This window comes from Hippocampus bargibanti, linkage group LG04 (assembly GCF_051943395.1).
Source record: "Hippocampus bargibanti isolate YZ-2025 linkage group LG04, ASM5194339v1, whole genome shotgun sequence".
Classification (NCBI taxonomy): domain Eukaryota; kingdom Metazoa; phylum Chordata; class Actinopteri; order Syngnathiformes; family Syngnathidae; genus Hippocampus; species Hippocampus bargibanti.
This window is the reverse complement of record NC_142737.1, coordinates 24,777,081-25,019,071: the sequence shown is the minus strand read 5'-3', so window position 1 is coordinate 25,019,071 and position 241,991 is coordinate 24,777,081. Positions and strand designations below refer to the sequence as shown.

General features: G+C 41.8%; 7 protein-coding genes and 2 long non-coding RNA genes across 30 annotated transcripts in view; 3 read left to right on the top strand and 6 right to left on the bottom strand.

Annotated features, from left to right (window-relative positions):
- Positions 1 to 9,884: 9,884 nt before the first annotated feature.
- npffr1l2 (neuropeptide FF receptor 1 like 2) lies at positions 9,885 to 14,528 on the bottom strand. Its single transcript, XM_088994838.1, has 3 exons — positions 14,193 to 14,528; positions 13,046 to 13,145; positions 9,885 to 10,881 (listed from the first exon to the last, which is right to left on the bottom strand). Exons 1-3 carry the CDS (start codon positions 14,518 to 14,520, stop codon positions 9,885 to 9,887), a joined length of 1,425 nt encoding a protein of 474 aa, XP_088850964.1. The 5' UTR covers positions 14,521 to 14,528.
- Positions 14,529 to 15,330: 802 nt separating this feature from the next.
- On the top strand, positions 15,331 to 17,986 carry LOC148899526 (uncharacterized). The gene is made up of 2 exons (XR_016114752.1): positions 15,331 to 15,472; positions 17,345 to 17,986. It is a non-coding gene; the product is annotated as an uncharacterized LOC148899526 (long non-coding RNA).
- A 6,942-nt stretch (positions 17,987 to 24,928) lies between these two features.
- On the bottom strand, positions 24,929 to 88,189 carry tet3 (tet methylcytosine dioxygenase 3). Of its 6 annotated transcripts, none has more exons than XM_088994836.1 (11): positions 70,318 to 70,447; positions 69,646 to 69,705; positions 47,414 to 50,204; positions 44,710 to 44,800; positions 39,306 to 39,399; positions 36,101 to 36,309; positions 33,173 to 33,323; positions 32,997 to 33,086; positions 31,206 to 31,343; positions 30,756 to 31,110; positions 24,929 to 30,627 (listed from the first exon to the last, which is right to left on the bottom strand). In XM_088994836.1, the coding sequence occupies exons 3-11, from the start codon at positions 50,154 to 50,156 to the stop codon at positions 28,901 to 28,903; spliced, it is 5,598 nt and encodes a 1,865-aa protein (XP_088850962.1). In that variant the 5' UTR covers positions 50,157 to 50,204; positions 69,646 to 69,705; positions 70,318 to 70,447; the 3' UTR covers positions 24,929 to 28,900. The 6 variants fall into 6 exon arrangements, with proteins under 6 accessions (XP_088850962.1, XP_088850961.1, XP_088850957.1 ...); XM_088994835.1 differs by lacking the exons at positions 69,646 to 69,705; positions 70,318 to 70,447 and adding exons at positions 51,798 to 51,933; positions 54,060 to 54,462; XM_088994831.1 differs by lacking the exons at positions 69,646 to 69,705; positions 70,318 to 70,447 and adding an exon at positions 87,830 to 88,189.
- Positions 70,570 to 81,835, top strand: LOC148899525 (uncharacterized). Of its 2 annotated transcripts, none has more exons than XR_016114751.1 (3): positions 70,570 to 74,728; positions 81,005 to 81,091; positions 81,194 to 81,835. It is a non-coding gene; the product is annotated as an uncharacterized LOC148899525 (long non-coding RNA). The 2 variants fall into 2 exon arrangements; XR_016114750.1 differs by having other exon boundaries at positions 70,573 to 71,898.
- A 6,294-nt stretch (positions 88,190 to 94,483) lies between the features above and the next one.
- On the bottom strand, positions 94,484 to 113,510 carry ap3m2 (adaptor related protein complex 3 subunit mu 2). Of its 2 annotated transcripts, XM_088994830.1 has the most exons (10): positions 113,407 to 113,510; positions 111,174 to 111,458; positions 110,892 to 111,063; positions 109,113 to 109,250; positions 108,943 to 109,028; positions 104,989 to 105,122; positions 104,355 to 104,562; positions 104,100 to 104,244; positions 97,491 to 97,634; positions 94,485 to 95,974 (listed from the first exon to the last, which is right to left on the bottom strand). In XM_088994830.1, the coding sequence occupies exons 2-9, from the start codon at positions 111,444 to 111,446 to the stop codon at positions 97,534 to 97,536; spliced, it is 1,257 nt and encodes a 418-aa protein (XP_088850956.1). In that variant the 5' UTR covers positions 111,447 to 111,458; positions 113,407 to 113,510; the 3' UTR covers positions 94,485 to 95,974; positions 97,491 to 97,533. The 2 variants fall into 2 exon arrangements, with proteins under 2 accessions (XP_088850955.1, XP_088850956.1); XM_088994829.1 differs by having other exon boundaries at positions 94,484 to 97,634.
- Positions 113,511 to 120,798: 7,288 nt separating this feature from the next.
- On the bottom strand, positions 120,799 to 168,344 carry kat6a (K(lysine) acetyltransferase 6A). Its single transcript, XM_088994828.1, has 17 exons — positions 168,135 to 168,344; positions 165,561 to 166,866; positions 144,218 to 144,326; positions 141,891 to 142,006; positions 139,393 to 139,474; positions 139,036 to 139,150; positions 135,822 to 136,138; positions 135,537 to 135,649; positions 132,547 to 132,662; positions 132,089 to 132,230; positions 129,024 to 129,185; positions 128,222 to 128,315; positions 127,832 to 128,063; positions 127,282 to 127,471; positions 126,452 to 127,195; positions 126,101 to 126,365; positions 120,799 to 125,996 (listed from the first exon to the last, which is right to left on the bottom strand). The coding sequence occupies exons 2-17, from the start codon at positions 166,221 to 166,223 to the stop codon at positions 122,683 to 122,685; spliced, it is 6,774 nt and encodes a 2,257-aa protein (XP_088850954.1). The 5' UTR covers positions 166,224 to 166,866; positions 168,135 to 168,344; the 3' UTR covers positions 120,799 to 122,682.
- A 3,857-nt stretch (positions 168,345 to 172,201) lies between these two features.
- Positions 172,202 to 195,849, top strand: LOC148899521 (uncharacterized). Of its 5 annotated transcripts, XR_016114749.1 has the most exons (7): positions 172,202 to 172,598; positions 175,246 to 175,319; positions 175,430 to 175,576; positions 175,845 to 175,971; positions 176,069 to 176,129; positions 188,212 to 188,362; positions 194,366 to 195,849. XR_016114749.1 is itself a non-coding variant. In XM_088994827.1 (6 exons), exons 2-6 carry the CDS (start codon positions 175,210 to 175,212, stop codon positions 183,336 to 183,338), a joined length of 453 nt encoding a protein of 150 aa, XP_088850953.1. In that variant the 5' UTR covers positions 172,202 to 172,598; positions 173,143 to 175,209; the 3' UTR covers positions 183,339 to 183,466. The 5 variants fall into 5 exon arrangements, 1 of the variants encoding a protein (XP_088850953.1); XR_016114747.1 differs by having other exon boundaries at positions 175,269 to 175,576; XR_016114748.1 differs by having other exon boundaries at positions 175,246 to 175,576.
- cdca2 (cell division cycle associated 2) lies at positions 184,949 to 208,417 on the bottom strand. 4 transcript variants are annotated; one of them, XR_016114745.1, is made up of 16 exons: positions 205,634 to 205,997; positions 203,244 to 203,412; positions 203,040 to 203,173; positions 202,417 to 202,585; positions 202,173 to 202,327; positions 201,856 to 202,029; positions 200,590 to 200,701; positions 199,624 to 199,949; positions 193,774 to 193,825; positions 193,606 to 193,680; positions 191,531 to 191,658; positions 190,226 to 190,285; positions 189,962 to 190,030; positions 188,206 to 188,347; positions 185,176 to 185,292; positions 184,949 to 185,086 (listed from the first exon to the last, which is right to left on the bottom strand). XR_016114745.1 is itself a non-coding variant. In XM_088994824.1 (16 exons), the coding sequence occupies exons 1-16, from the start codon at positions 205,796 to 205,798 to the stop codon at positions 186,385 to 186,387; spliced, it is 2,637 nt and encodes an 878-aa protein (XP_088850950.1). In that variant the 5' UTR covers positions 205,799 to 205,997; the 3' UTR covers positions 185,302 to 186,384. The 4 variants fall into 4 exon arrangements, 3 of the variants coding, with proteins under 3 accessions (XP_088850950.1, XP_088850951.1, XP_088850949.1); XM_088994824.1 differs by lacking the exons at positions 184,949 to 185,086; positions 185,176 to 185,292 and adding an exon at positions 185,302 to 187,181 and having other exon boundaries at positions 205,634 to 205,674; positions 205,765 to 205,997; XM_088994825.1 differs by lacking the exons at positions 184,949 to 185,086; positions 185,176 to 185,292; positions 205,634 to 205,997 and adding exons at positions 185,302 to 187,181; positions 207,593 to 208,417.
- A 17,660-nt stretch (positions 208,418 to 226,077) lies between these two features.
- sema4c (sema domain, immunoglobulin domain (Ig), transmembrane domain (TM) and short cytoplasmic domain, (semaphorin) 4C) overlaps positions 226,078 to 241,991 on the bottom strand; it is a 119,822-nt gene continuing 103,908 nt past the window's right edge. For 7 of the 8 annotated variants that reach the window (XR_016114738.1, XR_016114741.1, XR_016114742.1 and 4 more), the window contains 8 exons: positions 235,657 to 235,832; positions 234,573 to 234,717; positions 234,078 to 234,291; positions 231,506 to 231,621; positions 230,279 to 230,436; positions 229,791 to 229,882; positions 227,287 to 229,568; positions 226,078 to 227,200 (listed from right to left, as the gene is read on the bottom strand). Coding sequence is in view for 1 of the 8 variants with exons in the window: in XM_088994821.1 (XP_088850947.1) it covers positions 228,673 to 229,568; positions 229,791 to 229,882; positions 230,279 to 230,436; positions 231,506 to 231,621; positions 234,078 to 234,291; positions 234,573 to 234,717; positions 235,657 to 235,832 (1,797 nt within the window). In the remaining 7 variants the exon portion in view is untranslated. Of the gene's footprint in view, positions 229,569 to 229,790; positions 229,883 to 230,278; positions 230,437 to 231,505; positions 231,622 to 234,077; positions 234,292 to 234,572; positions 234,718 to 235,656; positions 235,833 to 241,991 lie in introns of all 8 variants that reach the window. The other variant, XM_088994821.1, reaches the window with a different exon arrangement.

Sequence of the window (241,991 nt, the reverse complement as noted above, 5' to 3'; positions counted from 1 at the left end):
GAGCCACTCTGACGAAGGCGGAAGTAGTCGCCGAAACATGTCAGGTATTTGAACACCTACAATACACTGTAAGTAAGGAATCTGCTTAACATTAGTTATCAAGTAGACAGGATGAATTTAGTACAACGATTACGCGAAAGTTTTGGAGAGACATGCGTCAAGGAGTTTCGCCTCCTCGAAAAGCTGTCAAGGAAACGGGCTCGCTATCGAAACCACCTGAGATTCAACCTGCGCTGCCGGGACGAAGAAGTCGTTCCGGCCAGTCTGAGGATTAAAAACCCGATCCCAACCAGGAACGCGGAAAGAATCATCAAAAAGGTGCGGATGACTCTGATGAAAGAACGAATACGATGCACAGCAAACAAACTCAATAACATTAGCAGTGATCTACAGCGGCAAACGGAGCAATTCGAACTCCGGTTCCCCCTGGACAATTACACAAAAACAACGCTACACGGACAACTTCACAACATACACGAACAGGAATTCACCGCGACCAAAAACCGACACATCCGGAAATTAGACAAACTCATCACGCAAAAGAAAAAGGCCGAATCAAACACATTTCAGACAAACGACAAATGGATACATAACATGTCACGCCACAACCTCACACAAGCAGAACGCAGCATATTATCAAAAGGTCTCAACTACGCAGTCACCCCCAAAAAAATACCATACGACGATTTCATTCTCGCAACGGAATTAGCGTGTGAAAAAATACAGAACCCAGGACAAAAAGCAGCACTACGCAATGAAATAGCAGGCATTTTAAAAACGGCCAAACCACCACCCAGCAATATTACCAAAGAGGAAGCAAGAGCCATGATAACACTATCAAAAAACAAAGACATCACAATACTCCCCGCAGACAAAGGCAGAACGACAGTTATTATGGACACAGAAAAATACGAAAAACAGATGCAGCAGTTATTACAGGACGACGCCTATGAAATATTAAAGAAAGACCCAACAGAAGAAAAGAAAAACAAACTTAAAGCACTACTCAAACCCCTATTAAACGAAAATAAAATAAACAAAGAGTCGTACAACCCCCTGGTACCTACAGCAAACATCATCCCCAGGATTTACGGCACCCCAAAAATACATAAACCCGATGCACCCCTCCGCCCCATAGTAGACAGCATCGGATCAGTCACATACAACCTCTCCAAAGCACTATCGGAAATAATAAAACCGCTACTGGGACACACGGACCAACACTGCGAGAACTCAAAGCAACTCGCCACAGAACTCGCCACCATAAAATTACAGAAAGACGAAATGTTCATATCACATGACGTCACCTCACTTTTCACAAAAACACCCACCAAAGCCACCATTCAGATAGTACAGGACAGACTCAAAACAGACAGGACACTCAAAAAACGCACAAATCTTACAGCACAAGACATAACCCAGCTACTTCAATTCATAGCCACATCCACATATTTCCAATACAAATACACCATATACAGACAAAAAGAAGGGTTCGCCATGGGGGACCCACTCTCTGCCATCATGTGTGGATTCTTCATGGAGGACCTGCAACAGAAAGCACTTTCAACAGCCCCGGAAATATACAAACCAACACTATGGAAACGGTATGTGGACGACATCTTGGAAAAAATCAAAACAGGACATACGCAACAGCTTACTGAACACCTCAACTCCATAGACACCACAGGCAGTATCAAGTTCACCCATGAAGAAGAAACAAACCACTCCATCGCCTTCTTGGACTTGAACATACACCACACGGACAACGGGGACATCAAAATAAAAGTACACAGGAAACCTACACATACTGACCAATATCTCCTTTGGACATCTGAACACCCCACTATTCATAAGTTGTCAGTCGTCAGAACATTACATGAACGCACCACAATAATCACGGACCCGGAAGACAAAACACAGGAGGAAAAACATATACAACACGCACTGAAAAAATGCCAATATCCCCAGTGGGCAATAACTAAAGGGGCAGAGCAGGTCAAAAACAAAAACAACACAAGACAGGGAAGAAAGAAAAAGCAAACAAACAAACAAGAACACAGAGCAATGGTAACACTACCGTACATAAGAGGAATCACTGAACGCATACAAAGGGCACTGAGGAAACACAACATAAACACACCGGTCAAACCACACACAACTCTCCGTCAAATCTTGGTACACCCAAAGGACAAAATACTCCCGGAAAACAAATGTAACTCAATATATGAAATCCCATGCAAGTCATGCAATAAATCATACATCGGGGAGACAGGAAGGAGTTTCAATACAAGAAAAAAAGAGCACAAGAACGAGTGCGAGAAGGAGACGGCAACAATCCAAACAAGAGCAATAAAAGAACAAGCACAACAGGAGCACCATAAATCAGCCATCACGGACCACTGCAAAAGAGAGAACCACATCATGGACTGGGAGAAGGCCAGAGTCATCCGCACCGAAGACAACAAACATCAGCGCTGGATCAGGGAGGCCATTGAAATCCGAAAGCGAGGACCAAGGACCATCAACAGGGATGAGGGAGCTTACATGCTCTCTACTACCTGGAGCAGCATCCTGGAGGGACGAGCGGACAGCGGGGGGCGTGGCTTGCCTGTCAGTTCTGACAGGTAGGTCACGCCCTCATAGCAACACCAGCTGAAAATGGCGCGTCACAGCAACATCCGTGACACTCTGACGAAGGCGGAAGTAGTCGCCGAAACATGTCAGGTATTTGAACACCTACAATACACTGTCTGTAAGTAAGGAATCTGCTTAACACTAGTTTACTATATTTGGAGAAAGTATTTGCATATCCAACTTCATTGTATCAATGCATTCTGGGTAGTAATCTAGACCCAATTCGAACTACTCATTCTTACAAGGACCAAGAAAAACTTTGCACGTTCCAATGCTCTCTGCTTCACCAAGAATTGACTCAAAAATCGCATTCCCGGATCATCACAGAGTTATTAGAAAGTCAAAAGTCACCGAGGGGAATAATAATAATACATTTCATTTATAAGCGCCTTTCAAAACTCTCAAGGACACTTTACAGTCATAGGATATTTTTTTCTGCGGGTGAGCAGCGGCAGCCACAATGAAAAATTGTTCACTCATGCCATGGCGCTCAACACACGCTACAGCCCAGATTTAGAGTGAAAACCGTGCTAAAATCAACAAGGTAGACTTGTTCATTTTTTTGTGGTCTTCATGGCAGCTGTTTCCCCAATCCTAACAGCAAAATTGAAGTGATGAACATTGTAGAGTTAGACGACCATGTCGACATAGTTGAGAGTTGAGAACTCTAAATTCCATCAACTGTATTCCTAGAGCACTTTAAACAGCCACCGCTGCATACAAATTGCCCTACGTGGACCCACTATCATAAATACCACAATAAAGATATAATCAGTAACAAAGACGGTCAAAAGCACCAAACAGAATAACTAAGATCAAATCTGAGTCATGCTGACAAATGCCAACAAATACAAGTGAGTTTTGAGGTTGGTTTTAGGGGGTTGCAGAGGGGGTGCCGAATGTTCAGTGGAAGGTAATTCCAGATCGAGGGTCCAGCGATGGGAAAAGATTTGATCCCCTCTGAGCTTCTGTTTGTGTTCTCCGAATCCGGTGGCTGGGGGTCATGGACAGCTGTTGCTACTGAAGAAAGCATGGTCCAGATACAGTTTGTATCCAACACCCACTGTATTTTCACTCGTCATGGTTGTTTAAGTCCCTTGTGAAGAAATACAGACATTACATGTGCATTGTCTTCTTCTTTTCCTTTTGGCTTTTCCCTTCAAGGGGTCGCCAGAGCGAATCAGTGTCCTCCTTCTGCAGAGGTTTGATTCGCATGTTTGTTTTGGCCAAATCTTACATCGGATGCCTTTCCTGACACAACCCTCTGTATTTATCCGGGCTTGGGACTGGCACAAGAAGACACTGGCTTTTGTAAAAGGCTCCCAAACACAAAATAGTCATCGGCACAGCAACATTCAAAAAGCAAAACTCTACTGTATTCACCATTTTATGACAATGTCGTTCATAACTGAATATTCGATGAGAGCGCAGCCATGGCCCATTCTCCTGATGGGCTCTTCCAAAAACATCTTCTCACTGGTTTCCTAACTTTGGAAATCAACTAAGACATTGTCTCCTTCTCTCGCTTTGAAGCTGCAGAACACCTTACAAAAAGTGCCGTATTTTCCGATGTATAAGGCACACCCAAAAGCCTTGATTTTCTTCAAAATATGACTCTGCGCCTTATACACAGGTACAACTTATGTGTGAAGTAATATTACTATTGTCAGCAGCCACTGAATCCATGTCCCTCTGTAGAAGAAGTAGTACATCATCCCAGCTTTTACTGTAGTGCCTTATAATGTGATGTGCCATATATTTGGAAAACATTTTATATATTTATATTATATTTGGAAAACTTTTTTCATTCATTGATGGTATGCCTTATAGTCCGGTGTGCCTTATACCGGAAACCTTTGAAAATACACAATTCATTGGGGTTGTGCGTTATATACCGGAAAATACGGTACATCAAACACGTGGGCCTGAAGGGATTGGCATTATAACTGCAGCCACATGATTCCTATGCCATTACATCTGTAAAAATTGGTGATGGGATTATGAGGCCTTCTCGAAGCAATGAGGCCTTCCACCCGAATGGTTCACTTTTGGCGAGGGAGTTGTGATGTAAATAACTGCGTGTGTTACTTTAGACATTGACACACAAACAAGGAACAAGACACACCTTTCATTCATTTTTGTTGAGGGAAAGGTGTTCTGTTGGTCCTAGGTAATTTGTACCCTTTTAGCAGAGTATTGAGATCTTCAGCGTGTTCACGATGCAGGCAGGCTGGAACGGCTGGTGTGATGTGTGATAGAAGGGTTTCGGCTAGGATGAAAGGAAAAGTGTATAAAACGGTGGTGAGACCAGCCATGATGTTTGGACTGGAGACAGTGCCACTGAAGAAAAGACAGGAAGCAGAGCTGAAGATGTTGAGGTTTTCTTTGGGAGTGACCAGGTTGGATAGGATCAGGAATTAGTACATTAGAGGCTTTTTGGAAGTCAGAGAGGCCAGACTGAGATGGTTTGGACATGTCCAGAGGAGAGAGAGCAACTATATCGGGAGAAGGATGCTGAATCTTGAACTGCCAGGCAGAGGAAGACCGAAGAGGAGGTTTACGTATGTTGTCAAAGAGGACATGAAGGTAGCTGGTGTGAGAGAAGAGAATGCACAAAACCGGGTTAAATGGAGGAGACGGATTCGCTGTGGTGACCCCTGAAGGGAAAAGAAGAAGGTGATGCGTTGTGGCTGGGATCTCAAAATGATCACAGAGAGGGGGATGTTCTCTTCTTTTCCGTTGTGAACGGTGTGCCCAGTACAGACCAAATCCAATTCATACCTGTCAATTTATACGTTTTCCCAGTATTTTATAGTTTTTTTTTAGCATTTCAAATAATGTACGGCATACTACAACTTTTATACAAGGAAAAGGGGGAAAATGTGAACCGATCTTACAAAGACCATTTTGGCTGAAATCCCGTTCGTCTCAACTGCTGGTGACAAATGACAATGCTGCCGCCGATCGCTACTAATGTCACAGCAAACCAGCAAAAGTAATCCTCAATCGTATATTTTTTTTATCGCTGTGGTATTTATACGGTCGGATCGATAAAAGCATAACGTGCGCCTGTGCGGTGAGCAGTCTGTATTTTCGCTTGTTCATGGTTTTTTTATCATTTCAAATAATGTACGGCATACTGCAACTTTTACACTGGAATTACAATAATTTATAAGAGCAGCTATTCGCCAAGGTTGACAGGTATGCCGATTGAAGAGTTGGGTGTGTCAGTGTCAGCCGCCAGCTGATTGTTGTCTCGATGCACCATTTTGTTTCAAATGACCCGCAAATTTACAAGTGGGTAATGTAGAAATCCCATTTCGCCAGGCATGGGGCGGAGCCACATGCTTTCCAAGGCTTTAGGCGTGGCAAAAGCGATAGCGACCCACGCCTCGAATAACTATTTTTTTTCACCTGTTTAATCGACATGCCTCGGAGCCTTGGCACAGTTGGGCACATAACGAGTAAAAATAATAAGAAGAAAGTAGCGTCAGCGCAGACAGCCGATGCATATGTGGAACTGTCGCGGCTTGGAATTGAAGCGGATTTATGTGGGACAGGAGATGTGAGACAATCTCTTTTCGTCAATGGATGCTACAGCTGCATGTTTGCTTTCAACATTTAGCTTGTAGTCGATGTGCACAGTCCACCATGATGTCCCTGATCCACTGGTGAAGAGACGCCAATCCTCTTTCATCTGGAACTGCTTCGTGTAACAAAGAGGGTACAGAAAGTGCTTCAGAATTAATGACTCTGTGTCTTTGTGTTGTCATGTTATTTGTTATTTCGTTTTTTTTTTTTTGTTCTTTTGACTTCAAGACGGGGCTGCAAGAGTGGCTGCCTTTCCAGCAGCTCCTGTATTTTGTTTTTCTACTTTCATTCCTTCCATGACTTTGCTGCTGTGAAATGTAAATGTCTCCACTGCGAGACTAATAAAGGCAAATACAATCCAATCCAAATGTCCTTGAAATGCAAAGAATGCCTGTGTATTCTTCAGGGTGCTTTGCATTAACAAATTATTCACTGAGCTATGATCACCATCACTTTCTCTCTTCATAGGATTCAGTTTTTTTATGATTTATTTGCACTCCTACAAACTCAACCGCTTCAACCACTGCCGGTGAGAATTCCGTTTAGTGTGTTTCGTGTTTTCAACCCTCAAATCACCGCACATGTGACAGGATAGGCAGCAAAATCTAAAACTGAAACATAAGGTCCTCCACGATCTGAGTTTGACCCCTGTTCTATTCCATAAGGTACCCTTGCATCACAACCAGAAGATTTTTACCCCATATTTTGTCGGAACATGCACATAATATAACAACTTGCAACCTGCAACTGAGTTTATTAATTATGAAACCCCTGCCATTAGCTTTCTCCCACCTCATCATGGACAGACTGTTTTTCTGCACTCTGGTTTTATTTTTTTAATCAATCACATGAAATCAAATGGGTTACATTCATTTTTAGGATTTTTTTTCTTTTAACTTAAAGGGGTAAGCCAATGAATATACAGAATATAGAATAAATGTGCATCAATTAACATAAATTGAATACATTCGTCACTGTGTAGCAAACTTCAATTTGATCTGATCCAATACATTCAGAAATTTTATTTAACACATATGCAGTAGTAATTACAGGTACACAACTCTTCACGTAACAGTATGTCATTGCTGTTGTCTGTTCTGTTGGGAATCGTTTGGTTCTGTTCCCAACACCGTTTATTACAGTGATGAACACAACAACACAGATACTGTACAAATATAGCAGATAAACAAAACGACAGTAAATATAATTTCAACAGCAAGTGAACAAGAGAATCCATTCAGACGCCTTGTGACAATATTAAGACTCGAAGACCACAGATTTGTTCAAACAGCAATTGTACACTGCAGTGTTCGTGTTTACAGTGAAGCAATGTAGCTGTTCAAAAGCAATTTGAGTGGTTTTATTGGAAAATTAGCAGCAGAAAAATACAGTAAACACTATTCAGACAGCACACTTAACATACATAGAGCATATGCATAGAAAAACCTGTAATAAATATTTTGTTTGTTTAGTGAATATCAACTATCTGAGGTAAAATTTTTAAATCTGCTTTTTGATTGTATATACAGTGATACCTTGGCTTACGAACTTAATATGTTCCCAGAAAGTGTGTATAAGGTGAAAAGTGTGTATTCCAAACATTACTTTCCCATAGGAAAACATTAAAATTAGAATAATCCATTCCCAGGTCCCATAAAACATAATTTTCTACTAAATAAGCCTTAAAACTACACAAAATATACCTTATTTTATGTATAATAAATGTACTATGGTATTGTAAATAAAGAAAGCAACTGTACTATATAATAAAGTTGTTTTATGTACCTTTGTGATGGTCGTTGATGGCTTGATGGAATGGATAGCTTTTTGTATAGTGTCTCAAGGAGCTCTGGGTTGTACATCTTGGAAGTTGTGATATTGCAACAGATGCAGGCAGACACACTAGAAACTAGTTAATAAACTGGTTAATAGTGAACGAGTTAATAGCTGGTTCCCTTGCTTGTCTACTCTTCAAATTGTACAGATGGCTTGTGCGGGTTATTTGTGGAGCCTGATTGATGGGATATTTTAACTTTGGAGTCTACACTCTGCCTTTGAACTATCAAGAAAGTTGAAACGAGTCCAAATTTCACTGTCTTTTCTATTCATGTTCTCACCTTTTCACTTTAGCTTTTTTCACTTTTTTGTTTCAAGCTCTGTTGTCTGCCTTTCCTGTTCATGCGCAGCTCTGTGTTTCTGTAACCCCTCCGCCCCAATCACTGCTGCGTGTGTCCTGCTGCGTGTGTCCCCTCCCTCCTCTACCATGGATCTTGACCAATCATGTCAACCGAAGGCTGGGGGCGGGTTATAGAGGACAAACAAAAGTCGGCTGCCATTTCCAGCTCAGAGACCCAGCTCCAAGAACCGGCTCGTTAGCGAACAACACATCAGCCATTGTGGTGCTCCGTGTGTTTCCCGAAAAATAGTTTGTATGCCAAGATTATATTCTTTGAGAAAATAGTAAAGTCTCGTTATATCAATATCAGTTATATCGACAGTACTGCTTATTACGATACTATTTCTATGAACTTTGATGAATACATCAAAGAGAAGGCTCCAACGGATATGATGTACTCAGAGAATGTCTCAGACAATGGGGAACAGAGGATGAGGTGCTGGAAGAGGGACAATCAGGAAAAGCCCCTACACAATATATATATATAAGTGACGTGCAGTCAGTGGAGGCAGGTGGGGCAGTGCCTCACCTGTCATCACGGAAAGCTGTCATGGAAATATCAAATGAAAAAATAAATTAAACATTTAGATGTATTTAGTGATTTGTACTTTAAGGTTCTTGTCCATTTAACTTCACCGTTTTAGGATTTTTTTCAAAATCGCTGAATTTTCACATTTACCGTTCAAATACTAAGTAGAGACGAGCGGTGACGTCATTGATGACGTCAGTGCCTCACCAGCCATGAACCTCACCGCACGTCACTGATATATATATATATATATATATATATATATATATATATATATATATATATATATATATAGTAAAGTGTCGTTATATCGATATTCAAGGGAGTCCGAAAAAATATCGATATAACCGGGACTATCGATATATCCGACCCTGTTTACATGTCATTTTCTCCGTGCGTGCATAGAAATAGTATCGATATAACCGGGACTATCGATATATCCGATATCGATATAACGAGACTTTACTGTATATATATATATATATATATATATATATATATATATATATATATATATATACAGTAAAGTCTAAATATATATATATATATACAGTAAAGTCTCGTTATATCGATATCGGATATATCGATAGTCCCGGTTATATCGATACTATTTCTATGCACGCACGGAGAAAATGACATGTAAACAGGGTCGGATATATCGATAGTCCCGGTTATATCGATATTTTTTCGGACTCCCTTGAATATCGATATAACGACACTTTACTATATATATATATATATATATATATATATATATATATATATATATATATATATATATATATATATCAGTGACGTGCGGTGAGGTTCATGGCTGGTGAGGCACTGACGTCATCAATGACGTCACCGCTCGTCTCTACTTAGTATTTGAACGGTAAATGTGAAAATGTATATGTATATATATATATATATATATATATATATATATATATGTGGTTAGGTGTATCAGTAAATTCAGTTATCCCAGGCTTGATACATTGAAAGTGAGAGTGGGCTGTTCTTTTCCAACGCTTTACCGTGGCCACCCTTCTTTTTGATTGGGGCCATTTCTATCCCTGGATTCCCTTGATGCGATGAAACCCTCCCCGAAACGGCCCCCAAACAGTCCTTCCTACTCCTCTTCTTCAGCTCATGTTTGTCACTGTTGAATTTCTGATTGTGGACTCTATTTCTCAGGTCAAATAACAGCTGGTTGTTGTAGCGAGCGTTATTTTTGCAGGTACCATCCACAATTACTTGCACGTCCCTCCGACCTCTAAGACATGTGCTCATCCTCTTCCACACTCGCCGGTGCACTGAGGAATAGCACACTGCCAGGAATCCTTTTTTAAAATTGTCATTGTAATAACCATAAATGATGGGGTTAATGCTCAAATTGGCAAAAGCCAGCCAATGAGCAAAGGGGAAGATGTAACTATTCAATAGGTCAAGTTGGTCGCTTTCCATGCCTGCAAAGTCTGTCATCATCATTAGTTTCCAGAGGGGTAACCATGACAACATGAAAAGCAAGGTCACAAGGACCAGCATCTTGATGGCCCGAATTTTTTTCGGTGAGAACACTGGTTTACCCTGTCTCTGACTGCTACCGTGTATATTGGCTTCCCGCTGCATTTCATTAGCAACCACGGATGACCAGAGTTTAGCACCAATGGTCCCATACATAAGTATGATGACCGACAGCGGAACCAGGTAGATATGAGAAAAAAGAATTGCAGTGTAAACCTTTGTCATCTTCGGGTTGGCAAAGTTTTCATAGCAGGTATAGAGGGGTAGTGTATGGTTGAAGTCTGCATCATCATTGTAGACCATGTAATGTAGAGGGATTTCCTCCACAGTCAATGCGACTGCAGCTGGACACATGATCGCCATTGCGAGGAGCCAAATAAAAATAATGGCTAACTTGGCAGTCACGATTGTTGTCCTGTTGTGTAGGTACACGATGCAGCGAAACCTGTTGGCGGGAAAAGTAGCGGGTGTCACAGAAAGGCACATGCAAATTGACACGGGAAGAAGTCTGAAGAATGTTCGCTTTTTGCGCTTTTTGTATGGCAAAAATATCTCTGAACTGGTATGTTTAAATGTTTTTACTGAAATAAAATTTGAAAATGTAAGGCACAGAAGTGGTTCCTACAGTGGTGGGCCGTCAGAGCCAGCAAGGCCTTCTCTGCTGGCCTAACATAATCAGACATCTTTATCATAATTATAATAAAAGTCAATTTCATTAAAAATGTTTTTTTTCTAAATATATATATATATATATATATATATATATATATATATATATATATATATATATATATATATATATATATATAATTATTCTACATACTGTTTTCTTGATGCTATATTATATCCATTTGGTTATGCTCCTGTGCGCTGTTCATGAACGGGCACATGTAGTTGATATATAGTTGCGATAGCAAATCAGATCACGAGTTGGCACAGTAAGGCCAGCTAGAGGGCCTCGCATTGAACATGACATGTACGCGTCCTGTGATTGGATACTCACTTTACCTCAGCCCTCAGCGGAGGCAGCGCTATGCAAATCAACCAAGCTACAACAGATCAGACCCGGAAACTTTAGCAGAAAAACCAAGTATATCCACTCGCTTTTTTAACCCACAATGGCTGAAGGAGAGGACAACTCGCTGTCGCATGTAGGCCTATTCTCAAGAACAAATGAAAAAGATTTGTTTACTTTTATTTTCAACAAATAGTTTGTTTTGTGAACGTCTTGTTGTTTTTCTTATATTAAACTGACATTTTGTAATTTAGCGTAAAATCTTGTTAAAGATTGCATATTCTTGGTGGACTTAATAAAACTTTGTGGACAAATGATTTTAAATGTCCTTTTATTTTTAAGTGTTTGCAGTATCACGTAGAGTGACAAGTTCTAATTGCTGATGCAAATTTATTGATGTGTAATTGCTCCGGGAAATAGCCTGTGTTGTAGACGATTAAGGTGATGCCACGCCCAGTACTGCGTGCGTGTGCTTTTGTAAATGATATCTCCAGCCGTTGTGTCATAAATTATGGTATTACAAGGGATATTTGTTCAAGTCGCACTAAGCAGGACTTCACTGAAGGCCTAGGTGTGAAATGCACGGACCGCCACTGGGTTTCTAAGGAATGTTTTTTTTTTCAGCCTGGATGTGTGAACAAATTTTTGGATATCGTAGATGATGAAATCCCATGTGTTTTGTAAATTGTACTTTGTCCCTCTTTTGCATGTATTTATTTTTTGATGCTGCCTGTCTCATAGCAACATCTCTTTAGAGAAAGATGTTTTTAATTTAAATGGCTTCAACATGGTTTAATAGAATAAAAAAAGAATCATAACTAACTAAAACTAAATAAAAAAAATGTATACATGAATAGGAGCGTCAGCGCAGAGCGCCGATGCGTATGCAGGACTGTTGTGGCTTGGAATTGAAGCAGATTTACGCGGGACAGGATATGTGAGACAATTTCTTTTCGGCAATGGATGCTACTGTGTTTGCTTTCAACATTAGGTTGTAGCAAACATGCATATTTCACCATGACGTCCCTGATCCACTGGTGAAAAGAACACTTTTTTGTTTTTTTTTTCTAGAACTGCTTCATACAACAACATAGCAAGAAAGTGAGTACAGTACCTTCTTGATGTGTATTGTGCAATTAATGGTGCCCATGTCAAAGTGTATTAAAAGAGGTAAAACAATAAAATAAAACTTTAATAAATGCTGACTACACCAAAACAAATTTGAATAAAATTTCAAATCAATTGCATTTTCAATACATTTTTGAAATGGTAAAGAGTCTTTATGGACATTCTTAATATCCATGGTTCACAATAGCCACATTTTTGTTCTTTTAATTCTGTAGAAATCTCAATATAAACACTACATATTACTAACACAGTGGTTCTTAAACTGGGTTCGATCAGGGGTTCGGTCAGGGGGTCTCAGGGGTTCGGTAGATCCTCCTCCGCAGAGATCCACCCCTCATTCTAGTCTGCAGTTAGTTGGCGCAGTCATTGAAAGAAGGGTTTGGTGAATGAGCACATGAAACTGGTGGGGTTCGGTGCCTCCAACAAGTTTAAGAACCACTGCACTAACATAATAGTCAAAACAGACCTTTCAACAGCAATCGCCACCAATGTGAAGACTGACGCAGACACAGACACACCCTGCACAAAACCACTCAGCTTGCAGACGAGGTTGGAAAAGGGCCAACCTGCAAAAATAAAAATTCACAGGTTTAAAATAGGATCTAAAAATGTTTGGTAAAATGTTTTCCCATGATGTCCATTGACGAAGTTAACTTTAATGTTCATATGATAGACACCAGAGTGGTACCAACTTTTGTTCTTCCCTAGACCAGTTCATAAGAGGCCATACCCTAGTGTACACTTCAAGAAGGTCTCGTGGTGTTGTCTTTACAAAGCAGATTTTTTTTTCTTGGGCATCAGCTAGTACATCAAATTCTCACTAAGCTTTTTCCACATTGCAAAGAAAAATTCCAAATATGTCTGTTTATTTTACTCGTTTTGCTCTGCGTTGCGTGTTTGCACTGAGGGTCAGTGGAAATAAATTTCATCAGTGCTGTATGTTGTACATTGAGCGTATTTGACAATAAAGTTGACTTGGCTTGTGGATTTAAGAAGACATTGCATTTCAAAATTGTCAAGGAATCTTTACAGTCACAGGACTTCATATTAACTCAATACAATACAATACAATACATATTGATTTATATAGTGCTTTAACAACAGCTGAATCTGGAACGAAGCGCTAAGCATTGACAACTATCATATACAGTATAGGAAATAAAAGATAGTAGAAAGCACCAGGGGTTAAAACTAAGATCAAGTCTGAATCATGTTGAGTAAAATGCCAAAGAGTACAAGTGAATTTTGATGAACTCTAAGGTTCTAAAGTTAACCCAATATACTTTAATGTTTTCATTCAATTATTTTGTATCTCACTGCATTCACAAAATGTGTCAATGGTTTCATTGATTTTGAGTAACCATCTAGCACACAGGTGTCTAAGACATGGCCCAGGGCCAGATTCAGCCCGCCACATCATTTTATGGGGCCCGTGATAGAAAGTCACCCATGTCAAGTTCCATGATATATGCTAAAGTCTGAAATCAAAATGTAAAATTTTCACACGTCTGTCTGTCTGTCTGTCTCACTCTCTCTCTTTCTCTCTGTCTTTCTGTCTGTATTTTTGACATATAAAACATGCTCAAGCAGCCTCCGTATTGCATAGTTATTACCTGTTATGAGGTTGTCCACCAATGTTGTCGGGATGCAGAATATACCCACCAAGAGGTCACTGACAGCCAGGTTTAAAATGAAGAGATTAGTTACTGTACGCATATGACGGTTTCCCAGGACAACCAGGCACACCACAATGTTCCCTACCATACACAGCAAGAAGATGAAGAGGTATGAAAGAATGTTGCTTGTAGCCACATAAGAGGAATGTTGGTAGTAGGGGAACAAGATAAAGTTCATGGACTCTTGGCTGAATTGAGAGGTTGTGTTATTTGTTCCAATCCCGATTTCCACCATTTCAGTTTGCAGGTTGTCCAGCACTTCCATTATTTCCTAGAGAATAGAAATACAGAAGGAGAAGAATAAGACCAACTAAAATCAACCGAACTCATTTGATTTGGATCCACCCTAAACTCAAGTGAAACATGCAACAATTGTCTGGCATGGATTGAATTTGAGGAAAGCAAACAGCATTGCGATCGAAAGAAAATGTCTAAATGAAGAATGACTGCTGTTAATGTCATTAAAAGTACGGATACAGTAAATACTGCATATAAAGCAAGATTTTCTTTCATTAATTTGCGATACAAGATAGCAATTTCAGTTTTCATCCACAGACTGATGACCTGCTTCCTGTGTAATCTTCACCACTTTGCCTTGTCCGCTTTGTTATTTCATCAAGTTCTAGTTGAAAGAGGAGAGAATCAAAGTGTCCTTTCACCAGTCCATCAAAGACATCATGCTGAAAGTTGCACTACAATTTGTTCCCTGTTAGAGGGACCAAGCTTAAATATTCTTGAGCATTCACACCATCACCAGCTCAGCCGAATTCATCAGCAGGGAATAGAAAAAGAGACAGCCCTCTTAGTATTTAAATAAATACATAAATAAACACAATGACTCACAAAGTGTATGTATACATACACACACTCTAGTTTATGTGTGTAACGGAGTTGTGCACTAGATTATTAAATTATGATGGAAGTGACGCAACGAGGAGGAGATTCATGGTGAGTCGCAATTTTCAGATGGTCTGGATTAACGCGCATTTTCATGACAATATCTTATTTTGTTTCCCCTTTTGTACTGTCTAGTGTTATCTAATTAGTTCCCTCATTCATTTCAAGTCCAGATTACTTTTTGTGTCATTATTTACTTCACGTTTTGTCGAGTGGAACTTTGCAGCACATGTGCTTCATAGTGCTTTTCTATTGCGCAGTTAATCACAAGACGAAACCCATGCGACTTCACCCATCCCTTCTGCCATACTGTGTTGCAGGTAATAATTGCTTCATTTCGTTTTTATTGTACAATATTTAGTTTCTTGTGTCGTGTTTCGTTTGCTCGTGAATGTTCGTGACGGGTTGAACTGTGCGCCCTTGCAAGCGCACCGCGTGTTCTGCCGTGTCTCCGCGTATGATGCGTGCAGGGACATCATGTAAATAACAGTGAACATGTTTTGTATTCTCTTTTTCTGTAAATACAGTAAAGTCTCGTTATATCGATACGCAAGGGAATCCGAAAAAAATATCGATATAACCGGGACTATCGATATATCCGATCCTGGGGGGGGGGGGGGGGGGGGGTGCGTAAATGCGGCATCTTTGTTATGGCATGTAATTTCATCATTGGGTTCATGGATTGCGTATCTAACATGTTTTTTGTACAGTAGTGAAGTGAAAAATAAAGTTGTGCATAAAATAAAAACGTCTTTACACTTTTTAATGACTATTTCCTTTCAAAAATGCAACCAACCAATGCTAAATCGTCAAGTTCTATTCACACGAAGCCACGAACGCCAGCATGTACAATCATATGAAAAACAGTGATTGTTGCAAACAATAAAGATATCTGGATGCAACACAATTAAATACTGTACATGGATGAAAAACCAAAACTGCAACGTTTACATAACTTACGTGACGTTCGAGAGTGCCTGAATAGAATGCCGGCGCGCAGCTGTGACGTTACAACAGCTTTTTGACTGACTCAAGAAACACAAAAAGTGATGTTGGTTGCCCTTTAATGCACAGTATGGAATGTACAGTCATTTTCAAAATCATGATGCTTCAGCAGACAAAACAACAAACATTGTTGCAAAAAAACGCTTGCATTCATGTAACAGTACATGTACATAACACTGCAATTAGTATGTATGTAAGCTATTTAAAAAAGTCATCAATGTTCTTCTGCTTCCCATTTTTATATTTTAATATGAACACTTCTATCTTGTTTAACGTTTCTAAAAAAACGGATGCATTTTCTACGGATTCAAAGAAAGATCGCGTGTCCGCAACCCCTTGCAACGCTTTTGTCGAAGTTGCAAAAGGTGTGCATTCAGTCGCTTCTTCTTCATCGTCATCAGCATCATCATCATCATCACTGGAATCTCCTGTGGCATACTTGGCTTTGACCTCCGCTGCGATATCCGCATCTGATGAGCTTGGGAATGTCGCAATGTCTTTGTCGACTGCGACATACGATGCAATGTCGGCGACTTTTAGCTTTTCAGCCAACACTGCAAGAGGAATGTTGTCGTCATCCTCTTCGTTAGCTGCAGATGTTTCCTCACTGCACCCTGGATTTTCAAATTTGCAGTGACGGAAGCAGTTCTTGATGGTGTTTTCGGACACCGTACTCCACGCTTTGGAAATTGCTCTGATGGCATCCAAAACAGTCCATTGTTGAAGACACACGAGCAGCCGTCTGATACACACGAGCTGCCGTCTGAAAATGGCGTCTGCTCGGGAGAGCTGCTCACGTAACCAAGACAGGTGACCAAGTCGACCAATGGCGTGACCGATATATCGATATAAACAACAAAAATGGCCGGCGGGGGATGAAAAGGAGCACCGTAATAAACGGATTATCGTAATAACCGAGTATCGTACTAAACGGTACTAATTATACATAAAAAGACTAGAAATGTGCAAGGGAAATGAAAATAGTATCGTAATAAGCGGTACTATCGATATAACCGATATCGATATAACGAGACTTTACTGTAAACACTATACGATCACACGTTGTTCATTATGTTTTGTTACCTACAATGTTTTGCATATTGAGAACAATCTAGAGGAGATTCATGTTAATCACAAGATGAAACCCATGCGACTTCACCCATCCCTTCTGCCATACTGTGTTGCAGAAATAAAGAGACATCCACGCGTCTGGTCTTATTAAGACGGCAGCATCGTGGAGATGAAGACAGTCACTGTTATGACACCCGGAAAATATATAAGAAAATAGAAAATAACATTGCAATATCATGAGGTTGATGCTTAGCCATATCATGCTAAGCCGTATCATGAATCTACATGTTCATCGTGAAAAACACAGCAGTTTAATAACATTTCTTTCTTCACAAGTTATTTCCTGGCTAACGGGACCCTGTAGTAATTCACACCACCCTTTTTATTTATCGTCGCAATGTGGATTGATTCAGCCGTAGCACTACTGAAAGCCCTGGGGTGATATGCATGGCACACCACTGACTGTTTGTACTCTTCACAGGCTGTCATTGTGTTTGCCCTGACTTCCAAATCTTTTTGCAATTAATTCAGATCTCTCCACACCAGTGACGTGCGGTGAGATTCATGGCTGGTGAGGCACTGACATCATCACAGTCAGATTTACAAACATATGAACTCCACAGAGTAGCTTATTCACCATTTGATTGGCAACAGTTAACGTGTTTTGTTTAAAATGTCATGTCAGCATTCTTTATATACTGTATACAAACTGTAGCATAGAAAAAATCAATTAAAAAAATATTATCGTGTTACCTTTACTTATGAATTGAGTCCAAGTCTCTCTGTCTCAATGGAGATCACTGCCAGTGAAGAAAGTCATCCTTGATCAGTCCTGTTCCGACTATATGTTTTCAGTCTTGTGTGCTGAGAATGACTGCTCCACTGATGCTGTAGTAGCTGGAACAGTGAGCACGAGCTGGAGCAACTTTGTCGCTTCAGGAATAGTTTCAATGAGATTGTTCTTGGCCAAAAAGCTGAGAAGCTGTTCAGGAGATTTACATTCATCCCTCACCGTTTGTGAGCTTTACAGTCCGGTGTTGGTCTTCCTTTAATTATTATCTCCTGCTTCGATTGAAAGTCCAGTTTAGAAAATTCTTTCAATTTAGATATATAATCCACCTTTCTGAAAATAAGGCCAAGCAACACGAAACAAATGACTGGATGGTTGCACTTAACTTGCTAACTGTTTACTGTAGCTTGCTGTCACTAATTCTATTATTCTGCAGCCAAGGAGTCGCAAGAATCTCTAATCAACAGCGCCCCCTGTCATGAGGCAGGAGAACTGTGTGCATCACCGATGCACAGTTTTGATAAAAATAAAATAAAATAAACACTGTAGACCAGTGTTTATAATGTACAGTGACTGTACATTATATACACCAGCTAAACTGTAGAAATTTAGTTCATATACTAAAGGCTTTTGAACACTTGAATAGCGATATGCAGAGGGACAGCAATGCGGTCTGACTGCAGAGCAAGCCAGCACAGTTAGCATAGGGATTGCGCAATCCATGGTGAGGCTCAGCCGGCTGCTGCCTCACAGCTCGTCTCCACTTAGTATTTGAACGGGAAATGTGAAAATTCAGCGATTTTGAAAAAAAAAATCCAAAAATGGTGAAGTTAAATGGAAAAGAACGTTAAAGTACAAATCACTAAATAAATATGACTCTTTAATTTATTTTGTCATTTGATATTTCCATGATGACAGGTGAGGCACTGCTCCGCACATATTTTTTAATAAAAAAAATCCACATTATTCCAAGTATTCCTCCCCCCTAGTTTTTTTTTAGGAGTTATCTTATTTCTCTTAAAACTGGTCATTACTGATCACCATATTGAGGTGTTCCCCACAAAGGCATATATATCTTGTTTCCACTGCAATAATATCAAATAAAACTGAAAAAAACAATCTTTATTATTCTCTGGATGCACAAATATATTCAGTAAGGATATCATTGTTTGACCTTTCATCCTCCATCGCAATAAAAGTACCTTTTTTTATCTTTTACAGTACAGTATTTCTTTCTGACGCTCAGATTTCATCATATTCAACATCAGTATCGCTCCCCTTCTTTTGTGGGCGTTCGAATGGTGGTGATAGTCTCTGTTTCTGAATCCGAGCCTCTTTAATTTCTCATGTTCGACTTTCGACACATGGCATTTTGACATGAAGTACACGTGCACCTTATACACTATCCGCCCCCTTTTTTTGTTTGCTCATGATTCTCGCCCAATGGTGTTAAACTCCACATCCGGTGACTATCTGGCCCACCCTATCATTTCATTTGGCTCATTAAAGCAAGTCAAGGAGATTAATATCCATGATGCTTGTTAAAATCCATCCATCCATTTTCCGATCCGCTTACCTGAACCAGTTGCCATTCAATCACAGTCTTGCTAGAATCAGTACCCAAATTCCAAATTGTCATGTAATAAATAATAGTGTTGATATATTTTAAGCATTTTGTTGTTACAAAAAAGGGTAGACCAAACTACACTTGTTGACTTTTGACCTTTTAATCTACTCGTGATATACTCTCTATCTAATAATAAACTGGGATGATTAAACAGGTCTCTCTAAGGAAAAATTGTAACATCTATGTGGCTTGCAACAAAAGGGACACCCCAGTCCGAGACCTTTTCACTGGGTTTCCAAGCCATTGAGGTCAAGCAAAGTATTTTAACTTTTTCTTGGTCGACAACTATAAACCGTCAAAAACTGGCCATCTTAAAATTCTCACAAAGACACAGGAGGAATTGGTGAGCCCATCAATGCCTGATTGAAGGTGTGGGGACAGGCTGGAACAATGTAATGATGTCCACGGTGGAACATTTGGTCAACTGGAAGGCCGTTGTCTATGTTGGTGCAAAGGTTTTGAATAAAGTCAATCACTGCCCAAAGGAGCTCCATGTGTCTGCTCAGTTGTGCACTCACAGCTTGGTGGATGTTGTCATCGGTGTCTGCTGGGCCCATGGCTGTTCAGAACGTAATGTCACGTGAGGAACGTAATTTGGACGTGAAGGGAGACATGAGACGAAAGTGGCGAAGGAAATGTCTTTGTATGCAAAATTTCCAAGTAAAAACCAGAGAGCCGTGCAGGATTGCATCAGGGCATTAAATGCTCAGTGTTCTGACACTGTGTAACTAACCGAGTAACTCAAGGTGACAACAGAATGCCATGTGATAAAAGAAAAACGCCAAAATAAGAAACATTAAGGGAACAAAGACCAAAACTCATTCAAAGTCACATCAGTCTATTCGGAGCTGGTGGAATACAAGATGTTGGTGCACTTTTTCGGTGCAATTTTATCTACAAGTTGCGTCAGCCATGCTCTATATAAATCTGCGGGAGAAAATAAAGTTCAGGCCAAGGCAGTTGACAGTCTTTTTCTTTTCCTTTAAACCCTGTTTTGTGCATCCTCTTCTCTCACACCAGCTACCTTCATGTCCTCTTTGACCACATCCATAAACCTCCTCTTCGGTTTTCCTCTCGGTCTCCTGCCTGGCAGTTCAAGGCTCAGCATCCTTCTCCCTTTATAGTCACTCTCTCTCCTCTGGACATGGCCAAACCATCTCAGTCTGGCCTCTCTGACTTTCCCTCCAAAGCTTCTAATATAAGTTGTCCCTCTGATAAAATCTTTCCTGATCCTATCCAACCTGCTCATTCCAAAAGAAAATCGTCATCCTCCAGCTCGTCTACCTCCAGCTCTTCTTCCTGTATTTTGTTCAGTGGCACTGTCTACAGTCCAAACATCATGGCTGGTCTCACCACCGTTTTACACACCTTTCCTTTCATCTTAGCTGAAATTCTTCGATCACACATCACCCCTGATATTTTTCTCCAGCCATTCCGGCCTGCCTGTGCACGCTTTTTCACCTCTTTTCCACACTCTCCATTGCTCTGGACAGTTGACCCCAAGTACTTAAAATCGTACACCTTCTTTATCTCTTCTCTCTGTAAACTCACTCTTGTACTTGGGTCCCTCTCATTCACACACATATCTTGCTGCGACTGACCTTCATTCCTCTCCTTTCCAGGGCAAACCTCCACATCTCGAGTTTCCCCTCCACCTGTTCCCTGCTCTCGATACAGATCACGATGTCATCTGCAAACATCATGGTCCAAGGAGATTCTTGTCTAACATCGTCTGTCAGCCTGTCTATCACCAAAGTGAATAAGAAGGGGCTCAGAGCTGACCCCTGGTGGAGTCCCACCTCCACCTTGAATTCCTCCGTCACACCGACAGCACATCTCACAACTGTCTTACAGTCATGGTACATGTCTTGCACCGCTCTGACATACTTTTCTGTCACTCCAGATTTCCTTATTCAACACCACAGTTCTTCTCTGGTCCCCCTGTCATACGCTTTCTCCAGATCTACAAAGACGCAAAGCAGTTCCCTCTGACCTTCTCTATCAGTAATACACTATCTCTAAACTTAAAGCAAACACTGCATCTGTCGTCCTCCTTTTTGGCATGAAATCATGTGTTGTTCACCAATGCTCCTTTCTGCTCTTAGTCTAGCTACAACTATTCTTTCTGATAGTTTCATTGTATGGCTCATCAACGTTTACCTCTGTAGTTATTACAACTACACATCCCCCTTGTCCTGAAAAATGAGCAAGTGTACACTTTGCCTCCATTCGTCAGGCATCTTCTCACCATCTTTGATCTTGTTGAACAACCCAGTCAGAAACACCATTGCCACTAAGACAGTTGACAGTGCTCCACAATATTTATGTGTACAACTGTCTTGCATCAGTCCAAGTTGCAATGTCATTGCGGCAATCAGCGAGATGTGTGTGGAGGTGCAGTCAGACTCATTAATTGGGCAAGTAGCAGCAAGTGTCGTCCGCTATCTCAGAAGCTGAGGACCCCAAAAACTGAAACTCACGGCACATGCTCATGCTAGAGCCTTTAGATGGCGTGTGCGCAGAGCAGGTTGCCAGCCAAATCCAGGCCACGCACAGATAAACAACAATTATTCTCACTCACAATCACACCTGGGGATAATTTTGAGTGCTCCTTTAACCTGTCATGCATATTTTTGGTATGTGGGGAGAAACTGGACTGTCCAAAGAAAACCCACGCAGTGCAGAAAGAACATGCAAAGACCACACAGGAAGACCAGAGCCTCGATATAAAATACACAACATCTCCATTGTGCAATAAATATAAATATAAAATGTAAATAAGATCTGAGAGTGACTGGTTGATTGTCCCTGCGATTGGCTGGCAACCAATTCAGGGTGTCCCCCGCCTAGGGGCTGAAGACGGATGTGATAGATTCCAGCACCCCCGCGACACTAATAAGGATAAACCAGTCTGAAAAGGGATGGATGGAATATAAATAAGGGTAGTAATCGAGTGGTTAGTACGTCAACCTCACAGTGCAGTGGTACCGGGTTGAGTTCCAGCTCCTATGTGGAGCTTGCATGTTCTCCCATGCTTGTGTGTGTTTTCTCCGGGGCTTCCGGTTTCCTCCTACATACCAACAACATGCGTGGCTGATTGGATACTCCAAACTGTCCCTAGTTGTGAGTGTAAGCATGGATGCATGTTCATTTCTATGTGCCTTGCGATTTCTGGCAACCGGTTCAGGGTGTCCCCCACCTACTGGCCAAAGGCTACTGGTATAGGCTTCAGCACTCCCTGTGAACCTAGTAAGGTTGAAGCGGTCTGGAAAACGAATGAATAAAATATAAATATAGACATATTAAAATTGGGTCAATGGGAGTGAGTGCAGGCTTTTGGAACCTTTTATTGAATACCCTGACAGCAGTCGGCAGGAACATGGTGCCTCTCCTCCTTGCAGCGTCGCTGTATCAATATCTGTGATTTCAAGCGTTTGTCATAACCAGATGAGAGGAACTTGATTTTGAATAGCAATGGCTGCTTTCAAAACATGCAATACAAAAAAGATGACAACTGATAGAATTACACTCACTGAAATATGCAAATATGTATGTCGGTGAATCAATGAATGTGCTTGTGGTTAGTCGGCTTCCTGAAATCGTCTTTCGGCTAGATGATCCAAAACTCTGAACATCCTATCGTGTGCATGTAGACTTTCCTCAACATGGTGTGATAATTATAAGCGAACATACACACACAGGCAACAAAAAGAGGACAGGGCGCGCTGTGACGAGGCGGCCATTCCGCCTGCTGAGCTTTAAATCGTCCAAGGCAGCAATTACGCCTGAGCGTTTAATCAGCTGGTGACCGATTGTGGCATTTCAAACATCGACCAAAACAATCGGCCATGTTGCCGTTTGTTTTGACCTTTGTACTCTTATCATTTACAACAGTTGTTCACCAGTAACACAATTTCATTGTTTATTACACATAAATCTATACCCTACCCCACATCCTTCAATATATGTGTTTCTGATTCGGATTCTGATATGTGATGACATTTTTTGATCAATTTATTCAATTTAGTTGTCATAAAAAAACACATTTCAATTTCAAACAAAGCTTAGGTGAGCAGTGCAAATTGTGCAAGGACTGCCTAAAGTCAGTTTGTTTGTAAAAGAAAGAGAATAGAGAGAAGACATTGTATGGAATGTGGCACAAATGCACATATGACAAATATTAGTGACTATAACTCCATGAATAAAAGTAATTGCATCATGCAATGCATTCTCGTTAAGGACAAGCAAACTTTACCGTTGGCCCGAGCTATTTGTGGTCATTTGCGAACAGTGATTATTTCGGTATGTGATAAATATGGAAAGTCCACAGAAACCAGGAAGGCGAAAATACTATGATTATGATTTCCTCGGTATCCATTCCATTCATTCTGAGGGCAGAACATAATTTTGTAAAAAACATACTTCAACCTGTGTACACACGCGCACACACACACACACACACACATTATTGTTATTATTATTACCGGTACTATTGTCAATGTAACTATAGTTTCATTCACATCAGTACAGAAACATGTAGGATTCAATCATGGGTGTGTGTGTGTGTGTATATATATATATATATATATATATATATATATATCCCGGTTATATCAATACTATTTCTATGCACGCACGGGGAAAATTACATGCAAACAGGGTCGGATATATCGATAGTCCCGGTTATATCGATATTTTTTCGGACTCCCTTGAATATCGATATAACGAGACTTTACTGTATATATATACACACACACACACACACACAGGTCAGAAAGGATTGAAAAGAAAATGTCTTACCTTGGCGGAGATGGTGGTCCAAGGAGGGAAAAAAATTAAATAAAGCCTTCAAATGAGGGAAACAACTTCAAAGCAACGGTTATAGACTAATTAACTGGCCAGTGTCAATCAGAAAGAAATTCTCGATTGATTTGTAAGCTGCTCTGGTTTACCGTCCTCGCTTTCCTCTCTGACGAGTGGGGGTGGCCACCGTATGGGTACGTGCTGGATGTTGTGATGACATATGAAGGAGTCTTCGCAGCGAGGAGTCAGATGTGCGCTCATTTAAACGTGACATCATGCATTACTCGTATGTTCATGCCTAAGTAGACTTGTGGATCACGGTGTGGTGAAATAAGAGCAAAAACAAAATAGTGATGTCAGTTCACATGATAAAAAATGGTAAGCCTTCCAAGTGCAATTTTGCATCAGAGAAACATTGGAACCATCTCATGGGCTCATGTAAAGCTTTAAACCGGGTAAAAATATGTCCAAAGATTTCTCACTTCAATTTTTTTATTGATAGCGTAACATAAAACAATATTGTGGTATTTTACCAAACACACTATGTTTTCACATAATACACCATACACAGCTATAAAGAGAGAACAAAACCACTTTTTACATACTGCATCCTTAACATGGAAAATCAAACGTGAACAATCGAAAAACTCGAAAAGAAATGTAGCTGCCATTTCTGCGGGTAGATTTTTTTTATGTATTTGTATGATCCCAAATTTTGAGTGTCACTAAATTTGGTGATTAATGGACTCGTAAAAGTAGACCATGCACAGTGTGATTTGAACGTCTAACTATGTGTCTGTGTGCGCACAAAAGACGAAATACACAAACAATTAGAATTCAGGAGATAAAGGAGGCAGGACACATTTTCTATTTCTCTTGTTCAAAGACCAACACCTTAGCATTTTTCACAGGAGCATTTACAATAATGACTTTAAAAGGGTCCTTTCCATCGAACGTACCAAGCAAAAAATGCAGATAAAGTCTCTCCGCATAAGCCAAGATGAATTCAACAATAGAAAAATTCTGTATGGAATGAAGATTAGTGGCCCAATGCTATAAAACAAGATTCCTGTTATTTTCCCAAAGCACGTCCACATCCATGTTTACAACACAGACACTTGTGCAGCATTAAAAAAAACACTCAGCACCAGTAAAGTTAGAATTTCTTAAAACCTTTCAAACAAATGGACAATTCTCGTGCCACTTTCCAGGGAGGTTGCGGTGGGGTTTGGGAAGGGGATTTATAGATGTGGTGAACAAATAGTTTGCATTGTGACATTGAGGTTATGTGTTCTAGCACCAAATCTCAGAGCTCAACCAAACATTTAATGTATGAAAAAAAATATTAATTGTATGCACCATTTCAATGCAACTTTGCGATGAGGGCTATTTATAGTGGTCGAAAAACAAAAACCAAGTTAATCACAGAAAACAAAGAAAAATGAAAAGACAGGAATATTTTTCACACAGGCATTCTGGACACTGCATATTTAAATTGACAAGTGTCTTTGATAATAACATAATAACAATCAGTGAATATGCCCCACATGTTTCAAATTGCCTTTGCAGATAACAGTGCGTATCCTAAAGTCGTGCTCTTGGATATGGTCACTTACCAAGAGGTTTATAACACCATCATTCCTACGTCATCACTGAACATAAGTGACTGAACTGAGCAAGAAAAAAAACCCCCAAAAAACAGCTATGCGATGGTTAAAGGTGACAAACTGTAAAGGACACAATTTCAGGCAAGGTCTGGTTTGCTAGTTTAGACTATGGAAGATTTCAGTTTGAATTCGATCAATAATAAAAATAGCACAGAACATTTGCATACAAGTCAGCTTTAGCAGGAGGGGAGTTTTGTTTCTTTTGGCCAAAACATACTTTTCAATTTGCATGGCAAACTAAGTGACATGAGATCATATTGTTGTTTTGAAGGTTTAAGCTTTTTATTCTCCAATTTCGTATTTTAACTTGTGTTTCGCAAGTAACATTACATGCTGATTTAGGATAGAAGAGTACTTGTGAGAGGAGAACAAGGACTTACTTCGCATACATGAACACACAAAGCACAGGGAACAAGTGTACTGTGGCCAAAATACCTCCTACACTTTTAAGATCCACATACTATGCTTACCAGTTAAATAGTTTTACCTAAATATTTTCCTATTTACATTTGTATCTCTCTTCAGAAAAAACAAAAGAAAAGAAAAAAAGAACCTTCAAGTTGTCAATAATCGTCTTTCTTTTTGTCTTTAAAATCAAGTTTAAAAGTGCTTTTATAAATCTGTTCTTCTCTATGTACAATTTGTATTGTCTATATAAAAAATGAGAGAAACCAAAAGAACCCGATGACAATCATTATTATCAGCACAAATAAATAAAGCAAAGAAAAAGCATCAATTCATTGTGGAGACCTTGAACACTCAAAGCTACATGGATGATTCTCTGCCCCCAGTAGCAAGTTGTGATTGGAACCAGTGTGTCTCAACGGCACGAGGTAGCGAGCTGGAGATGAACAAGGGCTTTCCACAGAAGAAAAGTACGGTGACCCCCAAAGGCAGCCCGGCAACAGGGAGCCACTCGGCATGCAATCAAATACATGTATAGTCACTCATTTTGTGTTGTACCACCCTATTTTTTTGTGACTAAAAAAACAAAAATCAATCATCTTTTGAATGCACGGTTGATGGGGATAAAATAAAAACACACAATTCAACAGACGCCATCCACATGTTTCACTCTTTGGCTCTTCTGCACAACAAGGCGTGCAAAATGGGAGAGTGATTAACCCGTTGCAACAGGTACCGAGTCTCAGGTGCCACGCCGCTTATCCAGCATGTTCCTCCACCCACGGGAAAATAAACAAGTCACGTGCACGAGGTGTTTGCTGAAGAACCCGTTGTGCTCTGCTCAAAGATGACAGCACTGTGTTGACGAGAGGCTAAATAAAGCCTTTCCAGTAAATCAAGTGTAGAAAGAGAGCACCAAAGTGTATGCGTGGATCAGTGAAAGTACTTCTATCACTGAGTATGCTCTGATCCAGGTTTTCTCCACAATTGTTTCACATTTCAGCATCAACAAGGGTTAGCATTGCCTTTGGTGGGCCTGTCAGAGCTCAGCGACCCCTCCACTGGTCTAGCCGTGGAGGCGTCAAGCACCAAGGGAAGGCGACGCAAGCCGGCTTCCGAATGGAACTCAGCCCAAGTGCTAGCAGATGTCTTAAAAGGCAGTCAAGCCTGCCCTCTAGAGTTCACACTTGTTTTCACTCAAGTGAACGTTCCGTTTAAATGTGAGCAATTGCAGAGCGGCGATCTGGTGGACTGAGCAAACACGATTAAGCACAAAAATAGCACGCATGTTGTGGTCAAGTAGATCAGCTGGAAATAGTTTCCCTCACGTACTACGTGACCTTGATTTCAATTGGAGCACCAAAGTACGGCATGAAGTGCCACACAAAGTAGTGGAATGAAACTGTCTGAGGTGGAAGTTGAGCACCATTCAAAAGTTGCTGGGGTTGAGAAGAGGAGGAGCACATAAAGGAATGACAAGAGAAACAAAATGCACTTTACTCACATTTTCAATGATACTCATTGTCTTCCTATTTTTTGCCAAAAGATGATTGTTTTCATCAGAAGGACGGACTTAATTTCCAATACATACTAAATCTGAGAGGCATGTGTTTTAAAAGAACTTCTTTCAACAGTTTTCATGTATGAACTGCTGTTGAATCCCGTCAACAGTTTGAAGAAAAACAGTTTTTCTTCAAGAAAACATACGTTTTCTTGAATGTCCAACATAAATTGCAAAAGAATGTTTTAGAACCAGTCGCAATTTTTCAGAAGCTCAACATAAAGCTGAAACCTTCGCGGGTGATCGTTTGAGTTATCCACACCCATACCTTGTATTAAGAGATAGATTGCTCTCTTGTCAAGCCAATTGTGACTCCTTTTAACACAGCTGGAAGTTTGACAACGAAAAAATAAACCATTTTCCAAACGAGAAAATGTCTTGACGGATTCAGATTGCCTTAAAACGTACTGAGCAACAACAACAAAAAAGTCAATTAACATCATCAAACAACAAAACAAAACAGAACAAAATAATTCTTCATTTGAATAGCTGCAATAACAACATTAACAGTAACAATTGCAATCATAATAATTTTGATAATAACAGCAATCATTCGAGTCATTAAATTCTAGAAACGGGAAAATCAGCAATGGAGTTCCTCTCCGAGGGAAGAGAGAGGAAGAGCACCACAGGCAGCGTGTTGAACGCGCAACCACTGCCTGACATGAGGTAAAAACAAACAAACAAACAAAAAAACAAGAATAAAGGTGTCCTCACTTGGAGAGGTGGCAAGCCGTGCGACATGTGAGAGACATTCCTCTTGCTCATCTCTCCGTCTGGGGCAAGCCCCATTGCTCCTCTGTCCGTCCATGGCTGACATCACACAAAGTGGCTGTAGGGCCCAGTGAGTTGCGTGGAGGCATAAGGGGACACATTAACAATGGAGGTGGTGTGGAAAGTGGGAGTGAGCCGCGTCACCGGGCCCTCCCTCTTTTCCTTGGATTGTCCGACAGCCGACAATGTGGCGGTTGCCGCCGCCCCCCATTTGCGTTTCTTGCTGAGCGCCTTGTATTCCTCCAGGGACAGGCCCAGGAGGGCTGCGTCCTGCCGCATCTGGAGCGCCCGCTCTGCCAGCATTTTCATTTTGGCCTCCCACAGCTCCAAGCCGTGCATGGGCTGCTGGAGGTTTTTGTGCTGATAGAAGACCAGAGAGATGCGAGAAGGGTGCGAGCGATCCGGCTTTTTCAGCGGAGTGGTGGCATGTAGTTCCCGACGGGCGCATTCAATGAGGATGGAGCCGTGGGTGGGCGCTATCGCCACGCCCCCGATGTTGGGGTCCAGGAAATTGTGCTCACTATCAGAGAACACCTCGTCCTCCTCGCGGTGCCTGGCGCTCCCGGCATCGCCCTCGGCTCGACCAGGGTCCCAGAAAGCCTGATCTGACTGTTGCAGGGCATCGGGGAAGAGGCGACCCTCGGGGGCGGGGGATGGCGTGCTGCCCGCCACTGAGCCGCCGCACGATTTCCAGGCTTTATCTTGAACCCCCAGCGGCGTGGAACAACCAATCTCAGCGCTTTTGGACCACATCTTTTCGGGATAGGCGCCGGCGGGACTGCCGTGCTTCAAACCGGGGCTATGTGCACCTCGTCCCATGGCGCGAGAGTTTGGCTCGGGACTCGGGGCGGGGCTGCCCCACTGCCTGGGGGTGACGGGCTGTGGGGTGTGTGAAGGGGATTGAGCATTATTTCCAAGATGAGAAAGTAAGAACGGCTGCGGTGTCCCCGGATGAGGGGTGCTTGGGCGCGGAGATCCTAAATGAGGGGAGGGCGGGGGAGGTACGTGGGGGACCGGTGAGGTATCTGAGCCAGCGAGGGTGGTCCACGATTGCGAGTAAGGAGAGGCTTGCTGCTGGGGATGAGGGTGGAACATCTGCTTTTCTTCATTCGAAAAAAAGTCTTCATGCCGTTGCTTTGGATTGCGATGGTCCCAATTTGTGGGAACAACGCTGCCATTCAACCTGTTTCCTGGCCAGGTGTTAGGTTGGGGGGTGGTGCTTGGCGCGCCGGTAGCCCCTCGACTCGGCTCTGTGACCTCACAGACTGGCACGTCCATTGGCTCCTGTTTGATGACCGGAGTGCCTCGATTGGAGGACTCGGAGCAGACAGAAGAAGGACGCGACTGGTTGCAGTCTGAAGGCTGGCTATGAACTTGGTTGGGTTGCTCCGGTTGGTCGGGGTGGGTATGGGAGAGTCTCGCCTGAAGGCTGTGGATATTGGGCTTTTGCTCGACCTGGAAAGCCATCCTTTCTGCTTTGAGCAAAGAGCTATAGCGACCCTCGTAGGTTCTCATCTTGGGCGAGAAAAGTGCATTGGAGGAGAAGTTGACGAAACCATGCTGCGATGCCGGCAGATTGTGGTTATAGCCATTGACCGGGTCTCCTGCTGAGGGCGGGCCAGTTGTGGGGAGGCCTCCCCTTGCATAGTAGGCAGGATTCGGGCACATGGTCTTGATTGCATCTGCTGCTTGCGAAGCGTATCCATCCATCGATCCATTGAAAGGATCCTTTTTTATGTTAGCCTTAACGTCTTGTTGAATCATCGCTGGATCTATTCAATCAAAAATACAAAGTGGTCTTGAGAATCACATTTTAGCCTTTAGTTGAAAACTAACAATGAAACAATAACATTACTCTTCATGCAAATGAATGACTCTCTGTGAAGTAAACAAGCCGAACCTTTATTGCCTGCGGGTTGCGGAGACTCACTGAAACCTCCTTCAGTCCGGAGCACTGTCTTCTCTGGTGTTTCCGCCGCCTGCTGCTGGAGTTTGGTCTTCTTCTTCTCTGACGCGGCTTTCTTGGCATCCAGGCGACGCTGTCGAGAGGACTTGGCTGGTTCGGGCAACTTGCGTACCTCTCGGCGGAAAGCCTGAAGCACCTGAATGGCTTTCGTCTTCATCTTGCGGTGCTGGCCTTCCTCGCTGCCAAATTCGTCAGTGGTAGACAGTTTGTAGAGCGGCAAGACGTGGAGCTGTTCGTCTGGAGGGATCTCCCCTACCCTGCGGTTGTCCTCCTTGGTCAAAGTGCACACCTATGAGCGAGTAAGAAAGGAAGCATTAATGCTATTACCATCAACATTTCACTCTGTCGGGTTGTAAACAAGTTGTGGGATATTAAAAACCATACCACTGTACAACCGTTGTAAAGGTTGTGCTGGTCTCGATGGGCGTGGGCGCAGAAGTCCAAGCAAGCGGTGACCCCAGCAAACGGTCTGCCTGTCTTCAAACCAAGTCTGCAGTCTGAAGCCTTCGTCTCTGATTGACACTGGCAGGGAGAGCAAGTTGCAAAGGAAATGATGTTCCTATTTTCACCATGACATTATAATGTCACCAAGAAAAGCCCAATGAAGCATTTCCAAGTCTATTCTAAAAAAATTGACGCTAACAGATAGCCGATAAATTGAAGGGTTGAACAGGAACAAAATGGTCTCTTCTCAACATTCTGATGCATCCTTTGACGTTCAAAATGTCAGAATGCATTATTTAAAATACTTTATAATACTCACCATTAATATGAATGGTTTTCTGTTCCTCATGATTGGTAAAAATCTAGCCAAACGATCGGAATGAAAGTCAACTTGCCGGGTCTATACGCAAAGTTATTGCTAGCTAGGCTGCATACAGCTCATTAGCTTGCACGCTTGCTTTCTGTATGTTGATGCAAACGTTAACATGGGGCTTGTCACAGTGCCACTGACATTCGACTGTTTCACTGATGGTGTAGTTTCATTGAAAATTAGAATCACAGCAGAACCAGTTCTGCCCACAAAGGCGAATCCTTCCGTCCATTCAACCAGAAGTGTACAATAGTCATTATCTTTTTCTACTTATTCAAAAGGGGGCATCCACCTGTTTCGACATCAACGGCACCTAAATCAGTGTCATCCAATTAAAATTACGCTTTCAGTTAACTCAGGCGTCGGCAACCCGCGGCTCCGGCGCCGCATGTGGCTCTTTCACCCCCCTGCTGCGGCTCCCTGCGGCTTTACAAAATAAATAATGAGTATTTAATTTAATGTATATTATTTTAGTTCGTTTGTTTTTAAAATGTAATTCTAAATTTGAAGATTATGGTGATTATAAATAATACAAAATAAAACGTATTCAATTTTTTTGTCGCTCATAATATACGTCACAACCATCGACAGTGGACGTATATCCGGTCACAACCGCCAAATTGCGCATGATTTCTTGAATTTTTCGACCCTCAGGTAGGCCAACTATGGATAAATCTAAGAAATGAAAAGTGTCTGAAGAAAACAGAATGTTTAATGATACGTGGGCAGATTCGTTCGCCTTCACTGCTGACGAGACGGGTTTACCGGTATGCTGAATATGTAATGAGAAGTTAGCGTCTTTTTTTCGGAGTTTAAAATGTTTTTGTTGCGTGCAGAAATGTAATTTCGCTTCTCTGTAACAGTTCATTGAAATTGTAAATGCAACACACTATAGTTTGTTTATGCATATATAAAGGTAAAAAACGATGATGAAAAGATGCAGTGTTGTCTTCATTTTAAATGTCAAAAGGATTTTGTGGCTCCCAGTGTTTTCTTTTCTGTGGGAAATGGGTCCAAATGGCTCTTTGAGTCGTAAAGGTTGCCGACCCCTGAGTTAGCTGCAGCCCAAACAGGAAATGAACAGCCAGAATATGAATTTAGTTTTATCTTCAAGCCGGATGAAATCGTGAGCCATATACGGCTCACGAGCCACATTGCCCGACCCCTGGGCTATACTAATGAGTAGGTTAAATGGTTATGAAATATTTTGGATTTGTGAAGACTTATACAACAGACCTCTTTCCATATTGTCTTAATTTTGGACATGAAAGGAATATGACGGGTAGAGGTGACCAATAATCCTGAGTATACGTTGGTCATTTCAGTATTCCGATACTGTATCTATTTATGTATGCACCAACCTGGTTACTGTAGGCCTGAGGAGCCAACCTCTTGTACAACGGTGCCACTTCGGTGGCCAGATTCTGGAATTGATCTCTGAGTTTGTTTTCCTGAGGAAAACAAAAAAAAAACATAAATACATATCACTAAACACTCAAAACTCAATCAATGTTGATGATTGTAATCGCAGACGGACCTCTTCAGGGCGCTCTCCTTGTAGCCGAAACTTGCGTGGTGTTTTGCTTCGGGCGTATTTACAACCATTAAAGTACATGCTCCAAGAACAGCCAAAGGAAAAGGAAGCACCACAAGTGTCAGGGTCCTTGCCTTGACAAGCACACGTACGACTGCAGGGGGAGACAGTGAACACATTTTCAGAATGAATTAAGATTACAATCTTCTTTTTCTTTCGGTGCCTTTAAAAACGTGTGCTTTTACATGTAAAAATGTTTTAGCAATGCTTTAAAGGACAACCGACACCACTTTTTTGTTTCCTACCTGACATCATAAAAATGTTTTATAGCATCTAAAATACCCAAAACACGCAGGATGATATTTTAGTCAAATGCAAAACTCCAATGCAAAAAGGTCCCACCCTCTTGTTCGTGGCGTCACGCCAAGACGTCTTGCCTTGCTCGAGAATCAAAACAATGGCTTCAGATTCGGAGAATATGCTTTCTTGTCCCACATCCAGTTATGAATATGATTCAAATAGTTCTGAAGAGGAAAGCATACATGTTTGAATTTATTCCGTGTCATTTCTGGAAAGAAATGTAGCACCCAAAAAGGCAGAAGATGGCGACAAAGCTCCGTGGAAATGGGCTTATTTGTCTCCTGGGAATTTTTTGTCAGCGAATATCAAATAGTTTGAAAGAAATAACATAAATAATAATAAATAACACGATTCACCATCGTGTTATTTATGTGTTTTCCTTCTAATTTCGCCATCAATATGGATCAACACAAAGTTTTCAGACCCAACGAAGTACCGCAAAATGCATTGACGTGACGAGAGGAATGCTACAGTGTGTCCTTTCTCGGTCAGGGGCGTTCCTTCCGTGACGTGAGGTCAGGGATCGTCACCAACTCAAAAACAAGACTTCCGGAATATTCAGTGTGACTCTTAAAACGTAAAATATAGCTATATGCGGTGGAATCTTTGTAAAATATGCTCAGTAGAAGTTCTTTGAAAATATGTCACAAATTATGGACACAACTTGTCATATTTTTGAGTCCATAATGTATTTAGAGCAAGGTTAAGCAGGTCCTAAATCGTACTTCAACAATCTTTCTCCATTACAACATACTGTGTATTGGGGTGAGATTAATGCAATATTGTTTCGTGTTTTTTTAAAGTAATTATAAGACAGAAAATATGTTTTAACATCTTATAAAAGTTAAATGACAAGTGAGAGCATGAGATTGAATGTACAGGTATTGAATGGAACCACTTAAAAGTTACATTTACGTGTATGAAGAATAACTGACCCAAACGCACACTATATCTCATCTCATCTCATTTTCCGTACCGCTTATTCCTCATGAGGGTCGCGGGGGTTGCTGGAGCCTATCTCAGCTGTCTGCGGGCACGAGGCGGGGGACACCCCGAATTGGTTGCCAGCCAATCGCAGGGCACACAAAGACGTACAACAGTCACTCTCACACTCACACCTAGGGACAATTTGCTGTGGTCAATCTGCCTGCCATGCATGTTTTTGCAGTGTGGGAGGAAACCGGAGGACCCGCAGAAAACCCACGCGGGTCCGGGGAGAACATGCAAACTCCACACAGGGAGGCCGGACCGGGACTCGAACCGGCGACCTCTGCACTGTGAAGCTGGTGTGCTAACCACTCGACTACCGGGCCGCCCACGCACACTATATTCAGTGATAAAACGATCTCATAATCAATTGTCTTGAATACTCTATTCTTTTTATCAAGTACAAAATGACCATGTGAATTTCATGTGAATGCTACATTCAGCACATTGAAGTCCTTGGATTTAATGTGCTAATCTGGGACCTTGCAGACTTTATTTCATTCATTCATTATCTGAACCGCTTCATCCTCACTAGGGTCGCGGGGGGTGCTCACGCCGTCTTCGGTCAGTAGACAGGGGAAACCCTGAACTTTATTCGAATCACATGTAATGTGGAAATACATGTTGGTAAGAAAAAAAAGGTCGGTTGACAATTTAGAGGAAAGGAAAAATCCTCGAATCCTTGAAAACTCAATGGGAAAAGCCAATCAAAACAAATCCCTATTGTGCCTGCACGTTTCGCCCTCAGAGAGGCACTGTGGTGTCTTGCATGGATAGAGTATAACACCAAAGAGAGCAGAGATAGGGGAGTCCGATTCCTCGAGAGCAATATCCTGCTTATTTTGGAGCTCTCCCTCCTGCAACATGGATTCATTTGTTCATGATTATTTCTGTTATCTACAGACCTTCCTGATGAGCTGATCAATTGAATCAGGTTTGCCAAAGTAGAGACATTTAAAACAGACCGGAAGAGGCTTGCATGCAATCGTGGAATGTTGTGATTGAAATCTTTTAGTAGAACTCGTTTTTTATAGATTGGCAAGAATCTTTGAATTTGAATAGCATTATCATATCTGTGTGTATGCGTTTCTATGTATTTTTATGTTTGAATATTCCTTATTTGAAGGAATCCCACTGCCTCTGTTGAGCTTCTAGGATTTGATTGGGTTATTACAATGACTTAAACGTAAGTCATTGTTTTCAAAATAACACGTTTTACTTTTAAATGTGTACTGTGTGTAACTATTTTTGTTGTGTTTTTAATTTTACATGAACATCAACTTTATTAGTGTCATTAAACAGCTTAAAACACAAATTGAGACAACAAAATGACTTGCAAGCAACACGGTGCATTTAAGATACTTCCAAACTTGGAAACACAATGCACCGTTCTGCACAGTAATCGTTTTTCATCGATTACAACCAATCAAGTATCGAGAAAAGCCAAAACGTAATACATGATTAATTGTCCAGATCTACTTCCAGTTACACTCACAAATTGCAGTCGACAACACAAAAGCAGAGACGGCTTTCTGCACAACAAACTAATTGCATCTTCGTCAAGTCCCCCTCGCCCCTACTTACTCATCATTGAGGCCACAGCGCCTCGTGGTGGGATTGCCAAATTTGGTGAGTGTGTCGCTGATCTCACGGTACAGTGTGTCAGCCATAGATCTTGGGACACCTTCCCATGCCATGATTAGGATGATGATGACTGCATTTGCACAATGGTGGCCTGCACGATGACGCACCAGACACAGGAGCTTTTCTTTCTCACTCCCACGACGAATCACCTGGTGGCATTCAGAGGCAACCATTGTTAGTGTCTGAACTAGCACAGATAATCACCTGGAATTGTTGTCATCAGAATCAGAATCATCTTTATTGCCAAGTATGTAGGACACACAAGGAATTTGTTTCCGGTAGAACACGCTGCACTAGTATCGTTGTCAAAAAAACTGCTAAGTGGCACTATACAGTTCCATTTTGGCTACTGTTGAAAGAGTTCAAAGAGTTAATGGCTTGGGGGAAGAAGCTGTTTAAATGTCTGCTGGATTTGGTGCGCATGGATCGGTAGCGCCTGCCTGAGGGGAGTAGCTGGAAAAGGTGGTGGGCAGGGTGCGGAGGGTCCAGTAGGATTTTCCGCGCCCTAGTTTGGATTCTTGCAGTGTGCAAGTCCTCGAGAGTGGGTAGGGCGGTGCCAATGATTTTTTCCGCCGTCCTAACTGTCCGTTGAAGTCGGATTTTGTCCATTTTTGTGGCGGCCCCGAACCAAACGGTGATGGAAGAACACAGGATGGATTCGATGACAGCCGTGTAGAAATGTTGCAGCACCTCCTGTGGCAGGCCATGCTTCTTTAGCAGCCTCAGGAAGTACATTCTCTGTTGGGCCTTTTTCAGGATAGAGTTGGTGTTGACCTCCCACTTCATGTCCTGGGAGACTGTGATTCCCAGGAACTTGAAGGTCTCAACGGTTGACACCAGGCAGTTGGATAGTGTGAGGGGTAGCTGTGGTGATGGTGTGGTGATGATACTGTCTTTTTATAAGGGGCAGTCGAGTTATTATTTCCTTGCAAAAAATGTTGAAAATACATCATCACAGGACCCTATGATGCATTCGAAAAAAATTGGAAATCTGACTTCTCTGAAGCTCCAACCAGAAAACAAATACAAAGTCCGACGAAGTTGAGACAAAAAATTTAGGACACTGATTTCACTCCCCAACTTCAATCTGACGTCACTCGGCAATGTCGCGATGCTTGGAGACACAGACCGTGAAGGTCAAAATTCTCATCTCATCTCATTTTCCGTACCGCTTATTCCTCATTAGGGTCGCGGGGGTTGCTGGAGCCTATCTCAGCTGTCTTCGGGCACGAGGCGGGGGACACCCTGAATTGGTTGCCAGCCAATCGCAGGGCACACAAAGACATACAACAGTCACTCTCACACCTAGGGACAATTTGGAGTGGTCAATCTGCCTGCCATGCATGTTTTTGGAGTGTGGGAGGAAACCGGAGGACCCGGAGAAAACCCACGCGGGTCCGGGGAGAACATGCAAACTCCACACAGGGAGGCCGGACCGGGACGCGAACCGGCGACCTCTGCACTGTGAAGCTGGTGTGCTAACCACTCGGCTACCGGGCCGCCTGTTTCCTAACTGACATCGGAAAAACATTTTATAGCATCTAAAATACCCAAAACACGCAGGCTGATATTTTTAGTCAAATGCAAAACACCAATAAAAATGACTTAAACTGTCCAAAATCTGCAAAAAATTGAGCTGCGAACTGGGCATTTTCAGAAAGTCCCACCCGCAGTTTGTGAAGTCACCCCAAGACGTCTTGCCTTGCTCGAGAATCAAAACAATGGCTTCAGATTCGGAGAATATGCTTTCTTGTTACACATCCAGTTATGAATATGATTCAAATAGTTCTGAAGAGGAAAGCATACATGTTTGCAATCGATTAAAGGTCTTCAGGGTCATTTTGACAGATCAAGACTGAGGTGTAGTGTCATGGAAAATGCAGAAGATGGCGGCAGAGCTCCGTTGGAAGTAGTTTTATTCTTCACCTTGGAATTTTCGTCAACGAATATCAAAGAGTTATCTCGCTGTAACATACAACGATTCACCATTGGGTTATTTGTGTTTTCCTTCTAATTTCGCCATCAACACGGATCATCACAAAGTTTTCAAACCAAACAAAGTACCGCAAAATGCATTGAGGTGATGCAAGGTGTGTCCTTTCTCGGTGAGGGGCGTTCCTTCAGTGACGTACGGTGAGGAGTCGTCACCAACTCAAAAACAAGACTTCCAGAATATTCAGTGCGAGTCTTAAAACGCAAAATATAGCTATATGCGGTGGAATATTTGTAAAATACGCTCAGTAGAAGACATTTGAAGCGATTTTACAAATTATGAACACAACTTGTCCGGAGACGTCGGTTGTCCTTTTAGTAATGCAATGCGATTTGTACGGATTGTGTGAAGATATTACCTTCCTGCATTGAGTTATTTGGTGAAAAGTCTGTAAAATATGTCTATCTCTAAACATTTAAAGGAAATGATGAAGGTTTGTTAGATGTGAAAATGTGTCATAAAGAACCATACCAAGAAACTAGAATCTGGAATCAACCATCTTTGTCGCTTACATAGGCCTCAATTGCTGGGATGTCGGAAATGGGACAATCCGAGTGCCGGGTTATTGCAAATTTCCCACCTTCTTCGAATGCAACATGTGGGCTCAGGTAAAGACAAATTATGACTCACTTGTTTGGTCATATAATGTTAGCAAACTGGGTCAAAATACCGTGTTTACAACTGAATTACTTGGCGTCTAAAATGTCATTAACATCTGTCCAATTTGTGTTTTATGGAAATGACGGTGGGTCGGATATTTATACAAGTGGTTTGAAACTGTGACTCAAACTTTATTAAACTATATTTTCCAGAGTACCCAAAGAAAATCCACAAAGGAATAGGGAAGAGCTGTAAATTTCATATAGCAAGGCACATGAATTTTAAACTTTGGCCTCTGCATTATAAGGCGGACAGAAAAAACGCATTGTCCTGTGTGCTCCTCTCATCTAATACATTATGTAAACATGTTCTCATTTTCTCTCATTTTGGTTAACTTGTTTTAACATACTACAACACTTGGCGTGCATTCTCTGAAATGTTTACTTTTGGAAGTGTTTTGGCACAGGAATGTCAAAAACAACCCGGGCTGTATTTCCAGTTTGGCATTATAAATGAGAGAAAATAGCTTGGAATCATTCCACCACAACTTACCCATTTGGCAATTGGGCAACCTCTTGAGCTTTTTCCCTCTTGGCCTGTGTACACCACTTTCTCGATCCGGATGGCCTCTCCTTTCTCCCCATACCTGTGCATGACAGAGGAGTAATAGTGTCATGATCTGGTTGGCGACCAACGGGGGGCGCTGTCGGCCCCGCCTGCACCTGCACAGGTGCTGGTCGTTCCGATCAGATTGGCGACCAGCGGGTAGCGACGTCAGCCCTGCCGGCAGCCTCGCAGGTGCTGGTCGTTATAATCAATGACACTTAAAAGGACACCTGGCACGATCATCCGGTGCCGATTCATTGTTTGTTTGCTGCTTGGTTGCAGCATGCATTGTGTACGTGTTTGTTTAACCTTGGCGGGCTTTTACTTTTGGTTTTCTTTTGCTACTTTGTATTTTTTTCCATTCAGATCATTTTGATGTTTTACATTTTGTTCCTGCTGACTTTATTTTAATACAATTTGTCAAACAACCTCCTGCTCCCTCCTGCCTGCTTTTTGGGATCCGAACCCGTCATCACCACCCCGCAAAACCGTGACAGAATGAATCGGCCAACGATCGGATCCCGCAGGTACATCGGACCCGTCTCATTTCCACCCTGTGCCTGGCAATGCTACGTCCACGTTAGCGCAAGCCTCGTCGAGTTTGAATTGCGTCACTCGACGAGCCGCAACGTCCACGTAAACGTCCGGCCGAGACCTCCTTCCAGGTGGCCGTCCAGGGTGAAACTGGGTGACTGGCATTGCACGCCCACGTCCAGCCACGCTGTCGTCGTGCATGACGAATTGAGTCTCATCCACGACGAGCCGTGCAACGTCCCCGTCAACGTCAGTCTGAGACCCCACTCACCGCTGGATCCCGGAGCGGCTCTGGACTGGTCTTGTTCCCCCGGAGCCGGGCAGTTCACGCCCACGTCGGCGTCCGGCCGAGACCTGGTCCCATACGGCCGTACGGGGTGCCATTCTGCGCCTGGCAGTTCGACGTCCACGCAGAGCCATGCGCCGTCGCGTGAACGTGCGAGAGGGATCGCACTCACGCCCACGACGATACGTGCCGCGTCTTCGTCCACCCCAGGCCGAGTCCCATTCCCATCAGGCCGCCGCCCGTCGTATGCTGGAGAGGCAGCGGTTGCCCTCTCCACCGACCGTTCCCTGGCGAGTGGACCTTTTGGGAGACTGTTGGGACTTCTGGAAGCAGCCCCTTGAAGGGGGGGTACTGTCATGATCTGGTTGGCGACCAACGGGGGGCGCTGTCGGCCCCGCCTGCACCTGCACAGGTGCTGGTCGTTCCGATCAGATTGGCGACCAGCGGGTAGCGACGTCAGCCCTGCCGGCAGCCTCGCAGGTGCTGGTCGTTATAATCAATGACACTTAAAAGGACACCTGGCACGATCATCCGGTGCCGATTCATTGTTTGTTTGCTGCTTGGTTGCAGCATGCATTGTGTACGTGTTTGTTTAACCTTGGCGGGCTTTTACTTTTGGTTTTCTTTTGCTACTTTGTATTTTTTCCATTCAGATCATTTTGATGTTTTACATTTTGTTCCTGCTGACTTTATTTTAATACAATTTGTCAAACAACCTCCTGCTCCCTCCTGCCTGCTTTTTGGGATCCGAACCCGCCATCACCACCTCGCAAACCGTGACAAATAGTTGTGTTTGTATTGTGTCACTTTGTACAGTAATTGCTCACATATTTGAAAATCAGTATTTACAAATTAAACGTGTATGTTTTTTTTTTTCCCACTGTACAGCTTAACCCTCATCTAGGTGCAGAAAAACGTACCCTTTTTTTGTACTTACTGAGATGATACAAAATGTCACTGAGGCTCAGTCTAAAATCAAAGTAGTGCATTTGCGTCAGGTGAGAATGTTAAGTTCCACTTCGAGACAAGCTTAAAATGCAGTTAAGAAACCTTGTAAAGTCTGTGTTGTTAGCAGAAATGACAAGATAGACTTAGCTGTGTGTACCTTGTACGCTTTGGGTACTTTTTTATTTGAAAATTAAACAATATTTAAGGAACCCCGGTGCTTGGCTGGCTATCAGTTCAGGGTGTACCCCACTTAGGAGAGGCTCCAGCATGCCCGTGAACCACATGAGGACAAAGCATGCATATAATTAGTCCTCAATCTAATTGCTGATGCTGTCTACCAATGGAGTGCAACTAGTCGATTAACATGAGATTGCACACCCAGAACACCTTTTGTTACAGCGATATTACACAATAAAAATTGAAGCGGCAGATTTATCCAATCACAGTAGAGCAGTGGTTCTTAAACTGGGTTCGATCGAACCCTAAGGGTTCGGTTAGTTGGTCTCAGGTGTTCGGTGGATCATATGCCGCCATCAGTCTTGTCTGCAGTTAGTGGGCACAGTCATTAAAAGAAGGGTTCGGTGAATTTGCATGTGAAACTGGTGGGGTTCGGCGCCTCCAATAAGATTAAGAACAAATGTACTAGAGGGTCTGCAAATAGATGAATTCACAAATATTGAACTGCAGCTATTCCATTCTGTTACACAGGAGTGGATAATCTAACCACTGGAATGCTGAGATCACATGCACGTAACGCTAAACTTTACCACACAAGCAACTTCAGGAAAAAAAAATAAAATCCGAACAGACAATGGTCAGTTTTAAACCTACTACACGCACAAGAATAAACAGAAATCAATACAATGTTTGTGAAGAAGATCGTCACCTATTGTTTGTTATTAAATTGTGCACAATAATTTATTGCCTTAGCTGGTGATCAACTTGAATTTAATCCGCAATGGTTTTCTGACCAAAAATGGACTGGGAAAGTTACTTGGAGTTGCTTTCATGTGTGTTTCTCATTTGTGAAGGTCAATTTACAGCTAGAGGGGGTTTATGGACACAGTCGGGGATCAAGGGTTGCACTGGGGGTGTGGCCAGGTCATTAGAACTTTTCAGATGTTGGCTTACGGCTCATGTCAAATCTCGTGACAGCGAGATACCTGCCATTGTGAAAAGTTCAACATGACTAGATTTGGTGTGACAGTGAGCACAATGATGGTGCACTGAATGGGAATCACCCGAAGGTGGCGGTGGGTTTGCAATGAGGTCTCAACTCAGCCACCACAGGGGGCCTGCTTGGGTCAGGGGTTGGTCAAAGGTCATCCAGGAACTATTGAGTCTTACCCAGTGATGTCAATTCTCAAACAACAATGAGAGTTATTTGAGCTAAACATCCCCCACAACGTCAGTCCTCAACGAGCATGATTCACAAAGGGTCTCTAAACAAAAATCGGCGTAAAAAACATGGGCTGTTATTTGTTTAAATCAAGTTTCTAAAACAATTAAAATGTTGCACAAATGAAATACAATTTTTCATTACGTCCATGTCATAGATGGAGAGTGAAAGCGGGATAAAGATATGCTGTAGTGTATGTACACTGTATACAGCTCGGGTGCTCATGAAGGTAAATTGCAAACTAGTCAAAAGTCGATAGCGAGGAGTGGAGAAGAGGAAAAAAAATATTTTGTGTGTCTTTGTGCATGTTAGTTATATATTGCTTTGTGTTAATGTACACTGCACATCCTGATCATCCTATTAGTCTAATTTTCATTCTTCTTCTTCTTCGTCTTATTATTATTATTATTATTATTATTATTATTATTATTATTATTATTATTATTATTATTATTATTGATGAGAAGGTTTCTTCAGCCGTCATCTGTACAAATTTGAAGGTTTCGGACGTTTCGCCTCCTACCGCCTCCGTCAGGTTCGCTGACTAAGCCTCTTGGATAGGAGGTGAAACGTCCGAAACCTTCAAATTTGTACAGATGACGGCTGAAGAAACCTTCTCATCGATGGACCACTCCTGTATGACTGAGAGCTTACACAGACGTCTTCTTATTATTATTATTATTCATTTATATTCTGAAAAGACAAGAAGCAGAGCTGGAGGTAGCAGAGGTGAAGATGATGAGGTTTTCTTTGGGAGTGACCAGCGTTGGAAAGGATCAGGAATGAGTATATCAAAGGCACAGCTCATCTTAGAGGCTTTGGAGAGAAAGTCAGAGAAGCCAGACTGAGATGGTTTAGATATGTACAGAGGAGACAGAGTGACTATATCAGAAGAAGGATGCTCAGCCTTGAACTGCCAGGCAGGAGACCGAGAGGAAGACCTAAGAGGAGGTTTGTGGATGTTGTCAAAGAGGACATGAAGGTAGCTGGTGTGAGAGAAGAGGATGCACAAAACCGGGTGAGATGGAGGACACTGAATCGCTGTGGTGACCCCTGAAGGGAAAAGCCGAAAAGGAAAAGAAGAAGAAGACAATAAAGCAGGTAAATCTTTACCACACGTGAAATGTGACCTGCGTCATCGGAAGTTGTTAGCGCTCCGGAGCCTGCAATTTCAGTTTTTGATCAGAGCTGTTGCGTGACATCTTTTATTGTTATTATTCACATTCAGAGTTTGTTTTGTAAACAATTCACTGAGGGCACGGGCAAAAAATAGGAATCTAGAGGGTAGAGGGAAACACTTTAAAACAATACGTATGAGCAACGATTGTTAACAGGCTGCAAAAGTGCGTCGCATGCCTCCGTGTCAGGCTGCTGCTCATCGTGTCGTGCGTTTGTATGTGCATGCGTGCTAATGGGTCGAGCGTTTGTTGATGGTTGATCTTCTGTCCAAAATGTTTGGCACCCCTGGTATACAGCAATCCTTTAAAGCACAGGTGTCAAAGTCAGGGCCCGGGGGCCAGATTTGGCCTGCCACATATTTTATTATGTCCGCAAAAGCAAATCAAGTGCTAAGATGCTTGCTGAAGTCTGAACCAAAATTTCAAATTGTCCCATGTAAATAACAGTCATTCTTCTTCACTTCAGATTTAAAAAGTAGTTTCTATTAATGTGTTGTGCGTTTTCTATGTAATAGTTGGAGGACACGAAACATCCTAATAGTTCCCCCAAATTTATAACAGCCCTCGAGAGGAAACTAACCACAATGCGGCAAAAAAATCAGGTTAACACCCCTTCTTTGAAGCATGTTGTTATTGAATTTAATTCACTTTTGTCAGCACCTGTTCTAAGTCCACAAAAAATATAATTTCTTGAAAAGCTCTACCTTCTTTGCTTCCTTCCCTCATTCCTTTGTGCTCATCATGCTCTCCCTTTCTCTGGACTTTGATATCTATTCTTCTTCATTCATTATTCCATTTTCGGCTGTCTGTTGCAGCTTCTTGCTTGGACTGTGTTATTATGATGAGGATGAGGAAGATGATGAAGGTGATGATATTTCCTGTAAACCCTGTTGTATTCTAGGTCATGGCTTCCTTAAGGGAAAAATGTGAAGAGTTGCAGAGCAGGAGCATACGACGGAGAGGAGACCTGAGAACATATAGGAGGAAGCAAAAGAGAATACAAACCGCGTCTCCATCAGGTCTCGTATGGAGGCCACAGTGGGTCCAGATCCCAAGTGATTGTAGTCGGGCCCTTCATCTTTCTCCAGATGTTGTTCTGAGAAACAGAGAAACTCGATCATAACTACACTAAGATGGCACTGTGGAGGATTGCAAGTATTTTTTAACTGTAAACCTGAAAGAAAAAAAACACTTCATCCTGTACTATGTAAAAGTCCCGGTAATATCATCAGCAACACTGTTTTGTACTTTGCAAGTCAATCTAAGACTTGATGAGCAGCATGAAATTAGCTAGTGAAGTAAGAACAACTTCATATATGTTAACCTCTCACAGGCTTTTTGCCTTGCTCTTAACCATACTCTTAGTAGTCAGATGATGAGGAAAACTGAAAGTTTGCATACATCTCTCGGGTTCAGAGGTAATAAAATAATCACATTGTCTGTAGGGATGCACCGGGGCGTGGCTCAGTGAAAAAAAAAAGATCACATCTTAAGTATATCCAGTTGTGATACTACATTGAGGAAGTTGGAGTCTTCTGAATAGGTCTGTCATGAAAACAAATATTTCAGGACTACTTATTGCCCCAGAAACGATCAGGATAAATGATTGCTCCTTTTTTCAACACCCTGAAACAGTGATGTTATCGCACAAAAACAGCACTTTTAAGTGCATTTAATGGAAGACAATATATGAGATAAAAATAAAAATGACTCAGTTGGGTTAAAAAACACACACCTCAACAAATTGTAAAACCATAAATAATCTCTATTGGCAGAGTAAAATGAGATATATTTTATCAATTTCAAAATTTCATTTTTGCTCTTCGTTGTACAACATTGGAATGACTTTTCCGAAATTCAAATTTGATGACATTTGTATTGCCTATTAGGTCTGCAGTTAGGTCAAAATTTGAATGGAGTGGTCGCAGGAAGGATATTACGGCATGATAATTATTTCTGGTCCGTATTTTTATATCTGTACCTACATAATTTTTATTCACCTGAAATCTATTTTTGGCTATAGATGCCAGTGGTGTATAGGTTACAGGGAGCAAAATCAAATGCTCTTCCGTTGGATGGCAAAACGTACCTTTTCAAACAACCTGTGTATCCACCTGTTGCCATTCATTCAATAGAATAAGCCATGGCTCAAAAACAAAAGGTCAAGTCAACTGAGACTGATCCGTTTATGTGAACCTACCGTGTAGTGATTTCAAGCGGCACTAATCCCTCAGTTGCAACATCTTCGGGTATCATAGATCTTGTATTGGAGAGACACAGACTTGGTACGCTGGCCTCGCTGTCAATTGTGGCACTCAAAACAAGTGTCTGCTGCCCATTATAAATGCAAAAAGAGCACCAAAGAGGACGGCTGACAGCCAATTTGCAGGGTTACGGATGCTATCACAACTAATACTTGGATACTCTTCGCACAACTGTTCCTTGATGTGTCTCTGAAACAATGGTGGAAGATGCAAACCAAAGTGTCACAGTCCAACTAAATTGTTTCAACGGCTTTCAAAAGCTGTTCCGCTCCTAGTGCTTCTATGTGGAGTGTTTACTTTCCGGATAGGGAACAAATCTGCACGGATCACTGCTTATTCCATGTTAAAACAAACACACATACCATTTATAGATTCCGGGGGGAAAAAACTACTCATTCCATTTTATTTATCAAACATTAATGAATACCATATCGTCAGTACTTCTTAATCTGGGCTCAATTGAATCCCAGGGGTACGGTCACTCAGTCTGAGGGGGTTGAGGCTGCCTCTGCCTTGGAGGTTAACACAAACCTGACTCAACATGTCAATTAGTTATGACACGCCCACTTGGCCATCTCTGGCTGTAAATGATCACAGGACACTGCTTGTCCAATCAGTGCTGTCAGAAATTTAATTTGTTCAGTAATCAACAGGTGACTGTCATAATTAAAAATCAAGGTTTTAATACATGCTAATTATATTGAGCAAAAAAGAAAGGGTTCAGACAAATATATACAATGTAGATTCCTGTTCATCACGGAATGGGATGGGACACAGCATTCTCTCTGCATGACTTGTCATGTCAAGTTTAGCAATTCTAGTCTCACATAGGCAAAAATGAAGGAACACTTTAAAACTGAAAGTACGTACCTACAATTTTAAGAACCACTGCTCGACACAGATATTAGCAAACAGGTGACTGAAACACGAATTGATGGAAAATTAAGGCTGTTTCCATATAGGATAAGATCCACTTCACGGAGGTACAATTATTATGCTTGCAACACCTTTGTGGAAGAGTTCATGTTTTTATATTTATTCAACAGACTATGCTCTGGTAGGTGAGCAATAAATTGCTATTTGTGTGTGAATATGGACATCCATGGGGTAATAAATAATAAAACATAATTATAATTCAAACAGGGTTTTCTGAGGAAAAAAGGGGAGGCATCTGTGGGTTGAGGTGGGTATTTTGTTTCAAGTGGCCTACACACTCTTGCAGTTAATTACAGTGGAAGCTATTATATTCAGGTCGAATATATTTCTGACAGAGTTGTCATTTGTGCCGGTCCATGATTTGTATGCTCAACCACTGGTTTGTGCAGCATGAAACAGTGAAGCTGAAATTTAAAGTAGAAATCCCAGTGGAATGACCTTAGTTTTTGCACTAGTGTGCAGAAATTACTACAAAAAATAACTAAAAGTACTGACACACAATAACTCACCCATACAGGTGCAGGTCGGGATATCTTCCTGCAGATCTTTTGAAGGTGTATCCAACAAGCTCCTAGTTGGGGTGTCTAAAAATTTTAGGGGGGATTCTAAGAACCCTTTCAAAGATGGAGAGAAAGGTAAACTATCCTTAGTGGGTGTGTCCTCCTCAGAAAAACAGGTGGTGGAAAGAATGGCTACATCGCCCGAGGATTCGAGTTTCATCCGTTTAGCCATGGGGGAAGATGGCATGCTGAAAGTTTCCTGTATATGACAATGCTGAGGATGTTTATCAAGTGGGCGGGCCTGATTTTGAGAGGTGGCGTTCTGGGGATCCTGTTCACTTTGAACTTCAGACTCATCTTTGTTGGCATCTGTCTCCTTTTTTTGCCTATGCGGTGTGGAGATGGACTCAGGGATGTGATTGGAAGATAGCTGATTCTGGGTGGTAGGTGATGTTGCATCCTGTGCACTGGTCTGTGGCTGATTCATAATCTGTGACAGTATAACTGTCTCGGACATAGCTTCACTGGAAGGTGTGTCAGACGCTGAGTCGCCAAATTCTGCTTCAAATTGCAGTATCAGCTCTTCATACTTAGGATCTACGTTTACGAGACCGGATAAATGTGAGGTGTTTGGTATTGATGCAGAGGTCAGAGCTGAGGAAGAGCTCGCATTGCTCGGGACTAAACTACACACCTCCTCTGACTTAGCATCAGTGCCATCGACCATTTGTGGGGAAATGGCGCCCCTGGGTGTGGAATTGTTCATTGACAAAGCAGAATGAGTGGGAGAGGGAGCTAATGAGAGGTTGGAAATTGATACCTGAGATTGGGCTGTAGCAGGAAAACCTGCAGCAATCACCTGAGTGGCGTTACTGTGGGAGGGTAAAAGGGACAGTGAATTTGATTGCAGGTTATGAGCAGTCTTGCCTCGGCCCATCATCAGGACTGATGTTTTCTCCACAGTTATCTGACTTTTAGGCAGGAACGTTGGCACAGAGGCTTTTTGCTTACTCTTCTTGATTATAATCTGTTTGGGTTTAGGAAGGACTGGGCCTGGGACCATCCCGCTCATAGCTTTCATGACAGGGGAAACTTGACTGTTTTTTTTCCTCTTGGGTTCTTTGAGCTCCTGCTTTATGCTCAGATGATTCAAAGCATTGGCTTCCATCTGAGGCCACCATTTTTTTAAGTTCTGGAAAAGTGCAGAGCCCGATGCACCAAAGCCAGGGGAATGACTAGAGAAGAGGTTCCTCTTGTAGTGAAGGTGCTGTTGTAGAGCTGCCTGAGTTGAGTGTCTAATGGCTGCCTGACCAGGAGAGATGGGAGTACCAGGGTAGTGGTGAACCTGCAACTGACCATTATCCAATTTGTAGTGTCCCTTGGAGGCAGAATGATCACCAACGTCTGTCTCTTGCTTTATCCTAGGCATGCCTTTTTTCTCGGGAAGCTGCTGTGTGGATGGGAGCTTGAAAGGGGAATTTTGGAACTTCCCACCATTGTCACCCAGAAGCTCTTTGAGCTCTGACATCGGGTCTGCGGTGGTGCGAAGTGTACCGGCATTGTCATACAGGCGCTCTTCAGCAGCTCCGTGTGTGTCATGCAGTCGCTGCTTGGGACTCCGGCCAAAATATTGAGGATTTTCCTGTCCTTGAAATGGAGAGGTAGAAGCATGGGCAGGCTGGCCCTGTGATTGGGGCCTGTGGTGCTCACAGGACATTGCTGCCTGCTGGTCAGCGTATAATCCTGGAGGGATGGACTGAGAGTGCGATGATGGACAGGTGACTGGTGAGGATGGAATAAATTTAGTGCAATTTAGAAGTGGAGATGCGAAGTTTTGGGTATGTTGGTGATGGTGGAGGTTATTGGTAAGGAGGGCTTGGTTTGGCACAGCTACACCTTGAGTCCCAGCCCCAGATAACTGTGTAAGGGCTTCTATGGCAATAGCAGTTTGAAGACTAACGTTCCTTTCTTTGGCTATTGAAAGCACCTGGGGAGAGCAGGGAATTGGAGGAAGTTTCGAGCAGGCTACTTGGCCAGCGTTTGTTCGTTGTTGCTGCTGGGGATATGCAGAAGTCGGGTGTTGCTGGGCACCGTTCGCCTGGAGACGGAGCTGATTTTGCAGATGGGAGGCCTGAGTGTTATTTGGTTTTAAATTTGGTGAATCAGTCCTCTTGCTCGTGTCTTGATTCTCACTGGCTGCCACCTTAATCTTTTTCTCCAGCCACTCAAGGTAGTCTGGACAATCAGGCCCATCGCAGTCGCAGTTCGGAGGCTTGTGACCATGTTTTGCATGGTTCAGTGCTGTCTGCAGGGTTTTCATTTCTTCTGCAAATGGGTGGCTTGTATTTGCACTCCCCATAGATTTTTCAACGCAAGGCCCTCCAGCACCCATTTGCCGGGTGAATTTGTCATACAGCTGCCTCATGTCAGGCTGCAGTTGGATGCAGGAAGAGGTGGTGGAGGGAGGTAAGGTGCCGGCAAGGGCAGAAAAAGTGACAAGATTGTGAGCATCTTCCATATCCACATGGTGGACCAGCTTACTTGGTTTTGCATAACTGTTGTTATGTTTCAGCAATGGTTGATGTTTAACTTTGCCAAGTGTTGGCACCCAGCACTGCTTTTGAGGTACATCAGCTGCCCTCTTTTGCTCTGTTTCTATAGAGGCCTCTTCATTAGGATAGCAATTAACCCCATTGGGCAGTTCCAGGCTCAATTCGCCTTCCTGAAGGCTGTCATGTGACCCAATTTCCATCTGGTCTCCACTGCTGGGGCCATCCAATGAAGTGACTTCGTGAACAGTCTGAAAGACAGACAACAACAAAAAAGGAGCAATAAGCGTACTGTATGGCCGCTAAAGAAACAGTACACACTAGTACTTCATATGCATGCATCACTGAGATATGTCACCTTCCTTTTCCACATACTTGCGTCTACATACACAAGCACAAACCCAGCGCAGTAAAGGCGGATTAAATAGGTTAACATGTAAAATATAGAGTGTTGCTTACACTGAAAAATGGAACCACACATAATCTATGAACAATGCTATTGGTATGTATCAAGGGACAATCCATGGCTGAATTGTTAAACCATGCAAAACAGTCTGTTAGAAATTAACCCATAGGCAAGGTATGTCAAAACTGTGGGAATTGAACAATTGACCTTTTCTTTGCAGCCTTTCAAGATTGCAACATTTCTAATAAATGGTGGGAAAAAACCTACCCCAACACTCAGACTCAGATGACTTACTGTCTCAGTTGGGTGGGAGCCCTGATGAGAATTCAGCTTTTACACATATCGGTTTTAGTTTACAGTTGTCATTATGCCAACATTCCACTCAAAATGAATGTGAAGTGCAAAGTTGGAATCAGTATCACCGACTGCACGTGTAACCGGTGTGTCATTTGAATAACAAATGAAACAAATGTTTTCCAGAATGATAAAGGACACTCAAATTACTCAGGACCATTGTTATGAATTTATGGTTATTTGCTGATTTACTATTTCAGTGTATGGGTTTGTAACTCCAAATCACCAGCAAAACATATCTCACAAACGTGACTCATAAAATAGGGTTTAAGAGTCAACAGAAGCATTATCAACATAGATCATTCAAGAGCACATACACAAATCATTAACAGAGTAACCTAGTAGTGGCTTGCTATCCAGAATGTAGTAAAAATGTGAGACTGATAGTGAACCATAGCACTTTGGGTGAATACAAGTGTTGAACTGAATTGGATGTTCCAACAAACAAGCTGCATCAAAAATGATTCCCTCAAACACAGAATCAAGCTCAGTATTCGATTAGCCATATAGCTAAAGTAGGCATCAGATACCTCACTCACAGAAATAATTTCATTATAAAAGCATTCAGGTTGTATTTGGTGGCTCTGGTGGTTAAATATAATGTATGCAGCACAATATCTATCTATATCTATATATCAATCGATTGGTTGATAGATTTTCTGATGGGGGTCAATTATGTACGACCTTTTAGAGATGGACTGCAATTTTTGGATAAAATCCAAAACTGAAAATACGGGAACCGAGGACACAATCTTCAATGCTGAATGAAATTCTCACGTCTTAAAAACAAAACAAGACTATTTTCGCACTTTTTGCCAAATTTGCGTAATGAGAATGATAAATACCACGGCCAATTATATTGCCCATTATGTCATGAACAGTGACGTGCGGTGAGGTTCATGGCTGGTGAGGCACTGACATCTTCACAGTCAGATTTACAAACATATGAACTCTACAGATTAGTTTATTCACCATTTGATTGGCAACAATTAACGTGTTTTGTTTAAAATGTCATGTCAGCATTCATTATATAAACTGTAGCACAGAAAAAAAAAGAATAAAAAAAACGTGATTATTGTGTTACCTTTACTTATAAATGAAGTCCACGCGCCGCTCATTCTGAAGAAAGGCATCAATAACTTCTTTGTAGAAGCCTTCCTTATTTTTCTTCAGTTTTAAAAGTCTCTATTTCTTTCAATTTAGATATGTGATGCTCCATTCTGAAAATAAGGCCAAGCAACACAAAAAATGAGTGGATGGTTGCACTTAACTTGCTAACTGATTCTATTATTCTGCAGCCACGGAGGCGCAAGAAGAATCTGTAATCACCAGCGCCCCCTGTCATGAGGCAGGAGAACTGTGTGCCTCACCTATGCACGCAGATTTGATAAAAATAAAAAAATAAACACTGTAGTACACTGTTTATAATGTAAAGTGACTTTACATTATGTGCACCAGCTAAACTATAGAAATTTAGTTCATATACTAAAAGTGTTTGAACACTTTAATAGCGATATGCAGATGGACAGCAATGCGATCTCACTGCAGAGCAAACTAGCACAGTTAGCATAGTCATTGTGCAATCCATGGTGAGGCTCAGCCAGCTGCTGCCTCACCACTCGTCTCTACTTAGTATTTCAACGGCAAATGTGAAAATTCAGTGATTTTGAAGAAAAAATCCAAAACGGTGAAGTTAAATGGAAAAGAACTTTAAGGTACAAATCACTAAATAAATATAACAGTTTAATTTATTTTTTCATTTGATATTTCCATGATTACAGGTGAGGCACAGCCTCACCTGCCTCCCCTGACTGCACGTCACTGGTCATGAATCATATTTTTTACTGTAATGTGAACATTAAAATACTGATTTTGTCTTTTGCCTGAATTGGATGTGTATACAAAGCGCTATGGACGGGTCATGTCACGTTCATCCTGTCATGTCAATGGGGAACAAAGTTCTCAATTATTCGACACGAAAAGAAGTGCAAAAAGCAATGGTAGTCAGAGCGGTGTATGACAGTCAATGATGAAAAGAAGATTCTTCGGAACTGACAAATACGAGTAAGTGGACAAAAATCAAAAATAAAATCCAAATAGTGAGGATTGAGACTGAAAGGTCTCTAACCTGCAACATGTCTATCTCCTTGAATGACTTGGGATAGACCAAACATGATTGTCTTTGCACCTGCAAAGTTGTGACGAATAACAGTGTTGATTTTTGACTGTAATGCAAGGCTACACGAAACATAACAGATAAAGTGGAAATTTGTGGTCACCTAAATGGTTCATTCATGATGCACGCCAGTAATATGATGTCATCTGAACATCCCCATGAAATGACATAAATTTCTCGTTGCACCTCATTCAGATTTCAAGATTTCTTCTTTTGCTCGATACGGGTGTATGTCATCCGATTTCCAGCTTCCCGATCATTCCAATATTATTAGCGTCAACCTTTCAAGTGTTTAATTATGTTTGAAATCTTTTGAAATCACCTGCTGTGTGTTGGCTGAGGATCCCAGGAGGTGGTGATGGTAGTGCTAAGAGGTGGTTTGGGGTTAGAAAAGAGGGGGTTGGTGGGGGTGGTGGCGAACAGCCGGCAGGCAGTGTGTGAGAGGCCCCGTGTCTGCACTATCGACAGCATCAGACGGGAAAGAGGAAGGGGGTGGGGGCCGTGTGCGGCTGCTATGAGAACTGCAGTGTGTTGAAACAGGCTGCAACATCCCACTATCACGCGCGCACACACACTCACACACAATTACACTCTCGTGTTCCCTCATAGTCTAAAGATGCAAAAGCGATGTGAGAAACGCAAATTGAGATGGACTAAAGATTTTGTTTGTGTGCCATCTACCAACTATGACGCAATACACAGTGACTGTTGTTATTCAACATGGCGAAATTGTCACCACTGGAAATTCAGTGACACTATCAAAGTGCCTCCCACTGCACAGGCAATCTATTATTTGATCTAATATTTCCACTATGGCCAAAGGTCCTCGCTCACTGACAGACAAACACACACACACACACTCCTTGGCAAGCATCCGAAAGTGCATTGGGAGGGGGAAGAAATACCTCACAGGATCGTTTTAAATCTAACCAACACTACTCGTCAGCTCAATTGACACTGGCAATGAAAATGAGAGAAGGAGGAGACAAAGCATAGAAAGATTGATGCTGCAACGGGGCTTCAGCCGGTGATGGGGAGACAGCTGAAGCTAAATCTCGCGGTCCTCCTTCTCATCGCCCTTCCCTCGCCCCTTCCATGGCTGCCAGGCTGCCCAGACGGAGCAGGAAGCAGAAATGTTGACAATATGAAAAGAGCTCAAGGACAACTTACATTTTGCTAGACGTCCAGACCTAGATACCAGTCGTAGGGCAGAAAGAAGAGGAGCTGGCAGAGAGGAGCATGGGCGACGTTGAAGTGTCAGAACAGCAAACCAGCAATCTGAATGCGTCTTGCGTTGTAATTCCCTCTTATTTCATCCAGCCAGACAGCGAGAGCAGCAAAATCCACATGCGTGCATTCACACACGGTCAGCCACGCATAAATAACCCACCTCCCCCAAAACCAGCCCGCGTCTTCGTCATTCTGTTTGCTTCGCCTTATGGCTGCCACTTTCCGTTCTCTCCTTTTTCTTTTCTCATTATCTGTGTCTGCTCCTCCCTTCCCTTTTTCAATATCCTCTTTCTTTCTTTCTCTGTCTCTCGGCTGCACATGCAGTCGGCTTCTCAGTCAACACCCTCCCCCCCACCTCGTTTCTCTCTCTCTCTCTCTCTCTCTCTCTCTCTCTCTCTCTCTCTCTCTCTCTCTCTCTCCCTTCAGTGTGTGCAGAGCGAGTGGCCATTATCTGAGCCACAGCGGGCACGTACGATGGAATGGAGGAGCGTGCAGTGAGCAGAAACAGAAAGCGCTATGGGCTATAGTCACGAGGAAACAAGAGCACTGACTGCTTGCTGTCAGCTCCACCCAAAACACTCTCGTTGGTCACACAGAGGGCTTGACCAAACCTTTGGGTTTGTCCATTTCCAACATGAACGAGACTGGTTTTGTCTGATTTCAAGCATTGCTTTTGCATACCCGTGGAAGCCCCAGGAAAAAGCAACATTGCATTGCCGCAGCATGGCTCCCGCAATAGTTGTTTGCTTTCCGATGACATCCTCTTTCAGCGCGGACCACAGTGATGGATGTAGAGCGACGACGGCTGGGTCTTCCATCTCCGTGTACTCCTCACAAGAAATCCGCAGTCGATCCTGAAGTGAAGCCACACAAGTGTGTGTCAAGTTATCGTTGGACTTGCTAGCACCTTCCGCAAAGAATGAAAGGAGAAACGGGCAAAGAGGGGCGCAGGTTTGATATATTCTTTTCATTCTGCAACATGGGTACGGAGATCGGACGAAAGAAGTCAATGTGGAAACAGAAGTAGATGGCGGAAGAGGGGCCAGGGAAAATCGGATAACACTTGGAGATCAGCGAGGATGAAAAGCGGGATTAGAGCAGGGAGACACGGCGTCAGCACAAAACAGGAATCCCATATAGAAGTTCCTCTTGCTTCGTGATGAATGACGGAACATCCAGGACCGGTGACTTGGTTCTTCTCGTGACACAACAATTGCATTTGCAAATGCACGAGCCTCATCGTCTTGCCCACCAGGCCCAAGATTACACCGTCTGTTGTTGGCTCCTCACCATCGCTCCCCTTATCACTGTCAAGTGTTTCCTTTCGCCTGCTTGTTGGCTGTTTGGCCTTGTGGTGTCGCTCCTCTTCTCAACAATCGCTGGCGATCGGTGCTGGTTTGCAGCCAGGTAAAGGAGAAGGAAAAAAAAACATGGCTGCCTTCTCCAAAACAGATCGCTGTCCGCCGCGGCGTAGTGTCATTCTCTTACGTTATTGGCCATTTGGAGACTTTTGCCATTCCTTGACAGAAGTGGCTTCCTTCCCTAATTTGTTCTCGCTTCACCTCCCCGCTATGTCATTTTCTGCAAGCTTTCTCAGTCTGCCTCCCTCTCCGTTAGCTTGCCCGAGCCTTTTTTCGGTCAAGCTTACTGCAGCTTTCCCCAGTCCCGACCATTCTACAGTACATCGTCTTCCTCTCTGCTGCCACGTGTATTTTTATATGTACGCGCAGAACAGATAAGCGTCATCCCCTAAGCGAAACAGAGCAAACTCAGCCTTTCGAGGGAAGGACAGAAGTGGAGCACAGGTCATGTGATCACAGACGACCAATGAGCGAGCGGGAAGGCGGCGGGCATGCAGTGGGCAGGAAGCAAATGTTGATGACATATTGTGGTTGCATCATCGGCGTCATCGTGTCGCCATTACCGTCCACGTCTCCCAGCGACCAATATATTTGCCTCCATGAAATGCTCCATGAAAGCTTCTTCTGGCTCACTCCCAAGGCTGCAGTGACACAGCAGTTTTCAAGACTCAACGCTCGTCTTGGATCACATGCCTGGCACACAAAGCTCCTCTTTTTAAAGCCGACACTTCATTCTGGCTCAAGGCTAACATTGTCTGACGTTGACGAAGAGGAGCTGAAACTGTGATCATGAAGTAACTCACGGTCTTGTCAGCATGTTTGTGTAGCTTACGACACAACATAAAATTGCATTTTTGACTGGGAGAACAATAAAATAAAATATCAATTCAAAAGCATCTCAATGAAAAATGAAGTTGTGCCGTGCTTATCAATCTAAACAAAACATAAAAAGATTAACTATGCCGTCACAGCTCAGTTACTAAAAACTCAAGAAACCTCACATTTATGGATGGAGGAAAAAATGTCAGGTTTAAGGGTGCTGAATGGTCTTTGGATTAAACATCAATCAAGACTTGAGTTGAATCTCTATACACATGTCATTGTCTAGATCAGGGGTGTGCAAACTTTTTGACTCGCGGGCCGCAATGGGTTCTAAAATTTGACAGATAGGCCGGGCCAGGAGCATTTGGAGGGGATGTTTGGGCCGGAAATACTAAACCTAAAGCATTAAAGGACAACCGACGCCTCCGGAAAAGTTGTGTCCATAATTTATAAAATCACTTCAAATGACTTCGACTGAGCGTATTTTAATAAGATTCCACCGCATATAGCTATAGTTTACGTTTTAAGACTTGCGCTGAATATTCATGAAGTCTTGTTTTCGAGTTGATGACAATCCCCATGTGACGTCACGTTTGGAACGCCCCTGACCGAGAAAGCGACACACAATGCATTTTGCGGTACTTTGTTTGGTCTGAAAACTTCGTGTTGATGGCAAAATTAGAAGGAAAACACGACGGTGAATCGTTGTGTGTTGCACCAAGACTACTATTTGATACGAGTTGACACAAATTCCCAGCGGCCGTCCCTCTCAATCATGGCCCCAGTTCAGGAGGGAAAACCCACAAAATAGAACCGGGGTCCTATTCCATCAGACAAATCAGACCATTTCCAACGGAGCTTGGGCACCATCTTCTGCATTTTCTGGGTGCTACATTGCTGTTATTGACGGCTCGAATTGAAATGGGAGGACTCCTTGAATCAATTGCAAACATTTATGCTTTCCTCTTCAGAACTATTTGAATCATATTCATAACTGGATGAGTAACAAGAAAGCATATTCTCCGAATGTGAAGCCATTGTTTTGATTCTCGAGTAAGGCAAGACATCTTGGCATGACGTCACGAACAAGGGAGTAGGACCTTCCGGGACTGGCCATTTCCGGATTCATTTTGAAGTCATTTTTTCATTTGACTCAAAATATCAGCCTGTGTGTTTTGGGTATTTTAGATGCTATAAAACGTTTTTCTAATCTCAGTACGAAACAAAAAAAATGGTGCCGGTTGTGCTTTAAATGTAGTGTGTACAAACCACAGCACAGCACAGTAAGAACACTACAACCCAATTTATTAACTGTCTTTCAAATGTGAAAAATATCCCTGATCAATTAATAAATTTGTCTCAAGGAATATGCAACATATGGCATTTACAGACTATTTCGCAGATACTGGGAGGAGGAAATGGAAATAGATTAAAATAACATATGCACTGTGGTTTATCAAGATTGCGTCTGTTTTTAATAAGTTTCAATCGAAGGGGCAAAGTTAAGAAATCAACATTTATTGAAAAATTGAATCACTTTCAACATTCAAAACATATTATTACACAACGAAATATTCAAGCTCAATAATACCTACTTGTGTTAAATTCCGCAAAATCATGGATGGTTTGTCCTGACCGCGCGCTCTACAAACTCGCCACGGACGCTCTCGCCTTCACGCGCAAACAGTACACGTGGACCGTCGCCAAGCACACAGACATAGGCTACCTGCAGTTGAAATTTGCATACTCGGCACGGCAGCCAATCAGAAGTCTGCTTCTTTCTTCCGGACTTTCGCAAGCGTTATAAGGTTGTGCATTTGCATATCATTTTCCAAAATGGATGCACAGAACCTCAGCCCAGAAGAAAGATTCAAAAGAAGCTAACAACATGTGTGATGCTAAAAAAACGTACATTTATATCAAACCGTGACTGTAAAGTGTATGTGAGAGTTATGAAAGGGGCTTAGTGGCTCGTACCAAGCAATGCAAACATTGCATTGTGCACCATGGTGACAAATGACTACTGCAGCGCAATCTGCAGCCTTGGACATTTACCGTAAATTAAGCAAGGTAACATTAGAGGTAGGTACAGCCTTAATTAATATAAACAACTTAATACTTTGTGCCGTTTGTGCGATTGCTGGTCTTATCATGTTTCAAGTTGTGAAAAGCGGGGCAGTCAACTTTTCAGAGTTGTCTGCCCTTTTGTCCACTACCTTTTTGTCACGAGTTTCAGACACTGTTTTTACTATAATTTGGACAAATTCGGCAGGCCGGATTAAAAAGGCTAACGGGCCATATGTGGCCCGCGGGCCGTAGTTTGCAAATAATAGATGCAAATAATCAACTATTAATTCCATGTGATCTCCAGAATTCCCAGATTGATCAATCAAGTTACATCATCGATTATAATGTCCTTCAAATTATTTTTGGAATACCCTTAACGATGACAGAAAATGCAAATGTTCACTCCATCAATGAAGAGGCAGTAAAGTCTTTGGCAGAATCAACAGCATACTTTTACAATGACCTAACCTGACATCACCTTGTGGATACAATGGACTTTGAACTCATCCAACATACTGTACATCAGGGGTGCTCATTATGTCGATCGCAATCTACTGGTCGATCGCGGAGGTAGTACTGGTCGATCGCAGCGTGACAGTAAAAAAAACATTTGTCAGACTATCAAACGTCCCGTCACTTGATTGACATACAGGGCAACCATTCAGATGACAACTGAATCGCCGTGCATGTGTAAACAACGGCGCTAAACACAGCAAAATTTACAAGCTAGTCAGGCAATTACCTCAGATTTTAAGCCCTTGCTAAAACATATGGTGATCAAAATGAGTGAGAAAACGGGACCAAGTAAGGGGGCAAAACATATTACTTTCATACGGAATGGGAAAATGTGGAGCGTTTTGGACTGTTCATGGACAATACGACATTGACTTAACGCCGAAAAGCCAGCTGAGAAAGAGAACGGTGGACGAACTAAAATACCAGTTGTCCGGACAGCAGTCATTTTTCACTCAACATACGTAACAAAAGCGAAAGTCGCCACCGAAGCATCTTTCCGGGTGAGTCACGCCATCGTTAAAAACAATAAGTCCTTCCAAGACGGAGAGATGGTAAAAGAAGCATTCGTTGAAGCAGCTGACTCCTTGTTCAGAGACTTGGACAGTTCTGTAACTTACTCACACAGGAAAAGTACCCCAACTTGAGGAAATGTGCTACCTCCTTGACTGCATTATTCGGCTCCACCACAGCCTTTTCCTACATGAAAATCATTAAGTCCAAATACCGTTCCACCATGAATGATGAACATTTGGAAATGTTCTTGAGGCTGGCTGTCAGCAGCTACTGTCCGGACTATGCATCCTTGGCTGATTCAATTCAGTGCAAGTCATCAAAGTAAACTCAGGTAATTACAAAAAAATGTTAATAGTTATTCATTATGTGATGTATATGTAGTTATTATGTGTGTTGTGCAATATTGGCTTATTCAGTTATGCAAGGTACATCAACATACATTGTACATACAAATAATCCTTAAAACGAAAATAATTATGTTTTGCATTTTTGTCGTGCGTAGATCATTTTGACTTGGTAGTTTTTGTAAGTAGCTTGTATGCTGAAAAAGTGTGAGCACCCCTGCTGTACATGATAATACATGAATAAATAAATACATAAATAAATAAATACAAGAAGGAACTACACCCAATGAAGTTTATTTATAGAACGCTTGTCAAAAACAACAGCAGTGGGAAATCACATAGAAATATGGAAGTTATTTTGACTTTATTTTATTTTTTTACCCAGAAAGTCAATACATTTCACAAGGGGAGGGAATTTGTATTAGCAGTTTTATCTTATTTGTTATCACAGAAAAGTGCCCTTTGTGGAACTCTTAAAGGTTATCTCATCTTAAAACACTAAAACAAGATTCATTTGTTTCATTCCGAACTTAAAAAAAATCAAAAACAATTTACAAATTAATAATATCAACAACTCAATAGATTTCTACATCACTCTTGAAACAAGCAATGTCCCGCATGTATATTTTACATGACTATAAAAATGACTTACAGCAACTGTGCTGTAACCTGGCAGCGATTGTAATCTAGCAGGAATATCAACATATTATTTGGTCTGACAGTCACTTTGACAAGCTGCTCTCCTTTCACTGTTTTTCTCCAATTGTCTTTTCTTTGTCTGTCATTTTCGTTTTCTCTGCAGCACACATGTAAGTTAGGTGGCATGACTGACAATGCGAGTCAATTCGGAGCAGTGAATTGGTTAAACTTGCATATGACTCAGCCTGAGTCACGCGCTCTTCCAAATAAATGCTGGTGAACACCACATAAACCACCGCAGCTGAGATGTGTGTGTTCTTGTGTGAAACAGAGGTGGGAGGTTTGAGTATGAAATAGCGTCGCTATTAGTTTCCAAGCTTTCTTGTGTGTCTGCTACTGAGAATTCTAAAGTTTCTAATTCTAAAGTTTCTAAAGAGCGTTTCATCACTAAGTTTGGACATACAGGTTTCAATTGTTTGTAGCCTTTCCCCGTAGGTAATAAACCTCACGTGAGCATCACAGTCATGTCAAGCACATCCAAATTTCACCCCTGTTCATAGTGTCAGCAGAACCTATTTTTTTCTCCACTACCGATTCCATTGACCTCCATACACAATTGCCCCTCCTCCACAAAACAAGACTCATTGCCCTGAAGTCTAATGGCATCAAGGTCATCTGATCTCCCTTCTACCCTACCCCCTTTATGTGCTTTTGCTCTTTTGCTCCGTTTCATTACATTCTAGCTTTTCTTCCAAAATCTGTTTCTCATTGCAGGCGCGGACATGCACGAGAGCAAATGCTGCAAAACTGGGAACAAAAAAATTCACACTGCAGACAACATATGCATGGATCACCTCTTTCTTGTTTCACATGCACATTAGTGCATAGACTCATGCTCGTATGGATACAGTATTGGTTTGTTCACTGAGGATCAGTGGGTATATTGGAGGAGGGGACCAGAGGCAGTCAGGCTGCACATAGCACAAACCATTGTGCTCAGATGTTTACTCTCCTCATTTGGAAGTCAAGCTTTGAATGATATGCTTGACTACACAGCAGACTGCAAAATGTATTTGATATGCACACAGGGAAAAAAATAATCCATTATTCTGCCTCAAGCATAATTATTGCCATTGTGGTTTCAATAGGCAGTGCGCCAGTTGCCTCAAATTTTGCATGGGTTCACACAAACCTCCAGATTTCTTGGACCATGATGAGCAACATCTCGAGATGTACAGTATATATAAAAGCCACTACATTGCCACTCACTTAGCACATTAAACTAAAATAAATGCATTTCTCTGATGGGTTTCTGTCTCTCCAAACGAAAATGCTGCTATGTATGTCATATGGTTGTAACATGCAACAAGTTTGGAAGAAGTGCGACATGCACGTCTTTATAAATGTTATATCTGCGATGTCTTTCAAACTTTCAAAACATACATGGTAGTTTTAGGTGAATACAGTGGTACCTCGGTTTTCGAACGACTCACAGTTCGAACAAATCGGAGTCCGAACAAAATATTCGAGATATTCATGCTGCGTAGTTCGAACAACAATCGGAGTTCGAACGCCGGTAAGACGCGTGAGGTCGTACGCGAGGGTGGGATGCTGAGCGGCGTACGGGTGTATCGCTCTGTTCGTGACCAACTGTTGTCGCTAGAGGACGTGCTGCGATTTGCTCTTGCATTTAATACAGGTGTACAAAGAGTTTTAGCCCCTAATCATCGTGCCTCCAAAGAAAGTAAGTGCTGCTACAAGTTAAAAAAGAAAAGTAGTGCGTACAACTGTTGCATTTAAGAAAGAAATAATAGCAAAATATGAAGGAGGTGTGCGAGTGTCTTTTCTGGCTAGGGCAGTGGTGCTCACACTTTTTTCAGCAAGGGAGCTACTTTTGAAAGACCAAGTCAAAATGATCTACTCATTATATTTATTGAGAAATATAGTGAAGATTATTGCAATTTATGTTGATGTATATCCGCATATGTTGCACAACACAACATAATTGTGTCAATTGTTTGCCATTACCTGAGTTCACTCTGATAACTGGCAGACGAGACAACCGCACTTGAAAATGTCATCGTGAAAAAAGTCATCCTCTCATTCCGTATGAAAGTGATATGTTTTTTCTTCTTACTTGGTTCAGGTCTTCCACTTTTTTTATACTCTATCTTAAGTTTAAGCGGAAAAACCGAGCGAAAAATTTGGATGTACCTAACGACATCGTTGTTCACTTTGCAACGAAGGGGCGTTATTTGAGCTCGCAATGAGTCTCTCAATGAGATGTCATTTGACTGGTTCTCCGGTGTATCAATCAAATAAAGGGAAGGCTGATTGGCTGACGTCGAGTTTTTTTCAAAACAACTCCACTTGATTTGTTAAGCGTCCTGACAATGTCACATAACCTTGTCTTGCGATCTACCAACAGTACCATGGAGATAGATTGGTCGATCACGATCGACGTATTGAGAACCCCTGGTAGGGAATACAGCATGGCGAAATCTACGATCAGTACGATATTAAAGAATAAGGAGGCTGTGAAATCTAGTGATGTGGCTATGGGAGTGAGAGCAAGTGTCATTGGATAGATATTTGAAGAGAAAAGAACATCCTGTAGCCGAGTCCTCCGTAGCAAAGAGATTTGAACGTGTGAGCACCCCTCAGACAGAAGAGCTCCCCGAAGTTTTTATGGAATGGGGACTAAATTTCGTTCCTACGTCCACCTGCGCCTTCTGCTGACCACCACAAGGTAAAAAAATCATATTCATAATTCTTTTCTTTACGAACGTACAATTAGCCTGGGTTACATTTATGTTTGTTATTTGTGTCTTTGCCATTTTGCTTAACACATTCTGAGCTATACATTGCTTTTTATGGAATGGTCAGCATTTTAATGTGCAATTTCATGCATAAAATAATGTATAAAATACTGTACTAAAAAGGTAAACATTCAGGGTGTTGGAACGGATTAAAATGATTTACATTATTTGTAATGGGAAAAATGGTTTCGGTGTTCGAACAAATCGGTTTTTGAACAAGGTTCTGGAACGGATTATGGTTGAGAACCGAGGTACCACTGTACTTTAAATCAGGGGTCGGGAACCTATGGCTCGCGAGCCATATATGGCTCTTTTGATGATTGCATATGGCTCGCCGATAAAACTCAATACATATTCTCGTTTTTTTCACCGTTCATTTCCCGTTGGGGTTGCAGTTGGCGGAAAGCGCAATTTTGATTGGATGACACTGACCTAGGTTGGCCGAAAGTGCCATTTTGATTGGGTGATACTGTCCGTCATGATGAAACAGGTAAGGCTTCAATGCACCGGAGCATTAGCCTTTGAGGAGAGAAAATGTTCTGATTTTAATTTGCAATGAAACAATACAATCGATGAAACAGTCGAATGTCAGTGACATTTTAATAAGCCCCATGTTAACGTTAGCATCAACATACTTCTGCGAGAAGTATATTGCAGATAGCAAGTGTGGAAGCTTATGAGCCGTGTGCAGGATAGCTAGCAGTAACTTCACCTCTGGACCGGCAAATTGAATTTCATTCCGATCGTTTGCCTGTATTTTTACCAATCACGAGGAACGGAAAACCATTCATGTTAATAGTGAGTACTATCACAAAGTTATTTTAAATAATACATTCTGATATTTTGTTGAAAAGTGGCCGCGCGTGCGTGCATGCTTGCGTGTGTGTGTGTGTATGTGCGCGCGCGCGCGTGGCTCTCGCTGAAAAACATTTCTTTTATGGCTCTCTTAGTCAAAAAGGTTCCCGACCCCTGCTTTAAATTTTCCCTAGACATGACGGTGAGTGTATATGGTTGTCTGTCTATATGTCCGGCTTTCAACCAGTTGAGGATGTACTCTGCCTGCCAACTGGAAAACATGCCCGCGACCCTCGTGAGAGGATAAAAGTGGTTCAAATAAAATAATATATGTTCCAGTGAAATACGATAAAAACTAAGTGTAGTTAAAGTTCTAATTTTACATTTATTGCGGCCTCTGTTGAATAGAGAAGACGCATGGCCCAATGCTTGCTTGGAAAGCTGTTGGAAAAATATATGTCTTACAATGTATCATTATTTCACTGTATGAATATTCCATCTTGGAAAAAAAAGTTGAAAATGGACCAGCAATCCAACCATTTTTACTGCCAGTAGTAATTCAAGGAAATGATTAAAAGCCTTGGTTTTTCATTGCTCATGGCATGTATGGGAACGTCTAAGCACAGCTGTAAGGGTTAATATAAAAAAGACATAGTTTGGCAGCGTGTTCCCCAATATCTATCCCCTACTGAATCCCTGTATGTGCAAAAATGCATATTTGTTTGCCCTTTAAAGTTGTATTTTGAATTGGTTTGTACATTTGTATTTTAGATTGCTCAATAATTTGTTGAGAAAAAAAAACGGACCCACTTAGGGACTACTAATAGGATAGGTTTGTGTGAAAAAAATGACCACATTTGATTGTAAGAGGTTTTCTGTCTGACAGTGATGATATGAAATTCAATGTGCTAATTTTCACATAATTGATGCCTCATGTCAATTTTTTACCATTATTTTCGTACTTTTTCCATTCTCTTGGTCTTCTGGTTGGTTGTTGATGTTGATCAATACCAGTGAAAATAAGAATTAATTTGTCATTTAAGCAGGTGATATCAAGAGCTGAACTGTACCCATGTACAGTTCAGCTCTTGAAGTCATTTGAAGTCATTTTTCTTGATAGAAAACAAGTTGTGCAAAAGTGTCGGTTGTGCAAAAGTGTCGGTTGTCCTTTAAAAGCTTCAGTCACTTTTCGTACCTTTGTTCGTACCTGCGAACATAAGGTTTGTACCTTTTCGTACCTTTTTCGTACCTGTGCCCATAGTAGGAGCTGGGCATGTAGAAGTCATTTGAAGTCATTTGAAGTCATTTTTCTTGATGTTGAGCAAAAGTGTCGGTTGTCCTTTAAAAGCTTCAGTCACTTTTCGTACCTGTGCCCATGGTAGGAGCTGGGCATGTAGAAGTCATTTGAAGTCATTTGAAGTCATTTGAAGTCATTTGAAGTCATTTGAAGTCATTTTTCTTGATGTTGAGCAAAAGTGTCGGTTGTCCTTTAAAAGCTTCAGTCACTTTGACACATACATTGTCTCGAGGCCTTATTTTGGGGAGGGGTGAATAAGGAGAGCAATTTTACTCATAGCATGTAAATTATTTTTTTTCTTTGAATTTTGGGGGCTTTATTGATGTATTAATTTTTTTGTTTGTTTTTGTGGATTGTTTGTGGACAAACGCATTTTGAGTTGGTTGTCCAGACTCAGCCAAACCTCCCGACATTCAGCACGTGCAAGTCAGCACGAGAAGCCCAGCTGGGTAAGCCCCCCCCCCCCCCCCCCCCCCGGAACCCCTCCCCAAATCCCACACAAAGGAAGAGGAGTGACTTGGCAGGGAGGCAGAAAAAAAATGAAAAAGGCGGTGGTGGGTGGGGGCTCATGGGAGCATAAGAAGCATGGAGGGCTGTATGTTATTGAAAGCATGGCCCTTTGTGTGTGTTCTTATAGTATTAAGACTTGAATAAAAATACACAATATCAGTATGACAGACAAGAAAGAACAGCTGTCATGAAAGGGTACTGACAACAAGGAAAGGACCTGGAAAACTCAAACCAAGTAAATAAAGGGTGCAAAATCGTAAAATCACATTGTGTAATCCCTGCCAGTCAATGTGTACAAAGAATTTTGAGGACATAAGGAGCATGGAATAGTTGTATTCTCGCTATTTTATTTCACAGTATGGACATGTATCTTCTCGCCTTCATTCGACAACTCTGGTCTTAACTTAGGTACGGCTCAGAGTCAAAAAGGAGCAACAGAAACAAAGCTCTTCACTTCAATACAGCATAGTGGCAGCTTGCCATTCTTGTCCCTCGCAAGGCTTGAGGTAAGATTAGCTCTCCATATGTCTCGTCAGGAGGAGCCGGTTTTAAAGGGCCAGAGCTCTGCCATGGTAACTCCGTGTATAAACACAGCAGGAAGCGTAAGAAATGCAGACCTGCCGTTAGGACCATTGAAGTTTTTCAACTAAACGGATGGATCTGAACCACATATTTGCTTTTGGGAAAGGATGAAGAAAATATTATCTCTAAGCAGTATATTATTTCCTGGAATTGAATCCCACATCTTCAAACTGCTTCTGTGGGTTCATCGATTGGTTATTGGAGACGTTTTAATTGGCATGTTTGTGTGTGTATACGTGCATGAGATGGAAACTCGAACAGCTGTGGAGCTGTGTGACATCAAATCTGGCGGTGCTGCACTCATGTACGAAACGGGCACCCGGTGGGAGCGGCTGCACTGCCGGCAGTCATGTGAGAGTTAAAGAGTTCAAACAACATCTGAGAATTCCACCCACTTTTTTTCATACATTTTTTATGAACTGCGGCATCATGCAGCTGACAAATTCCCTTCCCTTCCATCAAACACAGACAGCACCAACAATGGCAACATGACATCATTAAAACACCAACAAACCGATACCCTTCATTTTTGTCTTAATTTCAAGAGTTTTCTTTCAAAATATTTATTTCTTTATTGATCCACGATCGTACTTGAGAAAAGTCGAACCATTGTTTGCATACTATTGTTTGCTGGAAAATATTAGGTAAGCATTTCCCTCCCCATCTTACACTCGACAAATGCTTAGTGTAATGTATCAGAAAAAAAAAACGCTAAAAACAATCATGAAACCAAAGAAAACGAATTTAAATGAAGTATTTTTGAGAATATAAAACTCATAAAAACTAACAAACACACTCAACTCTTTAAACAGTAACCCAAATAGAACTGTATAGTGCCTCTGCAATTTTTTGATGATACTGGTGCAGCGTGTTCTCCTGGAAACAAATTCTTGGCATTACTTACTTTTAATTACTTGGCATAAAAGAGGATTCTGATTCTGATACTGAACAAACGTGTAAAAACAAGCTGACGTGAAAAAAACTGGACTCAAAAATCAAAAGCTATTCTATCTAACCCTGCTTTGGATTCATGTGATTCCGAAATCAATTGGGCATCCCTGAACACGTCGCTCAAGTGAGTCTTGTGTTCATCTTAAAAAAAATAAAAAATAAAAAACATTTTGCACATCCCATGTGTCCAACTTCATGGAAACAGAGATGTATTCAAAATTAAAAAAGAGCTTACGAATGACTTTACAAAGCGATTGTTGCCATTTTTGAACAGTCTTATTCAACCGTTGTACTAAGTTCATTCTGTCTACTTGATATCTAATTTAAAGCAGATTCTTCCGCCGAAACATGTCAGGTATTTGAACACCTAAAATACACTGTCTGTAAGTAAAGAATCGGCTTGAAATTAGTCTTATTACTCTGCCCACAACTGATTATAATAAACTATTTTTCTGTCCAATGTCATATCAGATGGTTATCGTAAGCTTTCCATATTTTTAGCAAGAGCATGGCAAATCAGTAGGGGACAAAATGAGAGCCCATCATATGATAGGCATGCACTTTATGACTTGAAACAGTTTATTATGCCTTACAAAAATATAATATTAATCACATGTACTTTTATTGTTCGGTGGCCTTTGGTATCCCAGCATGATTGGAAAATGTGTCGTTGGGTTGATGTGGAAGAACTTGAAATGCCTTCACCGTAATCCATTAAAGTTAAACACTTTGGGGACACATTCCACCATCAATTGTGAGCAAGACCCTCATTGAACAGGAATAAGTTTCACAAATATTTGTGTTAAAAGTCTTCCCATAGAAGACCGCTACATACGACAACATGTACCAACCACCACACACAAACACGTGGGTTTATGGTTCGTGGGTTACGTACATGATCACCACTTGCTGCTACACCTCAACTAGCATGAAAGCAGCAATGTTGTCATCCACTCAATGTTACCTTAAAAAATAGGTCAGTCTTAACCCTTTGCATAGCTGACTGGGAATTCCATGCAATTGAACTATATGATTACACGTTCTATCTCACGTTTGCCCCCCCCCCCTCCCCCCGCCTTGTTTTGTCACTGAGCATGAGAAATCAAGCCAAGCCTGTCTTGTAACCTGCTGTTATACTCGTAACCGTTTTTTTGAAGTCACGTCCTTAACGGGATTAAAGAAAGAGAAACAGGCTGACTCCGATGACCTGTCAACGCACATCCCCATTTTTGGGGGAATTGTGGTATTAGCACAAGTGTTTGCCTTTTGCTACTCAGAGAAGCAACCTGCCAGAGAAACAAGATCTTCACAAGATAGTGAAGTTGATAAGCACGGCAACTGTTGCTATAAACATGTTCGGCTCAGGAAAAGACACTAAAAGAATAACATAAATTTGCCCAAACAAGAAAATATTTCACCATAAATCGAAGAAAGTTGAACACATTCATCATACTTATTTTTACGTATTTTTTTAATGTATAACCTACTTAGTCAATCAACTCCGACAGGACTTATTTGGTTGATGGTCGTGCTCATGTTAACCACAACTGCTTTGCATTCAATTGCGTGGAACAGCGTCACTGCTCGCTTGCTACGGTACTTCCCTGATCATCATCTGTTGAACGTTCGCCACCGCAGAAACATTCGTTGCCGGGGCCGAGTGGGGAACAGCGCCGTCGAAACGGCGGCTCTCAGCCCCAACACGCTGCAATTTGGTGAGCTTTACAGACCCGGCAGTGCGCATGCGTGACCCACTAACTTTTAATCCCTTTACCTCATTTGACTCGGAAGGACACCGCGCCCCCTTCTGGTTCCAGAGCCCGAATCTAGGCTTTCTCTTTCACTTCCCTCCTTGGTCTCCTGCATCTACAAATGCCTGGCGCCGGCACCAATCAGCGAGCAGCGTGGGACGTTTTAAACCGAGGACGCACATCACTCAGGATCAGAGCGGCTTGGAGATAGAACTCAACTCCTAATATGAGTCACTTGGACGGAATGAAAGTAAATTAGATGAGGGAAGACGGAGAACAACAGGTGTATTCTCCACCTGGACGGTCTTGGGGTTGTCATCGTGAGATCCCGGCTTTTAACAGAACAGCGACAATGGCGTACTATCAACACTTGAATAGCAACCGGAGAGTCGTTGTGTACTCTTTTCAAGTTTGTATTTGCAATTCATTCATCATGGTGTCGTTGGGTCCCCAAATGAGCACATTTACACCTCGGTGGTGCTTTCACGACCGAACGAACCAACAGCTGACCTGTCAGCGACACACAAGCTTGGTAACAAAACCCGGCGTCCTCTCTTACCTCAGCGGCCACTTTAGGGTTTCCCGAGAAGCCCGGACTGTTGTCTTTTGCGTATTCCACCTTTCAAGCCATTGAACACACCGGGGGAGAGGAAAGGGCGGAAAGGATAGAGAGAGAGAGAAATAGAGAGAGTGAGAAAGAGAAAGGGCGGGGAGGGAGAATTACAATCAATAGAATAATGCGACAGGGGCCATTTCCAAAGCACCTTCCATTTTGCACGCAGTGGTTTTACTGATGAGAACGTGAATATGTCAACCTAAATTATGTCATCTGCCGCAAACAGCACATGGAATGCAATATCGCTGATCTGGGCTCTAACAGAAAGCCGGTAGGTATTTCCTTCCTCTGCTTGAATCGAGAATAGTAGGTCAATATCATTTTAAACGGACAATGATGCAAGATGTGAAGCGAGTGCCGGCCGTTCTTAACTCTTCACAACATTCAAGTGTCACCAAACATAACATGAAACAAATTGGCAGTCTTTGCAGTGGGTGCCGGTTGCAGTTCAAACAAAATATCGTCCGTCCGTCTCATGAGGCAAACCCTTGTCCCCTAAATACATAGCAACAAAATGTATTTTGTCTCAAGATGCTCCTCAGTGCCTCCACCCCCCACCCCCTCCCTTTTCCACCACCCACCGAGCAATCCTGAAATAGTGTGATAAATATTTACCCTCCAAGTCTCACAGCTGCCTGGCTTTGTATTCCTTCATCCGTTGGCAGAATCTCCATCAGACAAGAAACCCCAGCTCCCTCCTCGTCTTCACCTCTATCTCTCGAGACCTTTTGTCTCTTTCTTTCTACTACAGACTCCTCTTTCCCTCCCTCCCTCCCTCCCCCCCCCCCCCCCCCCTCTCTCTCTCTCTCTCTCTCTCTCTCTCTCTCTCTCTCTCTGTCTCTCTCTCTCTCTCTCTCTATCTCTCTCTCTCTCTCTCTCTCTCTCTCTTTCTCTCTGTGTTCTACCAGCTCATTCAGGAAGCCATTTTGTGTTTTTAATCTGGTTTTGCCGGAGCCCTCGTACACAAGCTTTCTCTCTCTCTTACTCTCTTCCCCTCGCTCTCTCGCTTTACCCCCCACCCTTGCTCTAAATCCCTTGTGCTAGTATGCCAATAGGTCTACTGTGCACACACAAACACACACACAAACTTGCACGCTCTGTGGTTTTTCTCCTTCTCTGTATACAGGTTTCCAACGTCATCTCACCGGCCCCATCCCCCTCGTTTATGCTTCAAACATGCACATTCACATGTATACACGTGCACACACACACACACCACACATGACGTCACATTAGACATAAATGCACAAAAGCAGCCTGTCCACCAATCAGAAGGCAGTCTAGGCTCTGCTGCTAGGGTGAATTTGAAGGAGCGCAAGGGAGTGCAGCTAGAGGAAGAAATGGACGCCAGTTTAAAAAAAAGGTTAAAATAAAACTGGGAAAGAGTCATTCAGTGTTCGTTATTCACCGTAAAAGAGAGGCTGCTGGAAAGACATGGAGCAAAGGTGGACGGGATGCAACACATGTGTTTGAGCGTGAACGTGCGTTTGGGTGGGGAGAAATGGGGGTGGGGAGTGGTGTGGTGGAAATGTGCGAATGTGTATGTGTGTGCGTGTGTGTGTGAGGATGTGTGTGCGTGTGTGTTGAGTTTATCTCTATGTCTCTTGTCAATTATCTCTTCAAGCTTCGGCTTCTCTAAACAATACCTCTGGTATGTGGTATCAAGCACCATCTGTGTCAGGGCTGCCTGCAATAACTGGACTGGACTACACAATGCGCATGCACACACACACACGGCCGTGCACACACTCACACACAGTAATACACAAATGCAAACAACACAAATTGCCTAAAAGCGCGTAACTCAACAAAGACCAGCATGCTGTCTCACAGCTAGCGATGACGAGCAAAAAAAAAAAAAAAAAAAAGCTACTTTGGCAGTTGTACAACAATGCATTTGCATAACCTGTGACCGCGTACTTCTTGACCAGACTCAAGTAAAGTCGCATATTCGCTCAAGACCGTCGCAAGATGAGACAACGCTTTGCCAAAATCTGTCATCGGGCAAGCTGGGCGCCATTTCTCATGAAATTGTGCCTTGACTACTTTTGTTTGGGAGTGCAGGCTAAAATCGCTGCAGAACCGTTCCGTAATGTCGAGCAGCATTGACTTGCAAATGCTTCAGCGGTTGTCGATGTAAGATGTCCAAGTGGCGACGACACATCGGAAGGAAGTGCGACGGTCAGCGATTGGGAGGTAAGAGCGAGGGGATGAACGAAAAAGAGAGCGAGATGTGAACAACGGCGAGGTGAGGCAGCCCCACAATGACACAGCATTTGTAGTGGCTGTCTGACGAGTCAAACGGTATGGGAAATCCCCTCTGCCGACGTCACATGGTCACGTGCGGGAATGGGTGCAATTCAGCGTATGTTTACGTGGGTGCAGAGGCGTGCTGGTGGGAAGCGGAGCCGGCCAGGGGGAGCGGTCCAAGAGCGCCGCTATGGCAGAAAATACGCTTGCATGTGCACCTTCATTTTTTACTTCCCATTGCAACAATAATTACGGGAGTCGACTATTTGGAACTCTTAACATGTGCAATTTATATTGAAGCAAAGCAACGCGAGGAATGTTCATCTATCCAACACAAAGTCAGACACTAATCACTAAAGGTTTGGGATATTGGACTGCCAAGTTACATTTTTGATGAACAAATGTTGCACCAGAACCCTTACAGCTAACTTTCATGTTTATGGTGTCTTCACTTTTAAGTGTACGTGTGCAACTGTTCAGTTTGTCAACACTTTTTGCACAAGTTTCTGTTTCCAAAACCAAATCTGAATGGCAAAATTGACAACATGATTGATTGATTAGACCAAAAAAACTTCAATGAACGTGCATTTGGATGGTTTTCTGTGACTCCTCCAATCTCCAGCCTGTATATGTGATGCAGTCCATTGATGATACCATGTGATGTCCTAAGTGGCCATGATACTGTCAAGACCGCAATTTCTTTACAATTTCTTTACAATTTCTTTTTTTTGTCCAAATATGAACAGAGTGATGTAAAAGATAATTTAAATTCCGATCAAACTGAACCAGGACAAACTCATGCTTTTAAACTCTTTCTTAGATATGAGGAACTAACTATTACAACAAAAACTGTTAGAGATGTTCAAATAAAGCTTACCTTAGCGGAGATAGTGCACCGTAGGTTCATCTTAAATTTACACTCCAAAGCAGAATACTCCCCATTTGCACTTCAAGCTGCAAATTGCTGATGAAAGTACATAACTACGATTGTACTGCCTTATTTGTGGATGTCTTGAGTTAAAATCAACTAATCAAATCAAAATCAACTAATCAACCAATCAAATGTGTTCTTCGAGTAGCAAAAAAAAAAAAAATTAAGGATCAACTGACGCTCCGGAATCAGTACAACAATGGCAAAGTTAAAAATATTTGCTTTAATGCACATTTAGCATCTTCATTGAGGCTTGTAGCTCATCATTGAATTTTAATGCTTTGGACCGAATGGAGAAACTAGTGACTTGAGGCACCAACGCTTTATTCCATACAGCAAACTCAACCAGTCAGTGGATATTATAACGTGCATTTTTTTCAATTCTGCATGGTCTTCGGAGCTGTGTTTTGTTTTGTTTTTTTTGCTATAGGGCTCGGCCTATTCAGAATTAATCACACTTGTGACACGCACTTAAGAGGTTTAAAAATATATATACGTATATACGATATTTCCTGGTGTATAAGGCGCATCCAAAAGCCTTTATTTTCTTCAAAAGATGACCCTGCGCCTTATACGCAGGTGCACCTTATGTGAAGTAATATTGAGCCACAACAGGTCCACAACAGGTCTCGCAACTACTGTCTCGCAACTACTGTCAGCAGCTACCGACTCCATTTCACCTTGTAGAAGAAGTACTGCATAGCCCCAGCCTCTAATGTAACGCCTTATAATGGGATTTTTTTTAGATATTTATGTCCTATATTTGGAAACATTTTGCATTCACTGAAGGTGCGCCTTATACTCCGGTGGTCGTATACACCAGAAAATAAGGTATCTTGATTTGCCACCTTTTCAAAAAATAGTAGTCAATGGGGGCCATATGTTTATGAATACAAGATTGCATATTAAATATCTGCTACATAATTATACAAATGATATTTATTATGTTTACAGAGGGTTTTCACCAACTTTGGTCATCCCCCATCAGGTCTTATTCAAGTTAGTTAAGTATTATAAATCATAATTAAAATCATGGTATACTACAGGTCAACAATAATAAACATTCCCTATCATAATAACCTAAATCAGAATAATAACTTGGATGACTCACCTGGTAGCTTGTAATTCGGCTTTCTCAATCTTTTTATCTCTGCATGTTTGCTTCCCTCACAATGCTGTTTGAGTGACAGTCAACCTTTGCCACCTTAGTTGATCACTTTTCCATCGCAAAGACTGCAAAGGGCTTTCCCCATATTTTTGTTTGAATATGAAATCAGAAAGCGGGCACCCGTCGACTTGTTTTTCTAACCATGCCCAATTCCACAAATTCTTTATCCCTCCATCCAGAGACGGCATTGTTCCACTATCACTCTTGTGTAGGGTATCTCTCTTCCACGACATCTTTACAATGTCAAAAGTCGTGTGACTCCTGAGCGAGCATTCACATAGAACACATAAGCTTTACATCAAAACAAAATCTACATACAGTGAGACCTCAACTTACAAACTTTTCGTCTTACAAATGTCAAATTCATGAAAATTAAACCTTATAATAAGCACTATTTTCATAATACACACCCACCACGGCTGGCGGAGTGATCTTCGGCGGAAGCACACGACCGAACAGCACCAGAGGTTAAGTTACCAACAGTCCATATAGAAGGTGACTCTCCTTCCATAAGCCATCAACAAACATCAAAAAGGTAAATAAAATTTTATTTCACAGCACAGTTTTTTTTTTAAATTACAGTCCTCATGTAATGCGCCTCTCTTTCCAAACAGCAATTCCCTTTGACCTTCGACCTCCAACGCCATTCCATCAAGCCATAAATGACCATCACAAATGTAAATAAAGTGACTTTATGATAGAATGCAGTGTATTTCTTTCATTACAATACAATAGCACATTTATTATACATAGAATAATGTATGTTGTGTGTAGTTTTAAGGCTTATTTAGTTGAAAAGTATATTTGATGGAAACCCGGGAACGGATTATTCCCATTTTAATGATTTCCTATGGGAATTTTTTTTTTAGATACACACTTTTTGCCTTACACATTCTGTCTGGGAACCAATTAAGTTCGTAAGTTGAGGTCTCACTGTATATATCTAACCTACACTGTCTATACTATGAACACATTAAACATATAAGTACCAAAAATGTAACAATGTTTAGCGCAAGTTTACTGGCGAAAAGCGCGGTAAGGGAGCTGCCATATTTGTTTTCTCATTTCATCGCACACAGTCTCGTGGTATTTTACTCCCGAGCGATCCCGATTGTCAACGGAAGTAACCGACATCGGTCAAAACACAAGAAAGCATGCCGACTCAAGTACTACGCATTCTGACCATCCTATCACCCTTCAAAACAAATGTTTTAGCGGTTGCATACGGAAATAAACTAACTTTTGCAAGAAAATAGAACATATCACTTTGGTGGAAAAAAATAGCGGAATTCCGCTAAATAGCGAACGTCTGGGATCCCTGGTCAATAAACGTAAGGTGAAAAATATGGACGCCATATTCTTCAGTATTAACCACATGCTGCACTGTAAACCCGAACAGTACTACTGACTCAAAGTCATTGAGGTCAGTCAACTCAAAAGCCGATTTTTTGTTTCAAAAACTTAAACGTTTTGAGTTTTCTGAATAGTCATGCGTTTTTAATTTGCAGTAAATCAATACTTTTGAGTTCATGGCTGTCGTATACTTATATATTTTGAGTAAACGGCAGAACGCTGCGCGATGATGTCACCGCAGGCGTGGTCTCACCGGGCGCGGTCTCACCGGGGCCATTTTTACTTCTCGACGGCTGAAGCGTGCAGAGACCCACGAATTCAGGTGATAAGACAAACAACATTATTTAATATTACGAGGACCCAGTGTATCAATGCTGTAGTCGGTGCACAGAAAAAGGATATTTTGTTGTGTCGACGGCAAAATTGGAAAGTCAGTGTGTGGAAATGTTAAGCAGATTCCTTACTTACAGACAGTGTATTGTCGGTGTTCAAATACCTGACATGTTTCGGCGACTACTTCCGCCTTCGTCAGAGTGTCACGGATGTTGCTGTGACGCGCCATTTTCAGCTGGTGTTGCTATGAGGGCGTGACCTACCTGTCAGAACTGACAGGCAAGCCACGCCCCCCGCTGTCCGCTCGTCCCTCCAGGATGCTGCTCCAGGTAGTAGAGAGCATGTAAGCTCCCTCATCCCTGTTGATGGTCCTTGGTCCTCGCTTTCGGATTTCAATGGCCTCCCTGATCCAGCGCTGATGTTTGTTGTCTTCGGTGCGGATGACTCTGGCCTTCTCCCAGTCCATGATGTGGTTCTCTCTTTTGCAGTGGTCCGTGATGGCTGATTTATGGTGCTCCTGTTGTGCTTGTTCTTTTATTGCTCTTGTTTGGATTGTTGCCGTCTCCTTCTCGCACTCGTTCTTGTGCTCTTTCTTTCTTGTATTGAAACTCCTTCCTGTCTCCCCGATGTATGATTTATTGCATGACTTGCATGGGATTTCATATATTGAGTTACATTTGTTTTCCGGGAGTATTTTGTCCTTTGGGTGTACCAAGATTTGACGGAGAGTTGTGTGTGGTTTGACCGGTGTGTTTATGTTGTGTTTCCTCAGTGCCCTTTGTATGCGTTCTGTGATTCCTCTTATGTACGGTAGTGTTACCATTGCTCTGTGTTCTTGTTTGTTTGTTTGCTTTTTCTTTCTTCCCTGTCTTGTGTTGTTTTTGTTTTTGACCTGCTCTGCCCCTTTAGTTATTGCCCACTGGGGATATTGGCATTTTTTCAGTGCGTGTTGTATATGTTTTTCCTCCTGTGTTTTGTCTTCCGGGTCCGTGATTATTGTGGTGCGTTCATGTAATGTTCTGACGACTGACAACTTATGAATGGTGGGGTGTTCAGATGTCCAAAGGAGATATTGGTCAGTATGTGTAGGTTTCCTGTGTACTTTTATTTTGATGTCCCCGTTGTCCGTGTGGTGTATGTTCAAGTCCAAGAAGGCGATGGAGTGGTTTGTTTCTTCTTCATGGGTGAACTTGATACTGCCTGTGGTGTCTATGGAGTTGAGGTGTTCAGTAAGCTGTTGCGTGTGTCCTGTTTTGATTTTTTCCAAGATGTCGTCCACATATCGTTTCCATAGTGTTGGTTTGTATATTTCCGGGGCTGTTGAAAGTGCTTTCTGTTCCAGGTCCTCCATGAAGAATCCACACATGATGGCAGAGAGTGGGTCCCCCATGGCGAACCCTTCTTTTTGTCTGTATATGGTGTATTTGTATTGGAAATATGTGGATGTGGCTATGAATTGAAGTAGTTGGGTTATGTCTTGTGCTGTGAGATTTGTGCGTTTTTTGAGTGTCCTGTCTGTTTTGAGTCTGTCCTGAACTATCTGAATGGTGGCTTTGGTGGGTGTTTTTGTGAAAAGTGAGGTGACGTCATGTGATATGAACATTTCGTCTTTCTGTAATTTTATGGTGGCGAGTTCTGTGGCGAGTTGCTTTGAGTTCTCGCAGTGTTGGTCCGTGTGTCCCAGTAGCGGTTTTATTATTTCCGATAGTGCTTTGGAGAGGTTGTATGTGACTGATCCGATGCTGTCTACTATGGGGCGGAGGGGTGCATCGGGTTTATGTATTTTTGGCGTGCCGTAAATCCTGGGGATGATGTTTGCTGTAGGTACCAGGTGGTTGTACGACTCTTTGTTTATTTTATTTTCGTTTAATAGGGGTTTGAGTAGTGCTTTAAGTTTGTTTTTCTTTTCTTCTGTTGGGTCTTTCTTTAATATTTCATAGGCGTCGTCCTGTAATAACTGCTGCATCTGTTTTTCGTATTTTTCTGTGTCCATAATAACTGTTGTTCTGCCTTTGTCTGCGGGGAGTATTGTGATGTCTTTGTTTTTTGATAGTGTTATCATGGCTCTTGCTTCCTCTTTGGTAATATTGCTGGGTGGTGGTTTGGCCGTTTTTAAAATGCCTGCTATTTCATTGCGTAGTGCTGCTTTTTGTCCTGGGTTCTGTATTTTTTCACACGCTAATTCCGTTGCGAGAATGAAATCGTCGTATGGTATTTTTTTGGGGGTGACTGCGTAGTTGAGACCTTTTGATAATATGCTGCGTTCTGCTTGTGTGAGGTTGTGGCGTGACATGTTATGTATCCATTTGTCGTTTGTCTGAAATGTGTTTGATTCGGCCTTTTTCTTTTGCGTGATGAGTTTGTCTAATTTCCGGATGTGTCGGTTTTTGGTCGCGATGAATTCCTGTTCGTGTATGTTGTGAAGTTGTCCGTGCAGCGTTGTTTTTGTGTAATTGTCCAGGGGGAACCGGAGTTCGAATTGCTCCGTTTGCCGCTGTAGATCACTGCTAATGTTATTGAGTTTGTTTGCTGTGCATCGTATTCGTTCTTTCATCAGAGTCATCCGCACCTTTTTGATGATTCTTTCCGCGTTCCTGGTTGGGATCGGGTTTTTAATCCTCAGACTGGCCGGAACGACTTCTTCGTCCCGGCAGCGCAGGTTGAATCTCAGGTGGTTTCGATAGCGAGCCCGTTTCCTTGACAGCTTTTCGAGGAGGCGAAACTCCTTGACGCATGTCTCTCCAAAACTTTCGCGTAATCGTTGTACTAAATTCATCCTGTCTACTTGATAACTAATGTTAAGCAGATTCCTTACTTACAGACAGTGTATTGTCGGTGTTCAAATACCTGACATGTTTCGGCGACTACTTCCGCCTTCGTCAGAGTTGGAAAAAATCAAAACAGGACACACGCAACAGCTTACTGAACACCTCAACTCCATAGACACCACAGGCAGTATCAAGTTCACCCATGAAGAAGAAACAAACCACTCCATCGCCTTCTTGGACTTGAACATACACCACACGGACAACGGGGACATCAAAATAAAAGTACACAGGAAACCTACACATACTGACCAATATCTCCTTTGGACATCTGAACACCCCACCATTCATAAGTTGTCAGTCGTCAGAACATTACATGAACGCACCACAATAATCACGGACCCGGAAGACAAAACACAGGAGGAAAAACATATACAACACGCACTGAAAAAATGCCAATATCCCCAGTGGGCAATAACTAAAGGGGCAGAGCAGGTCAAAAACAAAAACAACACAAGACAGGGAAGAAAGAAAAAGCAAACAAACAAACAAGAACACAGAGCAATGGTAACACTACCGTACATAAGAGGAATCACAGAACGCATACAAAGGGCACTGAGGAAACACAACATAAACACACCGGTCAAACCACACACAACTCTCCGTCAAATCTTGGTACACCCAAAGGACAAAATACTCCCGGAAAACAAATGTAACTCAATATATGAAATCCCATGCAAGTCATGCAATAAATCATACATCGGGGAGACAGGAAGGAGTTTCAATACAAGAAAGAAAGAGCACAAGAACGAGTGCGAGAAGGAGACGGCAACAATCCAAACAAGAGCAATAAAAGAACAAGCACAACAGGAGCACCATAAATCAGCCATCACGGACCACTGCAAAAGAGAGAACCACATCATGGACTGGGAGAAGGCCAGAGTCATCCGCACCGAAGACAACAAACATCAGCGCTGGATCAGGGAGGCCATTGAAATCCGAAAGCGAGGACCAAGGACCATCAACAGGGATGAGGGAGCTTACATGCTCTCTACTACCTGGAGCAGCATCCTGGAGGGACGAGCGGACAGCGGGGGGCGTGGCTTGCCTGTCAGTTCTGACAGGTAGGTCACGCCCTCATAGCAACACCAGCTGAAAATGGCGCGTCACAGCAACATCCGTGACACTCTGACGAAGGCGGAAGTAGTCGCCGAAACATGTCAGGTATTTGAACACCGACAATACACTGTCTGTAAGTAAGGAATCTGCTTAACATTAGTTATCAAGTAGACAGGATGAATTTAGTACAACGATCAGTGTGTGGAACTTGCCGCCTTTCACAAGTTAGCAAAGATGCTAGTCTGTGTTCGTGCTTGCGACTGAGGCCTTCTCATCCACTCTTTCAGCTGCGTTGTCTTGAGCCCGGGACTACTCCTATCTTAAGCGCTGTGGCGATATATGTATGAATTTTTCTTAAACGTCTCTTATCTGTTGAAAGACACAGAAGTGTTATTTAGAGAATAGGACCGCGCAGGTTTAGTTGGGCGGTGGCCGAGTAATATCTGTTGCAGGTTATGTTTGTGTCCGCAAAGGTCCGAGAGTAATCGTCAAATGGGTGTAAAATTAAGGTTAATATAAAAGGGTCACACGAAATCCTCCACGCCGTGGCTGCAACGCCCAGCAGGTTAATGCTTTGAGTTAACTTTGTTTGCAAACGACAGGACCGCGTGTCAGTGTCCAGCACAAGCTATAGGCTTAAGATATCTATACACGTGCAGCGGTAGTGCTGCAGTTTTAAGAATGCACTAAGTAAATATAATGATAGCCAAAAAATGTACACTGGATTCGAATATGTACAATTGATGCAGTTTAAATGGTTATGCATGTGTAAATTAAACATGAACTTTTTTAAAAATGTATTTTTGGCATTTTAAGGATCCCGAGAGAGCTGCTGGAGGCCAAGTCATCAAACTGCAAACGCCTGACTGGTTTGATTGCATCATTTAATCTGGTACATTAGATTTATTAAACTTAAAAAGTTAACATGGATAAATGTGTTTTATTAAATTAAAGAATTACATTCATTGTCATGTTTTTTTCTCTTCAACCTTTCAGCCCCCTGTGCTATATTCTTAATTACCTGATGAATATCATATTATATGTAGGTATTTTTTATATTGAACAGAATTTTACCTTTTTAACACATATTGGAGTATTTTACACCATTAGTTGAGACTTCATTGATTGTTCTTTCTTTAAAACAATCTCAAGTCTCACATTCTCCTCTGCTCTTACCAACAACTTCAAATCATTACATTGATGCAGTTGTTAAATTGCAATAGGGATAGTGCGGAGGTTCCAAACTATTACGAATGATATGCTTGGATTTGAGCTATAATAATCCGTAACTGTCTTTAATTTGGACCCACTAGAATCACACCAACTTTACTTTGCTTATCCAAACATGTACTCATTCTTGAAAAATGTTTAATGTAATTGCAGGCCTAACATGGACTGGAGATGCAAACTGTGTTCTACATCCCTGGATACTCGGGCGAAGATGACTCCGAGTTCTTCAAGACACGCAATGTATGTATTACCTGACTTAACACAAATGTCTATCTATGGCCACAATATATGCTATAACCTTTTACTTTATTCTGTATGTGTACGTTTGTGTGTATTTTGCAGTGGGAAGAGGATCCAGACATTGAAAACACTCCTGTCGCACTTCTCTCCGTAACAACTGACAACCTCACTGGTGCCATCTTGTTTAACCCTGACAGCATTTCTGTTGTGATAGAAGATGGCATTATTGTGAGATGTCTCCCCAGGTTGGCTGATGCACACCTCCTCTTGTTTGGTTTAATGTATGCATTGCATTTAGATTATCCAAGAAAATTAATCCTCACATTCACCTTCATTCAGAAAATACTGCTGTGTCTTCATGATAACAGACCACTCAAACCATGCTTGCTAAGTTTGAAAAATGCTTTGTTCCGCAATATTGAAGGCACCAGTGCCTCCAATATTACGGAACAAAGCAACACTCGATAAGTAACTTTAGTTTTACTCTGCTTTGTATACCTGTTTGTGACTGATTTTATATTAATACTTTGATATGTAAACTTGGATTCCACCAGAATGTCTTTTTTCGTTTCAGGAATACTGTGTTTGTTTTTAGTAAGTTTTACCTTGATTTGCACCTTATAACGAGTACATTGAAATGTATTCGGTTGTATTTATTCAAGTATATGCTTTTCAAAGAATTTATTTTTTTAACAGAACAGCAGAGTATAATTTGTTGTTTTTTTCTGTTTTGTTGTGTTTATTTCACATCTTCTGCTCAGGGGTTTATTTGTTGTTTTGGTACGTGGACATGCTGTGCATTTTGGTACTGTTATCATTTGTTTTATCAAAGGTTGTTTTAAACCTTAATAAAAAAATGTGAACTAAAACAGACGTGAGGTGTGTTTTTGTTTTTAGACATAGAAGGCAAATGTAAGTACAGTATACATGAATATATGTTTTCATGGAACATTATAAATTTGAGTTGGTTAAGCTTAAATATGAAACCTAATTTTAATTTAAAAATTAAGAAAACATTAGAGTAAACTGAAAGTACATCTTTTAAGTTCAGGCAAACTCATAACATTTAAGCTCAATCAAACTCATAACTTTTAAGTTCAGACAAACTCATAAAATTTATTTACACTACTCAAACATTTTGAGTAAACTACTTGAACATTTTGAGTTAACTGTACTCAATCATTTTGAGTTAACTCTACTCAAACATTTTGAGTTAACTGTACTCAAAAATTTTGATGTAATCAGTTGCCATATAAATTTTGAGTACTTTCAACTTGTTGGGTTTTACAGTGTGCCTTTAATGGGGGGGGGAAAGGAGGACGCTGTTTCTTGAAAGAAAGCTAGCAGGTTCAATTACTGAAATGATTTCATTGGTATGCACCCATGGGAGGGGATGACGACATGATGGCGGACAGTGGTAACCTACGCCGCGCCACCGTTTAGCATGTTCAATGCAAATGTTGTTTGGAGAGGAAAGCTACAGCAGATGCACGATGTGGTTGCCAGGCGATTAGTACTAGCTTATTGCATCCATATGGAGGTCAGAAAGAAGAGAGGGCAGGATCGTGGGGGACTGCTATTGATAGAACAATATCATTTGAGCAACAACATAAAGTGACTCATTGCTTGACTGAACGTTGGAGAACGTTACGTTAAAAACAATCATCAAGAGTAAAAAGGGGATGGTTTTTTTCTGCATGTGTAATGCGTACAACCTTACTTGAGCTTTTATTCGCTAATTGACCGTTTGTACACACGGCAAGAATCAGGGGCTGATGCGCAAGAGTGAGAAATGTCTAACCAAAATGGGCTAAAGTTCTTTTGGAGGTCAGGGGTTCAGAAATGTGGAGGCAGTAAACTTCTATTACCCGACAACAAGAGAACCTCAGGAAAAACAATGGACACAATACAGAGCACTTTTTTCACTATGCCTGTTTACTTCTCGTGCTAGCTGGGCCAAGCAACTCAGGACAAATGCTCACATTCGGAAAAACGTTGATTCCTCTCACATGAATATTCGGAAGGTGAAGGTAAGACAAGCAAATTTGGGTGAACAAACAAAAACCATTTTGCAGGAAACCCTTAAGGGGGGTTGCGTGAAACACCCATGCAGCTAAACAAGACAGGGCAGGTCTGAGCAGCGCTGATGAGAAACCTTATTTCCTGTTTGTGGCAAAACAGACCACATGTTCTGTCTTTGAAACGTGAAGTGATCCCCAACCTTGACAAGTTCGCCATGGCTCGATGACCTCCGCTACAATCCTGATCCATTTTTTTCTTAATCAAAAACATTTGTGGAAGCGCAAGTATTCATTTAATTGCGCCATGAAACAATCTAGGGCTGCAATGATTAATCGAAAACCATGATAAAATTAATTATTTTGATGAATATGTCATCCAGATGAACTTGACACATTTCTATGGGTTTAATATTGATCTCAATTCTTGAAGTGTGTGTTTTGGACACACAACTTCTTAACCTTTAATTTCAATTTATTGCATTGTAGAAAGAAATAAATGTTTCCATCTCATCTTATGATTATATTGCAATGTAAACTGCTTGAAAACATGACTCATTTGTTAGGCTCTAATCATCCGTTTTTACATCATGAGTTGAGTTGCCTGGTCAAGTTTTTCCTGTTTCTTCCCAACTGCTGACTGTTGGTTGCATCTTCCTCCCTCTTGACTTGGAAACCCATCCCCCGCCTTTTCAAACCCAGATGCACATACAAACACATTTAGCCACGCGCGCGCACACTGCACACTTGTAAATGCGCACTCTTTCTTCAACCACCCACCAACACGCACACACAAAATAGCCTAAGGTTAACCCCCACCTTCAGTCAAAGCCTCGGAGGTCAAAGGACAAAGCAGAGGCAAATACAGGAATTCTCCTGTGCGGTTGCCTGCACAGCTCCTCAACCATGCACACACAGGCAGGCACACACACACACACACACACACACACACACACACACACACACACACACACACACACACACACACACACAAAGACACACACACACACACACACGCACACACACACACACACACACACACACACACACACACACACACACACACACACACACACACACACACACACACACACACACACACACACACACACATATGCATGCACTATTCACAAGACCCTGGTAATTGGAGCTGTTAAGAAAATTGACTCAGAATAGGTGGCTGGAACTATTAGAGCATAACATACATTGAAGACATCGCGTCAACCTAGAGCAGGGGTGGGCAAACTATGGCGGCCCGTTAGCCTTTTTCATCCGGCCCGCCAAAGATTGGCACAGAATTGCTCAAATCATATACTGTATCATAATTGTGACAACATTCACTTGACCTTTTCCTCTAATACCTCATCATTTCACAAGGGGGTGCACTACATACAGTGATGCATTGACTTGATTTTGCCGAGTCTGTGCTCCTCTGTTTTCCCTCTGCTACTGTTGTGAACCCATCTGCAGCAATGCGTGGGCCAAAGAAAAGAAAAGTCAACAGTGTGTGGACAACTAAATATTTTTTCACTGAAGTCCGGTCGAAGGCTGTATCTTATTTGTCAAGAAACCATCGTGGTTTTTAAGGAATACAACATCGGCCGTCACTTTTCCACCAAGCATGCGAATTACGCCAACAACCAGTCACCACAAGAAAGGACAGCGACTGCACAGCGGTTGGCAGCTACTTTGCCGGCTCAGCAAAACACCTTTACGCTGCAAACTGCCATCCAAGAATCAAGCATGAAGGCAAACTATTTACTGCCGTTCAAATTAGCAAAGGCCAGTAAGCATTTGTCCAAAGGGGAGTTTCTCAAAGAGTGTAGGGTGGAGACTGCAGCTATTTTGTGTCCTGAGAGCAAGAACAAATTTGAAAAAATAAGCTTATCACGCAGGACAGTGACCCGCCATGTTGAGTTAATTGACCAAGATTTAGTAAGCAAACTAAACAAACAAGCTGAGTCATTTACATTATATTCTTTGGCACTGGACGAAAGTAACGATATTAAGGACACCGCTCAGCTTTTAATTTTTATCAGAGGCATTAATGACAATTTTGAGATGACAGAGGAGTTTTTGGCCATGGAATCCTTGAAGGGAAAAACCAGGGGAGAGGATTTGTACAACAGTGTGGCGGCGGTGAAGGTACGGCACAAGCTACCTTGGAGTACACTCGCCAAAGTTACCGCAGATGGATCGCCAAATCCGACTGGAAAAAATGTCGGATTGCTCAAAAGAATCCAGGACCGGGTGAGAGAGCACAGCCCTGAGCAGGAGGTAATTTTCTTACACTGCATCATCCACCAAGAAGCACAGTGTAAATCTGTACTGCAGCTCGACCACGTAGTGAAGCCAGTTGTAAAACGTGTTAACTTCATTCGGGTGAAGGGACTTCATCATCGTCAGTTTATCAAGTTTCTTGAAGAAACTGATGGAGACCACCATGACTTGCTTTACCACTCCTATGTCCGCTGGTTATATCTGGGGAACGTTTGCCAACGAGTGTGGGAGCTCGAACAGGAGATTATCTCATTTTTGGAGCTACTTGAGAAAGCTGACGATTTTCCGGAGCTGAATGACACAGATTGGCTTTGCGATTTAGCTTTTGCGGTGGACATTCTGACACACATGAACGAGCTGAACGTGAAGCTATGAGGGAAAGACCGGTTTGTGTATAAAATGTACACAAACGTCAGAGCCTTCAAAACCAAGCTCACCTTATTCTCAAGGCAAATGTAAAACAAGTCATTCGCTCATTTCCCCACACTGGCGACACTGAAAGAGGCCCCTGGACATGTGAAAAAAATACAGAAAATCACTGGATGACATGCATGGAGAATTCTGCCGTCGGTTCTCTGACTTTGAAAAAATTGACAAGTCACTTCAGCTGGTTTCATGTCCCTTCACACAAGATCCCGAGACAGTGGCAGAAGAGTTGCATTTGGAACTGATTGATCTCCAGTGTGAGACTGTCTTGAAGGAGAAGTTCAACTCTGTTGAACTGGATGAGTTTTATGCTTCATTAAGTGCACCCAAATTTCCAAATATCCAAAGGATGGCACTGAGCATGCTGTGTTGTTTGGCTCTACGTATGTGTATGAACAGACTTTTAGTGTGATGAACACCAACAAAGCACCCCACCCATCCCAGTTAAAGGACAACTGACACCATTTTTTTGTTTCCTAACTAACATTGTCACATCTCATCGCCGTCCTGGGCGCGCTCCGCCCCTCCCGTCACCTCCCTCCTTCTCACCTGGGGTTCCACAGCTGATTGTCATTTAGTCATTGTGCCTTCTGACTATATCTGCCGATCGCTTCTCTCAGTCATTGTCGGAGTATTTTCGGAAGTCACCCCCGCTACTACCTTGCTGTCAGGTTCGCTATTTGTTCCATTGCCCTTACGCACATTCCCCAATTTATGATTTTGTTGTTTTGCATGCGTGTCTCAGTAAAAGACTTTACCCTGATCTATGTCTCGCCGTTTCATTACGGATCCAAGCCTTCCCTCCTTCCCTCGCCACTCGAGCCCGGCTTCCTTGCCTCGAGTATCGTAACAGACATCAGAAAAACGTTTTATCGCATCTAAAATACCCAAAACACACAGGCTGATATTTTTAGTCATTAGTCAAATGCAAGAGACCAATAAAAATGACTTAAAGTGTGCTAAAACTGCAACAAATTGAGCTGCGAATTGTGGATTTTCAGAAAGTCCCGCTCCCAGTTCATGACATCACGCCAAGACGTCTTGCCTTGTTCGAGAATCAAAACAATGGCTTCAGATCTGGAGAAGATGCTTTCTTGTTACTCATTGATATGCATGCATCTGGTGCTGACCCGGCCCATGTGCCAATTTTTTTAAGTGAATGTGGCCACTGAGCCAAGAAGTTTGCCCACCCCTGACCTAGCGTCACATATGAAATGTAAACTTGGTAAAACAACTTTTTAGATCAACTTTTTAAAGGGACATGGATTGGCATTGTTAGCAAAAGTTAAACCCACAGTTGAGTGAATTAGATGGAAAGAAAGGAGCTGTCTAATCATATTTTTTCAACCCAGAAGTGTGGGTTGCAAACCAAAAATTGCCAAAGGATGACATCATAACACATTTGTGACTAAGAGTACCAGGACTTTGTTCAGTTGTGATGTTGATGTTGTTGGTCAATTCAAACACAAAAGTGCCCCGGGATTGAGGCATTATTTACGTCCATAGTTCCGCCATGTGACTGTGATGTCACTTCACAGAGACATTGTGTTCATATCAGAAACCATGATGAGAACGAAATTAAAAGAACGGATCCAGGAAACAATCCAAAAATTATGTTGTGAACATAACCCCAGAATCTGGAAGGGATCCCTCACATTACTTTTTCCCATCTTTACACACTCATACAGTATGTATGTATGTATGTATGTATGTATGTATGTATGTATGTATGTATGTATGTATGTATGTATGTATGTATGTATGTATGTATGTATGTGTGTGTGTGTGTGTGTGTGTGTGTGTGTATGTATGTATGTATGTTTGTATGTATGTATGTATGTATGTATTTATTGCTGCTGTGGACTGCAAATTTCCCCATTGTGGGACGAATAAAGGTTTTCTGACTGATTCTCATATAGCGCTAAAATCAAGCCACAACTGAGCCACAAATGAACCAAAGATACAATCTGTTCCGCTCATTGGAAACGAAAATGTAATTTCGATGCCGACTCACCTCCCAGGCGTCTCGTCTTTTTTTCAGCTCTTCACATTTGCGGAGCTTGCAGATCTGTTTACCCGTCTTGCGGTTCAGGCAGTTAACACAGGCACCGCAGTTCTCTTTGCGAAGGCACGGAAGGCAGGTGCCACATTTCTTCCTCCTCTTCTTTTGATAGTCAAAAGTGGGATCCAGTCCGTTGTCGGTGGGAGACAGAGAGAAGAGGCCCGCTTGGTGATGCTCACTCTCTATGTACATGCTCAGTGGGGACGTCTTGGCTAACGGTTTTCCAGTAGTAGGATGGTTAGGAACTTCACTGCTGAAAAAACAGTCAACACCCTGAGAGGGTGGACTGGATGCTGCCCTCGGCTTTGACATTATTTCCCAAACTGTGTCAGGATTTCTTAGGATTTTGACACTGCTTTTCTTTGGGGGAAAAAATGATGAAAAAAGTCAACTTCCAAATGCTACATGTGGTTTCATTTTAAAATATGTGTGTTTGTCTTTTTAATGTAACAGGTCATCCAGATGAAACCATGGAATGTTTTCTTGCTGCCCGGAGGCATGGATGGTGGTCCACCAGCATTTGGGCCCAACCACTTATGGATGTATGGTTGTGCCTGGACCAACCTAGACAAATGATAAAAGGGAAACACTGTGAAGCAAACTTTAAAAAAAAATTGCCATAGAATAGTATTTTACACTTTTTTTTTTTGCACACCGTGCCACAAACAGACATTTTGCAAACACTTGCTGTTACTCAACAACACTGATGAATCTGGATAACTGGATGCATTCAGTTTGTACCAGCAACAGTGGAGTTCCGGCATATGCGAAACCATCTCCTTCGGGTTACAACTTTAATGACAATAAAAAAAGAACTCACCTTAAAGTGGTCATTTCGACTTTCTGCTTTCTTAGTACAATTGTCACCATTTGGCTCATAGCCTTAGAGGTTCTAGAGATATTCTTCAGGAAGCTGCTCTCTTTAACCACGAAATCCTCATGAACAATCGGCCACCAAAAGTACACCACGAAAAAGAATGGAGGTGGGAGTTGGTTTGATATTCTGATGCTGCACACTGTCCACTTGGTCTCGCTGTCACAGATTCCAGTATTTTGAGTACAAGATGAAAACAGGGGACACCCTGAATGGCGGCCAGCCAATCGCAAGGCAGATTCACACTCACAGTTAGACCGAGGGACAATTTTGCGTGTTCAATCACCCTGCCATTCATTTTTAGAGAAAATGCGACATGCATGCAACATGTTACAAAGAAGTGGCCCGGAGGCCCGGTGTTTTGCGCGTCCTGTGTGGAGTTTGAGTGTGGAGTTCATCGGAAAATGAATGTATGATTAAAGTTACAAAGAAGGCGGCTTGTTTTGACTGAAGCAGTTAGTGATTGGATGGTGGTTAAAGTCAAGTGGCATCTTTCCAGCAACCCATCCAAAAGACCACCAATGGAAAAATGTCATATTTTATTTCGTGTCTTTTATTTTAATTCAGTATATTAGCAAGTGTTAATTTGGTGTATTAAAACAATGTGCTGTAAAATGTATGTTAACGCGGAGCTATACTGGAAAAGATGCATGAGTATTAACTGTATAAGGAAGAGGCAGAGAAGATCCCCAGGTAAACTCCATTAATTGTCATATTTTCAATGAGAGCAGAATGAAGATACTGTATATCTCTGAGTAATATTGTATTCTCAGTCTGTAGGTGACTCTGCTTCGTATATGTGTTACACAGGTGATGTATATGTAATTATGGAGACGTATGCTGTATTGTTGCTTGCTAGCGAAAGTGCTTTGTTTTGCATTACAGGTAACATCCGATTTACGACCGGCGCGAATTTCGACCACCCGTACTTGCGACCACGACCGCCAGATCTTTTTTTTTTCTAAGCCTGCCACCGCTACCGCCGGCAATGCTGTTGAACTCCACAGTGTGTTTGCAATGCATTTTGTAGATCTGTCACGTTCCGAACGAGGCAGAGAGCAACCGACTCGTCGGAGCGAAATTGAATGTCTGGATCCCCAAGCAAGTGACAGAGACAGAGGTCCGTGCATGATGATTAATTAAGAGACAACACAATACTGCTTACGGGATGTGGGGTGGGGTGGGGGGCTCGGACCGAGCACCGAAGATATAGAAAGTCCAGGGTCATACAAAGTACAAATACAAGTTGACAGCGTCCCGTTTTCGGACCCGCTGTTCTGATGAAGGGGGTGGTGGAAGGGGGAGGCGCGGCTCCGCCCCCAGCTGTCAATCCAAATGTGACAATATCGAAGAAGTAGGATGTTTATTTGCTGGAGCAGCATTGCACAAAATGAGGATACAAAATAACTGTTTCGTAACAAACGCATATGACAATTTTCTCCAGCATGACAACATCTCACTCGCACAGCAATTGGGGCGGGGGTGTCGGCGCTCGAGCGGGTGGGATCGCCGCGACGCAAACGCCGCATCGGGCTAACGGTCCGCGTCAATTTGAGACAGTTCCTTCTGCTCCGCGGCGTTGGGCATGTCGGCGTTGCAGACGGCCGCCGGGTCGGGCTGCACGTCGTCGGGGGGTACGGCCAGTGAGAGGGCAACCGGTAGAATTTTTTTGCTTCGGCGTCCGCCTCAGTCCGAGCGTGTGTGTAGGGTGACTTCTCCGTTAACAGGGAGAGCGATTTTTGGACAGCTCGCATGTGTGGGAAGCCGTGCGTATTTGGGTCAGCAGAAAGCGTGTGCGCCGACACAGTAATAAAGATCGATAATACGAAATATGAAATGATTAAAATGACACTAAAAGTTATAAGATTTAGAAATGAACTGTCAACATGTTGGTATATAATAGCATTCAATAGAAAATGTTGCTTCAAAACAACAGATTGACATCGTATACCGGGGTCCCCAAACCTTTTCCTGTGAGGGCCACATAACTTTTCCCTTCTGTTATGTCAGTTTGTAACAGAAAAAGTGTGACGATCGTACACTGTAAACCCGAACAGTACTACTGACTCAAAGTCATTGAGGTCAGTCAACTCAAAAGCCGATTTTTTGTTTCAAAAACTTAAACGTTTTGAGTTTTCTGAATAGTCATGGGTTTTTAATTTGCAGTAAATCAATACTTTTGAGTTCATGGCTGTCATATACTCATATTTTGAGTAAACGGCAGAACGGTGTGTGATGACGTCACTGCAGGCATGGTCTCACCGGGCGCATTTTTACTTCTCGACGGCTGAAGCTTGCAGAGACCCACGAATTCAGGTGAGAACACAAACAACATTATTTAATATTACAAGAACCCAGTGTATCAATGCTGTAGTCGGTGCACAGAAAAGGGATATTTTGTTGTGTTTTTGACGACAGCAAAATTGAAAAGTCAGTTTGTGGAACATGCCGCCTTTCACAAGTTAGCAAAGATGCTAGTTCCTGGTCGTGCTTCCGACTGAGGCCTTCTCATCCACTCTTTCAGATGCGTTGTTTTGAGCCCGGGACTTCTCATATGTTAAGCGCTCTTCTGTGGCGATATATGTATGAATTTTTCTTAAGCGTCTCTTGTCTGTTGAAAGACACAGAAGTGTTATTTAGAGAATAGTACCGCGCAGGTTTAGTTGGGCGGTGGCCGAGTAATATCAGTTGCAGGTTATGTTTGTGTCAGCGAAGGTCCGAGAGTAATCGTCAAATGGGTGTAAAATTAAGGTTTATATAAAAGGTTCACACGAAATCCTCCACACCGTGGCTGCAACGCCCAGCAAGTTAGTGCTTTGAGTTAACTTCGTTTGCAAACGACAGTACCGCGTGTCATTGTCCAGCACAAGCTATAGGCTTAAGCTATCTATACACGTGCAGCGGTAGTGCTGCAGTTTTAAGAATGCACTAATTAAATATAATGATAGCCAAATAAAATGTACAGTGGATTGGAATATGTACAATTGATACTGTTTTAAATGCTTATGCATGTGTAAATTAAACATGAACTTTTTTTTAAATGTATTTTTGGCATATTAAGGATACCGAGAGAGCTGCTGGAGGCCAAGTCATCAAACTGCAAACGCCTGACTGGTTTGATTGCATCATTTAATCTGGTACATTAGATGTATTAAACTGAAAATGTTAACATGGATAAATGTGTTTTATTAAATTAAAGGATTACATTATTGTCATGTTTTTTTCTCTTCAACCTTTCAGCCCCCGGGCGCAAATTGAGCAACACCACCATTATCGAAGGTATGTAAACATTTTTATTTATGCTATATTCTTAATTACCTGATGAATATCATACTACATGTAGGTATTTTTTATATTGAACAGAATTTTACCTTTTCAACATATATTGGAGTATTTTACACCATTAATTGATACTTCATTGAGTGTTCTTTCTTTAAAACAATCTCAAGTCTCACATTCTCCTCTGCTCTTACCAGCAACTGATGTTCATTAATCATTACAGTGATGCAGTTGTAAAAATGCAATAGGGATAGTGCGGAGGTTCCAAACTATTACGAAGGATATGTTTGGATTTGAGCTATAATAATCCGTAATTGTCTTTAATTTGGACCCACTAGAATCACACCAACTTTACTTTGCTTATCCAAACACATACTCATTCTTGAAAAATGTTTAATGTAATTGCAGGCCTAACATGGACTGCAGATGCAAACTGTGTTCTACATCCCTGGATACTCGGGCGAAGTTATTTAGTCATTATTGTTTGCAACATTCCCAGTATTCAAGAGTCAGCCCACTGCCATGTCTCTACAGCAATTGCATTTGCACTTTTCAGTCATTTAATGCAATGAAAACCCATCTGTCGCGTTACCATAATGACACAGACAGACTGACAGAGTACAGGCAGCATATGCAATTTTTCACCTGTTCCTTGTGTGACTTTAAGAAGCCTTTTTCTCACGCAACATTGTTTGGACACTTAAGAGGTCATTTAAGAAATCACGAAATGGTTATATGCCCTTTCAGAAAGTGTAATTATAGCACAAATGTTTACTCATCATTTAATGCACACAAAAGCAGATACCATGGAGTGAGTTCAGTCTTTGATGTTAGAGTTCTCTCAGCAGAAATTCTTAGTGAGTCGGTCAGATCTCTGGCAAAAGGGGCAGTATTTACCTTTTGTACAGCCATCCCCACTTTCAATGCAGATAACTACAACCAAGTAAGCTCAAAATAAACTTTTTTTTCTGATGAAAGAAGAGAGTCTAAGGTTTCTTACGATGCATTGAATGTTTATTTAGTCCTAAAACACAGTATTCTGTTGGTCCTGCAATTTGAGTGAAAATTACAGAAACACTGGCACTGGAGTGGACACGTATTTGGCAGTGAATGAGTTAATATGTTTAAATATGTTGAAATATTTTCATTAGATCTAAAAGAATGCCCCATGTTAAACGGGGTTTACTGCAAATATAGTCAGTCAAGAAGGTAGTTTGTTATAGAAAAGCAACAATGTTGTAATATGGCATCATTAGAGAATGAGCGAGTAAACTTTCTTTTGGACATAACAAAACCATTTTTACATAGAGAAAGTGAGTTGGCAGCCAAGTAACACTATGAAAAAATAGGGTATTGATGAAGACAACTCGAGATATTTCTATTGTAGATTCCGGGTACTTCGTTTTATTAAATGAACAAGTACAAAACAGAATACAGTATACTAAAACGTAATTTAAGACGCTGCACCACCGGTCAGCCATTTAGGTGTCCAAGCACTAATCTGTGGCAAGGATGTGTTCACGTGGCAGAATTCACCCCCTCGGGTGGCACGTGCCCTATCAAAGCAATCACATATCAATAAACGTCTCCTTCGGGTTACATTAAGATAGTCCCTGTTATCTCTGTGCATTAGCATTCACAATACACACCCATTAGTGTTACGCGTGGGTAATTGCTCTTGGTGACAAAATGGGCACTTTCAATGGGTGTGAATTCGCACACATTGAGATACTCAAACAAGCACGTGTCCAATGTAATGATCCATATCAATTAAGGTTATTCTACCACATGGCATTGTCATACTTTGCGTAGCGCAAATATTAAAGCAATGGGTTGAGCAATACTTTGCAAACATTTCAGTGGGTAAAAAAAGTCACAAATAAAGCAGCTAGCACAACACGTCAGCCACGTGAAAGTAACCCGAGGATATAAACATGCACAGGTGCCCGTTTATTACATGAAGAAAGTTAGAATTACCTGGCGTGAAGTACAGCGTAATTGTGTTAATAGAAATTTCACTTGCAGCTTTCTGTCGTCAAAATGAAAAAGGGGTAATGAGGAAAAACGGCGAGAAGCCAGGCAAAAAAAAGAAGCCTCAGGTTAAAAAGGTAAAGTAGTTTTCGAGGTCAAAATGTGCGTCTAAACGCTCGTGGAAAAACTTGGCAATAGTCGACACCGAGGTGACAAACCAGAGGGAAGAAATAAGGAGCCAAGTGAACCACTGGGAGGGAATGGGGGCGTCGGGGAGTCTGAGGGGTCATCTTTAGCAGGCTTGAAGTCATCAGTAAATTATGGGCTGGAGTTCATCCAGATGAGGGAGGACGAGATGTCGGTCATGTCAGTCAGTCAGCTGTACACACGCGCACCCACAAAATATATATATATATATATATATATATATATATATAAACTACCAAAAATAAACAAAAAAATAACACACATATTTCTGCATTACTATTGGTACTGCTCACAGAGGGGAACAAGCAGCTTCTGCATTTGACAGATTTCAGATTTCAGCCAGCCGAACTGCAATCTATCTAAACACAAAAGATGGCCAGACTAATTAGCTGCCCCTTACAATAAAAAAGTATGGTCCTTTCATAATGATATTATTTGTGACATAAAAGTGTGGTGTCTGTCACGTAAAACTCATGTCCACGGATGTCATTAAATTTCAGAATTAAAAGCCACGTGTTTTGCGGTTTGAGAGATAGACACAGTGATTCCAAAGGTTTACGACCAGTAATACCAGAAGGAAAGTTTCGACGACAGGTAAAACTTTAATACCACAACAATGTAACACAAACAAAAGGCAGGCAAAAAATGTGAACCTATTTGTTCTAGTAGTCGAACACACAACAGAACATTTTTTTTCTCTTTTTCCCCGCACAATTTAAACATCGCAACCACAAGCAGATTCAAGCACTGGACCAAAATATGATGGTCGACAGGAAGGGCTGGAGGATTTTTTTCCTCTCCCGGGGCTGACCAATACATAACGGGGCTGACAAAAAAATAAAATGTATTTTCGACCATCAAATCAAATGCTGGAAGGACTTAATTGGGGCCACGCAGGTTTCTGACGGGGTTACATTACCCCCTATCGACGGTGTAGCGCCAACACTGATGGTCGACTGCTTTCGGATCAGTTACCATAGTGACAATGAGGCGTGATTACTGTGCTCAATATAAACGGGTTGGCCTTTTTCAAAATCCATTTACGGAAAACATTATTCACATTATTGTGAATGATGTTTTTAAATGTAACATTTCGCTTTGCTAGACTTTAATGAGTATGCACACATTTTTGCCAGGGGGAAATCGATGTGCAACTTTGAATGATGCAAAAAAGAAAAGGACTCTCACAAAGAGGCAGATGTAAAAAAGAGATGACAGAATGAAAGGCACGCAAATGGTTCTGCTGAACTTCAACTGGGGTTCAGGGTGGTCACATGTTGACACCAACAAGCTAATACGTGGACATTTCCAACTCGTTCCCATTTTAAAACTTCTGTTAAGAGTGAAACGTTCCTCCCCATTTTATTTTTTTTTTTTTTTTTCAAATAAGCCCACGTTTGAGGGAGTATTTTGTAGAACACATGCTCCTGAAAACATATTTTCAAAACGCAACAAATTTGTAGGTTGACTCATTTTTCTTGAGCACTGTTTTGTTCTCATGAAGATTCCAAATAAATATGGGTAGGTAGTAAAATACACATGGCTAAACTACAAGTGATGTGTTTGAGGGCATATTGTGGGACGCCGGCCAAGTACATATTTAATAAGTCAATTATTTAATCATCCTGGTTTTTTTTTCTTTTTTTCTTGGAGAGGAGGAAAATATTATATAGATGATCAACTGTATCTACCATTGGGTTAACTTAGATTTCTTCAGCGTAATACATCAAAATAGTTACACCTGCGCTCATGCACCTCTGCAAGACCTGAGAAGAAAAGAAGCAATTGTATACTTAATAATGTTGTAGAAATCGCCATGGTGTAAAAGCATGTGAGACAGGAAAAAGTAAAACCGCACTAACTGACTGTGAACAGTTTATGGTATATTCTTCTGCCAGTCTATATGAAACAAACATTAAAATGTAATTTGAAACAGATTCTTTTCTTACAGTGTATTGTAGGTCTTCAAATAGGTATTTGAAGACCTACAATACACTGTAAGAAAAGAATCTGTTTCAAATTAGATATCAAGTAGACAGGATGAACATAATACAAACATTAAAATGACCAAGCAAAGCACATAACTGAACAGGGGAGGACGATATAGGAAAAGGGAATAGCAAGACAGTAGCGGCCAGGATTTCAGGGAAACAAATAAAACGATGGATTCAGTGATTGCAAGAGTAATAACAAGGGATTCTAAAATTGATTCTATTTTCGTCTAGATTTAAAGGACAACCGACGTCACTTTTTTGTTTCTTAACTGACATCAGAAAAACGTTTTATAGCATTTAAAATACCCAAAACAAGCAGTATGATATTTTTATTCAAATGCAAAACACCAATAAAAATGACTTAAAGTGTCCAAAATCTGCAAAAAATTGAGCTGCGAATTGGGCATTTTCAGAAAGTCCCGCCCCCACTTCGTGACGTCACGCCAAGACGTCTTGCATTGCTGAAAAATCTAAACAATGGCTTCAGATTCGGAGAATATGCTTTCTTGTTCCACATCCAGTTATATGATTCAAATAGTTCTGAAGAGGAAAGTATACAAGTTTGCAATCGATTAAAGAATTGTTTTCATGTCATTTTGAGGCAAACGGGCGGGAGGGAATGTCGCACCCAAAAATGGCGACCAGCTCCCGTGAGGAATGAATCAGCCCGTTTCCACAGGCTGATAAATTCCTTCCATGGAGCTTGGACGCCCTCTTCTGGCGGCTTTTGGGTGCAACATCAAGGTTTTCAGATAAACAGTACAGCAAAATACATTGACGTCATGAAGGACTGCTACAATGTGTCTTTTTGTCGGTCAGGGGGGGGGTCCTTTCATGACGTCACGTACGGACTCATCATCAACTCAAAACCAAGACTTCCTGAATATTCAGCGCGAGTCTTAAAACATAAAATATATCTATATGCGGTGGAATCTTTGTAAAATACGTTCAGTAGAAGTCATTTGAAGCCATTTTACAAATTATGGACACAACTTGTCCGGAGACGTCGGTTGTCCTTTCAGATAACATTGCTCTGGGCGCTTGGAATGGCTTAAATGATCAATAAACATTAGGTTATATGACTGCATGAGTCGTATTGGGATGAGCTTGGATCGTGAAAAGGCTTCCGTTGTTGCATTGGTTTCAAGCTTTTGATGACTGTTGGTAATTTGTTACTACAACGAGTCCCCAAATTGTGGGGATAAAACCTGTATATACGTAAAGACCCAGCCCCCATGCAAAAACAAAAAAAAAAAACATCATCACATCACATCATAACCCTCCTCACAATTCCAAGGATGTTTGGTCCATTGAGAGCAGAAGTGGTGTTCTTATGTCCGGACCTGGAATTTGCCAGCCTTCGTCATGTACTTGATGCCTTTGAAAGGTTTATACTTCTCCCCGTACATGTCCAGGCGGTTCACCTTCAGCCCTGTTCAAACAAGAGCATATGTTTTCATGAAAATTATTAGTCGATATAGTATGAGAATCTTGGTATGACACAGTGCCATGAAACAACAATATGCCCCATTCTCAAATGTTTTATTATTTCCGCAGTTTTCTCACGTTAACATTCAAGATTATCAAACAAATACGAATATCAAAATTCTATCAGTCCAGTAAAGTGTAGCGTGGTCAAAATCCGGAGTTGAATCCAATTGAAATGCTCAGACATTACACTGTAAACCCGAACAGTACTACTGACTTAAAGTCATTGAGGTCAGTCAACTCAAAAGCCGATTTTTTGTTTCAAAAACTGAAACGTTTTGAGTTTTTGAATGAGTCCTGCGTTTTTAATTTGCAGTAGATCAATACTTTTGAGTTCATGGCAATCGTTTACTCAAACATTTTGAGTTCACGGCAGGAAGCTGCGTGATGACGTCACTGCGTGCTCTCATTGGACGCCATTTGAATTATCAACGGCTGAATCTGGCAGAGATTCGGATTATTTATTTTAAATTAGGGTGGAAAGACAAACAATCGTATTTAATATACTATATACAGTAAAGTCTCGTTATATCGATATTCAAGGGAGTCCGAAAAAATATCGATATAACCGGGACTATCGATATATCCGACCCTGTTTGCATGTAATTTTCTCCGTGTGTGCATAGAAATAGTATCGATATAACCGGGACTATCGATATATCCGATATCGATATAACGAAACTTTACTGTATCAATTTGTGTATTTATGTAAGTACATTATTCATTATTTAACTTATTTGCTTGTTTGTTTGTCTATTTAAACATACACACGCACACACACGCACATACACACACATCACATCACACATATACATACATATTGGGAAAACAGCGACTAACCTGACATTTTAGGGGCCCGAGAAGCAAGGTTAGGGGTGCTCACTTATAAATGGATACAACCTTATAATCATTTGGTCAACAGCAAAAACAAAACAAAAAAAACCTCCAATGGACTAAGAGAAAAAGAACATTCCAATTGCAGATTTCCTGCTTAAACAGGTGTGAGTCGATGAAAAATGTACATGTGCTGTTTCAAATTTCCGTGCGTGCATAGAAATAGTATCGATATAACCGGGACTATCGATATATCCGATATCGATATAACGACACTTTACTGTATGTATACTACAAGGACCCAGTGTGTCAATGCTGTAGTCGCTCCACAGGAAAGGAATATTTTGGAATGTCCGTTTGGGGCATGATATCCGCCGCTCGAGCCAAGGACTTCTCCTAATGTTACAAGCTCTTCTGTGGTAAGTAGGAATGTTTCTTAAACGTCTCTTGTTTTTTGAAAGACACAGCAGGGTTATTAGGAGAATTGTACTGCGAAGGTTTGTTTGGGCGGTGGTGGAGTAATATCTATCACGGGGTGTTGCGAGTTATGTTTGTGTCCGCGAAGGTTTGAGAATAATAGTCAAATGGGTGTTAAATTAAGTTTTATATGAACTTCAAAAGTTATAAGGGTCACCCGAAATCCACCACACAGATGCTGCAACGCCAGCAGGTTGGTGCATTGAGTTAACTTTGTTTTAAACGGCAGCACAATAAATCATGCTAATTCAACGTGCAACTGTTGTGCTGACGTTTTAAGAAGGCACTAAGTAAATATAATGCTAGCCAAATGAAATATCACTCTGTACAATTGGTGTAGTTTTAAATGGTCATTCATGTGTAAACATAAAACTTTTTAAATGTATTTTTGAAACTGTTTGAAACCATTTTTCAAACTGCAAACACCTCACTGGCTTGATGGCATCATTTAATCTGGTAAATTATATTATTTATTAAATTTAAAAAGTAAACATGGATCAAGGTGTTTTATTACATTAAATGATTACATTTATTGTCTGTTTTTTCTATTCAACCTTTTAGCCCCAGGGTGGAAATTGAGTAACACCACCATTATCTAAGGTATGTTTACATTTTTATTAATGCTACATGATTAATTACCCGAATCATATTAAAAATAATACACGTATGTATTTTTTAATATTGAACAGAATTTTACCTAAACTTAATTCTCCATAGGCCGCTCTCTTGGGTTTGAGATGCTGAAGACAAGTACTGCAATGTTAAGGTCCTGTCGCTTTCCCCAAATTAAAACTTGGCTTTTATCTCCTCTTACTTTTGATAAAGAACAGCATGATATACACGAGACGCAGTCTGGCCCTTAGTGCTCTCCACACATACCTACGAGAAGATGACTCACAGTTCTTCAAAACATGCAATGTATGTATTGCCCGACTTAACACAAATGTCTATTGATGTATTTTGCAGTGGGAAGAGGATCCAGACATTGAAAACATTCCTGTCGCACTTCTCTCCGTGACAACTGACAACTCGCACCATCTTGTTTAACCCCAACAGCATTTCTGTTGTGATAGAAGATGGCATTATTGTGAGATGTCTCCCCAGGTTGGCTGATACACACTTCCTCTTGTTTGGTTTAATGTATGCACTGCATTTAGATTCTCCCCAAAAAATAATCCACACATTCACCTTCATTCAGAAAATACTGCTGTGTCTTGATGATAACAGACCACTCAAACCACGCCTGCTAAGTTTAAAAAATGCTTTGTTCCGCAATATTGAAGGCTCCAGTGCCTCCAATATTACGGAACAAAGCAACCCTGGATAAGTAATTTCATAGTTTTACTCTGCTTTGTATACCCAAACATTGATACACTGTTTGTGACTGATTTTCTATTCATAATTTGATGTGTAAACCTGGATTTCACCAAAATGTCTTTTTTCATTTCATGAATACTGTTTGTTTTTAGTAAGTTTTACTTTGATTTGCACCTTATAACGAGTACATTGAAATGTATTCTCTTGTATTTATTAAAGTATATGCTTGTCAGAGAATTTATTTTTAACAGAACAGCAGAGTATAATGTGTTGTTTTTTCTGCTTTGTTGTTGTGTTTATTTCACATCTTTATCACAATGTTGTGTTAATTACTAAAAAAGAACTGCTCAGGGGTTTATTTGTTGTTTTGGTACGTGGACATGCTGTGCATTTGATACTGTTATCATGAATGTTTTATCAAAGGTTGTTTTAAACCTCAATAAAAAATGTGCACTAAAACAGACATGTGAGGTGGGTTTTTGTTTTTAGACATAGAAGGCAAATGTAAGTACAGTATACATGAATATATTTTTTCAGGCAACATAAATTTGAGTTGGTTACGCTTAAATATGAAACCTAATTTTTACTTAAAAATTAAGATAACAAGAAAACATTAGAGTAAACTGAAAGTTCATTCAAACTCATAACATTTAAGTTCAGTCAAACTCATAAAATTTATTTCCACTACTCAAAAATTTTGAATAAACTGTACTCAAAAATTTTGAGTAGTTTACTCAAAAATTTTGAGTAAACTGTACTCAAAAATTTTGACGTAATCAGTTGCCATAAAAGTTTTGAGTACTTTCAACTTGTTGGGTTTTACAGTGTACTTCAAAACGGATATTCATGCATCAAAACCCTCCAGCATTGCTGAATTTCAGCAAATCTGTCAAGATAATTTCTCCACAGAAGTGAGAAAGATTTATTGCCCCCCTCTCTCGCTCCTTCATCCCTCCTACAAATGGAGAAAGAAAATTACAGTGGGGCCTTGGCTTACGAACTTAATTGGTTCCCAGACAGAGTGTGTAAGGCCAAAATTGTGTTTCCCAAAAATAATTTTCCCATAGGAAACCATTAAAATGAGAATAATCTGTTCCCAGGTCTCCATAAAATATAATTTTCAACTAAATAAGCCTTAAAACTACACACAACATATATTATTCTATGTATAATAAATGTGCTATTGTATTGTAATGAAAGAAATACACTGCACAGTATAATAAAGTCACTTTACTGTATTTACATTTGTGATGGTCGTTCTTCTCTTCTTTTCCTTTCGGCTTTTCCCCTAAGGGGTCGCCACAGCGAATCAATGTCCTCCATCTATCCCGGTTTTGTGCATCCTCTTCTCTCACACCAGCTACCTTCATGTCCTCTTTGACCACATCCATAAACCTCCTCTTCGGTCTTCCTCTCGGTCTCCTGCCTGGCAGTTCAAGATCGTTGATCGTTGATGGCTCTTAATTGACACCTGTTGCTTTCTGACTTGTAAGGTCTTACGAAACTGAGGCATCACATTATCATTCATCATGTTGATGATTCTCATAGCCACAGTCTTTTCTGGATGGAACTGTTCAATAAAAGCCTGCACATCCCAAATTCTTCCATGCTGCTTTCAAGGATCGAAGGGTAACATCATGCCAAGCCTTTTTTATCAGCGAAGCAGGCGGCAGAGACGGAGGTGTTGGCAGCGATTTTATTACAACAAAAGACGCGAGTCCGATGGTACCACGGACCCAACAAAAGCAGGTGGGCTGGGGCGAAGCAAACTCATGTGCTGGCAAGTCCAAGACACTAGAGAGGCGCGAGGTGACGTAATCATGTCACTGGTGAGGTGACAGCAACTCGTTGAAACGTCCCAGTATCGGTGATCAGGGAATTGACATCAGCTGGCGCCCCAAATGTCAACTCGCACGTGACAATTTCAGTGTCATTATTCACGTGAAAGCATCGACTAAATAACGGCTTTGTGTAAAGCTTTTAGGCGAAGGACGGTAGCAATGGTGGACTTAGCGTACCGGGCTCTTTATTTGTAGAATGGTAGTAGAAAGTTACTCTCAGGGAAGTGGCACACAGTGTGGGAGATGTGTCAGGCTGAGATTCACATGACAGCCACGGTGCGCACATGTGATGCCACAAACGCTACCTCGTTCGTGTTTCTCTATGATCTCCTTCTTCTCCTCGACTGTAATTTTGTTTTGTGTCTTCTTCGGCTGAACACGAGCTTGTGGTGGGGTCTTTTTCGGTCCCATAACGGCAAAAGTATCGTTGAAGACGATCGACGTGTGCACTCATAGAAAGGGGGTGTGGAAAGGTAGGCCGGCTGGGACGCTGTTCGGTCGTCTGCGTTTGTGTTCTTCCGCCGAAGATTACTCCGCCAGCCGTGGTGGGGGATGTGTATCGCGAAAATAGTGCGTATGCCAAGGTTTAATTTTCATAAATGTAACGTTCGTAAACCAAAAAGTTCGTAAGGCAAGGTGTTTGTAAACCGAGGGCCCACTGTACATCTGGTCGCATTTAGGTTAGGTTTAAAAACACATATAAAATAATAAACTGGGTTGGAATAGCAATTGTTTGTTGCAGTAGTAATAAATCTTAAAACACGTTTTCAAATCCCATCTCAAAATCCACATAGTTAAAACTGCATTCTCAATTTAATCTCCTCTTTTATTATTCATCATTTTATCTGTGGTTTTATTGTTCTTGTGTTTATGACTGTAAAGTGTCATTATTATCTCGGTGTCCTCCATCTTCAGAGGTTTGACTCGCATGTTTATTATTATTATTACAAATCAATTGAAAATGAATAATTACTTTTACGCCACCCAGTGGATGCTATGCATCAGTACCAACATTTTGCATCAGGAGGGTGTCAGCTGAGGAGGATTTGTGTGTGATCAAGGCCATATGATTGAGTGGAAGCCTAAAGGACAACGGACCTCACTTTTTTGTTTCCTAACTGACATCAGAAAAACGTTTTATAGCATCTAAAATACCTAAAACACGCAGTATGATATTTTTAGTCAAATGCAAAACACCAATAAAAATGACTTAAAGTGTCTAAAAAGTACTTCAATTTGAAACCGGAAGTGGACAGTTTCAGAAGGTCCCGCCCCCATGTTCGTGGTGTCACAGCTAGACGTCTTGCCTTGCTCAAGAATCAAAACAATGGCTTCAGATTCGGACAATATGCTTTCTTGTTACTCATCCAGTTATGAATATGATTCAAATAGTTCTGAAAAAGAAAGCATACATGTTTGCAATCGATTAAAGAATTTATTCCGTGTCATTTTGAGGCATCAGGGGTGGGAAATGTCAAAAAAGGCAGAAAATGGCGACAAAGCCGTGTAAGGAATTAATCAGCCTGTTTCCACAGGCTGATTAATTCCTTACATGGAGCTTTGTCGCCCTCTTCTGCCTCTTTTTGGTCCTACATGACGTTTTCAGACCAAAGTACAGAAAAATGCATTGACGTGATGGAAGGACTGCTACAATGTGTCTTTTTTCGGTTAGGGGCGTTCCTTCAGTGACGTAGGGTGAGGACTCGTCACCAACTCAAAAACAAGACTTCCGGAATATAGTCTTAAAACATAAAATATAGCTAGATGCGGTGGATCTTTGTAAAATACGCTCAGTAGAAGTCATTTGAAGCCATTTTACAAATTATGGACACAACTTGTCCGGAGACGTCGGTTGTCCTTTAAACTGAAAATGCGTTTATTGCACACAAATGGAATAAGTCCATGTGTGTGTGTGTATGTATGTGTTTGTGTGAGTGAACCTGAGATGGCCATCTGTTGGATTTTGAACTGGATGTTGATAGTGGGATTCTCATCAGGCTTGGAAGCCCCCGCCTGAAGACTCATGGTTCCTTTCAAGTTGGGAAGCTTCTGAGGGTTGATCTTGCCCACATCCCAGGTCAACAACTGAGCAAAATGAATGTCCATGTCGCAGCATGAATGGGAAGCATTACTAGACAGTCTCAGGAACCCCTTTCCATGCAAGAGGACACTACACACATAGTTACGGTGAGTACCTTTGTGACTGGGTCAAAGGTGTATGTTCCTTGGGAGGGGTTAAGATTGGCGTTGAGAACTACCCGAGGAAGTTGACTGCTGACTAGGACCGACTCCACAGCCTTGCCCATGGTCTGCTTGGGGCCAAGTGTCAAGTCGAATCGCCCCTGGGAGCTTCCTTCGCGGAATGTAATGTTGTGCTTGACATACACTGGAATTGCTACAAGGCTAAAAAGGTGAGAAGATGAAAACACTCATATGATGTCATAAATGTCACAAGAATGACATGAGAGGGAGTCCTTGATTTATTTGTGACTTATGTTCCTATGGTGGCAATTTGACCCACATTTGTACATGAAAGTAGCGGAATGCGATCGCAAAGTTGGAAAGTTGGAAAACTCGTTGAGGCCATAAAACTTATTGAGGCCATAAACATTAAACAATCCAAATAAAAACCAGTAAGTATGGTAGTAACTGAGTATGTCATCATGTGCCCTGTGACAACATACACTTATTCCACTGGCAAACTTGTTCACTGCATGCCATTGGTAACCGTGAAACCTGACATGATGGGAAGACCATAAATCAAGGACCCCTGTACTTGAGATATAGCTACTACTTTGTGACATGAACAAAGAGTCTCTAAACACCAACTTCTGAGAGCTGACATGATAGGAAAGTAGCCGGAAGTTTCCATCAGGAGGGATGAAGGAGAGGATCCGCTCAGCCTCCCAGCGCTTGAATCGAACACATGGATGAAAACTGACATCATCCAGCAGCCGAGGGTTCTGAAACAAGGGAGAAAGGGGCGTTTTCCGCTTTTTTTTTTCATAAAAAAAAAAATGCTGGCGAACGTGAACAAACTTTCACAAATATTCTATATTCCACCTTTGCAGTCCCAAATGTTCGGTTCTCAGTGGGATGTGGTCTATTGGAGACTTTTCAGACCTAATAACTAACATTTAGTTCACCGGTTGGAAACATTTCCTTTCACACGTCTTTCTATTTGGATGCGATTAATAGCTTGCAAGTCCAAGTGCCCCAGTCTGATGTCAATATCCAATCAATCCATCTGTTTGCATATAGATTTCATACAGAAGTCATACAGAATGTTTAGATTCACAAAACACATGAAACAATATGCAGAGGCCCAGAATGTATGTACATAACTCCTGGATGAAGTGACGCGGAAGGAAACAAAAGTACAAAAGAAGACTTATATTGAATATTCTTAGTTGGCCTGATTTGGGCCTATATTTGTCTCACATTGGGGTAATGTCTTCATACCCATTGATTTTAGGAAGGGAAACATCTACGAGTCTCCCACAATGTGGCATGTTAATACCATTGGCTACTCTGTTCAGTTAGATAGTAAGATTATAGCAAAATTTGTTTTACCATTAATATGACTCATGACCTGTATTACCTAAGTGGCTCGCCTTTAGACCTTCTTTGAAGGTCTAAACATATTACAAGAACTGACATACATTTACGACTTAAAGATCAAGTGCGCAGTAATATCAGAAAATCTAGTTTCTGGGGAGAAATATTATCAAGAAAACTGTTATTGTGAGATACCAAGTCGGACACGAGAAAAACTGCATTTTCAAGGCGCATTTTTCAAATGAAGGTGGACATTGTGAGGAGTGGCCAAACGCTGAACCTGGCAAGCATGTTTCCAACCTGGTTCAGGTTATTTACAGAATGTACTTGACTCGTAATCTATAAATAGTGAAGTTCCATGGTATTTCAGAATCAGAATCAGAAAACCTTTATTCGTCCCACAATGGGGACATTTTCAGTCCACAGCAGCAATTGAAAAATAACACTGTCTGTTCCTATGGCCGCCAAGTAAGTCAAATACAGTGGGACCTTGGCTTACGAACTTAATTGGTTCCCAAACAGAGTGTGTAAGGCGAAAAGTGTGTATCCCAAAAATTAATTTCCCGTAGAAAACCATTAAAATGAGAATAATCCGTTCCCAGGTCCCCATTAAACATAATTTTCTACTTTTTAATTTTGTAAGCCTTAAAACTACACAAAATATACCTTATTTTATGTATAATAAATGTGCTATATTATTATGATTAAAGAAACAAACTGTATTGTACAATAAAGTCATTTTATTTACCTTTGTGATGGTCATTATTGGCTTGATGGAATGGAGTGTCCGGTTTACTCAGTATTAAACACTTGATGAGGAACATAGGCTTCTTTTACCATCTTGAGGAAAGATCCCTTGTAGGTGCTTTCTCTGTGATCATTGTATCTTGTTCATCAATTGTGATCTGTTTAGCTGGGTTAATAGCTTTTTGCATCAAATGTACTGATGACTTGTGGGGGTTATTTGTGGAGCCTGATTGATGGGATATTTAACCTTCCAGTCTACACTCTGCTTTTGAACTATCAAAGTTGAAATGAGTCCAAATTTCACTATTTTCTATCCATTTTCTCATCATTTTACTTGTTTTTTCCCCTTTTCTTTTTTTGTTTCAAGCTCTGTCCTCTCCCTTTCGTGTGTGTGTGTGTGTGTGTGTGTGTGTGTGTGTGTGTGTGTGTGTGTGTGTGTGTGTGTGTGTGTTTTCTCTCTCTCTCTGTCTGCCTGTTTCTTTAATGTTTAACCCTCCCACACACACACTGTTGGGTTCTTGACCAATCACGTGGCTTTAACCGAATACGCCATTTTGTTTTTTGGAGAACGGCCTCACTCTCTCTCTGTCTGTAACCCAATCCCCCACTGCTGCGTTCTTGACCAATCACGTGGCTTTAACCGACGACTGGGGGTGGGGAATAGAGGACAAAAAAGTCAGCTGCCATTTCCTTGTTTGGAGAACTGGCTCATTCACGAACGACACATCACTCATTGTGGCAGCTCCGTTTGTATCCCGAAAAATAGTTTGTATGTCAAGGTAAAATTTTCATAAATGTAACGTTCGTAAACCGAAAAGTTCGTAAGCCAAGGGGTTCGTCAACCGAGGTCTCACTGTAGTTAAAAAAAGGATAAACAACCAATGATGTAGCTCAAGTAAAAAAAAAATCATCATTACAGTATAATTTTGGATAAAAACATTTGTCACTACATCATATACAATATGTAATACTGTACAACGGCCTTGCTTGTGTGACATAATAACATATTTTTTAGCTGTTCCACAAATTAGTTAATTGTGTGATACAGGAATCTTTGAGCAAATTCTATCATGTTTAAAGCTCAAGGTTCATGAGTTCAAAACTCATGACAAAAAGTTAGCGGACTCTGAAAAGTTGCCTGCCCAGCCATAAAGTTGCCTGCCCCATTTTTCACAACTTGAAACACAATAAGACGACTAATCGAAAAAAAAAAACATTGTTGCAAAGTATTAAGGATTTTTTTAATTAAGGGTGTACCTACCACAAATGCTCCCTTGTTTAATTTAACGTAAATATCCATTGCTGATGATTTTGCTCCAGTTGTCGTTTGTCCATACACTGTTGGTCATGTTACACAATGCAATTTTTGCGTTGCGTCGTCTGCTACAAGCCACATGAACTTCTCTTTCCACTATGCTTTTATTAATAATAATGAGACATTTAATTTCTAAGCGCCTTTCAAAACTATCAAGGACACTTTACAGTCATGGGATAATGTACATTTACGTTTTGTAGTGTCATACATTTTCTTCTTTTGAATCTTTCTTCTGGGGCTGAGGTTCTGTGCATCTACTTTGGAAAATGATATGCAAATACACTACCTTATAACACTCGGGAAAGTCTGGAAGCACTGACAAGGAGGCTTCTGATTGGCTGCCGTGCCGAGTATGCAAATTGTCGAACAAACCGGTTTGTTTTCTTCCTTCAGCGAATGGTATTCGGTGAAATTTTAACCCGGATCCTTTCACAAAACGGTTCGTACAGCCAACAACCCCACACAGACTTTCATTCATCACAACCGAAAATGAAACGCATAAGCTTACAAAACAATGATTGCACTCACTGACAACTTGTGTTTATTTGGCTTTCTGCCTCATGGAAGTTAGCGGCCGATCACATGATCATAACAAATGACGTCACGCTGGCATCTCCTATAATGCTCTGGAAAGTCTGCAAGCAGGAAGCAGACTTCTGATTGCCTGCCGTGCCGAGTATGCAAATTGACAAACGAACCGAAATTCAGAAATTTCCAAACCGAACGAAGATTTCGAAATCGGATTTCGAAATCTTTGTTCAAACGTTTGGTTTATCGAATAAAGCAAACATTTGATTTGAAATAAATATTTCTTTTTTTTTCTTGAAGAAGTTGTCAGCCACCCGGGCAGAGATGTTTCGTAAGTTGTACGACCAACGTAAAAGTTGCACGCCCCGGGCGTCCGGCCAGGCGTTATTTCATACGCTGTTTAAAGCTGTTTAAAGAAGGATTTTGAAGTCCACAGACATCACGGCAAAGCAACTGATGCAAATGTGTCCCGAGTGAACACCCCTATCGTGTGTGGTTTGGAGCCATGTAAGCCAGTATCATCGGGAAAAAAACACCTAAATGTATACATATTACCGTTATTTTCTGCTCATGAATGTTTCCATCAAAACTGTCTCAAGCCATTTCAGTTATTATGTCAGTTTTAAATCACTTACCATAAATGACAGTGTGAGGTCAGGCATGCCAGTAAGTTTTACGCAGGCATCAATGACTCCCTGGATTTCCGCCGTTATTGTGGAACCTGATTGTGGGCGCGAGGCAGAAAACATTTATATTTTACGAAACAGGTTGCTTATAGAAGCCATCAATGCCCTCAGAGCGTTACCTGATTTATCAATTATGGCGTCTATCTCCTCCACCACATCAAAATAGGCCTCATTGTTGGTGTATTTGACACCTGTGCGTCGCCATGGTACCACTGACAACTGGCCAGTGGGGAGTTGTTCACCCACATTGGTGCTGCCTGGGAATTAGTCAAACAAGATTAGTCTGTACGGTGACCCAGACTGATTAAAAAAAGCTAATAGTTGATGAGCATGGTTTTGTGATGAATATTACACTAATTTGATCAAATCAGGCTTCCAGACTGCTCCAAAATGGTGCCCAACTGTTCCTGAAATTTGAAACAGCACATGTACATTTTTCATCGACTCACACCTGTTTAAGCAGGAAATCTGCAATTGGAATGTTCTTTTTCTCTTAGTCCATTGGAGGTTTTTTTTGTTTTGTTTTTGCTGTTGACCAAATGATTATAAGGTTGTATCCATTTATAAGTGAGCACCCCTAACCTTGCTTCTCGGGCCCCTAAAATGTCAGGTTAGTCGCTGTTTTCCCAATATGTATGTATATGTGTGATGTGATGTGTGTGTATGTGCGTGTGTGTGCGTGTGTATGTTTAAATAGACAAACAAACAAGCAAATAAGTTAAATAATGAATAATGTACTTACATAAATACACAAATTGATACAGTAAAGTTTCGTTATATCGATATCGGATATATCGATAGTCCCGGTTATATCGATACTATTTCTATGCACACACTGAGAAAATTACATGCAAACAGGGTCGGATATATCGATAGTCCCGGTTATATCGATATTTTTCGGACTCCCTTGAATATCGATATAACGAGACTTTACTGTACATATGGATGGGTGGAGAGAGAGAGAGATGCAGAGAGAGAGAGAGAGAGAGAGAGAGAGAGAGAGAGAGAGAGAGAGAGAGAGAGAGAGAGAGAGAGAGAGAGAGAGAGAGAGAGAGAGAGAGAGAGAGAGAGAGAGGGTGAGAGAGAGAGATTGGAGCCCTGTATCAAAGTGGACTTGGTTACACCAAACAATATTGACCCGGGGAAAGTTGTTCAACTCCTGAATGGACATTAAACATTAAAAAAATTATGAAACTAAATGAAACCTAAATTGTTGGGCATATCTATTAGCAACATGAATACTTTATAACCTGCAGTGGACTTCCAAAAGTTTGAAACTTAAATAAGAAAGTACTCTCAAGCTATGAATTTGAGTCACTTCAGAGGAGCTTCAACATTTGTGTGTCAGGATGCATTGCAACTACCTGTAATTCATAAGCATAAACATGATGGTATAACCATTGCTATTAACTAAGAGCATCTTTGAAACAAATATCATCAATCCATCCATTTTCCAGACCACGTTATTCTCATTAGGGTCGCGGTGGGTGCTGGAGCCTATCCCAGCCGTCTTCGGGCACTAGGCGGGGGACACCCTGAATCGATGGCCAGCCAATCGCAGGGCACACAGATACAAACAACCATTCACGCTCACACTCACACCTAAGGACAATTTTGAGTGTTCAATCAGGGTGCCATGCATGTTTTTGGAATGTGATAGGAAACTGGAGGTCCCAGAGAACATGCAAACTCCACACATGGAGGCCGTAGCAAAACACGAACCGGCGAACTCCGCACTGTGAAGCCAGCGTGTTTATCACTCGATAGCGGTCCGCTCTGATACAAGTTTGACATTGAAAATGCATTCAGTCCTGTAATTCTGAATAGGCTTTTCTCCCCAAGCTACCCTCAACCGCCACCCAACAAACATTTTTTTGAAATAATCCTACACATTGTACCTGTGATAGTGTTGACCATTGTGCGGAGAATGGTGGGAGGCTTGATCAGCTCTTTGAGGATGTTTGACTCTGTTGCCAGTGGAAAGCCATTGTCCAACATCTCTTCAAGTAGTTCATAGACCACGACCACGTTGTCCTTGATGGCAGCCTCTGTGCACACACCAAAGTAGTCCTGTTAAAAACAACACACATTAATGGTTATAACTTTTGCAGTGTCAAAAACAACAATTGAACTTCAGCACGCTAAATTATTCAACGAAAAAGAGAAGACACGACAAGAACCTGAAATGTGTCGACGACTCTGTGCAGGAACTCAATGACAAAGAGTGGCGGCACCTCACTCTGTATGACTGCCACAAAGTAGATGCGGTGTCTTAGAACATTGATAAGGTAGTGGTGAGGGGTTGGGATGACAGGCGGGACGTTCTCCGGCTCACTGGCACGTTCCTGGGCCTCAAAGAAGTAGTCGCATACAGAGCGGCTCACCACACTCTTCCAGTGCTTCTCCAGGAAAATGTCTCCTGAAGAGTTGACCAGGAAGAGACTGTGGATCATCTTGACTGAATGCTACAAAAAGTCACATAAAGTTCACAGAGGTTAAACTAGACAGTGTTGTCTAATCAGTTACAGTGATTACATTTGTACATGAAAATAAAAATTGAGAGAGACCTCAACGTGATGATTAATGAGCCCTGAAAACACGTAATAAATGCGCAGTTTGATACTTGTGTACAGGGTATCTTACCTTGATTGAAAAAAATAAGAGAATCTCTCAAAATATTGTCAAGTCATGATTTTTTTTTCTGAAACCCTCACATACGTTTTTTTTAACTGAGCTGAGGGCTGAGTTTAGCTTTTGGCTGTGGTCTTGGTGGGTTCACACTTTGCGTGTGATACTGCATTTCAAAATGATGGATCGAATTGTCTTCTGTGAGATTGCATTTTTTTTACATTCTACTCCTATTCTTAATTTTTTCACAACTTTCTTCTGGACTTGTATTGTGTATTTGTTGGACTTTGTGATGCTTTTTATCTTAATTTCTTTAACAGACCTCTGAGACTGTTACAGAGTGGTTATACTTTGACTGGTTTACACACAGGTGGCCTTAATTTTGATTTCTCATCAGCATTATTTTAGGTCAATATTGGGAACCCCTGGAGTCAATGTGAAGACAAAAGGTGGTGAATCATTCCATACATGCTACATTTCAGTTTTTACAAATGTAAAACATAAACAAAAAAAAAAAATACAATAAATAAACAGATGGATGGATGACTGACTGACTGAATGAATGAAGCTTTTCAGACAAAACTTCCATTCCACTTCACGACTGTGTCTCACTTGTGTTAAGCAGATTCCTTACTTACAGTAAGTAAGTTGTGTCTCACTTGGTCTGAATTCTTCACAAACAAATATATTTGAAATGTGGTGAGGTCTACTGTAAGGAGGGGCTAATACTTTCAATACAATATTTGTGAAATGTTGTGTCTTTGATTAATGTGGGTTAGTACATTGGGGGGAAGTGTATGAATAATGTACTGAATAGGTGATTCTGGGACAATTGCATTTAGACAAAAGATACTTTAGCCGGATGACCCAGATCATACTGGTTAGAATCACAAAGAAAAAAAATATTACGACATTAAGTTGTAATTACTAAGAAACCAAATGTAAAATGAGTGACAGAACAAAATAATTATGATTGTTTTGTCCTTAACATTTTGTGTGACACAACACCTCATTCAGCCAACTCTGAATCACCAGCGACGAGGGGAAAATCAAGAAAATAAGGACCCGACACCTTCACTAACATTCTGATCATTCCTTAGTTGCCACAAGTAAACCTCCACCCAGCAACCATCAACTCACATGACATTCTGTGCAGATTAAATCAGTTTACCATTGCACCATCAATGTTTGTGATGTGTTACATTGTATTGTTGTTATTAAATGTGACAATATATCATGTGATCGATTAAGCATGAGATATTTTCTTTCCCATTTGATTTCGGCGAGAAAAAAATACTCTCAATATTCACTGCCTGAGAAATTAGCATATTAATTTCTAGTTGAAATAAAAAACAACAACAACAGTTACACATCCGTTAAAATTAGGTACAGAAGAAGATAGTCGTAGTACTATAGTTAAAGAGGTGTGGTCATGGCAATGGATTTCCGTTGCAATAATTATTGTTACTTTGGCAGCTCATCAGCACGGTGAAGATGACGATAGAAACCCAATTGAATGCGTATCATGCGGACGAGCAACGGATCTTGAACGATCTTGAGTGACGGGAGAGAAAAAAACCAACCCACTCGAAAGTATAATTAAACGTTTTTCATTGTTAGACAAAATTACAACAAACATGCCGACAGCTTTTTTTGTAATAAGTCATCACCCTCATCCTTCTCAGTGTCTCGTGACAAGGAAAACGTCACCCATAACGAGAATAAAAACACGTAAAAACAATAATTTCCCAGCAAGTAGGAGATTGATGGTCACAAAACACTTACCAAAGGTAAATTTTACGCCGCGCTCTCGAATTTCACTATTTTTTCATTGAAATATGAACCTTCCGTTAGAAGGATCATCCTCTGGTGACAGGAAGCTGAGAAAAACAGCCAACCGCAGCCTGAGCAAAAAAATCCGAATCCCGCCTTTTTTCGCAGTCATTGGCCAAGAATACGGAAATTGTCTACGGGACACCCTGTTGTGATTGGGCACCAGCGTCAGGAGGCTGACATTTTGTTTCTTATGTTTTCATTTTGTGGCGTTCATTCACCAACCAGGAATAATAATCTTCTTTTCCTTTCGGCTTTTCCCTTCAAGGGGTCGCCACAGCGAATCAGTAACCTCCATCTTCAGAGGTATGATACGCATGGTTGTTTTGGCCAAGCTTTTACGTCGGATGCCCTTCCTGACACAACCCTCTGTATTTATCCGGGCTTGGGACCGGCACAACAAGACTTATGTCCCTTTGTGGCTACAGAACAAGCAACTCGCTCAGTAAAAGGAATAATAATAATATTAATACACTTTCAAAACTCTCAAAGACACTTTACAGTCACGTGCCAGCATTCACTCTAACCGGAAGTAACACCAGCGAAGTTATGAAAGGAAGAGGAAAGGAAACAAAGAAGTAGAAAAACAAACTTAAAGGACAACCAACATCTCCGGACAAGTTGTGTCCATAATTTGTAAAATGGCTTCATATGACCTCTACTGAGCGTATTTTACAAAGATTCCACCGCATATAGCTATATTTTACGTTTTAAGACTCGCCCTGAATATTCCGGAAGTCTTGTTTTTAAATTGGTGACGAGTCCGTACGTGACGTCACTGAAGGAACGCCCCTGACCGAAAAAAAGACACATTGTAGCAGTCCTTCCATCACGTCAATGTATTTTGCTGTATTTGTTTGGTTTGAAAAGCCCGTGTCGCACCAAAAAGCCGCCAGAAGAGGGCGACCAAGCTCCATGGAAGGAATTTATCAGCCTGTGGAAACGGGCCGATTAATTCCTCACAGGAGCTTGGTTGCCATTTTCTGCCTCTTTTTTGGTGATGCATTTCCCCCCAATGTTGCCTCAAAATTGCACGGAATAAATTATTTAATCGATTGCAAACATGTATGCTTTCCTCTTCAGAACTATTTGAATCATATTCATAACTGGATATGTAACAATAAAGCATATTCTCCGAATCTGAAGCCATTGTTTTGATTCTCCAGCAATGCAAGACGTCTTGGCGCGACGTCACGAACGGGGGGCGGGACTTTCTGAAAATGCCCAATTCGCAGCTCAATTTTTTGCAGATTTTGGACACTTTGTCATTTTTATCGGTGTTTTGCATTTGAATAAAAATATCATACTGCATGTTTTGGGTATTTTAGATGCTATAAAACGTTTTTCTGATGTCAGTTGGGAAACAAAAAAGTGACATCGGTTGTCCTTTAAATACACGAGCTGCTGGAAATCATCATCAACTGCAGGCAACTGGTAAAAAAAGAATGCATCATGGTCGTAAAAGCAGCAAAAATGCCAAATAACATGAAAACAAATACCACCAAAGACGTTTTCCATTTCCCTCACATGTGTCTATCCGTCCAAATTCCATGTATGTGGTTGTGTATTTTTTGATAACAAATGAAATTTCGTGATACCCTATAATATAGGGTATACAGGGCCTATATATTACACTGTATACTATGCATATTATAGGTATACAGTGTATAGGTGTCAAGACGCCCCTGGTGGTAGTAGTGTCGTTCGTGAACGAACCAGCGTTTTGAAGTGAACAATTGCAAGCGGCTCTTATAAGGGAGCTGCTTCAGGAGCCTAGTTTTTCTACACCTTCAGTTGAAGCCGCACATGATTGGTCAAAATCCCGAGTAAAAGACGGTCAAGTGTTTTACAAGCAGGCACGCAAGTACACACGCACACACGCACACGGACACACACACGCGCAAATGGGAATTCCCATTTCCCGCCTTTTTGGTGACGTAAAACACGAGGTTTATTCCGCCAGACAAATGAATGCTCATTAGACACGAAAGAGGAAAAATCCCATTAGTTGAATGAAGTCAGTAAAACAAATAAATGAATACACAAATAAATAAAATAAATATGATAAACTGCAAAAAGCACACAAGACCACCAAATAGACTCTTCCCACCTTCAAATCCCATCTCAAAACCCGTCTATTTTCAGTATAGCTCCCTCTCTTTTTTTCGATTTATAATTGTATTTTATTCATAATTGTATTTTATTTATTATTGTATCTATGCTTTTCTGTGACTGTAAAGTGTCATTGAGAACTTTCAAAGGCGCTTGAAATAAAATGAATATTTATTAAATAGAAATACATAAACGACACATGCACAAGGAGTACAGTACTTCCCTTTCCTCGCACATTTTTTGATGTATCAAAACACCAATGGCTTATACGTCCCCGACAAATCCACGCTACTCAGACACAGGGAACCTCTGAATCTCATATCGGATCGAGGCCCAGGTTAACGACAACTACCATCGGTGCTGTTGACCGACAGGGTGCCGGTGGAAAATGGACTACAGTTGGTCGAAGAAGCAGAAGAGGGAGATGTGCCCTTAGGAAAAGAGAGAAATGGAACGCCAAGAGTATAGAACTGAGAGTAGGCCCTTTGAATGTAGAAGCAATGACAGGAAAAGGTAGAGAGTTGGTTGTCATGATGCAGAGGATGAAGGTAGACATAGACCAGGTGGAAAGGGAGCAAGGCTCGAAGCTTAGGGTCAGGGTTCAAGTTCTTCTATCATGGTGTACACAGAAAAAGAAAAAAGGAGTTGGGCTTATCTTGGACAGTGACGTGCAATCAGGGGAGGCAGGTGAGGCCGTGCCTCCTGTCATCATGGAAATATCAAATGAAAAAATAAATTAAGCAGTTATATTTATTTAGTGACTTGTACTTTAAAGTTCTTTTCTATTTAACTTCACCATGTTTGTTTTTTTTTCAAAATTGCGAAATTTTCACATTTACCGTTCAAATACTAAGTAAAGATGAGCGGTGAGGCGGCAGCCGGCTGAGCCTCACCATGTATTGCGCAATCACTATGCTAACTGTGCTGGTTTGCTCTGCAGTGAGACTGCATTGCTGTCCCTCTGCATATCGCTATTAAAGTGTTCAAAAGCCTTTTGTACATGAATTAAATGTCTACAGTTTAGCTGGTGTATATAATGTAGAGTCACTTTACATTATAAACACTGTACTACAGTGTTTATTTTAGTTTATTTTTATCAAAACTGTGTGCATAGGTGAGGCACACAGTTCTCCTGCCTCATGACAGGGGGCGCTGGTGATTACAGATTCTTCTTGCGCCTCCTTGGCTGCAGAATAATAGAATTAGTGAGAGCAAGCTACAGTAAACAGTTAGCAAGTTAAGTGCAACCATCCAGTCATTTTTTTCATGTTGCTTGGCCTTATTTTAAGAATGGAGGATTACATATCTAAATTGAATGAAATGGAGACTTTTAAAACTGAAGAAAGATAAGGAAGGCTTCTATTCTGATGTATAAACTCTTCGATGGTTTTATCGATAAAACTTATGGAAATGCGTGCTGATTTTACTTACGATCAATATTATAAATATTGTAAACAAATACGGAATGTCTGCATTTCTTGATTGATATGCCTTCTTTAGAGGCCAATAAAATGATTCAGCATAAAATTTCTTCAAAAATCAAATTTTCAGATTGTGGTACAAAAAAGGTTAAGAAATGATTTTTCATATTAGTAATTTGTTTTATATAATTTTTCAGTATTTTTGGAAGTAAATTAATTGAAACGACAACCGACACCATTTTTTTGTTTCCTAACTGACATCAGAAAAACGTTTTATAGCATCTAAAATACCCAAAACACACAGGATATTTTTAGTCAAATGCAAAACACCAATAAAAATGACTTAAAGTGTCCAAAAACTATACTTCAAAGGTGCCGACCCCTTGTTCGTGATGTCACGCCAAGATGTCTTGCCTTACTCGAGAATCAAAACAATGGCTTGAGATTCGGAGAAGATGCTTTCTTGTTACGCATCCAGTTATGAATATGATTCAAATAGTTCTGAAGAGGAAAGCATAAATGTTTCCAATTGAATAAAGAATTTATTCCGTGTCATTTTGAGACATCTGGATGGAAATGTAGCACCCAGAAAATGCAGAAGATGGGGCCAAAGCTCCGTTGGAAATGGGCTGATTTGTCTGCTGGGAATTTGTGTCAACTAGTATCAAATAGCAGTCTTGGTGAAACACAAAACGATTCACCATCACATTATTTATGTGTTTTACTTCTAATGTCGCCATCAACACAGATCAACATGAAGTTTTCACACTAAACAAAGTACCGCAAAATGCATTGAGGTGATGCAAGATATGTCCTTTCTCGGTCAGGCGCGTTCCTTCAGTGACGTGACGTGAGGACTCGTCACCAACTCAAAAACAAGACTTACGGGATATTCAGGGCGAGTCTTAAAACGTAAAATATAGCTATTTGCGGTGGAATCTTTGTAAAATACGCTTAGTAGAAGTCATTTGAAGCGATTTTACAAATTATGGACACAACTTGTCCGGGGGCGTCGGTTGTCCTTTAAGCAACAACTAAAAAAACTAAGGATCCATTTGGGAGCCGATTTGTTTGGTGAGGTGATCCAAAATACTCTCTAAAAATATTCAAATCACTAATTACAGTAAAGTCTCGTTATATCGATATCGGTTATATCGATAGTACCGCTTATTACGATACTATTTTCATTTCCCTTGCACATTTCTAGTCTTTTTATGTATAATTAGTACCGTTTAGTACGATACCCGGTGATTGCGATAATCCGGTTATTACGGTGCTCCTTTTCATCCCCCGCCGGCCATTTTTGTTGTTTATATCGATATATCCGTCGCGCCATTGGTCAACTTGGTCACGTGTCTTGTTACGTGAGCCGCCATCCGTCGCGCCATTGGTCGACTTGGTCACATGAGCCGCCATCGGTCGCGCTATTGGTCGACTTGGCCGTGTGACTTTGTCACGTGACACGCCATCGGTCGCGCCATTGGTCAACTTGGTCACGTGTCTTAGTTACGTGTCATGCCATCAGTCGCGCCATTGGTCGACTTGGTCAGGTGACTTGGTTACGTGCCCAGCACCCGTGTAGCAGAGCCATTTTCATTTTCAGACGCGAGCTCGTGTGTAGCAGACGAGATTGAAGTGTTTGTGTTAAAAGGTAAAAATGGGAAGCAGAAGAAGATTGATGACTTTTTTAAATTGTATACATAATACAGTAAGATGTAAGCGTTGCAGTTTCCCTGTTGTGTTATGTACATGCCCACTGTACTGTATATGAATGCAATCGTTTTTTGCAACAATGTTTCTTGTTTTGTCTGCTGAAGCGCGATGATTTTGAAAATTATTAGCATTCCATACTGTGTATTCAAGGACAGCCGATGTCACTTTTTATTCAAATGCAAATAAAAATGACTTCACGCCAAGACGTCTTGCATTGCTTGTGAATCCAAACAATGGTTTCAGATTCAGATAATATGCTTTCTTGTTACACATCCAGTTATGAATATGTTTCAAATACACTGTAGTTCTGAAGATTAAAGCATACATGTTTACAATCAAAGAATTATATGTGCCATTTTGAGGCAACATTGGGGGAACATCTCTCACCCAAAAAAAAGGGAGCTAATGGCCAGCTCCGTTTCTTATATGGCGCTTGGCTGCCCTCTTTTGGCGGCTTTTGTTTAATGCAGTTCGGCGCAGGATCAGATATATCGATAGTCCCGGTTATATCGATATTTTTTTCGGACTCCCTTGAATATCGATATAACGAGACTTTACTGTAGTACAAAATCCGACTTCAACAGACAGGACGGCGGAAAAAAATCATTGGCACCGCCCTACCCACTCTCGAGGACTTGCACACTGCAAGAATCCAAACTAGGGTGCGGAAAATCCTACTGGACCCTCCGCACCCTGCCCACCACCTTTTCCAGCTACTCCCGTCATGCAGGCGCTACCGATCCATGCGCACCAAATCCAGCAGCCATTTAAACAGTTTCTTCCCCCAAGCTATTAACTCGATAAACAGTCGCCCAAATGGAACTGTCTAGTGCAGGGGTCGGGAACCTTTTTGACTAAGAGAGCCATAAAAGTAAAATATTTAGAAATGTTTTTCAGCAAGAGCCACACGCACACGCGCACACGCACACACTTTTCAACAAAATATCAGAATGCATTATTTAAAATAACTTTGTGATAGTACTCACTATTAACATGAATGGTTTTCCGTTCCTCGTGTTTGGTAAAAATCCAGGAAAACGATCGGAATGAAATTCAATTTGCCGGTCCAGAGGCGAAGTTACTGCTAGCTCGCCTGCACACGGTTCATAAGCTTCCACACTTGCTATCTGCAAACTACTTCTCGCAGAAGTATGTCAATGCTAACGTTAACATGGGGCTTGTTAAAATGTCACTGATATTCGACTGTTTCATCGATGGTATTGTTTCATTGCAAATTAGAATCAGAACATTTTCTCTCCTCTAATGCTACGGGGCAATCACGCTGAAGTGCACTAATTGGGCTCAAAGGGGCGTTTACCTGTTTCAACATGACGGCCACTTTCATCCAATCAACATGGCGCTTTCGGCCATTGTAGGTCAGTGTCATCCAATCAAAATTGCGCTTTCCGCCAACTGCAGCCCCAACGGGAAATGAACGGCGAAAAAAAAAACGACGAAACGAAAAACTAAATACATATTTTAGTTTTATCGGCGAGCCATATGCAATCATCAAAAGAGCCATATATGGCTCGCGAGCCATAGGTTCCCGACCCCTGGTCTAGTGCCTCTTTGAAATTTTTTGATGATGATATGAGTGCAGCGTGTTCTACCGGAAACAAATTCCTTGTGTGTTCCATATACTTGAAAATAAAGATGATTCTGATATTTAAAAAAAAATAGGACAGCATGGCAAGGTGTGAAACAAAAAGTAGCCCAGGATTTACAATTATGAATAATTAGTATAAACAAAGTGGATATATATATATATATATATATATATATATATATATATATATATATATATATATATATATATACAGTAAAGTCTCGTTATATCGATATCGGTTATATCGATAGTACTGCTTATTACGATACTATTTCTATGAACGCAAGAATATATATATATATATATATATATATATATATATATATATATATATATATATATATATATATATATATAATCAACTAACATATTTCAACAGAAACATGAATGACTGAACATAATTTATTTTCATTTTATGTTGAAATGTACAGTTTTCTTAAGTACTTGGTAAGAAAGGGGTGGGAGTCGTTAAATGTAAATACATGAACAGAGTAGAGTTGAGACCGCTGAGCACAGCACTCAGCCAAACACTCTATTTATTTTGCACTCTCTTAGCATACAACGAAACATGTACAATTCCAAAGGATACAAAAAGGGAAGCGATATAAACAGACAGAAATATACGAGCTTATTTTTACATGCCTCTTTAATGCAAGGAAGTCATCCTATACACACACAAGTAAAAAAAATGCCAAGTGACCTTTAGATATTTGTCGTCCTTTTGTTTAAAATAGCATCAATATACTACACAAAGATAGAAAAACTCTAGAGGTGAGATGGAATGGAAAGGTTAAAGGCATCTTATAGTCACTAAAAGTGAGTAGATTCTTTTAATTTTGAATTTCATATCAGTACCCAAGAGGTGAGCTAAAAATATGCAGTGTTTTTGTCCTGAAGCAGAAGAGACAAAAAAAAATGACAGTACCAAAATCAATGACAGAATTTCTTTTTATGTTATAGAAAAGGAGTCAGCTTCGGTCATAATATGAAGCTGCCCAGTCTGATAAAATTCAGAAAGAAAACAAAGTTCAGAACAGAACAATAGACACAAAAAGTATGCAATGTCAGGTCTGTAAGAAAACGAAAACGCCTCTTTTGACTTTGAATACTGGTACATGGAGCCACAAGGTGAACCGTTCCACCCGTGCCATTTAAACGCCATAACCAACAAAAATCTGACCCTGCTTTCATACGAGTGTGCCTCTATGTGTGGGCCAAGCCATGCACTACACCAGGCCTTTAGGTATACGTACACCCTTTACAAGGGCTAACTGTCTACCGCAGTATTTCTAGCAAACACAGATGTTGAGAGAAAATAAAATGCCTATATAAAAAAATACAAGTTTAACAGAATACACATTTCAAAAGCAGATACCTCAACCTCTTTGGGTCTTTGACACTTAATGGATAGTCAGCTAATTGTTAATCAAATTACCTTAAAACAGCTCAATGAAAATGTATTTAGCTGTTTGTTCTGAATTCTTTTACCGCTAAAAAATGACAATGCACACCGACTGTCAGTGGAGTGTGGACAAGAATAGCTGAAGATTGTACATTCCTGGGCTAGCCATCTTAAGCAAGAGCTAGCCAGTATGTGTCTATGCTCGTGTTGCTTGATAGTGGGGATATGCCACAATATTTACATCTAAGTTTGTCGAAGTGGCAGAAAACTGGAAAATAATGCTACTACAGTATTTGATTACAAAAAGACATTGTCTGCTCTGTGTCTATGCAGTGTATTTGGTATGATGTCAACGAACCAGGAAGAAAGAAAAATGAATAAACACCTTGAAGACAAGAGGCACCCGCCGGCCAGGCTGGCCATGGAGATGTTGGGGTCTTTGTGAGGACCCAAGAGGCTGTGCCACCATTTCAGAATGTCACAAATATAAAGACTGAAGCATAAAAGAGGCCAGACTGCACACAGATATTCCAAAATAAAACAACAAAAATAAAGTTCAACGTTGTTTAACAAAACAAGAATCCACCAACGATGTCTGTCTTTTTTGATGTAAGGCTTCCTATGTCAAAAGATTGTGTGCGTGGTCGAATATAATCAGATAAGTGTCTTTTACATCTGCAATCCCACAAAGCAAGAACAGAATCAATCCTGTATTGTCCTTTTCTGTGTAACTTCCTCATCATCCTCTCTTCCCCCCTTCAAAGACATTCGGGCCAGTTTTCCTGCGTAGGCCTGGCCCGGTCCACGTGCACACCTAGCCAACTTTTGGGAAATGGGCAAAATGATTACAGAGAAAAACAGCAGGCCCTCAATTTCCATTCACTTGCACTCGGTGCCTTCCACAGCACTGTAGAGTGTGAACGCGACTGATGCACATTGAAAATACCGCGACAATCAGCCTTGAACCTATGTCTTCATCTGCTCATGTAGGGCGACTGTTTGGGGACACCGGCATAACTATGATGGGAGGGGCCTGTGTACATCATATTGCCATGGTGATTTGGCTGCATAGGCTGCTGGGGGTAACCCTGCCCTCCCATCATTCCCATTTGCATTTGCATGGGATACTGAGCTGTTTGATTCATGTAAGGAGGATTACCATGGTAACCACTGTTCATCATTGGTTGGGCCATTCGGTATCCAGCTGACATGGGATTGAGTGGTGTCATGTTCATGGAATTGTACGGTGCGGGTGTTGGCATTAGGTTTGGCATCATGCCTCGTTGAACAGCCAAGGTGCGAGGTGTTCCTTGCATGGCCACAGCCCCCGAACTGCGTCCATAGAGCTGCTGCTGGTGCGGAGCTGGGGCCAACTGCTGCGGGGCTTTGGACCGAATGGATATATGGCCTTTGACAGTCGCCATTTGGCCCTGCAGGCGCTGTGTGTGGGGTGGGGGGCCCAGACTAATGTTGGTGGTTGGCATGTTGCATTGCAGCTGCAGGGAGCCCAAGTTCATGGAGCCGGAGCTAAGGTTGGGGGGTGGGGTCATTGTGGGCTGGCCCTGGGCGAGAGGTGCATGAGCAGAGGGTGCCAGCCCAGGATTAGCTAGTGAAACACTGGTGGCATAAGAGGTGACAGAGGCTGAGTGAGAGTAGGGCATGGCATGTGGATCCATAATTGTGTTTGTAAGCTGCTGGAGTTTGGCCAGGCTGAAGGTTGCAGAGGGTTGAGGGTACCCTCCTGTGCCAAAGTCCTGACCCATACGTTCATACAGAGTACGGCCACTTCCTCCGCCCCCACTCTCAGGAATCTCCATAATCATGGGAGTGGAGCCAAAGCCATTTCCCATACTACACTGGGATAGGGACGGCTGTTGTTGCTGCTGAGGAGTCGGGGCTGAGGGTGGAGGCTGAGAGTTGGGCGTTTGCTGCTGCTGAGGAACCTTCTTTTGGGATGACTGTGGCTGTTGCTGATTGGTGCTGGGAGGCCTCTCAACCACAACACCACAGCTTTGGGGAGACTTAATACCACAGTTCGGGGTGTTAGATGGATGAGGACGAGGTGGAGGTTGGGGGACAGGATTGCCAACATTACTAGTACCGTTACCACTGTTGGGACCCGGTCCAGTTTGCTTGATGAGGCCACAGCTTCCTAATCCGTGCTGGCTTCCTCCATTCCCCGTGGAAGAGGCTAGACTAGCAGTTGGCACGAAGGAGCAGCTGTTGGACTGCGACGAGGATGGAGTGGTCGAGCTAGATGAAGAGGTGGAAGATGACGAAGCTGAAGAAGCACCTGCCACAGACATTCCACCTCCATTTCCTGTTCCATTGCTACCTCCACCCATTGTCGAGTCATAGCTGCTGGGGTTATCATAGTTCTCTGTCGTGCTTTCGATACTACCCAGGTCACTGAAACCACTGTCAACCACCTGCTGCGAGTGGTCTGACACAGATGGGACATCCATCATAGGAGATGTCTCCATGTTTTGCTGGGAGGGTGCAGACAATGTACTGGGATGCTCTGGGGTGATCTGTGTGTACCCCCCGCCAGTTCCACTGCCCGATCCAGGGGGGCCAGGAGTCCCACCCCTCTGGCCCGCTGCTGTTGTGTCCATTATGGCGGAGGGCAACCCGGGACTGTTCACAGAACGCACCGACTGACTGGGCAGTGGGTGCATTGGAGGATTAGGCAAGGGGCTGCTATGGCGGGAGGCCCCACAGTCCTCCACTAATGCCAGGGTCTCCTCCTCGCCATCCCCCGAGTGGCTGTAACTTTGTAGTGTCCGGCAGGCAGCGAGTGTCTCTTCACAGTCCTGGTAAGCCCCATGGTGAGGCTCAGTCTCTTCATCTTGAGCTTCCCCTTGTGTCAAAGACTGCACTGCCTGGACTGTCTCCAAGTCGAGTTCATTGGAGTGGTGATGTGGATGTTGTGAGTGATGGTGACTCAGCTCCTCTTTGAAGTCAGAGTGCTGATGAGACTGGGATTGAGTGTGTTGGGGTTCAATCAACAGTGCTACGTTTTTGTCCTCTGTCTGCAAAGGCTGCAGCTCCACGGGCTCTGACGGAACAGACATGGCCGTAACAGTCTCCACAGCTGCGGCAGCTGCAGCAGACTCCTCCTGCTCCCTACGCCGCCTGTCCTCCTGCTGTGGATCACCGGAGGAGGAGCTACACTTTGACTCCTGCACCTGCTCTTCAGGGTTGTCCTCCTCCTCCTCTTCTTCCTCCTGCTTGCTGACATAGTCCCGGGCCATGCTGTTCTCCATGTCTAAAAAAGCCTCTCCGCCTTGTGGTTCTTCTTTCACTGGAGGGGAGCTTGCATGGGAAACAGGCTCTTCCTCCTCATCTTCATCCTCCTCGTCATCAGATTCCTGACTTTTACGTTTTTTACTGTTATTGGTGCTGTTGCATTTCTCCTCCAAGTGTCCATCACCTTCGTCATCTGCATCATGGTCCTCACCACGCCGGCTTCCTGACAAATCAAGATTACTATGCCCTTGAGTCTCAAATTTCTCTTCCTCCCTTTCGGCTTCCTCATCAATTTCTTCTCTTTCGCCAGTATCAACATCTTGAGGGCGGAAATGTTTGGCCCGAGGCCCGAGGTTGGATGCGGAGGAGGAAGTTGCCAAAATAGGGCGAGATAGCGGACGGCTAGATTTATTTTCCTCCCAATTTCTCTCTGCTTCCTCCTCCTCATCCTCGTCATCATCCTCATCATCATCTTCCTCTTCTGCATCCTCTGGTTCAGAGTTGAGAGGTGGTTTTGGAGCAGGTGGGGGTGGTTGATGCCGGTTAGGGTTCCTGGGTGGCCTTCCTCTCCTTTTCGGTAAATTCTGCTTGACAGGAATAGGGAGATAATCATCTTCGTCATAATATTTTTCTTTGTTATCTAAGATGGCCCTCGAAACACACTTGCTGTTTCGATGTGTTGAAAGTGACTGAGGGTCATTGTCCAACTGCTGTTCCAGCAGTCTTTGCTTCTCCTGCTCTTGCCTCTCTGCCTCCTCTTGGGCACGCTGGAGATACCAGCTCCGAGGCTTTCGGCCAGGCTTCATTTTAATTTTGGGAGGTATAGGAGCACCGCTTCCTTGACTTTCTGCAGAAGCTCGTTGGTTGGCTCCACTTCCAGGTGGTCTTCCAGGTCCCCGTTTCTTCCAGTGCAGCGGTTTACGGCTCTTTCCCTTAGGCCAGCCTTTCTTCTTCTTGACTGGGACTTCAGGGTTTGTAGCTTGATTTGCCGAGGGACCTGATGGCAATGCAGGCCTAGTGTTCAGCATAGTTGTTAGATCTAAAATGACATAAAAAAAATTAAACGGTGTGAAATAAAGCAAGATAGACACCCATGTATAAACCCTAAATTATCAGAGAATCAACAAGGACTCCACAACCCACCATCTTCATCTGAATCGGAGAGGTTACAGTGTCGACCCCTTTTGGGAGCGGGGTCTGACAACCGAAGCACAGAGTGGGCAGGTGGGTAGCGGCGCAAGGGGTGACCCAGAATTGTCTCCTCCTCCAGCCTTGGCATGGGCCTCTCTGTGTCATCAGAGTCGACAAAGGGTTCGTCCAAAACCTCTGTGGTCTCAGAAATAGTCTCTGTCACAACACTGCTGTGTGGATGGCTACGGTTGCGAAAACGACGCTTTCTCAACGGCTTCTGGGCAAAGCAGAAAGGATATTGAGTTAATAAATTTATACTTATGTACTTCTCACTGAGAATAAATATGAGCACTTTCTTTGTACCTTGCTCTTGAGCCCCATAGCTGGCTTTGTTAGTATGGGTGGAGAGCTTGCCCTGCTTTCTGCATCATCATCATCCTCCTCGTCGTCGTCATCTTCTTCTTCTTCTTCGCTACTATCACTGAAGCCGCTCTTCCTGACGAGAGGAGAGTCATTCAGCCTGGAAACCCCAGGGCGCTGTGCCAGCCCCTCATTCGGTTCCTCCATCTGTCTGGGTTTGGGGCCTCTCTTCTTCCTTGGAGGACGCCCTCTTCGGGTGGGAGTTATGGTAAGATGCCTCGCCATGTCTACTGTGTGAAAGCTCGTTGACTCTACTTTTCTCTGTAGTGAGAATAGGGTGAGCGGGCTGGTTGCTGAGCCCATTTTTCCTTCTTCCGTCCTTTCATCATCCTCAACCTCTTCTTCCATTGGGCGCACCTCAGGTGGCCGCCCAACTCGCTGGCTATCCTTCACTCCTTTACCCCAAGGCCAGTTTTTGGGTGGCCGACCGCGGGGCCTGCGTTCGCCATTGGCTGCCAGAGGAGGCCGTGGTGGCTGTGCGCCAGCTGGACGACAAAATGGAGGGGATGTGAGAGAACTTTGGTTGATAGGAAAACCTAGGAAGTCTTTTCTCTCTTCATCCTCATCTTCCTCCTCCTCATCCTCCTCCTCTTCCTCCTCCTCATCATCATCGTCATCATCTTCCTCCCTTTTCTTTGCTTGACGCATGTGCCAAGACATTGAGGGTAGCTTGTGACTTGGTTTGATCTATTTAAAAACATGAAGCAACGTATGTCAAGGCTGGTTCTCTAAGAGTGCATAGGGATTGTGTAATAACAATGTCATGTGCTTACCTCCTTGCGGTCATCCACAGTTTGTTCCTGATCATCCTCTTCATCCTCATCAGCATCCGAAACCACGGTGTTGGTGACAATCACAGGAGTCCAGCGGAGACACTCTGGATCAACCTCTAGCTGTCGTGGTCGGGTCTTGAGACGAGCTATATGGTTATCTATCAGCTTCTCTCGCCGCACCAGGACAGTCCTGACATGACAAACATCATTACGGTCATGCATTCTGTTCATTGTGAGTAAATGAGTAAATGAGTACAGCACTCCTCTTTTATTAAGCTACCAAAGCAATCGCAAACCCTCAACCTTTGTCCCGCTTTATGTGATTCTGAATTTGTGTTGTATTCTCTCTCTGTGACTTTATGAATTACATTGTGAGCAATATCCCAATGTCAGTAAAAACTATTTCTGGGACATGTTAGGGCCATGTCAAAGGGCAATGTATGATCTAATGATAACATAGAGGTTTATACAATTAACATTAGCATCACTGATAATATCTGAGATGAAGCTAAAACATACACTGGGTCTTTGTATGTTTCCTTGCGCTAACCTGTCTCCTCGTTGCTCAAGCATGTTGAGGCTGTGCAGGGTTGTGGTGATATCCTGGGGGCAAATCCCGGTCAATTTGCTGAGTTGTCTTATTGTGATCTGCCGGTCATGGACTCTATGGAGGCACTCTAGGACCTCACTGCGCCAATAGGCCATGTAGGATAGCCGTCCGAGGTCTGAAAGAGGCTTCTCTGGTGATCCAGGCTGGCCCTCACGTTTGGATAGCAAGTAGCCTGCAAGGGGGTACATGGCAAAATACATGAGAACCAGAAGAAAAGTATTGCTTTAATAATACAGACAAAGGAACTTGCAGTTTTTCTGTCACAGGTTTGTGTCAAGATAGCCAATCACAGTTACTTTGTGTTTATGTGCAACAAGGAGAGATTATTACTGAAATCAATAAGAAAGCGCCCATAGCCCTTTCGCTGGTACTGAGGAAGAATCATGATGCATGATACGTTGTATTTCTGCTGGCAGTGTTTCTCCTGCAAAGACACAGACATATTCCACCATCAGAGAATAATAATAAAAAACAGTTCTTGTTAGTAGGTTGTAGGCTATGTTTGCTGTTAATGTGTAAAATGTTGTGTAAAATGCTGTTTTGGTTGAGCACTGGAATTTTAATGGATGCACTTGCCACGAACAAGTCGCAGGCATCAGGTGAGTGTGGCATAAAATAAACCCATGATCTATGCATTATAAATGTTGTGTTTCCATAGTGGACACTTGCATCACTGGTATGTAAGAATTTTGACACGAAGATGTGGTAGTTGTATGAAATGAAAAAAGATGTTTTGAAAGTAGGGGTGCACTGATCACAAATTTCTGGCAGATCACTGGTCGGTACCAATTTTTGCGGATAAATTTTTTTGGCCATGACCATGGCATACTGTGTCAATGTTTTAATCTTGTCTCATTATAAGACACCAATCATTACCCGTGAAATGAAACACATGGATTGTTTGAACTGTAAATGCATTGGTTCTCTCAAATAAAAATAAAAAGCATATTTATCATTCCAGAGCCGAGTCGGACTGTGGATGACTTTTTCAGACTGCAGAGGGAGCTGAGATTGGTGGAGAAGATTGGTTTTATTTTCAGGGATCGACCTATCACCAGTCAACCAACATGAAGGGAATTGGCACCAATACCGATCTTCATCTGTGCACCCCTACTTTAAATGTTAGTTTTACCTTGGAAAAATAGCCGACAAGGTGGCAACCTTTACTGTCATTCTGTGTGAGGACATAGAAAAGGAAGGGCTCCACGTCATAGTAGAGGGTCTTGTGGTCGAGGAAAAGCTTGGCCAGCAGGCACAGATTCTGGCAGTAGATTGTGCTCACATTTCCATCAACCTTTCAAAAAGATTAATGAGAGAACAAATGTGAGTGTAAGAAAACTTAAGATTTCCCTGGTGACGCCTGTTCACCCAATGAACACTATTCAAGGGAAAAGTCACATGCTGTTTTCAAAAGTATGGAACAAATGAAGTGAGGCGTTGGCATCAGGAAATGACCTCAACAGAGTCTCAGAAGGAATTGTGCAATACAAAGGGGTGGAGGAATGACAAAAAAGTGGTCAGATCAGGGTGACTTCTGTGAAAAAGAAACCAAAGCTAAAGGTATGGAGGACATAGGTTGGAAGCAGCAGAACAGGATTAAAAAAAAATCAAGGCTGATTGGTGTAATATATATACTAAATTCCATCCCATATACATACTCTGACATACATATATTCAAAGTCCCCCCAAAGTATTTGATTTTGTACTGAATTCATTTGGGTTTTAACTAAAACATATTTTATTTCATAGTATTTACATTTAAATGGATACAACGACTCAGGACAGAGCACCTTTTGTTTGAGCAATAGTTAAGAATATGTTCCTGATGATGCTTCTAGTTACATAGGTCCCGCCTATTAGATTGATTGCTTAAACATTAGATAGGGCTTGTCTTTGACTTGGGGTTACACTTGTGAAAATGGTATTTGCTGTTAAGCAACTGTGAAGGCCAGGGTGCTCTCTGGGGGAAAATGAGAGGTGGGGGTAAGACTATTTTGAAGTTGCAATGAAGAGGGAAAATCAACCAGACATTGCACAAACATTGGGCATAGTCAACATAAAAATTTGGACTGTCCTGAAAAAGAATTAAATCATGTATGTAACGAACAACAGACATCAAACAGATCGGCCAAGTACAGTCAAAACTCAGTTTTCAACCATAATCTGTTCCAGAAAGCTGTTCGAAAACCCCTTTGTTCGAAAACCGAAACAGCATTTCCCATTGTAATCATTGTTAAAAAACATGTTCCAAGACTACAAAACAATTGTGTTGTTAAAGCGCGTTATGAATCAATATGCATAAACTGTATACACACACACACACGTTATGATAGAGCAGGCCATTTGTAAAATACTATAAGAACAAACTAATGTTTTATTTCCACCTATTTTACATCAACATTAACATTGGAACATAAAAACATCTCTCTCGGTCTGTCACGGGCACTGGGGCCTGGATACGCTTCTTCTCTTTTCGTATGTAAGCCACAATAACAGTCAATATTCTTGACTTCAGATTTGAAAACTAGTCATTCATACATTTGTTGTGCACTCTTATGTAATAGGTGGAGGGGATGAAACATACTAACGGCTTCTCTAAATTCATAACGCCCCCCGAGAGGAAACCTTAACTACAATGTGGCCTGCGGCAAAAAAAAAAGTTTGACACCCTTGCATTCGAGCATGGTTTTATCCCCTGAAGATCAGAGTGAAGGCAAAACCCCCCAGGAATGAACACAGACTTTAAAGGACAACCAACGTCACTTTTTTGTTTCCTAACTGACATCAGAAAAACGTTTTATAGCATCTAAAATACCCAAAACACGCAGTATGATATTTTTAGTCAAATGCAAAACAACAATAAAAATGACTTAAAGTGTCTAAAAAGTACTTCAATTTGAAACCGGAAGTGGCCAGTTTCAGAAGGTCCCACCCCCATGTTCGTGGTGTCAGGGCGAGATGTCTTGCCTTGCTCGAGAATCAAAACAATGGCTTCAGAGTCGGAGAATATGCTTTCTTGTTACACATCCAGTTATGAATATGATTCAAATAGTTCTGAAGAAGAAAGCATACATGTTTGCAATCGATTAAAGAATTTATTCCATGTCATTCTGAGGCATCAGGGGTGGAAATGTCACACCCAAAAAAGGCAGAACATGGCGACAAAGCCGTGTAAGGAATTAATCAGCCCGTTTCCACAGGCTGATTAATTCATTACATGGAGCTTTGTCGCCCTCTTCTGCCTCATTTTGGTCCTACACGACGTTTTCAGACCAAAGTACAGCAAAATGCATTGATGTGATGGAAGGACTGCTACAATGTGTCCTTTTTTCGGTCAGGGGCGTTCCTTCAGTGACGTAACGTACAGACTCGTCACCAAGTCAGAAACAAGACTTCCGGAATATTCAGCGCGAGTTTTAAAACGTAAAATATAGCTATATGCGGTGGAATCTTTGTAAAATACGCTCAGTAGAAGTCATTTGAAGACATTTTACAAATTATGGACACAACTTGTCCGGAGACGTCGGTTGTCCTTTAAAAGAATGCAGTAAACCCAGGAAAAGCATTTCAAATGAAAAAGTCTGGTGAAGCCAAGGGGGTCACAGGCTTGATGCAGTTATTGCAAGCAAGCATTATGCCATCAAATCTAAATTTTATTCACTTCAAGCGAATTTAATAATCATGTTCCAGTACTGTTGCCAACTTGAAAAGAGGATGGCTTCAAAGAAATTGTGTCCTAAGTCATTAGCATGTCAAAATGTAGATAACGCGTAAGAAAACCTTATCTTCTGAACCTTTGTCTTTGAATATAAATTCATCATTTGATCTGAAATCCAAATTCTGTATACAACAAAAACAAACTAATTGACCTTGCCGTTCTAATCGATCCTGTGGTTTTTAATACGGTGCGTTTTGCAGTCCACAAATTACTGTGTTTGCATTACCAAGAATGCAGCCATGACATTTTCTGTTGCACAAATGCCTTTGTCATGGTGCAAATTACAGTATGTTGATTGGAGAATTCTAAAGATGGATTAATCTGTCAATAGTTAATTGTTGGTCATTTACAATCGACACTGGGAGACAATTAATTGCGTCAAATGAAAGAAAAGAAATACATCTAGTAGAAATGACAGATGTGTCTGTTGACAGCAGGGTCATTCTTCACTATACTGATTGCCAGATATTAGTGTGTACCTCAAATACAGAGACGTCATCTTTCCTGTATATCTCATTAGCTGGAGGATGGAACCAGTTGCATTTCTTCATGTGCTGGTAGAGGATGCTACGGCTCTTCGTGTAGCGCAAACAGAATTCGCACAAGTACAGTTTGGGTAGTCTAAAAAACAAATTTAAGGTGTAATATGATCACAAGGGTCAATTTTTTTTTTCATTTTCACAGTATTTTACAAGCATCACACAGGCATATTATTTGCAATCAACTGCGAAAAAAATACTGCATATAAAAAAAAAATATTTGGAGACTTGCAGTGTTTTGTCATGTTAGTTTGCACAATATACTCTTCTTCCAAGATATCATACTTCATGGTTCTGTATTCAAACAAAACTAAGGAAGGATACCAACATGAACAAAAGTGGGTAAAAAGAAGGGGAAGATATTTGGGTATTGCAAATACATTTGTATGTTGTCTTACCTGCTGTACTCCTGCGGATAGGGAGAAGAGTACCACGTCTGGATGTCAAACTTTCCAAATTCAATGACTGATGGACATCGCATCTGAGGATCTGGTGGACCTGTAACCCCGACTTTCTATTAAGAGTGAACAAGGGAGAGGAAATAAAAGAACAAAAGGCAAAGGTTACATCTTGCACTGCATGACTATAAAGCATAAAATAAGATTAAACGGGGCAACTTTGAATGTGAGGTGAATGAGAAAGGCATTTCTTTGTCAATGCCAGACACGAGATTGACTCATCAAACGGCATGAAGTACAGTGATACCTCGTTTTACGACCCCCTTGGCTTACGAACTTTTCGGTTTACGAACGTTAAATTTATGAAAATTTTACCTTGGCATACAAACTATTTTCCGGGATACACACGGAGCTGCCACAATGAGTGATGTGTCGTTCGCGAACGAGCCCGTTCTAACAATAAAATGGCAGCCGGCTTGTTTTGGTTCTCTATTCCCCGGCCCCAGTCGTCGGTTAAAGCCACCTGATTGGTCAAGAACGCAGCAGTGAGGGGGGGGGGGGGGGTTACCGAAAGAGAGACAGTGAAGTCATTCTCCAAAAAAGAAAATGGCTGCTGACATTTTTTGTCCTCTTTCCCCCGCTCCAGTCTTCGGTTAAAGCCACGTGATTGGTCAAGAACGCAGCAGTGAGGGGAGGTATTTTAAACATTAAAGAGACAGGCAGACGACAGAGAGAATGACAAAATGGATAGAAATCAGTGAAATTTGGACACAACTTTGATAGTTAGTTCAAAGGCAGAGTGTAGACTGCAAGGTTAAAATATCCAATCAATTAGGCTCCACAAATAACCCGCACAAGCCATCTGTACACTTGATGCAAAAAGCTATCAACCCAGCTAAACAGAATACAATTGATGAGCAACTAGGTAAAATGATCGCGGAGAAAGCACCGACAAGGGATCATTCCTCAAGATGGTGAAAGAAGGCTACGTTCCTCATCAAGTGTTTAATGCTGAAGAAACCGGCCACTCCATTCCATCAAGCCATCAATGACCATCACAAAGGTAAATAAAATGACTATTATACAATACAGTTTATTTCTTTCATTATAATACCATAGCACATTTATTATACAGAAAAAAAGGTATATTTTGTGTAGTTTTAAGGCTTAGAAAATTAGAAAATTATGTTTTACGGGGACCTGGGAACGGATTATTCTCATTTTAATGGTTTCCTATGGGAAATTATTTTTTGGGATACACTTTTGGCCTTACACACTCTGTCTGGGAACCAATTAAGTTCGTAAGCCAAGGTATCACTGTACTTAACTTAGCAATGCCAACAACACTACTACAGTATATCTACTGTATATACATGTATTTTTTCATATTCTTTGTATCCTGGCAATTCTGCTTGTTTGTATTTTAAGAACCCTCAAGCTTCCTGGACTCTGGTCGAAATGTATAGCTAACTTACTAAGTTTGTCGACCTTTGTAATGTTGTCGAATAAACATTCAAGTTATTTTCCTCAAGCCATGACCACTTGAACGTGTTCCTAACACTGGCATCTATTCCACATACAGTATGTCAGCTTGCCTGTCTACTTGTTTGAAAAATATGGTGGGGCCGTACCTGGCCTATCACGCATCAATTAGTTTACACTAGACGCTATTCCAATACTTGACATTCAATGATTAATCTTCCTTTTGAGTGGACACATGCCCCTTTTGTGGATTTCGTTCTCGTGGAAATTTTGAAATCTCCAAGATACGGTGAGGACTTGAGAACGTGAGGGGAGAGGTGAGGGGTGTTCGTAGTGCTGAATTTTTCATAATAAAACCATTACAATCGAAAGAAGAAAAAAAACTAGCCAAACAAAGCTGGTTGTGTTTATGAACACCTACATTGTCAAAGCATTCTGAAGGCACTGTGTTGCTTACAGTGAGCACGTCACAAATGTTATTCTTCTCTCCCTGAGTGTGTTTCCAGTTGTTGAATGAAATCACAGCCAGTGTGAAATGTAACACCTAAACACTTCGCAAAAATATTACACACATTGTATCGATGAGAAGGTTTCTTCAGCCGTCATCTGTACAAAAGTGAAGGTTTCGGACGTTTCGCCTCCTATCCAAGAGGCTTCGTCAGCGAACTAAAGTCTGACTGGTCGTATCGGCCCTATTTATATATCCCTAATGTGTACACACATTGTATATATAAATTTAATAAATACTAAGTTTTCAAAAACATCATTTGTACTCACACGAGCTCTCAATGCTAAATCCCATTGATGGACTAACAGTAAATTATGATTGACTACCGGATGTGATCTGCCTTCAAATAATCGATATTCACACACAAACGTTGTGGTAACACATACGCATCGGGAATACAATAATCAAGTACTTATTCTTCAGAATTTGTGAAGAAGTTATATTTGGAAAGGAATTCCCAGGCGGGGATTTGCCCTGTGATCTTGTAGTGATTTTTTTTGGGGGGAATTGTGTCTTCTTGGTTCTTTTTATGTCTTTTGGCGACCTTGTCCCAAAATAAAATTGTGATAAACTGAACATGCCTTTGAGTATTTAATATAACAAATATGAATTGAAAAAACATGCAAAGAGCTTGGTCAGGCCCCATCTTTGAGTGAAGCAGGAAGTGGAGTGACCTGCAATCCCTGAAACAATGGTCCGTGTATGGCTGGTTATTTTAATATGTTCTTAAATGATCTAACTCATTTACTTTTTGTCTGATAATTTCAAGTTACTGGTACTTGAATAAATATTAAATGTTTAGATCTAATACACTTTTAATAATGAATCATTCCCCACAACTGCTCCAACCTGAAGGTATCTCTTGACAACAGGTGTTGCTTCAGAATTTACTGTACATGAGTCTGTTCCTCTACTGGTGGTATTTGCTTTATCCAGACCTCACTTTTGGCATCTCTGGCAATAATTCTACATTTCATGTACCAGCTCATCAATTGGATACCTGTAACGCAAGCTCCTGGATGTGTCTGAAGAGCTCAATGTCTTTTTCTGTTAGATTTTCATGGCCAGGTAGTCTATCATCCTCATCGCGCCAGTCACTGCCTTCTTGATTGTCTGACAGTGAGGGGGGAAAGAAAAACAAGTGACACCATATGGAAAATTTAAAACGCAACTGCAGGCACATAAAGACGTCTGAGGTTTCCTTTAAGACTCAAGAAAACATCATGTATGGAAGAATTATAAACATTTCAGATTGCTGAATATGCATGCTAAATATTGAACGTACCCCCCCTGTCATCTCCATCTCCCTTGCGATTGGCTTTCTTTCTGATCCGACACTGTTCCGAATAGTCCACCACTTCCTGCCGTGCCTTGCGACCCTCAGGTGACGGTGTAAAAAATTTTGTGAGTGCATCGATCAACCCCTTGGTCTTATTGTTGAAACGAAGGCTGCTTTGTGTCAGGTCGTCATCGTCCCGCATCGAGAAAAGTAGTCGGTCATCACCAGGGTAACCTTCGCAAGATGAGCTGGACGAGGAATTAGCCGAGGCCGAGCGCTTCCGCCGAGCACGGCCACCCAGTTTCTTGAAGGGTCGCCCTGGCCTGGGGAGACATCAATGTTAAAATTTTAGTCATATGGTCAGAAGATCCTGTTTGCGAAGTACGCAATCAATGCCCTTCATGTACTACCGTGTCTATTATAGTCTCACTGTGCATATGCACACACTGTACTTGTGTGTATAAATCAACAATATTTTTGTACAGTGATATCTCGTCTTAGGAACGCTTTAGCTCATCCACTTTTCACTTTACAAACATTAAATTTGCGAGAATATAATCTGGGCATACGAACTAGTTTTCGGCGGACGAACACCAAACCACACGGTCGAACAGCGCCACGGTGGCTGTCAGACTAATTTTCCACACACCTTTTTGAGTGTACTTTTGCTATTATGGCACAGAAAAAGACCCCACCACAGGCTAGTGTAGTAGTGAAGAGGACACAAAAGAAAATTACGGTCGAGCAGAAGGAGATCATCGAAAAACACGAAGAAGGTGTGAGTTTGTGTGACTTAGCGTCCCAGTACCAGTATGCTAAGTCGACCATTGCTACGTGCGGCTAAGGGTGTTTCTGTGTTGTTTAAGCAACGGTCTCAGGCAATAGAAGAGGTTGAAAAACTTCTGTTGATTTGGATTAACGAAAAGCAGCGAGCAGGGGACCGTGTGAGTGAGGGTATTATCGCCGAGAAAGCACAGCAACTTCACTCAGATATCATCAAGAGGCAACTACATTAACGACCATCACAAAGATAAATAAAATGACTTTATTATACAGTACAGTTTATTTCTTTAATTACAATACAATAGCACATTTATTATACGCAAAATAAGCAGTGTTTGAAATAACGTCTTCCCGGATGCCTGAGGTGTGTAACTTTTACGCCGGGCGTACAACTTCCAGAACCTCTTCCAGAACCCCGGGTGGCTGACAACTTTTTTCCGGGAAAAAAATAAAGATAAAAAATAAGAAATAAAAAAAATCCAAATCAAATGTGCTTTATTCCGATTTCAAAATATTAGTTCGGTTTGAAATTTCAGAATTTCGGTTCGTTTGGCAAATTTTAATTTCGGTTCGTTTGGCAATTGACAAACTCGGCAGCCAATCAGAAGCCTGCATCGAATAACTTCGCGCCCGGACTTTCCCGAGCGTTATCAGGTCGTGCATATCGTGTTCTACCGGAAACAAATTCCTTGTGTGTTCTACATACTTGGCAATAAAGATGATTCTGATTCTGATCATTTTCAAAAGTAGACGCACAGAGAACACAAGAAAAATGGATACGTGATTAGGAATCAAGCCAAAACCTCAGCCCGAGAAGAGAGACTCAAAAGAAGCTAACCACGAACATTGAGAGCATCGCGGAAAGAGGAGTTTATGTGGCTTGCAGCAGACGACGCAACGCAAATATTGCACTGTGCAACCTGCCGGGAAGTGTATGGCAGTATAAACAACAACTGGGCAAAATTATCACCAAAGGATATTTACGACAAATTAAGCAAGGGAGCATCTGTGGTAGGTACACCAATTACTTCATTTTCAAGTGTTGTTCTGTTATATATTCTGATTATCAATCCGTAATACTTTGCAACAATGTTTATTTTTTGCGATTAGTCGTCTTATTGTGTTTCAAGTTGTGTAAAATCGGGCAGGCAACTTTTCAGAGTTGTCTGCCCTGGTGTCCGGTAACTTTTTGTCATGAGTTTCAGACACTGAAATAAGGTATATTTTGTGTAGTTTTAAGGCTTATTTAGTATAAAATTATGTTTTATGGGGACCTGGGAACAGATTATTCTCATTTTTAATGGTTTCTTATGGGAAATAAATGTTTGGCGGACAAACTTTTTGCCTTACACACACTTTCTGGGAACCAATTAAGTTCGTAAACTGAGGTATCACTGTACTTCAGTTTGTTGTGCAGATTCTGTGTTTCAGCAAGCTTTCTGATGATACAAAGTTAATGGAAAAAAAGAATAAAGTTTGAGAATATTATGAACGCTTTGGAGCTATCCCCTGCAACAGTTTTTCACCATCTGACAACTTCCACCCTGTATGCATTGGTTGAAATGGCTGTAATTTTTGTAATGTATTAGATTGGGCACAATATTATGAGTTTGAGAGTATCGCAATACATATACATCCCAGAGTGTGTGCTTGCATAGTGCCTGTATATATGGTATGTTATTGATATACCGGTATGTACAGTTCACACAAGTCTAAATGAAGTTGTGTACTTGATTAGTTTCATATGTTTTCATTTCTCATTTTCTTTCCATTTTGGGATATATGACGTGAATTAAATCCCTTTTACATTTCTGATCCCAGGTGGTGCTGGAGCTTATCCCAGTCGTATTTGGGCATCAGGCACCGTGAACCGGTTGCCAGCAAATTGCAGACCACACACAGAAGAACAAGCACACATGCTCACACTCACACCTCGGGACAATTTGAAGGTAGTGGGGGTGATGTTTTTCATTTCTACTTCCTTTGAATATCTAAACAGTGCAGTTTTGTTTTTAACTTCAGTTTATCTTCAGATTACATTACAGTTATCCATTTCCTTGTTCAAGCGTCAAATATAAAGAAACTAGGAAACACAGCATCGGTCAAACGCAAAACCATTTTGGGGGTAAATTTATGTTTGTCTGGGGATGTTTATGTGGGAAAGCATTGTCATTTAGGATTAATGAAGATTTATCAATGAATGCAATGCCATTGTCTGTGTTTTCACACAAAAACACAAGTCCAAAATGATTAATTCCCCATTTTAGTCTATCCCTATTGCAAATTGATGGGATACATCACTCCCAATGTTGTTCATACCCCTTGGGTGTGAATAATTTCTTGCTCGGCTGCATTAACGGCAAATGAAACAGAGTATCACATAAAAATGTTTCTCTGGTGAAATGCTGGATCTCCAAAAGTTGAGGTAATTCTGTACCTGTTCCTGGGCCGTCCAAGTGGTGCATTATAGCGACGTTTGATTTGTGCTGCCTTCTCATGTAAAAGATTATTTCCCCTTTTCCTCGGTTGGCAGATTTGACAGATCCACATGCCTGGGTCAAAAAACAAGAAAGCATATACATTCGACTTGTTTACACTTGGATTGAGAAACCAAATGATGCAGAGAAACACAAAGCATTATTGTTGTGTTCTAGTTTTAAGTGGATGTAATCTAGAAATGCAAATCTCACCTACTCTTTGAGGCAGATTAGATGAATGTTTGACTTTATGGGAGGCTGTAAAGATGCAATAAAGCCACAGATACAAAATTAAAGGGGCAGTTTTGGGTATTTACCTTTTGGCATCTGCGTTAGGGGAGGATCACAACACTCCATGTGGAAGCCACGGTCACATGAATCACAAAACAACATATTGTCCTAAGCATGGAGACACAAACATGTATTGAACATTCAAATGCACATCTGATTAAGAAAGCAGAATCTGATTAAATACATGAAATTAGTTTTCCCGGAGGCGGGGGTTACTGATCATGCATTGCTGCATTAGTGTTCTGTCAGAAATGATCAAATTTCATTGAGATTGTTGATTTTTTTTTAAACAATAGAATCTGTGCCCAAGTATGAAAAGTAGGTACCAGATAAAACAATTAAACTATCCACCTGTTTTCATTCATACGAGAGAATAAACAATGATTTGTGTTCAACTCCTCAGGCCCAGATTTCACAGCAATATGACATAATTATTTCAGTATTTACATTAGGTGGAAGAAGGACGTCAACCGTCTCAAATTTCGGATGACTGGGTAAAACATAGTCAACGCAAAATAATAGCACATAAACACATATTTTCAGATTTTTTTCGGAGTAGAGAATTTCGGAATGGGAATGCTGGAAAAATACTTGTGGCTGGGCACATAACCCGTTCTACCACTTTGAGCAGTTTTTTAAATTTCTTGTTCCAACTTTTTGATAGCAGTCATGTCTTTTCCAAGATAAGTCACTGCCCAAGTTACGTCTTTCTGGCGCTTGCTTTTTTTCATGCTCCCTTCATGTGTTACTGAGAGCTACATTAGCTTGGATCTTACGGCAGCCACTGCCTGCCATGTGTGCCATCTCCATTTTTTGGCTCTTGGGTAGTGTTCTGAGAGCTGTGTCTACAAGTCATTCAATAGGTTCAGTGTAATGCCATTCAGTGTCCGGATGGAGTCTCTGTAAACTTTGCATTTAACTTTGGCTAGCACCTTTTCCTCCGTGCACTATTGGATTGGATTTGCCTTTATTAGTCCTGCAGTAGAGAAATTTACATTTCACAGCAGCAAAGTTATGAAAGGAATGAAAGTAGAAAAACTAAATACATGAGCTGCTGGAAAGGCAGCCACTCTCGCGGCTTCAAGTCAAAAGAACAAAAAAAAACTAAATAACAACTAACATGAAAACACTGACACAGAGAGTCATTCATTCTGAAGCACTTTCTGATGTAATGTGATATAGATGGAGGTTTATTTTCTGGATCAACTGTTTTGCTTTGGCTTGAAGACATGGCTTCCCACTATATACGAACAAACAGGGAGGAAGGACATCCACTACCCTGGGGACTGTGCATGATGTGATTGGTTGGTGCACATCAACAGCTCTGAGCGCAAATAGAGCTAATGTGGATAGAATGTGCCTTATGGACTATTTAATGATCTTTCGGCTATATGAGGTTGTCAACTTACTAAAGTCCATCGCGGCCTAATATTGTTATATCGCCCACTACAACATCAATGCCATTGTAGTTGACACGTACATTAATCAAGAAAAAAAATCTAATGTTTTGGTTTTGTAGTGTTTTTCTAAACAAAATAAAAATACTACCAAGAAGAATCAAGTTAAGGCACCGGAACAATCAGCAATATGGTAAAGTAAGCACGATCTTTAAAATCGGATCAAAACCTATCCCTATTATAAATAAAGTCCAAACTTCAATTCAAGTGAGATGCTGTGGCATAACCTTGAGAGATAAATTTAATGCAGACATCAGTTTTGTAAACAACAGAAAAAAATGATCAACCAGTTTAAATGCAAGGGTTCCATTAGTTTTTCCTCTGTGTCCCGTGAATGGTGAAATGTTGTGTTCAAAACACCTCTTTGTACAGTATCAGTTAATGCAGACTCTGTTAACTCTTGTGATTTAGATGATAATGATAAGATTAACGAAACCATAAATTATGAAAAAAGAAGTACCAAGTGGTTCAAATCATTTTTTCTCCAACTGTAACATTTTTAGATTAGATTAGATTAGATTAGCTAACCTTCACTGGTCGCACACTGGAGAAATTCACAATTCACAGCAGCAAAGTTATTTTTGTGACACTGTCCTAATAATGTTTGGTTACAAAATCAACCTGAACATTTTTAAATATACACGGTGAAATGCTGTCATGGATAGACAAATTAAATAAGTGGAAATAAGAGAACAAAACCGTTATTTGCCTCCCATTGGAGAAATTCCGAATTTATAGCAGCCAATATTCTGCAGCTCTGGTTCATTATTTAATTGAGCTGGATATTTTGATTTGAAATATGACAGTTTCAGGTCGTTTACTCATTAAAATGTGTCATTTTCTTCTTGATGTGTACACCTCGTATAAGATTTAAAAAAAAACATTAAGAAGCAATTGGGTGTCTGATTTACAGTGATATCTCACTTCATAGATTTGAATAACAATGAAGGCAAGCGGACAAAAATAGTACAATCTGAAAACGACAGATATGTCAACCATCATCTCGATCTGGCTATTAAAAAAGAACAGGCGCTGTTCATGTGTCACTTCTCCGCTGATCCACTCACCGCATTCTTTCCTTGATCCTGACAGCTACTGCAGGTTTTGCATTCGATGCACTGCCACCACAGTGCCTTGACTCTCACCGTGAGTTCTGGGGAGAACTTGAGACAGGACGGGTGGCCTGCAGACAAGCAGAAACGCATGCAGAAACATGTACGTCATTGTTTTGTGACAGGAGTGACCCGCTTAAATCATCGGAGGAGTGAGGGAAAGGCAAACGGGAGTTGAAACATTCCACAAATGCTCACGATGTACCCGTGAAGCATTTGAATAAATGACATGCTGACATGCTTGATGAGCAGCCAGTGAGAAACCAGATCTGCTACAGATGAAAGGGCTACACGATCTCGCTGTATCAACTTGAGAATATATTGTTGAGCAACAATGGTCACAGGCAGATTCCATATTGGTTCTACCGTGGATGAAATGGAAATGTCAGAGAAATATCTGTGTATGTTGTTCCACTTCATCTTTTAACACTTTCATCGTGAATACGGAGGTAAATAAATGTCAATCATGCCTTTGAAAAACAGCCATGGCAATGTTTTGAGAGCTGTGAAATAGGCTTTTTATGTGCTAATTATTGAAAAAAAAAATCACATCAAAATTGAAATACAACTGTGCTATTTAGTCTTCAGCTTGTGCAAAACATCCGTTTTCACTACTCCCTGAACTTCTTTCCTATTGCTCTATACAAGACAGTCTGTCTGTCAGTTTATCTACAGACACTGAGTGAGAGCGGGGGAATGGGGGAAGACAGAGAGAGAGAGGGGGGAGAGAGAGAGAGAGAGAGAGAGAGAGAGAGAGAGAGAGAGAGAGAGAGAGAGAGAGAGAGAGAGATTTGTGCACCGCTTGAGTTTTTGAACATTTGGAGTAAATGTGCGCTCTGAGAGTATTTCCAAACATGCCCTAGTGTGCGATACAGGAAACTCCTTTACTTGTAGACTATGTATTGAAAATATAATCTAATTGCAAGAGTTGACTGAGCGCTTGTTTGAATGAAGTGACGGCACTCTTGTTCTGCGTAAGTAAGCTGCACGCAGTCGCACGCGCGTGTGAGGCTGCCTCTCCCGGCCGTTCTCCACCTGCTGTCAATTCTCTAATCGCGGACACGGGGCATTTATATGGTTCGCGATCACCCCGTCAATGCCAGATGATTGACTCACCTCACCACCGTACCTGGACTCGTCCATCGATGCGCGAGTGTATCCGGTCCGAGGTATTTTCCCTGCATCCCGTAAATTTATGTCATCTTCCGGGATTGCACCCTCGTGTGCCATTTGCTCTTTGCCGTAGTAAGCGGGTCGGATCACCCCCTGCCTTCTTACTCGCTGTGTTTTCTTTTATTTGTGAAGAGTTGTCACTCTCGCTCGGAACGTGACCGCTACAGATGACTCGGCGACAGGATGTTCTTTTCTCTTAAAATATCTATCCAATGACACTTGCTCTCACTCCTACAGTCACATCACTAGATTTCACAGCCTCCTTATTCTTTAATATCGTACTGATCGTAGATTTCGCCATGCTGTATTCCCTAGCCAGATCAGACACTCGCACACCTCCTTCATATTTTGCGATTGTTTCTTTCTTAAATGCAATAGTTGTATGCACTACTTTTCTTTTGTCACTTTAAGCAGCACTTTCTTTAGAGGCATGATTAGGGGCTAAAACTCTTCGTACACCTATATTAAACGCTAGAGCAAAACGCAGCACGTTTTGCAGTTGGTCACGGAGAGAGCGATACATCCGTATGCCGCTCAGAACCCCACCCTCGCGTACGTACTCACGCGTCGTATTGCCGTTCGAACACCGATTGGTTCGAACTACGAAGCAAGAATATCTCGAATATTTTGTTCGAACTCCGATTTGTTCGAACTGTGAGGCGTTCGAGAACCGAGGTACCAATGTGTGTTTGCATATATGTGTGTTGCGGTATATATATATATATAAACAGTAAAGTCTCGTTATATCGATATTCTCGGGAGTCCAAAAAAATATCGATATAACCGGGACTATCGATATATCCGACCCTGCGCGCATGTAATTTTCTCCTTGCTTTCATAGAAATAGTATCGTAATAAGCGGTACTATCGATATAACCGATATCGATATAACGAGACTTATATATATATATATATATATAAATAATTTTTCTTTTGCCTACCCCCGAATGCGGGTTTGGGATAACTCATTGTCTGGCCTCTCCTTTTCAACCGTGTGCGCACGCACGCACACACACACACACACGCACGCACGCACGCACACACACACACACACACACACACACACACACACACACACACACACACACACACATTTTAAACACACTCACCACTGTTGCCACAATCTGCACAGGAGATGAGCTCCTCAGGCTTCTTATCACGATTCTGCTCCTTGGTCCCCAAACAGAAGCTACAAATAGGGATGGGTTCAGCCACCGGCTAGAAGGAAAGATGGAGAAAGTCAAATCAGGAGGTCCACATTACAGGGTCAATATACCTGTAGCAGTGTAACAAAGCCCTATGTGGATGAGGGTGGCTGAATGTTTTCGTCAACATCAACGACTTCTTTAATTCACGAGCTTATATGAAGGCCAGTCAAAATTACTGTGTCAACTTACTGTTCCCTAAATGAAATGAATAAAATAAATAAACAAACGGTAGATAGGGGTGGTAGTTTTTTTTCTGGACTAGATAAATGATCTTTTACATGTTTGTTGAGATACATCATCAACATTCAGTTGAACTTAATTCTCACTCTCCTCAAATAAGTTGGAAGGAGGGACTCACGTGTGCACGCACATACATACACACAAGATGACATGAACAGTGTCAAAGCATGGAGAAAGAACTGGCACACATGAAGAAAACGTTTTGCAATTAAAGAAAGTTGGGGGATCCAAAAATAATTAGTTCCACATCTAATGCCACAGTGGAAATATTTTGGATTCAAGGCAGATGAACACATAGTGGAATGCTCACATCAAACAGCCATTATGTTGCAACATGAGGAACCTACAAATCCATTTGAAACTCAACCACCTCGCCCGCCCACTTACTTCATATGGAAATAAAAAACACGGCATGTAGGGTCAGCCATTTGCTCACAGTTCGGATTACCTGTTTTATAACCAAAGAAATGCAGCAATTCAACACTGTTGAGAAACATCCATTTGAAGAAATGCTATTTTTTTTTGAGAGTACAAATGTCTAAAAAAACCTTACATTACCTGAACACCCATTTCCAGCCTTGTACACAGGTCAAAGAGGACATTCTGAAGGAGATCAGACCTCGATTTAGTCTGCCACTAGAGACATGCAGTTCTTTTATTTATCAACACCAACAATCAGATTCGAACTGCCAAGTATTGTAAGACTGTCACCACATCCCTTCTCCATTGTATTAAATTTTATTCTTGTTTCAGGCAACAGCAAACACAACAGTGTCATATTACAAAAAGAGCAAAGGAGTGAATGAGTAACATAGGTCAATTTTGTCTGAAAACGAGTTGTGAACACTGATTTCATCCCACCCGAATAATAAATACAAAACACTCTGCTACTCCAACTTTAACTGTAATCCCATATAAAAAAGACATCAATGTGTATCAATTATGTTGTAGATCAGGGGTGTCAAAGTAATTGTTTGCCGCTGGCCACATTGTAGTTACGGTTTCCTCTCGAGGGCCGTTATGAATTTGGGGAAGCCATTAGAATGTTGAATCCCCTCCACATATTACATATAGAGTGCACAACAAATTAATGAATAACTAGTTTTCAAATCTGAAGTCAAGAAGAATGACTGTTATTGTGGTTTACATCCAAAAATATGAAATTTTGGTTAGGATTTTAGCAAGCATCATGGAATTTTGCAAGTTTGATTTGCTTCCACGGGCCGAAAAAAATGATGTGGCGGGCCAGATTTGGCCCGCGGGCCTTGACTTTGACACCTGTGTTGTAGATAATCCAAAATTCCGAAATGTCTGTCCACGGGGGTCCATTGTATATTAAAATGTGCCTTTTAAGGAAATGCCAATGAATCAATTGGTATTAACCCTTTAGATGATTGTGCCAAATTCGGTACACTAAAGATAAATGCTTATAGATCGAGAAAATGAAAGGTAGCAGTTCAAGTGGTGATTGGAACTGATGCAGCACAAGTTACATGCCCCTTTAAAAGAGGTTATGTGCAGCTTTACCTTTAAGAGCGTCAGTGACATCATCTCCATGCGCAACACAACGTGCTCTCCTCCATCTTTAAAGCACCTTCTATTTTTCATCATGGATGAAAGTATATGTTGTAACTATTTTATGAGCTATTCAGAAGAGGTTTACCTTGATACTGAAATGCATAAACTAACGCTAACTTGTTTATTTACCAAGAAATATTAAAAATAAGTAGTGTCCCGAATTTGGAACATTCGGCGTGCTAACGCTATTTTCATGATGTACAACATGTGGCACATGCAGCATGTAGTGAAACACTTATTTGCTAAGAATTATTACAGCATATTTACTCTGCTAACAATATCAACACAGATCTCATGAGGACCAAATCATTCTATGGAAGAGCAAAACAACATAAAAATCCTCCAGTCAACATTGTAGCTGATGTGGAAAGTGAGTCCGAGACATCTGATAAATGATGATATTGTTGATCCTGACTTGGTACCCGATGCGAATAATTGTAAGTGAATTGTGCTTTTTCCACTAATAGGTGTACCTCAGAGCTTTGCATGCTCAACATTATTGAAACGGAGGTCAATACTTTTTTTTCTAAAATACCCATGTATATCCTTCCAGATCCTGATGAGAATGAAATAGATGATTCAGAAGAAGGTGATGTCCAAACAACTGAGAGAATACCTGGAACAAGTCGTCAAGGACGGTTCCAGAAGAGAGAGGTTCTGAAACAGTTGTCCGATGCAAGTGGGGGAAAACACTGACTACCACATGTTTGTTGAGGCAGACTGTTGCATTGATGAACTTCTATCACCATTGAAATACTTTCAAAAGATTTTTGATGAAAAAATTATGGCTATTATTGTTGAACAGTCGAACCTATATGCAATGCAAAATGACATCAATAAGCCCCTGTGTCCCACCAAAGAAGAGTTTGAGAAGTGGCTGGGATTGATATTTTATTTCTCAATCTCAAAATTACCAAACACTTGGATGCACTGGGCTCGAAAACTATCACCACTAAGTGATTATGCTGCAGAATGTATGTCAAGGAATCACTTTGAAATTATAAAAAGAAACTTGCATATAGCAGACAACACAAAACAAGGAACTCGAGGAAGCCAAAATTATGATCCCCTGCACAAAGTAAGGCCAATGATAAATCACCTGAGACAGAAGTTTCAAGAATTACCCAAATCACAGCGTTGATGAACAAATTGTACCCTGATGCTGAACAAATTGTACCCTATAAAGGTCGATCTACACTCAAGCGGTATCTACCAAATAAACCAAAGAAATGGGGGTTCAAGTTGTTTGTGCTGGTAGGCTATGATGGCGACATGTACGACTTCATTCCATATACAGGAAAGATAAACCCAGTCAGTGATTCCACGGTTCCTGATCTGAAAGCAAGCTCAAATATTGTGCTTCATTTGTCTCAAAACATCCAACCAGGTAATAATCATTTACTGTATTTTGATAATTGGTTTACCTCCATCCCATTACTGCAACATTTAGCAACAAGAAAAATCTGGTGTTGTGGCACAGTGAGACTCAATCGATTGGTTGGAAGCAACAAGAGCCAGACTGCTGACAAGCAGCTCATGAAAAGAGGCAGAGGCTCCTTTGACGAAAAAATACTGGTGAAAGATGCCTCTGAGGTGACATTAGTACACTGGTTTGACAACAAAATAGTAAATATAGTGTCAACCTTTGCGAAGGCAAATCCTCTGTCTACTGTCAGTCGCTTTGACAGCAAAGGTAGAGAGGTTATAGAAGTTCCCATTCCCGATATTGTGAAGAGGTATAATGAGTCGATGGGGGAGTAGATCTTGCAGATCATCTCCGTTCCCTATATAGAATAAACACAAAGTCTAAGAAGTCCTACCATAGACTTATTTTCAATTTTTTTGGACATGGCTCTCTTTTGATTTTTTTTTTCTAACTAGAAAATAATTCAGGCAGTAAAGGGTTAATAAGGGGGTGTTTACATTCAGACTGGGCGGTATATATTTCTCACATTGGTATCTTGATATAAGCATTGACGATATTAAACTGATCATCCGACCATGATTGCCCATTTTTCACTAACAGGTGCAATTTGTGCCTTTTTTAAAAATCAGTAATGTTTAATCTTAGATTTTGTTTTGAAGAAAAAAAAATATCTTCAAGACACCCCACCACCTCTTCCCCATGACTTGTACAGAATCTTATTGAGAATGACAGAAATCTATGATGAGAAAATGTTTTAATGTTAAAAATCTGAAATTTAGATCATTTGCACAATTTTATTTTATTTTTTAAAAGGTATTTAATCGATGTATCATTGCACGTTCAGCTAATAAGGACACACAATAAAAGGTGTAATATTTGAAGAAACTATACTGTTTTTAATAAGTTTGTTTGTTGGGGGAAAATACTTAATTCCACCCATTTTATACACAATCGTAAAACAAAGGACATTATCAAATCAGTACTCTGGATCAGCGAGTGATCAGGTACTTAAACTTCTTCGTTTCCTTTTGGCTTTTTCCTTCAGGGGTCCCCACAGTGAATCAATATGCTCCATCTTCAGAGGTTTGATTCACATGTTTTTTTTTTGGCCAAGCTTTTACGTCGGATGCCCTTCCTGACACAACCCTCTATATTCATCGATATAGGGACCGGCACAATAAGAAACTAGCTTGTGTCCCTCAGGTACCGAAACATTGTGTGAAAAACAGGCCGAGCGGTACATCCCTAATCTTGCCAACTGTGCAATACGAAGATAAAATGTGGATTTTTAATTCTAAATGATGAATTCAGCAATTCAAAATAACCCTTTCAGGGTTGAAATGAAGATGAAAACAGAGTTGGCTCTTCCAATGCTGCTTTAGAAATGTCTGTACTTGCATGGCTGTCGAGGTAGGGGCAGCGAGCAGGTCCTGGCAGGGAGGAGAAAGGAGGCAGGAGCTTAATTTATTGGGTTCATTTTCTTCAGACTCAGCCTCTACTAACCCAACCCTCTAACACAACCACCCCAGCACATGGTGAGAGCGGCATTGTGAGCGGGTGTCAGTAAAACAAGGTCAACATTTCGAGGGTTGTAAATAATCGCGGAGGAAAAAAAGGGGGTGAATTGGACGCGCAAGGTGATACTATGGTATGTGGACTACAAAAACACTCTTCTAATTAAGTTGGGACATTTTGTTAATCATTAAAACAGAATACAATGACCTGCAAATCATTTTCAATTTATATTTAGTTCCATGCACAACAAACAAAAGCTAATTAATGATGAAACAGCGAAACCTTTGTTTTGTGAAAATTTTAATATGTGACTCTTAATTTCATGGATTGCCATAAATCGCAAAAAGCATGTTTCAACATCTAGTACAGAGGTGGGCAAACTTTTTGACTCGCGGGCCGCATTGGGTTTTAAAATTTGACAGAGGGGCCTTTGGAGGGAGTGTTTGGGCCGGAAATACTAAACCTAAAGCATTAAACTAACTACCTAAAGCATTAAAGGACAACCGACGCCTCCGGACAAGTTATGTCCATAATTTATAAAATCACTTCAAATGACTTTGACTGAGCGTATTTTACAAAGATTCCACAGCATATAGCTATAGTTTACGTTCTAAGACTTGCGCTGAATATTCACGAAGTCTTGTTTTCGAGTTGATGACGATCCCCATGTGACGACAATGTTTTTTAATGTGATTAGTCGTTTCATTGTGCTTCAATTCGTGAAAAATAGGGCAGGCAACTTTTCAGTTATCTGCCCTGTTGTCCGCTAACTTTTTGTCATGAGTTTCAGACAGTTTTTACTATAATTTGGGCAGGTTCGGCGGGCCGGATTAAAAAGCCTAACGGGCCGTATGTGGCCCGCGGGCCGTAGTTTGCCAATGCCTGATCTAGTGTGTTCTTTGTGGTGTATTCAATTAAATATAGAATGAACATGATATGCAAATTATTGTATTCTCTATTTATATGTTTCATGCAATGTCGAAAACAACGGAGTGGATACAGTACTGGACCTCATGAAAAATCCATTTACAAATAAATTAGTGTCACCTTGTGAGCATAAACTTGAAAACATGGACTCCCCCCCATTCACCCATTTTTAATGTGCTTATATTGATAGTTAAGAATCTATATACTAAGCGGGCAGCCCAATGGTCCAGTGGTTAGCGCTTTGACCTCACAGCACAGATGGTGGTTAAATCTCCGCTCCGGTCTCCCTGTGTGGACTTTGCATGTTCTCTCTGGGCCTCTGTGTGTGTTTTTCTCCCAAAACATGAATGGCAGGCTGATTGTTCATCTCTGTGTACCCTGCGATTGGGTGGCGACCGGTTCAGGGTGTCCCACCCAACTGCCTGATGACAGCTGACTAAAGGACCCCCACGACCCTATGAGGATAAATGAATGAATTTATATACTTTTTGTTCTTCTACTTCTCCTTTTCATAATTTTGTTGCTGTAAATCGGTGTGAATAATGGTTCTTTTATCTTTTAAAAAGGAAGCCTGACAGAAGCTTAACAACATCATTCTCCTCTTCTTTTCCTTTCGGCTTTTCCCTTCAAGGGGTCGCCACAGCGAATCAGTAACCTCCATCTTCATTAAACAATGTAATTTCTATGGAAAAAAGTGGAATGAAGAAAACAGGATCATGCATTCAGCACAGAAGGAAGAGTCGAGAGAGATCCACGCCTCAGTCATTCCTGACATTTCACCCTTTCACTGCCAAACGGGCAAACTGCACGGAAGTAAACAAACTTAGCCAGCAACACAGCTTTCCGGGGCATTTGGTTCAGGGCATCTCTGGTTCAGCATTTAAATCATTCGCAGCCATTCTTGAATTTATTCAGGAATTAAATTATGACGTAGAGCGCCATTCCCAAATTTGTTCGGGTTTTAGTTTTTCTTGCTGGGGTGCCGATAAAACTCTGGACAGCAGCCCTAATTTCAAGCTCATATAACGCCAGACCCATATAATTTAGGAATCAACTTTTTTCCTGATGAAAGAAAGAAGAGAGTCGAAGGTTTCTTATGCTGCATTGAATGTTTATGGAGTCCTAAAACACTGTATTCGGTGGGTCCTGGAATCTGAGTGACAATACCGAAAACCCTGGCACTGGAATAGACACATTTTGCTCATGTGGCAGTGAATGAGTTAATATGTCAACATATCCCTACTTTTACATTATGACAAACATGTCTGTGTAAGCTCTCAGTCGTACAGGAGTGGTCCATCAATGAGAAGGTTTCTTCAGCCGTCATCTGTACAAAAGTGAAGGTTTCGGACGTTTCGCCTCCTATCCAATAGGCTTCGTCAGCTAACTAAAGTCTGACTGGTCGTATCGGCCCCATTTATATATCCCTAATGTCCAGACATGGTGGCGGCGGACACAGCTATGATAGGTCCCTACTCTCAGGTTGGGGGGGCAGGGGACCCCTCCCTATGGCCCCACTGATTGTTACTACATTCCTGACTAACGACTGGCCTATTACCCCCACTCCCCCCAGTATCACCTCATCATAATGCTGATGAGGGTCGTTATGCTGATGAGGTGATACCGGGGGGAGTGGGGGTAATAGGCCAGTCGTTAGTCAGGAATGTAGTAACAATCAGTGGGGCCATAGGGAGGGGTCCCCTGCCCCCCCAACCTGAGAGTAGGGACCTATCATAGCTGTGTCCGCCGCCACCATGTCTGGACATTAGGGACATATAAATGGGGCCGATACGACCAGTCAGACTTTAGTTCGCTGACGAAGCCTCTTGGATAGGAGGCGAAACGTCCGAAACCTTCACTTTTGTACAGATGACAGCTGAAGAAACCTTCTCATCGATTATGACAAACAGCAGGCCTATAGAATCAGATACTGGACAGCATTTGACATTCCATATCTATTCTAAGATTTTTGTAAGGCAATGTGGTCCTTTATTCAATTTCAGCAATATATAGTGTATATATAGTATTTCATCTGTGCTGTATGTCATGCATATTAGCATATTTGACAATAAAGCTGACTTTGACTTTGATAGTGACAAACTGAGCGCCCATCCAAGCCAAATGGAACTCCGAACAGCTGTCACCAGTTAGCGAGTTACATTAAATGGTGGACTTGGACTTGAAACATGATCCCAGTGTTGCCGTAGGTACCGCACATATGTATTAAGTAACACAAACAGGCAATCAGATCTGAGAAGCCATCAATGCAAGTTTTTAAGACGGTGGTCGGCAATTGATATCCAGTCATATCTGGCCCATCAGATAAAAATTTTGAGTTGTCTTAACAATAATTATTTGATTTTTTTTCTTTACAATTTTTTCATTAATTTGTACATACTTAATACTCACATAATTTAGGTGTAAATTAATTCTAGTTGTATAAGAGCAGCTGCTTGTTGGTGCAACATGCTGCAGTTTACATGACATCCGATTAGTTCAGTGGCGGTCCGTGCATTTCACACCTCGGCCTTCAGTGAAGTCCTGCTGAGTCCGACTTGAACAAATATCCCTGGTAATACCATAATTTATGACACAACAGCTGGAGATATCATTTACAAAAGCACACGCACGCAGTACTGGGCGTGGCATCATCTTAATCGTCTACAACACAGGCAATTTTCCGGAGCAATTACACATCAATAAATCTGCATCAGCGATTAGAACTTGTCACTCTACGTGATACTGCAAACACTTAAAAATAAAAGGAAATTTAAAATCATTTGTCCACAAAGTTTTATTAATTCCACCAAGAATATGTAATCTTTAACAAGATTTTACGCTAAATTACAAAATGTCAGTTTAATATAAGAAAAACAACAAGACGTTCACAAAACAAACTATTTGTTGAAAATAAAAGTAAACAAATCTTTTTCATTTGTTCTTGAGAATAGGCCTACATGCGACAGCGAGTTGTCCTCTCCTTCAGCCATTGTGGGTTATAAAAGCGAGTAGATATACTTGGTTTTTCTGCTAAAGTTTCCGGGTCTGATCTGTTGTAGCTTGGTTGATTTGCATAGCGCTGCCTCCGCTGAGGGCTGAGGTAAAGTGAGTATCCAATCACAGGACGCGTACATGTCATGTTCAACGCGAGGCCCTCTAGCTGGCCTTACTGTGCCAACTCGTGATCTGATTGGCTATCGCAACTATATATCAACTACATGGCCCGTTCATGTACGGCGCACAGACGCCCTCACTGTTGATTCTGAAGGCGTCGGTCAGATTTCATACAGCCTGGCGACACAAGCTAGCTGAATTCTAAAACTACAACACTGAAAGGAGCATAACCAAATGGATATAATATAACATCAAGAAAACAGTATGTAGAATAATGATATATATATATATATATATATATATATATATATATATATATATATATATATATATATATAAAAGAGTTTTCGGGTCTTAACATCAGACCACGGATGTTAAGACCCGAAAACTCCTCACCATGCACGGAGGGTTCCATCCCAAGTCCAGCACCCTGAGACTGTACACAAGCCGTAAGGAAGGAGGCCGGGGACTAGTGAGTGTGAGAGCCACTGTCCAGGATGAAACATCCAAGCTCCATGAATACATCAAAGAGAAGGCTCCAACGGATGATGTACTCAGAGAATGTCTCAGTCAATGGGGAACAGAGGATGAGGTGCTGGAAGAGGGACAATCATGGGAGGAAAAGCCCCTACACGGGATGTACCACCGAACCATAGCAGAAGTGGCTGATCTCAAGAAGTCCTATCAGTGGCTAGAGAGGGCTGGCCTAAAGGACAGCACAGAGGCACTCATCCTGGCTGCCCAAGAGCAGGCCCTGAACACCAGAGCCATAGAGGCAGGGATATACCACACCAGACAAGACCCAAGGTGTAGGTTGTGCAAAGAGGCACCTGAGACAATCCAACACGTAACTGCAGGGTGTAAGATGCTGGCAGGGAAAGCCTACATGGAGCGCCATAACCAGGTGGCTGGCATAGTCTACCGAAACATCTGTGCGGAGTATGGACTGGAAACCCCAAGGTCAAAATGGGAAACACCTCTCAAGGTGGTGGAGAATGACCGAGCAAAAATCCTGTGGGACTTCCAGATACAGACTGACAAGATGGTAATGGCCAACCAACCAGATATCGTGGTCATAGATAAAGGGGAAAGGAAAGCCGTTGTCGTGGATGTAGCGGTCCCGAGTGATGGGAACATCAGAAAGAAGGAACATGAGAAAATCGAGAAATACCAAGGGCTCAGAGAGGAGCTGGAGAGAGCCTGGAAGGTAAAGGTGACAGTCGTGCCTGTGGTGGTCGGAGCACTTGGGGCAGTGACCCCCAAACTCGACGAGTGGTTGCAACAGATCCCGGGAACAACATCGGATATCTCGGTCCAGAAAAGCGCAGTGCTGGGAACAGCACGGATACTGCGCAGAACCCTCAAGCTTCCTGGCCTCTGGTAGAGGACCCGAGCTGAAATGGGGACAGACACCACCCATGGTGGGTGAGACGAGGATTTTTTATATATATATATATATATATATATATATATATATATATATATATATATATATATATATATATATATATATATAAAAAATAGTTTAATGAAATTGACTTTTATTATAATTATGATAATGATGTCTGATTATGTTAGGCCAGCAGAGAAGGCCTTGCTGGCTCTGATGGCTCACCACTGGATTAGTTGACGAATGACAACTACTGCTTTTGATACGTCAATTCGCTCCCACCGCCTTCCAAAAAGGGGGTTGTGGCAGTGTTCATTTCTTCACAATTAATAAAAACTAAAAATAGAAAACCAATACATGGAAAAACTGCAGTTGCTCCCCTCCAAAAAATAATGACAGCCGAAGATTGGTTTGCTGGGAAAAAAATTGGATCCAGGGCCAAGCTTAGTGGCCGACGCTTATTTCAAGGATCATCAACATACTTTCAAGTTCTCACCAATAGCTTCTTGAGGCTCCACTTCATTGTCACATTGTCTGTATGTATAGAGAACACAAAATAGGGGTGGCCTGGTTTGCTCTTTATGCAACTGGAGGTTGTTATCCAATGAGAGGACAGTGAACTTAGATAGGAAAGAACAGAAACAATGGAGGCAAACAACAACAAGTAAAGAGGAAACCAATGCTGTTGTGTCCTTGTCTTGTCTCAAGTCAAGGTTCTCATTAAAATGGGGACTGAATCTCAGCAAAAACCTATAACAAACACACACCTCTTTCTCGTGGCTGCATCCACAACACAAGCACATTGATCACTGTTACCGGAAACAATGTGCAAGGAGAAACAACAAATACAACTCAAAATAGGATTTGATAGTTTAATGGTGGGTTAAAGTTAAGACAAACTTTGCCAGAAAACTGGTTGAATGACATTTGAGGTAAAAAAAAACTATTTGAACCTGTCGGGAAAAAAAATCAGCATTTTTCGTCAATTTAAGAGATACGTTTGAACAACCCTTATTCATATGATAGAGGGTGAGTGGTTTGCATCTTCTTTGGCTTCTGTGCCATAGTTTTTCCAAAAGAAGGCTCCAGACTAACTTTTTCTACTTTCTATATACCCATCCATTCATTTTCCGGAACTCTTATTCCTCATTAGGGTCGCGGGGGGTGCTGGAGCCTATCACAGCCGTCTTCGGGCACTAGGCAGGGGACACCCTGAATTGGTTGTCAGCCAATTGCAGGGCACACAAAGACAAACAACCAGTCACTCTCACACTCATATCGAGGGACAACTTAGTGTTCAATCAGCATACCGTGTTTTTGGAATGTGAGAGGAAACCGGAGGACCCGGAGAAACCCCACGCGGGCCCGGGGAGACCATGCAAACTCCAAACAGGGAGGCCGGACTGGGTCTCACGACCTCTGCACTGTGAACGTGCTAACCACTACCGGGCCGCTCAGGCTTCAAACATAAAGAGATGAAATTTATTTTTTTGGTCAAGAATCAACAAGTGGGACACAATCGTGAAGTGGAACAACATTTATTGGATAATTTAAACTTTTTTTTAACAAATAAGCAACTGATAAGTGGGGCGTGCAATATTATTCGGCCCCTTTACTTTCAGAGTGCAGCAAACTCCAGAAGTATAGTGAGGGTCTCTGAATGATCCAATGTTGTGCTAACTGACTGATGATGCTAAAAGGAATCTACTTGTGTGTAACCAAGTCTCCTTATAAATGCACCTGCTCTGTGATAGTCTCAGGGTTCTGTTTGAAGTGCAGAGAGCATCATGAAAACCAAGGAACACACCAGGCCGGTATAAGATACTGGTGTGGAGAAGTTTAAGCCGGATTTGGATGCAAAAAGATTTCCCCAAGCTTTAAGGATCTCAAGAGCACTGTGCAAGCCATCGTATTGAAATGGAAGGAGCATCAGACCACAGCAAATCTACCAAGCGCCGCCGCTCCAAACTTCCTCCTCAAACAAGGAGAAAACTGATCAGAGATGCATCCAAGAGGCCCATGATCACGCTTGATGAACTGCAGAGATCTACAGCTGAGGTGGGAGGGTCTATCCATAGGAAAACAATCAGTCGTACACTGCACAAATCTGGTCTTTATGGAAGAGTGGCAAAAAGAAAGCCACTTCTCAAAGATATCCATAAAAAGCCTCGTTTAAATTTTGCCACAAGCCACCTGGAAGACACACCAAACATGTGGAAGAACGTGCTCTGGTCAGATGAAACTTTTTGGCCACCATGCAAAATGATATGTTTGGCGTAAAAGCAACACAGCCCATCACCCTCAACACACCATCCCCACTGTCAAACATGGTGGTGGCAGCATCATGGTTTGAGACTGCTTTTCCTCAGCAGGGACAGGGAAGATGGTTAAAATTGACGGGAGGATGGATGGAGCCAAATACAGGAACATTCTGGAAGAATACCTGTTGGTATCTGCACAAGACCTGAGACTGGGGTGGAGATTTATCTTCCAACAGGACAATGATCCAAAACATAAAGCCAAATCTACAATGGAAAGGTTAAAAAATAAACGTATCCAGGTATTAGAATGGCCAAGTCAAAGTCCAGACCTGAATCCAATTGATAATCTGTGGAAAGAGCTGAAGACTGCTGTTTACAAACACTCTCCATCCAACCTCACTGAAGCTGTTTTGCAAGGAAGAATGGGCAAGAATGCAAGTCTCTCGATGTGCAAAACGGATAGAAACATACCCCAAGCGAGTTGCAGCTGTAATTGGAGCAAAAGGTGGCGCTACAAAGTATTAACGCAAGAGGGCCGAATAATATTGCAGGCCGCAGTTTTGTTTGTTAAAAAAGTTTAAATTATCCAATGAATGTTGTTCCACTTCACGATTGTGCCCCATTTGTTGTTGATTCTTGACAAAAAAATGTAAAAAAAAAAATCAGATATTGATGTTTGAAGCCTGAAATGTGGCGAAAGGTTGCAGGATTCAAGGGGGCCAAATACTTTTGCAAGGCACTGTATATATGGAAAAACTTTTGAAATGCACCATTCATTTGTGGTGCGCCTTATACACCAGAAAATATGGTGTGTGTGTGTGAGTGTGCGTGTGATTGTTTAGTTGTTTGTTTTGGAAATTTGATGCTTTTCTTTGTTTTCTGGTCTTTTTGATTTGTATTTACGATTACCTTTTAGTTTAGGTTTTTGCTTGTGATTTTTGATTTGCTGCTGATTTGTCTTGTTTTTTTGCTGTTGTTTCCTTTGCTTTCTGGTTGTTAGTCCATTTTTTATTTGCACTTGTGAGCAACTGTATTATCCATCCATTTTCCGTACCGCATATTCCTCATTAGAGTCGGGGGGGGGGGGGGGGGGGGGGGGGGCTGGAGCCTATCCCAGCCGTCTTCGGGCACAAGGCGGGGGACTCTCTGAATTGGTTGCCAGCCAATCGCAGGGCACACAAAGACAAACAACAGTCACTCTCACACTCATACCAAGGGACAATTTTTGAGTGTTCAATCCGCCTGCCATGCATGTTTTTGGAATGGGGGAGGAAACTGGAGGACCCGGAGAAAACCCACGCGGGCCCAGGGAAAACACACACAGGGAGGCCAAAGCGGGACACGAACCGGCGACCTCTGCACTGTGAAGCCGGTGTGCTAACATACCTGTCAACCTGTACGTTTTTGACGTAAAAAGTATGTTTATTATGCATTTGAAGACGTATACGACGTACAAGAAAATCAGTGCAGAAAAACGCAAATTTGTCCATTATGGGTACCATCCGGTATGCACCGACTATCATGAAACGGCAAATCAATCAAGTCAAACGAGTTTGCAGCGGTAGCCTCGATCTCTGTATCGTTTTTTGTTACAAACCAAGCGAGAGGTTTGATGCTACTGTGCGCATGCGTCTGCCGCCTGGGAATTTCCCATTGAATCATTCCGATCACACGTGAACAAGGCAAAAGTCAGGACGATACAAAGGATTGATACAACCTTCGAAGAAAGGTGTGGAATATTTGTATTGTGTTGCTTGCAAAAAAGACGTGAAAGTAGCTGCCTCCGGTTTCCATGATTTAAAGACGCATTTTGATACAAAGAACGTAGAAGTCTGGAAAACATATCGATCATACAATAGCATACAATAGAGAACACTGTAGTAATTAAGCAACACTTGTAATTTCATCATTTATTAAGAATATGTACAGAATGATATAACGAAACATGTACGATATAACATGAAAAACTACATAAATAAACACGTTTGAAAAAAAAATATGTGCACGATTATTTTGTAAGGGAAAATATGACAGTTTGTAAGGGCATGGAGCCATGGAGGTTGACAGGTATGTGCTAATAACTCGACTACCGGGCCGCTGCTGCTGTATTAATAATACCAGAATTAAAATGTGTAAATAAACATTATCTGGCAAAAAAATTGGTTTGTAATAAATGCAACTGCAAAGTAAAATTGTACCCGATAATTCTATTCAGCAATGGAGTGATCAAAAGACGAAAATTAATTGATACTGCCAACCCTACTCTTTTCCTCAAAAATCCAGGCATAGACAGAACTAAATAACCACATTAAATGGAACGGGCTGGCTACTTTCCAACATCATTTCCACAGCTGTGTACCACATTGACTCCATTTTGTGGATGGTGAAGTAGTCCCTTATGAAAGGCCACAGAGTTGCATTTTTCATGCCAAGTGTCATTCATGTCACACTTGTCATAGAGCGAGCGATAACTGCTCCCCCTGGGCGCAAAACAATGTTGGTTCATTAGACTTCAAGCCATCTGCCTCTGGTTCTGATTCATTTGTCTGTGAGGTCTACAGGATCACTAAAGCAGCCACGTACAATTTAACTTTGCTTGACATTTGTCACTTTGCAGTTTCAAAGTGCTCTTTTTAACCATTTTTGATATTAATGCGGAGGCAGCTTCAGAGCTGCAGCCAAATAAAAAAAATAAGTACAAACATCTGAGACACACACACACACACTCGCTTCGACCCTCATTCGTGAACAAGACCCCATGATACTCCGTCATTTGGGGCAAGATCTCCTCCCTGACCCGGAAAGCACACTCCACCCTTTTCTGACTGATGACCATTGTTTTAGATTTGGAGGTGCGGATCTTCATTTCAAAAACTTGACACTCCGCTGCGAAATGCTCCAGCGAAAGTTGGAGAGCACTGCTTGAAGGAGCCAACAGTACCTCATCATCTGCAAAAAGCAGAGATACAATACAAGGGCAACCAAAACGGACCCACTCAACGCTGAACAGAATCGACCACAAAGAGCAACCTTGGCGGTGTCCAACCTTCACTTGAAACGATAAGTGACCTACTCCCTGTTTTGCGCAATGGATTGTTGGAAATGTATGAAATGTATGAAAATCATCCTTCACAGGAAATGCTACAGGACTCGGTTTGACCTTTTCTAAATGAAGACCAAAATTAAATGGCCAACTGTTCAACATTTTTAACTAGCTTTTTGGTGATGAGGAGCTGAATGATGACATTGATACAATACATTTGATATGTGAATGGACCAATACATTTCTTGGTTCAATGAAGATGAGTATTTCAACCATCCTCTTCATCTTGTTGTTCGCACCTTTCAGTTGGATCGAAAAAAGGGCGTTCACTTGTACAGCACTTTTCTACCTTAGGTACTCAAAGCACCTCAAAAGTTTCCTTTTTTTACCAAATGATGATGCAGAATAATCTTTCTCAGGGTTCAGTAGCTCAAATACATTTAAAAGACAACCGACGCCTCCGGACAAGTCATGTCCATAATTTGTCAAATCACTCCAAATGACTTCTACTGAGCATATTTTTATTTTTAGATTCCACCACATATAGCTATATGTACGTGTTATGACTCGCGCTGAATATTCAGGAAGTCTTGTTTTTTAGTTGGTGACGATACCTCCCATGATGTCACGGTAGGTATCATCACTGACTGAGAAAGCGACACACAATGCATTTTGCGGTACTTTGTTTGGTCTGAAAACTTCCTGTTGATCCGTGTTGATGGCGAAATTAGAAAGAAAACACATAAATAACGTGATGGTGAATCATTGTGTGTTGCATCAAAACTACTATTTGATACTCGCTGACACAAATTCCTAGCAGACAAATCAGCCCATTTCCAACGGAGCTTGGGCACTATTTTGTGCATTTTCTGGGACGTTACATTGCAGTGACAGCTCGAATTTATAAGGGAGTACTCCTTGAATCAATTGCAAACATTTATGCTTTCCTCTTCAGAACTACAAATAGTTCTGAAGAGGAAAGCATATTCATATCTGGATGAGTAACAAGAAAGCATCGTCTCTGAATCTGAACTCCGTGACCCCATTGTTTTGTTTCTTGAGGAAGGCAAGACAACCTGGCGTGACGTCACGAACTGGGGGCGGGACTTTCTGAAAATCCCCAGTTTCGAGCTGATTTGTTGCAGTTTTTGGATATTTTAGGTCAGTTTTGCATTTAACTAAAAATATCGGCCTGCGTGTTGTGGGTATTTTATATGCTATAAAACGTTTTTCTGATGTCAGTTAGGAAACAAAAAATGGTGTCGTTTGTCCATTATAGATCAAATCCACAACTCTCTAGACCAAGACGGCACGGAACAAGTGATCAATAGATCCCTGCCATGTCAACCACGATGTTCTCAGAGCGCCATTTTGAGACATAAACTTTGTATCTGTCTAACATAGTAAAGAAGGAGCTGAGACAAAGGGCATAACTCTCAATTTATTGGTCGATCTATGTTTCAACCCATATCTATGGTTACAACCTATGGGTCATGACCGAAAGAATGAGATCCCAGGTGAAAGCCGCCAAAATGAGTTTTCTCCACAGGGCAAACAGGCTCACCCTTTAAGATAAGGTAAGAAGCTTGGTCATGTGGCAAAGGCTCATAGTTGAGCAGCTTCTCCTTCACATCAAATGGAGCCAGGTGGGGTGGCCCGGGCATCTGATTAGAATGCATCTTAGACGCCTCCCTGTTCCGGGCATGTTCCACTGGCATGAGACGCGCGGACGACCCAGGAGATGCTGGGGAGACTATGTTACCAAGCTGAGCTGGGAAACCCTCAGGATCTAACCGGAAGAGAGAGAAGCCCAGAGTTCCCTCTCTTCCTCTCTAAAGCTGCAGCCCAACTTTGGATACAGGGAGGAAAATAGATGGATCACAGACCAGTAGGGTAACATTTTGGATGGAAACTGGTGCTTTGGGCCATATCACCCCAAAATATCTGATCTCACAAATCAGAGAACATATACTTGAGGTTCAAATCTGAGATTAGGACCATTTTAAATTAAACAATAACTATTACCGATAAACCATGGTTCAATACGGCTCTCACTGACGTTCAGCGCGCAACATACCCGCTCAAGTGCATTCAGTGAAGAAGGCTGCATGCTTATCTATTTCAACCATGCGTATATGTGCAATTACAAATATTCTGCAGGATTTCATGTCAAAGTCAACACTTTTGGTATTGTGACAACACTGTCATTTGAAAAATGAATGGATGCATATTGTGACATGTAAACTGATATACACCATGAAAATGTTGAATAAAAAGTAAACTGGGAAAAAAAAATCAACTTTCTCACCTGAACTGAATGAATACATCTTAGTAAGGAGAACACTAGTTGTGTATATTGATTTGACATGGTAGAGAAAGTATTTGTATTGTTCCTACGGCTCTGTATTAATTGGGGTATTTGACTACACTGTTATCTGTACAAAAAAAAGAGAATAAGTAGTTTTATATGTAAGCCTGCCGGTTTTGTAATGTTTGAGTTTTAGCCTATAAGATGTAATGTAAACAAACACCAAAAAGCATCTTTTATGGTAAGTGGTAAGAAATTTGATATTGCGCAAAATGAAAAAAATGTCAAACATGATGGCAGTTGGAAAAAAAAGCTTCACAAGGCTTTAGTTTCCCTTGGATTTTTTTATCTACTTGTAGGGACAACAATACACATGATGAAGGTATTTTCTTGGCACCCAAATAATACATCTTCCCAACAAGCATGTGTTGTGAATTCAACCAAGTAAATGGTTCCATCCTCCGAACAAATGCACTCACTACTCTCAAATGAAAGAGAAGAAAAACAACCGAGAGTCAGGAGGCATTTAAGGCATATAATCAATGTCTGAGGGGTGCTGTGGATCAAGTCAAACATGGTTAATGATGTCTTAGCCTTCAGCAAGTAGGTGTCATGCGTACATGGCATGCGTACATGGCATCAGATACAGATAAGGAGCAGCACGGGTGGGTTTTTTAATGATATAATTGATGATGCAATTTATCAATTAGGGTTCATAATAAATAATGCGGTTTCATTTAGCTCCTTTCTCACCACCAACAACCAAAACAAAACATAAGCTGCAGAGCCAATGAAACTGACAATCCGGTTACATGGTCAGCGGCACATTTTGGAGGGTATTCGCTGCATATGTGTGCGCGCAAGTGGCTTTTTCACACGTCCTCACTATGACACGCCACGTCAACATCGAGAACTCTGGTTCACCCCACTCCAGCTGTTGGCAAGAGGGCAATCGCAGGTCAGGGAGATCGGTCTTGCCTATTATGATGGGATGAACATCACGCACAGAACTATGTAATCACACAGCTCCACGCACAAAGGCTCCACGTCAAAGCCCATCCAACCTAATGGCCAAAGCTTCAAACTGCTAACGGGTGCTCATGAGGTTTGGAGTCTATTTTTCTATGACCCCTAGTTGACTTCGATCCCTGTCCAACCCCCCTTCATGACCTGGCAATGGCACCCTATTAGGATGGTGGGGGTAGTGGGACAGACAGACGGGTATGGGATCTCGTTGAATGGTGCACTCTGACACAAACATAAGAGAATTGAGTACGCAGATCTCACAAATGGGGTCAGAGCTGGTTCTCGGCAATTTGTTTTGATTTTTCCCCTTGCCCAACATCACTTAGTGGCTCTTTCCCCTCTTCTCCTTGAGAAATCATAAGTGAAGGCCATCATGCAGGCAATGATGCACCACTGGAAAGCTATGAAAACCGGAGGGCGATCATGCAGTTGCCTGCGGCCATGGCAAACAGCTCTACAGCAGTCACCTAATGCTGCCTAACATAATAGGTAAAAATAAATCTAAAATGTACCGTATTTTCCGGTCTATAAGGCACAAAGGAGTATAAGGTGTCTCCCTAATGAATTGTGTATTTTAAGTGTTTCCATATATAAAGCGCACCAGATTATTAGGCGCACCTTCAATGAATGAAAAAGATTTTCCAAATGTATTATACAAATATATACCTTTTTTCCCAAATATAGGGCACACCACATTATATGGCGCTACAGTAGAGGCTGGGGTCGCGCAGTACATCTTCTACAGGGGTAAATGGTGTCGGTGGCTGTTGACAATAATTGCGATATTGACAATAACCTGTTGTTACTCAATTTTACTTCGCATATAAGGCGCACCAGCGAATAATGTACAGGGTGATCTTTTGAAGAAAATCAAGGCTTTTGGGTGCACCTTATACACCAGAAAATATGGTAATATACATCACAGAAAGTCACACACTCATGCATCAATCTTTTCCTTTCGGCTTTTCCCTTCAAGGGTCGCCACAGCCATCAGTGTCCTTCATTTTTAGAGGTTTGATCCGCATGTTTGTTTTGGCCAAGCTTTTACGTCGGATGCCCTTGCTGACACAACCCTCTGTTTTTATCCGGGCTTGGGACCGGCACAAGAAGACTTATGTCCCTTTGTGGCTACAGAACATCAATAACAGAGCAAATTCAAAACAAGACCAATAGGAAGAAGAAGAGGCACTTAAAAATCCAGACAACATAAGAGAATCCTCAATTCTTGCCAACATGTGGAATGATGATCACAGATATTTCCCTCTACAAACCTCTGAATAAAGAATGTTTTTTTTAATCCTTGAAAATGTTGATTGAGTAGTGCTTTTTGTATGGTATGAAGTGGGGCATTATAGTACTCATTAGCAGAGTCAGAGTCGAAAGTTGATCTGCGGTCATCTTCAGTGGTGCAAGATGCACAGACAAGCATGTCACTGTGGAATACAGATCCCAATATGAGTGTATCCTGATTTCCTGTCTAATCTTTTCTTGCACCTGCATGCAACCTTCAAGTAAGCTGAGCACAAAAGCATGTACACACCCACAAAGATGAAGTCGGGAGCCAGTCAAAACAACAGCATGGCGCAGACCAACTCCTCCATGATCTACTGTCTGAATTGGTTAACAGGTTGGCAGACCACAAACTTAGTTGGGGGGGAGAAATTGTGTACCGGTACACTCTGCCAAAGTTTGTTTAAGTGCTGATTTGTTAAAGTATTTTTTTACGTTTTTATTTCTTGTCCGGACATTTGTGTGGACATGTCCTCTGGCCCTTGGAAGCAGAGGTTAGTAACCGCCTGCTCCCTCCGTCTCTCTGATCAGGTTACAAAAGTGGGTGTGTTCCCTCTCTCCTCTGTCGCCTGCATGTCTGCCTCTCCCGCGCTCTCCAACTTATTCTGCCCCGCTTGCTTTCTTCTCACTCAATGTCTCTGCCCCGCTCTCTTTCAGAGCTTTGTGGTTTGTATCACAGGGACTCATATGGCACCACTGTGCAATTCTCTGTTCTCGTTTGCTCATTGGTGTTCCTCCAGTTCTCTTGGCTCCTTCCATGTCCAGAGGGAATGTAGAGCAGCAGACGGTCCATAGTGGCTGGGGGCCATGTCACTTCCTCCCACTGCTGACCTCTCCTCACAACTGACCCACCAGACGTCTAACAAAGTAGCAACAACCTTCAACCGTGTGAAAGCACCATAGCTAACACATTGACAAACTTTGTGCTTATTTAGCTGGCATTCATATTGCCTCAACAAACTGCAGCAACAATTACCAGGTAACAAAGTCCAGTGCCAAGCATAAGTAGAAATGCACAGTGTTTAACCCTGAACTCGGTGTTGAAGAGGTAATTTGCACAATGAATGTCACAGTGTTTTTGTGTCTACGAATGTGTTTCAGCTGTACATAACAATTGCATTCTTACCTTATCCTTCTCATGAGGCAGCAGGCGGACAGGGGGCAGTGATTCCAGGGATACCGTCCCAGTGCCATCATGGTGGGAACTGCTGCGGCTGATGAACTGAAACAGTGGACCCTGCTTTGCCACACGTCCATGGGCCACCGCTCTTTTGAGGGCCACCCTGAGCTGCTGGTGGAAGATGCCAGGCCCCATGGAGCCGCTGCCTGACAGATAGGCTGCCACATCGGCCTGGCACTTAAGAAAGCGCTCAATGTTTTTCAAGCAGGAGCCACCTGGCTCGTGGAGGCCCTCCAGTGCCCGCTTGATCAACTTGTTCCAGTCAAGTCCAGGCCTCTTTCCCAAATGGCTTTGGAAGCTACCGCTACTGCCACTGCTGCTGCAACCTCCAACTCCAGAATTGCTGCTCCCTTTGGGCTTGGGAAGAGCCAAGCGTCCGGGGTTGTCAGGATCCTTGTAAGAGTTGAGACCTTTGTTGGTAACCTTCAGGATGGTCCCATCTTTGACACTGAGTTCTAACTGTTCCAGAATAGTCTTACGGTCCAGGCCATGTGACATAGAGACAGCATTGCAAATACGTTCCTCAGATGGTCGCTGCTTCTGTTTCTTGACCTTCTTGATGGCCTCCAGTAGCCATTGGGTGTATGTGGGGTTGGCCAATTTCACCATAACTGCAGTCTATCAGGGCGCGGCGGCCCTCGACCTTCCCACAACCACCAAACAAAAGGAAAATGTCAACTACAGACCACAGACAGACACCTGGCCTGCGCCGAAGCGCCGCCCCCCCCTCCCTTGCTTCTGGTACTTTTTTCTCCTCCGCTTACTATCCCTTGTCTCGAGGCCGCACAGAGACTCCTTCTGAAGCCGAGTATGAACAACACGGTAGCAAGGAGCTGACCATAGCACAACACTCAAAACCAAGTTCTCTTGCCAGTAAAATCAGGCCCACACACGTCAGTAACAGGGCAGATTAATGTCGGAACAGTTTTCTTCAACATAAACTGACGAAGTAGAAAAATAATAATACGATAAGTCTGAGTAGATGAAAAAAAACAAGTAACTTTAAAGTTACTGGTAAAGTAAGCACATTGTCAATCTGAGTTGGAAAAGGTGTCCATGTTCTCCAAGAAAGGAGTAACAGAAGTCTGTATTGGTCTCTTCAAAATTCCATGCCTCCACGGTCCCGCGCCATCACTTATCCTTTTTTTCATGTACTGTCTTTTTCAACTCCAACAGTCTGTGATCCTCAACACCAGGACGGAGTGTATGGGGCTGATCAACCTCATGTCTATTGCACTTCAGCAGCACCACCCTGTATAAAAGAAGTAGAAAGACAAAGCGTGTATTTAAAATTTCATCTTGATGAAGCATCGGTTCAGATGACATGCAGGTAACCCACAGAACGAAAATAATGCAGTGGTGCACAAAGTATATAAACAAAGTCTTGCTTGCACCACTGACAATAATTTTGAGGAACATGGCCAGTACATTTCGGAAAGCTAAAACCCCATCATCAATTATTCAAAATGTTCCCAGGTTTAACAATACCAACACATTCATTAACAACTGCTAAACACAGAATATATGCATGGCAACTTGTATGTGTAAAGAATAAAAAGCTTCAGTATGTAATAATTAAAAGTACAGTATAAAGTTGACAATCTTCCAGGTTAACGTCAGTACAAGGCAGTCAAAACACTCGTTTGTAAACACTAACCGAGAGACCACAATCAAAATGAAAGCTTGGTCAGTTGGCCCGCGATGCTCAAATGTCTCCCGTTTTGTTTACTCTCACTCGTCCAAGAAGCAGCCAAGTGTGTATCAACACGTCTTCCCGCTAAATGCTCTTGTTTAGCAAGCTAACGTGAACAGCTAGCGAGCGCTAACGTTACAACTGTGTTCCTACCGCTAGTCGTCAAGCCAAAACGTAAACATTGACAAACGCGAGGCTAGCAAGAACGCCTGTCCCAAACACGCCGTCTCATTCATCTCCAACCACAACGACAGCATCGCAACATCCAAGGCCGATTATCTCAATTTGAATGTCAATTTCTGATTAACGAAAGATCGCGGCCTTGTATTGGGCACAATGCAACTCGCTGACGGCCATATCAGCTAGCGGGCAAGTGCAGGAATTAAGGTACCACAGCCAAACATGCGCCAGTCAACGTGGAGGCACCCGCGGTTCTCAAGCTTCGCAGCGGGACAAGATCCATTGACCGCTTCGACGGGTCGAGTCCCTCCGAGCGATCCACACCTCGGTGACATCCGCCCTACACCGCCTCCACCAGCCTCCCTCCCACGTAACACTCCGCCAGGCTGTGGTGCGGTGAAGACAAGGCCGCTGGAGCTGAGCGGCTAGGCCTCGGCTCCCCTCGCTGTTCCTCCCCCACCCACCCTACTCAGTGCTTAGCAGCCCTCCGTAGCCCTCTCTGCGTCTTTGGCTGAGGTTCCCCCCGAAAAGCCCGAGCTCCAGTTCGGGTTTGCAGGGGGTGTTGAAAGGGGGGCGAAGCTCCGATCGAGATACGATGTTTACAAAAGAGCGCTGAGAACCTCCGTCTCGCTTTTAGTGCTACTCACCGGAATTCCGATTCGATACGACCCAGGAACGGTCCCAAAACCGCGCAAAACGGAGACAACAACAAGCCTAAAAATGCAGCCAGAGACCAGAGGCTTTCGAGCCGACGCCATCTTTGAGTGAAACGGAGCACGGCGGTGGGGGAGGGGTAACGCTGAACCGTCAGGCTGGGCCAAGGGACCGTCTGCATGGTGCGAGGCGAACATCCAGGGGAAGGAACATTCACAGCAAGACGGTGGGGGCAGTGGCGCGCTGTTGCTATGAGAGGGTTACGGATATTGCCTGGGCACGTGAAATGGAAGAAAGGGACAGATGGATGGTGGTGGTGGTAGAGGGGGGGATCGTTGAGGTAATCTCAGTCTCTCTTGTGCCACAGCCGCGCAGGAGATGATTCAAGGGAAGGTCTGCATTTGTCTTAGTTGCTGCAGGGGGTGAGGGCCAAATCAAAGCCAATAACTACACGTTTCACGTTCGAGGGTAAAGACCATTTACATTCAATCCAGAAACGATCCCGATCATAACAGTTACCGATGATGTTTCACGTCGTGGAAACGCATGACATGAAGTGGACTGTACTCCACTGATGTATACAGTAGTTTCAAATGGCCAACAAAATGTGGCGTTTCCACAAAGAAACAATGTCGTTAACTGTTTTAATGACAAACTGTTTTGTGTAATTATAATAATAATAATAATAATAATAATAATAATAATAATAATAATAATAATAATAATAATAATGAAAATAATAATAATAATACATTGCATTTGAAGCGCCTTTCAAAGCTCTCAGGGACACTTTAATAAATGTAATCATAAATGTGTGCTTTAGATCATTCATAATCACATACAAGATGTCCAAAACAAGTCTCCAACAGTACAGTCCTGTATGGGTTTAAAATTTCCTTCAATGCACTAAAATGAGTGGTATAAAATTAAATGGAGAATAACAATAACACGGTTTGCATATAATCACCATGCTGAGGAGTGTTTTTATATCGACATTCCCAGAATCACGCATGAGGTGAATATTATAAAACAAGAAATTGAGCTATTTAAAAAAAATCTGAAATTATGAGTAACAGAAAATAGTATCTTCGATGATTTGGATTGAATTGGATGAGCCTTTATTAGTCATGCAGTGGAGAAATTTACATTTCACAGAAGCACAGTTATGAAAGAAAAACAAATATTCCACGTTGCTGTAAAGGCAGCCACTCTCGCGGTGCCATCTTGAAGTAAAAATAAAACAAAATAAATAATCTGACACAACACAAAAAACACAGTCATTCAATCTTAAACACTTTCTGCACCCTCTTTGTTGTATGACGCAGTTCTAGATGAAAGAAAAGACAATCAAAGCATCCTTTTCACCAGTGGATCAGGGACGTCAAGATGGAATATGCATGTCTGCTACAAACTAAATGTTGAAAGCAAACACAGAGCAATCGGCTTGCAACCAGTCCAGTGTGTGACCAACCGTTTTGCAAAGTAAGCTAGGACAGGCTCCACTTCACCCACGACCGTAACAAGCACTGTAGAAATTACATGGGTGGATGTTAAATGAGCCTATTGATGAGTTCGCTGTGTGATAAGTCAGCTCTTAATTACCGTATTAAACATGAGGAAATACATAAAAACAAGAAATGTTAATTAAAGGAAACACTGTCATATTAATCATAACTAAAATCCCACATGGCCAAACAAGTCAAAACAAGACATTGAGGAAAAAAAAAACGATTTTCACATCAAATCAAAACAACTTGCATTTGGAAATTCAGTGCAGTCTTGTTCAATTACCTACAGCTGATGAAGCTCCCCCACCAGGTGAAAATTAAATCAACTGCGGCTTTTGAGTAAATCTGAGTGCACGGCAGTCCTCTGAGATGTAATGTAGAGTCTCTGATGGGGAGCAATTAGACACAAGTTTTCCCAAGCTGGAGGTATCTTGTGAGCGGCTGAGCTGTTCTGGGTTGATTATAGTGTCATGGCCGCGGTTTAATCGCTGTTTATCTGCTATAGACCGCAGTGCTTCTTGAGAGACGGATAAATCACGTTTGCAATAACAAGGCACTCATAGTTAGTACATGGGTTATCATACAGATAAATAACATGGGAATCTACTCGAATTTCTTTCATTCGTGTGTACAGTGGGTCAGCTACCAGATGGACAATCCTCAGGAAAAGCCTACACCATCTCTTTGCAGCCATGAATAAATAATGGGAGACGCCATGATCCACAGCACAAACTGGCCAACAATATACAACACAAAAGCCCACTCAAGATGGCAAATGTGGGCGGCGGGGTCATGTTGTTTCCGCCGAATGATCTGGATAGATCATTTTCAGTTTTCATTCAAATTAAGTAAGGAAAAACAGATAATATTTTGATGTTTCAAAGAGTGGCAATTGTTTCTTTAGGGTGCCGATTGAAAGAAATGTTTCTTTGAATTTGTCTGATTTCATTTTAAAAGCTGTCGACGGCTTTTGTGAGTAAGGTTGTCAAAGGGAACTGGACATTGCAGCATACTTTCTAAGTCGATCAACACTGCTTGGAGGTTACTGTGGAATCATAGACCCTGCAACAGGGACTCTGGAAATGCTCGTGTTTTCGGTATCAAGCATTTAGTTACAATTTCCTAGCCCTTCCCAATAAAAGTTTTGCCCTGAACAGCCAAGGAAAGAAATGCTCCCATGCTTCCTATTATCCTCTTGATCCCCCGTTTAAAATTTCTATTCTCTGTGTACCCACCTGCTCATCCCATGAGCCCTTGGTGTGTGACACCAGGGAACACCTGCCACGCCGTAGAAACTCAGACAGATGTCCTGCAGATCAGCCCGCTTTACTTCTAGCTGATCTTTTGTGGCCCAATTTGTAAATGATGATTGTTGTTTGGCTCACTTCTTTTTTTGCAGGTGTGTATGACCCTTATGGAGTTATGCCTTGAAAATAGAATTTGACTGATTGTTTGTTGAGATTAAGGAGATGCTTATGAACTGAGACCAGCTATTTCTGAGGCTATAACAGGGCATTCATTGTGAAAATAAAGCTAACAAACGTCGTTAACTTTATATCATCCTCTGCTGTAAATTGGTAGTTTTGGACATCATATTTACATCATTTAAGGTAGGCAGTCTAATGACATTGTTTCGTTCTTTTGCAATAAGGGGAAAAATATTTGCCTGAAAAAGTTGCATATGGCTGGCGACCAGTTCATCGTGTACCCTGCCTTTCACCCAAAGTAAAATAGAATGGGCTCCAAAAAGAAAGTTTTTATTTCTGGAATTACTAATTACTGGTTGGAAATGACTCAAGATAGTGGCAAAAGAGTGAAATGTCTGAAGATAAGTCATGGACCTTTTTTTATTCTTTTTCTGTCATTCAAAAAGATCCCAGTAATTTGCCGTTTTTTCCTGCTCAAATTTGAGGGGAAGTCTTCTGGCATGATAAGGATCACGACTGGTCGATCGTGGTAACAAGAACAATGTATTTCATCAGTGGTGGGCTGTCAGACCCTGCAAGGCCTTCTCTGCTGGCCTAAAAATATCTGAATCACAGACTAATTATATTTTGTCCATGATTTTTATTAAACAATTCAAAATTGTCCTTCAGCTTCCTTTCATTGATTTTCCCTTGTTGTGCTGCTTCCAGATGTGTTTAAAGGAAAACCGATACCCCCGGCTGGACAAGTTGCGCCCATAATTTGTAAAATCACTTCAAATGGCCACATTTTCCACCGCATATAGCTATAGTTTACGTTTTAAAATTTGCGCTGAATATTCATGAAGTCTTGTTTTCGAGTTGATGCCGATGCCCGAAGTGATGTCACATTGGGAACGCCCCTGACCGAGAAAGCGACACACAATGCATTTTGGGTATTTTTTTTCGTCTGAAAACACCATGTTGATTGCGAAATTAGAAGGAAAACTACATAAATAACGCGATGGTGAATCATTGTGTGGCAGCCAATTGCGGTAACACGCATAAAGAAGGTGTCAGTTTACACAAATTGCCAGCAGACAAATCAGCCATTTCCAACGGACCAGAGCAGCAGAGCAGCAGGCGGAGGCGAACAAGGAGCGCGCAAATCGCCGCTTGGATAACCGCTGTCATCTTCTCAGCCTGACAATGGGTAGAAAGTTGCTTCCAGTGGTGAAAGAGCGCAATCGCCATAATAGTGGAGCAAACCAATGGGACAAACATCCAGCTGCTGTTAGCTCGTAGCCATAGAGCACCAGCCGAAGGACAACTAGGACCTAACCGGAGTTAGCGATGGATAACCGCTGTAATCCTCTCGTGTTGTTCTGTTCCTCTCGAGGCTGATCATCCAGTTCGTTTATTATTTTGTTGAACATATATATAAGTAAAATGGAGCTCTTCCAAGCCAAAGACGATGACATTCTTCAGAACGGGGACCGAGCTCTTTGGTGTAGCCGAAAGGACGCTTCGATGACAGTCAAACCTGGTATGTATCATTCCGACATTCAGTCTTTGAATCGAACACAAATGAACTCCATTGTATAGAAGGACATTCAGACGCAAGTTCGTAACTTTTTATTTTGAAAGTTTTCACAACTTTTTGTATGCACAACCATGAAACAATCTACATTAATGTTGACATCTTGTAACTTATTTGTTCTTCATGTCCTTATATGCCACATATCACCGAAGTTCATGTTATATTGCTAATTCACAGAGCTTCATATGTTTCATATGTCGTGTCCTTCACCAGTTTTGTCGTTTACATTGATACGGAAGGACTTCTTTAATCGACCGCAAAACACAACTATACAAATTATATAGAGATATAGATAGATAGATAGATAGATAGATAGATAGATAGATAGATAGATAGATAGATAGATAGATAGATAGATAGATAGATAGATAGATAGATAGATAGATAGATAGATAGATAGATAGATAGATGCTGTAGACAGAGAAAAACATTTTTTTTCTTCTATACTTTATCAAATTCTAATTCATATGAACTTTGTATTTGGCTTGAGGACTAAAAGGTGCAAGGACCTGTGACCTACGACGAAAGAAAAAAAAGAGCCAGTAAGTCAAGTGCTAGGAACAGGTTGACCTAGTTAACTTCCAGAACAATTATGCCCAACTCCGACATCTGAACGTACATGGATGTTCATTGGTTGCCATTGAATGTGATTTAATGTGTGCGTGCATGTGTGTGTGTGTGTATCAGTGTTCTATATACGGACAGTGCAAACACCTTTCTTTCGATCACAGCTTGTCCCTGGAGGGATAAGAAAACACCCCCCCCCCCTCGCAAATATCATTATAAATAGTATGACTTGTTGATAAATACTGTAGTTATGCAAACTACGGTATACTTCTTAAAGGAAAAGATAATTAAAAAATATATATATATATTGACCAATTTACAACAAATGCTTTCATACTGATCACCAATATTAGGAGCACAATATACAATATGCACAATAATATGAAAAAAAAAATATGCAGAACCAAAATCCATCTATCCATCCATTTTCCAGACCGCTTTATCCACGTTAGTATCACGGGGGGTGCTGGAGCCTATTCAGCCATCTTCGGGCACGAGGCGGGGGACACTCTGAATTTGTTGCCAGCCAATCGCTCGGCACAGAGAGTAAAACAAACATTGACTTTCACAGTCACACAGGTGCAAGGACCTGTTACCTACGACAAAAGGACAAAAAAAAGATCCAGTCAGTCAAGTGTGAGGAACAGGTTGACCTGGTTGACTTCCAGAACAATTACGCTCAACTCTGACATCTCAACTTACATGCATGCACATTGGTTGCCATTGACTGTGATTTTGAATGTTTGTGTGTTTGTGTGCGTGTCCTTTACACAGACAGAGTGTCAAACTCTTCCTTTAGGTGGATGGCTCTTTTGACTCAATTGCAGAGAATACAAGTCCTCTGTTGAATGAGGCAACTCTTTGAAAAAAGGCATTTATTTGTACAAGCTGGTCCTCGGGTGGAGCGAGACATGCTGCTGCCCGTTGTCCGTGTTACAATGAGAACGGAATGGCCCACATTACCACTTCCTATTCATGTGCCCTTCCAAATTGTGTTTTTTTTTTCATCAAAAAATACAGTGGAACTAATTGTTCCCCAACTTTTTTCACCATATTTTATTACTGAAGCATTCCAGTCTTCAACCACTAAAGTCTTTTTTTATAGTGATACATGTATTTAATTTCGAGAAGGAGATAATTCTATTTAAAGGTCTTGTGTGGCTCCAAATTAGGGCTGACCATTTAGAAAAATATTCTCAAGGCAGGCATTTTTTTTTCTCCCCAATGCTCTGATTGCAATATAATAACCAACATCAATCATTGACTATGTTAGACAATGACAGACTTGTTATGCATAAATGATTTGGTTTTGTAGGTTAGGCCAGTGTTTTTCAACCTTTTTTGAACCAGGGCACGTTTTTTTACATTGGAATTTTTTTGCGGCACCCCGCGAACCATCTTGCAGGAAAGAGGCAATCAGTGACGTGTTGCCACACGGACAAATATTAAATTACCCTCCCAGTCTTTTCAGCATGAACACAGGACAATGACATAATATTGGCAGAAAATGATTAATAAATGTTTGTAAAATTTTAAATTTTAAAAAGTGGCATTGGATAGTTTCTCACGGCACACTAGTGGTTGGAAATCACTGGGTTAGGCCGATGCTAAAAGAATGGCGAATAAAGAGTTAATTATTGTGAAAGACGCTTGGTTTATCTTCTTCAGGAGGAGTTGTTAACTTTGCCTTGAAGTGTTCTGTCGCTTCACTAAATTCATGCTATAAAAATCAGCCCAACAGTCATCATTCAGATTATCACAACAAGTCGGTGGGTGGGTTTATCACTTCGACTTTTCGATTTTTAGGACACAATGCTCTGTAAAAACACGGACTGGCATTCTTAAGAATTAATATTATCCTGATATTATCCATGAATTAACAGATCAATAAAAAGGAATATGTTACCTTTGGTTTGTGTAAAGCTTTCAGCTGTAGTTGTAAAAAGGTGCCATTCAGAACATTTAACATAGAATAACAAGTATACATTATATGAATATTTATTTGCAAAGTAAGTTCTTCTTCCAGCTATCCATTCTCTGCCGCTTCAGTAGGGAAGCCCAGACTTCCCCTTCCCCAGCCACTTCTTCCAGCTCTACCAGGTGGATACCGAGGCGTTCTCAGGCCAGCTGGTTAACATAGTCTCTCCAGCGCTTCCTGCGTCATCCCAGGGGTCTTCTGCCGGTGGAGCATGCTCGGAATAACTCACCAGGGAGGCGTCCAGGAGGCATCATACTCAGATGCCCAAGCCACCTCATCTGGCTCCACTCTATTGGGAGGAGAAGCGGCTCGACTCTGAGACCCTCCCGGATGACCGGCCTTCTGACCTTATCTCTCAGGGAAAGGTTTGGAAAAAGAGGTAAGCAAAGTCACTGGGTCCATAAACTGGGATCAGAAGACTCGAGCCAACATAAAAAAAGAAACAAAACAGTACAAATTACAGAAAAAGCAAAACAACAACTCTCTTTGTGATTGGTTCAAGAGGTGTGTTGTTGCACCTTGTAAAAAAAAAAAAAAAAAAAAAAAGAATCGTAACATTTATCCTGAGATTATGCTCCACCACAGAGGCATTGTCACATATTCGCACAACAAACAATGCCCGAGTTATATGACTGTTTGGTCTGCAGACCTCCCAGGTCCAAGAGCAGCGGTTCTATGGTGTTTGCAGAGCAGGACGCCTTATTGACAACAATGAAGCTTCCAGGATTCTCTCACGCATTCTTGTGGGCCTGCTGCTCGGGAGAACTTAACCTCGTAGGCTCAACTGGCTTTGTCTGCTTCTTCACCTCCTGGCACAAATGTAACCCCCTTTCTCAGTCAGCCACCCTCTCTCTTTTTTTTCACCAAACAGGCTGAAACAAGACCTTCTTCTGCAACTCCGTTAAGAGGCATGAGAAGCGTCATTCAAAAAAGTAAGTGGTTAATCGGTTTGCAGTGAATGCAAATGATACGGCTCCTTAATTTGATTACCGTGAGCCGGTATAGTTGAATTTAAACTACTAGCCAAGTAACATACTCTTAAATCACTTCAGACTAATGGGAGCATAAATTGTTCTCATGAATGATGAAGCCCACACAGTCCTCAATCAAATTACAAAGTGAGTAACGATCGCAGCTCCTCTAATGTCAACTGTGGCAAATTGTATTTAATTCAATACTTCCCTTAATGGAATAATTGGATTCCTCTGTGTGTAAGGAGATTCGTATTTGTCGGTCTCCGATGCAGGCAGGAGGCTGCTAATGGAGCCTGTTATGTAATTGCTGTGAAATACATTCAACGCACAGATGATGCTGAGAGGTATGAAATGAGTCACAGTGAGAACGACAGAGGCTTTCAGGTTTATTTTTTCCATTTGAACAACAGAGACAAATGTAGGTGTCCTCAACAAAGCAAGAAGGGATGCGCTGCGGTTGAAAAATTGTATTTAAAATTTAAATTTGTTATGATGCCCGGTGATCCAGTGGTTACCGCCTCGACCTCAAAATGAAGAGGTCATGTGTTTGATCTCGGGTCCGGTCTCCCTGTTTGGAGTTTCCATGTTCTTGGTTATTCCGGTTTCCTCCCACATAAAAAAAAAACATGTGTAGCAGGTTGATTGAACACTGCATTTTCAATCGGTTCAGGGTGACCCCCACCGATTGCACAAAGACAGCTGGGATAGGCTCCACCACACCCTGCAGCCCGAGAAAAAAAGTGGATCAGAAAATTAAAGAATGAGTTTCTTGCGATTTTAAAGGCACATCAGTTGACAAAGACTTCGGGTCGTACGCAGGGTATAACACTGAAATGGTTGCCAGCCAATAGCAGCACACACATAGACATACATTCACACTTACATTCACACTCAGAGAGGATTTAGAGTACGTATCCCGGTAGTCGAGTGGTTAGCACACCGGCTTCACAGTGCAGAGGTCGCCGGTTCGCGTCCCGGTCCGGCCTCCCTGTGTGGAGTTTGCATGTTCTCTTCGGGTCCTGCGGTTTCCTCCCACACTCAAAAACATGCATGGCAGGCAGATTGACCACTCCAAAATGGTGAGAGTGACTGTTGTATGTCTTTGTGTGCCCTGCGATTGGCTGGCAACCAATTCAGGGTGTCCCCCGCCTCGTGCCCGAAGACAGCTGAGATAGGCTCCAGCACCCCCGCGACCCCAATGAGGAATAAGCGGCATGGAAAATGAGATGAGATTCCTTTTCCCTGCTAGTTTTTGCTATGTGGGAGGAAATTAGAGTATCCGGAGAAAACTCAAATAGGTATAGCATCTAAACTGCACACAGGAAAGTCGGAGATAGAATCGAACCCTGCACCCCAGTGACTGTAAGGCCTGTGCCTATGATCCAGGGTTGTTTTTTCCCCGTGAATCCCAAGCCCCCCAAAAGTAATTTAGACTCCAGGCTCTTTGAACAATATGCTCAGAGACATCCATGCAATTCTTATGGTGAAATTATGTCTTTGCGGTCATCAGTCCAGGCAAGAGAATGTAACCTTGTCACGGCATACACAGCAATGTGGCCTGAGGCTGCGAGTCCTCTCCTGACCTACAGATACAACAAGCCGTTTAACTGCACAAGCCATCAGAGAGAACACAAAGCTATGCAACCCTAATTAATGAACATTTGTTTGACATTGTACCAAACACCTGCTCATTTATGGTGAGAGCATTGCTTTAATAATGACAGTATCTTTTGATGCAGTAGTGAGCATGTCAGCCATGCAGTTGAGAGGTTTGGGGATTGAATCTCAGCTCTCAATGCTCCTGTGTAGAGTTTGCAGTTTCTCCTTGTCTTTGGGTGTCTTTTTTTCTCAGAGCTTCCTTTACATTACAAAAGTATCCACGTGAGGGTAACTGAAGAGTGAAAAGTGCAGTGCACTATCCAATCCTGGGGATCAGCTGGGGAAGGAAGGAGCCTTATTCAGGAGTACATCATATCTCTAGAAGGAATCAAACATGTGGCTCTTTGCTAACCAAACAAGATTTTGTCTGTAGATAGACTGAGGATTTTGGATTGGATTTGCCTTTATTAGTCTCGCAGTGGAGAAATTTACATTTCACAGCAGCAAAGTTACTGAGTTACTGAGTTTTGAACCATCTACATCTACATTCAATACCACCCAATACAACATTATTCAATAAAGCCCAGTGTCAGGAAATGTATGGGCAAAAATTGGAATAGAAAGAGGAGAGGCAAGCACAAAGTGTGTGAGTGTTGAAAGGATTCATTGAGAAATGTTGGGAGGTTGAAACAATGGTCTGACCAATTAATCGACAGAGCCAATTTAATTATCTGCGATTAGTGCTTTGTGTGCAAATGTGCAAAAACAGCAGATTCTTTTCTAATTATTATTGGTTTCCCCTTAACACATCACAGCTTTGGGCAAAAATAATGACATTCAACACCCCCTCAAAAAAAGCGTGAAAAATTGTCTAATTTCTGCCATTTTTGTCTCTGCTGCAAAATAACACAGATACTTAATGACAAAGTAATGTGAAACAATCAATTTCTTGTCTGTAATTCAGAACTTAAACTAAACTCCAACTCGTCCAAAATTCTTCAGCCCGGATCATCACTAGAACCGCCTCCTTTCACCACATCACTCACCCCTGTCCTCCAGCAACTCCACTGGCTACCTATTAAACATCGTATCGAATTCAAAATACTTCTGTTTACATTCAAAGCCATCCATAACCTTGCCCCTCCCTATCTTTCTGACCTGCTTCAAATCTCTGTTCCCTCTCGGTCCCTCAGATCCTCATCCTCCCTTCACCTCTATGTGCCCTCTGCCCGTCTCACCACGATGGGATGCAGAGTTTTCAGCCGCTCTGCTCCCAAACTCTGGAATTCTCTTCCACCCAACATCCGTAATATTGACTCCCTCCCTATTTTCAAGGCTCACCTCAAAACCCACTTGTTTAAAATTGCTTTCAATGTATAGTTCTATCTGCTATTTTATTATGTATCATTTTACTTATGGTTTTATTGTTATGTGCTTTGTTTTATTGTTTTTATTGTAAAGTGTCCTTGGGTGTTTTGAAAGGCGCTTGAAATAAAATGTATTATTATTATTAATTGTTATTGAGGGACCAAAAATTTTATTCATGATACCTTGTAAATTAACTGTCCGATTAATTTTTATCGTAATTTTCTACTGGCTAATATTGGAATTAATTAAACAAACAATTAAACAAACAAACAATTAAACAAAAAAAAAAACATATCAGTTGCAGGTTACCTGGTCGATGCATTCTAAACAAAAAAAGTTCAGAGTAGACTAGGATGATAATGTTGTGCAATATTTCCCACCCATTATTGAGCCAAAGCACATCATTTTACATTGGAGAAATCTCACACCACACCACCAAACCAAAGTGTCACAAAAAAGCGCCATGTCTATTTAAATACCAACAAATGTCACCTCAATTTGCTCACAAATGTAAGTTTTGTATTCATGTTGAGTGGATGAATGACAACATTTTGGTCATCTTGTGAATAAAAAAATCAGTTTAGTGTCACTATTTGTCAATGCCATGGTTAGATGAACCAAGCAAGCATAGTATTTGTAGTAATTAACCAACAACTTTTGAGGTGAAATTTGATCAGCTCCCAAAGCACACATGTTGACTTCTCCGGACACATTTGGGAATCACTTTGATTGGTGTGATGAGAAAGTCAGGAAAGTAGGAAAGTCCTGATTCAAGTATAGGAATAACTGTCATGGCAACCCATCACTGAACAATCATTTTGTCACTGGAGCCATACAGACAGGCCGGACAAATATGATGACTGTGAGACAGTGAGTGGTGAGACGAGCTGCCGATGTGACGGAGAAATTCATGGTGGAGGTGATGGACAGGCTGACACAAAAGGTTAAATAGGACTCGTCTGCAAACATCATAGACTATGATGTTTGCAGACAACATTTTGATCTGTAGTGAGAGCAGGCAACAGGTGGAGGGGAAACTAGAGAGGTGGAGGTTTGCCTTGAAAAGGAGAGGAATGAAGGTCAGTTGAAGCAAGACGGAATATATGTGTGTGAATGAGAGGGACCAAAGTACAGGAATGAGGTTACAGGGAGAAGAGATAAAGAAGGTGGAGGATTTTAAGTACTTGGGGTCAACTGTCCAGAGCGATGGGGAGTGTGGAAAAGAGGTGAAGAAGCGTGTCCAGGCAGGCTGGAGCGGCTGGAGAAAAATGTCAGGTGTGATGTGTGATAGAAAAGTTTCAGCTAAGATGAAAAGAAAGGTGAATACATGATGTTTGGACTTGAGACAGTACCACGGAAGAAAAGACAGGAAGCAGAGCTGGAGGTAGCAGAGCTGAAGATACTGAGGTTTTCTTTGGGAGAGACCAGGTTGGATAGGATCAGGAATGAGTATATTAGAGGGACAACTCATATTACAGGTTTTGGAGAGAAAGCCGGAGAGGCCAGACTGAGAAGGTTTGGACATGTCCAGAGGAGAGAGAGTTACTATATCGGGAGGAGGATGCTGAGTCTTGTACTGTCAAGCACGAGACTGAGAAGAAGACCAAAGAGGAAGTTTAGGGATATTGTGAAAGAGGACATGAAGGTAGCTGGTGTGAGAGAAGAGGATGCATAAAACAGGGTAAGATTGAAGCAACGGATTCATTGTGGGGACACCTGAAGGGAAAAGCCAAAAGGAAAAGAAGAAGAAACTTTAAAGACAGTCTACATATCACTTTGATGATCAACAAAATATGGTCATTTCATTGTGACGTGTGAAAATCAGCATTGTTAATCCATTTCGTGGGGTTGTACTTTCAGGTCCATTCAGCAGGAAGTGAGCAGAATTAATTACGAGGTTGTCAAGCTCCTTGAGACGAGCAAGCAGGCAGCTCATGGTTTGTTGCCAACTGTCTCAAGGTCACGTACAGTTGATATCACTGTGCAATGACTTGCTTGTGAGAGAGACCCCTCGCCTCCACTCAATTGCTGCAGTAATCTCTACGATGTGTCAAGTGAATTGTCGGGTAACTTCGCATCCCTTTGTAAGCACACAGCGCACACCTTGCCAAGCCATCCAGGTGCAGCTGTTAGCAGCAGACCTCCGACAGCTGCAGACACAATGGGGTGGCACGGGAAAGACAGTAGTTGCGAGACACCCGTGTTGTCATCTTGCCTTTGTTTGTTTGCCTTCTTCTACCGTCTCTGGCGCTGGAGAATAGTCGCGCCAGGCTAATGGCTTCTGCTCTGAGCATCAATAATGGAGGACTCGTTGAACTGGGGCAGCGGGACAACTTTATACCATTCAGATACTAATTAACTAATTGAAATGCTGCGGTCTGTAAATCTGCAAGTCCAAATAAACGATTTAGAAGTCTTTGTGTCTGAGAAGACAGAACATAACCCAATTAAAATGGGGTGGGGGTGGGGGGCAAAGTGTACAATGGGCATGACATCTTATGTACCACCGTTTATGTCGAGATTAATCCTTTGATTTAGGACAGAAGAAGTTAATGTACTTCAGATGATTTTTCAGACGGACTTAAGTAGAGCGGCCTAGTAGTTGAGTGGTTAGCACGTTTACTTCGGAGTGCAGTGGTACTGGGTTCAATTCCAGGCCCCCCCCCCCCCCCCCCTCTCTCTCTCTCTCAGCCAACCACAGGGCACACATAGATGAACAACTATCCACAAACACACCTCGGGCAAATTGTATGAGTATTCGATGAGCTTGCCGCACATGTTTTTGGAATGACAGACGGAACCCCAGAGTACCCCGAAAAAAAAAACCCGCGCAGGTATGGGAAGGACATGCAAACTCCACACTGGCAGACTCCCGACTCCCTCTGTACAGTGAGCGTGCTGCCCTGTACAGTGAGGGTGCCGCCCTCGTCTACACTTATGAAGTTGGTCTTGTTTCATCTGTACCGAAGCATGGAATGGGAATGTGAGATGAGTTTGAAGCAGTGTGTGGAAGTCACAAAACGCCAGAGAGAAGGCAGGACCTTCACCCATGCACATGGGCCTGAAAGACCATGGATAGGAAGCAGTAGGAAGAAAGGAACTGAATTTTTGTAAGCCCTTGTCTCCAGCTGTCAGACCCTCTCCATGTCCCATGGGGGGTTGCCACGGTGACAGGAGGCCACATGTCTTGGGGGCGTTGTCTTACTCAAAGAACCTTATTGTTCTTGTGTTAAGCCGTCTTCACTTTGTCCGTCTGCCAAGGACGGTGCCTTGAGCCTCACACGCCTCACGAACACTTCCAAAAACAAGAACCACTACAGAGGGCACCATTATGCCTCAACACTGACAGCAAAGCCGCTTGTTCGCCGTCATGCCATGTTTGACTCACTTAACAAAAGTGGGCACAACCTGTTCTAAAAACAAATCCAAATTGCTCGTCTTTTTCTTATTTTAATTCCATCTGACAAAGCGACTCGTTCAAATACCCCTTTTCCCGTCCGGCGGATGACTTCCTCCTGATGTCTTTCATTGGATGATGTGGGGAGCATGGCCGATGACGAGCAGTACCGCAGACGACCACTCGAGGGCACTAAAGTCACGCTGCGTCATTCCAGAAGGAGAGGGCGCTATTCGACAAGCAGATGTCCAAGGCCTTGCTTGGCATTCAACCACAAAATGCGGACCTTGGTGTCCTTCAGCCAAGTGACTCGGGATTGATGTTAAAGTGGAGAGTCAATTACACTGTGATAGATCCACCACACGGGGGCATTTATCAAGAGGCCAATTGTCCGGTTGAGGCTGAATGTGATTGTTTCTACGCTGTTTGAGATCTGCGTTGAATTGGGAGTGTTCCGTTTATTGTCATGTCACTCCTTTTAGTAGATAAAAATGTTAATTTGATCTCTAAACGGTGGCAATTATGAACGTGATGTGGATGTTTGTTGGTTGGACGTCTGTGTGGGGGCCAAGTACAAGGCACAGCTTGTTAGCCATGCATATTGCAGTGTGTACTCAGTGTTTTTGGGTGATGGTCTGACAATGAGCCAAATTGTGGTGGGACTGCCAGAACATCAGGGTCTCTAATTCAAAATATTTCTTAAAATTGATACACTACACATTTCATGTATAATGTAATAAAAATATGCATTCTTGTTGAAAATGATTTTTACCCCCGTTGTATCCTCCATTGCAGAGGTATAAAAAAATGACCAACTGCTCCGCACTCCAAAGATGGTTGGATCGGCAACTTGAGCGCTTCATTCAGGCACTGCTACAACCGCCCGGAATTTCATGCAAATGAAGGATGCCATTCAGATCGGGAAAAATACTACTACCATCTGAAAATGGCGCTTAAAGGTGGATGATCAATTTTAGCTGCACAATGTCTCGCAAAAAATAGCAAACGTACGAGAACTCCATCAATGCACACAGTTAAGACTACAGGTCCTACTTTCACATATTTTAGATCGATTGCACACCTACTGAAGTGTTTGACCTCTTTTATTGTCTTAATGCTGATGATCTTTGGCCTAAAGCTCATGCAAAAAAAGAATTCCCACCTAAAAGACTTATCAAGAACATATCAAGAAAAGTACTCGCAAGGAACAATTGACCCCATGACCTGAATCAACGACTTCACTGTAAAGTCCATCAAATATTTCCAGAGGCTTTTAAAAACTCCCAGCCAGGTTCATGAGTCAAAACAACAATCACGGGAAAGACTTCGGACCTTATTGCTGCCCAGAAGGCCAAAATCGACACCCTCACACAAGAGGGCAAGAAACGGAAAGAAATCTCAGCGAGTAAGCTGTTCCCACCTATATGGGAAGAAAACCTGTTGCAGAAAAAGCTGCACAAGTAGAAGAGGTTGAACCCTGAAGAAGATTGTAGAGGACTGATTCCAGACCTCAGTTCTCTGTTCTCGGAAGCAGGGAACAGAGTCTGGAGTAGAATCATCTTGAGCAGGGGTGTCCAAACTTTCTGCAAAGGGGGCCAGATTTGGTGTGTTAAAAATGTAGGGGGGCCAACCCAGGAGATTGTTCTTCACATATAACAGTCTTCTTCTTTTCCCTTCAAGGGTCACCACAGCGAATCAGTAACCTCCATCTTCAGAGGTATGATCCGTATGTTTGTTTTGGCCAAGCTTTTACATCGGATGCCCTTCCTGACACAACCCTCTGTATTTATCCGTGCTTGGGACCGGCACAAGAAGACTTATGTCCCTTTGTGGCTACAGAACAAGCAACTCGCTCTTTACATATAACAGTAATTAATTTAAATCATATTGCTTCATATTTAATTATTTAAAAACAGCCACTGTCCCAATTACTCACCTTACTACTCATACTAGTTTGCTGTTCCGAATTGACACGCAGGTAACAGCGCTACTACCCAATGTTTTAATTCTCCATGCGTGCCAGACGTTATTGATTTTATGACGGGGGCTGCAGGCCAGCTGAAAATTGACGGCGGGATGAACTTCGGACATGTCTGATTCAAGACCCACCGTGCACAGGCATGTGCAGGAAATTGGTCAAGGCGTTTTTGGATTGGATTTGCCTTTATTAGTCTCGCAGTGGAGAAATTTACATTTCGCAGCAGCAAAGTGATGAAAGGAATGAAAGTAGAAAAACAAAATACATGAGCTGCTGGAAAGGCAGCCACTCTCATGGCGCCGTCTTGAAGTCAAAAGAACAAAAAAATTAAATAATAATATGACATGACAAAGACAATATGACAATACAAAGACACAGTCATTCCTTCTTCAGCACTTTATGTGCCCTCTTTGTTACATGAAGCAGTTCTAGATGAAAGAGGAGAGGATCAAAGCATCTTTTCACCAGTGGATCAGGGACATCATGATGGAATGCGCACGTCGACTTTATATATATATATATATGCGTATCATACCTCTGAAGATGGAGGCTACTGATTCGCTGTAGCAACCCCTTGAAGGGAAAAGCCGAAAGGAAAAGGATATATATATGATTTCAACAAAATGTCACAATGTATTTAAAATAACTATGATAATACTCACCATTAATAGGAATGGTTTTCTGTTGCACATGATTGGTAAAAATCCAGCCAAACCAGGGGTGTGTCAACGTCATTTTTTGCTGCGGGCCACATTGTAGTTATGGTTTCCTCTCAAGGGCTGTTATGAATTTGTGGAAGCCATTAGAATGTTTAATCCCCTCCACATATTACATATAGAGCGCACAACAAAGTAATGAATAACTAGTTTTCAAATCTGAAGTCAAGCATAATGACTGTTATTATTGTGGTTTACATAAAAAAATGTGAAATTTTGCTTCGGATTTTAGCAAGCATCATATAATGTCACGTTTTATTCACTTTCACGGGGCGAAAAAATTATGTGGCAGGCCGGATTTGGCCCCCGGGCCTTAATTTTGACACCTGTGAGCCAAACTATCGGAATAAATGTCAACTTGGCGGGCCCAAATTAGCTTTCTGTCAACCGGTGTCAGTATCATCCAATCAAAATTGCGCTTTCCGCCAACACAAGTCGAAACAGGAAATGAACAGCGTAAAAACGAGTATACATATTTAGTTTTATCTGTGAGCCATATGCAATCATAAAAGGAGCCATAGGTTCTCGACCCCTGACATAGATTCTAACGAAGGCGGGTGATTGGAACACTGCCCATAGCACTCCCCCTTATCAGTTCATAACAGAAAAGAATGAATTCTATCACAATTTGCACATTTATTGAAGGACATTTATGCTTTGCACTAGACTTGTGCCTGGCATTGAAACAGGGTGTTTTGGCTTCACGTTTATTCCTCCTTTCTTCTGAGTCTCCACCAGCACTCCAATTTCACCAAATGGTACGGAATGACTCATTTGTTTTCTTCACTACTACTCTGCCCTTCGATCCATTTCCTTTACAGGAATCAACATAGTATAACAGATTGGTTCTACACCACGACCATCTTTATCTATTCACTAAGAAAAAATATTGACTCATTGAGGCTCGATCTTGTGACAGTCGGGGGCTGAATGTGTGGTTGGATATTGATTAAGGAGAGGTCAGCATCAATGATTGCACTGCGTGTATTGGGTGTCTTACATAGCAGAAAGATGTAAATGATTGGTCCAGGAAAAAAAGCATCTGTACTTTCAACACAAAAAACTAAACTTTTGCAAAATAGACAATTTAATTCTGAAGGGAGGGAAAAAACAACAGGGAATAATTGAATGAAACGCAAAACGTGCTATGTGTCCTCAAACAGGACCAGTGGTTAGAACAGTAGAAACAAATCTGCGACGCGAGCTCTTCCTGCTGGTTCTTTTTAGTATTTCGGGTGAGATCTGAGGCATCCAGGCCAGACCTGCAGCATTATTTGGGGTGGCTTGGTTCCTGAGGCTGCGGCGCACTGAGCGCTGACTCCTACTGGGAACACGCTTGAAGACATCCTCAAAATTAAAGTTAGCCTGCCAGGAAGCTAGGCCACTGTCGACTTGCGTTTCTGCTTCCTGTTGAACTTTTTCCTCCGCCAGGTTCACGGAGCGCCTCGAGCAGCTCGACACATTTTGGGGCCGTTGGGTCGTCTCGGTGGATACGGCTGTCAGGGTCACTGCACTGCTTTGATCGCCTTCTAACAGGCAGCCTGAGGAGGAGCCATCAAGACCCAGAAGACATTCTGAATTTGTGTCAGTGTCTGTGCTGGATGTGTCAGCAACTGTTCGGGCGCAAAGCATTTCAGCGCCAACTGACACCTGTTCTGTTTGGTCTTCTGGTGACACAGCAATGGTTGGAGTTATCTCTTCTTCACAAATCTCGATTGTCTTCTCTGTGGTCTGCTTCTGAGGCTCCACATGTGGCAAGTCGTCCATTGAAACACTGGCCTCTGTTAATCTCTGCCTTGTAGCCTTGGGTCTTGATGAGCAACTGTTTGTGACCAATGTTCTTTTGCCAGAGGACAATAGAGCTCTTGATGGACTTTCACCAGGAAGAACTGAATTGCTGGGGCCTCCGCTGGATGATTCACTGGGTTCATTCTTCAGATATGCATTTCCATCTGGGATTATTGAGAGAAATCAACACCACAACAGGAAATCCATTACTTCTGCTAATACGATTTTTTTCTGCTTATCAAAGTTGGACAAAAAAAAGCCAATTATTCAATTTTAAATTTAAATATCAGGCCATTAAATTTGATATCGATATGGCAGGCTGACTGAACACTCCAAATTGTCCCTAAGGTGAGTGTGAGAGCGAATGGTTGTTTGTCTCGGTGTGCCCTGCGATTGGCTGGCAACCAATTCAGGGTGTACCCCTGCCTAGTGCCTGAAGACGGCTGGGATATGCTCCAGCACGCCCTGCAACCCCAATGCAGATGAAGTGGTCTGGAAAATGGATGGATAAAATGACATCCACATTGCACAGCAATTTTTAAAATTCCATTTGAATGTATATACCGTATTTTCCGGCATGTAAGGTGCACCCAAAAACCTTGATTTTCTTCAAAGGATGACCATGTGCCTTATACGCAGGTAAGCCTTATATGTGAAGTAATATTGAGCCACAACAACTGTCAGAAGCTACCGACTCCATTTCCCCCTTTAGAAGTAGTGTGTAACCCCAGCCTCTATTGCAGTGCGTCATGATGTTGGTGTGCCTTATATTTGGTAAAGTTTTATATATATTAATATATTATATTTTGGAAAACTGTTTTTATTCATTGAAGGTGCGCCTTATCGTCAACCTTTTCCATATATAAGGCCTTATATATGGAAAAAGTTTGAAAAGACACCATTCATTGGGGGTGGCCATATAGTGCGCCTTACCTGTGAGTGCATATGGTGCACCTTATAAACCGGAAACTATGGTGATCATACACGCAGACTTTAAGTTATAAGTAATTTAATTCTTCATATTAAAAGAAAATTTGTCATGTTCGTATTTTAAGAGTCATCTTTAACGCCTCACAACCGACGGTAATTGCATGTACCAAATGTCAAAGAAAATGATTCAGACTATTCGCACAAATATTTTTTTTACACTGTCGTAATCATGATACAAGGAATGCGTACAACTTTTACCTGCAGAGCCAGTGGGACTGCATTGTGGTGCTGACTGGAGGATGCAAAGCTCTGTGATGGGACTGAGGCTAGGATTCTTGGATGCATATTCTCGAGAGCCATAAAGAGAAAGGTTAACTTCCTTTTTCCACCGATTGGCCACCTACAAACACAGAAGGTGCTTGATGAATCTTATTCCACTCAAAGTCAGATTGTTAAAAAATTAGAACTGTGTTCAAGAGGGTCATTATATTATTTACAACAATTTAACCTAAGTATAGTGTATCACTGAAAATGTGCACTTACATTCTACAAAATTATTGCACTGGTAAATATCCCAAATTTATTTTGTGATTATTTTTTATTAGGCCTACTACAAAAGCTGTATGCCTTGAAAACTGTTTATAATCTATACTGTAATTTTCTTTTTTTTCAACACCCATAACATTTTTTAATCACTTCCGCATGGTCATTTGTTGCTGATTTACGCCGTTTTCCAGCAGCATATTCTCATGAACAAAGAGAATCTGAAAATCTGTTGTCGTTTGGATTGAAAAAAAAAAAAAAGTTTTTCACATGACTCCAAAGTGGAGGTGGCAGACCCTGGAGAACTCTTACCCGCCTGACGACGTGGTAAGAGGTAAGAGCAACACCGGTTTAATTTGGTGTCCTGAAGTGAACTAACACTGAATGAACTTCATCTTCATCACAGTGTGATCCATCACTACATTACGGGGCTCAATTGTCCTCCACTGAAACTTGAGTCAGTAATCGAATGAATAATCACATGGATAAACAATTCTAAAAAGATTTGTTTGTGACAGGCCTATAGCATGTTGTCATTTACGGCCTACATACCTAACTTCAGGCAATATTCGGGTTAAGGTTTCTGAAACATTCAGAATAGCAAGTTTGCATGCATGAGCAGGCATTGTTACTCGTATTTGAATAATCGGATTCAAATAGCGCCGGATGGACGTCGTGGCACAAAGAGACATTATTTTTGACTGTGACTTTCTACAGTCACGAAAACACTTTATATTCTTGTCACTCAGGACAGGAATAAAGCAGCCAGTTCCCTCTGTGCCCCAAAAGTGTCGCTGAGCTGCGTGTCTGTGCTTCGCCATAATTGTTTCCTTCTGCTTGCATATTTCAGGCAAATTGCACGCCAGAGATGTGGACTCATACACATGTATACGCGTGCCTGTATAGGGATTGCGTCTTTTTCTCCAAAGAGATGAAATAAGGTGAAAAGGTTTGGAGTAATCAATTTATTCAAGTTAGGTTCGCTATCGTGGGGGGGATGGGGGGGGGGGGGGGGGGGGCAGTACTTCCTGTTCTCCAAAGACCAAGATTCCTTCAGCATAGAGCAAGCGCATGCACAGAACACAAATCAACTCTCTGTTCGAAGAAGCTAACCCGATTTTGTTTCCATCACCCAATATTAGGGTTGGAAAAGAGGCTACCCAGGGAAATCATTGTTTTAAAAGCCTGAGTAAGTGCATATTCTGGGTTTTGGACACATTTATATGGTATTTAAAAGTTCGAATACAACAAATATTTTGGAGGCTATTGACTGTATGTCAACACAGTCAGTGTTATCATTCCAATAAGACCACAACTGCAGTGTAAACACGCCTTTAGTTACTTGAAAAAAAAAAAATCATTTTGTTGCATGAACCTTCCTCCAAAATGTGTATAATAAAAGCATGGATAAAAAAAAAGACATTCCCTTTTCTGACCAGTATCTGTTCAACACAAGCCTCAGTGAACTCACTTTAATCGTCTCAGAAGGCTTGGCAGCAGAGCGTGTCGACCTCCTCACAGGTTTTCTCTCCTCAAGTAGCTAAGAAAATTGACAGAAAGATGATGAACATGATAAGGACCATCTTTCGAACACACGCACATTAGGTGGATAAGCTGGAGATTACTTCCATATTCAATGGAATTCAACAGTAGATCTGTTGGCAGCTGTTAGATAAAGCTGACTGCTAAAAAGAAAACCGTGCTTGCCAAATGGTGAGATCAGCAGTCGTAATACCTGTCTCTTCCGACTACGCACAGCTGGAAATTCATTGGCAGATTGAGATTCACACACCGCCTGCAATGGGGGACATATTCATTTCGTGGTCATTAAACCAAATCAAAACAGAAATTGAAAAAAAATAGACAGTGGAGCCTCCAAATTTGAAATAACTCCATTTGTGTTGCTCCTTGACTGTACTTCCGATGTTTTTAAAATGATTGTTGTTTTCATTATTTAGGGAATTGACACTTCATTTCCCATAACATATATTCATTTTCTGCAGACTTTAACTTTGGTTATATTAAAACCTTTATGAACCGAAAAGGTAATTTTCAAAATTAACATTTAACATTCTTCACTTTCATGCAGAGTAGGGCAAGTTCCATTCAGGAAAATAAAACTAAACTATCCAACAAATGATATAATCTGCGCAACTGAGAAAAGACATGCAGATAACTCACAGCTCTACGTCACCGTGCCTCCCAATGACGTAGGGCCAGGTGATACGCTTCTTAACTGTATTTAAGGTATGAAGTCATGGATGTAGTGAATGTTCTATGGCTGAACCAGGCCAGAACAGATTTTAATAGTTGGACCTTAAGTCAACAAAGAGAAACGGTTACCATAACAAGATTTAAACCCCGACAAGGCTCTTAAAATCTGGGCGTAATTTTTGGCTGAGCTGAGTTTTATTCTACGAATCAAGCCTGAAACTACCATCTTAAGGTTAGATAGAGCCAGAGTCCACCAGTTTCTTTCCCAGGCTATCATGGAGGTACCGAAGCATGCTTTTACTTGTTGTTTGGATTGTGATTGCCGTACCCCCGATGACATCCTCATTTTCCAATGTGAAGCACATTGATAAGAAAGAATCGAACCTAAACCTTTTTTTTTGGTATTGAATTGTCAAGAATAAATTTGCAGGGTTCAAGAAAACATTACCAATAAAGAGAAATGTCATGTCTACCGAATACACTCTTTGCGTGCATGAGCATTTAATTATTGATCACCCTGTACCCCTGTATCATGCAATTAATTAAATTTTTAGCACCAATGTCTTCAACACACCTTTCACTGTTGTCCATTCATTGACCTCTTCATGACATTACAAAAAAACCAACACAAATGTTAAATAAGTCCATCCTTTAGATGACCATTGTGTTTTATGACGTACTAAAATCGCTCACTTTTAAACTGGTTTCGAGACATGTATTTAATAAATAAATGAAAAAAAAAAATAAGAAGAATCATGTTCAATATTTTAGGATTGGCGGAAAAATAAAAGCAACATATCGAAGCAAATAAGATTGGGCAGACAACCTTTTTTTCAACTTTCTTCAATGGAGGTGCAGCCTTGCTGACAGTCTGGTTTTTTTTCTCAACCGACAAAGAATCATGCTCGTTCAGGGCATTGGACTGGTAGGCTGGACTTTTCTCAAACTTCAGTTCTAAGGGGGGAAATATACAAAATAAAATCAATCAATCAAAATAATAAATGAGAGGTGGACATAAATAACTGACATGTTCCAAGTTACTACACTCATCTTAAGTGCGACAATGCTTATCAGAATTAACTTTTACAAATATTACAGTTCAGTAGATTTTGTTTTTAAATTTGGATGAATTGTGCAATAACCTTTTTATAACATTCATCTTTGAGTACGTTATTTTCTTCTCTGTCCGCGAGGATGGGCAATGACAGCAAGAAGACATTGGTTCCATTATGTCAAAAAATGTGAATAGCATATCAGGATGACTGTTCAGCACAAGCTTGAATTGAACCAAGACATTTTTTGGCTGATTCAATGCTTGTTGTGATTTTTGCCGTTAGGCTTCTCATGTGAGAACAGCAACTTGTGAAAAAAGTGCTTGAACATTTAAAAAAAATGGACATGTGCATTCAAAAGCTGAGAGAATGGCACATTAAATTTCTCAGTAAAAGTTCAAATGCATTTTAGATTACTTTCATGCACATACCTGCAGGGAAGATTCTGGGAAATTTAAAAGGAGGGCCAGTTGATCCCCTTGTGTCAGAAATGGGGGCCACATTCTAAAATTGATGGGCCCGATTTAACTAGATTGCCGAATAGTTGTATTCGGTTCATCCTGTCTACTTGATATCGAATTTAAAACAGATTCTTTTCTTACAGACAGTGTATTGTAGGTGTTCAAATACCTGACATGTTTCGGCGTATACTTCCGCCTTCGTCAGAGTGTCATGTCAGGTATTTGAACACTTAGATTATTTTCTTACAGACATTGTATTATGTTTTAAATTAGATTGCCGAAGTATATAAAACTGATTGAAATAAACCAAAATATATTCATTGGAGCATAATTACAAATTGCAAATAAAAAAAACATTTGACTAAAATCATTTTTGTCTAATCTGTAAAATATTTTAATTCAAGTCAAATAATGTATTCATACATAAAATAAACAAACCTGTCCTATTTTCTTTGGTTACTCCACAATAAATCCAGTGCTATTTTGATATTCTATGGTATCACAGAGAAGACAAAGAGAACAGACTTATTACAATAGTTCTTGTTAGTGTTGACTTAAACACATTTCTTTGCTGTGAAGATTTCCAATATGCTGCAACAACTCTGAAATAATTCCCATTATCCACTAAATTTGAACCGAAACGAATTGTCACTACCCTCCGTTGTTTCTTTGAAAAACGGAAATATGTTTGCCTGCTGCTTGTTTTTAATGTCTTTTAGAGTTTTACTCCTGTTCTCCCGCTCCATATTGCAACAATATACTATGTCGATGTGGTTCGATGTAAATACTGCAATGCACCATGGGTAAATGAATATTCAATTATCTCTTTCGGCAATTTTCGGTGGATCATGAAACCTATGAAGGAAAACGAACAGTTTTCAACTGGTGTTTAACTAAATTTGTTTCTTACGCTATTTTGACAGAAGTATGGCACATATCATGTAGCAGTACGTGCCAATTCTAATAGACGAGCATCGGTGCTGGCAGAGTAGAGTAACAAAGTTGCGCCAGTGGCTGCAGCCCAGATGTATCCCTGTACATGCATACACGCAAAAGACCAGGGAAGAATAATTAATCAAGGGGCCAGTCAAAGTGTGGTCGCAGCCACCAGATGCACATCTCTTTTCAAGTTTGAGTTCTGCTTGTTCAAATGTTTGTTCAATTTTTCCCTTACCACAATTCTGTGTCTGAATCCGGTCAATTTAACATGTCGCAGCAAAATTATAAACTTATTTTTATTGTCATTATGTAGTCTGGAGGTCCGGAGGGGGAAATACATCTATAAGTAAATAATTTAACCCGCATGGACAGAAATATGAATCTTTTTAGGCGTCTTAAAAGATTCTCACATTACATCGACAAAAAGGTAAATACATATGAGGTTTTACCTGATGTTAATACCGGAGAAGGAACCTCATCATGGAAAGCATCATTTAAATTCAGCTGAGCATAATCAATTAATTCTGCAAAAATAAACAGATGATAAAAGAAAAATCAAGTAATGCCTCCTGCTGGATTCACACTATAAAGATGGCCAATAACATGCAAAATCCAACCTGTATCAGTCAGAACTGAAGAGTCACCCTCTTCTACTGAAGGAAAAATGATCTACACGTAGAAATATAAAAAGCACGGAATCATTTTTCAAACAAGCAACCTTTTGTTTCCACCACAGGGTGGAATATCAGTTCTGTTAGTTTATGTAAATCGCCAAAGAATTACAAAATTAAAAATAAAATAAAAATCTGCCAATGACTAAGCTGCCCTTTGGATTTTCCGTTCTTGCCGAAATTTTGAAATGTCGGAGGGCGCGGGCAAAGGGAACCACTGTGTACGTGTGAGCTACGATAGTTAACAAGCTGCAAAACTGTGTTGCATGCCTCCGTGTCTGGCTGTTGCTTCTCATGGCGTGCGTATCTATGTGGGTGCGGGGTAACGGGTCTGTAACTGGAGGTTGGTTGATCGACAGTCGATCTTTGGTCCAAAGGGTTGTTTTGTCGAGATATTGAACAGCATTGCCGTGTTTTTGAGAGGGTAGGGTATTGAGGTGAAAATGTTGGAATGACAGTATACACTAGCAGCTAGTGACTAGCTACTACCAATCCATCTTGAACAAACTATAATTACTCAAATCTGCTGTTTTAACAGGAAAACACACTGTGGATCTGACATCATTTTGTCCTGCACTCAAAAAGTCTCACCGTTGAGGGGCTATGAAACGTAGGGAATTTGCCGAAGCTACTGCCAAAAGGACTGAGAGAAGTGATCGACTCAACACTCACATTCCTGTCACAAATGATCATGTAAAAAAGCTCAGGGACACCTTGCTCCTCTTGTTTTTTAATCGCTTTAATTGGTGATTAAACAAAAATCGCTATTTTGTTTCTTTGATTTGAACATTAAAGATAGTCTGGATGTGGGTTAAAGAGACAAAAATATTTGGTCAAAGCAATCAAAATACAAATCCAAAGTACCTCCATTTGTTATATATCATTCTGTTAAGATTTATTAAAAAATGCACTGCCTTTAAATTAGTCACATTTGAGGAGGCATTGAACACTAAAGAAAAATAATATTTTATTTTCATCGCTGATTTTAACTGTTGTAAACAGTCTTTTACATAACCACTGAAATGTGCTCAAATTAAACCGGGAGGGAAACATGGTTTGGAAGAGGGGTGTTGAGGGGCCAAACTTGATTGATTTGGATGCTCGGCAGGCTGTGAAGATTTCCTATTCCCCAAAGGAAGAATGTTTGAAGGCCTCACTATAGTTTTTAAAGTACAGTGATACCTCAGTTTCCGAACGCTTTGGCTCACTAACTTTTCACTTTACGAGCATTAAATTCGCCAGAATATAATATTGGCATACAAACCAGTTTTCGGTGGACAAAGCAAACCACACAGCGCCGCAGTGGCTGGCAGACTAGTTTTCATCACCACTTTTCTTTGAGTGCAGATGTGGTTTGTTATTGAGTGGAGTGCTTTTGCTATTATGGGACCGAAAAAGACCGCACCCAGGCTAGTGTTAAGCCTCAGAAGACATTAAAGAAAATTACGATCGAGCAGAAGAAGGAGATCACAGTGGCTGGCGGACTAGTTTTCGTCACCCTGTGGTTTGTTATCGAGTGCAGTACCTTTGCTATTATGGGACCAAAAAAGACCCCACCACAGGCTAGTGTGAAGCCGAAGAGGACTCAAAAGAAAATTACAGTCGAGCAGAAGAGCGAGATCATCAAAAAACACAAATGAGGTGTGCGTTTGTGTGACTTAGCGTCCCAGTACGAGTACGACAAGTCCACCATCGCTACGTGTGGCTAAGGGTGTTTCTGTGTTGTCTAATGGTCTCAATCAATAGAAGAGGTTGCAAAACTTCTGTTGATTTGGATTAACGAAAAGCAGCTAGTAGGGGACAGTGTGAATGAGGGTATTATCGCCGAGAAAGCACGGCAATTACACTCTGATACCATCAAGAGGGAACTACATCAACGACCATTACAAAGGTAAATAAAACGACTATTATACAATACAGTTAATGTATTTAATTTCAATACAAGAGCACCGATGAAAAGGTTTCTTCAGCCGTCATCTTTACTTCTTTGAAGGTGTCGGACGTTTCGCTTCTTATTCAAGAAACTTCGTCAGCAAACTAAAGACTTACTGGTAGTTTAGGCCCTATATATATATATATATATATATATCCCTACTGTCCAGACATGGCGGTGCCGGACTCTGCTATGATAGGTCCCTGCTCTCAGGTTGGAGGGGAGCAGAGGACTACTCCCTGCAGCTGCTCCACTGATAGTTCCTATGGTCCTGACTAACAACTGGCCTGATTGCCCCACTTCGACCGGTATCACCTCATCAGTATTACTAATCCTATGTTGCCTAAGCAGGCTATTGTATGAACGATCCAAATTGAACCTCACCCGGTTTAATGAAGGATTTAGTTGTTTTAAGAAAACCGCTTCTTTTATTCCCCTTTCAAAGCATCTATGTTCTTTCTCTAAGATTTTAATCTCATTGTCGTCAAATGAGTGGATGTTAGCTTTTAGGTGCATATGTACTGCCGATTGAGACCCACTAGTATTATCCCTGGGGAGCAGCAGGTGGAAAGATGATAAAAGTTCACTCAGCCAGATGCAGGAAGGGTATTGTGAGTTTTCTTTATTTGAAGTCGCGGTGGATATCAGTTTTTGGCTGACCACAGGTAACACTGCTCTCCAGGCTGTCCTTTCTCCCTCTTCTTCCTCCTCGAAGTGACTGGCTCAGTCTGGTTTTAAAGGTGGTTAACCTGAGCTTCTGGCCAATCAGGTCCCAGCGGCAATTGGCCATTCCCAGGTGGTTGCAATCACCTTCTCAGAGTCAATTAGTGGTCGCCCAACTCTACTGTTTTGGATGGGGAGAAATGCGCACCTTTCTCCCATCCAAAACCCAGAAAACACAACATTATTTAACATTAATTTCTTTTGGCATCATGACAAAGACTTTAGTTTGCTGATGAAGTTTCTTGGATAAGAAGCGAAACGTCCGACACCTTCAAAGAAGTACAGATGACGTCTGAAGAAACCTTTTCTTCGATGGAGCACTCCTGTACGACTGAGAGCTTAGACAGACGTAATACAACAGCACATTTATTATACATAAAATAAGGCCTATTTTGTGTAGTTTTAAGGCTCATTTAGTAGAAAATTATGTTTTATGGGGACCTGGGAACGGATTATTCTTATTTTTAATGGGTTCTTATGGGAAATAAATGTTTGGCGGACGAACTTTTCGGCTTACACACACCTTATGGAAACCAATTAAGTTTGTAAACTGAGGTATCACTGTGTAAGAGTTGACCCCCCTCTGTGCTGAAGAAAAAATAAATAAAAATAAATAAATAAAAAATTCAAAACCTTTAAAAAACATCTTTTGAAGTTACTGTATATAAAATGTATGTTTTGTAAACCAGGGATGTCAAACTCATTTTTTCTTTTCGTGGACTTGTGGCGGCACAGGTGCGCACCGCGGCTTTGATGGGAATCTCAGCCTGACACTTTTCCCACCCTTGAACAGTATAAAAGAGCAGCCGTCGCAGGACAGCAGCATAGAATATCTCAGACGCACACGCAACTCCCAGAGACCTGCTCAGCATCGGACGGAGTTTCACAGCATGACTTGCTCGACTCCACGCCACGATCAAGCTCTGCGAGACATCTGCGTGTCACTTTGACAACCACCATTCAACAAATAAAAAAAATTGACAAACTCTTTATTGGCGAGCCAGCCAGCCCAATCAACTCTCCGAATGGAAAGGCCCAGAGTTACCAGCCTCCTGTGAACCCGGCATCTTCTTAGGAGCTCCCGATGAGCCGCCACCACCCTTGAAACCTCCTGCACCCCCGATGGCCAACACCGTCCAACTCGCCTGACGACTCCTTGCTGCATCGTTAATGTCCACGATCGGACATCATCAGACATCGGGAAGACGCTTCATGGCCGACTCGGCCGCCGACGTCAGCGTTCTTCCTGTCCTGCAGAGCGCCATGGCAGCGCGATCAACGTCACCGTCGCCGATGACCAACCTGTACGTGCCCGGCAGCATGACCAACACCACGCTCCCTCATCGATTCCCCGACTCCACCGACCCCAGCCGAACGACTCCGCGAGCACTCGTCGCCGTGCTCCCGTACAACGACTGCAGCAACCACCGAAACTTCCTCGGCCACCTCCCCGCCGACGCCCACCATGCCCGGTGATCGACCGTCATCGTGCCTGGTCTCGCTGAACGACGTTTGTTTTTTTTATTGTTCTTCATTTTTCCTTCATCGCCTTCACCGACTTCGGATCCAGGAGGGGAGCACTGTGGCGGCACAGGTGCGCACCGCGGCTTTGATGGGAATGTCAGCCTGACACTTTTCCCACGCCCGGACAGTATAAAAGAGCAGCCGTCGCGGGACAGCAGCAGAGAATATCTCAGACGCACACGTAACTCCCAGAGACCTGCTCAGCATCGGACGGAGTTTCACAGCACGACTTGCTCGACTCCACGATGAAGCTCTGCGAGACATCTGCATGTCACTTCCCTGGAAGATTTGACAACCACCATTCAACAAATAAAGAAATTTGACAAACTCTTTAGACTACATTGTAGTTATGGTTCCGCCCGGAGGGCCGATATGGATTTTGGGAAACCATATAAATCTTTAATCACCTCCGCATATTAAAGAACATGATCTGACAGTCCATATTAGGCCCGGGGGCCTTGTCTTTGACACATGTTAACAGTTCTGCTAACCTAAAATGTTTTGCAAACATTATACCTTGAGTCACTATCAATCTTTATGTCACATGAAAATACAGTGTGCTAATTTAGATGACTATGCATCAACAACAACGGACATTACGTCATTGCATCAAATAGGGTGAGACTACATCCTGTGCGGTGAGACCAACTGAAACAGTTGGCAGCAACAGCGATAGCAGTCCAAAATTTAGTATCGAGCCACGGGCCCGCAAACCCTGAACCTTCATTGCAACTATTAAAGGACAACCGACGTCTACGGACAACTTGTGTCCATAATTTGTAAAATGGCTTCAAATGACTTCTACTGAGCGTATTTTACAAAGATTCCACCGCATATAGCTAGATTTTACGTTTTAAGACTCGGACTGAATATTCTGGAAGTCTTGTTTTTGAGTTGGTGACGTGTCCGTACGTGACGTCACTGAAGGAACGCCCCTGACCGAAAAAAGGACACATTGTAGCAGTCCTTCCATCACGTCAATGCTTGTTTGGTCTGAAAACCTTGTGTTGCACGAAAAAGAGCCAGAAGAGGGCGACCAAGCTCCATATAAGGAATTTATTAGCCTGTGTAAATGGGCTGATTAATTCTTCACAGGTGCTTGCACGGAATAAATTATTTAATCGATTGCAAACATGTATGCTTTCCTCTTCAGAACTATTTGAATCATATACATAACTGGATGTGTAACAAGAAAGCATATTCTCCGAATCTGAAGCCATTGTTTTGATTCGCCAGCAATGCAAGACATCTTGGCGTGATGTCACGAACTTGGGGCGGGACTTTATGAAAATGCTCAATTCGCAGCTCATTTTTTTTTTGCAGATTTTGGACACTTTAAGTCATTTTTATTGGTGTTTTGCATTTGAATAACAATATCACACTGCGTATTTTGGGTATTTTAGATGCTATAAAACGTTTTTCTGATGTCAGTTAGGAAACAAAAAAGTGAATTCGGTTCTCCTTTAATGGAAAATTTGATTGGGTCAGTTTTGCCTCACTAGTTTGTTGTATTTGGAAATCAACAAGGTCAGAAAAATTGGGCAATTCTCACATCATAATCTGAGCAATTTTGAAATACTGTATTTAATAAAATAAATAAAATGCAGCAAGCTTACCTTCTCAAACTTCTCGCATCCATCTTCTGACATATGCGGCACTCGGTGGTTGAAAGACATTGCAAGGACCGGGGAGCCACCAAACACTTGGTTATGGTCTGTCTGGCCTTGTGGGGTCCAAGTTTCTTCTCTCTGTGGTGTCTTCAATGCTGATTTCAGCTTTAAATTCCCACCTGGTGTGGAAGAACGAGCTGGTGTTCCGCCCTTCTTCAATGGGGTGCTGGGAGGCAGCTTCTGATCAAAAAACTCGGGGGAAAGAGGGCATCCAAAGTACACCTGCTTCTTTTTCTTCTTGGCTGCAGGGGCCCCAGAGCGCTCATTTTCATCTGTATGCACGAGAATGATGAATAGTGAAGGCATTTGAGAAGGGTTATGAGCTGTCCACTCCTTTTGTAAGGACAATCCCACAACTAGAGTAAAAGCCATTCTTTTTTGGGGGATTTTAGAAATTATGATGCATCCAATATCTGGCTGTCACTCGCATATATTTGTGGAATTGATTATCAGATAACATTTTAGTTTGCATTAAACTGTACTGCAACAATATTCTTTCCTTGATTTATGTTTTTTTGTAGTTAAAACCACATTAATTCAGCAAAATTACACAAGATGGGGTGAAATGTTGCACTCACAAACCTTTTTGAAAAATGTGAGCAACATCTTGATGAGTGATTAATGGGCTGCGACTTTAATATCCGTTTTTGAGGCTGGATGAAAATTAAACTTGATGGAATTTATGTTATTAATACAATGACTGCAAATCACATTGTTTACATTGATTCAACAATTTTCTCCCATCTATTGCTTATGATTGAGTTCGGATTTAGTGTGTTAAGTCAGAATCACTCATCATAATAGCTGTCAGTTAGCTTCATTATATAGTCATCTCTTAATTTTGACACCGCTAATGATAATATTTTGTGAACCAAAACGAAAGACTGACTGAAAGCAGCAATCATATTTTACCTCCAGATTTTATATCCATTTGAGAGGTGAGAGGTGGGAATTGGAAAGCAGAGAGAGACTCAGTTGAAGCTGATGTAAAGTCCCTGGGGCTTCGAGCTTCAGACATATTGTCCTGTTGAGGAAAAAAACAACTTACATTCTAAAGGGACATATGTCGTTTACCTATACCATTATATTTTATTTACGCTTTATACTTACCATTTTATAATCTAGCTGATGATATTTTACATAACATTTAAATTGTTTAGAGCATTCACTCATTAGGAGTGGAGTTTTGTTGCACAGATATGCTCTGTTCTCTGCCCAGACCCGAGGTCACATAACTTTGAGTGATAAGGAAACGTTGATGCTGAGACTCCCTGGAAAAGTACTGAGGCCTGGATCAATCTTTGCTTTCTGTTGATGTTATCCAAACTAGGGCGCGGAAAATCCTACTGGACCCTCCGCACCCTGCCCACCACCTTTTCCAGCTACTCCCCTCAGGCAGGCGCTACCGATCCATGCGCACCAAATCCAGCAGAAATTTAAACAGCTTCTTCCCCCAAGCCATTAACTCTTTGAACTCTTTCAACAGTAGCCAAAATGGAACTGTATAGTGCCACTTAGCAGTTTTTTTGACAACGATACTAGTGCAGCGTGTTCTACCGGAAACAAATTCCTTGTGTGTTCTACATACTTGGCAATAAAGATGATTCTGATTCTGATTAATAACTCTCTAAACAGTAACCCAAATTGTATTGTATAGTGCCTCAAGTTTTCTTATGACACTAGTGCAGCGTGTTCTACCGGAGACAAATTCCTTGTGTGTTCTACATACTTGGCAATAAAGATGATTCTAAGTCTGAGTATGATGCCCCCTACCCTTCAAGGGGGTATTCAGGAATGCACTGTTAAAAGTACTGTATGTAGTGTGTGTCTCCCTGTTTCTTGGTTCTTCCTTGACTGGTCTGGTTGAACCCAGATCTGCTTAGAAAACTCTGTGAGGGCAAATACAATTTTGGACGATGCTTCAGACCCTTGGTTTTCTTCCGATCTCAATGAAATGAACACACACAACTGCTCTGGGTGAATGACAACGAAATAGTCATTAACCTAACAATTCCCATTCCACCACAAATATGCCACAACATTTGTGAACCAAAGATGAAAATGTCTGAATATATCACGATATATTTTCCAGATGTTTACGACTGCCAAGAGGACAGTGAAATAATTTTGTTCATTCGTTAAACATGTGCACATGTTGTGCAGAACAGAATCTCACACCTGTTGCTGGGTTTTGGGAGAAGAGGCGTAATGTTCCAAGGACATGGGTGGCTCACAAAAATCACGAAGTGGTGTAGACGGAAGCACAAGTTGTTTTTTTTCTTCACTCTCGCTTGACGGCAGTGGTCCTTTATGGACACTGTCAGTGAATCCTGCCACTGGTTCCTCATCTCCCTGTGAAGACAACAAAATACTTGCAAAGCTTCTAATCAGTAGGCCAGAAAAATGGCCACATTTTCTTTTTAATTGACTTCCGGCAAGTAGAACTCTAGTTTCATGACGGCAGTTGCGGATATTAACGGTCAGAGTGATAATACCTCCTTGTGACTCCTATTGAAGTGAACATCTGTAGTGTCTGCTTCTCTAATCTGCACTTCACAGCCTTTGAGGGGGCCCACACGACGCTTCTTGCTTGGTGAATGTGACACCAGGTGATGATGGTTCTCTTTCCCTTCTTCTTGGTTGTATTCATCTGAAATGAAAGATGTGCGAGTGCACACACATGCAAACGCACAACCATTGTTTTGAAATAAAAACTTTAATCCTCTCACAATGACTTACCAGAGACATAAAGGCTCGTCTTCAAGTATCCTCCAGTGTTGTTGCCTTTCCTCGGCGTCTGTTCACAGACATCACCTTCCTCCACATCCATCAGGCTATGGAAGGAAGCTATTTTCTGCTTCAGGGTGGATGCTAACCGAGGAAGGAAGGGGCTACCTCCGACAGGGTGCTGAGAATTCAGATGCCATACTCAACATTACAACGTTAATGACAAAACAGGTACCTACTTGAATAAATCCAAATAAGACCAATGCTGTTGCTTTGTAATCATAAAAAAGTGCCAGGCAAAGAGTGTAAGCACTTCATTGGATGAACAGTAATCCCAAAATTTAATTTGGTTTGTCATGACAATTAAGCATTATGACAGTCATGTGGAATGTAATCATGAAACAATTCAACTCAACATATTTTGGAGCTGTCCACGTTGTGAAGCAAGACTGACGTTAAGCATTTAATGAGTTGGCTGCAGTGACACAATAAAAAAGTTTAATACCTTGAGAAAGTTTGTTTTCCATTGTCTGAATTCACATCTTAAATAATAAGCATTTTGAGAGGCTTGATGGAATCAGAATGCTAAGATGTAAAGATGGTCAAAAGTAAACTGTCCATTTGTGACTTCTCACCTCTGGAGTTTGACAATATGATTTCTTCATTTTTTGTTGCGCAATGAAGCGAAAGAGCGAGTTTGTTTCTGGTGAGCCCCTCACACCTACACTAGACATTCTTCTTGCCTTTAATTGTGCCAAACGAGATTTTTCTATAGCAAGAGACAGATATATGATTAGTCAAATTTGCTTTCTTAAAATATATTGTACTAGTGATCTCACCTTTGCTTATTGATGGTACCGGGCTGAAACTTTGTGCGGTAATGCCAAACTGAGCAGGCGTGAGTTTAAGAAAATCAAGAGACTCCCTTGAAACAGATGCAGAATCCTCCTCCAAAGGACATAACATTTTTCTCTTGTTTATCTCCTTGTCACCTGCCACGATTGCCATCTGCATGAAACATAACCACAATTGTGATTGTGGTCGACAATTAATTCAAAAGTCATTCAAGCATTTAGCTGGCAAACCGCTTTATCCTAACGCTTTATCCAGTCATCGGGCAGTAGGCGGGGGACACCCTGAAATGACTTCGAGCCAATCGCAGAGCCTGTTGCGTCACACGCGTGTATGATTTTGAAGTGCGCCTTTCAACACTTTCATGTCTTTCAATTCCTTGATCTCCTTGATGTGCGTATCACCCTGACGCATAGCACACGCTTGCAAATTGTATAAAAGGAGCTGTCGCGGGACAGAGAGATTGGGCGAACCACGGGGCAGAATCATCTCGGACTCACAGACCCGCTCAGGCGCCCGGCTCGCGCCGGGCGTCGGACGGACATCACGGCTCGACTCCACGCCACGATCAAGCTCTGCGCGTCACCTGCCTGGGAGATCTGACAACGAACCTACTTACAAATAAAGAGAACCATGAAACTCTTTATTGGCGAGCCAGCCAGGAGAATTTTTTCCCTCCTCCTCAGCCCAATCAACTCTCCAAATGGAAATATCCAGATTTCCCAGCCGCCCGTGAACCCAGCATCTTCACAGCAAGACCCCTCAAGCCGAGCTCCCGATGGGCCGCCACCACCCGTGGGCGCCCCGACCCCACCGTGAAACCTGCCGCACCCTGATGACCGACATCGTCCAATTCGCCTGGCGACTCTGCAACTAGCTGCATCGTATATGTCCACGATCGCACATCGTCGGACATCGCTTATGTCCACGATCGGACATCATATATGTCCACGATCGGACATCGTCGGACATCGCTTATGTCCACGATCGGACTTCGGGAAGACGCTTCATGGCCGACACGGCCGCCGACGTCAGCGTTCTTCCTCAGCGTCCTGCAGAGCGCCATGGCAGCGCGATCAACGCCACCGTCGCCGATGACCCGCCTGTCCGTGCCCGGCAGCATGGCCAACCCCACGCACCTTCGTCCTCACAATCCCTCATCGATTCTCCGACTTGACCGATCCCAGCCGAACAACTCACGGTGAGAAGACCTTCCGGCATCGACTCGACGGCCGCGAGGAAAGTTTCCATCGATCGACTCAAACTGGCAGTCGTAGAGCACTCTTTGCCGTGCTCCCGTACAACGACTTCAGACACCATGAAACTTCCTCGGCAACCACCCCACCGACGCCTGCCATGCCCGGTGACCGTCATCTTGCCTGGCCTCACCATGTCGCAGAATGACTCTTGTTTTTATTTCTTTTTCCTTCATCGCTTTCACCGACTTCGGATCCAGGAGGGGAGCCCTGTTGCGTCACACGCGTGTATGATTTTGAAGTGCGCCTTTCAACACTTTCATGTCTTTCAATTCCTTGATGTGCGTATCACCCTGACGCATAGCACACGCTTGCAAATTGTATAAAAGGAGCTGTCGCGGGACAGAGAGATTGGGCGAACCACGGGGCAGAATCATCTCGGACTCACAGACCCGCTCAGGCGCCCGGCTCGCGCCGGGCGTCGGACGGACATCACGGCTCGACTTGCTCGACTCCACGCCACGATCAAGCTCTGCGCGTCACCTGCCTGGGAGATCTGACAACGAACCTACTTACAAATAAAGAGAACCATCAAACTCTTTAAGCCCACAGTTCAATCAGCATGCCATGTATGTTTTTGTAATGTGGGAGGAAACCCATGCAGGACCAGGAGAACATGCAATGTCCACCCAGGAAGGCATGTAGCTGGAATTGAACCTGGTACATCTGCACTGTGCTAACCACTCGACTACCGGGCTGCTCTAATTGTTGATAACAATTAGTCATGCTGAAAATTAATCATGAATTAATGGGACATGTAAATGAATTATTCTATTTGGGGGCAGGTAACAATGCAAATTCAAAGCGTTTTCACTAAGTGATGGGAGATAACATTTTCCATGCTAAATGCGAATATTTTTTTAAATGACTGCTTTGCCGTCAACTTAGGGGATCTCGGGATGTGTGATAACTTGAATACAATACATCCTGATTTGTATAGCGCTTTCACAAAAGCTTCAGCTGTCACAAAGTTCTTCGCCAAATAATTAACATTGATAAAATTTTAAACAACACAACATAAAACACGGACAGCAGTGCAATCTTCACCATGTTTTCCTCATACGCTTTGTTGTTTGAAACAGTTAATGTTGAAAGCACTAATGTTGAAAGCAAGTACTTACCTTATATATAAAGGCCTGTATGCCTATCAAAATGTATGGAGCTACAACGGATACAAACAAATAGTAGAGAAAATAAGACAACATTCGTGTATATTACATGAAAATAAATCACAATTCAAGTTTCGAATTACCCTCCACAGTCCACAACAACACTCCTTTCTGCATTCAGAATCGGATCCTTCCGCAAAAACCGCATCGCAAAAACCTAAACAAGCCGCACCAAAAAACAACGCTCTCTTTTTGTGCTATAGAAAACGAAAATGTGCTCATGAGTAATACCACATATAAGTTTTGTTAAAAATGGTTCAATATAACAGTATAGCAAAACACCTTTTGTCTAAGTACTAACTGCTACGCGCATTTATTCAAACAACCGGACCTCGTTTAATATGAATTGTCCAATAGAAATACGGCAATGCCTCACGTGACTCTCAAACCCACCGAGTTTCCTGCCTAAACATAATATATATGCGCACAAATTATACCTCGTTTATGCGGGATGTATGATGTACTGTACATTAGTAATTAATGTAGTGTGTATGATAATAAATCTGAAAAGCGACAGCAGCCAGAAAAGAAATACAGTCAATCATAATGTACTCGTAGATCATTTTGTGGAGGTGCATTTCACCGAATGTGATTCAAGTTTTGACTGTGATGATTTCGATTATTCAAGCTGAAGCATTATCTTCTGATTTTGGTGCTTTAATCGGCTTTGGATATTTGACCTGTATCTACCCCCTAAATAGCTGTATATAGGTTTAATATGTTTCAAAGGCAAACATTTTGGAGTGCTCAGCTTTTCAGAATGCAACCACACGGATTCAACTTAACATTAAAGGACAACCGACGTCACTTTTTTCACTGATACCAGAAAAACGTTTTATAGCATCTAAAATACCAAAAACACGCAGTATGATATTTTTATTCAAATGCAAAACACCAATAAAAATGACTTAAAATGTCCAAAATCTGCAAAAAATTGAGCTGCGAACTGGGCATTTTCAGAAAGTCCCGCCCCCAGTTCGCGACGTCACGCCAATACGTCTTGCATTGCTGCAGAATCAAAACAATGGCTTCAGATTCGGAGAATATGCTTTCTTGTGACACATCCAGTTATGAATATGATTCAAATAGTTCTGAAGAGGAAATCATACATGTTTGCAATCGATTAAAGAATGTATTCCGTGCCATTATGAGGCAACATTGAGGGGAGATGTCTCAACGAAAAAGAGGCACAAAATGGCGACCTCCTGTGGCCACCTCCATTTCCACAGGCTGATAAATTCCTTATATGGATCTTGGACGTCATCTTCTGGCGGCTTTTGGGTGCAACACGAGGTCCCCAGACCAAACAAGTACAGCATAATACATTGACGTGATGGAAGAACCGCTACAATGTGTCTTTTTTGGTCAGGGGCGTTCCTTTCGTGACATCACAAACAGACTCGTCACCAACTCAAAAACAAGAATATTCAGCGCGAGTCTTAAAACGTAAAATATAGCTATATGCGGTGCAATCTTATTAAAATACGCTCAGTAGAAGTCATTTGAAGTCATTTTACAAATTATGGACACAACTTGTCCGGAGACGTCGGTTGTCTTTTAAGATCTAATCCAAATGGAAGACGGGTTGCACTATTTGCTATGTGTATTTTACCTGGTGACTATATTTCTGGTAGAGAGGGAAAAGATGAAATGAGCAACATAGATAGAGAACAAGATTTCTCAGTTTTTGACAGAATAAATTGTATTTTGCAATACTGCAGGTTCAATTACTAAGTCACTACTATAGATGTCTCCCACTCTAAAGCAGTGGTTCAAACACGCTGAAACAATTTTGATGCAGAAAAAAAAACATTTCTTTGTCTCCACTGAAATTATGAGTTGTCAAAGTCATTTCAGCGTTGCATTACATCTATCGTGTTCAGGTTTATGCATTGTAAATAGCCCAGCCACCTTATATCGAGTCGATGACGTATCTGATCTTGAAATGGGGGCGGCTGTATCAAGGCAAATTCAGTCCCTTCAGGGGAGGGAAAACATTGCCAGAGGTCTGACCAGCACTTTATCGGCACCCTGCAAGAAAAACCAAAACCTGAACAAATTCAGGCATGGTGCACCACGTCATGCCTTTCAATTACCGAGTAAATTCGTGAAAGCAGTGAATGACTTAAGTTCCTTAAATTGTTATTTTACTGTATTTTTATTTGAAAGCATTTGAGGACTAAAACTGTGAACACAAAAACACTCATTCATACTTACACTTTACAATACAGTGCTGAGTCAAAAAATTCTATGGTGGGAATGGTGCTCTACGTCATATTTTCCATTCCCGAATACATTTTGGTATGGCAGTGAGTGAGTTAATACATGTCACATAACTTTGTTTATGGGGCACAAAAAACAACAACAATTGCAACAAGTAAAGACTTTATGAAATAGAATAGAAAGCCTTTACTTCTGGGGTCTCAAACCCGCGGCCCGCGGGCCAACTACGGCCCCCGAAAGAATATTTTGCGACCCGCCTTGATATCAGAATCAGAATCAGAATCATCTTTATTAAAGAGTAATGAATGAAACTTGTACGTGGAGCTGAACAAACCACGGTAGGGTAAAAGTCTCTGAAGGGTGGCACATCGGTCAGGCTATCCAGTGCTTCTCCAGTGAAATAAAAGAATTCATGGAGAAAAACGGGGTGGTTGTGCCTGTGCTAAGTGATCCAAAATGGCTCATTCACGTAGCTTTTCTTGTTGATATCACACATAAGCTTAATGTACTGAACAAGAAGCTACAAGGCCAGGGGCAACTTGTCAGTGCTGCCTATGACAACGTGAAAGCATTCTGCACAAGTCAAATTCAAAAAGTCAAGTCAAAGTCAGCTTTATTGTCAAATATGCTAATATGCATGATATACAGCACAGATTCAAATTAATGTCCTCTCGGACCCAGCATCCAAGGCATGCTAGGCACTTATAACGTGGCTAAAAAGACATACAATTGACAACAGACAATACATGTAATTTCTAAATGTAAAGTGAGGTAGTGACGTATGTAAATGAAGTAGTGACATATGTGAAGTGAGGAAGTGACGTATATAAAGGGATGTAATGTAGTAATGCAAAAACAAACAACAAGAAAGAGTTGAAGTGAGGTCGTGCAGAAAAAATGAGAACAAGAAAAGAACAAAAAATAGAGTTCAGGATGATAGTACAGCATGTAGCGTGTACTCAGAGTTCGGTGAGTGTGGCAGTGGGAAGGGGCAGGGTGGGCAGAGCTGGGAGGGAGTTGAGTCTCCAGACTGCCTGGTGGCAGAAACTGTCCTTGATCCTGCTGGTCTTGGCTCGGAGACTCAGCAGTCTCCTACCCGATGGCATCAGGCTGAAGAGGCTGTGGGAGGGGTGGGTGGGATCGCCAGCGATCCTGATGGTTCTGTGGGTGAGGTGGGTGTTGTAAATGTCCTGAAAGGGGGGGGGGGGGGGATCTCTTCAGCTGTCCTCACGATGCGCTGCAGAGTCATACGGCAGGACACGGTGCAGGCGCTGTACCACACTGTGATACAGCTGGTCAGGATGCTCTCGATGGTACCGCGGTAGAAGGTGGTCGTGATGGGGGTCGGGGCTCCAATTCTTTTGAGCTTGCGGAGGAAGTACAAAACTTGTGTTATGGAAAGCCCAGCTCTCTCAGACAAACCTTTTCTATTTCCCAGTATGCGCGGGCACTCCTGGCACCACCATTCAGTGGTGAGAAGTATGTTGAAGCCATTTTGGAGCTACAGAGGGAATTTGATCACAGATTTGCAGACTTCAAGACGCACAAAGCCACATTTCAAATTTTTGTGGACCCATTCTCTTTTGATGTGCAAGATGCCCCCCTGTGTTCCAAATGGAGCTCTGTGACCTACAGTGCAACTCTGCACTCAAAGCCAAGTTCAGGGATGTGAATGGAGAAGCAGACAAGCTTGGGCAATGTTTGAGAGAGTTCGCTTCCCTGAACTTTCCCGAATGTTCAAGCGGACCATGTGTCTTTTTTGGGAGCACATACTTATGTGAGAAGCTCTTCTCCACCTTGAACTTCAATAAGTCCAAGTACAGGTCCAGACTTACTGATGAGCATCTTCAAGCCCTACTCAGAGTCTCCCCTGCCTCCTCCCTCAAGCCAAATGTGGCTCGGCTTTGTGAAAAGAAGCGCTTCCAGGTCTCTAGCAGCAAGAAGTAGGCAAGAGAAGCCATGTTTAGGACAGTTCATGTTCAATATTTTATTTATGTTAAGAAAGTTAAAGGATAAAGAACTGTGAATTCAGACATTTAACACTTTATTCAAATAATTAGCTTGCCTGTGTTTTTTTTTCAGTCGTCGGTATCTGCCTTATGATCATTATACAGTAAAGTCTCGTTATATCGATATCGGATATATCGATAGTCCCGGTTATATCGATACTATTTCTATGCACGCACGAAGAAAATTACATGCAAACAGGGTCGGATATATCGATAGTCCCGGTTATATCGATATTTTTCAGACTCCCTTGAATATCGATATAACGAGACTTTACTGTAATTATTTTATTTATTTATTACTGCTTATTTTATTTTTTTATTCATTTAATTCATTTTTTGTGTGTTAAAAAGAAATATTTTGAGAACATTGGAATGTTTTATCTGTGCTTTTCTTGTGGAAATCCTGATGCGGCCCAGTCTCACCCAGACTCTGCCTCCAGTGGCCCCCGGATAAATTGAGTTTGAGACCCCTGCTTTACTTGTCACGATCTGGTTGGCGACCAACGGGTGGCGCTGTCGGCCCCGCCGGCACCTGCACAGATGCTGGTTGTTCCAATCCGTGGCAGGCTGTCACGTTCTGGTTGGCGACCAACGGATACTGCTGACGGCCCCGCCCTCAGTTGCACAGGTGTTGGTCGTCCTCATCAGTGGCAGTTAAAAGGACTCCCGACACAACCCACTATGCACTATGTCAGGTTTGTTTCATCTTGGCAGATTTTTTCGTTTCTGTTCGGATGACTTTGATGTTTTAGATTTTGCTCCTGCTGAATTTATTTTAATACAAATTGTCAAATACAACCTGCTGCACCCTCCTGCCTGCTTATTTTGGGATCCACAACCATCATCACCTCCTTGCAAACCGTGACATTACTCTCATGTCCTGTGGCGCAAATCTGACAAAATTGAGGTCATACAAACAGTCAATATTAAAATAACAACAGTGGCAAGCATATTCTCACTGCAGGATGAGGATAAATGTTCTCACGGCTCAATAGTTTCTCGATACCCATGCCTACAGCTTCGTGACGGAGCAGCTGACCTCATCGGCTTGCTAGCCAGAGGCAAAACAGGGACAGAGGGAGAGAGATGGTGTGCAGCTTCACCGCATGAGCAGGGAATAAATGGAAAGAGAGACGGACAGACATCCAATGCCAACCCGTTCCAACAGTGAAATTCTTGTGCAAAATTATCAACTTTTTGTCTCCTCATAAATACTGCTAAGTGCGGTCAAATAAAGCTGAGATGAATATATAAACGTAATGGCCTACACACCACTGACTGCTCGAGGAGCAATCCTTTCGCATGTAGGATGACATTTCCTTCAACAGCACCACTATTAAATGTAGCTCCTTCAGAAATCCACATTTATACGCATTGAAAGAATGAATTACTCCTTCATTTAGAGGCCATGACAGGGCTTGAAACAAGCTTGAGAGGGCTTGAAAGACGCGAAGATCGGAAGCACATGGCATGCCACACCTTTACTGCTTAAAATCTTGCTTGGCATATTGTCCATTGTGATTAAAAAAAAAAAATATATATATATATATATATATATATATATCCCCATTTTAGCTCGGGTCCTCTACCAAAGGCTAGGAAGCTTGAGGGTTCTGCGCAGTATCTGTGCTGTTCCTAGCACTGTGCTTTTCTGGACCGAGATATCCGATGTTGTTCCCGGGATCTGTTGCAACCACTCGTCTAGTTTGGGGGTCACTGCCCCGAGTGCTCTGACCACCACAGGCACGACTGTCACCTTTACCTTCCAGGCCCTCTCCAGCTCCTCTCTGAGCCCTTAGTATTTCTCGATTTTCTCATGTTCCTTCTTTCTGATGTTTCCATCACTCGGGACCGCTATATCCACAACGGCTTTCCTTTGCCCTTTATCTATGACCACGATATCTGGTTGGTTGGCCATTACCATCTTGTCAGTCTGTATCTGGAAGTCCCACAGGATCTTTGCTCGGTCATTCTCTACTACCTTGACCTCTACTACCTTGACCTACCTTCAAAGAAGTACAGATGACGTCTGAAAAAAAACTTTTCATCGATGTCCAACGTTCAGTTTTTGTTGAAGTACTACAAGAAAAACGAGAAGTGCCAACATAGTAGGCAAATTACATAATATTCATCATTTCAGGAATATAACTACAAAGTATATTTTATCTCCGGACTTTCACAGTTGAATGGATTACCCATTTAATGTTGTGAATTGAAGGCAATGAATGCTTTTGTCTTACATCTTTGTGGGTCAAGAAGGAGATTTGTTCGAAATTGCGAGATATTTTTTTGTATAACGTTTTTTAGAATTTTGCAATCAGCCAGTGACCATCTCAGTCTGTATCATTCAGCTATGATAGGCTTCAGCTCACCAGCAACGTTGAGGAAGAGCGCTTGAGAGAATGGATGGATTGGTGAATTTTATAAACATGACAGTTGCAATAATGAGCTCACCTTTGTGTTCTGGAGCGAAACTGTGGCAAGAACTACGAAACCAAGAAGCGTGACAAAATCCAGAGGGTCTGAAATGTTACATGTACAAGGAGCAGCATTTTCTCCAATAGACTTGGGGGGATAAGGACATTTCACATCTCCTCAATGCACATTGGCTGAGTGGCCATCTACAAAAATTACTCTCCAAAAACAAGAGACATTTTTAATCCAAGACCACGTCACGAACTGTGGGTGGAAATCAGAATCAGAATCAGAATCAGAATCAGAATCAGAATCATCTTTATTGCCAAGTATGTAGAACATACAAGGAATTTGTTTCCGGTAGAACACGCTGCACTAGTATTGTCGTCAAAAAAACTGCTAAGTGTTCTTTAGCAGCCTCAGGAAGTACATTCTCTGTTGGGCCTTTTTCAGAATAGAGTTGGTGTTGACCTCCCACTTCATGTCCTGGGAGACTGTGATTCCCAGAAACTTGAAGGTCTCAACGGTTGACACAAGGCAGTTGGATAGTGTGAGGGGTAGCTGTGGTGATGGATGTTTCCTGAAGTCCACGATCATCTCAACTGTCTTGAGCGTGTTCAGCTCCAGGTTGTGACGGCTGCACCAGAGCTCCAGCTGCTCCACTTGTTGTCGGTACGCAGACTCGTCGCCGTCTTTGATGAGACCGATAACCGTGGTGTCGTCTGCGAACTTTATGAATTTGACAGCTGGGTGCGTTGAGGTGCAGTCGTTTGTGTAGAGAGAGAAGAGCAATGGAGAGAGGACGCATCCCTGCGGGGCTCCAGTGCTCGTGGTTCGTGTTGTGGATGATATATTTCCCAGTCTGACCTGTTGTGTCCGTCCTGTCAGGAAGCTGAGGGTCCACTGGCAGATCATGGGGGACACACCAAGCTGGAGAAGTTTGGGGATGAGGAGTTCTGGGATGATGGTATTGAACGCAGAACTGTAGTCCACAAACAGGATCCTTGCGTAGGTTCCTGTGTTGTCAAGGTGTTCGAGGATGTGGTGCAGTCCGATGTTGACTGCATCCTCCACAGACCTGTTTGCCCGGTAGACAAACTGAAGAGGATCTAGCAGAGGTCCGGTGATGTTCTTTAGGTGGTTCAGCACAAGGCGTTCAAAGGACTTCATGACCACAGACGTCAGAGCGACAGGTCTATAGTCGTTCAATCCTGAGGATGCTGGATTCTTTGGAACTGGGACGATAGTAGACTGTTTGAAGCAGGATGGGACTTCACACTGCTCCAGGGATCTATTAAAGATTTGTGTGAAGACCGGAGCCAGCTGGTCAGCGCAGACTCTCAGGCAGGAGGGGGACACTCTGTCAGGTCCTGCAGCTTTCTTGATCTTCTGCTGCTTGAAGAGCCGTCTAACGTCCAGTTCGTGGATCTGTAGGGCAGAGGTCGGAGATACGGTAGTTTCTGGTAATGGTGGGCAGACCGGGGAAATGGTGGTGTCCTTTTCAAATCGGCAAAAGTATGTATTTAACTCATCAGCCATACCATTGTTGTACACTGCTTGGGGGGAAGGTAAACGATAATTTGTTATTGCTTTCAGGCCATTCCACACCGATGCAGAGTCGTTAGCGGAGAACTGTTTGTTAAGCCTCTCCGCATAACTTTTCTTTGCGATGTTAATTTCCTTCGTCAGCCTGTTTCAGGCGAGTTTGTAAACAGCTCGATCGCCGCTTTTAAATGCGGATTCTTTCTCTTTCCTAAGTTGCCTGAGTTTGGGAGTGAACCATGGCTTGTTGTTGTTGAATGAGCGGAAGGACTTTGTTGGTACACACATGTCCTCACAGAAACTGATGTATGATGTTACAGTGTCTGTGTATTCATCCAATGTGCCCGTTGAAGTTTCAAAGACGCTCCAATCAGTGCAGTCTAAGCATTCTTGTAGCGATAACTTTGCTTCATCTGTCCATGTTTTAACTGTCTTGACTACCGGTTTTACACATTTGAGTTTCTGTTTGTATGTGGGATTTAAGTGGATTAAATAGTGGTCAGAAAGACCCAATGCTGCATGCGCAACAGACCGGTATGCGCCTTTGAGTGCTGTGTAACAATGATCTAGAATGTTTTCTCCTCTGGTGAAACAGTCAATATGCTGCTTATATTTGGGGAGTTCACGGTTTAAGCGTGTTTGATTAAAATCGCCCAAAATGATCAGGGGTGATTCTGGATATTTTAGCTCGAGATTGTTTACATGGTCCGCTAGCGTTTGTATACACGCGTTAGCATTAGCTTGTGGCGCGATGTACACGGCAACGAGAATAAAGGAAGCGAACTCACGTGGCGAGTAGAATGGCTTGCAGTAGAATGGCTTGCAGTTGAGAGACAGCGATTCCAAACCAGGGCTGCAGTGTGCGTCGAGCATCGTGACATCGGTGCACCATTCTTCGTTGATGTAGAAGCATAGTCCACCGCCTTTGGATTTCCCCGATTGCTCCGTGTCACGATCGGCCCGAAGGAGACGGAATCCGGGTAGGTGTAGTGCGGAATCCGGGTGGCGGTCATTGAGCCAAGTCTCAGTGAAGCACAGCGCAGCAGAGCGGGCAAACGTTTTATTGGTCTTTGTGAGAAGCAGAAGTTCGTCCATCTTGTTTGGTAGTGAGCGTAGATTAGCGAGGTGGCTCGATGGGAGCGGCGTTCGAAATCCACGCTGCCGTAGCTTGACGAGCACGCCGGCTCGCTTCCCCCTCCTTCGCCGGCGTCTCAAAGCTCCGTAAAGAGCTGCTACGCCGCTCGCGAGCAGCCCCGAAAAACCCTGTGGATTTTGGTGTGTCGGTGAAAATAGTCCAAGAGTGGATTCCCCAATGCTCAGTAACTCTTCCCTCGTGTAACTGAGTTCAAATATTTTCTAACCGGAAATAGGTACAAGTATCTTGATTATTAAGAGTCTTTGACAACTTTTACTTATCTACATTTGAAAACATACAAACTCACAGCCCTTAATATAGCCAAAATGTGGTTATTAATGTTTTCAATGAATGGGAAGGGTACATATGGACACAATTTAAATCAGATAACGTGATCGTAGAAAGTGGACGACTCAACACAAAAAGTATGCATTTTTTTGCAAGATATGTGGCTGCGCCAGAATGAACATCGAACATACACAACCGCAGCCCAAAATACTGTAACAACAAGGTCTTTTCATTCACAAATGAACTGTCTGTATTGTGACAATGGTTGCTTTATAAAGTGAATATTGTGAGTATTGTGGTCAAACTTGGTCTCCCGATTAAATTGTGAGACTTATATCTAACATGTATGAGGTTAAAAGACATGAAACAAAAGTTAAAAAACACCAGGAGAGAAAAACTATCACGTGAACCTACCCACCTTTTAAGTGTGCAAGAGTGTTAGAGCATCTCAATGATGTTGGGGACAGCCATTGGAACAAAGTCCTAAAGAAAGAAAGAAACTCCTGGTGCATTGTAAGGGTATCGACAGGAGTTGACAGACACCCTGTTCGAACTATGAGGAAACATTCAAACACAACAGTCAGTGACATCACTGCCATCCTCAACGGAGCAAGGCGAAGGTATCACAATCCACTGTTCAAAGACTTTCAGAGAAATATCCAGACTATATGCCAACCACTCGTCAACAAAAACAATTGGAAGGCCAGACTGGGTTTTGTAAAGAGGTACAGAGATGGGCCATGAAAGGATTGGGACTGATGAGACTAAGATCAATCCTTATTCAGGTGATAGTTCGTAAAAAGAAAGGACCGACTTGTGATCCACTCCACTTTCCTTCCACATTCAAAAAACATGGAGAGCGGGTTAATGGAGCACTTTCGCTGTGATTTTCTGTGTGAATGGTAGATTGTCTCGGTGTGTGCCCTGTGATTGGCTGGCAACCAGTTCAGGGTGTACCCACCAACTGCTCTGAGACAACTGTGATAGGCTGGCGAAGTTAATTGGTTACAGACTTGTTTGCATTGATTACAAAAGGTTATCCAACCAAATATTACATGTTACTCAGTCTCAGTTAATTTAATAATCTCTGTTCGAAACTGCCAGAAACTGGGTAGCTACAAATAAAATATGCTCTCCCCTGAATTAACACATCTAAAGGTAAATACCATGAAAAAAGGCTGGAATTCTGATCTGGTCTCATATGATGCAATATACCAATATGCCTTTCTTGATACTTGCACTATGTACAGTTTTTTTTATGAAACGGTTTTGCACATTTACAGTAAATAGTCGACATTTTTATTTTGCTATGCTTAAAATATCTTGTTTCTATCCTTTCACCCCCACACCATGCCCTTTCAAATTGCTGCTATGGACTGCAAATTTCCCCATTGTGGGACGAATAAAGGTTTTTTGATTCTGATAAGTGCTATGAAAATACAGTAAAGTCTCGTTATATCGATATCGGTTATATCGATAGTACCGCTTATTACGATATTATTTTCGTTTCCCTTGCACATTTCTAGTCTTTTTATGTATAATTAGTACCGTTTAGTACGATACCCGGTTGTTACGATAATCCGGTTATTACGGTGCTCCTTTTCATCCGTCGCGCCCCCGCCGGCCATCGGTTTTTTGGACTTGTTTATATCGATATATCCGTCGCGCCATTGGTCAACTTGGTCACGTGTCTTGGTTACGTGTCACGCCATCAGTCGCGCCATTGGTCGACTTGGTCAGGTGACTTGGTTACGTGCCCAGCACTCGTGTAGCAGAGCCATTTTCATTTTCAGACGCTAGCTCGTGTGTAGCAGACGAGATTGAAGTGTTTGTGTTAAAAGGTAAAAATGGGAAGCAGAAGAAGATTGATGACTTTTTTAAATTGTATACATAATACAGTAAGATGTAAGCGTTGCAGTTTCCCTGTTGTGTTATGTACATGCCCACTGTACTGTATATGAATGCAATCGTTTTTTGCAACAATGTTTCTTGTTTTGTCTGCTGAAGCGCGATGATTTTGAAAATTATTAACATTCCATACTGTGTATTAAAGGACAGCCGATGTCACTTTTTATTCAAATGCAAATAAAAATGACTTCACGCCAAGACGTCTTGCATTGCTTGTGAATCCAAACAATGGCTTCAGATTCGGATAATATGCTTTCTTGTTACACATCCAGTTATGAATATGTTTCAAATACACTAGTTCTGAAGATTAAAGCATACATGTTTACAATCATTAAAGAATTATATGTGCCATTTTGAGGCAACATTGGAACAAAAAAGGGAGCTAATGGCCAGCTCCGTTTCTTATATGGCGCTTGGCTGCCCTCTTTTGACGGCTTTTGTTTAATGCAGTTCGGCGCAGGATCGAATATATCGATAGTCCCGGTTATATCGATATTTTTTCGGACTCCCTTGAATATCGATATAACGAGACTTTACTGTATTTAATAATTGACATAATACAATGTTACAATATCAAATAATTGTATTTAATAATTATCAGTGTAATGGTGTAGAATTGTTAAGGTCACTGTAGCACACTTGACGATCTCTCATGAGACACTTGTGTGTCAAACTACCCAGGTTGTTAATGATTGAACTCAGCGAAATGCATACTCCATTTGCAATATAGTCAATCTGGATGCATCATGAATTTTGTCGATGACTCTTAATTTTTATACTCCTTCCAGGGACAGAGTTGTGCGTCACAGTGATTTTGAGCCTAGCATCCTACTAATTCATTGAGTGCTAGCTAATTCAATGGCCAAACCTCAGCTTGGCCTCCTTTAAAATGCAATCGGCATCACAGATGGTGCACAGTCTGATTGCACTTGCAGAATTGCACCCGTTAGTTTTGTGCCCTTGTAAATTTTATTTTGGATACGATTTTTCATACTTTCAAATCCCCAAAATACTGAGTTTTGTTGGGTATTTTTACGTGTAATTCATCACATACTGTATAGCTGCAAATTATTATTTACAGAACAGGTGCGACATTGAAAATTCTAATGGCGGCTTTTGTTTAATGCAGTTCGGCGCAGGATCGGATATATCGATAGTCCCGGTTATATCGATATTTTTTCGGACTCCCTTGAGTATCGATATAACGAGACTTTACTGTACATATAAACCATCCATCCAGTTTTGACTCTGCTTATCATGAATAGGTTTGCAAGAGTAAGCTGGGGTCTACCCCATCTGACTTCTGGACAAAGGCGGAGAACTACCTGACCTGATCATCAGTCAGTTGTTCGGCAATAAATATGTATTGTGTTGCATTTTCATGATTTTATCTGAAACCTAGAAATTTTCAGTAAACAACAAAAACCTAGGATTTGACTTTATCATTCCAATATGTTTTGGAGGGGACTGTAACAGGAGAAAATACTTTGTTCAAAAGCCTCTGATTAACTCCCGAAACACCCACTATACCCAGAGTGATGTGTGGTGGTGATGGTGGCTGCATGATGGTTTGGGGCTGTTTTTCTAACGCTGTAACTGGGGCATTAGTCAAGATCGAAGGAATTACAAAGTATGAAAATTTCCAAATGTGAGTCACTGGGAGCGCAAAACTTTGAATTTTCTAATAAATAAAAAAAAGCACAATACAAATAGCCAAATAGAACCACATCACTTTATGTGGGTTTTAAAAGTGGCACTTTAAATGGTGGTGGGTGGATGTCCTTTTGAATTTGAATGTGATCGGTTAATTTTAAACAGTGCCACCCAATCGTGGAATCACATTATAGCAGTTGGTTATTTTTATTACCTCTCTGAAAGAGATGGTACTGTATCTCATTCCAGGTTTTGAAGTTATTCATACTTGTCTTATTTATCTATAACAAAAACATTGCATTTAAACAGAGGTGTTCAGAACTGGTGTATTCCTCGCACATAAGTACCTATACCACTTCTGCATTATACGTACTTTTTATTGTAATTTTAGACAGCAACCCACATACAAGTACATTGTATCATATCGCCTTTGAATAAGTATATACCTCAACGTGTTGATCTTTGAGAAAAGGGCAGTGAGCAGATGAATTGATATCAGATATCAGATATGATAATTCACAAAATAAAAATGAAAACGTCTAAAAGGGTTATTGTCAATTTTTAACCTGGCAATGAGTTGATGTACAACATAAGCGGCTTGTCAGAGGGATGAAAAACAATTTGATTGCATATGCCTATGAAAGGACACGGTGTCCTTATTTGTGGATAAGGATGATGTCGCTTTATTAACATGAGCGTTAATAAACAGAATGCATCCCCTGTTAAGAACTATAATCATCTAAGGCATTCCACACACAGACTTGACTCAGAGGTCAAGATGAAATGTCCATGTGCATTTTAATCTTTGCTGATGTCACACCCACCAACCATTCACCCTCAACAGCAAACGCTCAATGCTCAGTCAATTAATGGAAAAGTGACCACTCTGTACCAAGCAAGTGCATCTGCGGAGCCGAGCTCATGGAAAAGTGCCAAGGGTTATAGATATTCCAGTATTTTGAACATTAAAGTTTCAAGGAAAAAATGACTTACTTCTTAAGATGTTAGACATTGGGAAGGATGTCAGCCATTTCATAGAAAAAAAAAGATTAATCCACTGATTTAAGTGTTGATCACATCACGAGGTCAGTGGTGTTCTCTGAATTGCTTCACTCGAAATAAGCCAACAAGTAGTGGTACACATCAATATCTTGGCCTGTTTCTCAGATGAGCACCAGAACTTTGTTTCCTGCTCATTTTTTTTCCTGACTCACTTACCTCATGGCTGAACTTTTACCACACATTTGTGCAAGCAGGGCTCGTCGGCCACATCCAGGCTGTCCATTGTCTCTGCAACCAGGAAGTCAAACTGAAATGTCAAGTATGTGCTGCTTTTGTTTTGATGTATTTGTTTACTCTGTCAGTAGTACGAATCAAGAGCAACAACTTGGCAACGACCATTTCAGCAACATTTTTTTTTCCGATCACTGATGCCAATGCCAATGATGACACTCATTTTAGCATAATCTTATTTCCTGCGGAGTAGAGGAAAGAGACGAATTGGGATTTTAAAAACAGTAGTTTTTGGTAACAGGTGCAACATCAGGTTTCCGCAGAGCTTTCTGGAGATCTAAAAATTTGGATATGGTGGCGTGCAACACGGAGATGGAAAACATGCAGGAAAGCGACCCTACAGAACTGGAATTGCCCACCCATGGTTCAAAACATTGAATGAAATTACACATATGTAAATGATAAATTATAGCTAAAATGACTAATTCATACTTTAAAAATACAATATTTTAGTTTGACAGTGAACTTCAATTTAGAATGGAAAAAAAGCTTGAAGCCTCTTTTTTTGAAGTTATTTTCTCCAAACAACCACATGTTCAGTGAGTTGAGTTCATTGCGCCCATGCAGTGCTTATACATAAAATTTCTGCCATCCAAGTCTAAAAAAAAATCCTGAACAGCTTGCCTCTTGAAAAACAAAAGTCGCTACACTCGTATCTCAAGGCATCAATGTAAGCTGTTTACTGGCCAGCTATGCATTACCTGGTGAAACTGATTTTATGGCTTACAGAGTTTTAAAAAAATGACACCGGGAATTACAATTAAATAGAAACTTAACATTAAAACCATTTTAACCTAACCTTTTAACACAACTACCATTCTCAATTTTTAAAGTGTAATTTTGGGTTGTTTCATAGAAAGTGACTCTATAATGAATATTTTATCTTTTTACCCTCAGGATGAACTTGATGGACTGCCTCTGAAAAACAAATCAACCCCCCCCCCCCCCCACACACAAATCAAGTAAATCTCTTTTTTTTATTTGTGTATGCATACGCAACCACACATATAAAAAATAAGGGCATATGTACAATGATAATAAATATCAATATGTTTGTACAACAAATAAGTTACTTAACAGTACTTTAAAACAAACATAAAAGATTGATAAGATACAAGCGAAATCCAGTCAACTGGAATGAACACAAATGAAAATAGTGTACTAGAGTGGTTATGGCCAACAAATGCAAAGTTTGAATTCTTCTAAGACATGCATTTTACTCCAACTAAAGAGCTCTACTTGTTTAGTAGATCAATGTTGTTTTTTTCCTTCAAAATGTAAAGTAAAGCAAAGCCTGACAACAGAAATACTCAAAAAGACATGACCAAGTACCAGTGTATTCAAAGAATGTTTTAACTAAGTCTAAGTCTTGAATACCATCATGTGCATGCATTCTAGCACTGATCTGCTTTCACTCAAATGCTCCATATTTGGTTTTTGGCAGTTAAAAAATGAAAGCATAATTTTGGTACGTTGGTGAGCCTTAATAAAGATGAACAAGAATCCTTTGCAGGAGATCACCACTGACAAGGAAACAAACAGGAAACAAACAGGAAATCGATTAGCCTGAAGCAATTTATTCCCTTGAGGGAACATTTTGCTGCAGTTAAAATATTCAGAATGCTTGCAGACATCAGCTCAGTGTTGCAAAGTGGACGGACAGCTGAATATTGATCTGTTCCAGAAAAGTAACATGTTGGGTAGAGGGGGCAACAGAAAAACATCTGCAGTCTACTTTGGCTTACCCAAAGGTGAAGTGACGCGTGGAACAACACAGCCATGAAACAAAACCTTTCCTTGAAGCATAAAACAAGCCCCCTGAAAAAGTCCCCCATTAGTGTTTTACAATACTGTCGTGTTTTATATAAAAAATGCTCAATCCCGCCCAAATTTTTTGTACAAGGATGATGAACAGTCCTTTTGCTGTTGGTCATGCAACATGTTGGTTTGATGGCGGAGAACCTCTTCCACCACGACATTGGGATGCGTGCCATTACAAAACCCTGTCCACAGTGTGTTTAACTGAATATTAAATTCATGCGTTGCTCTCCTGCGCAATGCACACTTCCCAAACAATCACCCTGTTTTGACAAAAGAGAGGAAATGTGGAAGATTGAGTAACAGTGGGAAAAAAAGTTCAACTGTTCATGAAAAAGTAAAACAATACCTGTAACGGATTCAGTGGTCCTCTCCTACTCCGGCCTATCCATGTGGAAATAATTATTCCGTCCTGCATGGAGGCCTTGTGTGTTTGTGTGTGTCTCAGTGTTTTTAAACAGTGTCCACAACATCACAATCCCAAATTGGTCTCGAGGCAATGGATGAGATCCACGGTGTCCTGTTGCACACTTATTGACATTCAAAGTGTTGGGTGTGTGACTGAGCACGGTCATTTCCTTCTTTGCGTTGCCAGTTACCACTGTTATCGTAAAAAAACGTAAAGCACTTATTTGAAACATCCACAGCAGTCGCAACAGTTAAGAGTTCAACTACATTCTCCATGCTTGTTGTCTTTGTTGTTGAAATGTGTGCAGTCTGTCTTATTGCTGAATGCCAACAGCATTTTCTTTTTCCAAGGGAAAGAGCAAATCTCCACAAACAGCTGATCTCACATGTATTTTCAACAACATGTGGTTCTCATGCACTTTTAGTACAGTGAAGGTGCTTTGAAGGTCACCGTGCGGGGTGCAGCCTGGAATGTAAGTGTCTGTTCTTCACAAAAGTTACTTTTAAGTCACTTGACGACCACTTGAAGACTGCAGCGGTCCTTGGGAAATAATTTTAAAAAAAGGTAGAAGAGAAATGTCTTAATTCAAAGCAACGATCACAACAGACAAAGATTCACAAAGAAGAAGAAAAAAGAAAAGACATTGGGCCAAAACATTTAGAGAGAATGTCCTTCGATGAGAAACTCCCCTTTGTCTCATTTTGATTTCACTTCAATTCCTCTCTCATTGTCTCTCACGTCTTCAGAGCTCCTCATACGCTAATATGATTGTTTTCTTGCTTCAACATTAATTAGCCTCCTCTTGGCTCACCAAGACAAATGAGGGAAGACAAGCTCCCGGTTTTAAGTGCAGTACAAGCTGAAAGACTGGAAGGAACAGAACTTGTTCTTGCCATCCATCAATTGGTCTCAGCAAAGATGCTGGTAGTCTTCCTTGGTCCGCCCAACATGAATTAAACGTGCCCTTCAGACAACATTTTAATGCCACTGGTTTGATCACCATGCCGACGGTGTACTCATGTGCAAATCCACAGTTTAGATGAATGGCTATTATGCAGTGGAAGCAGAAGAAGTCCAAGACTTAGTGGTGCACAGTACACAATAATTACGTGAGCACGTGTTGGCACTCATGGGTGTGACTGTCTATAACAGCCGGTAAATGTCTACAGTGAGCCAACCAGAAATTGGAGATAGAGAGAGCAGGCATACTCAAAAGGAGGGAGGTAGGTTGGTTGTTTTACTTTTTTCCAAGTCGAGTTCCAATGGCGAAAAGGCCTAGACCGAGGACTCCTCTGGATTAGCGTCAGGGAGCACGCTCCTCTGCTGCAGAGTGTGCCTCAGCTCCTCTTTGAATGGGCTCGAGTAGTCGTTCCCACCCACGCCCAGGCCCCCCAGCCCACTGCCACCAGCGCAAGACCCACTAGCCCTGTCCTCCCCTGCTGTATTCATGTTCAGGCGAATGTAGCCGTTGCTACCGGAGCCTCGGATGTTGGTGAGACTGAGACGGCTGGGGGAGTGGATGGGCTGGCCTGGAATGACACTGGGTGACGCCGTGCTGCTGACGCTGCTGGGCCCGAGGGCGTGACCGGGAACAATTTTAAGCGAGCCGTCTGAGTAGTAGTAATTGGCACCCGTCTCCCAGAAACGGTCCTCGTCGCTGGGCATTTTGCTGGGTACAAAAGTGGGCGGCTCCTTCGGGAGGGTGATGGGATAGACCAGGGTACTTTCGAGAGGCTGCATGTCAGCTCCCTTCCCAAGAGCCAGTTTCAGTCTCCTGCGCAGGTAGAGCGCTGCAACCAAGAGCAGGAGGCAGGCGACACCAAGGGTGATGACCAGCACCCAGAAGAGACCCATGCTGCTGTCTGGAGCTCGAGCTTCCATGAAGACGGGAGCGCTTGCAACGACAGCCACCTGATAGCGCTCCGTTTGAAACTTCACACCCTGTTCCTCGGAATAGCAGATGTAGCGTCCTGCTTGGATTTGACCCGCTTCAGGAACAACAAGGGCCTTGAGGGCACGGTCGAAGCGCGGCCCTCCGGCCTCTGGGTCGCCGAGAAGGAGCTCACGGTCGTTGACAACCCAGAAGGGCTGAGCGAGGTTAGAGATCAAATGGCAAGGCAGCACCATGTCTGACCCCACCACCACCGTGACATTCCGAAGGCGGGAGTGCTCTAGAGACAGACGGGGAGAAAAGGAGGAAGAGGGACAAGACAAATGTTCTTCATTATTCACCTTTATTTGCTAGCAATCTCTAATCCACCTAATTTACTCCGCGAAAAAAAAACACATTCACTCATGACACCGAGTTGACCCTCTTGATTTTCCAACGTGTTTGTGCACAAACTTTCGACCCCCACAAGGGGCCACTGTTGAGGCACACCCCCACCACTCACCGGGGCTCGGGATGGAGACAGGCTTGTCAAACTTTGCTTTTCCACGGCTGAATCGCTCCAGCATGAGGTCTTGGGACAGAGAAGATGTGGATCTGAAGTGGAAGGATACAGCTCAAGTTTAATAGTCTTTTGCTAAAATGTACTCTTAACAACACTGCGCCCAGTATCTGGATGGCATGCGGAGGGAATCAAACACCTTTACAGGGCTTTACCCAATGTGATCCAATTCTACATGTACTGTATAATCTATTGCCATAATGTTTCTTCCGATTGCTAAATGTTCAAATGTGGTAAGTATAAAAGTGTTTATAAATAAGTCCATTCCTCTGGTTTGCTTCAAGCATTAAAAACACCTGTTTGCACAGAGTTCAATATAGATACCCTATCCCTTAGCTTTTTCTTTGGACTTTAAAAAGTACATAAACAGCCCGGGCAAGGATCAAGAAGGGCCCACAGATTGAAATGAAGAAATGAGTGTAGATTGGTACCCGCGGTGGAGGTCAATGCGAACACAGGCTCGACCCTCACTGTCCCAAGCGCAGTAGGGGTCCCTGGCGAGAAGACAGTCTGGCTGAGACTGATAGCGGCTGCAGTTGGCTAACGGCAACTGGAGAACTTCTGAACGAGAGCCGATAAAAATTTGGATATGGTGGCGTGCAACACGGAGATGGAAAACATGCAGGAAAGCGACCCTACAGAACTGGAATTGCCCACCCATGGTTCAAAACATTGAATGAAATTACACATATGTAAATGATAAATTATAGCTAAAATGACTAATTCATACTTTAAAAATACAATATTTTAGTTTGACAGTGAACTTCAATTTAGAATGGAAAAAAAGCTTGAAGCCTCTTTTTTTGAAGTTATTTTCTCCAAACAACCACATGTTCAGTGAGTTGAGTTCATTGCGCCCATGCAGTGCTTATACATAAAATTTCTGCCATCCAAGTCTAAAAAAAAATCCTGAACAGCTTGCCTCTTGAAAAACAAAAGTCGCTACACTCGTATCTCAAGGCATCAATGTCAGCTGTTTACTGGCCAGCTATGCATTACCTGGTGAAACTGATTTTATGGCTTACAGAGTTTTAAAAAAATGACACCGGGAATTACAATTAAATAGAAACTTAACATTAAAACCATTTTAACCTAACCTTTTAACACAACTACCATTCTCAATTTTTAAAGTGTAATTTTGGGTTGTTTCATAGAAAGTGACTCTATAATGAATATTTTATCTTTTTACCCTCAGGATGAACTTGATGGACTGCCTCTGAAAAACAAATCAACCCCCCCCCCCCACACACAAATCAAGTAAATCTCTTTTTTTTATTTGTGTATGCATACGCAACCACACATATAAAAAATAAGGGCATATGTACAATGATAATAAATATCAATATGTTTGTACAACAAATAAGTTACTTAACAGTACTTTAAAACAAACATAAAAGATTGATAAGATACAAGCGAAATCCAGTCAACTGGAATGAACACAAATGAAAATAGTGTACTAGAGTGGTTATGGCCAACAAATGCAAAGTTTGAATTCTTCTAAGACATGCATTTTACTCCAACTAAAGAGCTCTACTTGTTTAGTAGATCAATGTTGTTTTTTTCCTTCAAAATGTAAAGTAAAGCAAAGCCTGACAACAGAAATACTCAAAAAGACATGACCAAGTACCAGTGTATTCAAAGAATGTTTTAACTAAGTCTAAGTCTTGAATACCATCATGTGCATGCATTCTAGCACTGATCTGCTTTCACTCAAATGCTCCATATTTGGTTTTTGGCAGTTAAAAAATGAAAGCATAATTTTGGTACGTTGGTGAGCCTTAATAAAGATGAACAAGAATCCTTTGCAGGAGATCACCACTGACAAGGAAACAAACAGGAAACAAACAGGAAATCGATTAGCCTGAAGCAATTTATTCCCTTGAGGGAACATTTTGCTGCAGTTAAAATATTCAGAATGCTTGCAGACATCAGCTCAGTGTTGCAAAGTGGACGGACAGCTGAATATTGATCTGTTCCAGAAAAGTAACATGTTGGGTAGAGGGGGCAACAGAAAAACATCTGCAGTCTACTTTGGCTTACCCAAAGGTGAAGTGACGCGTGGAACAACACAGCCATGAAACAAAACCTTTCCTTGAAGCATAAAACAAGCCCCCTGAAAAAGTCCCCCATTAGTGTTTTACAATACTGTCGTGTTTTATATAAAAAATGCTCAATCCCGCCCAAATTTTTTGTACAAGGATGATGAACAGTCCTTTTGCTGTTGGTCATGCAACATGTTGGTTTGATGGCGGAGAACCTCTTCCACCACGACATTGGGATGCGTGCCATTACAAAACCCTGTCCACAGTGTGTTTAACTGAATATTAAATTCATGCGTTGCTCTCCTGCGCAATGCACACTTCCCAAACAATCACCCTGTTTTGACAAAAGAGAGGAAATGTGGAAGATTGAGTAACAGTGGGAAAAAAAGTTCAACTGTTCATGAAAAAGTAAAACAATACCTGTAACGGATTCAGTGGTCCTCTCCTACTCCGGCCTATCCATGTGGAAATAATTATTCCGTCCTGCATGGAGGCCTTGTGTGTTTGTGTGTGTCTCAGTGTTTTTAAACAGTGTCCACAACATCACAATCCCAAATTGGTCTCGAGGCAATGGATGAGATCCACGGTGTCCTGTTGCACACTTATTGACATTCAAAGTGTTGGGTGTGTGACTGAGCACGGTCATTTCCTTCTTTGCGTTGCCAGTTACCACTGTTATCGTAAAAAAACGTAAAGCACTTATTTGAAACATCCACAGCAGTCGCAACAGTTAAGAGTTCAACTACATTCTCCATGCTTGTTGTCTTTGTTGTTGAAATGTGTGCAGTCTGTCTTATTGCTGAATGCCAACAGCATTTTCTTTTTCCAAGGGAAAGAGCAAATCTCCACAAACAGCTGATCTCACATGTATTTTCAACAACATGTGGTTCTCATGCACTTTTAGTACAGTGAAGGTGCTTTGAAGGTCACCGTGCGGGGTGCAGCCTGGAATGTAAGTGTCTGTTCTTCACAAAAGTTACTTTTAAGTCACTTGACGACCACTTGAAGACTGCAGCGGTCCTTGGGAAATAATTTTAAAAAAAGGTAGAAGAGAAATGTCTTAATTCAAAGCAACGATCACAACAGACAAAGATTCACAAAGAAGAAGAAAAAAGAAAAGACATTGGGCCAAAACATTTAGAGAGAATGTCCTTCGATGAGAAACTCCCCTTTGTCTCATTTTGATTTCACTTCAATTCCTCTCTCATTGTCTCTCACGTCTTCAGAGCTCCTCATACGCTAATATGATTGTTTTCTTGCTTCAACATTAATTAGCCTCCTCTTGGCTCACCAAGACAAATGAGGGAAGACAAGCTCCCGGTTTTAAGTGCAGTACAAGCTGAAAGACTGGAAGGAACAGAACTTGTTCTTGCCATCCATCAATTGGTCTCAGCAAAGATGCTGGTAGTCTTCCTTGGTCCGCCCAACATGAATTAAACGTGCCCTTCAGACAACATTTTAATGCCACTGGTTTGATCACCATGCCGACGGTGTACTCATGTGCAAATCCACAGTTTAGATGAATGGCTATTATGCAGTGGAAGCAGAAGAAGTCCAAGACTTAGTGGTGCACAGTACACAATAATTACGTGAGCACGTGTTGGCACTCATGGGTGTGACTGTCTATAACATCCGGTAAATGTCTACAGTGAGCCAACCAGAAATTGGCAGGGTGAGAAAAAGAGCATTGGTAAGTGACAACGTGTCATAGAATGAATGAGAGAGAGAGAGCAGGCATACTCAAAAGGAGGGAGGTAGGTTGGTTGTTTTACTTTTTTCCAAGTCGAGTTCCAATGGCGAAAAGGCCTAGACCGAGGACTCCTCTGGATTAGCGTCAGGGAGCACGCTCCTCTGCTGCAGAGTGTGCCTCAGCTCCTCTTTGAATGGGCTCGAGTAGTCGTTCCCACCCACGCCCAGGCCCCCCAGCCCACTGCCACCAGCGCAAGACCCACTAGCCCTGTCCTCCCCTGCTGTATTCATGTTCAGGCGAATGTAGCCGTTGCTACCGGAGCCTCGGATGTTGGTGAGACTGAGACGGCTGGGGGAGTGGATGGGCTGGCCTGGAATGACACTGGGTGACGCCGTGCTGCTGACGCTGCTGGGCCCGAGGGCGTGACCGGGAACAATTTTAAGCGAGCCGTCTGAGTAGTAGTAATTGGCACCCGTCTCCCAGAAACGGTCCTCGTCGCTGGGCATTTTGCTGGGTACAAAAGTGGGCGGCTCCTTCGGGAGGGTGATGGGATAGACCAGGGTACTTTCGAGAGGCTGCATGTCAGCTCCCTTCCCAAGAGCCAGTTTCAGTCTCCTGCGCAGGTAGAGCGCTGCAACCAAGAGCAGGAGGCAGGCGACACCAAGGGTGATGACCAGCACCCAGAAGAGACCCATGCTGCTGTCTGGAGCTCGAGCTTCCATGAAGACGGGAGCGCTTGCAACGACAGCCACCTGATAGCGCTCCGTTTGAAACTTCACACCCTGTTCCTCGGAATAGCAGATGTAGCGTCCTGCTTGGATTTGACCCGCTTCAGGAACAACAAGGGCCTTGAGGGCACGGTCGAAGCGCGGCCCTCCGGCCTCTGGGTCGCCGAGAAGGAGCTCACGGTCGTTGACAACCCAGAAGGGCTGAGCGAGGTTAGAGATCAAATGGCAAGGCAGCACCATGTCTGACCCCACCACCACCGTGACATTCCGAAGGCGGGAGTGCTCTAGAGACAGACGGGGAGAAAAGGAGGAAGAGGGACAAGACAAATGTTCTTCATTATTCACCTTTATTTGCTAGCAATCTCTAATCCACCTAATTTACTCCGCGAAAAAAAAACACATTCACTCATGACACCGAGTTGACCCTCTTGATTTTCCAACGTGTTTGTGCACAAACTTTCGACCCCCACAAGGGGCCACTGTTGAGGCACACCCCCACCACTCACCGGGGCTCGGGATGGAGACAGGCTTGTCAAACTTTGCTTTTCCACGGCTGAATCGCTCCAGCATGAGGTCTTGGGACAGAGAAGATGTGGATCTGAAGTGGAAGGATACAGCTCAAGTTTAATAGTCTTTTGCTAAAATGTACTCTTAACAACACTGCGCCCAGTATCTGGATGGCATGCGGAGGGAATCAAACACCTTTACAGGGCTTTACCCAATGTGATCCAATTCTACATGTACTGTATAATCTATTGCCATAATGTTTCTTCCGATTGCTAAATGTTCAAATGTGGTAAGTATAAAAGTGTTTATAAATAAGTCCATTCCTCTGGTTTGCTTCAAGCATTAAAAACACCTGTTTGCACAGAGTTCAATATAGATACCCTATCCCTTAGCTTTTTCTTTGGACTTTAAAAAGTACATAAACAGCCCGGGCAAGGATCAAGAAGGGCCCACAGATTGAAATGAAGAAATGAGTGTAGATTGGTACCCGCGGTGGAGGTCAATGCGAACACAGGCTCGACCCTCACTGTCCCAAGCGCAGTAGGGGTCCCTGGCGAGAAGACAGTCTGGCTGAGACTGATAGCGGCTGCAGTTGGCTAACGGCAACTGGAGAACTTCTGAACGAGAGCCGATGTAGATGTACTTCTAACAAGTAACAAAGAGAGAGAAAGGAGAACAGCAGACCAGAGACAGTTGAAGAGGAAGAAGAAACAGAGAAAGTGAGAGTCAGAAAGAAGGCAGAAAAGAGAGAGATTCAATTCGAGATAATGGGATAATCACTCTCAATTACAATAACATTTAGTCCACGACCCTTTTCCCAGTACAATTTGGGCTGCACTATTCACAAACGTAGCGATAAAACACTTGCTGTGGTGAATTCAACATCAATGAAAATGAGAATGAAAATGAGAGTGAGCTTCAAGGGCAGGCCACAAAAAACAAGAACAACAAAAACCCATCAATAAAGGGGACAAGCCACCATGGAGACTCGGGGAAAGACAGTGTCAACACCGGGCAAACAGACTCAGAAAACAACAGTTTCAATTTGCTACAGCGGCCACGGATTGTAATTACTGCTATTGCGAGACGGGCTTTTGGATTCAAGAGATGACAGGTCAGCTTGACGAAGTCAAAGTAAAAATACCTAAAAAAAGTAATAGCTCTCAATATGGCAATGGCACAGGAATTCGGAGACACCTCAGGTGTTGTGTCTCAGACTGTATTGAAATTTTCAATCGAATGCTCTGGAAAATAACACACACAATTTTGTTGTACTGTTGTTCAAATCTAATCTACTGAACTGGCAACCCACCACACAAAGTATCAAATAATCACAAATTGCTGGAATGATAATATATCACAAAACTATGCTGGATTAAGATTTTAAACGTAATGCTTCAAACTGAAATGTCTATAGATATAAAGCCAAATCAATGGGGGGAATAAGAAAAATAATATGCATGGAAAAACTGGGAACATATTTCACAACAGTCAATCATTTGTCTCGTTAGGCTGGATGGCATTTGTTTGAAAAATGATTCCTTTGAATTTCTGAGTGGCAGCCTGCATGAACCAGGATGATATCATCACATTCATACATATTCCTAAGATATCAATGTGGTCATCTTTTTAGGCATATAGTGCTTCCACTAGTGCAATAACAGAACATTTTACATGTTATCACCACTGGGAAACAGCCACCATTTGTATTTACCTTGGACTGCGAAATAGTCAGGCTGTCTACTGGCTGTGCGATGTCAAACAGCTGGATTTCTTCAATCACATGGGCTTCAGAGCCCAACACAACCACCCTCTGTAGCCAGCCATCAGCTGCAACACACACAAGAGGAAGTGCAGGAGGTATAAAACAAAGTGGATTAAACTTCCGTTTCATCGATTTTTCAAAGCAAAATCCATTTAGCAAGCATGATGACACAATAGGATCACCCTGAAATGAAGGTGACGGGTTGCAACATTCAATATATCAAATAATTGCTCAGTCAATTACACGGAATTGGAAAATGTATAAATATTTTACTGTGACCGGAAGTCCGAACAGCAACTTTCAAACACTTGGTAGTAGGAAACACACACCCACACAACAGGAACACAGTATGATCACACTTCTTTATTGCAGACTCGTGTTTAATAATTCCTCAATTCTCTGGCGTAGTGTTGTCATAAAAAACATTGCCAACTATCATTTCTCCTTTCCGTCAGCTGCCGCTATGTTGTAGCTAATAGCTAATCAAGCCGGCAGCCCAACTGGCACAATGAGCACACGTCTGCCAAGGGCCCTGTTGAGTTTGTGCTGTGAAGCACAACGAGCTGGGATCCGCACTTGGCTCAGAAAAGCGAGCATGTATTACAGGGATGTGTGTGCGTGCGTGCCGATGTGAGTGCAGGTTGGCTTCATAGGTTACCCGTACAAACAGCGTCTGCCGCATCCAGTCACATGTCATACAGCAGTCAGTTTATCACTGCAGCTATCTCATCAGTGGGGTCACTTTTCTTTAATAATACTTGCTGCTTTCAAGTACCCACCACCTCAAATTTTCTATCCGATTAGCGATGATGCTACCTGTTGATTAGTTTTGACTTGAGCCAAAACAGGACGCCGGCACACGGGCACGCCAGCCAGTAAAAAGATTAAGTCGCACATACGCTGACATTTACTTTGACGCATGGAGATGAATCTCATCATGCAAATCAAGTGCTTATTTCAAACCCATCTAAAATTTGGCCAGATGGCGTGTTGTTTTCTCCCACCTAGCCCGTTGCCAGTACCTGTTCAAGTACATTGCCGAAGGCGTAAAATGCTCACCCCTTCAACAAATTCAACAGTGCTGCTCTTCGAAATAACAAACGTAAGCCCAAACATTTATCAGGATCCGGGAAATGTGGAATATTATTCTCTGCACGGTGAATAATGTTTGCCACCAGAAGAACACCATGCATCCCAAAATAGATGAAAATAACACAATAGTGTGGTATGATTCAATTACATTTAAAATGTCATTTAATTTTGGATAAAATAGCGTGACAAAGTACAGTACAATAACATCTGAGCAGGGCTATTCAGATTTCCTCTAATTCAGTCACTGTATAACTGATAATAGGCAGCCAGTCAACCCCAAAAGAAAATTTCCCTCTTATTGTTCACCATCACTGTTTCCTTACAAAATGAATTGGACTGACTTGAGGTCCAGAAGGTTTATTGGAGAGGAAGTATGCAAAAATGATCCTCTTTGCTATTGTTCACCATTCAAAAGGGTGATGTGAAAGCAATACGTTTGCATGATAGCACCAACCAGAACTGCCTCTTTTGACATATTGGCCAACCACAGTTTGTGATATGGCCTTCAAATCAAATCTTGGATTCCATCCCACGCCTAAAAATCGATTCGTGCATCCATTTTCAACATCACTCTTCCCAAACAGGGGGAATTGCTGCAGCCTATCCAAGCTGACTTGGGGCGGAAGGACCCTGAATCAGTCATCGGAGTGTCCAACCAATCAAACAAAGTCCATTGGTCTGCTGTGCACCAATCCCAAATCAACTGTGCGGGATGTCGTGAAGGGAAAAAAAGGAGAAGAAAGAAAACCTTTAGGGGGGTGTGCACACCTTTTTATTTGAGATTTTCTGTGAAAAAATATGTTCTTTTAATAGACTAGGTCACCTTGAACCTATGTTGCGTGTGACCTTCATGACATGAGTTGATAGTAGTCAGCAGTCAGAGCGGTGAAGATACGCTTTGTTTATTCTCACCCATTTCTCTTCATTGCAAATACGCCATTGGCAAAGAAACTGAATCTGGAGTGACATTTAAAAACACGGCAGCTGATAGGCCCTGCAAAAATGGCATTAAGCACAACAAATCCCGGTCCCTGCCAGGTCTCCCATTAAAGTAGGTAGCGATTTCCTTTTTTCAAAGTCAGAGATCTACTGGTTTTATATATACAGTATTTTATTTTCAGTGTTTTTCACATTTAGGTCAGTGGTGGCTATTGCACATGTCATTTTGAGTGCGCATGTGTGAATCTGCACTTGTGAGAAAGGATCAGAGCGTTATAGTGGTATACTGTTGTGGTGGGATGGGTATATGTTGTCAAGTGTTTATATGGCAAGAAAAAGTGTTGTGATGTTAATTACTGCAGGCAAGAAAAGGTGTGAGGGTTTGAGATGTTGGAATTGGAATGGTGGATCACGGGAGCTTGGCAATAGTGCTGTCATGTTTAAACTTCCTTGATGCGCTAGAACCCAGAACTAGAAATTGTGTCGTTACCTGTGCCAAGGAAGAGCATGTTGTAGGCTCTTTGGTCTAGACCAATAACCCGATCCACCACCAGCCTGGTGAAGTTCACACCCTTGGTGAGAAGCAGGGGGCGAGCTGGTACTTTGTTCTCCATCAGCAGGTGCTTCTTAGCAAAGTTGAGCGTTGCATCAGGTAGCTGCAGAGAGCTGTTGTAGCCGCTTTCCCTGTCCTTGTTTGTTATACACTGCAATAAAGACAGGGGGGGGATGGATGTCAGGCAGAAGAGAAATTTAAGAGGGGAAGAGAAAATAAGTTCATAGTGAAAGGGAGAAAACCTTTAAACCTCAGAATTTGTTTTTCCCCATTTTTTCCACGCCCTTTAATTAGATTACTTTCTGTGTATTTTCCCTGTCATCTTGGATCGTTACACGAAGAGCTTTTCTTTTCGCGTCACCTTTGTTTTCTAACATAATCTCATCCCACCACAACAGTATAACCATATTTATTTCCTCTGCTGTTTCTTACCGATCCAGGCCGTGGGTTGGGAACAGGTCCGGTATAGCGCCCCCACCTTTCGGATGCCTCCCTGTATTCCTTGTAGGGGCCTTCAAACACCTTCTTCACATCACTGATCTGGTACTGACATACCGCCGACACATCCACGTCACCCCTGAAACATTGCAGGCAAAGGAAGAAGTTACTGATGTGCGGTGGCGTAAAAGGAGAGAGACGGATTAGCTGTCATCCCATCGTGAGAGCTGACGTTTTGCTTGCAAGAAGCATGGCCAAAGAAGAGTGGGTGTTTTATCACACAGAAAAATAGCAAAGGCAGAATAAAATAAACTGTCAATGTTCAGAAATAAAGTTCAGTGTTGTCAAGAAAAAGTGTTAAATGTAAAAGATGCCTTAATTGTCTCCTTAAACGGTAACCAAATGTGACAACGTACACTTTAGATCCATAGATGGACAATTATTAATAGCAGGTGTGACAATTATTTCTTGATCGAAAAAGTAACCGTGTTTGACAATAAGCTAAGTGACTTCAAAAAGGACTCTGGATCTTTTGGGCTTGTCCTGTGAGATACATGCGTTTATGGTTGTGAAAGCACAGGTTCTTGGTTGAATCGGATGAATGTAATTTTAACATGGCACTGGTAATTTAGCATGTCAAAAAGATAACAGATCAGTTCAGATAATGGCTAAAAGTATAAGTCATGATTTGAATAGTATTAAATTATCTTCATGTTATCTTCTTTCAAAAGCCTGGAGGCTTGAAGGAATCCTTAGCAAATCAGATGGAGAAAAAAAAGGATTGGGATTCATTTCATTAAATGGAGACGCAAAGCTTTAAGTTCAAAGCTGGTTATATGATAGCTCAACGAGGAATACAAAAGTCTCCAGTTTAAAGAACACTGCCTCGAGACGGGGAATGACTCCCTTTCGAAAAAAGAAAACCTCTTGCCCTTGCTTGTGTTTCCTTTGTTGTCAAACCTATCAACACTTAGAGTGCCTCAAAATTAACATTTGTGTTTCTTTAATGAGATAGGGTGATCAGTCTGTCGGCCTGCGTGATGGTCATATTCAACACCGGTTTGATTTTGTAAATCACCATTGAGCGTGAAAGATGCCGAAGAAGGTGGTCCCCCTCCAGTCCTGCCCCGGTAGTGTGAAGACAGCCAGGAGGTTGTTGAAGGACACATGACGCTCGGGGAGGGAGCAGTCCAGCCGAGCTTTTTGGAAGGTTGTCCATTTTTTCTGGAGGGTGCGGCTGCCACCAAGATCACCCTGAAGAGGAGACACGCCAGGTCACATACAAGCATATGAGAGCCCTTCCAAGTTTGAAGTCGCCAGACAATTTCAGTGCACATTTCGATAAATAACCATTCACAAACATTTTATTGAACAGCAACATTAATGTGGCATATCCTAATGAGGAGTCATATCAACTGCTTTGATCCACAGCCAAAGACATCTGTGTTGGGGAAATGATTCAGTAGTCGGTTACCCTGAACACAGTAACCAATGTATTTTGATATAACACCCACAGAAAATCCATTGTGCCAAAGAATGTCATTCTCATTGTGCTCAGTGACAGTGTGTATTCAAGGGATAAGATAAAGAACATGGCAATGGGGATAATGTAGTCGTTAGAATGAGACATAACACAAAAGCAATTATCAGCAGGATGCACTGAATTATTCATTGCTTCGGTGTTTATCAAGTGTAGGCATCTGTTTCTAATTTCATTCAGACGATTATTGTTCTTCATGCAGACATTAAAGGGCATTATTACACACATCTTCACCCTGTTAACAATTAAAGCTCAATTTTCATCGTGGGTACATGTGCAAATGCTACCATATTCAGATTTTTTTTGGGTGCCGCAGTAAGCCTTGCTGCACGGGCTTGCCAATTTGGCAGATCGCTAAACTGGAGGTTGTGGTTCACCAAGGGTGAGCCCTTGTAGATACGCCCAGACAAGTTGGGGAAGGAAAAGCAGTTGAAACATATGCCTCTTTGGACACCGACTCAATAATGGAGCTCGTAGTTTTTTGCTATTTTGGTCGATTTGACCTGGGTGCAGACAGACTATCACTCATAAATATGTCAAAGGCAGGCATCAAATCCCCTGAATAATTGAAAACATTATTATGATTACGATTATTTTTATTTTTGTAACTATCACTTTGATTATCGTTTCTAATCCACCCCCAATCCTCGGGTTTGGAGCAGATACACAAATAATCGGGACATATTTGAGCCATCGGCTGTTTTTGGCTCACTTGAAACATTTGAGATGATTGCATACAAAATGGTTCAGTAAAATGTGACTCAACTAAAATCTGGCTGTTCTCCATAGAACAAAGTATTGTGACAAAGCCATTCAACAACCATTTGGATCATTTCTGTCCCAGCACAGTTATGCACAGCAAACAGTGCACAAAGCATAAGTCCATAAATGTCAATATACTGAAGATCGTTGTATACTGCGTGTCATCAATCATACACCAGTTCATTGTATGCCTTGATATTCTTTAGCTTTTATGTCTCCATTTCATTTCAAGACACCAAGGAGGAGAAAAACCACCCCAAAAACAGAGGAAAAAAATAATACAGAAGTGCAGTTGGTGAAATGCAGTTTTCATTCTACATCTTTCACATGAATCTAATTGGCCAACGTCTTCTTATTCACATACAAACGTGCTTCCCGGACCTTAAGGTTCCGTAAGGGGTTTCCTACGTATGTATCTACAAGACACTCTGGTCTTTGAGAACTTATCTGGAACACTTTGAGGCTCATCAGACAGTGCTTATGAACATATGGACCATGGGCTACAACAGGTTGAATTTGGCCAGTCAAACGGGGTTACAATTAAACTACTGTGATACATGGTTGAATTTAGCTGATATGCTGACAGCTCTCTGTTGAGAGCTCTTCTTTCGACAAACTTGAGAGTAAGACTATATGCTACTGTCTGTTTGAACAGTAACATAATAGGTAATCAACATCAATAAAACAAAGCGGTATGATCGATGAAAAGGTTTCTTCAGCCGTCATCTGTACTTCTTGAAGGTGTCGGACGTTTCGCTTCTTATACAAGATGCTTCTTCAGCGAACTAAAGTCTTACTGGTAGTATAGGCCCTATATATATATCCCTACTGTCCAGACATGGCGGTGCCGGGCACTGCTATGATAGGTCCCTGCTCTCAGGTTGTGGGGAGCAGAGGACTAATCCCTGCAGCTCCACTGATAGCTTCTATTGTTCTGACTGATGACTGGCCTGATTGCCCAATTGGCTCTGGTATCACCTCATCAGCATGCCTAATCCCATGTTGCCTAAACAGTCTATTCGTCTGTGTAAGCTCTCAGTCGTACAGGAGTCATCTGTAAAAGTACAGATGACGGCTGAAGAAACTTTTTCATCGATAAACAGTTTATTGTACGAACGATCCAAATTGAAACATCACCCCACCATTACGGTTAAGGGAAGGATTTTGCTGTTTTATGATCATCTTGGATAAGAAGCGAAACGTCCGACACCTTCAAGAAGTACAGATGACGGTTGAAGAAACCTTTTCATCGATGGACCACTCCTGTACGACTGAGAGCTTACACAGACGTAAAGTGATGCTTGATATTGATTCACTTGTGTGGGCTGAAAGATTACAGTAGTCTAGCCTAGAGTTGGGCGATGTGATGGTATACAGAGAAGTCGATGAGAAGGTTTCTTCAGCCGTCATCTGTACAAAAGTGAAGGTTTCGGACGTTTCGCCTCCTATCCAAGAGGCTTCGTCAGCGAACTAAAGTCTGACAGGTCGTATCGGCCCCATTTATATATCCCTAATGTCCAGACATGGTGGCGCCGGACACAGCTATGATAGGTCCCTACTCTCAGGTTGGGGGGGGGGCGGGACCCCTCCCTGTGGCCCCAGTGATTGTTCCTGCATCCCTGACTAACGACTGGCCTATTACCCCCACTCCCCCCGGTATCACCTCATCAGCATAACGACCCTCATCAGCATTGCGAAAGTTGCCAAACCTGTTTTGCCTGAGCAGGCTATTGTATGAACGATCCAAATTGAACCTCACCCCACCAGACCGGTTTAATGAAGGATTCTGTTGTTTTATAAGAATCGCTTCTTTTACCCCCCTTTCAAACCATCTATGTTCTTTCGCTAAGATTTTAACCTCATTGTCGTCAAATGAGTGGTTGCTAGCTTTTAGGTGCAAATGTACTGCCGATTGAGGCCCACTAGTATTATCCCTGCGATGTTGATAAAATCTTTTTTTGAGAATTTGTTGAGTCTCCCCAATGTACTGCTCTTTACAATTTTCATTCTTACAATGTATGGAATAAACTACATTACTTTGTTTTTCATTTGGTAGCCTATCTTTTGGATGCACTAATTTTTGCCTTAACGTGTTTATCGGTTTGAAATAAGTAGGAATTTTATGTTGCCAAAGGACTCTTTGTAATTTTTCAGAAACTCCTGCAATGTACGGTACTGCTACTCCTCTCCTTTTAGAATCTTGAGAATTATTGGTTTCGTTCGCTATTCTTTCTTTCTGACATTTGTTGAATGACCACTGAGGGTACCCACAGTTAGTGAGTGCTCTCCTGATATGTTTTGACTCCTTTTCTCTACCTTCAGTGCTAGTTGGTATTAGTTTAGCCCTATGCTGGAGGGTTCTGATAACTCCTAGTTTATGTTGTAAAGGGTGGTTAGAGTCAAAAAGTAAGTATTGGTCAGTGTGCGTAGCCTTCCTAAAGACTTCTGTTTTTAGCGCTCTGTCCTCTTTTATAATTACTTTACAATCCAAGAAGGCTAGTTGGTTCTCTTGAATGTCCTCACGAGTAAATTTAATGTTGAAGTCTACAGAGTTGAGATGATCTGAGAAGGCTTGAATTTCTTGTTTCTTAATTATGACAAAAGTATCGTCCACATATCTAAACCAGTGTCTAGGTTTTGTCCCTGGGAAGGATGTGAGGGCCTGTTTCTCCATCTCTTCCATGTAAAGATTAGCCACTATGGGTGAAACTGGTGAGCCCATAGCACAACCATGGATTTGTTTATAAAATTTTTCCCGAAATTGAAAATACGTAGTATTAAGGCAGATTTCTAATAATTGGCAGATGTGATCCGCTTTAAGTTTGGTTCTTTCATGCAGAGAAACGTCCGCCAGCAGTCTCGTCCTCACCACTGAGACTGCTGCTGGGGTTGGGACAGATGTAAAGAGAGAAGTCACATCGTATGATGCCAAAGTTTCCTCAGGTTCCAATATGAGGTCTTTGATCCTCTCTACAAACCCTGTGGTGTTCTCTACGTGATATTCTGTGTTACCAACCAACGGAGCTAAAATAGTTTTTAAATATTTGGCTACATTGTATGTAGAGGAGTCAATGCTACAAACAATGGGTCGGAGGGGGAACCCTTCTTTCTGTATTTTTGGCAGGCCATAGATACATGGCGTGGCCTCTCCCGGGTATAATCTAAAATACATCTGTTTGTCTATATGTTTTCCTTTCTCTAACTTTTGGAGACAGTCAATCATTTCTTTCTTGTATCTATTGGAAGGGTCCCTTTTTAGTTGCTCATACGTGTTAGAATCACTGATTAACCTATTTATTTTGTCTTCATAATCCAATGTGTTGAGCAGCACTGTGCATCTGCCCTTGTCTGCTGGCAAAATAGTAATATTTTTGTCTTTTTGTAGAGTAGTTAACGCCTTTCTCTCTTCTAATGTTATGTTGGACGGAGGAAGTTTGGCACTACTGAGAAGAGCTGATATTTTAATGCGTAGATCATCTGCCTCTGCATACGAAAGTTTGTTATTTTTAATAGCCGATTCAGTAGCTGTGATATAATCTATTGTAGGTATAGTTTTAGGAGTCACTGAGAAATTTAAACCTTTGGTAAGTACCGCCTTTTCTGTCTCTGAGAGATCTCTGTCTGACAAATTTTTGATCCAATTCTCCCTTGCAAACTGTTCATACCTAATTTTACGCGTGTTTACCAGTAGCTGAGATTGTTTCAGTAAAAGTAATTTTTGAAATTTACCCTTTTGTCTCTCTTTGGTTTTGCTGTGGTGCCTCATATAACCGGATTTAGTAAATTCACACACTTCCTGATAGATTTTGTGGGTAAGTTTAGTTTGTAATCGCTGATAATAAGTTTCTATTTCTGACTGTTTGTTTTTTATCTCTATGTTAAGTCTCCTAATTCGCAAATTTAGAATTTTCCTAGTATAATTTTGTTGCATTTTATCTGCTAAGTATCCGGGTTCCAGGGGTGCTTGCTTCAAGCATTTAGGAATTAACCGGCTCTGTCTACATCTAAGATTGAATCTGAGGTGGTTCTTTAAATCAGCTAATTTAAAGGTGGCCTTTTCTAAGTTACGTACCAGCAGAAGGATGTCTCTCCCAAAGTTGGCAGCAATACGTCTGTGTAAGCTCTCAGTCGTACAGGAGTGGTCCATCGATGAGAAGGTTTCTTCAGCCGTCATCTGTACAAAAGTGAAGGTTTCGGACGTTTCGCCTCCTATCCAAGAGGCTTCGTCAGCGAACTAAAGTCTGACTGGTCGTATCGGCCCCATTTATATATCCCTAATGTCCAGACATGGTGGCGCCGGACACAGCTATGATAGGTCCCTACTCTCAGGTTGGGGGGGGGGGCGGGACCCCTCCCTGTGGCCCCAGTGATTGTTCCTACATCCCTGACTAACGACTGGCCTATTACCCCCACTCCCCCCGGTATCACCTCATCAGCATAACGACCCTCATCAGCATTGCGAAAGTTGCCTAACCTGTTTTGCCTGAGCAGGCTATTGTATGACCGATCCAAATTGAACCTCACCCCACCAGACCGGTTTAATGAAGGATTCTGTTGTTTTATAAGAATCGCTTCTTTTACCCCCCTTTCAAACCATCTATGTTCTTTCGCTAAGATTTTAACCTCATTGTCGTCAAATGAGTGGTTGCTAGCTTTTAGGTGCAAATGTACTGCCGATTGAGGCCCACTAGTATTATCCCTGCGATGTTGATAAAGTCTTTTTTTGAGAATTTGTTGAGTCTCCCCAATGTACTGCTCTTTACAATTTTCATTCTTACAATGTATGGAATAAACTACATTACTTTGTTTTTCATTTGGTAGCCTATCTTTTGGATGCACTAATTTTTGCCTTAACGTGTTTATCGGTTTGAAAAAATTACAAAGAGTCCTTTGGCAACATAAAATTCCTACTTATTTCAAACCGATAAACACGTTAAGGCAAAAATTAGTGCATCCAAAAGATAGGCTACCAAATGAAAAACAAAGTAATGTAGTTTATTCCATACATTGTAAGAATGAAAATTGTAAAGAGCAGTACATTGGGGAGACTCAACAAATTCTCAAAAAAAGACTTTATCAACATCGCAGGGATAATACTAGTGGGCCTCAAT

Excerpts from the sequence above, each read along its gene's own strand:
- LOC148899521 (XM_088994827.1), top strand. The coding sequence starts at position 175,210 with ATGAATATTTATTTGCAAAGTAAGTTCTTCTTCCAGCTATCCATTCTC. Across the intron at positions 175,320-175,429 it reads ACTTCTTCCAGCTCTACCAG|GGAGGCGTCCAGGAGGCATC; the intron begins GTGGATACCGAG and ends ATAACTCACCAG. Across the intron at positions 175,972-176,068 it reads GCTCGGGAGAACTTAACCTC|GCTGAAACAAGACCTTCTTC; the intron begins GTAGGCTCAACT and ends TTCACCAAACAG.
- cdca2 (XM_088994823.1), bottom strand. The coding sequence starts at position 205,717 with ATGTTGTCTTATTTTCTCTACTATTTGTTTGTATCCGTTGTAGCTCCA. Across the intron at positions 203,413-205,633 it reads TACAGGCCTTTATATATAAG|ATGGCAATCGTGGCAGGTGA; the intron begins GTAAGTACTTGC and ends TGTTTCATGCAG. Across the intron at positions 202,586-203,039 it reads CATATTGTCAAACTCCAGAG|CACCCTGTCGGAGGTAGCCC; the intron begins GTGAGAAGTCAC and ends CTGAATTCTCAG.
- ap3m2 (XM_088994829.1), bottom strand. The coding sequence starts at position 111,446 with ATGATCCACAGTCTCTTCCTGGTCAACTCTTCAGGAGACATTTTCCTG. Across the intron at positions 104,563-104,988 it reads TATCATGTCAGCTCTCAGAA|CCTTGTAGCAATTCCAGTGT; the intron begins GTTGGTGTTTAG and ends TCACCTTTTTAG. Across the intron at positions 97,635-104,099 it reads CCAACAGATGGCCATCTCAG|GGCTGAAGGTGAACCGCCTG; the intron begins GTTCACTCACAC and ends TTGTTTGAACAG.
- npffr1l2 (XM_088994838.1), bottom strand. The coding sequence starts at position 14,520 with ATGGAAGTGCTGGACAACCTGCAAACTGAAATGGTGGAAATCGGGATT. Across the intron at positions 13,146-14,192 it reads GGTGGACAACCTCATAACAG|GTTGGCCCTTTTCCAACCTC; the intron begins GTAATAACTATG and ends TTATTTTTGCAG. Across the intron at positions 10,882-13,045 it reads GTGGCGATTGCTGTTGAAAG|GTTTCGCTGCATCGTGTACC; the intron begins GTCTGTTTTGAC and ends TCCCGCCAACAG.
- tet3 (XM_088994831.1), bottom strand. The coding sequence starts at position 88,189 with ATGTCAAAGCCGAGGGCAGCATCCAGTCCACCCTCTCAGGGTGTTGAC. Across the intron at positions 50,205-87,829 it reads AAAGACGAGACGCCTGGGAG|ACTGTTCACGAAGTCACTTC; the intron begins GTGAGTCGGCAT and ends TCTGTCTTTCAG. Across the intron at positions 36,310-39,305 it reads GTTGCCCAATTGCCAAATGG|GTGATTCGTCGTGGGAGTGA; the intron begins GTAAGTTGTGGT and ends GAATGCCACCAG.
- kat6a (XM_088994828.1), bottom strand. The coding sequence starts at position 166,223 with ATGGTGAAATTGGCCAACCCCACATACACCCAATGGCTACTGGAGGCC. Across the intron at positions 144,327-165,560 it reads TGCCTCATGAGAAGGATAAG|CCGGTGGCTGAACCCATCCC; the intron begins GTAAGAATGCAA and ends CTTTCCTTCTAG. Across the intron at positions 127,472-127,831 it reads CTTGAGCAACGAGGAGACAG|GACTGTCCTGGTGCGGCGAG; the intron begins GTTAGCGCAAGG and ends TTGTCATGTCAG.